This window comes from Saccoglossus kowalevskii, chromosome 21 (assembly GCF_978046115.1).
Source record: "Saccoglossus kowalevskii chromosome 21, keSacKowa6.1, whole genome shotgun sequence".
NCBI lineage: Eukaryota > Metazoa > Hemichordata > Enteropneusta > Harrimaniidae > Saccoglossus > Saccoglossus kowalevskii.
The window spans coordinates 22,897,084-23,185,441 of record NC_140661.1 but is presented as its reverse complement, the minus strand read 5'-3'; the positions used below and the strand labels follow the sequence as shown (position 1 = coordinate 23,185,441).

Below are 288,358 nucleotides of genomic sequence, written 5' to 3'. Positions count from 1 at the left end.
TTATATTTTCCGTAACTTGAAATTCGATTAACAGTTAATTGAAATTAGAGTTACTAAACGACAAAAACAAAAATATATATTACCCGTAATTTGAAGTGCTGTTAACTGTTAATTGAAATCGAGTTACAATATCGGCGTGGTTTCTGGAATATGGCCGTGGTAATTTTTGTCACACAATGTTTTCCTAACTCGATGTTCGTAACTCGATGTCCACAACTCAAATAATTCAGCATCTCCAATTACTTGCATACAATTATCGCACAAACCATGTGACATTATATACATGTGTCATCTTACATGCTACCAAATATTTTATTATGGCTCAGTATTGTATAGATTACAACATGCACAAATTTACAAACACAGCATAAACATGGTCAATTTAAGTTTATTCAGCTTAAACAGTTTAAAAAAAGTATTTGATATAAATGATATTTAAAGCGAGAGGGTCGTCACCTGCATACGCGCAAGAATTGAGTCCCAAGCGATGATAACAACACACACTAAAAACGCAAAGGCTCATGGGTAGAAGCTTGTTTGTAAACAATGACACGCTATGGCCATCTGACGCATGTGCATGTGATGACTCCCCCGCTTTAAGTAACGCATGATCAGATTACAATATTCTCGTCCACAGGGACATAGAATAAACACAAGAACTATATATGATTAACTAAGCTACTAACAAGCCCCATATAAGCAGTACCGGTAATCTAATTTGTCAGTAAAGAAAATATCATCACACATCTACATCTATATGTAAGAGAATAAGAAAGCATTACATTATGTACATTAATTATATTATAAATGTTGTCAAATTGATTGGACAAGCTAATAGAAATGGTTTCTGTTTTGTAAGGTAAATAGATGAATGAAAGATAAACCAAAGTTCACTACAAATTAAAACTTTTGCTCAAAAATTTAATTATATTTAAAATACATTATGTATAAATTTTATTAGAGACACATTTGAAATTGCTGTTTAAACCAGATGGTAGTTGTCGTTTCACAGTTTACTAAAGTACTGAGACAAAGCCGACTTTGTAACTTTCGATTCATTCAGTTTTCATACAGAACTCAGAAGACTCTCCATATCTCAGTCAAAAAAATGTAAATTTGGTTATCGCAACACTTTGATTTACAATAAAACAAAAACATTTTTTAAAGGGCGGTGGTCATCACGCTGCATCATGTTTGATATGGAACTCATATTGACATACACAACACGTGGAAAATACATTTATTTCGAACACACGGTGCATGGCGACTACAGACTGCCCTTTAATGTCAGGAAATGAATACAATTTAAAATTCACCAACCATAGACTCTGGTCAGTCAGACTATTTTGAACTCTAGACATTAAACTGCAATTAAGCCAATGACGGAGAGAAAAATCTAGGTCAGGGGAAGCCCCATGATTGCAAGATTTTCCCATTACGTCACAACCACGTGACCGAAGCAATGAGGTAGCACCATATTGGCTCCCCAATTCAGTCTTGTTTTTCTCTGCATCCGAGTGTGGTGTCCGATAAAAACGGTGCGATCAGCTTTCCTGTCCGAGTTTTTGCGGTCACCTGCGTGGCAGCCGGCGCTGTGGCTGTAAGATAAGTCTTTCTTATTTTTTACCCCTGTGTCGTCTTTTTGTGTGCATTGCCTTACAAGAAAGAAAAAACTCGGTGGACGCATTTAGCCGCGATTTTGGATCCCTTTGTGTCGACTTTTTAACTTTTTAATTCATTCCTCTCATGCATGTCTTGTTCATTTTTTACCAATGTGTTGTTAGAAATGGGTAGCAAGAAGGGTAACAACTGCAGGACTCTCCTGGTCTGGAACCCACAGACGGTGTTGATGGGCGGACCTTGGTCCCCCGCGGGAAAGAGGCCTAAGTCAATCCTTTTCACTGGACCAAGCGCTCCCCGATCAAGCGGTGTTTGAGACCGGAGCCAGCAGAGTCTGGAGTCAAATCTCGCACCCAAATCGAATTGTTCTGTTTCTCCCCCCCCCCATCCCCGGTACCACGAATTTTTTGATTGAGTGGGATGGGCAAAGGGGGTGGCCGCGTTCATGAAATATTTTGTTTAGTCAGAAACAATCCATTCACTGAGAGCAGAGTGGCGACCCTCAACCTTTGAGTTGTGGCCAGCCCACTGGAATACATTGTTTTGCACCGCCAGCACTCTGAAGTCTCAAAGGCGGAACGCACCAGCCTCCTAGACCAGCAGACACAGCCATTGCATGATGGGACAGCACACGGCTACACGGGATATCCTACAGGGTAATCTGGCTCTCGTGGCAGGAGCTTCCTCTGTACAACAGACTGCGGTTTTGGCTGTTTTCACTGGGCGCACCACCACTTCAGTTACGCAGACTGGACCTCCCCCACCCTCCTCGTTTTTGAGGATGGAAGGAGCAGTTTCGGTGCTTTGGGATCCCTCTGACCAGTTGGTACAGTTGAGTGGGAGGGAAGAATTGCAACGCGCCCCCATGAAGAAGGGAACAAGTGGTGGTCCCCCCTCTTCCTCGGAGATGCCTACCCAGCTCACAGGGGAAGCAGGTTTGATGCTTCCGCTTGCGACGAGGGGGATGGGCACATCTCTGTTGCACTGATTGTGCCGGTGTATTCCGGTTCGGAGGCAGCATGTAACCGATCCCTGGTCTCTCCAATAGGCGATACACGGTTACAAGATCACCAGCCTCCATTCGGGGCACTATCAGGGGACCCCCGCAAAGCAAGAGCAATCCGACAGGAGTTTGCTTACAAAGGACGCTATACACAGGATAGGGGACCCTGCATTAAATCCGGGCTTCTACTCGCAAGTATTGGTTGTTCCAAAGACTGCAGGTGGCTGCGCCCTGTTCTGAACTTGAGCAGACTAATTCAGTATGTGTTTCCTGGAAACGCCGAGCACCATATTATTCTCCGTGCTCTGTTTCTACTGGTTAGCCTCGCTAGATTTGAGCGATACTTATCCGCACATACCTATACACCCAATGAGTCAGTTACTCCCTCGATTCGCCCAGTTCGGCCAAGTAGTCATGTGCAGGGTGCTCCCCTTCGAGTTTTGCATGGCTCCATGTGTATTCACCAGAGTGTGGAAACAGGTGCTACTACTGCTGCGCCGGTGCACATCACATCGGAACACATCAACGTGTAAACAGATGGCTGGTTGCTACAGAACCCAACAAGGAGTGGTTAGTCAAACAGTAAGGCTAACGCCAGATTTTCTAGACCAGTTGTGATTCCTAGTAAATCGAGCAAGTTCCACCCTCAGCCAACACAACAGTTGATGTTCCTGGGCAGGGAGTTTGACATAAAGGTGGGCTTGGTCTGGTTGCTGCAGGCCCGTTGCCTAAACGACCTAGCCGAACACCTAGTCCTTAGTTCCCTCTGTGTCCCTCCGAGAACTGATGGGGATCATCGGAATGATGTCCACGGTTTGCAGGGTAGTTCCCCCAGGCCGCATTACGCGACCACCCGTGACAGTGCACTTTTGTTGCAACACCGGGCTCTCTTACTGGAACTGGAGAGGCAAGTAACACTCTCGAACGGGCGAGGAATGCCTTGCTCTGGTGGTCGGCAATTGCCAACCTCAGGCAGGGGGTCCCCTTGGACCCACTCGCCACCACTATGACTCTGGAAACAGATGCCTCCCTCACATGTTGGGGAGTGCACCTATTGATCTAACAAGTCCAATTGAAAATATGGTTCCTGCGTTAAGATTCAGGGCTGCCATATCAACTGGCTTGTACTGGAAGAAGTCTTGCTTCGCATGGTCAACACAGTGGTGGTATCCTATAGCAACGAGGGGGGACCAGATCCCCATCGCTGTCAGTCCTAGCGGAGCAAATTCTCCTTTGATACCTGGAATACAATGTATAAACTCCTGACGTACACAACACTCCTGCCTACTCCAGGAGCCTGGGCCAGTGACACTTTGTCGACCCTGTGGACCCACATGGTCGTGTATGCCTTTTCTCCCTTCCCCCATATTCATCTGGTACTGGAGAACCTTCGACAGGAGCGCATCTGCACTTTGACGCGGGTGACGCCCAACGGACCAAGCAAGGTTTCCACTACTGTTGGAAATGTTAGTCGAAACACCAGGGGTGCTTCCGGACTCCTGATCTACTTCCCAACCCAGCGGTGAACCACTTACACGCATCGAGGCTCTCAGTTGACTCACTCAGATATTTTCTGAGTGGGCTGCCAACGTCCTGGCCATGGCGAATAGGAATCCCACCAACACAGCCTATGCCTTGAAATGACGTGCGCAAACTTGGTGTAGTGGAAGGGAGATCCATGCCATCCCTCTGTTAGCCAGGCAGCTGACTTTTCGTCCATCGGTTTGACGAAATGATCCTTTCAGCGATTGTTGGCTATAGGTCAGCCTTGTCACCCACCATTGGGATTCTCTGGAGACGAGGCTAGCCGGTTGTCCTACCATTAGGAGATTGTTTACTGTTTAATCAGAGGCCTAAACCCCGAACGAGGGAACCAACCAATAGATGATTTTCCGTTCAACTACGAGGTCTCGCGAGTTGCATGAAAGACGCGCGTTGAACGTCTGCCGCAGAAATCAAACGATTTGATTTTTAACTTGAATTTCCTCATTTCGTAGCTCATATCGACCGGCCGATCTTCAACAGAGAAATATTGCTTTTGAATACCCTTACTTCATTGAAATTGCCTATCATCAAATGTGTACAGCACATTATTAGGCATGGAAATATCCCCAAAATACTTTTGCGTTTGTCGAATCCTATGCGATGTTTGACGCCACTACATGCTGTGACCTTTGTTTGTCCTGTTTTTACATTCGATTTCACGCATAACGCGTGATTCTCGCAGTGAACAGAAAATGGTCAATTAGAACGGTTTTGTTGTCTGCTCTAAGCAGACTGCTTTTTGAGCCTCTCCGGTCAGCACCACAAACTTTTGACATGGAAAACAGTCTTACTACTCTCTCTTGCCTCAGGTAGGCGTCGGGCTGAACTAGGAGCCCTGTCCTTCTCGGACGAGTGTGTCGCCTTTATGGACAATCAAGTCACCAGGAATCAAATCCCAGGACACGATCCACAACCGTTCGTCATCCCCCGGCTGGCAACATTGCCAACCAAGGGAATCAGGAAGAGTCAAGGCATGACAACAAGCACAGGTTTATGTGTTATGGCCAGGGTAAGCAGGACAGACCAGCCTTCTCAACTTCCATTGCCAGGTGGATCACTGAGACCAGCTTTGAGGTTTTAACTGTCTGCTGCCTCGACACAGGGTTTACAGATGCACCAAGTACAAGCGCATGAGGTCTGTGCAATTGCTAACTCATTAGCTCTTGCGTCAGGTGCCCCCCTCGAGCATGTGCAGAGGGCAGGCTTCTGGAGAATACAAATGTCTTTACCACTTCAACCAATAAGATACCCAATCCATTGAGGAGAGTCTTTTTAGGGAGGCTCCTGTCGTAGTGGGTCAGGCTTTGGTTACTGACCGAGCCTGGACAACCTCAGGGATCTCTGCACATAGGAGATATAGTACTCTCTGCTACAGATTTGTGCGAGGAAATTTCTCCCGTAAGCGCTCTTTGGAACCTTCCAGGTCTCGCTTTTGACCTATGCCCTCATGCAGGACTGTTTCAGTCTTTTCTTTTGAAAGTTACTTACCCAAGAATTTGGGTCTAGCGTTCTCGGGCATACCCAAACCCCGTCACCGTCCAGCACTTGGCTTTGTTCCGGGGACGGCACTGGCAAGGTAGGACACTGTTTCTTCACTGGTCTCGACTAGGTGGTCATAGGTAGAGGGTATTATCCTGGTCTGGGACACCCTTTTTATAGTTTTTCGATTCGCTCGGAAACCCACCACCTATTTGTAGCCAGACTGAATTGGGGAGCCTCATTGCCTCTGTTTGTGAAGTAAGGGGACAATCTTGAGGTCATGGGGCTTCCCCTGAACTAGATTTCTCTCTCCGTCATTGGCTGAATCGCAGATTAATGCCTACAGTTCAAAATAGTCATTTTGACTGACCGGAGTCTATGGTGGGTATGAACTATGTGAATAGGCGGGTTCTTAGAATCCTCTGCCTAATTTGAAAACAATACACAATTTTAAATTCAACTATCAACAGCTATGAGAACTGATGTTCACTAATGTGAATATTAAACATCACTCGATTTTTAAACATTTTCTGGCAAACACTACATTCATACACCCCACGAGAACCATGCATACCCCGATGCATAATGTAAAGCAGAGTACTACCATATGTAATAGAGCAAGCTGTGCAATGGTAAACTTTTTGTCCAGCTATTCTTTCCAAATCACTATTGTGACCATGAACGATTGGTATATTCAAGTTTTTATCTTCAACTACATTATTGTCTCCATTCACAGTACCCAATGATGTTCCCTCAAAGAAAATTCTATCTGTACAACCTGTAGCTACAAGTATATCCTCACGATTGTGATTCATGAATGTTGCATCTTTCACATCGCCAGCAACAAATTCTGCTCCAGTTTGTGAAGTGTGAGATTCACTTTCCTCTGACTTAGGTTGTACTGTTACTTCACTTTCCTCTGACTTAGGTTGTACTGTTACTTCACTTTCCTCTGACTTAGGTTGTACTGTTACTTCACTTTCCTCTGACTTAGGTTGTACTGTTACTTCACTTTCCTCTGACTTAGGTTGTACTGTTACTTCACTTTCCTCTGACTTAGGTTGTACTGTTACTTCACTTTCCTCTGATGTAAGTTGTACTGTTACTTCACTTTCCTCTGACTTAGGTTGTACTGTTACTTCACTTTCCTCTGACTTAGGTTGTACTGTTACTTCACTTTCCTCTGACTTAGGTTGTACTGTTACTTCACTTTCCTCTGACTTAGGTTGTACTGTTACTTCACTTTCCTCTGATGTAAGTTGTACTGTTACTTCATTTTCTTTTGACTTGGGTTGTACTGTTACTTCACTTTCCTCTGACTTAGGTTGTATTGTTACTTCACTTTCCTCTGACTTAGGTTGTACTGTTACTTCACTTTCCTCTGACTTAGGTTGTACTGTTACTTCACTTTCTTCTGACTTAGGTTGTACTGTTACTTCACTTTCCTCTGATGTAAGTTGTATTGTTACTTCACTTTCCTCTGACTTAGGTTGTACTGTTACTTCACTTTCTTCTGACTTAGGTTGTATTGTTACTTCACTTTCCTCTGATGTAGGTTGTACTGTTACTTCACTTTCCTCTGATGTAGGTTGTACTGTTACTTCACTTTCCTCTGACTTAGGTTGTACTGTTACCTCACTTTCCTCTGACTTAGGATCTACTGCTACTTCATTTTCCTTTGACTTAGGTTGTATTGTTACTTCACTTTCCTCTGATGTAGGTTGTACTGTTACTTCATTTTCCTCTGACTTAGGTTGTATTGTTACTTCACTTTCCTCTGACTTAGGTTGTACTGTTACTTCACTTTCCTCTGACTTAGGTTGTACTGTTACTTCACTTTCCTCTGACTTAGGTTGTACTGTTACTTCACTTTCCTCTGACTTAGGTTGTACTGTTACTTCACTTTCTTCTGACTTAGGTTGTACTGTTACTTCACTTTCCTCTGACTTAGGTTGTACTGTTACTTCACTTTCCTCTGACTTAGGTTGTACTGTTACTTCACTTTCTTCTGACTTAGGTTGTACTGTTACTTCACTTTCCTCTGATGTAAGTTGTACTGTTACTTCATTTTCTTTTGACTTGGGTTGTACTGTTACTTCACTTTCCTCTGACTTAGGTTGTACTGTTACTTCATTTTCCTCTGACTTAGGTTGTACTGTTACTTCACTTTCCTCTGACTTAGGTTGTACTGTTACTTCACTTTCCTCTGACTTAGGTTGTACTGATACTTCACTTTCTTCTGACTTAGGTTGTATTGTTACTTCACTTTCCTCTGACTTAGGTTGTACTGTTACTTCACTTTCCTCTGACTTAGGTTGTACTGTTACTTCACTTTCTTCTGACTTAGGTTGTACTGTTACTTCACTTTCCTCTGATGTAAGTTGTACTGTTACTTCATTTTCTTTTGACTTGGGTTGTACTGTTACTTCACTTTCCTCTGACTTAGGTTGTACTGTTACTTCACTTTCCTCTGACTTAGGTTGTATTGTTACTTCACTTTCTTCTGACTTAGGTTGTATTGTTACTTCACTTTCCTCTGACTTAGGTTGTACTGCTACTTCACTTTCCTCTGACTTAGGATCTACTGCTACTTCATTTTCCTCTGACTTAGATTCTTGTGTGACGTCATTTGTGATTTCATTCCCCCTCGTCTGTGGTTCTTGTGTGATGTTATTTTCTTCTAACTGAGGTCCTTGTGTGACTTTGTTTTTTTCTGACTTTACACGTATCTCACTGATATCACCAGTGATGCCATACCTTGGCACATGACAATCAATCTGCGATAACCCAGTATTGAACTGTCCCTCTTCACATTTGATATCATATTCTGTAAACCATGGTGACCACCTCTTAGTATTCTGCATTTTCCCTTTTGTTTTTGTGTTTGAATAACAAACATCTCGACTTTCAATATTCTGTAACATTATTGATTGTTTTGACAGATTATATTGCGTAGACCTATCTAATGGTGTGTAATCTGTGTAATGACTTTTGCTGAAACAGTTCTCACTTTCCGTCTGCAAAAAAACATTTTCCCATAAATTGCCTTTATCAATATATGAGCCTGAATTTTTTATTGGTCGAGGTGATACCATTGGGCCCACATTGTGTTCAATATGCGTTTTCTTGTGAAGCATCAAGCTGTTTTTGAAAAAAAATCTTTTCTTACATTTAACACAACTATGAAGTTTCCTGCAAACATGCTTCCTGGCATGAACCTTCAGAGTACGTTTAAGGTAGAAACACTTGCCACATTGATGACATTTGTACAACCTAGTTTTGGTATGTATTCGTGAGTGCAGATTCAAGGTACTTTTTCGGAGGTATACCATGCCACAATTCGTACATCGAAAGTTACATTTTCGTTTCAGTAGTTTCACATTTCTCTTTCTTGTACTTTTGTGCATTTTTTGTGGCTTCATTTCCACCACTTCTTGCTTTCTTTTGTGTGCTTTTAAATGATTGTTGAACTGGGATTTACCAGTGCAAACTCTTCCACATATTTCACACGAGTACCGGTACTTCTTTTTTGGTGCATGGGATTTTATGTGTCTTGTTAGATTGGTTTTCGCAGAAAATGTATTTCCACAAATATTACAGGTATAAGGCCTTTCACCAGTATGTGTTCTCATGTGAAGCTTCATACTACATTTATGTGAAAAATTTCTACCACATGTATCACATGTGTAAGGTTTCTCACCAGTGTGTGTACGCATATGTTGCTTCTTGAGCGCATTGACTATGAAGCAACGACCACAAATATCACATTTGTATGGTTTTTCACCAGTATGTGTTCTCTCATGGTTTATGAGATAATTTTTTTCTGAAAAACTCTTTTCACACCATTTGCACTTATGGGGCTTTTTTCCTGAATGCATTCTGAGATGCTGTCTTGCACTATCATAATAGGCAAACCTTTTCCCACATATTTTACATTCATATGGTTTTTCTCCTGTATGTCGGCGAATATGCTCCTTCAAAACTTGTTTATAAATGAATCCTTTGCCGCAGAACTCACACTTGTATTTCTTATATCCATTGTGCTTATCTATATGTTGCACCAACGAAATTTTGTGACTGTACTTTTTACTACATAGATGACAGGAGTACGGTTTCAATCCACTGTGTGATAATTTGTGGCGATTCCTATTTCCTTGTTGAGCAAAGTACTTCCCACATATATCACAGGGGTATGGTTTTTTACCACTATGTCTTACTTCATGTACTTTCATCTGAGATTTATCAGTAAATCTCTTCGGACACACACTACATTGGTAAGGTCGTTCTCCTGTATGTGTTCTAATGTGGCGTGCCATATGACCCCCAGTAGGAAACCTTCGATCACATATTTTACATTTGTACGGCTTTTCACCAGTGTGTGTACGCAAGTGTTTTGATAATGTGCTCTTAATTGAAAATCTGTTCCCACATACATCACAGCTGAATGGCCTTTCGCCTGCATGACTTTTTCTGTGGCGTATTAAATATGGTTTCTGGGCAAACGCAAAACCACATATATCACATTTATAAGGTTTCTCAAATGAATGGCATTTTTCATGGTTTTTTGCCATATATCTAAATAAGAAAGGTTTGCCGCAGATTTTACATGGGTGTGGTTTTTCTCCCGTATGAATTTTCAAATGCGTTTTAAGATTGTATTTGTTTTTAAATCTCCCCTTGCAAATGTGACACTCATATTTTTTTTCACCAGTGTGAGAGATTTCATGTCGAATTAATCCAGATCTTGAGTAGGACTTAAACTCGCAAGTATTACACTTCCACTTCTTTTCTTTGATGTGTGTTTTTTCATGACGTTTCAGAGCGCCTTCTTTGATAAATTTTCTTTCACATGTGCCACATTTGAACTGCTTTTCTCTCGTGTGTCGTTTCTTGTGTGAGTCCCGGTAATTTTTTTTAGAAAATCTATTACCACATATATTGCACTTGTAAGGTTGTATGCCTTTGTGTATCTCCAAGTGACGCTTCATTACTTCACGACCAAATCTTTTGCCACATGTAGGACACTTTAAAAGAGTTTCCTGAGTTTGTTTTTGGGTCTCCATTTTAGAATCCATGATGATAAATATTTTACAAAGATGACGATGTCACATAGTCAACTGAAATAAAAAAAAAATTATGTACCATTACAGTTTGTAAGCATATAAAGTCATCAGGGGTTTATCTAGAAAAAAATTGCAAGAGGGAGCACTGCAATTTAGCCAAGCCACCAAGTGGGGGAGATAGGGTTCTCCCTACCAGGGTGTAGAGTTTTTGATAATTCTAAGTTAAAATGGAGCATACTATGGTTTCCTTGGGGCCAAATAAGCATCTAACCATGGGGCTTTGTGTTTTTCCTGAGTGTGTGCAGGTAGGACCCCTCCCTCCGCTTTAAGAACTGAAACGAATTAGAAATTAGATCCATTTGAACGAAGATTAGCATAATTAATTAGCATATGGTCATTTCCTTACAGGAAGGGAGGGAATATCAGTTTATCTAAACAAAATGTTGCAGGGAGAATCCTGGCTAAAATTCACATACTAACAATTCTGACAATACAGTTTAGTACCAACAACACAAGCGATAGTAATGTTAATGCTGGTATCATTTGAGCATTAATTAAAATTAATTCTTCGATTAATTATAAATGTACTTCATTAATCTCTAAGTCTTTCATAGAATATTATAATCTAAATTAAATAATATACGAAATCAATAAATCAAATATTACAATATATTAATAATATATAATATTTTACTTGACCAACATCCCAGACTTGTTTGAGTTATAATATCCACGCAGGGCAAAAAGGTTTATGCTGAAGCCAACAACAGTGAGGACAGACACCCAACCATGATGATTCGTGCCCCCTTAGTATGGTCGCACATTCGGCGCAAGGTTGGTGAGCAGATCTCGCCCCTCCCATGCAACAATTCGTGCCGCCGACTCTGCATATGCTAATAAACCTCGTAAAGTATAACTTTGTGTATTGAACATGATATTCTTAACAACTGAAAACAAATCACAATATTTCTCACTTCCAATTTTGTAATAGTGACAAGGAAACTATTATAAAAGTAATATTGTTATACTAATCAACTACTATTATAGTGAGTGTACACGTTGTATGTTGTAACGCTCGTTCAAAGTCCGTTTTTACTGCCATATTTATATGAATGACCTGCAATGTCCTTAGGGTTGGACCATTTGATTTTTAAGGGGGGGGGGGGTCAAAAACGAAAAAAAAAAATTTGCAAAGTGAAGGGTTCTTCAAAAAAAAAAATTGCTGCTTCACCAGTGTAAAAAAAAATATTTGTCACTATATGACTTCGGGAAAAAAACGTTTCCATCAGCTGTTGTCGTGTCATCTCTGAACACGGTAGATTCACTTGAATTACTGCAAAAATATGGCAATTCTTCCTGCCAAGATAAGGGGGCACATAGTACAAGAAGAAACTAGGTCATATATAAATGGATGTCAATAATTCTGGTTTGTGGATTAATTAATAGCAGAGGGAAAATTAATATCTGCATTTCAATATTAATTTCAAAAACAATTTCACTCTGGTTGCATTTAGATTTTATACCATACATGCTCTATTAGAAGAGCATCTCAAATAGAAGCACATGTACGGCAACAATTGCATTGATTGTATACTGATTTATTAAAATATGATGTATTTTGACCATAGAAACACCTCTGTTATTTACACAAGAGCATGCGCTACTAATAGAGCAAATGCGGTATTGCATGCAACATCTCTGACAATTTAGCTGTTTTAGTTTAAATACATTTACAGACTAAAACAGAAACATATGCAATATTGCTGACTACTGTAAAATACTTTATTTTCTCAGGAATTTATTTTCGCTGAAAACAGATTTCTGGCATTTTGTGGATCTAATTTTCACTATGTTGTATTAAGACTCAATGCAACGTGTAGAGAAAGCTGCATTTTCACTGGAATTTATTTTGCAGGAAATTGACTACAGGTAAAACAGGGAAAATAAAATGCCAGTGCAAATAAAGCATTCCACAGTATGTTATGTGACCACAATAATAGACAAGATACATTCATGATTGTATGGAACCATGTCGTATTAAACAAGTACAAATAAAATAAATATCAAAGGAAGCTTAGAAAGAACTCTTGAGTGCTGAGAGTATTGGAGACACATTAAAATTAATTCAAAATTTAAGATTTGCTTTTCAAACAAGAAGCTTGGCAACTAATTTTTGTCTGCTATTTGAGATGCATAACATGAAAAAATGTGATTCACATTATCACAATTTATAATGCATACAGAAAATACATTTGATTTTTCATCCATGGTTTTTATTCTAATTAGTTCCAGAGCACCTCTGCGATGAATTCAATTTAAATCTGATTTTTGTTTAATATCAGAAATGGGCTAATCAATAATGATAGATAGATAATCAATATGCATTAAACTAATCATGTCTGTGGATTACCTCAATGAACCAAATGAATTATTATACAAATTGAGAAATTATTATGTATAGATTTAGGTCTGTATATTGTTCCAGGGTGCACATGTACAAAGTTTTATTATAATGTGATGTTTAATCATAACTAAATTAATTGAAAGCTGAAAAGTAAATTATTATAGATTTATATTATTATAGATATTATATAATTATTATAGATGTATATAAACCTAAAACTAACTTGATCATCACATTGTGTTAGAGTATATATGTACCAAGATTCATTAAATTAAGATAAATACCGTCTCAGACCAATTATGTACGAAGTTTCATTGAAATGTGATTATAATCAAAAATTATGATTTATTATGCAAATTAAGTAATTAATATGATCTTAACCCAAAACTAATCAGGTCTGAGTATTGTCCTAGAACATCTATGGACCAAGATTCATTGAAAAGAAATGAATTCATAGCACTTGAAATATCAAAAGCTAAAAATTGAGTAATTACGCACATTAGGTAATTAGTATATCTCATATTTGTCTGTGCATCGTCCTATGTATCTATGCAAGTTTCATTGAAATGTGATGATTAGTACCTGAGATATCAGTGGAAAAGCGAAAATTGACTAATGAAAACCTAATCAAATCTGCGTATTAGCCCAGAGCATCTATTCACCAAGTTTCATTAAAAACCAACATACTGTTCTTGAGATATCAGATCACACATACAGGCAGGGTAACTGCAAAGACTCCCATTGTGTGCTTCGCACACGGGAGTCAAAAATAAATAAAATGTAATAAAATAAATATTAAAATAAATGAGATCATTTTTTGTCAGCAAATGTTTTACATCACTCTCTTACAGAGTAATCTCGTTCTGACTATCACCACCCACCTCACTCACACCTACCATCTCATTCTCACCACCCACCTCACTCATACCTACCATCTCATTCTCACCACCCAACCCACATTCACCAACCATTCCACTTTCACCACCCACCTCACTTGCACCAACCATCTCATTCTCACCACCCACCTCACTTGCACCAACCATTCCACTGTCATCAGCCACTTTAGTACATGTAATAGTCACCTGCCTTTTAACCCTTTTTGTTACAATGTCAGTGATCTTTTGTTGCTTTGTAACAGGATGTGGGAACGATGCACACTTTCTCTTCTTATTTTTCTTTTTGTTTTCGGACTACTGACGAACCTTTTTAGTTCCAGTTCGGACGAAGTCCGAAAACGGTTTCGTCCGTCCTTCTGGATCCATTTATCGGACAGCCTTTGACCGATCTCGTTCAAACTTGGTATACAGACAATCTATAATGACCTACATATGTCAATTTTCGTTACGATTCAATTAAATATGGCTGACTGGCAGCCATTTTGTCCCTCAAATTTGCTAAATTCTGATATTTAAACGTGAACAGGGCGATTTCAATCAAACTTTGTATGGTGATCATGCATATTGGGTTATTGGTGCACGTCACTTTTTTTTCAAGATTCGGTCCAAAATGGCCGACTCACAGCCATTTCATTTTTTTTTAATTTTTGTGCTGATTCCTCTGAAAGATATCGCCTGATTCACTTGAAAGTTTGTACATAGGTACTATACTTCAAGACAATACAACATCATGTTTTGTTTTGAGATTTGATCAAATTTGTCGAAATTGAGGCCACTTTGTCAAAAAAACGTAAAATAGCAGTACAATAGCAAGTCTTTTCTACCACTGTTGAAGATAATGAAAAAAAAATGTTGGATATGATGAACTCCTAAAAAAAAAAATTTGCAAGCAAACCTGATAAAAAAATTTTTTCCAAACACATAAAATAAAAATAAAAAAAAATTTGCCTTTCACTGAGCTGACCTCCCCCCTCAAAAATCAAATGGTCCAACCCTTAGTTCATATTTACCAAGTCTGTTTAAGCGTGTTTGTACGTACACGCACTTGCCAAGACAGGTATCCGTAACTATGTAGCTGACTTGAACACAAATCGGACGCAGAAAGATTGTCGTGCACGGCTGACAAAAATGACACTGCCTACACGGAATTGGTTTAATCCGATTAATGTGGACAGGTGCCCGCTATCGCGATCTTGTTTGTGACTAGCGCCCTTCGATATCGGCCTAACTGTGAATCGCTGCATCTGTACTGCTTAGTTTAAAACTATTTTTTGGGGAGATAAGGTCACTGAGGTTGACATGGATCCAAGTCGTGTCAACATTCTACGCTGTACGCCATGACATAAATACCTGCAAGACTGTGAACTGCACCCCGGGAGCGTCTCAACATCAATAAGTTTTGGGGCGTCTGTCTTATTTGACTAAAATGAAGCACCTCTAACCCAGTAAATATTGATCACTCACCAGTCCGGTTGTCAATGGATTTCTATAACAAATACACTTTATGCCAAAGGTTATCTGGAAGCCGATCATTTCAGTGCTGGATAGAAAATACCGAACCGTTTTTTACCTTGCCCGTACCATCAAAGATGGAAGGGAAAGGTATATTAAGGGAAAAATTTCTGTCCGGCGTCGTCGTCGTCGTCGTTAATAATGTTATTGTGTGCACAATAACTTTACTAATTCTATTCCAAACTTTATCAAACTTGGTCACCTTATTCATGAGTATAAAGTCTTCCCTGGGTATGAAGAACAGATGTCCTGTATGAAAATATCAGGCAAAAATTGAGAAAATCTGATAAAATATTTTCTACTTGACTGATCACTCCTGATACACATTCAAAGGTCACTGATCCCAGTGTGAATGTGCATTGCTGTATGTGTTCAATGAAGCAAATCATTTATCTTGTAATAATATCCTTGGTAATGTATATATATGCTAGACTGGATTTCAATGCAAACTCATGGAGAGAGTTGTTGCACAGTCTGATACACATTTGCAAATCTACCAATAAAATCTTAACAGAAAACAAGATGTCAGAAAATCAATATAAGCACTCCTATGAACTGGGTGCCAAACTTTGATCAAGATCTGAAGCTAATAGAAAATCTGTTTAGTTCAAAGTTATCAAATCAAAAACAATACATAAAAAATACATAAAAAGCAAAACATTTCATCCACATTTTAAAAAGAAAATTGTTCTAAAATATATGTATTCTGTATTTGACAAACAGTTCATTCGACAAATGAAAACTCGCAGGAATATGTTTCAGCTATTAGAACAGAATGATAGAGTTTTTATAATACTGGTTTAAAAACGCACTTCAAAGATTGCAGTGTTTGAAGATGTAGATTCTCAGGAGGCAACAGTACTGTTGACTTCTCCCTCCACTGGACACCAACTAACTATTTGATTTGCATACAAAGCACAGCTTGCAACATGATAGCTATTCATAAAGGGTGTTTTTTTTTTCTTTACTTTTCATATAATACAGTAGTCACACAATGAGGCAGTTCATAATTGTCTCAGTGAATCATTAATTTTTGACAGACACCTGTACAAAATACTTGGACAAAAGCCAGCTAAGATTTTCTGTTATCTTGCATGTTTTATGAATCTATTCACGTCTAAATGCAGCACTTTTTTTTTTTGCAATGAGGCATTTGTTTTTATACTAAAATATCTGAATTACTTTGAATAAAGCTGGAAATTATGTCCCTTAAAATAATTAAACAAATAAGGCACAAATGTTTTTGTAAGATATTTACATTTTTAAAGGACATTCGGTAGACTGATTCCCAACTGTTAGTTCAACCCCAAAACTTGTTTGTATTCAAAATTAATTATGACAATGTATATTTATATTGAAACAAATATGTTAAAGGGAATTGTATTATATAACAAAGGGCAAGGTCACCAGAATTCAACTATGTTTTTTTCGAGTTACAAAATGTGGAGGTTCAACAAATACAAAAATATATGTTGCTCGTAACTCGAAGTTATTTGGGAACCAGAATTGTAATTGCATATTACAGCGTATGACATGGTAGGAGTGTGTACAAATCTTCTGCTGAGCATGCAGTCGCTGGGCTGGCGTGGCTTGTTAGCTTGTGTATATATCTTGTAGCGTCGCTTATGTGTGGGCTTCGAATACAAACACAACGCTCAGCGCCATCAATGAGCCTAGGATACTGAACCATGGCCGGGAATGTCCCTAATTGGCCAAAAGTTAAAGGGTGACAGTCGTCGTGCCGCGTCCTGGTCGATATGGGACTCATAGCGACGTATACAACGCGTGTAAAGTACATTGTTTATTTACAGAGGGCGGGCAAGGGGGGTAGCTGGTACAGTTTTAAGGGAAATAAAAAGGGCTTTTTACAAATTACAAGGAAAAAATAGACGTTTTTACAGTTTACAGTGAAAATTGAATTTTGCAGTGAATTGTGTCATCTAGTCGTTTTACAGTTTTGAAAATGTAATTTCCCTGGATTATTTTTACGGCTTTTTTTATTTGGATGTAAATTCTTGTACGTACCGAAAAAAATTACACATTTTTACAGTGTACGAAAAAAATATTTGATTGATTACGTTGTACGTCTAGCCTGTGATTACAGAATTACGGAATTTATTTGTTCAATTTACGTTGTACGAACAAAAAAATATTGCAGTTTCGTTGAACGAAAATAACCCTTGCCCCCCCCCTCTTTACATGAAATTTGAACACGCGCTGCGCGACTACCACCGCGCTTTAACATGATAGAACTACGTAATAAAGTGATGTTTTCTAGCACGCTTGCACTTATATCAACAACATGTCTATTTATAGACTTGGTTTAAAGCGAAAAAATGTACGTATATCAAATATATAAACAATTTATTTAGAAAACTTCGATAATATTTCGAAAAAAGAAGAAAATGCTTAACACGACATATACAGCGCCACCAGTAACTGTTTCCGGCTCCATGCGGAGAGTTACATCTCGGGCGTGGTTTCGCAAAAGTGGGCGTGGTTTCTAAAATATGGGCGTGCAACCCGATGTTTTCGTAACTCGATGTCCGATGCCAACCCCACCATCATCAGAATTCAAAAGCCAAAACAACTTCGATATATCTTCAAATACCATTATTCTTCTCACTAAGGTATTAGCACATACTTGTGGCAAAGTCTATTCAACATGCCATTCCTACTTAGATGTCCAACAGATTTATGTATAATGTCTGCATAGGAATGGGATACAGGATAGTTCTTTGGTAACCAATAGAATGTATAGTAAGGCAATATTGCCAACTTGAGACGACCCCCAACTTGAATAAGTCCATCTTTCACTACTGCGTCTAATTTGTATAAACGGCTCCTACATTGGATCCTTTGTCGATCTACTGTCAAAGCCTTGAAGTCATCTGAGAAGTGCTCCTGTTGAACATAAGCTAATATACTTGTCATAAACATCTACAGACTTGATGTTTTTTGCCATCTTCTTTAACTTTTGCATTTTGTCATCAACACTTTTCTTTCATCTCGCCCCCCTAATCATTCAATTTTCCATTCACTGCCTTTCTCACTTCTTTGTGCTTTGTATCCTATTTATGAATATTCTTTTTTGCTACCAAAATTCAACAAACTGATGTATTCAACTTCATCCAACTCGAGTAGTATGGCAAAAAAACAAACTGTCATCCACACTTTATGACAAGCAAGGTTTCAGCTAAAAATAAAAGAAGAGCAGCTTGATTTAGAAAAGAGACGGGTGCCACAGATGCTAGACGAAAGGTGCTTATAGAATTGGAAACAAACAAAATTAGAAAAGGTTTCATGAAGGTGACACGTCTCAATGGCAATTAATGGAACCAAATGAATAGCTGCAAAGACAAACCGTGTACATGATACACACGGACATATAAGTGATTCAGACGTCAAGAAGTTCAGTAAGAACTTAGAGTATGTGTACCTTTTCAGATCACATTCACACGATTGGCCATGAACCGCGTATTTTCTATAATTCATAGGCGTAATCCGCACAATGAAAACGAAAATACACGACATAGTCACTGATAAAACATGGAGGGCAACAAACAACAAAATTCTGCCTACTAGTATTTAAAAAAAAACTGGACTGATTCGAGCGCCTGTGGCTGGAGGCAATGCCCAATATTATGTTATTGCACGCGATTTTCTATGTAACTTTAGTTTATTCACATAAATAATACATAACATTTAAGACAGAAAAATAAATACACACGAAGATACAAATCAAGGGAGACAAAGGAAGAGAAAAAAAATTAACAATATGTTATAAATGCATATATATCAAATCTAGACTGCCGACAGTCCTAGAGTCTAATGTAATTGTGTAACCTAGCCATTCAAATGCCGAAGGCGTTTAAATTAATGGGAAACTGAATGCGAAGCATTTCACGCGGAGACTTTACTTCCTGACCCGGCTTTCGTAATTTATTCACACCTATTACGTTTATACACAATATTTATTAACAATAACAGATTAATATTAGGTACGACCGACTGTCGGCAGTCTATATCAAACCATATTCTTAAGATAATAAGAATATAACTCTTTATTATGATTGGGGCCCTCTATAGTTCAGATCAGTTTCTTTATTTCTCTTTCGTTTCTTGGCGCCCAGGACGTTTCTACGAAAGTCATGTTTACTGATTCAAATGAACTCTATTGGTAGCTATCTGATGTATTACGCAGCATCAAAATAGTCCTATGACTTATTTTTAAAAGCTGCTTACTGTGTGGCTCACACTTTGACATGTTTGACGGGACAGCCACTAAATGGTTTTGGGTACTGATCTGGTTTCATTGTTCCTGGGTTTGAATCAATATGAATTGATTGTTGATCTCTGTTCACTGTCGTATAATCAAAAGGGTTGCAAGCCGTGCCTGACAAAATACAAAATAATAACAATATTTCAGATATCTCGATAAGAGCTTTTACATATTTGACTTTATTGTTATGCATTTATTATAGTTAATATCAGTATCCTCGGGGGCGGCAACCCTCGCGGTGAAAACAAAGGCCAAAAACTCGCAGAAAACAGTACTTTGGGATGGTTGTTGAGACTCCCCTGAACAGTGTAACAAGATTAGCCCTGCGTGTGTAACATATATAGATTTTGTTGTTCAAGATTACTTCAAAGTTGAGTTTGTGTTGTTTTCTCAAACTTTCACCGGCTCGACCGGCGTTCCACAGCAGCAGGCACAGAGCCCATAGAGATTCGTGGTACAGTGATGCGCGTCTTAGCAACGTGGGACGTCTGTGACGTAGCTCTGCCCCCGAGTATAGGTCGTCCTCTAAGTTGATTGAGAGTGACCCATTCCTGGATGTTAGGTCCATACCAACAACTACTTTCATATGCCATCTCATTATTGCATTCATGTCATTAATGTTCTTATTTTAATTTGCATTTAATCATATCACATATATTATTCTAAAACATGTACTATTTGAATCAAAGCAAAATAAATCACAGGTTAACTGATAATTGCAATTTGAGTTACTAAATTCGAACGTTAAACAAAACAAAACATCTATGTTGCTCGGTTAAATGTTATTTAAAGCTCGAGTTAATAAATGTTGGCCGTAACTCGAAGTTCAGTTAACTGTTATTGAAAGTTCGAGTTACAATTTGGGCGTGGTTTCGCAAAAGTGAGCGTGGTTTCTGAAATATATGCGTTGTCATTCTTGTAACTCGATGTTTTCGTTACTCGATATTCGTAACTCGATGTCCGAAAGTTCAGCATCTATAAGGTCTTATGTATTAATAGTTAGTTCGGTAGCTTTTAATTCCGGTGACAGTGCACATCGCCTTTAACACCAACGAACCGTGATACACCGGTGGATTTACATCTACCACCATCAGCTGTTATTCAGATTGGATTCATATTTACAGTATGGAGAGGTTTAGAAAATAGTTGTACTAGTAGTCGAGTCCGGCACCTACATAAAATAAATAATATATTTATTGCTCATAACGGTCATGTTGTAGCGGCATAAATGATAGTTTACAGTTTATCGAATATTTCGAAAATCTATAATATAATACAACGAAATAGTTTTGATGAATAAAACTCATAAACAAACGAACAAATAAATAAATAAATAAATAAATAAATAAATAAATAAATAAATAAATAAATAAATAAATAAATAAATAAATAAATAAATAAATAAATAAATAAATAAATAAATAAATAAATAAATAAATAAATAAATAAATAAATAAATAAATAAATAAATAAATAAATATTTCCAGACCAACAATCGAGAATAATAATAAACACCGACCATAATATTGCATTACAACTATGAAAAACTCCACCCATTGAGAGTTCTTACAAAGACTTAACATTAGTAGGGATGTCAAATCATGAAGAAATGCGACCTCTAGTGACCAATAATATCAAAGCATAGATCAAGTTTATGGTCAAATGCACGACTTACCATGGGTAGTACTTTCTCTAACTGGCAGCCATTTTGGTTGATGGCAACCGTCAGCCTTCGCTATTTTTTGTACTATTTTTCAGCTTTCGTGACTTTAGATTATTACCCATCGTCGTCATTGCACCCTCTCTGAACACAGGGTGTGATATGCATGCTGGCCGTTCATGAGCCATATCGTAAGAAGTGTAATTAAAGAGGGCGACGTGTCACTGTAAATGGTGTGTTACTTTCCAACAATTTATGATTCTTGAGTAACAGTCAATATGTCGTCAATGTATGCAATATTTTGCATACTTGAGCCATGTTCGTGTCATTAACTTGTTACTGCTGCTGCCACGTGTCTTTTATTGTATGCAATGTGATCCACGACATCGTCAGATAAATTATTAAATAATAATAATGATAATAATAATGAACTTAAAGGGCGGTAGTCGTCGCGCCACGCATACGCGACTCGGAGATATATGGGTCTCGTATAAACAAAGATGGCGACTTTGACTTTTGCGCAGATCAATGAGTACAAACTGAGACGTTACCAAGGTTTAATCAGGTATTGTTTTAGGTGATCAATTGCAGTTACCGAAGGAGTCACCGTCGGTAATCAATGCAAGTCGCGCCCAGGTCAAACCTTATACTTGAGATTTCCATTGGAAGAGTGCATTGGATTGTGGGAAAATCAATGTTTATCAACACAAATGTCGCACATGCGCAGCGCGATGACCACCGCCTTTTAACAATATATCTCACTTTGCATTACCTCAAACATTTTTTCTTCTAATTTTGATGACTTCTGAAACCCCTAAAGCAGCCAAAAAAGGCAATCTTCTCACAATATGCTGAATAATGCAGGTAATTTTATGATTTTGAATTGAGAAAAAGAAACCAGACACATGAGAGGTCAAATAATATAAAAGAAAAAAAGGAAAAACTGTGTAAAATTACTTTATCGTCATTGCCAATAAAACAGAACAAGGAGTGGACGCCTGTTGTCTGGCACAAAGATCGCGAAAAGGCTCTGTAATTTCATAGTAATTGTCCACCAATACGAATATAAGTAAGTAGAAAAAAAATACAACTACAGACAATAACACGATTTGTATTCAAAATCCCCAAACCGTAACAAGCAGTTTATTCCGGGTGGACGCCTTGTGCATGGATTTTCCTAACACGACAAATATTACACATAATGTTCAACATATGAATACGTAGTCACAATAGCGTACACTTTATAAAAAGTTATATGTACGTTAAACATATCATGATTACGTTTCAAACTGAAAATATATAATATAGATACGTTTCAAAATTAAAAATGTAATCCTGTTTTCGCGTGAACGCAATAGTGCAATCACCTTGAAGGCAGTATTCAATTGTTAAGATTGCGATTTTTATACGAATGGCCTCTACCTACAACAAAAACTAGTTGGATATTGTCCACAGCGTTTTGTTACATATAATTTATATAAAAGCAAATGTTGTATTTGTCTAAAGATAGTAGATTAAATCGCACATCAAGAGACACAAAGAAAGGAGTACGTCTTCGTTATCTCGTGTTCTATTTTGTCCAGGGTTCACCAAAGTTTGTCGAACCGCAAAGTTCGACGGGTAATTTATTCAAGGGGGTGTGGTTTCCGTCCGGTCGCGGTGTGGCGCTGTTGCACATGCTTGGGTGCTCGACTACAGGAACTATACGTACGTACACATTACATGTCAGTTTTGGACGTCACCCAGGTAAGGTTCCATTGAAATATGACAACAAAGTTTAGACTTTGAATGTTCAAATACGTTTATAAATCTTGAAATCTGCGTGCCCGATCAAACAACGAGCTTCTTTGGTACGGTTTTAGGCTCGCTTCCTGTTTGTTGCATCGCATGCCTGAAGTTGAAATCAGACAAATTTTAACTTCCGAGTTATGACAGTCACTAGCGTCGTATTTTCAAAATCGTCGTCGGTTATGTCATTCTGTCACCAATAAGATTACTTGTGTATTTGTTTGTGATTTCAAATCTTGTGTCCCGTCTTATGTGAGCCGTGGAAATTAGAGGCCCGGCGGGGACTTTCGCTGTGTGTATGTTTGTAAAAAAAAAACTACGTGGTGACAGGCACAGTACAGATACCGTATCATGCGTATGACTGTTGACTTCCTTTTCATTTTATGACGATACGATAGCGTGACGAATTGTTTTCGACTTACATCACCATATTTCGAGAAGACCAGCCGCAAATTCGTTGCCAGTATTGTAAACAACCGCTTTGATCGGTAGAAATTAAAGTTAGCGATTTGGCCCAATTAAGGCTAACCTGGCCTCGCGCTTTATTCAATTGATGCCCTGGACTGTACCAGCTTTGCAGCTGCAGTGTTTATGGTGCCTTTGTACCAACATATTTGTGTTGTCAGTTACTAGTATTTAGCAATTCATCTCTACATGTATTTGTGATTAGCATATTATTTCGCGGTGGGGTTGGGGGGTGGGTACCTAGATGCAAATGTTTGCCACTATCTAGTTGAGCGAGAAAGAACCTCACAACTTGTTTGCAACAGTAGAAGCAATGATAGAATAGAATAGAATACTTTCACTTTCTACAGTCTATGGTGATTCTATTTGCTAATATGAACTTTCTTGTGTGCATTCAAAATTATTTGCAAATTTACTCAGTACCTTGCAAGAAATCAAAGTACATTTAACATTCCCTAATTTAAGATCTACCGGTAGTCTGTAATTTGGTAAATCAGATTGTATGATTTTCCACGGTAATTTCCACATCAAAATTTCACAACACTGTACAATGCTTTCTACCACTTGTCACAGGCACATATAATGTATGGTAATGTGGTCATTTGTGGCTAAACCAGGGATATTGTAAGTGCTTGAAAAAACATTAAAAGTTGCTTCTAGCAATACTACATGTTATCCCAGGTATTAGCAACAAATAACATTTTAAATACTCAATCATAAAATATAGCATATATTTAAATATAATTTCACCATTCGAAAAGGAGTTTTCTGAAACTTCGCTATATTTTTTTTCGTGAATGTTAAATCCTGAAGAAAACACTTAGGGATACCCAAATTACTATTTGAATTTTAAACTTCAATTGGAATATATTTTGTCCATTTTCAAATTTTAAATCAAATTCAATGCTATAGGAAATTGGAAAGTTATTTAATATTTCTATGAAAACAATTTTGATACCCTGAGTTGATTTTTATTTGCTGTGTCCATGTTCAGTAAGACATGTGTGTAATTACACCACTGATGGTTGCTACTCAATATGAGATACAATTGGAGACTAAAGATGGATGGATATACTACAGTGTAATCGCTCACAATGAAGGCACATGTACCCTGCAGTGCCTGGCATAAACAATTAACTTTCTTGCTAAATTATCCTAAGACATGATAAGCCAGCATTTCCAAAGTTGACGTTTCATATCTTAATCAAGTCAAGTGCTTATTATTATTAAAATCCATTATTTTCTGTTGTATATTGTTAATATAATCTATAAATCATTTTATTTTCGATGCCAACAATTTTACATTATTATGAAAATAAAAACAATTGATTACAGCTTATATAATAATTTACAAATTTACACAGTAAAAATTATAAAAATTCATAGCTGTTTGAAAAAACTTCTCAGATCATTATTTGCACGTTCATTGCCATCTTCGTCAAACTCAAAACCCTCAAAGTCCAAGTCGGCGTCACTGTAGCCGTCGAACAAAATCCCTACAACTTCTTCCTGAAGTTCGTCGATATCGTCTCACACAATTTGGACTTAGCACTTTTAATCCACAGATTTCGCAGTCTGTCAGCTGGGCACTTTTCATTCATGTCTAATCACAATAAAGAAACAAGAAAAATGGGGTCGCTCTACTGCGATGGCACACAATTTTGTTTACAGTCTAGCAATCATCTTTGACTTTTATGCATCTGCTTTACTGATTGGCTAAGAATGACATCACTACTAATATTTCATCATAAAGGTCAAATCGTGACATTGCTTTCTTATCAAACTCGATGCTTATCAATCACGGTGAAAGTTATCATTTATATATGGATATCGCGGTGGACTTGAAATGGGAAGTTTTTTATCCAACGACAGAATAGTTTTCATGACAGAAATGCAATAGCGGTGATGAAAGATGGTAGAAAACTTGTCAGTCGTCGGCTTGGCATAGCTGGCCCCAGTTATGGATTCGCAAGCTGCTACAAAATATTTTATAAAGCCTAAAAAACGTGATTTCAACCACTCTTCCAGGTACAGATTGCTACAATATTGCAACATTGGTTTCATTGTCGACGACACTAAAGCCGAACGAGTGCGACACTTGCTTAGCGGCTCTCCTTATACGATTTGCTTGAATCGTTTCTAAGGAAGCTCAAACCAAACGGCTGGCCCTTTTTAGGACCACGACATATTTCAAAAAGAGAACTACCGTTTCTGCTTTAATATATATTTTTTATTGACTTGCTGACTGTTATGATTCTGAAAAAAATCAGCGGTGAACGCGCTGCCCTGAAGGCAGAAAGCTGTCACAGCTATTTTGCGTTCACCCCTTGTTTTACGCAATTAACAATTTTTATAAGTATCACGACAGACTTCAAGAAAGTCAACTGTTAATACAACCACAGTCAACAAATAGAAAATAGTTTTTTTGTTTTGTGGAGAAAAAGACACCCTGGGCGTGTGCTCGGATATGACCTCAACTTCTTTATTGTGTCAAAAGTGGGGGGTGGACGTTTGCCCAGGCATGGGCTCTTACACGGATAAGTATGGTACAGTGTAACTGACCATGGTACGATGGTACCTCAAAGGTTTGCAACTTTAAAGATACCAAATAAAATGTTTACTAGTAACATGTACTACAATGTACAAGATTTCACCGTTTCCCGATAAATTTCCCAGTACCGGTAGTTAATTTTAAATTAAAATCATAAATATGCAGTACTCACGGATTATCATTTGATTTCAAATATCTATATTTAGCCCAAACGGTATTTGTACTACCTGTAGTTGTGATACCAGTAATAATTGTTATCATTGTTTATGTTGAGGTCACCTTTCATTGATCCAGGTCATTGTTGATATGAAAATGAACTACACTAGGAACCGGTTAAATACCTGTATGCAGAAACTAAGTTCAACCATTATGCTCCATTTGATAACTTGATCTTGAAGAAATTAAGTGTTTTGTATGATGCTCTTTGCTGTTGTTGTAAGGACCTTTCAACATTTCTGTGTATGCCTTAATGCGAATGTTCATATATGTGCACCCTCGAATGGTCACTATCCAACTTGTGTTATGTATTTACGCCAAGAAAAGTAGATTAAAAGGAGAGTCAAGTATTATTGGTTCATGTGTGTTTAAAATTACACTCTGAATATACACATGTATAATCAAAGAACACTAGGAGTTCATTTCAGTTTCATAAGTTTGTGCACTCTGGTACTCTCATGATACATCTCATGATGTAATTTATTTTAGTTCAGGTGTGAGTGATGTCATCATTGTTTGTATTTCAGTTCAAAGTGATGTCATCATTGTTTGCATTTCTGTTCAAAGTGATGTCATCATTGTTTGTGTTTCTTTGCAAATGATTTCATCATTCTTTGTGTTTCAGTGAAAGTTAGTGATGTCATTGTATTTCTGTGCAAGTGATTTTATTGTTTGTATTTCAGTTCAAAGTGATGTAATCATTGTTTGTGTTTCAGTTCAAAGTGATGTCATCATTGTTTGTGTTTCATTTCAAAGTGATTTCATCATTGTTTGTGTTTCAGTTCAAAGTGATGTCATCATTGTTTGTGTTTTAGTTCAAAGTGAAGTCATCATTGTTTGTATTTCAGTTCAAAGTGATGTCATCATTGTTTGTATTTCAGTTCAAAGTGATGTCATCATTGTTTGTATTTCAGTTCAAAGTGATGTCATCATTGTTTGTATTTCAGTTCAAAGTGATGTCATCATTGTTTGTGTTTCAGTTCAAAGTGATGTCATCATTGTTTGTGTTTTAGTTCAAAGTAATGTCATCATTGTTTGTATTTCAGTTCAAAGTGAAGTCATCATTGTTTGTATTTCAGTTCAAAGTGATGTCATCATTGTTTGTATTTCAGTTCAAAGTGATGTCATCATTGTTTGTATTTCAGTTCAAAGTGATGTCATCATTGTTTGTATTTCAGTTCAAAGTGATGTCATCATTGTTTGTATTTCACTTCAAAGTGATGTCATCATTGTTTGTGGTTCAGTTCAAAATGATGCCATCATTGTTTGTATTTCAGTTCAAAGTGATGTCATTGTTTGTATTTCAGTTCAAAGTGATGTCATCATTGTTTGTATTTCACTTCAAAGTGATGTCATCATTGTTTGTGTTTCAGTTCAAAGTGATGTCATCATTGTTTGTGTTTCAGTTTAAAGTGATGTCATCATTGTTTGTATTTCAGTTCAAAGTGAAGTCATCATTGTTTGTATTTCAGTTCAAAGTGATGTCATCATTGTTTGTATTTCAGTTCAAAGTAAAGTCATTATTGTTTGTATTTCAGTTCAAAGTGAAATCATTATTGTTTGTATTTCAGTTCAAAGTGATGTCATCATTGTGTTTCAGTTCAAAGTGATGTCATCATTGTTTGTATTTCAGTTCAAAGTGATGTCATCATTGTTTGTATTTCAGTTCAAAGTGATGTCATCATTGTTTGTATTTCAGTTCAAAGTGATGTCATTGTTTGTATTTCAGTTCAAAGTGATGTCATCATTGTTTGTGTTTCAGTTCAAAGTGATGTCATCATTGTTTGTGTTTCAGTTCAAAGTGATGTCATCATTGTTTGTATTTCAGTTCAAAGTGATGTCATCATTGTTTGTATTTCAGTTCAAAGTGAAGTCATTATTGTTTGTATTTCAGTTCAAAGTGAAGTCATTATTGTTTGTATTTCTGTTCAAAGTGATGTCATCATTGTTTGTGTTTCAGTTCAAAGTGATGTCATCATTGTTTGTGTTTCAGTACAAGGGATGAAATAATTCTCTGTGTTTCAGTGGAAAGTGATATCCACTTATATAATTAGATGTCTACTGGGGGGTACCAAATTATATGGTGTACTCATTTATTTAGATTAGTGTTGGTTTCCCCCAAAATTTCAAACTTTTAAAACTACATCAGAAGTAACTACACATATACAAGTTTTCAATTTTCAGCAATTTATCAATTTGATTAAAAAAGTCAGCAATAGCACAGTGGAAATAAAACACAGTGGCACAATAAACCCGATAGAGCCTATGGTGGTAGTCAGGATAATGACTGGTGGTATAAGACCAGTGTGACAGTGAAATAAAACACAGTAGAATTATGGAGCCTATGGTGGTAGTCAGGATAATGACTGGTGGTATAAGACCAGTATGGCAGTGAAATAAAACAGTGGCACCATGGAGCCTATGGTGGTAGTCAGGATAATGACTGGTGGTATAAGACCAGTATGGCAGTGAAATAAAACACAGTAGAATTATGGAGCCTATGGTGGCAGTCAGGATAATGACTGGTGGTATAAGACCAGTGTGACAGTGAAATAAAACACAGTAGAATTATGGAGCCTATGGTGGTAGTCAGGATAATGACTGGTGGTATAAGACCAGTGTGGCAGTGAAATAAAACAGTGGCACCATGGAGCCTATGGTGGTAGTCAGGATAATGACTGGTGGTATAAGACCAGTGTGACAGTGAAATAAAACACAGTAGAATTATGGAGCCTATGGTGGTAGTCAGGATAATGACTGGTGGTATAAGACCAGTGTGACAGTGAAATAAAACACAGTAGAATTATGGAGCCTATGGTGGTAGTCAGGATAATGACTGGTTGTACAAGACCAGTGTGACAGTGAAATAAAACACAGTAGAATTATGGAGCCTATGGTGGTAGTCAGGATAATGACTGGTTGTATAAGACCAGTGTGGCAGTGAAATAAAACAGTGGCACCATGGAGCCTATGGTGGTAGTCAGGATAATGACTGGTAGTATAAGACCAGTATGGCAGTGAAATAAAACACAGAATTATGGAGCCTATGGTGGCAGTCAGGATAATGACTGGTGGTATAAGACCAGTGTGGCAGTGAAATAAAACAGTGGCACCATGGAGCCTATGGTGGTAGTCAGGATAATGACTGGTGGTATAAGACCAGTGTGACAGTGAAATAAAACACAGTAGAATTATGGAGCCTATGGTGGTAGTCAGGATAATGACTGGTTGTATAAGACCAGTGTGACAGTGAAATAAAACACAGTAGAATTATGGAGCCTATGGTGGCAGTCAGGATAATGACTGGTAGTATAAGACCAGTGTGACAGTGAAATAAAACACAGTAGAATTATGGAGCCTATGGTGGCAGTCAGGATAATGACTGGTGGTATAAGACCAGTGTGACAGTGAAATAAAACACAGTAGAATTATGGAGCCTATGGTGGCAGTCAGGATAATGACTGGTGGTATAAGACCAGTGTGGCAGTGAAATAAAACAGTGGCACCATGGAGCCTATGGTGGCAGTCAGGATAATGAATGGTTGTATAAGACCAGTGTGACAGTGAAATAAAACACAGTAGAATTATGGAGCCTATGGTGGTAGTCAGGATAATGACTGGTTGTATAAGACCAGTGTGACAGTGAAATAAAACACAGTGGCACCATGGAGCCTATGGTGGTAGTCAGGATAATGACTGGTTGTATAAGACCAGTGTGACAGTGAAATAAAACACAGTGGCACCATGGAGCCTATGGTGGTAGTCAGGATAATGACTGGTTGTATAAGACCAGTGTGACAGTGAAATAAAACACAGTAGAATTATGGAGCCTATGGTGGTCGTCAGGATAATGACTGGTTGTATAAGACCAGTGTGACAGTGAAATAAAACACAGTAGAATTATGGAGCCTATGGTGGTAGTCAGGATAATGACTGGTAGTATAAGACCAGTATGGCAGTGAAATCAAACAGTGGCACCATGGAGCCTATGGTGGCAGTCAGGAAAATGACTGGTGGTAGAAGACCAGTGTGACAGTGAAATAAAACACAGTAGAATTATGGAGCCTATGGTGGTAGTCAGGATAATGACTGGTGGTATAAGACCAGTGTGACAGTGAAATAAAACACAGTAGAATTATGGAGCCTATGGTGGCAGTCAGGATAATGACTGGTGGTATAAGACCAGTGTGGCAGTGAAATAAAACACAGTAGAATTATGGAGCCTATGGTGGTAGTCAGGATAATGACTGGTGGTATAAGACCAGTGTGGCAGTGAAATAAAACAGTGGCATCATGGAGCCTATGGTGGCAGTCAGGATAATGAATGGTTGTATAAGACCAGTGTGACAGTGAAATAAAACACAGTAGAATTATGGAGCCTATGGTGGTAGTCAGGATAATGACTGGTTGTATAAGACCAGTGTGACAGTGAAATAAAACACAGTGGCACCATGGAGCCTATGGTGGTAGTCAGGATAATGACTGGTTGTATAAGACCAGTGTGACAGTGAAATAAAACACAGTAGAATTATGGAGCCTATGGTGGTAGTCAGGATAATGACTGGTAGTATAAGACCAGTATGGCAGTGAAATAAAACACAGTAGAATTATGGAGCCTATGGTGGTAGTCAGGATAATGACTGGTAGTATAAGACCAGTATGGCAGTGAAATAAAACAGTGGCACCATGGAGCCTATGGTGGTAGTCAGGATAATGGCTGGTGGTAGAAGACCAGTGTGACAGTGAAATAAAACACAGTAGAATTATGGAGCCTATGGTGGTAGTCAGGATAATGACTGGTTGTATAAGACCAGTGTGACAGTGAAATAAAACACAGTAGAATTATGGAGCCTATGGTGGTAGTCAGGATAATGACTGGTGGTATAAGACCAGTATGGCAGTGAAATAAAACACAGTAGAATTATGGAGCCTATGGTGGTAGTCAGGATAATGACTGGTAGTATAAGACCAGTATGGCAGTGAAATAAAACAGTGGCACCATGGAGCCTATGGTGGCAGTCAGGATAATGACTGGTGGTATAAGACCAGTGTGACAGTGAAATAAAACACAGTAGAATTATGGAGCCTATGGTGGTAGTCAGGATAATGACTGGTGGTATAAGACCAGTGTGACAGTGAAATAAAACACAGTAGAATTATGGAGCCTATGGTGGCAGTCAGGATAATGACTGGTGGTATAAGACCAGTGTGGCAGTGAAATAAAACAGTGGCACCATGGAGCCTATGGTGGCAGTCAGGATAATGAATGGTTGTATAAGACCAGTGTGACAGTGAAATAAAACACAGTAGAATTATGGAGCCTATGGTGGTAGTCAGGATAATGACTGGTTGTATAAGACCAGTGTGACAGTGAAATAAAACACAGTGGCACCATGGAGCCTATGGTGGTAGTCAGGATAATGACTGGTTGTATAAGACCAGTGTGACAGTGAAATAAAACACAGTGGCACCATGGAGCCTATGGTGGTAGTCAGGATAATGACTGGTTGTATAAGACCAGTGTGACAGTGAAATAAAACACAGTAGAATTATGGAGCCTATGGTGGTCGTCAGGATAATGACTGGTTGTATAAGACCAGTGTGACAGTGAAATAAAACACAGTAGAATTATGGAGCCTATGGTGGTAGTCAGGATAATGACTGGTAGTATAAGACCAGTATGGCAGTGAAATCAAACAGTGGCACCATGGAGCCTATGGTGGCAGTCAGGAAAATGACTGGTGGTAGAAGACCAGTGTGACAGTGAAATAAAACACAGTAGAATTATGGAGCCTATGGTGGTAGTCAGGATAATGACTGGTGGTATAAGACCAGTGTGACAGTGAAATAAAACACAGTAGAATTATGGAGCCTATGGTGGCAGTCAGGATAATGACTGGTGGTATAAGACCAGTGTGGCAGTGAAATAAAACACAGTAGAATTATGGAGCCTATGGTGGTAGTCAGGATAATGACTGGTGGTATAAGACCAGTGTGGCAGTGAAATAAAACAGTGGCATCATGGAGCCTATGGTGGCAGTCAGGATAATGAATGGTTGTATAAGACCAGTGTGACAGTGAAATAAAACACAGTAGAATTATGGAGCCTATGGTGGTAGTCAGGATAATGACTGGTTGTATAAGACCAGTGTGACAGTGAAATAAAACACAGTGGCACCATGGAGCCTATGGTGGTAGTCAGGATAATGACTGGTTGTATAAGACCAGTGTGACAGTGAAATAAAACACAGTAGAATTATGGAGCCTATGGTGGTAGTCAGGATAATGACTGGTAGTATAAGACCAGTATGGCAGTGAAATAAAACACAGTAGAATTATGGAGCCTATGGTGGTAGTCAGGATAATGACTGGTAGTATAAGACCAGTATGGCAGTGAAATAAAACAGTGGCACCATGGAGCCTATGGTGGTAGTCAGGATAATGACTGGTGGTAGAAGACCAGTGTGACAGTGAAATAAAACACAGTAGAATTATGGAGCCTATGGTGGTAGTCAGGATAATGACTGGTTGTATAAGACCAGTGTGACAGTGAAATAAAACACAGTAGAATTATGGAGCCTATGGTGGTAGTCAGGATAATGACTGGTGGTATAAGACCAGTATGGCAGTGAAATAAAACACAGTAGAATTATGGAGCCTATGGTGGTAGTCAGGATAATGACTGGTAGTATAAGACCAGTATGGCAGTGAAATAAAACAGTGGCACCATGGAGCCTATGGTGGCAGTCAGGATAATGACTGGTGGTATAAGACCAGTGTGACAGTGAAATAAAACACAGTAGAATTATGGAGCCTATGGTGGTAGTCAGGATAATGACTGGTGATATAAGACCAGTGTGGCAGTGAAATAAAACACAGTAGAATTATGGAGCCTATGGTGGCAGTCAGGATAATGACTGGTGGTAGAAGACCAGTGTGATAGTGAAATAAAACACAGTAGAATTATGGAGCCTATGGTGGTAGTCAGGATAATGACTGGTGGTATAAGACCAGTGTGGCAGTGAAATAAAACACAGTAGAATTATGGAGCCTATGGTGGTAGTCAGGATAATGACTGGTGGTAGAAGACCAGTGTGACAGTGAAATAAAACACAGTGGCTTTACTTCCATGTTGTTTATATCCTGGGGAGAACACAGTCTGACATTTAGATAGCCCTTTTGATATAATGAGTGTAACTGTACACTTGTGTTCGGAAAATCATAGACTATAGAAAACATAGTCTCTAAGGGTAAAGGAAAAAAATAAACTAATTAAAATTCTAATTTGTCTGTGTTTTTCTACATCAATGGGTTTCATTATATCTCAAAAAAAATTAATTGTCGGATTTCCAAAGCAGAGTTTGTAACTTTAGTCCAACATTGCTTCTGTTTGAAGGTAGAACACTACGGGGTTGTCACAGAAATGAATGTGTAATTTTCAATTATGTGTACATATGTTTTCAATGCGGTGAATAATTCTGTTCACAGAAAATAAATATGAAAATGCATAAATACAGGGGATAACAACATTTCAGGTTGAGCCTTCAGAATTTGCCTACACCCACATTCAGTCTTGCTTTTTTTTTTAGTTCCGCTGTTGACTTAGTCGAACGGAGCTTATCACCAAACGCTTCAGCGTGGTATTAAGATTTTGTTTTCAGGCTTGGGTGGTACCAAGGTGGAAAATGGTTGCACATATGGGGGGTAATTCCTGGAATTGCAATAGAGAGGGTTCAGGCCGAAATACATATATATAGTGTTTCCATGTTTCGTCTGATATTTCTGTGGTATTCTGCTGCTGTAAATAATGCAAGATTTGTTTCGAAATTCAGTGTGTTGTGTGCACTCCAGGGTTATTCGTTTTTTTGCTCAAAACACCCCTATTTTTTAATGGCAGAGTCGAATAGTTTCACTCCCACTGGGAAATCTGCATTGTTACTTGAATGAGAGCTAACTAAACACATTTTCCAGACCGGCGAAAGTGTATGCAACAGCCAATTTTAACAGCCTGTCACGTGATGTTAGTCTGAATGTCAACATCAAAAGAGGCTAATCCATTTACGCAGGTATAACTGGGAATAGAATATGTGAGGGATTGTATCAACAGAGATGTGTATAATGAAAAGTAATATCTATCCTTCTTTTGCATCGCTGAACATTTCTGTTTTAGTATACTGGTTTGAAAATGTTGAATTTGCATGATTTGCAATGTGTTTTTTTACTGAAACTCCCCTATTGATCGAATCCCGGGTTTGAAAGAGAACGACACACCACGTGATTCGTTTGAATACAATGGTGAAGGCACGCAAGCATGACTTACGTTGTCAGCAGTAGTCGCTGAGCTTCACGCTACAACTTCACTTGTGATGTTGCTTGTTAGCCGTGGATTGAATTAATCTTGATTACCGGTTAAAATGTTGCTTATTTGGCGTTGGTGATCTTTATTTGGAACTGGGTAACGTCGCCAGCTGAAACCTCCTGGGATTTTGATGTTGATGGTTGCGCCTCCATGGCAATCGCTAATTTTACTGCGGGTGGATCTTCCAAGAGCCCTTCGGGGTTTATAAAACTCATTCAACATACATAAAGTTCTCTCAATCGTAGTAGTCCATGTGATGTACACCTAATATGCCAAACATGTTGCTGAACGATTTTGCCAATGAAAACAAGCCGGTTGGCGATCTAATCCACTAAAAAAAAACTAGCAATATGTTTTCGGCTGTTGCCATGGTAGGACATGAACGTGAAGCTAACGTCGGTTTATAACTAAAACCAGGCACCGTATACAAAGTTCGCAAAAAAACATTCAGTCCTTAGAAGTCATTTTTACCTTGCCCGTACCATCAAAGATGGAAGGGAAAGGTATATTAAGGGAAAATTTTTGTCCGGCGTTGTCGTTGTCGTCGTCGTCGTTGTCGTCGTCGTTAATAATTGTTATTGTGTGCATGATAACTTTACTAATTCTATTCCAAACTTCATCAAACTTGGTCACCTTGTTCATCAGTATAAAGTCTTCCCTGAGTTTGAACAACAGATGTCCTGTATGAAAATATCATGCAAAAATTGAGAAAAACTGATAAAATATTTTGACTGTTTCTACTTGACTGATCACTGGTGATACACATCAAAGGTCACTGATCTCAGTGGAAATATGCATTGTTGTATGTGTTCAATGAAGCAAATGATTTATCTTGTAATAATATCCTTGGTAATGTATCCCATACTGGGTTTCAAAACCAACTCATGGAGAGATTGCACAGTCTGATACACATTTTTAAACCTACCAATAAAATCTTTACAGAAAACAAGATGTCAGAAAATCAATATAAGCACTCCTATGAACTGGGTGCCAAACTTTGATCAAGATCTGAAGCTAATAGAAAATATGTTTAGTTCAAAGTTATCAAATCAAAAACAATACATAAAAAGCAAAACATTTCATACACATTTTAAAAAGAAAATTGTTCTAAAATATATGTATTCTGTATTTGATAAACAGTTCATTCGACAAATGAAAATTCGCAGGAATATGTTTTAGCTATTAGAACAGAATGATAGTTTTCATAATACTAGTTTAAAAACGCACTTCGAAGATTGCAGTGTTTGAAGATGTAGATTCTCAGGAGGCAACAGTACTGTTGACTTCTCCCTCCACTGGACACCAACTAACTATTTAAGTTGATTTGCAAACAAAGCAGAGCTTGCAACATGATAGCTATTCATAAAGGGTGTTTTTTTTACTTTTCATATAATACAGTAGTCACACAATGAGGCAGTTCGTATTTGTCTCAGTGAATCATTAATTTTTGACAGACACCTGTACAAAATATTTGGACAAAAGCCAGCTAAGATTTTCTGTTATCTTGCATGTTTTATGAATCTATTCATGTCTAAATGCAGGACTTTTTTTTGCGATGAGGCATTTATTTTTATACTAAAATATCTGAATTACTTTGAATAAAACTGGAAATTATGTTCCTTAAAATAATTAAACAAATAAGGCACCAATGTTTTTGTAAGATATTTACATCTTTTAAGGACATTCGGTAGACTGATTCCCCACTGTTGGTTCAACCCCAAAACTTGTTTGTATTCAAAATTAATTATGACAATGCATATTTATATTGAAACAAACTATGATAAAGGGAATTATATTATATAACAAAGGGCAAGGTCACCAGAGTTCAACTATGTTTTTCTCAAGTTGTCTCAATCAGTCCTGTTAGAGACCAGATGTTTTTCAGACACTTATGGAAACTTGACAACATACAATGTAAATCATGATGTACAAAGGTCATATAGCTGGCACAATATCCATTAATGTCTAATGGTTTTCCAGTATTTTAATTGCTATGATATGTAAAACAATTCTATGATGAAAATGTAGTGTGAATTTTACTTTCTGAAAACTACTACTACATCTTTAATCTGTGTTATATTTTCAATCTCTTTCAGTCTTATGTATTGAATTGGTGAAATCAGCGTGACATGTCCATTCCATTCGGAAACTGGGCATCTAAACAGAAACAACCCAACAACAGTAAGTATCAAAATATAACAAAAACAAATAAACTGAAAAACCAAAATTTTTCACTATTAACAAAAAATATTTTTTTTTTAGCTCTGCTGTCATTGTATATGACAGAGCAGAGGTGTTCGTATAGGTGATCGTCTGTCGTCGTCGTCAACAATTGCATTTATAACTTCTTCTTGTAAACTACAAGCTCAATTGCTTCAGTATATAGGTACATGTACCTTAGGTTGACCTTTGTCAGATTTGTTCATTTAATGACAATAACTTCAATTCTTTATTTTTGGCGAATATTTTTGTCATTTTTTGTAAAAAAATTATATTTTTAACTTCAAAACTATCAACCCGATTGTTTTGATAATAAAATTATACTATATTGTTTACTTTATTATTATACTAAAATATAAACCTAAACCAACTAAAAAATATTCTTTTAATTACAACATGGGAACAATTATTAATATACTATTGATTCACGTGCTGTAAAAAATACAAGAAATTGTCTCTGCTTATTGTATTCTCGTACACATTGAATAATTATCAGTCCTGATATATTACAGTGGATCAGCTTTCAAGGCACAATGTATTATTCTTGCTTTTACCGCAGACAGGATTTTAATACTTGTCCTATTTTTTTTATATTTTGTAGGTATGAACAGGAGTTGGGTCCATCCGGCCAACGCCCTTACCCAGGGTCATGTTATATATAACGTTAAGGTAGGTCAGCATTATTTGTACCTCATTAATCAAGGCAAGAGTCAAAATATTCAATATACTGCAAAACGTGTTAAGGTTATTCTCAAATTGACAAAGTTTAATAAAAAAAAAAAAGATTATATATCTACAAAATGATATAATTATTCTGTAAAAGAATTTCTATTGTTATGCAAATGCCTGCTTTGCTGGCCCAAATTTCTGTTAAAAACACTGTATTGTTTACAGATAACTCAATTATTTACGAGTGATACATGTTTGTCTATGTAAGTGATACCACACATCCTGGAGACCTCAAAGCAGTCAGTTTTGTTGTGGAAGTTTAGTCTGTAGCTAAAATTATTGAGACCATTATTTGGCTACAGTGAAAAAAATCAACATACACGTGTCAATAACCTCTTGTTTTTGTTAGTCCCCGTTCGGTTGAAGTCCGAAAACGGGGACTTATAATTCGGTCTCCGTCCGTCCGTGTGTTCGTGCGTCCGTCCCGAGTCATATCTCTGAATCCCTTGGACCGATTCCGTTCATTCTTTGCATGTGCCTCGTACTTTATGTGGGACATATGCACATGCAGTGGTTTAGCGATTCAATTCAAAATGGCCGACTGGCAGCCATCTTGTTTTTTGAAAATGTTGTATTTTGGACATGCTTTGTCAGTTTTCATTCAAACTTGGTACATAGATTATACATGTTAGGATACATGTTCATGACGATTTATTTCGCAATTTGATAAAAGATGGTCGACTGGCAGGCATCTTGTTTTTTTATGCGGTATCTTGGACGTGCTCTGTCAGTTTTCATTCAAATTTGGCACATACATGTATTTTATACATGTTAGGATGCATGTCCATTACAATTTGTTTCAAAATCTGGTCAAGGATGGCCGATTGACAGCCATCTGACTTTTTGGCCTTACTACTATATTTCCACAATTTATGTACCATTTTCATTCGTATTTGGCACATACATCATACATATCAGTGTGTTTCATAATCAGATCAAAGATGGCTGAATAACGGCTGTTTATATTTTGGCCATATTACTATGACACAAAACACGTGTTTTGATGTAAATAAACAATCTGTTGTATATGCCACTTGGAACTCAAGTTTCAAGGACACGCTCGTGACAACCCCTCCGCTTTAATATGACGAGCACCAAATGGACTGGCAACTTTTTCTAATTTTTCTGCTTTTTGACTCCCATGTGCGAAGCACAAAATGGGAGTCTTTGCAGTTAGTGTGTCTGTATGTATGTGTGTATGTGTGTGTGTATGTGTGTATGTGTGTATGTGTGTATGTGTGTATGTGTGTGTGTATGTGTGTCCGACTGTTCCACTGCTATCTCAAGAACCATACATCGGTTTTTGATGAAACTTGGTGCATAGATGCTCTGGGCCAATGCGCAGATTTGATTAGGTTTTGGTAAAAATCCATGCTCGTTAATTACCTAATTTGCATGATAATTAGCTAATTTTTAGCTGTTCTATGACTATTCCACTGATATCTAAAGAACCACTCATTGGATTTTGATGAAACTTGGTACATAGATGCTCTGAACATATGCGCAGATTTGATTAATTTTTGGTAAAAATCCGTGCATATTAATTACCTAATTTACATGATAATTAGCTATTTTTTAGTGGTTCCATGACTGTTCCACTGATATCTAAACAACCACTCATTGGATTTTGATGAAACTTGGTACATAGATGCTCTGAACTAATGCTAGGTTTTGATTAGTTTTTGGTAATAATCCGTGGATACTAATTACCTAATTTGCATAATGATTAGTAAATTTTCGGTTTTTCCACTGATATCTCAAGTACTAATCATCACATTTCAAATGAAACTTGGTACATAGATGTCATACGACACTGCACAGACCTGATAGTTTTTATGGTAATATCAGTACATATTAATTACCTAATTTGCATAATTAATTAATTTTCAGCATTTGATATAAGTAGTTAGCATTACATTTCAATGAAACTTGGTACTTACATACTCAAGGACTATGCAGAGATTGATTGTTTTCGATAAATATTTGTGCATATTAATCACCTAATTTGCATAATTAGTTAATTTTCAGCTTTTCCATGGGTATCTCAAGTACTAATCATCGCATTTCAATGAAACTTGGTACATAGATCCTTTAGGACTATGCAGAGACCTGATTAGTTTTAGGGTAAATAATTGTGCATATTAATTACCTAATTTGCATAATTAATTTTCAGCTTTTCTACTGATATCTAAAGTACTAATCATTTACATTTCAATGAATCTAGAATTATGCAGACCCAATTAGTTTCCGGTAAATATTTGTGCATATTAATCACCTAATTTGCATAATTAACCAACTTTCACACTGATATCTCAGGTACTATACATCACATATCAATGAATGTACATGGATGCTGTAGGACAATAGACAGACCTGAATAATTGTGGGTTACAATCTGTACATATTAATTACCTAATTTGCATAATTAACCAATTTTAAGCTTTCACACTGATATCTAAAGTACCGTAAAAACTCCAAAATTTCGACCGGTTTTAAATAATTGGCGTTAGAAATGTGACATGTTTTTAGAGTCGTGGCCGAGTTGTAACTCAAAATCTAAACAAAGTCATCAATCAGTGAGTATTATGACAAGCAAAACAAAACATCAAGACGCGCAGAAGAGGTCAGCACAAAACTAATAGGTCAAAAGACAAAGCTGTCTCGCACTACCTAGGAAAACTTGCGAATGTTCGAAGTACAGGTACCCATTGGACAAAAGATACATGGAAGTTTAGCAAACTATCTCCCCGACCCAGTGCAATGTATCCGGTTAGAATCAAAGCTCACGTGTCCCTTATTTGAGGGACCAAATTCTGCCGTAAATTCGCCCTTGGATTAAAAAATAAAATGGGATTTAAGAAAATAAAATGGGACTTTTAAGGTGTATTTTGGCGTCATTTTTCGGACATTTCAATCAATCCTGCCGGCTAAAATAGAGTCTAAGTTTTACCGTAGTCATTGACGTCTGTCTATTCAAGAGTACACGTGTATGATTTTTATCGTGACTAGCGTGAGCGGGTAAGCTTCCTTTCGAGAATGAGCTGTTATCACTGTGAACAATGTTAAATTATTCTTCAGATGACCAGTTTATTTTTTAAAAACAACTAATTTTTTTATTTAAAAAAAAATCATGCCGATTTTGGCATCAAAATCCAAGCCAAAATATCGTACTACAACATCAATCTCTTCGAATTGCGTTCAATAACATTAACATATTTAAATAAGCTATGGTAATTTGAACACGTTGGCATCATCCAGCTTTTTGATTGGTTAATTAGCGATTTGACCTATTTGACCTAAGAGAACATGGCGGATATCCTACAGCATCAAACGTTTATACGAGACCGGAATCATTCGCTTACGATGAAACTTAGTTGACTTTTATTTGTATTTCATAACCATTCAACAAATTTATTTTGTGTACATTATTATAATCACTACTGAGTACAGTAATAATCAACAATTCAGAAACGCAGCATGCCGAGATTTTTGTGTTCATTTTTATTTGAAACTTCGTTTATTTAGAATATATTTTCGTTACCAATAAAATAAAAATCTCTCAGTCAATCAGAAACCCGGATTCATGCCTTCGAGGAAGGTCCCGTTTGAATGCTCACATCGGTTTTTTTTTTCGTTTGGGGGAAAACTAAAACTGGTCGCAATTTTCGAATAAGAATGAGTCGGCAATTTTTAGTGGAGTCGAAAATTTGGAGGTAAATAAAACACCGAAACCCGGCAAATAAATAGCCAATCAAATTTTTAGAGGGGTCGAAATTTTGGAGTTTTCACGGTACTAATTATTCCATTTCAATGAAACTTAGTACAAAGATGCTCTAGGACAATGTACAAACCTAATTAGTTTGGGGTAAAAATCTGTTCATATTAATTCCCTAATAAGCATAATAATTCATAATTTTTTGGTTCTAATCACATTTCAATTAAACTTGGAGACATAGATTTTCTGTTACATTGCGCAGACCTCATTAGTTTTACACTCAAATCTGGTCATATTAATTTTCTGATTTGCATAATTAGTTTTCAGCTAAGTAATTTCGAATTATATTTAATGTGTCTCCAATACTCTCAGCACATGGGAGTTCTTTCTAAGCTTTCTTTGATTTTTATTGTTCTTTGATAATTTTACCAAAATATATCCAAAATCATCTACATTTTCATGAAGTTGAATTGCTTTGGACTGGCAGTTGCAAATTCCTGTACAGTGTACAGTGTTCTTCCCTAGTTAATGCTCAAACATGGTGATTCATGGTTTACACTCTATTTGTAGCAAATAAATTGATCACAGTGCTAATTTGAGGGACTGTATTTGCTCTCCTAGAAGAACATCTCCAATAGAGGTGCATATAAACCAACGATTTCATGTATTGTATATTACACAACATTTCAAGTGTAATTGAAAATTTAGATAGCTTTTGGCTGCCTACAAGCTAACTTAGTTTTCTTTCAATACTGCCATATATCTTAATTGTTAGAGTTATCCTTATTGCACACACATTTTTCTGCACTTTCTTCTTATGTTCTTCAATATTTCTGGAAAGGAACCCTGATTTTGAAGCCAACTGTGAAAATTTGAGTAAATTTTCAGTTTTACTCAAAAAATTTGCCTATTTTTGTCCCAATCTTTTGTAGCAAAGTACAGACTATAAACGGGACTATTTGAATTTGTGATGAAAAGAGGGAACTGGTGGTGAAAAGGTTAATTTATGCTTGGACTGTATCATGACTTATGACTTATTTGGACCAGACTCTTCACATGCATGTCAGATAACTCACAGGAGGAAACGAATTGCAAACCAGCACATCAAACAATATTAAATCTGATCTAGACTCTGATCATTAGCGAGAAATTTGAATTGTTGAATTTTGAATCTAATATTGGTCTTGTTGCATTGAAATGATTGAACATTTCTCATTTCATGTTTGAACATTTCTCATTTTATGTTTGAACATTTCTCATTTTATGTTTGAACATTTCTCATTTTATATGTTGCTTATAAATTGAAAATACGAGAAAAGCAAAAACAAAACAATTTTCTGTTTTTTGCAATGCTCAAAAAGGTGATGTGGTGCTACACTTTTCTTATTTAACCCCTGCACTATAAAAACAATATTCGTTCTCTTGGTAATGAAAATGCAAATAACAGATGTATGCATATAGTCAAAAAGTAAGTTTATAATAATCTAACATACAAGCTTGTTTGACTGGCATGTCTTCTTTCTTTCTTTCTTTTTTCTTTCTTCTTCCTGTGGCCACATGTAATCCCTGGTCAATCAGAGTTTTATGATTGCCAGAGGATCTGATTCCCAGGGTAAGGGGCCGCATGGCCATGGCATGAGGGCCCCTGTTCCCTTGTTTAAAAAAATCCCTGTGCTTATTGTTTCAAAAATTTGAATTGCATGTATATTACGATGATTTTCAAGATCACTGCATGTGTATGATTTTCTGTTGGGTCAATGACATGCCAGTGAATTAGCATAAATTGTTGCTCTCAGCTTAGAGGACATACTGATTAACTCATTACTGTGGTATTTACAACACAAATAGAATTGTGATACTATTAAATTATTCTAGCAATGACATTATGTTAAAGGTCAAAAAAATAGGTCATACCAGATTAATGATCCATTAATTCTCACCACATGTGGTGTCTGTGAACAGTATGGTATTAAAATAAGAACACCCTGTATTGAATGAGTTTTTTATGACTGTCCAGTATAATTAAATGCGAAAATTCAATTAATTGGTATTTACCGGTACCTATAGTTTATTTTTGAGAGAAAATTGCTGATGTAACTACAAGTTTTATGCAAATGAAAAACAAACAGGGACTATTCTTTGCAAATGTGAATGTTACTTATTCTTTTTGGTTTTTATTTCATTATTATTACTGATGATTGAAATACTGTAAAACACTAGCTACATACCATTTTAGCGAATTTAACTCAATGCACTGAATCTTAATTTAGCTAAAGTGCCAATAATGTCATTGTGAGAATATACTTTATTCTAATTAGCGACATCTTAATTTAGCAAAATTGCAGATTACCTAAATTAGCTAAAATAACATGCTAGCTAAAGAGACACGTTTTACAGTAAATCCCCAGCATTGCACCAATGCATGATGGGAAATATAATTTGAATGGCCCATCCATGGTTTGCTACACTGTATGCAAATGTTTCTGGATGAGTTAATCCTTCATGTGCCTTTGTTAGGACGTATTGTCACAGTTTGAAATTTTGAAATAACACTTTGATTTTAATAAACCTATGATTGACAGTCATTTTAAAGATTATCACAGCTGTTTGTATCTACCCTATAACCTATCTACTGTAAAATATTCAAGCTGGAATTAATTTTTGCTGAAAAGATAATTTAGGTGTTTTGTATGGACTTCATTTAGTGAAATATAGGAAAAAAATCATCCTTTCAACGAAAACAGAAAATAAATTCCAAGCGAAAATAAACTATTTAGTACTTCTTGGCCAATGTGAATGCTCCCTTGCCAGTACTTTAAGCAGAGATTTTATCGGAAGGTTTCTGTGCCGTTTTAACTGTGTATCTATCGCCATTGAAATATTTTTGGAGTAATTTTAGTGTATTTGGTGTCCAGACACATTGTCTTTGCTGGTGTTGCTGGGAAGTTTTCATGGAGAAAAATATATTTGAGAAAGATTTCATGTTGTACGGCAGTACGGAAATGCGCGGCTCAAGAAATATATTTTTGACTTGAAAGTTCAATCGGCCGAGAGTATCAGGGCGCTGCTGCTCAACTTATTTTCTCATTTCAAGTAAAATCACTTTGTTGCTATAAATTGTACTAGGACTTATATACCATAAATGTCCTCTGACTTTTACATGTCTTTATTCTCATAAACTGTCCTGGGACTTTTTAGCTCCGCTGTCGACTTTGTCGAGCGGAGCTTATCATATGAGTGATTGTCCGTCGTCGTCCGGTGTCGTCCGTCGTCGTCGTCCGTGTCAATGTTTTACTTTTTAGACTTCTTCTTGAAAACTACAAGCCTGAATGCTTTGATACTTGGTGTATATGTACCTTGGGTAGACCTCTCTTAGGTTTGTTCATTTCATGTTGATATCTTCAATTCTCTAATTTTGGTGAATATTTTTGTCATTTTTGGTAAAAAGTGATATTTTCGACTTCTTGTTAAAAACCGCAAGTGCAATTGCTTTGATATTACATATATAGAAACTACATATGGACCTCTCTCAGATTTGTTGATTTTGTAATGATATCTTTAATTCTCTAATTTTGGTGAATATTTTTGTCATTTTTGGTTAAAAGTGATATTTTCGACTTCTTGTTAAAAACCGCAAGTCCAATTGCTTTGATATTACATATATAGGTACTACATGTGGACCTCTCTCAGATTTGTTTATTTTGTATTGATATCTTTAATTCTCTAATTTTGGTGAATATTTTTGTCATTTTTGGTAAAAAGTGATATTTTCAACTTCTTGTTAAAAACCGCAAGTCAAATCGCTTTGATACTACATATATAGGTACTACATGTGGACCTCTCTCAGATTTGTTCATTTCGTGATGATATCTTCAATTCTCTAATTTTGGTGAATATTTTTGTCATTTTTGGTAAAAAGTGATATTTTCGACTTCTTGTTAAAAACCGCAAGTGCAATTGCTTTGATATTACATATAAAGGTACTACAAGTGGACCTCTCTCAGATTTGTTCATTTTGTAATGATATCTTTAATTCTCTAATTTTGGTGAATATTTTTGTCATTTTTGGTAAAAAGTGATATTTTCGACTTCTTGTTGAAAACTGTAAGTCCGATTGCTTTGATATTACATATATAGGTACTACACGTGGACCTCTCAGATTTGTTCATTTTGTGATGATATCTTCAATTCTCTAATTAATTTATTTTGGTGAATATTTTTGTAATTTTCGGTAAAAAGTGATATTTTCGACTTCTTGTTAAAAACCGTAAGTCTGATTGCTTTGATACTATTCATATTGTTCATTTTCTAATGATGTCTTCAGTTCTTTAATTGAAATGTGCATTGCTAACAGCGGAGCTATCTCAGCCGATAGGCTGCTTGTATATAGATCCTGTGACAACAAAGTTGTAACATTGATGAAGTTTTACTGTGCTTAAGAAGCAACCAAAAATGCTGGGTTTGAATTGAAGCTTATACGATGGTTGATCTAACAGACACGTCCATTAAGGCAGGAACACGATGTTGTTCATTGGCTATTGGGCTATATATAATATAATTTTTTGAGTTAGATAATGAATATTCATAAGTTGATAATTATGCAGATAGAGAATCTATCTGCCATTATTACAGTATGTGAAACCACAAATTTTGAAAGTCTTTTATAGCATATTCCATTTGAAAATCAGGGCATTGTCTTTTCCATTAAAAATTCATGAAGATTTGCCAACTTTTGTCTCCCTTCCTCAAAGTAGTTTTATATTATCTGTGCATATTAATTAGGTAATTTGCATATCACTCTTTCACCACCATTATCAAGTATTTTTTCTCTATTGGTTTTTGTTCAAAATAAGTTTTAATAATAAAATAATATTTTAATATATAGTTTTATTAAGACCACCATTTCAATGTACAAGTCAATAAAAGAGAAAACTCATTTGGGTAATATAAGGTCAAAGTTTATGAGAATACCCAAAATAAATTCTCGCTTAGCATATTTTAATTATCCAATAATATATTTGATCTATTAGTTGTGCATGCACTTACATAGAAGACAGGTCTGTTATCAAAATGAATCTAATTTTTTAGTGGTTTAGTGTATTAAATACTATTTTTTGTATCTTCTTCTAGAGATTTGCAAATGTGGTATGAACACAGTAAGAATGTGGATTGTTCTGTGAATGTCATGAATGTGTATATTGACCTTTATAAACATGAATGTGAACTCTGTAATATTTGGTCTAAGTATATCATACATTTTTTTTTGTAATGTGAAATATTGTAGCTGGAATTTTTGTTGTGATTCATTAGTTGAGTTATGTTGCATGCAATTAGGATTTGTCATACTCCTGATAGGCGTACCGGTAATATATTTTTGCTGTAGATTTATTTGCATTGATTGATTTCATCAGCAAAAATAAAAAATGTCACTGCTTTTCCTTCAGGAAAATTATGCGATGACAACAAGCTTTAAGTATTTTTTTTGTATTGAGAGCTTGTCCTACTCTTTAATTAAGGTAGCGAGACTATTATTTGTGTTGAAAATTACGATTTTCACATTTATTTATTAATTGATGAAATGCACTATAAACTTTCATGTGATAAAGTCAACATAACATAGAATGTCATGTAAGTTGGTTAAAATGTAGATTTTCTGAAGGGAAGCAAGGCAGCCTCAGTAGTGTTTTCCAAAATCAACAACACAGGTTTAATCTGTGTGCCTATAAGTTTCAAAGATAAACTCAAGACAAAGCAATGTCAGGATGTGTTATCAGTAGCTATCTGACACACAATTAGTGTTTCCAAACATTTGAGTGGTTTGTCTCCGCCCCTATTTGTTTCACAGATTAGTCATTTGCATATGAATGTGTCAGACACAAGGTCACACAGCCACTGAAAAAAATCATTGATTTTGGTGTTTTCATATGCCGAATTTATCCAATTATAGCTATCCCATTCCTTTATTTCTTTGGTTTCCAATAGCCTTACACATTTGGATGTCCCTACACATGTTAAAACAAACCTTGATGGGAAAACAAATTGATTGTGCCGATAAACAAGCTTGAAAATCTTTGCTGTTACTTCATGGACGTTTTCTCGGAGTTTATGTTTTTCAAAATACAAGGTCTTCAACAAAAAATAACGTATACTTATTATCGTCGGATTAACACCAAATTTTCACAGCTTTAAGGTGACAGTGAGAGGAACTTGAATGTGTCCAGACAAACTATTTCATCGATTATTTACCAACGAGTTGTGGTTTGAGTTGGAGGCAATGCGATTAAAACAGTAATTGAAATTCAGCACACTATTTTTTAAAACGCGTTGCTTGAATAAAACTGACCAGACACATTCAATTTACCAGACTATTGAACAACTAGGAAAAGTGACAAAAATACTTCTTATCGCCAGCATAAATGCGTAATTATTTTTTTTACAGGAAAAGTAATTTTTCACCTTTGGTTGAGTAACGCGTCGTAGAATGCAGATACGGGCATGCAAAATACACTTGTGAAAAGCTTGAAGTCTGGCGATTCTAAAAATATATACTTTCCCGGGTCTATTTGTAGTCATTTAGTCACAATTAGAAGATGAAAACAAGTATGCAAATAATAGTCCCACTACCTTAAAAGTAGTTTGTTTCTGTCTTTTTTAGCTCCGCTGTCGACTTTGTCAAGCGGAGCTTATCATATGAGTGATTGTCCCCCGTCGTCCGTGTGAATGTTTTACTTTTTCAACTTCTTGAAAACTACAAGTCTGAATGCTTTGATACTTGGTGTATACATGTATGTACCTTGGGTAGACCTCTCTCCGATTGCAAGTCCGATTGCTTTGATATTACATATATAGGTACTACATGTGGACCACTCTCAAATTTGTTCATTTCATGATGATATCGTTAATTCTTATTTTGGTGAATATTTTTGTAATTTTGTTCATTTCATGATGATGTCTTCAACTTTCTAATTTTAATGAATATTTTTTGTCATTTTTAGTGAAAAGTGATATTTTCGAATTCTTGTTGAAAACAGCAAGTCTGCTTGCTTTGATACTATACATATTGTTCATTTTCTAATAATATCTTCAGTTCTTTAATTGTAATGTGCATTGCTAACAGCAGAGCTATCTCGGGCGACAGGCTGCTTGTTTAATATTCTTGCATAATAATGTTTTATCTGAATAAATAGGAGTGTGGTGGAGCTGAATGTTTTTTAGGTCACAAATATATTGATTTGTTTGTTCATATTTCACACCAGCGGCCATTTTGAATCCAGGGATAATCAAAATATGAACATTGTAGACTCAAAATTGTTAATTTACAAATATTGGGATCTCTAAGCAATTCTAAATCTAAATTCACTCAGTTGTGAAGGGTATTGTTGCGAAATTCCCTTGAAGTCTTATAACACTGAGAAGGTAAATTTCTTTGTTTTAATTCTGTCTAGTTATTGGGTCATACTGAAGTGGATCATCCTAAAGGAGCCGATGTGGTCAAAGAAGCGATCAGAAAACTGAAGGTATGTGACAATCGCAAGACTTAACAAGATGACTACATCATAGCTTTTATCCCAATGTGACATCAGGGAGGATGTTGGTTAAAGTTTTATGTCATCATTTTCTTGAAAATTTCATATATGATGTAGAATCTTTTTTTATTGTCCGGAGAAGCTCGAGAGTTACTTCTCAAATTTATTTTCAGTTAGAATTTGTTATTTGTCTGTGATTGTTTTGAGTATATAACTTTATTACATTCATTCTCACTTGAGATTAAATAATAAATAAGTAATTATTTTTGATTGCCTTTGGTTTGAAGAACATAATGCCAGCTGAAACTCTCTACGAAAGCCGAAAAATTTATATTCATGATATCGCTTCTATCAATCAGATCTGACGATAATGAACATTGTGTGATAATTTTTTCATCACACAACCACTACTGTAAAATCTGTATTAGAAGCTGCGACTTTTATTAAAATGGTACAATGCAACAGAGGGGATACAGCTTTCTATTAGAGCATCTACACATATGAGAAACGATGAATTTTGGGTTCTCAATTGTTTAAAAAGAATAGGTGCGACTTCTATTAGGGATGTAGCTTCTAATACAGATTATCAAAAAGACACTGTTTACAAATCACATACTGATAACACAGCATACGAATGTCACGTAGTTACAGTTTTAGTTTTCAATGATCGGCAAAATATTATGCTTTTAAATTTTTATGCAGACTCAAGATTTTTGATATGATATTTCACACTTAACCTAACAACTGTGTATGATATTTGCCATTGTCATGTAGTAAATACAATTTATCATTAATCTAGTTACTAGGCATATTGCTACTTTGTATGTATAAGCTGATTGAATGCACACTCTTCAATCATGTAAGCTTGTCAGTTTGTTTGCAATAACCGCTGATTACAGCGGTTGTTTCATTATAAATTCTTTTTTCTCGTCAGTTTTCACGTCATATCAAGAAAGCTGAAGGATCCAAACCACGTAAAACTGAACTGACAATATCCCGCGAAGGGCTCACGCTACAAGACCCAAAATCAAAGGTAAGAACATATTTTTATTACAGCTTGGCAACCATGAAAGGAAAACTCAGAAGTCAAAATGACAGCATCCACTCTTCTCGAAAACTACTAGCTCAAGTGCTTTGATACTTGGTATATTGATACTTTTAGTGGACCTCTGTCAGATTTGTTCATTTCGTGTCGATGTCTTTAATTCTCTATTTTTGCTGAATAATGTTGTCATTTTTCAGATAATTATTTTCATTTATGGTAAAAAAAATTTTTTTTGTTTTCTTCTCGAAAACTACCAGCTCAATTGCTTTGATACTTGGTATGTAGGTACCTTATGTGCACCTGCGTCACATTTGTTCCTTCCATGACAGTATCTTCAATTCTCTATTTTTGCCGAATATTGTTGTCATTTTTTGTAAAAAATGTTATTTTCAACTTCTTGAAAACTACCAGCTCAATAGATTTGATACTTGGTATGTAGGTACCTTGGGTGGACCTGTGTTAAGTTATTTTTTTCATGCTGATATCACCAAATTTTGTAATTTTTGGTGAAAAAGTTTTTCTTGAAAAACTAGCAACTTAATTGCTTTGATACTTGGTATGTAGGTGCATAATGTTGCTTCAATGTCTGGCAGCAAAGATGATAGCATTCTTAGAAGTATTTGGCAAGGTTTAAATAGTTTAACTATGTTTTAATTTCAGGAGAAGCTCCACAGCTATCCATTACATCGTATATCATACTGTGCAGACGACAAGACTGATAAGAAAATATGTGCTTTTATTGCAAAAGAAAGTAATAATCAGCATATATGTTACGTGTTCGACAGTGATAAATGCGTAAGTAATCGTGTAGGCACAGAGTAGATAAATTAATGTACAGTGGAATCTGTCTCAACTGAACACTGATCAGAAGTGACTGTGATGAATGTGTTTCGTTTTTAAGGTCAATTCATCGTACATGTTAAATTTGTGCATAAATTATCCAAGCCAGACAAAATTTAACATCATTCCAGTTTTGACAAAATTGTCATAGAAATGAATATTGTAAATGCTGACAAGTCAACAATGTTTGTGGAATCTTTACAAAAAACAAATGTTCACTTAATTTTTTGAAAATTCTAATCAAAATTTGTAGCTCAAAAAAAAGTTCTCACTTAAATTTGAGTAACTTTTCACTGAATTAAATACAAATTTTGGACCAAACAGACAAACTTTGACACTGCTTCTAGTTTTTGATCAAAAATTTTGAAATTTTCGCAACATTTCACAAAAATGAAAAGTGCAGACATTGAACAGAACTATTTTGTGGCTATGCCTAAGGTTGAAAGGGTTGACAAAATGATGTATGAACATTTTTACCACAAAAAATGTGGCACGAGAGAAGGGGAATTATTTTTTTCTATAAATTTATCTGTGTTTGTCTAACAGGCAGAAGAGATCACTTATACAGTGGGACAGGCATTTGACCTTGCCTATAGACAGTTCTTAGATACATCAGGCAGAGATATGGAAATGAAGAAACAATTTATAATGCTGCAAAAGAAGGTAAAAACCTAGGCTGACACTAGAGGGTGCTGTTCAAGTCAGTTTTCTATCTGAATGTGGTTCCTACAATGATAGCCATATTATATATTATTGATCTCTTCTAAATAATAATATTAATTGATTGTGTCTGTATTAACAGTACTGTAGTGTAGAAAGCTTTATAGAATTGATGGAGTAATGATAGTCAGGTATGAGGGACCCCCCTCCCCCCTTTCTAATCTCACAACAAACTTCCTTATTTTCTCGACAGGTGAAAGGTTACTGCAACTCAAATGTCTATGTATGGCATAGTATATCTATAGAACTGTAATAAAAAAATAAAATAACATTATAGTGAGTAAAATTGGTTAATTGATTAATCCTCTAAGTACCAACTGTTGTGACCTTTCAGAAATTAAAACCATATTTATTTGATAATTTTCAATCATATATTTTCCAAAATTTTGACAAAGCCTCGTAACCCATGTCCATTTGATCCAAAATTTTTTAGAAAATTTATTTAAAATTAATTAAATATTGGCAAAATGTTGTAGTAGGTTTAAGATTTGCACATGACACAACTCGGCTTAACTTCATGTGTAATCTTCAAATCTGGATAAATCTGAGGCCAGACTACAAATCCTGGTTCATCTGGATGGATGGGTTCATTCAGAGTGAACTGATTCACCAGACTCTTTCCTTACATCACTATGTTGCTTTACTTTCCTGTGTAGTTGCAAGAAGTTGAGGCAGAGAATGTTACACTTCGTAAAAGAGTTGCGGAAATGGAATTGCTGACAGGAGAAAAGTCAAACTTACCAATTCCTGAGAAACATGCTGCCAAGGTGCAACCTACAGTCGCTTTACAAGTAAGTTACCATGGCCTTACTGCCTTGATGAGTACTGACAATCAATTAGCTTTAGAGTATGTGTGATTCCATAGTTCTGCAAGACTTTTCTCACAATTATCCAGGGCTCATAGCGTTAGGAAAATTCTTTGAAAGTCTTTGCATTTTTTGAGGTGTGGAAAGTCTCTGAGTGTTCTTTAAATTACAGGAAAAATAAAAAAAATCTTTGAAAAGTCTTTAAATTACTTCATAGTTATTAATTCGTTTTAGAAAGGCTCATTTTCCCCAGGGAATTATCATATCCTCCGAACTTTGAGGAGCTTTGGTGATGATGTTGGCCTGAATTAAGTGTCAAAATGTCTTGGAAAAATGCAAGAATGTTTGGGAAAAGGTCTGGAAAAGTCTTGGAAATAATTTGGCTCTTGGTGCTATGGACCCTGTTATCAGAAATGCAAATTTATTCACTTGATATAAACTGGTATCAGCGGTCAATGCTTAACGGAAGAAGAACATCCTAAAGGAAAAAGCTGTTTATTTTGTTATTGATGTGTAGGCCCCATATTGTCCATTTAATTCTCTTTATTGGGTTTAATATGCATTACTGTAATTTCACTTCACTTCTATACTCTGCATCCCAATGGGACATAAAGTTGCAATAAAACCTTGCCACTGTATTCTGTCCTTGGGACTGCGCTTCACCCTATGGGTGACCCATCTCATCATCATCAGTTGAGTTATGACAGTCCTATGCCAGGTTGTCTTTGGTTTCCATGGTTTCTCTTTCCTGGTGGTGTCCATCTAAGGGCAACCGTTGGTTTTTCTGTCACCTGCCATTCTGAGTACCGTACATGTCCCAACCATCTCAGTCTGCAAGCTTTAATCTCAAGTGACATGCTCTGGGAGTTTGTCTTCCAGTGTAATTCCTCATTAGATATGTATGAGGCCAGTAGATGCAACTGATCATACAAAGACATCTATTGTGGAAGGTGTTGATTTTGTTCATGTCTTTTTTACCACTCCAACATTCACAGTAATACAGGAGTACTGACTTCTCAATGCTTCCATTGAGCCTCAGTTTTGTCCTCAGACTGTACTGCTTGGACTTTACGATGGAGAAAGCCTACTGAGGGCAGACCTTTCCTTGTTCAGTCTGGTTGTGATGTGTCCACAACTGTAAATTAGTACTGGTGGATGAAAAAAAAAATGTTTAGGTCAAAGTTTTGGTCAAATTTATTTTTGGGGGTTAAATTTAGTGAAAACAATTCAGCAGTGATCTGGAGAACTTTTTTCTGGCTAAATTTATGCCTGTACTCTTGTGTACGAAGAGAATTGTAAATAGATTCTATCGGCACACACCAGTATATAAAAAAAACTTATGGCATAAAAAGATTGTCATTTTTCAATCTACCAATAGCTGGCAGTGATTGCGTTCATTGATCATTGTTGCTAGGCATTGTATGAAAGATTTTGCACAGCTATGAAGGCACATGAATTCTAGGCTAACAATGACTGTATTTACTCTATTAGTAGCACATACACAAAAATATGAAAATGACAGGTGTGTGATTTAGTATATTATACATCATGCAATTCTATTGAAAATGCAATTGTAATAGAGCAAATATGATATTGTAAATGTTCAATTCAATATCTATTTTCTATTTCTTTTCACTTCGTTTCTGTGCCACTCGTGTCTTTAATTTTGTTATTTATTTTTTCTACATCCCCTTCCCTTGTTCATTTACGTTGCCTCATGCAGAAATCTAGTGACTCCCCTTCTGATTCTAAGCCGTCTTCTAAGGCTGCACCCATCACACTCAAAGAACAGGTAAGGTAGCATGAACTTTGACCTGCTTATACTAACTCCCCGGAAATGAATTCAGTAACAACAAGCAAAAATACATTTTGTCTGCACATGTGGGAGTGTGTAGAATATTCAAATTGTCTGTCGAATTTACTTATCAGTGAAAAGGCCACAAATATTTGCCATTCTGTTAACAAAAACAATGCGGGAATGTATAAAAAAATTTGCTTTTGAGTGAAAATGCCGCAACAAAAATTTGACATTTCTCTAACAAATAAATCATGAAAACAAACCTTTTATACCTGCATGTCAAAGCATGTATGGATATATATTTTATAATACTGTGGCTACCATTAAGCCACTTTTGCACTTGACTTTCTTAATTACCTCAGCAAGCTCATACATGCATTGTTTTTGAATGAAAATCTACAACACCTTAAAGTGCCTGTGCAATGCCCACCCTCACGTTTCCCATTTTAGATCTGTGTCCCACTGAAAAGGGTAGTTATTGATTTTTTTGCTGAAAATGATTACTCGTATCCAGGTAAATTTGGGATATTTCTCGTGTTGTAGCCACGCCCACTGTTTCCGGATTTCCGACTCTCGCCGAAAGTGCGCCACCAAATGACAAAATGTGAGGGGAAGTCATACCCCTGAGCCGTAATAACACTGGTCGTTCAGTATACTTTTAAACGATATACATTTTTCGGTCGGCGTTTTTTCTTTTTTTTTGTCTATTTTTTTTTTTTTTTGAGAGAGAGTTTTTAGATGTTGTGTTGTGGGCAGTTGCAGTGATTCATTTTTTTGGGAAAAACTGTCCTTGTTCATAAAAAACAAACAAACTAGGTTTAAAGAGAAACGCCGACAACGTAAACCTTGCGCAACACTTTTGAAAGAAATAGATTCCGGACCAGCCCATGATCACCGAGGCGGATTTCAGAAGAGAGAGAGACGTCCGGCAAGTGTTTCAAATCAGTTGACTTTTTTTGCGATCCTGGTTATCGTTTTATAGAGACCATTTAGTTCCTGTTAAGTAAAAGGTAGCAATAATTTTGACAGTGACACGAAAACGAAGCGTCGGACAAACAGGAAATTACACAGCCCTTACACACTGCTAACTGTTTTCATTTTCGAAGGCTAAAAGTTTCTGAATTGTTTGGTGATTGGTGTTGAATGTCGAATTCACACCTCTGTTCTTTTTTACCTCCATGCTTGCAGCTTGATCTGCGTAATAATTTATGAAATAAGAATCCGGGCTTGGTCAATGTATTTCACCAAATAAAGTTTTAATACGATGTTATAATTATGACAATCACGCCATGGATCACGCTAACTCGAATCCACTCTGAATTTATCTGTGTGTGTGTCAATCTTGATTATTTTTGTTATCCAATTAAACGCCGCTTTTAACGCACTTGCCCTCGCCGTGACCCGAGGCGTTCACCTATTTCAACAAAATGTCAATTTATTTCCACGCGGCTGTCATTTATTTAGTAACTGTGATTTGTCGTTTGTTTAATTATTTTATAGTGATCACTATAGTCTAATGTTTAGAATGTCAAAATATGTTCTCTTTTATTTTAATTTTGAAAGTTTTACTCAGACGATCGATGAAATAAAACAGTGTAGTGACGTGCCTAGTAACCTGCTAAATAACGAGATAATTCCGACGTCAAATTCTATTTTGTCCAGCAACAGTGTACAAACGTGCGCCGGTGTCTGTGACGATCACGGTGACCAGCTACACCAGAACGGACATATTTCACATCTAACTCAACCTCATGCAACAACAATTGATACTATGTGTTCATTATGGTCCATTCTTCCTCGACGAACAAGTACATAAGTGACAATATAGTCAAAGACGAGAAAACTGCACAAGAAATTTGCCTTATTTACACGTATCGGCAATGCAAGCTGCCATGCGACTTCCCCTTCTGATGTCACAAGGGGAATTTATGTATACAAATGAGAAGCTAATGAGGAGCCTCGTTTTAAAATACACAAAAATAAAGAGTTTAAAACACATTTTTTCACTTAAAAAAAAATAATTCATGCTTAGAAACATAAAAATTAACAATATTTATGTACCAATTGATAATTTTAGGCGTGAAAATAGCAGGCATTTCACAGGCACTTTAATGCTCAAAAGATATTCTGAGCATTAAGGTGTTGTAGATTTTCATTCAAAAACAATGCATGTAAAATACATTGTTTGTTTGCTCGCTGCTTGTTTGCTCGCTGCACGATGATTGTAGCGCTTTCATACTTTCTCGCCCAAATTTTTCTGCACTTTTTTTCTTACATTTGATGTAATGAACTTTAATTTTGGAGCCAACAGACAAAATTTGAGTAAATTTTCAGTTTTTATTCAAAATGTTTTGTCCCAATCTTTTGAAGGAAAGTGCAGACTATAAACAGAACTACGGTATTTGTGATGAAAAGAGGGGACTGGTGGTGAAAAGGTTAAGCAAACATTGTATACAATACATGATACTAGTACCGAACTTGTGTACTATGAGACGCCTGACAAAATTGATAATTAACGTGTGACGTTCTTGAAGAAAAAGTTATTTAGTGGAAACACTTGCAACTGTCTATCATCACAATTGACACAACAAAACTGGAGTCTAGTTGAAAATCTGTTTATTTTACAGGCTCAGCAAAATGAAGCTCCTAACCCAATAGGGGATCAATTATTCGAAATGGAACCATTTTCTCCGACTGGAGCTGGTACACATAATGGGTTCCCAGCAACACAAAGTAAATCCAATGTTATGCTGCCACTGTCAAGTCCTCCAGGTCCTATTGCTCCAGGTATGCTACTGAAAAATGTGTTTTCTCACGTAAACCACTGTACAGTGATGTCACAGACATGTAGTCATCATTATTCTATGATTTGTTTGGTCATGTGATCATTGACCTCATGAAGGTAAAACATCCAGATACTTTCTTACATCCTGGTACTTTCTCACATCCTGGTACTTGCAGACAGCTTGCATTCTTCAGTTTGTTCCCTTTATCATTTTGCATTAAATTTAGATAAATTGGTGAAATTTTACTTTTTGGCAGTATTTGGATTTCTTCAAAATTCTCAAAGTTTGTTACAAATCAGTTTTCATATTTCCTCTGGTATTCTAAGTTAACTTGTGGTGTTTTCGCTGGAACTATAAATAAAGGTAGTGGACTTTTAAAACAAAACTCATAGCAGGAACTTATAATTTTCACCATATTACATATTACCGTATTATTACTGAATCGGAAAGATGTATAATAATAAGGCTATTACTGGAAATTACTTCAAAGTATGCATTCAGACAAAACATGGTTCCATTAAACTATTAATTAAACACCTGGCATACATGTGATAATCGAATAAATGCAATTAATCTCCTGTTAGATATTCACTATATGGGCAGCCTTTTGAGAAACAGGGAAAAATACCAAAAATTCACAACCAAACTTTGGGATAATATTTAGCCAACCGTGAATACAATTGGATCATATTCTTTGTTTTTGTGTTGAGGACTCTGTATGCAAGAGATTTTCATTACATGAATAACCTAAAACACTTTCCTTTCCAAAATTTCCATTCAACTGTAAGACTGTTTCTGATTGGTTCCTTACATTGAACAACAGTTTCAATTGGCTGATACTCTTGTCCTACTTTGCAGTATCTTCACAATAATTATATCTTACTGAATTTTAAATTCTTCATATCCTGTTTCTCTTTTGTCTCTGGTATCCTCGGGGGCGGACATCCGAGCATTTTCTACCGCCTGGTGAAAACAAAGACCAAAAACTCGCAGAAAATGGTACTTTGCGATGGTTGTTGAGAGTCCCCTGAACAGTGTAACAAGATTAGCCCTACGTGTGTAACATATATGAATTTGGTTGTTCAGGATTACTTCAAAGTTGAGTTTGTGTTGTTTTCTCGAGTTTTCACCGGCTCCACCGGCATTCCACAGCAGCACGCACAAAGCCCATAGAAATACGTGGTACAGTGGTGCGCGTCTTAGCAACGTAGAACGTCCGTGACGTAGCTCCGCCCCCGTGGATAAGTTTCTTTCTTGTTAAATATCTTGTATATTTTCACAGCTGTTCCCCCACCACCTCAAGTGCCTGTCAGAACAAGAAGAAAAACTTCACCTACTTCAGGTCTTGATAACATACTATATTTCCTGTGCTAATTTGTCTAATACTCACTATACCAGTAGCTTGTAGATCAGCACTCCTTGCAAATCTTATCTTTACTGCCCTCTGGTGTTGGGAAATACATATTTTGTTTTTTGGCAATTCATGGATTATAAATGTTACTTTTTTATTTTGATTCAGCGCTTTTTTTTTATCAGTAAATTAATCGAGCTTATATTAAGTTGGTTTGATGAGTTGATGGTAATATCTACAACTTCTAACATGAATAATTCTCTTGTCAGGAATTTTCAATAATCTACGCATAACTGATATTATGTCCAAAATTTGACATACAATTGAAATCTTTTGAACTCTCACATATGTGAGATTATCTTGTGTGTTTTCAATGAGTTCTTGTCAATGTACAAAAAGTTGCATCAGAATTCAATCAACTTTATGTTAGTGTCATTAACTAATAAATTGTTTCTCTATGTAACTAAGTAAAGCTTAGGCAAGGAAATTTACCTACTGTTAAAAACTATTCTTATTTGTGATTAAAATCTATGATTTAAGTTGATTAACAAAATAATAATAATTAAAATAAAATGTCTACTCTGACACAGTAGACTTTTACTGATTGTTTATCTATCTTTTTCGATATTAAAGAACCAACAATATTTTTTACTCTAAATATGAGGGTGTATCTGTACTTTTCAAGCTGAATAGCACCACCAACGGCCACTTTTGGAGAGGTGACTTTTTTTTGTTACCTGGTGAGGGCAGTACTCCAATGTTAACTCGTGTTTCTTGTCACACTTTTCATCATCTGCTTTTTCCTATTGAATGTTTATCATAAAAAATGATTGATTTTTGTTGTTGATTATTACCTTATTTGGAATGGTATTTATGTGTTTTTCTATTAGAGCAAATATAGTATTGTTAATTACAGAAAATAGTAAAAAATGTTTAACCCCTTCACCTCCACTTCCAACTTGTGTCCTCTCACATAAAATACCTCCTCCCCCAGTATAGGCTTATTTCCATAAAGGCTGTTGTTCAAAATACTAATTATTGTTCAAAATCAAGTAATTTACTGTATATTTAGTTTTAAAAAAATTACTTTTACAGAAACCGTATTTAATGCATGAGAATGCTATGGTGTGATTTAAGGATTGTTTACAAATTAAATGAGCTGATTTTGTATTTAATGGTTTGAACCCTCCAAAAACACTATTAAAATGTTTCAAATTTATTGAATTGTTGCTCTATTTGTTTTCAGCCTTAGCCCCTCCACCACCAGTACCAGCAAGACCAAGACAACAAGGAGCTACACAGAAACCTTCTGCTTCTGGTATGTGATGTGACACAATTTAAAAAAAAAAAAAAACACTTTATTTTAGCTGGAATTCATTTCTTGCTGAAAAGTTTTTTTTGGTTGTTTTGTATGGAATTTATTTTCACTGATTTTTGATGAGTTGAATGTAAAATATAAAAAAAAGGGTATTAGCTGGATAATGAATTCCAAGCAAATATTTGACAGTACGATTTGGAGTGAAGTGTTTTAAAACACATGACACTAGTAACCACAACCTGGAAACTTAAGGTGCCCTAATCAATACAACCTGGTCACTTAGGGGGGCCCTAGTCAGCACAACCTGGCAACCACTAATTTCTGACAATGTTAACCTTTGAGTATATTTTTACCAAAAAAAAGTTGTTTCAAAGTTGAAAATATTCTAATTTGCTTATGTTACAGCGGTAGATCCATTTGGTAGTGCTCCATTCAGTGCTTCCAACCCTAACCCCTCAACACCAACTACAGACTATGATAGAGCAATCAGTAACATTGATGAACAGATGAAAGAACTGCAGGTAAATGATAATAGCCAAAGGCAGTAATGACATATTGTAAATCACATTTCACAAGAGACAAATTTTCATGAGTTTCGGAAGTCAGTGAAAACAGAGGTACATTACTTGGGGTTTTTAACTCGCATAGTACTGTATGGTGACATCATGTCAAGATCCCATTCAAGTCTCTTCTCGTAGATAGCAAGACTGAGGCTACGATCTTCTGACATGACGCATATCAATGTTCAAGGTTTGTAATGAAAAAAATAAACTTTTCTTGTCACCATCATAGTGAAAGATGTAATACATCGAAAATGTACAGAAAATATAGTTCTCGTAATCCGTCATATCGTGGGCAGCTATTTTGATCCACCTGGACATCCCAGTATCCTAGTTACCTCGGGCATGCGCATTCGCAATTTTTCTGAGTTGGAACGCTTATGCGAGAGTGAGATTGTGACGGGATCTTGGTATCATGTCACCGTAGTTACAAACCCCAAGTAATGTACCTCTGGTGAAAATAATAAATTTTTTTTAGCAGTGAACGTTTCTTTGGAGTCCGATGACTTAGAGTGACTTAAGTGAAATTTAGTCTTCATAGCTACCATAAAATCTTGAAAACTTCAGGTCTTGATAACATACTTTATTTCCTGTGCTAGTTTGTCCAATATTCACTATATCAGTAGATTGTAGATCAGCACTCTTTGCAAATCTTATCTTTACTGCTCTCTGGTGTTGAGATTTTTTTTAGCAGTGAACGTTTTTTTTTGTCTTCACAACTGCCATAAAATCTTTAAATCTCAAACATTTCTAGCAGTGAAAATTAAACAGTTTACAGTTTTTATGACCAGTGTGTAAAGTGAATATGACTGATTTTGTAGGGATCGCGAGTCAAAATAGAATCACAAAAATCATGTTGGCTCCAACTTGGTATGTGCTGGAGAGAGAGGTATTTTGAAAAAAATAAATATAGCATGTTGATGTAAAGAGATTCTGAAGACAAATTAAACTGTGGTTTCCTGATTCCTAAATGTTTTCACACTTATTTTGTTCATAATATGTAAATTTCTCATTACCAAATTAAATAATTATAGTAAAATGTTTATAAAGTTCATTATATCAATGTATGATTTTACAATACAATTATAAAATTATTCAAAATATACATTACAAAAAATATGTCTTTAGTTTAGCAAATTTCTCTACTTGAGTGTTAATTGTAAATCAGTTTTTGTCATGTTTTTAAGCTTGTTCAATCAATCAATATATATTAACATGTATTTGCAATTTCTACGTGTAATTTATGTTTCTGTGACCTTAGATATAATTGCTTCTTCCTCTTAAGTGTGATAAACTTTAAAGTGTCTTACTTGGCTAGGGAGTTTACTGTATCACAAAACCTGAGCTAGGGAGTTTTTTCGTGATAATTTTTATTTTATTTTATAAATATCTAAATATCTTTTTTTTTTTTACAGGAAGGATTTGGTAGCGGTCTAACAATGGGAAACCATGACTTTTCACTCGAAGACTTGGATCCATTGAACCAGAAATAGCTCATCCATCATTAGCATTTAGCTTCCCTAACTTCCTCATTATTATCATCCCTAAGTCGAGGTGATGTCAAACATTTTCACTTTTATTTTTCACACTCTGGCTGGGGATTTGATGATGATGGGATCTCTTTTGTTGTGACACAAGAATGTATAATTGTGACTGATAATGGGGAGCAAACCATGGTGATTTGGAAACAATGTATCCATTGATGATAGTTAGGTTTTTGTGATGAGTCGGGTACTTTCATTTTTTGATCACAAAGTTAGACATATTAGCTATATCATCGAGAATACGCAGATGTCATGTTTTTTTATTGATATATTGGGATATGTTTTGAAACAAGGTGTGCTCAATCACTTTTAAAAGTACCGGTACTGCAATTTGATAGCTGTAGTAGTCATATGACTGAAAATCAGCGGTTCTGTTGCAAGTGGAATTTTCTTCATTTTCCATTGATTTTTGATGTTGAACTGTTAAACTAATGTACAACGTCCAAACCAGCTTTATCAATAAAATGAGAATTGAATTTTTGGTAATAGTCATGAATATATATATGAACAACAATATATCTTTTACTTTTCTAATTCAATCACCATTGAATGTTACCTGGAACAGTTGTTTTATTCATATTTTTATTTTTTCATTGTAGTCATATTTTAGGATTGGGTCATTTAAGCTCAGGACATATTATCATTGCATAATTTGCATAAGTTGGCAGTCCAATACGAAAAAAATTTAAAATGGATGTCAGAGTAAAAACATGAAACACATTGCTACGACAAAATCCCATTTTTTTTCTCATGTAAGCAAGATTAGGTAGCAGGTAATTTAATAAACATTTTTTCATCAAAATTTTGAAAAAAGAATAGTGCCTTCAAATTTTTTGCATTTTTGGTGGAGAACAAGGATAGTAACATACCACCCTAAACTTGACATTGATCTTGATTGCTGTAGATGTGTGATAGTGTGCAAAATTTTCTAAATTTGACAAAAAAGTTTTTGACAAGTGAAAATTACAAACATCGATATATAGTGAAATGGTGTTACTTGATTCGGTGATAAATTCTTTATTCTTATTGAAAAATGTATAACTGACCCTTATTTAGCACCACTGCACCAACTGATGCTGAAACTCATATTGACTACCTAACATTTCGCAAATTGACGCAATCAACTGTCAATGAAATTCAAGGGAGCTCCTCAAGTGATATTTTGTTAACTCAGCTAGTGGGTTCACTGTGATTAGCTTACCTGACTAAGGAGTCTCAATAACATACTTTCATTTGGCTAAGTAGTTCAATAAATTAACAGTTTTTTCTAAACAACCTAGATATACAAAAAATATAAATTGTTGTGTCACACACATCTTCCTGCTATGGATTCTGTGCTTTCTATCTATCTAGGAAGACTACTATATTTTTTTCTGGTTAGAGGAATCTTTATTTTTTGGAATATATATTCAGAAATTTACATTTAAAAGTCACAATATATGTATTTTGATATTTTTTACTTCTTCAATATATTTTTTAAAATGTTTTTGTTGAAATGTTATCTTGATTCTATCTCCATCTATTCAGCTAGAATTTTGGTTTAGTCTATTGTGTTTTATAATGAATGGATATTTTCATTTAGGAATTTTTTTTGAGAGGATACAAAATGAGGTTGAATGTACGTTTTAAGTAACATATTTTTTAATTATGTCAAGGTATAGTTTTAATTCAATTTGTTTTTTTACTTTCAAAACTTTTTAAAAATAGGTTTCAAACTTTAGAATCATTATACTTCATTGTTTTAATATTAGTAAACTTGGCTGTGTTTTAGGATGGATGTGGCCAATCAGTGAAAAATTTGGAGATTTTAAAAGCACTACACAATTTTGATATTTGGCCGAGTTGAATATGTTTCCATGGAAAAAATGACTTAGAGATTTCCCTATAGTGATAAACCCTAATTTGATGACCATTTTGGATTTGAAAGTAGGCCAAATGCATAATTCCAAAAATATTCAGGTACCCATGGTTTTTTGTTCGGAATTTAAAACTGCCGAATAATTCAGCAAAGTTTTGAGAAATTTCTGTCCCAAGAGTCTGCTATCCACAACCATTCATAGTGGAGGACTGGAACACTGACAATATACCCACAGTCTGTTATTATTGTTACACCATTGAGACAGCAGCCATTAAAACTATTCTACAAGCAGTGTAAAGAGTATATGCCGATAACTCAAATGTCCAATCTTTATCAATTCTACATTCACCTCTGAACAATTGTACTTTATACAAAACCACCAACACTGTGTTTTCACTAAATTTAGAACACCCTGTATATTAAAGATTAAGGTGAATGTCGTGAGAACTGCATGCATGTACCGGTACATACATACATACGTAGGGCTCACACAACAATGAATGTTTACATATTGGTGATGACCAGTTTTTTAAGATCTGCTAAAGGGCAGTTACGCATTTACATCTGAGCTAGTAAATTCAAACATTTGTCAAATCTAATGTGTATGCTTGGTCATAGTTGAGGGTTTTATGGGATGATAAAGTATTAGTGAGTGATATGTATGTTCATAGCTTTTGAATATACTAGTATATTGAATAATGGTCATGATGTAGATAGATTCCAACCAGACAATAATAGTTCATTAGAGTCTGTATATGGTATATGCACTTCTAATGACAGTGTAGATTTAAAAAGAAAATTTATGGGGGATATGTTGTCACTAAAAATTGAATAAATGTTTTTTGTTTTGTTTTTCATCGCTATTACTTACCGGTACTTGTATTAGTTTTGACTGAAATTACATTTATCATAATTTTGAGATTTTTTTTCTTCAAAGCCACACTTTCATCAAAAAACTTGAAGCAGGCTAATAGATGCAGCTTTGCAGTGTTTTTTTGCAAATCAAATACATTGAATCTGTTTTAAATAAAGGTTTTTGGTAAAAATTACTATTTTGAAAATTGAATCTACCAACTTTTTAATAAAAAAAAATGAATACTGATTTTATTCTTGATTCTCAAAAAGAGTAAATATTAAGATTTTGAATTCAGAATAAATTAAACGCTAATTATAGCTGTAAGGATGGTTTTACTTTAAGTATTTTACAAATAAAAAAAAATAAACAAACCGAATAATACTGGTATGTTGAATAAAAGCCCAGTGCAGATGATTTTGAGAATCGAATGAAATCTGGCTTGTTTAACTTAAAAAATTATATACGTCGTTATAGTGTTAATGGATTGAGGTTTGATATCCGTGATATGAGTAAAATATTTCTCTGTTTACTTTGAGGGCGCACGAGTCCCAATTAAAACTGCAGTCCATTTGTTGTTGGAGGCTGGAACTACATTGCATTGTGGGTATATTTTAAAATGACAAAATGGTAGTTGTGTTGATGTTATAACCACCCCCAATATTTGCAGATAAAACATGCACATAACATCATGAAAATTCTTAATTTATAAATTTCAGAATAAAAACAAAGCTGTCTATGTGCGTTTATTTTAAAGAATCATTTGACAAGAAGCATTTTGGGGGGTTTTCACTCACTGTATGTAGACCGTTAAATTATGTACTGTGCTATGGTTTCTGGGCAGCTCACATGTCAGTTTGAAAGGTGTGTCACTGCATTTTTTTCTTTTCTTTTTTTTTATCTAAATATTTAAAAAAAAAATTAAAAAAACAGCCTCAACATTTCCTTTTTGAACATCTTGGGATAGTCTACAGATTTTTGATCAGCATTTTTTTTTTATTTTGATGAGTGTTTTTTTTTTTTTATTTAGAAATAAGTCTGAAATAAAGATAGTGCTGTCGACTTGTTGCTTGGCAGTTTCATGAATAATGTTTGAGATAATTCCACAAATGTATCTACACCTCTCTGTTTAAAGAGCCCTGGGAAATTATCCTGACACAATTTCCCCAGACTTAGCGTAAATCTAAATCTGTTATCCCTAGGAGATTAAAGGGCGAATTGTGTCCATGAACCAATCATAATTCTGGAATTTAAACAACTGTGTTGAGGTATTTTTAAAATGTGACATGGCCTCATAACAGTATGGTGATATGTCACTGTTTCATCATTATATTGCCATATTCAGGTCACCTTCCACAAAAAAAATAGTCCACTTTAATATCATCTGATCTTATTTCCGCAAAAAACCTATGAACAAGTTATATTTCATATTTTTGGTTCAAATTATATGGAAATAAATATTTTGGCTATAGAAAATTCGGCACTAAAAAAGTTTTCTCAAAATGAATCTTGTTTGAACAGATATTTTTATTGGAGATATGTATTCTATAGAAGCTAAATAATTGGTTTATTTTTTTTTTATTTTTTTTTACTTCTGTCAGAATGACTCGTTATGTACATGTATGTTCTGAACATTTTGTGCACTTTTGTAGTTGGATGGGTAGATGTTGTTTTGTTTATAATTCAAGCAAAACACTTATGTACATGTATGTTCAGGGTTTTATCTTTTTATGAATAAAAGTATTTACACTATCGAAATGCGAGTTTGTTTTATTCTGATTTGCTGGTATACCATATTTGCTCTATTAGTAGTACTTGTATAAACTACAGTAGAATTTTCATGGTCAAAATAAGTAATATTTTATTGATTCAGTATGCACTGAATGTATTTCTATATTGGGTATGCACTTCTCATAGAGCAAAGGGTGTAGTAGTACATGGGCACTATTTCACAGTCATTGTCAATTTATTTGACTTGTTTCTATGAAAGTATTTGGTCAAAACCTGTGAAGAACATCAAGTTGTGTATGTTTGATGCAAATTTGTGACAAATCATGTTACTGTAAATAGCTTAATTTTTGCTGCCCTTTGATAATTTTATTGTTGAAGAAAAAATTGTGAATGTCGCGAATGCTGTGTTGTATGACCCCCAGACAAATTTTAACTGCTACAAAAGTTCATGATCTTCATCAACTCACAATATTTGCTAGAATTTATGTAATGTTCCACAAAAAAAGTGTTCGAATAATAAAACATTTACAGTTTTATAACCTGGTTCTTATCAAAATACGCCCCAAAGCTTGTTCACCTCTTTTGTCTGGGCTCCATTCCTAAGGGAGTTGAATTTAGAATCAGTATTTTCTCATAGTGTGTGTTTTAAGATCAAGGTGATGTCACTATAAAGTACAAAACTCCTAATTAACTCAAGATGGTATTAACATAGAGGGCTAACTTTCCTGAAAGAGGTTGTCGATCATGTTTAGATGTTTTTTTTTCGAAAGTACTTGTATATGTGAAAACTATACAAACGCTCAGTGGAGGGTGACGCTTACAATCTAAGTGTATAGTTTGTGGTCTTCCTTTTGATTACTACAGGTATATTATTATGATTCAATATACATCTTTTCAGTCCAGCGACTCAGTCTAGAACTGACAAAAGCATCAAAATTATTGGAACTTTCTCGCTAAGAAATTTTTATAAAAACGTTGCAATCTTGAAATACCATGTAATCATTCCATATCTGGAATTCACATTCCCTAATATTGGCGAATGCAGACATCCCAGGCAATACTGCAAACTTTCAGCACTCTATTATTTATGGTGTGGTACTGACAGACGCATAATACTTGTATATGGATGAACGAGAACCATAAAAAGTAGTTTTCATCCAAAGCTTAGCTCTAAAAACTTTAAACATTGTAATTTTTTCCAGCACATTTTTATATTTCTTTCTCTACAATTTTTTTATTTGACATTTTTGTGCTTTGTTCAATAATTGTTTTTTTTTTAAGTTTTCAGATTTTCTTAATTTTGAGCTGAATTTGAACGAACCCTTTAGAGCAGATTGATACATCAAGTACACAGTTGCCCTTTGAGATTGGTTCAATGTGTATTACAGCAAAACCTGTGCATAGCAACCAGCCAAGGGATTTCATTAAAATGGTCTTTATAGACAGATTGTCTTTGTACGAATGTTGGATTGTTTTTATGGATTGCCAACTCATACATTTGAAATAATATTGGTCTGAAAATAATGAGATGATATGGATGCAATAAAAACACTTGAGCAAATTAAAAATAGTTTTTAAAACAGAATGCTAATTATTATTTTGATGTCTTAAAAAAAGGTGAATCTGCAAAAATATTGCTGCTCTTTATTGATAGGTTGCTCATACATTATATGCCCTGGGACTGCTTGCAGGTGGTCACAGGTTTTGACTATATGGATCAAAGACCAAGTCATTTCCAGGAACCAATCATGCTGCTTGAAGTTACAGTAAGAAGTATGAAGATACTGTTGAACTTTCACATTCCAGTATCGCATGGAAGTGTCACATGACATCACTTAATTGTAGAGCTGGTTGATACATTGGCTAGTATTGAAGGTGAGTGGATAGTGCATCCAATGACACCATGAGTATCAACCATATTTATATATAACCTTTTTGTCACATGACCAACTCTCGAGTGTCAAAACTCAAAAATGAGAAATTAAGATTTTAAAGTATTTCACTTACTAATTGCATACTAAATAGGCATGACTTATATGTGCATCAGTGAACACACATTTGTAGTTACGACAGTGCTATTTCATACTAAACGTCACTACTGTGAATCATATGCACTATGGTTAGTTTATACAGAATGGACCCTTGTGAAGAATCCAGGGGACGGTTGTGGATGCATCTTCACTAATAAGACTTAAGATGTTAATACCTCACCACTGATTGGTAATTTCTGGACAAATCTCGTTTCAGAAACATCCAATCAGGAACTGCATTACAAACTGCATGAGAAGTACTGGTAGACTGTTTAGTAAGACTGACAACTCCTGTTGAGAGATTTTATTGTAATATGGAAATCATCACCTGAAACTCTAGGTTAAATATGCATAAGACCTTGAAGGTTGATACATGACTTTATCACTCTATTAAACTTTCACAGCTGCATATTTTGCTGCCAACATTTTTTCTGAAAATAATTGCAATTTTTCCATGAGTTTAGAAATTTTCGTGTTGATTTTGAAACAGAAAAAGTGTTATGTTTATATTTATTTAATTTTCACTTTGATAAAGATCCTGCGAACGAGCCAATAGTAAATGGTACTATTTTGTGGAAGGTTACACAAGTTGACAATGGTAGTAAAAGGGTTAATTTATGAACAGCACAAAGGTATGCCTCTCAATAAACTTAGATCTACTTGTAAATAGTTCTCAATGTCAACAGAATCAGGGTCAAGCGTCAAGTTTGCGGAGCAGCTATAAAGTCTCATAATTAACTCATGATGGTTGTGGGTTAGAAGGAGAGCTAAATTAAACTTTCTTTAAAGATTTTGTGAAGATTATCAATCAGGTTTAGATAGTTGTTATATGGTATTATTTACTTATTGACTCTTACACAATCCCCGGAGGGAAAGAAAATGGTCACAAAGTACAAGGAGAAATATATATATATAAAAAACAAAACAAAAACACAATATACTAAATAACAAATACAATCACTAAATTACTAAATAATACAAAATCTCTAAAATACAATCTAATATAAAATTACAAAATTGACAGCAGGCATTAAGATGTCAAGTAAGACCCTGCTTCCTGACTTCAAAGCTTTTACTTATGAACTGTGCTACTGGTATAATAATGTTTTCATTCTGTAACAATTCCATGGTATTACTATTGGTAAAAAGTGTAAGACGAAAGCCAGAAACTGACATTTTCTCACAAAGAATTGATATTATTTCCACTATATCTTTGAGAATTTTTATTATCTCACTGGGAATACTGTATTTCTTAATCATTTTGATGTTCATACCTTGCCATTGATTGTGAAATTTTGTTTTACAAACTGCTTGAGAAGGATAACAGTTTGTTTTAGTGAGGCTTTGTTTGACTGGTTGTTAACTCCTGTTGAGAGATTTCGGTGTGATGTGGAAGTGACCGACTTATAAATGAAATTCTAGGTTAAACAAGCAATAAACCTTGAAGTCTGACATGAGACTCTTTCATCATACTTATAAATCATTTCACATCTGGATTTTTTGAGCCAAATATTTCCTGAACATATTTGCAATTCTTCCATAATTTGGGTGAAATTTTCCTATAAATTATGATTCTGACAGACAGATCATTATGTCAGGTTATTTGCAGATTTTGATGAAAAACGTTTCATTTTTATAAACATTTTGTTGTTGAAATGAGCTTATAGTAAATGGGACTATTTTGTAATACACAAGTTGACAATAGTAGTAAAAAGGTTAATCTGTATGCAAAACACTTGATACATCACTCAACAAACTTGGATGTAATTGTACATATGACTACATGTAGTTTTCAATGTCAACTGTATGACAGCCAAATATATATAGCAACTGTTAACATAGTGTTATCTGCATGTAGTTGCCATTTCTGTTTGTTTTGCCGAGGATTTGTTTAAATACACATTGCAGAAGAACATTTAGAAAGGTTTGTTTGTGTGTTTAAGAAATAATGGAGGGCATGGCTCTGTTAAAAAAAGACTGTGTATTATCTATTCATTGTGATTTAATTTTGCTATTTTTACGGATAGTTGAAATCCACTAAAAATTAAATTCATGCGCAAAATTACTATAAATTTCATTGTTTGAATACAGAGAAAATTTTAAAATAGTGAAATTAAAAATACAAGTGAAAATAAATGTGTATTCAGTAATTTCTCCACAAACTACATGCATTGCATTTTTTGATCATAATGCCCTTTGCGTGACTTTGTGATTCATCAAGTTGTCACACTGGTTGCCTACCCATATCTCATAAACCCTTGGTATTCTACTGCCTAAAGTGCACCCCAAAGTGAAAATAGTTCTTTTTGATTGGCTGATTATTAGACGCAATGGTGGCATACCTGAACATAGTTAAACAGCCTTACCTGTTTGATAAGAAAGCTGGAGGATTACTTTTCAGGAAGGTCATTGAACTGTTATTTTCAACGCTTAATCTAATGATGGATCTGTGCGTGTTTTAATTCTATTGAAAGTTTCTCCAGAATCAAAGCAAGTGTCTGAAATTTGTTCTAATCTCTGCCAGTTGCATCGGTTTCTCAATATCACTTTCTCATCAACATTCAGGCATACAGAGGGATGACCTGTTGGACCTTTATAATAGAGTAGGTTATAAAATGACTGATTTCCAGACATTTTTAAGCGGTTGGCTCTTTGCACATCGCAAGAGGAAGTAATAAAGACAACAATAAAGTGTTGCTAACTGAGAAATCACAACAGACTTGGCTAACTTAGCTAAGCTAGTTATTGAAACTTAGAGGAAGTGATCAGCAGGGGGAAATTGAGTGGGTAGTACATACTCCAGGGGTTGATAGCAATATGTAAGATAGAGCAAAGAGAGGGCAAAGATCACCATTCATTATTGTCTGTTATTAAAGGATGGGCCACCTATGTCCAGGTGTTGCATGTCTATCTCAACAAGTCTGAATTTTGAAAACAAAACCACACAATGCAATCTTGTGTTCGCCCTTTATTCAAGTTCTGACTTTTTGCTGTAGACAGATGTGTATGGGTATCTTACAAGGTCAATGTCCAGCTCCAGGAAAGCGTGGGTGTGGACTTCAAAGGTTCTTTGAGTCTGATGGATTTCATGCTGTGACACTATAAACATTGTTCTCCATTCTGTTTTGATCAAGAACTGTAAACAAATATAAAATTCTTACATTCGCAGTTGGTTTACACATTTTTAGAAAATAATTGCCAGAATTTTTCCATGAAAAAGAAGATGAATAAGAGGACAGTCTCTGTGTATGCCATCATTTCCACCAAATTATATTTTCAAGTATTTTTTCTATAACTTCTTTCTCAATTTTGGATTTCTCAAATGGATTTAATTTTTCATTGCATTCAGATCTTAATAAAAATTTGTGAAAATATTATTATTTTGTGAAAGGTGAAATTTGATTTTCGCGTACAAAAGGGAGTGCTTATTATACATCATTCCAAAATGAGACATACAAAGACCCTTCTGTGTAGGTCACCATTTGAATGCCAGAGGTGGGTGGAAGACTTGCTAGACATAAATAAACATCCTGCTTCAAAAACGAAATTTATACCCAAAGATCCAAATTCCAGTGTTTGGCGATAGTGGCGATATAACTGCAAGCATTTTGAATAACTTTGATGGGATCAATCTTTGAAGATTGGCCACTAAAGAAACAATGAATGATGGGAAATGGGCACTTAAGTGCTTATATAGCAATTAATCACTTTCAATGTAGTGTTGACATAAATGTGTTATCAATTACCATTAAAATAAGTTGAAAAATTATTTTACATTAAATGTTTAGACAAATAGAAATTACAAAAGCATCCATGATCATGCATATCCGATTTAGTAGCAATTGCATGACTGTTTCCAGGGTTAACACATTTTGTGTTCTACAGTCATTCCTATACGAGAAATGCTGGGAAGATAATAATTTTCTATAGTAGTGGAGTTGCATCACATTCAGCCAACAATAATAATATAAATGTGACTAATTTATCAATATTTACTATATGGAGGCGACAATCTTGAATCCAGCCAGTTCCCATATGGTAAATATTTATGAATTTATTATCGCATGTATGCCAACTTACTAAGAGTTAAGTGTTCAATTCTTTACCTGTTAAAATAAGAAATTAATTGTTTGTTTTTTAACTCCAATGTACAAAGCACACAATGGGAGTCTTTGCAGTTAGTCTGTCTGTATGTATGTGTGTGTGTGTGTGTGTCTGTCTGTTCCACTGATATCTCAAGAACCGTATGTTGGTTTTTGATGAAACATAATGCATAGATGCTCTGGGCTAATGTGCAATTTGATTAGGTTTGGGTAGAAATCCATGCAAATTAATGACCTAATTTGCATGATATTAGCTAATTTTTAGTTGTTCCATGACTGTTCCACTGATATCTAAAGAGCCACTCATTGGATTTTAAGTACTAAACCACCCACCTTAAGTGAAAATATTATACTACCACCCACCTTAAGTGAAAATCGTGTACAGTCACCCATCTTAAATGAAAATGGTGTACAGTCACCCACCTTAAATGAAAATGGTGTACAGTCACCCACCTTAAGTTAAAATGGTGTACACTCACCCATCTTAAGTGAAAATGGTGTAGTCACCCACCTTAAGGGAAAATGGTGTACAGTCACCCACCTTAAATTAAAATGGTGTACAGTCACCCACCTTAAGTGAAAATGGTGTACAGTCGCCCATCTTAGGTGAATATGGTGTACAGTCACCCACCTTAATTGAAAATGGTGTACACTCACCCACCTTAAGTGAAAATGGTGTACACTCGCCCTTCTTAAGTGAAAATGATGTACAGTCACCCACCTTAAATGAAAATGGGGTACAGTCACCCACCTTAAATGAAAATGGTGTAAAGTCACCCACCTTAAGTGAAAATGGTGTACAGTCACCCACCTTAATTGAAAATGGTGTACACTCGCCCATCTTAAGTGAAAATGGTGTACAGTCACCCACCTTAAGTGAAAATGGTGTACAGTCACCCACCTTAAATGAAAATGGTGTACAGTCACCCACCTCAAGTGAAAATGGTGTACTATCACCCACCTTAATTGAAAATGGTGTACTATCACCCACCTTAATTGAAAATAGTGTACACTCGCCCATCTTACGTGAAAATAGTGTACTATCACCCACCTTAAGTGAAAATGGTGTACAGTCACCCACCTTAAATGAAAATGGTGTACAGTCACCCACCTTAAATGAAAATGGTGTACAGTCACCCACCTTAAATGAAAATGGTGTACAGTCACCCACCTTAATTGAAAATGGTGTACACTCACCAACCTTTAAATGAAAATGGAGTACAGTCAACCACCTTAAATGAAAATGGTGTACAGTCACCCACCTTAAGTGAAAATGGTGTACAGTCACCCACCTTAAGTGACAATGGTGTACAGTCGCCCACCTTAAATGAAAATGGTGTACAGTCACCCACCTTAATTGAAAATGGTGTACACTCACCAACCTTTAAATGAAAATGGAGTACAGTCAACCACCTTAAATGAAAATGATGTACAGTCACCCACCTTAAATGAAAATGGTGTACCACCTTAAGTGAAAATGGTGTACTATCACCCACCTTAATTGAAAATGGTGTACACTCGCCCATCTTACGTGAAAATAGTGTAATATCACCCACCTTAAGTGAAAATGGTGTACAGTCACCCACCTTAAATGAAAATGGTGTACAGTCACCCACCTTAAATGAAAATGGTGTACAGTCACCCACCTTAAATGAAAATGGTGTACAGTCACCCACCTTAATTGAAAATGGTGTACACTCACCAACCTTTAAATGAAAATGGAGTACAGTCAACCACCTTAAATGAAAATGGTGTACAGTCACCCACCTTAAGTGAAAATGGTGTACAGTCACCCACCTTAAGTGAAAATGGTGTACAGTCGCCCACCTTAAATGAAAATGGTGTACAGTCACCCACCTTAATTGAAAATGGTGTACACTCACCAACCTTTAAATGAAAATGGAGTACAGTCAACCACCTTAAATGAAAATGATGTACAGCCACCCACCTTAAGTGAAAATGGTGTAGTCACCCACCTTAAATGAAAACGGTGTACAGTCACCCACCTTAAATGAAAATGGTGTACAGTCACCCACCTTAAGTGAAAATGGTGTACCGTCACCCACCTTAAGTGAAAATGGTGTACAGTCACCCACCTTAAGTGAAAAAGGTGTACAGTCACCCACCTTAAGTGAAAATCATGTACAGTCACCCACCTTAAATGAAAATGGTGCACACCCGCCCATCTTAAGTTGGTACTTGCAGGGGGTGGGATGCTATGGCTGTGTCATCTGAAATGGGATTGGGGTTCTTGTGGGGTTGGGGTGCTGTGGCTGTGTCATCTGAAGTGGGATAGTTATACTTGCAGGGGGTGTTGTGATGTGGCTGTGTCATCTGAATTGGGATATGAGTACTTGCAGAGGGTAGGGTGCTATGACTTTGTCATCTGAAATGGGATATGGGTACTTGCAGGGGGTGGGGTGCTATGGCTGTGTCATCTGAAATGGCATATGGGTACTTGCAGGGGGTGGGGTGCTATGGCTGTGTCATCTGAAATGAGATATGGGTACTTGCAGGGATGGGGTGCTGTGTCATCTGAAATGGAATTGGGGTACTTGCAGGGGGTGGTGTGCTTTGGGTGTTGTTTTGTTATCTGAAGTTGGATTGGGGTACTTGCAGGGGTGGGGTGCTGTGGCTGTGTTATCTGAAATAGGATATGGGTACTTGCCAGGATGGATGCTTTGTCATCTGAAATGAGGTTGGGGTACTTGCAGGGGGTGGTGTGCTATGGCTGTGTCATCTGAAATGGGATGTTGGTACTTGCAGGGGGTGGGTGCTATGGCTGTGTCATCTGAAATGGGATATGGGTACTTTCAGGGGTGGGGTGCTCAGGCTGTGTCTGAAGTGCGATTGGGGTACTTGCAGGTGTGGAGTGCTATGGATGTGTCATCTGAAATGGGATTGGGGTACTTGCATGGGCTGGGTAGTATGGCTGTGTCATCTGAAATGAGATATGGTACTTGCAGGGGGTGGTTGCTATGGCTGTGTCATCTGAAGTGAGATATGGGTACTTGCAGGGGGTGGGGTGCTATGGCTGTGCCATCTGAAATGGCATATGGGTAGTTGCAGGGGTGGGCTGCTATGGCTGTGTCATCTGAAATGAGATATGGGTATTTTCAGGGATGGGGTGCTGTGTCATCTGAAATGGGATTGGGGTACTTTCAGGGCTTTGGGTGTTGTGGTTTTGTTATCTGAAGTTGGATTAGGGTATTTGCAGGGGTGGGATGCTATGGCTGCGTGTCAATTGAAATTAGGATTGGGGTACTTGCAGGGGTGGGATGCTATCGCTGTATCAATTGAATTAGGATCGGGGTACTTGCAGGGCTTTGGGTGTTGTGGCTTTTTACCTGAAGTTGAATTAGGGTACTCGGAGGGGGTGGTGTGCTGTGGCTGTGTCATCTGAAATGGGATAGTTGTACTTGCAGGAGTGGGGTGCTGTGGCTGATGTGTCATCTGAAGTGGGATAGTTGTTCTTGTAGGGGGTGGGGTGCTGTGACTGTTTCATCTAAATTGGGATAGTTATACTTGCAGGAGTGGGGTGTTGTGACAGTGTCATCTAAAGTGGGATAGTTGTTCTTGTATGGGGTGCTGTGACTGTTTCATCTAAATTGCGATAGTTATACTTGTAGGGGGTGGGGTGCTGTGGCTATGTCATCTGAAGTGGGATACTTGCAGGAGTGGGGTGCTGTGGCTATGTAATCTGAAGTGGGATAGTTGTACTTGCAGGGGGTGGGGTGCTGTGACTGTTTCATCTAAATTGGGATAGTTGTACTTGCAGGGGGTGGGGTGCTGTGGCTATGTCATTTGAAGTGGGATAGTTGTACTTGCAGGGGGTGGGGTGCTGTGACTGTTTCATCTAAATTGGGATAGTTGTACTTGCAGGGGGTGGGGTGCTGTGGCTCTGTTATCTGAAGTGGGATAGTTGTACTTGCAGGGGGTGGGGTGCTGTGGCTATGTAATCTGAAGTGGGATAGTTGTACTTGCAGGGGGTGGGGTGCTGTGACTCTTTCATCTAAATTGGGATAGTTGTACTTGCAGGGGGTGGGGTGCTGTGGCTATGTCATTTGAAGTGGGATAGTTGTACTTGCAGGGGGTGGGGTGCTGTGACTGTTTCATCTAAATTGGGATAGTTGTACTTGCAGGGGGTGGGGTGCTGTGGCTCTGTTATCTGAAGTGGGATAGTTGTACTTGCAGGGGGTGGGGTGCTGTGGCTATGTAATCTGAAGTGGGATAGTTGTACTTGCAGGGGGTGGGGTGCTGTGACTGTTTCATCTAAATTGGGATAGTTATACTTGCAGGAGTGGGGTGCTGTGACAGTGTCATCTAAAGTGGGATAGTTGTTCTTGTAGGGGGTGGGGTGCTGTGACTGTTTCATCTAAATTGCGATAGTTATACTTGTAGGGGTGGGGTGCTGTGGCTATGTCATCTGAAGTGGGATACTTGCAGGAGTGGGGGTGCTGTGGCTATGTAATCTGAAGTGGGATAGTTGTACTTGCAGGGGGTGGGGTGCTGTGACTGTTTCATCTAAATTGGGATAGTTGTACTTGCAGGGGGTGGGGTGCTGTGGCTATGTTATTTGAAGTGGGATAGTTGTACTTGCAGGGGGTGGGGTGCTGTGACTGTTTCATCTAAATTGGGATAGTTGTACTTGCAGGGGGTGGGGTGCTGTGGCTCTGTTATCTGAAGTGGGATAGTTGTACTTGCAGGGGGTGGGGTGCTGTGGCTATGTAATCTGAAGTGGGATAGTTGTACTTGCAGGGGGTGGGGTGCTGTGACTCTTTCATCTAAATTGGGATAGTTGTACTTGCAGGGGGTGGGGTGCTGTGGCTATGTCATTTGAAGTGGGATAGTTGCACTTGCAGGGGGTGGGGTGCTGTGACTGTTTCATCTAAATTGGGATAGTTGTACTTGCAGGGGGTGGGGTGCTGTGGCTCTGTTATCTGAAGTGGGATAGTTGTACTTGCAGGGGGTGGGGTGCTGTGGCTATGTAATCTGAAGTGGGATAGTTGTACTTGCAGGGGGTGGGGTGCTGTGACTCTTTCATCTAAATTGGGGTAGTTGTACTTGCAGGAGTGGGGTGTTGTGGCTGTGTCATCTGAAGTGGGATAGTTGTACTTGCAGGGGGTGGGGTGTTGTGGCTGTGTCATCAGAAGTAGGATAGTTGTACTTGCAGGGGGTGGGGTGCTGTGACTGTTTCATCTAAATTGGGATAATTGTACTTGCAGGAGTGGGGTGTTGTAGCTGTGTCATCTGAAGTGGGATAGTTGTACTTGCAGGAGTGTGATGTGACTGTTTTATCTGAAGTAGGACAGTTGTACTTGCAGGGGGTGGGGTTCTGTGACTGTTTCATCTGAAGTGGGATAGTTGTCCTTGCAGGGGGTGGGGTGCTGTGGCTGTGTCATCTGAAGTGGGATAGTTGTACTTGCAGGAGTGGGGTGCTGTGGCTGTTTCATCAGAAGTGGGATAGTTGTACTTGCAGGGGATAGAGTACGTGCTGTGACTGTTTCATCTGAAGTGGGATAGTTGTACTTGCAGGAGTGGGGTGTTGTGGCTGGGTCATCTGAAGTGGGGTATGGGTACTTGCAGGGGCCGGGTGCTGTGGCTGTGACAAATATCTCCGAAAATTTCACAATATTCAATGTGCAAGAATGATATTTTTAAACCAAGTTTCATGCTTTAAACGCAAATGTTTTTTACATGAATTTTGTCATTACACATTTACAGGACAGGTAAATTATATTTACATTGTTTCAAGGACTGGTTCTGCAGTATTACAATTGTGCTTGAAAAAAAGAACTCACTTCTGCAGGATGCAAAAAGTTGACGAGTATGGCTCCCAACTCGTGCTGTGTCCTTTTACCAAACATCTCGTTATGCTGAGTACCTACTTATTTGCAACCCAGAACTCATGAATATGCATTAGAAACTTCCATAATAGATATAAATTATGTAAATTACCTAGTAAATAATATACAGGCCAGAACACATGAATATGCATTAGAAACTTCCATAATAGATATAAATTATGTAAATTACCTAGTAAATAATATGCAGGCCAGAACACATGAATATGCATTAGAAACTTCCATAATAGATATAAATTATGTAAATTACCGAGTAAATAATATGCAACCCAGAACTCATGAATATGCATTAGAAACTTCCATAATAGATACAAATTATGTAAATTACCTAGTAAATAATATGCAGGCCAGAACTCATGAATATGCATTAGAAACTTCCATAATAGATATAAATTATGTAAATTACCTAGTAAATAATATGCAGGCCAGAACTCATGAATATGCATTAGAAACTTCCATAATAGATATAAATTATGTAAATTACCTAGTAAATAATATGCAGGCCAGAACTCATGAATATGCATTAGAAACTTCCATAATAGATATAAATTATGTAAATTACCGAGTAAATAATATGCAACCCAGAACACATGAATATGCATTAGAAACTTCCATAATAGATATAAATTATGTAAATTACCTAGTAAATAATATGCAGGCCAGAACTCATGAATATGCATTAGAAACTTCCATAATAGATATAAATTATGTAAATTACCTAGTAAATAATATGCAGGCCAGAACTCATGAATATGCATTAGAAACTTCCATAATAGATATAAATTATGTAAATTACCGAGTAAATAATATGCAACCCAGAACACATGAATATGCATTAGAAACTTCCATAATAGATATAAATTATGTAAATTACCTAGTAAATAATATGCAGGCCAGAACTCATGAATAAGCATTAGAAACTTCCATAATAGATATAAACTATGTAAATTACCGAGTAAATAATATGCAGGCCAGAACTCATGAATATGCATTAGAAACTTCCATAATAGATATAAATTATGTAAATTACCTAGTAAATAATATGCAACCCAGAACTCATGAATATGCATTAGAAACTTCCATAATAGATATAAATTATGTAAATTACCTAGTAAATAATATGCAGGCCAGAACACATGAATATGCATTAGAAACTTCCATAATAGATATAAATTATGTAAATTACCTAGTAAATAATATGCAGGCCAGAACACATGAATATGCATTAGAAACTTCCATAATAGATATAAATTATGTAAATTACCGAGTAAATAATATGCAACCCAGAACTCATGAATATGCATTAGAAACTTCCATAATAGATACAAATTATGTAAATTACCTAGTAAATAATATGCAGGCCAGAACTCATGAATATGCATTAGAAACTTCCATAATAGATATAAATTATGTAAATTACCTAGTAAATAATATGCAGGCCAGAACTCATGAATATGCATTAGAAACTTCCATAATAGATATAAATTATGTAAATTACCTAGTAAATAATGTGCAGGCCAGAACTCATGAATATGCATTAGAAACTTCCATAATAGATATAAATTATGTAAATTACCGAGTAAATAATATGCAACCCAGAACACATGAATATGCATTAGAAACTTCCATAATAGATATAAATTATGTAAATTACCTAGTAAATAATATGCAGGCCAGAACTCATGAATATGCATTAGAAACTTCCATAATAGATATAAATTATGTAAATTACCTAGTAAATAATATGCAGGCCAGAACTCATGAATATGCATTAGAAACTTCCATAATAGATATAAATTATGTAAATTACCGAGTAAATAATATGCAACCCAGAACACATGAATATGCATTAGAAACTTCCATAATAGATATAAATTATGTAAATTACCTAGTAAATAATATGCAGGCCAGAACTCATGAATAAGCATTAGAAACTTCCATAATAGATATAAATTATGTAAATTACCTAGTAAATAATATGCAGGCCAGAACTCATGAATATGCATTAGAAACTTCCATAATAGATATAAATTATGTAAATTACCTAGTAAATAATATGCAACCCAGAACTCATGAATATGCATTAGAAACTTCCATAATAGATATAAATTATGTAAATTACCTAGTAAATAATATGCAGGCCAGAACTCATGAATATGCATTAGAAACTTCCATAATAGATATAAATTATGTAAATTACCTAGTAAATAATATGCAACCCAGAACTCATGAATATGCATTAGAAACTTCCATAATAGATATAAATTATGTAAATTACCTAGTAAATAATATGCAAGCCAGAACTCATGAATATGCATTAGAAACTTCCATAATAGATATAAATTATGTAAATTACCGAGTAAATAATATGCAGGCCAGAACTCATGAATATGCATTAGAAACTTCCATAATAGATATAAATTATGTAAATTACCTAGTAAATAATATGCAGGCCAGAACTCATGAATATGCATTAGAAACTTCCATAATAGATATAAATTATGTAAATTACCTAGTAAATAATATGCAGGCCAGAACTCATGAATATGCATTAGAAACTTCCATAATAGATATAAATTATGTAAATTACCTAGTAAATAATATGCAAGCCAGAACTCATGAATATGCATTAGAAACTTCCATAATAGATATAAATTATGTAAATTACCTAGTAAATAATATGCAACCCAGAACTCATGAATATGCATTAGAAACTTCCATAATAGATATAAATTATGTAAATTACCAAGTAAATAATATGCAGGCCAGAACACATGAATATGCATTAGAAACTTCCATAATAGATATAAATTATGTAAATTACCTAGTAAATAATATGCAAGCCAGAACTCATGAATATGCATTAGAAACTTCCATAATAGATACAAATTATGTAAATTACCTAGTAAATAATATGCAAGCCAGAACTCATGAATATGCATTAGAAACTTCCATAATAGATATAAATTATGTAAATTACCGAGTAAATAATATGCAAGCCAGAACTCATGAATATGCATTAGAAACTTCCATAATAGATATAAATTATGTAAATTACCGAGTAAATAATATGCAACCCAGAAAACATGAATATGCATTAGAAACTTCCATAATAGATATAATTTATGTAAATTACCTAGTAAATAATATGCAACCCAGAACTCATGAATATGCATTAGAAACTTCCATAATAGATATAAATTATGTAAATTACCTAGTAAATAATATGCAAGCCAGAACTCATGAATATGCATTAGAAACTTCCATAATAGATATAAATTATGTAAATTACCGAGTAAATAATATGCAAGCCAGAACTCATGAATATGCATTAGAAACTTCCATAATAGATATAAACTATGTAAATTACCGAGTAAATAATATGCAACCCAGAACACATGAATATGCATTAGAAACTTCCATAATAGATATAAATTATGTAAATTACCTAGTAAATAATATGCAGGCCAGAACTCATGAATATGCATTAGAAACTTCCATAATAGATATAAATTATGTAAATTACCGAGTAAATAATATGCAACCCAGAACACATGAATATGCATTAGAAACTTCCATAATAGATATAAATTATGTAAATTACCTAGTAAATAATATGCAACCCAGAACACATGAATATGCATTAGAAACTTCCATAATAGATATAAATTATGTAAATTACCGAGTAAATAATATGCAGGCCAGAACTCATGAATATGCATTAGAAACATCCATAATAGATATAAATTATGTAAATTACCTAGTAAATAATATGCAGGCCAGAACACATGAATATGCATTAGAAACTTCCATAATAGATATAAATTATGTAAATTACCTAGTAAATAATATGCAACCCAGAACTCATGAATATGCATTAGAAACTTCCATAATAGATATAAATTATGTAAATTACCGAGTCAATAATATGCAGGCCAGAACTCATGAATATGCATTAGAAACTTCCATAATAGATATAAATTATGTAAATTACCGAGTAAATAATATGCAGGCCAGAACTCATGAATATGCATTAGAAACTTCCATAATAGATATAAATTATGTAAATTACCTAGTAAATAATAAGCAACCCAGAACACATGAATATGCATTAGAAACTTCCATAATAGATATAAATTATGTAAATTACCGAGTAAATAATATGCAGGCCAGAACTCATGAATATGCATTAGAAACTTCCATAATAGATATAAATTATGTAAATTACCTAGTAAATAATATGCAGGCCAGAACACATGAATATGCATTAGAAACTTCCATAATAGATATAAATTATGTAAATTACCTAGTAAATAATATGCAGGCCAGAACTCATGAATATGCATTAGAAACTTCCATAATAGATATAAATTATGTAAATTACCTAGTAAATAATATGCAGGCCAGAACACATGAATATGCATTAGAAACTTCCATAATAGATATAAATTATGTAAATTACCGAGTAAATAATATGCAGGCCAGAACTCATGAATATGCATTAGAAACTTCCATAATAGATATAAATTATGTAAATTACCGAGTAAATAATATGCAACCCAGAACTCATGAATATGCATTAGAAACTTCCATAATAGATATAAATTATGTAAATTACCGAGTAAATAATATGCAACCCAGAACACATGAATATGCATTAGAAACTTCCATAATAGATATAAATTATGTAAATTACCTAGTAAATAATATGCAGGCCAGAACACATGAATATGCATTAGAAACTTCCATAATAGATATAAATTATGTAAATTACCTAGTAAATAATATGCAGGCCAGAACTCATGAATATGCATTAGAAACTTCCATAATAGATATAAATTATGTAAATTACCGAGTAAATAATATGCAAGCCAGAACTCATGAATATGCATTAGAAACTTCCATAATAGATATAAATTATGTAAATTACCGAGTAAATAATATGCAACCCAGAACACATGAATATGCATTAGAAACTTCCATAATAGATATAAATTATGTAAATTACCTAGTAAATAATATGCAGGCCAGAACTCATGAATATGCATTAGAAACTTCCAGAATAGATATAAATTATGTAAATTACCTAGTAAATAATATGCAACCCAGAACACATGAATATGCATTAGAAACTTCCATAATAGATATAAATTATGTAAATTACCGAGTAAATAATATGCAACCCAGAACACATGAATATGCATTAGAAACTTCCATAATAGATATAAATTATGTAAATTACCTAGTAAATAATATGCAACCCAGAACACATGAATATGCATTAGAAACTTCCATAATAGATATAAATTATGTAAATTACCTAGTAAATAATATGCAACCCAGAACACATGAATATGCATTAGAAACTTCCATAATAGATATAAATTATGTAAATTACCGAGTAAATAATATGCAAACCAGAACTCATGAATATGCATTAGAAACGTCCATAATAGATATAAATTATGTAAATTACCGAGTAAATAATATGCAGGCCAGAACTCATGAATATGCATTAGAAACTTCCATAATAGATATAAATTATGTAAATTACCTAGTAAATAATATGCAGGCCAGAACTCATGAATATGCATTAGAAACTTCCATAATAGATATAAATTATGTAAATTACCTAGTAAATAATATGCAATCCAGAACTCATGAATATGCATTAGAAACTTCCATAATAGATATAAATTATGTAAATTACCGAGTAAATAATATGCAGGCCAGAACTCATGAATATGCATTAGAAACTTCCATAATAGATATAAATTATGTAAATTACCTAGTAAATAATATGCAGGCCAGAACTCATGAATATGCATTAGAAACTTCCATAATAGATATAAATTATGTAAATTACCGAGTAAATAATATGCAGGCCAGAACTCATGAATATGCATTAGAAACTTCCATAATAGATATAAATTATGTAAATTACCTAGTAAATAATATGCAACCCAGAACACATGAATATGCATTAGAAACTTCCATAATAGATATAAATTATGTAAATTACCTAGTAAATAATATGCAACCCAGAACTCATGAATATGCATTAGAAACTTCCATAATAGATATAAATTATGTAAATTACCTAGTAAATAATATGCAGGCCAGAACACATGAATATGCATTAGAAACTTCCATAATAGATATAAATTATGTAAATTACCGAGTAAATAATATGCAACCCAGCACTCATGAATATGCATTAGAAACTTCCATAATAGATATAAATTATGTAAATTACCTAGTAAATAATATGCAGGCCAGAACACATGAATATGCATTAGAAACTTCCATAATAGATATAAATTATGTAAATTACCTAGTAAATAATATGCAGGCCAGAACTCATGAATATGCATTAGAAACTTCCATAATAGATATAAATTATGTAAATTACCGAGTAAATATTATGCAGGCCAGAACACATGAATATGCATTAGAAACTTCCATAATAGATATAAATTATGTAAATTACCGAGTAAATAATATGCAACCCAGAACTCATGAATATGCATTAGAAACTTCCATAATAGATATAATTTATGTAAATTACCTAGTAAATAATATGCAGGCCAGAACACATGAATATGCATTAGAAACTTCCATAATAGATATAAATTATGTAAATTACCAAGTAAATAATATGCAGGCCAGAACTCATGAATATGCATTAGAACTTCCATAATAGATATAAATTATGTAAATTACCTAGTAAATAATATGCAGGCCAGAACACATGAATATGCATTAGAACTTCCATAATAGATATAAATTATGTAAATTACCTAGTAAATAATATGCAACCCAGAACACATGAATATGCATTAGAAACTTCCATAATGGATATAAATTATGTAAATTACCTAGTAAATAATATGCAGGCCAGAACACATGAATATGCATTAGAAACTTCCATAATAGATATAAATTATGTAAATTACCAAGTAAATAATATGCAGGCCAGAACTCATGAATATGCATTAGAAACTTCCATAATAGATATAAATTATGTAAATTACCAAGTAAATAATATGCAGGCCAGAACTCATGAATATGCATTAGAACTTCCATAATAGATATAAATTATGTAAATTACCTAGTAAATAATATGCAGGCCAGAACTCGTGAATATGCATTAGAAACTTCCATAATAGATATAAATTATGTAAATTACCTAGTAAATAATATGCAACCCAGAACTCATGAATATGCATTAGAAACTTCCATAATAGATATAAATTATGTAAATTACCTAGTAAATAATATGCAGGCCAGAACACATGAATATGCATTAGAAACTTCCATAATAGATATAAATTATGTAAATTACCTAGTAAATAATATGCAGGCCAGAACTCATGAATATGCATTAGAAACTTCCATAATAGATATAAATTATGTAAATTACCTAGTAAATAATATGCAGGCCAGAACTCATGAATATGCATTAGAAACTTCCAGAATAGATATAAATTATGTAAATTACCTAGTAAATAATATGCAACCCAGAACACATGAATATGCATTAGAAACTTCCATAATAGATATAAATTATGTAAATTACCTAGTAAATAATATGCAACCCAGAACTCATGAATATGCATTAGAAACTTCCATAATAGATATAAATTATGTAAATTACCTAGTAAATAATATGCAGGCCAGAACACATGAATATGCATTAGAAACTTCCATGATAGATATAAATTATGTAAATTACCGAGTAAATAATATGCAGGCCAGAACACATGAATATGCATTAGAAACTTCCATAATAGATATAAATTATGTAAATTACCTAGTAAATAATATGCAGGCCAGAACACATGAATATGCATTAGAAACTTCCATAATAGATATAAATTATGTAAATTACCGAGTAAATAATATGCAGGCCAGAACACATGAATATGCATTAGAAACTTCCATAATAGATATAAATTATGTAAATTACCTAGTAAATAATATGCAGGCCAGAACACATGAATATGCATTAGAAACTTCCATAATAGATATAAATTATGTAAATTACCTAGTAAATAATATGCAGGCCAGAACACATGAATATGCATTAGAAACTTCCATAATAGATATAAATTATGTAAATTACCGAGTAAATAATATGCAGGCCAGAACACATGAATATGCATTAGAAACTTCCATAATAGATATAAATTATGTAAATTACCTAGTAAATAATATGCAGGCCAGAACACATGAATATGCATTAGAAACTTCCATAATAGATATAAATTATGTAAATTACCGAGTAAATAATATGCAGGCCAGAACACATGAATATACACATGACCAACTTCCATCTAGAAATCAATAAAGAAAATTTCATACTCAATATGCAAGCCAGAACTGAATAAACAACATGTAATATTAATGAATGAGGAAACACGGATGTAGATAGGCATCCATGATAAATAATGAATGAGGTGAGAGAACAAATGTGATAGGTAACTTTGCATAATGATTAGCATGTTTCAATCAAATGTTGGAATGAGTTTAGTATGAATATGCTGTTTGGAGAACCATCTGTCAGACAGTGCCCTGGCTGACAGGGTATCTATATCTCTTAAGTGTATGACACATCTAGCAATAATATATAACATCCTTTATAGTACCCATTATACAGTCTGTATATTACGTGAAGATATTTCTATTTTGGCTGTAAAAAAAGTCATTTTAAGTGTAGGCACTGCTTGGTTAACAAAGTTAATTACTGTAAAAGGATTAATTAGTTCCTGTTCGGACGTAGTCCGAAAAGGGGACTTATGTTTTCACCTCTGTGCATCTGTGCGTCCGTGTGTGCATCCGGACCTGTATCATAGATTTCTAAGATACGGGACCAATCACAATCAAACTTCACACATGCATCATAAATGACATTATACATATGCACATCAATTTGTTTCACGATCTGATTTAAGATGGTCGAATGGCAGCCATTTTTGTACTGAAAAATCATCAAAAGTAAGCATTTCTCGACTGTTTACAGATGGATTTGTTCAAACTTGGTATATACATTGGACATTATAGGACCTTGATGCATGTCATTTTGTTTTTCAGATAAGATTCAAAATGGCCGACTGGCGGCCATGTTGTTTTAATGAATGTGGTTCTTGTGCCATATGTCTGACTTGCTTTGACTGATTATGTTCAAATTTTTAATATTCATTATACATCATGTCATAGATATACAGATATATTGTTTTGAAGATCCTATTCAAAGTGGCCGAATGGTGGCCATTTTTGTGCTAAAAAAATTATCAAATATCTAGCATTTATTGATAGATTTCGTTCAAACTTATAACATACATTAGATATTATGAGTTCCTGATGCACGTCATTTTATTTTTCAGATCAGATTCAAAATGGCTGACTGGCGGCCATTTTGTTTTAATGAATGGGCTTCTAGACATGCTTTGACTGATTATGTTCACATTTTATATATTCATTATACATCATGTTATAGATATATATATGTATTCAAAATGGCTGATTTTGTTTTAATTAATGCTATTCCAGAGCAATATCTCTCAATGTGGACAAGTACTTGTTTGACGATCAGATACAAATGTCAATCATTTAAATGTTAAACAATCATCATAATCATATTCCTGACATGTTTATATTCTAGCTATATTACTGTAAACAAAACTATATATCTTAAATTTGATAACTAATGGGGACTGTGCCATGCATGGCTTTTTATTCAATGGGTTTTAATTTTGCTTATTACGCTGACTGGAAAATGCGCTAAATTAAAACCCAGTGAATATGTAAAATTGAGAAAAGAACACATTATCTAAATGATAAAACCGTGAATTTAAAACCCACTGAATATGCCTGCAGTGCTGCATCAGCGAAATTTAAACCCAGTGAAAATTAATCATTTTACATTATTATTAATTAATAGAGAAATCAATATTATTTCTTGCTCATCTATTTAATAGCAGTGTTGTTGTCAGACAAGCATCTAGAATTTTGTTTGTGAAGTTGATGTGTATGAACACAATTAACCAATGCATTGATAATGTATACAGTAGATTTTGCAATATGAACCATATCTGATATTTCTTTCATAGAACGGCCAGCTAAAAAAAGATGAAATTTATGTGTCTCTGTCTTCTTGAGGTGTTTTATTATAATACCCATTTGGACTATAAAACTTATTCTGAAATGTGTTCAGAATATTCCATTGGACTAATTCAGAAATCATTTGTATTAATTTAAAAAAAAAATTCTAATAGCAAAAATACATGTAAAATAGAAAACATGTTTAATACATGCGGAACAACTGATTTTTTTAGTGTATAAGAAAAACACAAATATGCATACTGTATGTTTTCAAAAGGGTTTACACCCCTAAATATTAATGGTATATTCTGTAGCTTGTCTAACTCTGCTGGTGGGAAGAAATCAAGTAGTGGTATTCCCTTTTTAAAATGAGGCGCCAGACACTTGTCTGAAAGCTATCACGCTGCATTGGTGTTCAAAAATTACCTCTGGCAGTAGTAAACACCATGGGATAGTTATTTTGTTTGTTGTGAGAATTCAAATCTTAAGACTAATCATCTGGTGATTTGATTTACATTGGTGGATTTATTTTAAAGGTGATGGATGTGTTCATCTGTTCCTCATGGTTCTCAAAAGGTTGAAGGTCGAACTTGGAGTTTTCATCTGGATACTATTAAAGGTCAACTAAGGTCATTCATAGTTAGATCTGACATATATAATATAATGAAAGATACAGCTGATTGCCCAATTTTGGGTAAGAAACCAATTCTATGCCTTATGTATGCTTATGATATAGTCATCCTATCAAAGAATAAATCTGGACTACATAATTCCCTTTTTAAATTACAAAACTATAATTGTAAAAGCTGGAAATTAAATGTTAGTGTAAAGAAAACAAAAATTCTGATTATGAACAAAAAAATTGATAATTCAGAGAGTTTCTATATTGATAATAAAAAGATACAGATTGACAATCAATTACCATATTTAGGAATCAATTTTAACTCAAATAGTAACTTCAAAACCTGCATTAAATCATTGACTCTGAAAGCACGAAAAAACTACTTTTCAATTAGACAACAATTCAATATTTATGCCAATACCCAAATTAACACACTATGTTATTTATTTGACAGCATGGTAAAACCAGTTTGTATATAGTGCTAATATACGGGAGTGAAATTTGGGGTGCCTATACCATCAACAATTTCGAACACAAAGGGACACTCAAATCAATCACAAATGACAATTTGGAATATGAAAAACTACATTTAAAATTCTGCAAGAATACATTAGGAGTCCACAGGAGAAGCTCAAACATTGCATCACGGGGCGAATTAGGTCGATACCCCATACATTTGGAGGTAATTAACAATGGGTAAGGATAGCACATGGAAAGTCCCCGATTCTGACAAAGATAGCTTTACAAAATGGACAGAAATCATTTGTAACTTTTGTAAAACACATGTTAGAAACACTTAAATGTAACCAACTCTGGGAAGCTAATAATTTAAATTCTAAAAACATAAAAAGAATTATTCAAAATAAACTTAAAGATACATATAATAATGAATGGATGAAGCAACTCAATAAAGACAACAATCAGAATGTTGGCAACAAATTAAAGACTTACTGGTAAAGAAAAATTACAAATTTGAAAATATATCTAAAAGTAATTTTGAATTATAAAATAAGATCAGCAATTGCAAAATTAAGTATTTCAAGCCATAACTTGCCAATTGAGAAAGGGCGATACAATAATATCCCTCAAAAACAAAGAATATGCAAATTGTGCGACTCATCTGAAGTGGGTGATGAAAAACACTATGTTATGAACTGTTCAAACTCAGATATTAAATCAAATAGAGAAATTTTTTTTCTCAATATTAGCTTTCCAGAATTTGAAAAACTAAATCAAGAATGTAAATTCATTTATTTGTTAAGTGCTTTGGATACTCATCTTATGATACCTTTCGCCAAATATGTTAATTCTATTTTAAATGTAGTTAATAGTTGTATTTAGTGGCCATACTGCCATATTGTACTATATCGGTGTTGTGTCAATAAATTATTATTATTATTATATAATATATGGTAAATCTAGTATTCCAAAAGATAATCTAAAAGAAACTGTCCTTGTATGGAAACCAGTGTAATAACTCTTTATTGTAAAATGATTTACCATTTCAGGCATATTCACTGGGTTTTAAATTCACGCTTTTATCATTTAGATAATGTGTTCTAAATTTTACATATTCACTGGGTTTTAATTTAGCGCATTTTCCAGTCAGCGAAATAAGCAAAATTAAAACCCAGTGAATAATTAATCCTTTTACAGTATTTAACTTAATCAGATTTAACATCTATACCAGTGTAGAACAGGGAGGTTGTACAGGCATGTATCTGGGGTGGAGATAAAATATTGGTAGATAATATTATATAGAGATATATTTGTTAATATCAAAAATATTTTGATTTCCCAATAACAGAACAGGTGCACAAGTGTTGCTTGAACAAGACTGCATTTTAATCAGACTTGTTATTTTGTTGCCATAGTAACTGGATGTGTTAAAGGACTGGTTACTGAAATGTTGATATCATTTTGCCCGACTTAACAAGGCTAGTACAGAGTCTTATAATTGTCTATGTAACCATATGTGTTGTGTCTGGGAATGTAACCATCATTAAGATGTTCATCCCAAAGTTGTTAAACACATTCTTAAATACAGTTGTACTCATTAAATTTAAATATATACGCATATGGTAAATTCTGTAGAACTAGGTCATTGTGTTTACTGTACTAAGCATCACTAAAATTATCTGCTAGAGTAAACATAAATCAATTATTGAGAATTTGTTTCCATTCTGCTAATCAAACGAATTTTATATTACTTGTTTGTTCTTTTGGTATTGATATCTATAAATATAATTTAATTATTCATATTTTATTACAGCATTGTAGGCTGTTGGCCTTATATAGAACACAAAGTTCACAAAAACAAAAGAATGATAATTGTAGTAATATTTTGTTTATATGATCCAAAGTTAAAGCAGGGTGGTCGTCGCGCAGTGCGTTTTTGAATTTCCTGTAAACAAACAATGTATTTTACACGCGTTGTGTACGTTGCTATGAGTCCCATATCGAACAGGGCGCAGCACAACGATCACCGCCCTTTAATGAAGAAATTTGAGAAAACACTATCAAATTTGAAAAATTGCTTGCAGAACAAATATTGGCGTTTCAGTTACGACTTCTGCATTAACGATTAACATAAAACTACAACTTGTGATACAGCGTAACTATTTGACATAACAGTTGATAAATACACATTGTCGGCATACAACAGCTATAGTGATTAGGATGAGTAGGGGATCCATAGACCCTGGTGAACCTACAAATGTTCCCAGGCTCCTACCTTTATTTTCTGAAGAGCACACCAGGCTCCCCACATATTTCAGTCTGGGCAGTCAAAAAATATTGAAGGACTTTGTCACAGAGGACACACATCAGCCTTGGCCTGCTAAATTTTTCTTAACATAAAATGTGTCTAGCCACATGAGTTAACTCTAATTCTGGTATTAGTATGCACACATTCCGATATATTCTGAAATGACATATTAATTTTAGTGTGTAAGTTAAACCTGTGGGTCACGAAAAATATTTTTAACATAAGTATTAGAGTTTCCGGAACATGTTCTGTGGTATATTTTCATAGCAGGTGATTGCAATGAGATGAATTTCAATATATGAGGAAGACTGTTGACTTACGAGAGTTTACGATGATTTGTCTGCGTCTGGGGTTTGCATATTCACCTTTGGTTCTAAGGTATTTTAGTAAGAAATAGTATATTTAAGTGTCTGGGGGTCACTTTTAAAATGTTCGCTGGGGTATCTACTGAAGAAAAGCTTGCTTGATTATTGAACATTAAAATTTTAGTTTGACATTTTACAGTATTGTGTAACAAAAACAAGAAATTCTAGTTTGAAATTGTGTAAAAAAAATAAAAAAAACAATAAAAAACGGGTTATTTGTTTCATTGATACTCTTTCAAAGTGTCTATTTATTGCAATGGATTTGTATAGAAATCAAGGAAATGTGTTAATTGAAAGGGGCTGTTGTAATGAAATCGTTTGCCTCATACACACGGTCTGTGTGGTCATTATGTAGTAGCGTACAACAAATGACCCGCAAAGCAGTATAATGATGTAACAGTGGGAGTGGATGATAATGAAATATGAGTGTGAGAATTAAGGGCACTATGTCATGAGAAGTAACATCTGGAACTGTGCTAGTACCAAAGATACACATATAAATTTGCTCACAGACACAATAATCCATAAAAGATGTGGTGTTTAAGAAAACAAACTTTTATTAAAATTACTGAAAGAAAGAAAGAAAGAAAGAAAGAAACCATCCACCACAATGTTACGTACAATGCTTTACACTGTTATCAGTTTTCATATTATTCACCAACGGTAATATTTTTGATGCAGAATTTATCAGCATGCATTTTCTCAGCTGTAGTTACTTATAATAATTATCTCCAACTCATACCTGGCCATCCTACAAGTATAACACAACATCATGGCAACTCACTGTTTGCAGTATTCCTATAAGAAAAAAGTTGCTTGACTACTGCCACATCTGTTCTGTTCCGATAATAATTCTCACTGTCTGTAAAAACAATCACACAGAAACCTCACTGTAGTCAGTGATTTCCTAATGTCTGTGTGCTTTATTCTTTATTAGAATTGTATGTAAATTTCACTGGTGTGTCTTCGCAGAAAATAAGTAAGATTTCAAAGATCCAAAACCGGTCATTGGTAGCCTAGTGGTTGTCGCATCACACTCATAACCGGTAGACCAAAGTTCGTATCCTACCTTAGAATGAACATCAAAAAGGTCGACCCTTACTCTGGGTGAGTGTGCCACAGACTCAGTGAGAAGGCCAATTCCACTGGCTGAGATTGGGGGAACCTTGGTTAAGGTCCACAGGTGCTTGTGTTCGACCGAGCCTGGTTGACGCATAGATAGCACATTAAAATTGCCATTTGATAGAGTGATGGCCACACAACTCTGTAATGTAGTCCCAAACATGAATATGACTTCTGTGGCAAAAATGCACTATGTGTCAGCACTAACACTTGCAATTTGCACATACAAAAAAAGTCAGGAAAGACAACAGTGACATTGAACGTCCAGAACTGTCGTCCTGTCGCCTGGCACAACAAATTATTTTAAAAAAAAAGATCCAGTGTGCAATTAATGCAATCCAGCATTTATCTGTACATACTCTTCTGATAGAGCAAATTCTGGTTGCTCTGAGTTTGCACTTAGAATATGTTGATGAACATTTTAATTAGTTCCAGAATATGGTGTGAAAATGGTTTTGTGTTCATTCATTTGTGTGTGCATGTATGCGTCTCCACCTGTATATTAGACATGCCTTGACTGATCACATTTAAACTTCACACATTACATATTTTCGGGTTCATATATGCACATCAAGTTAATTGTTGCATAATTAGATTCAATATGATCAAATGGTGCATTTCTGCTATTCCAAAATTGAATCTCAAGTGTATTAGAGCAAATTTTATTCAAATTTGGTACATAATAGGAATTTGATGCACATCAGATTCAAAATGGCAGAATGGTGTTTTGACAAAAGCTGTTTTAGAGCTATATCTCTGACATGCTCTGACTGATTGATCATGTTCAAACTTCATAAATTATATCACACATATCCATATTTATTTGTTTTGTACTCTGGTTCAAGGTGACTGAATGGCTTCATCAAAATCATGCATTTGTGCCATTTCAGCACCAGGTCACGATTGTGTATACATGGATTTTGTACAAACTTCAACATTATAGAACCTTGATGTATGTCATTTTGTTTTCTCTGATTGGATTCAAAATGGCTGACAGGTGGCTAAAGCCAGCCTTCTTCACCTTGCACAGAATAAACCTACATAATTATGTTCATATTTAAAAAAGAATTATCAAAAATTAAATATGTTTGGTCTCCAATTAACAAAAAAAATGACATTGAAAGGGTTAAAAAGAATCCGGATCATTCAAAATATATGTTGTAAAATTACAATTCTCCCCAAAGGTCATCTAACACCAGTCCAATAAGCTTTTGAAACTTAGAATGTCTGGCAACAATTAAGAAAGAAAGCGATCTCCCTTTCCAGGCTTTGTATTGGCTCAACTTTTGCCATTCCGGTCTATTTCTCATAGGCTATTATTTTCCTTCTGAAATCTGGGTTTAAGGAACAGTAATCCTTTTGCTTATCAGATCTAAACTGTTATAGTTTGTTTTAAATGCTAGACAAGCACTATTTATTGTGAGAGACATTAATATGCCTGCTTACAGGGTTTGCAGTCTTTAGATTTCACCTTTTAAAGGATAGTGACCATTGGGGAATTGGTATTTGATACAACCACATACTCAGTCAAACAGATCTTTTATTTTGTTTTTAATATATACAGTAGAAGAAAAAAACTATCATAATATTTTTTTACTCACACATTTTCAAAGACATATGAGATTTATTTTTTTTCTTTTAAATAATAATTGTTCTCAGGTTTTGAAAAAAAAACACTTTGATTTTAGTGAACTTTTATTCGAACTTTAACCCTTTGAACAAAGTCAACTTTTGTAGTTATTCACAAAATAAACCTTCATACTTAACATTCACAAAATAAACCTTCAAACTTAACATACACAAAATAAACCTTCAAACTTAACATTCACAAAATAAACCTTCATACTTAACATTCACAAAATAAACCTTCAAACTTAACATTCACAAAATAAACCTTCAAACTTAACGTTCAAAAGTTTTCATCAACACCTGTAGCCATTGGGAAGTATTCTCAATTTTGTCCAAAATCATCAAAGAAATTCTCGGAAAATTAATACAAATTTGCAAAATGCTCAAAGTAATAAGGTCTTTGTCATCTTTCAACGTGCATACATTTTTTCCATCAATGTCAAGATCAAAATGAAGGCAGTTCTCAAAGAAATTCATAGATAGAGTTGTTCATACCCACAAAAGAAAGCCTCAACAATTTTTGAAAACAAATTAAGCAGAGCCATAATAATAGATTTATTGTGACAAATGTCAAGGTTGCTTATACCAGCTAGTTCAAGTTAATTTACCTGTGAAATGGACTCTGCTTTCTTTTGAAATCCATCTGCAAACAGTTTGGTGCTCACTACTCTATACTTCTACAGGAAATGATAAAACACAAATACAGTTGACATAAGTGAATTGATTATTTGGTAGGCAAGACGTGGAAAGGATGTGCATTGTTTAATATGAAAGAGCTGCAACACTATACAAATAAATTGATGTAGGTCCATTAAAATAGAAAAAGTCTGTCAAATATCATCCAGAAATAAGTTTTTTATTTAAAAGTGGAGAGTGTTAATTATTGGCAAATGATTTTATCAATTTTAAAGGTATAGAACAGAATTCTTTGCAGGTTTAGAAAAAAAAAAGCTCTGAAGAGGTTAAGAGTGGTGTAACCCGATATAAGTATAGAGTTGAAAAGAAAGACCAAAGTCTGCCAGCAAAGTAGTCAAGCATATCCACTTGAAGAACTGAGTATGAACGCTATATGTCTGGCGGGTGGCAAGAATTTTTATGAGTTGAAAACGGTTCATGGATGGAATAATTTGAAAAGGCTGCAGTGTTAGCCTGATGCGGAATTGACCCATTATGGGTAACATGACCTGAAAATGGTGAAAATCAAAACCAATAGTTGGCGACCAATAAGTCTTGAGAATCAAGGATTTGAATTACTTGAATAGTTACGTCTTTTAAAGTTTCTCGTACTTGATGTTTTTGTCGCCGATTCAAACGCTTAATGATATGTCATAATGCTTGGATGTTGTTTGATTTCTTTTTGGTAAAATCGATATAATTCCTTGAAAATCGTACTTTAGATCAAACACACAAGGGTTAATTTGTTGACTGAATTTAATTTTAAATTATATTTAGATTGCACATATTTTAACTTGTATTTCTAACAAATTAATAGTGTTTTACTTTGACACTAATTTTAAGCTTGTCGTCTGCGTTGTTGGTTTTTATTTCACTTCACACAAATTTTAAACGCTCTGACAGAAAAAAAATAAGTTCAAATTGAAAAAAAAAATAAAACTTCTAGTGTGAAAGTTTTTGATTTAACTATTTTGTAACCATTGCAAAATGTTGTCATTTTCTGCAACTAAAATTTGTATTCTTATTTGGATAATCATCAACAATTTTGCTCAAAATACACAGACTATTAAAGCGAGAGGGTCATCACCTGCGCATGCTCGGGAATTGAGTGCCAAGCAACGATAACAACACACGCTAAAAATGCAAAGGCTCATGGGTAGACACACTATGGCCATCTGACGCATGCGCAGGTGACGACTCCCGCGCTTTAAACTATGACATTGAAAAAAATTAAATCCCAATTATTTTTTTTTTCGAGATTGTAAATCATCAAAATTAGAATCCCAAAACTGCTCTTTTGCATGTGACAAATCTTAAACAATGTGTGGCCACTCAGTTTGAGGTTTTCATCAGTGAACACTATGTAGGCAATCCATGATTCATTATTTGACACCCTGCCTCAATTATTTTATTGGTATACCCCTTCAAATTTAGAAGGCCAACTTGTACATCTGTCAATTCGCTCAGTGACTTATATCATGTGTATATATCAACACTGTCCAGCAGAGCTCCTGATTTATGGATACACCAAGTATGATCACTATTTGATGGAGACTATTCACACCAAATTGATTTCATCAATGTAAGCATTGTCGTCAATGTATCCATTGAAAGTTGGCATCAATGTATCCATTGAAAGTTGGCATCAATGTAACCACTGAAAGTTGGCATCAATGTAACCACTGAAAGTTGGCATCAATGTAACCACTGAAAGTTGGCATCAATGTAACCACTGAAAGTTGGCATCAATGTAACCATTGAAAGTTGGCATTAATGTAACCACTGAAAGTTGGCATCAATGTAACCATTGAAATTTGGCATCAATGTAACCACTGAAAGTTGGCATCAATGTATCCATTGAATGTTGGCATCAATATAACCACTGAAAGTTGGCATCAATGTATCCATTGAAAGTTGGCATCAATGTGACCACTGAAAGTTGGCATCAATGAAACCACTGAAAGTTGGCATCAATGTATCCACTGAAAGTTGGCATCAATGTAACCATTGAAAGTTGGCATTAATGTAACCACTGAAAGTTGGCATCAATGTAACCATTGAAAGTTGGCATTAATGTAACCATTGAAAGTTGGCATTGATGTAACCATTGAAAGTTGGCATTAATGTAACCATTGAAAGTTGGCATCAATGTAACCATTGAAAGTTGGCATCAATGTAACCATAGAAAGTTGGCATCAATGTAACCACTGAAAGTTGGCATCAATGTAACCACTGAAAGTTGGCATCAATGTAACCACTGAAAGTTGGCATCAATGTAACCACTGAAAGTTGGCATCAATGTAACCACTGAAAGTTGGCATCAATGTAACCATTTAAAGTTGTCATTAATGTAACCATTGAAAGTTGGCATCATTGTAACCATTGAAAGTTGGCATTAATGTAACCACTGAAAGTTGGAATCAATGTAACCACGGAAAGTTGGCATCAATGAAACCACTGAAAGTTGGCATCAATGTATCCACTGAAAGTTGGCATCAATGTAACCATTGAAAGTTGGCATTAATGTAACCACTGAAAGTTGGCATCAATGTAACCATTGAAAGTTGGCATTGATGTAACCATTGAAAGTTGGCATTAATGTAACCATTGAAAGTTGGCATTGATGTAACCATTGAAAGTTGGCATCAATGTATCCACTGAAAGTTGGCATCAATGTAACCATTGAAAGTCGGCATTGATGTAACCATTGAAAGTTGGCATTAATGTAACCATTGAAAGTTGGCATTGATGTAACCATTGAAAGTTGGCATCAATGTAACGACTGAAAGTTTGCATCAATGTAACCATTGAAAGCTGGCATTAATGTAACCATTGAAAGTTGGCATTGATGTAACCATTGAAAGTTGGCATCAATGTAACCACTGAAAGATGGCATCAATGTAACCATTGAAAGTTGGCATCAATGTAACCATTGAAAGTTGGCATCAATGTAACCATTGACAGTTGGCATCAATGTAACCATTGAAAGTTGGCATCAATGTAACCACTGAAAGTTGGCATCAATGTAACCATTTAAAGTTGTCATTAATGTAACCATTTAAAGTTGTCATCATTGTAGCCATTGAAAGTTGGCATTGATGTAATCATTGAAAGTTGTCATCATTGTAACGATTGAAAGTTGGCATTGATGTAACCATTGAAAGTTGGCATTGATGTAACCATTTAAAGTTGTCATTAATGTAACCATTTAAAGTTGGCATCAATGTAACCATTTAAAGTTGGCATTAATGTAACCATTGAAAGTTGGCATCAATGTAACCATTTAAAGTTGGCATCAATGTAACCATTGAAAGTTGGCATTAATGTAACCATTGAAAGTTGGCATTGATGTAACCATTGAAAGTTGGCATTCATGTAACCATTGAAAGTTGGCATTGATGTAACCATTGAAAGTTGGCATCAATGTAACCACTGAAAGTTTGCATCAATGTATCCACTGAAAGTTGGCATCAATGTAACCATTGAAAGTTGGCATTAATGTAACCACTGAAAGTTGGCATCAATGTAACCATTGAAAGTTGGCATTGATGTAACCATTGAAAGTTGGCATTAATGTAACCATTGAAAGTTGGCATTGATGTAACCATTGAAAGTTGGCATCAATGTATCCACTGAAAGTTGGCATCAATGTAACCATTGAAAGTCGGCATTGATGTAACCATTGAAAGTTGGCATTAATGTAACCATTGAAAGTTGGCATTGATGTAACCATTGAAAGTTGGCATCAATGTAACGACTGAAAGTTTGCATCAATGTAACCATTGAAAGCTGGCATTAATGTAACCATTGAAAGTTGGCATTGATGTAACCATTGAAAGTTGGCATCAATGTAACCACTGAAAGATGGCATCAATGTAACCATTGAAAGTTGGCATCAATGTAACCATTGAAAGTTGGCATCAATGTAACCATTGACAGTTGGCATCAATGTAACCATTGAAAGTTGGCATCAATGTAACCACTGAAAGTTGGCATCAATGTAACCATTTAAAGTTGTCATTAATGTAACCATTTAAAGTTGTCATCATTGTAGCCATTGAAAGTTGGCATTGATGTAATCATTGAAAGTTGTCATCATTGTAACGATTGAAAGTTGGCATTGATGTAACCATTGAAAGTTGGCATTGATGTAACCATTTAAAGTTGTCATTAATGTAACCATTTAAAGTTGGCATCAATGTAACCATTTAAAGTTGGCATTAATGTAACCATTGAAAGTTGGCATCAATGTAACCATTTAAAGTTGGCATCAATGTAACCATTGAAAGTTGGCATTAATGTAACCATTGAAAGTTGGCATTGATGTAACCATTGAAAGTTGGCATTCATGTAACCATTGAAAGTTGGCATTGATGTAACCATTGAAAGTTGGCATCAATGTAACCACTGAAAGTTTGCATCAATGTAACCATTGAAAGTTGGCATCAATGTAACCATTGAAAGTTGGCATCAATGTAACCACTGAAAGTTGGCATCAATGTAACCATTTAAAGTTGTCATTAATGTAACCATTTAAAGTTGTCATCATTGTAACCATTGAAAGTTGGCATTAATGTAACCACCGAAAGTTGGCATCAATGTAACCACTGGAAGTTGGCATCAATGTATCCATTGAAAGTTGGCATCAATGTAACCACTGAAAGTTGGCATCAATGTGACCATTGAAAGTTGGCATTAATGTAACCATTGAAAGTTGGCATTGATGTAACCATTGAAAGTTGGCATTAATGTAACCATTGAAAGTTGGCATTGATGTAACCATTGAAAGTTGGCATCAATGTAACCACTGAAAGTTTGCATCAATGTAACCATTGAAAGTTGGCATCAATGTATCCACTGAAAGTTGGCATCAATGAAACCACTGAAAGTTGGCATCAATGTATCCACTGAAAGTTGGCATCAATGTAACCATTGAAAGTTGGCATTAATGTAACCACTGAAAGTTGGCATCAATGTAACCATTGAAAGTTGGCATTAATGTAACCATTGAAAGTTATCATTGTAACCATTGAAAGTTGGCATTGATGTAACCAATGAAAGTTGGCATTGATGTAACCATTTAAAGTTGTCATTAATGTAACCATTTAAAGTTGGCATCAATGTAACCATTTAAAGTTGGCATTAATGTAACCATTTAAAGTTGGCATCAATGTAACCATTTAAAGTTGACATTGATGTAACCATTGAAAGTTGGCATTAATGTAACCATTGAAAGTTGGCATCAATGTAACCATTGAAAGTTGGCATCAATGTAACCATTTAAAGTTGGCATTAATGTAACCATTTAAAGTTGTCATTAATGTAACCATTTAAAGTTGGCATCAATGTAACCACTGAAAGTTGGCATCAATGTAACCATTTAAAGTTGTCATTAATGTAACCATTTAAAGTTGTCATCATTGTAACCATTGAAAGTTGGCATTAATGTAACCACCGAAAGTTGGCATCAATGTAACCACTGGAAGTTGGCATCAATGTATCAATTGAAAGTTGGCATCAATGTAACCACTGAAAGTTGGCATCAATGTGACCATTGAAAGTTGGCATTAATGTAACCATTGAAAGTTGGCATTGATGTAACCATTGAAAGTTGGCATTAATGTAACCATTGAAAGTTGGCATTGATGTAACCATTGAAAGTTGGCATCAATGTAACCACTGAAAGTTTGCATCAATGTAACCATTGAAAGTTGGCATCAATGTATCCACTGAAAGTTGGCATCAATGAAACCACTGAAAGTTGGCATCAATGTATCCACCGAAAGTTGGCATCAATGTAACCATTGAAAGTTGGCATTAATGTAACCACTGAAAGTTGGCATCAATGTAACCATTGAAGGTTGGCATTAATGTAACCACTGCAAGTTGGCATTGATGTAACCATTGAAAGTTGGCATTAATGTAACCATTGAAAGTTGGCATTGATGTAACCATTGAAAGTTGGCATCAATGTAACCACTGAAAGTTTGCATCAATGTAACCATTGAAAGCTGGCATCAATGTATCCACTGAAAGTTGGCATCAATGTAACCATTGAAAGTTGGCATTAATGTAACCACTGAAAGTTGGCATCAATGTAACCATTGAAAGTTGGCATTGATGTAACCATTGAAAGTTGACATTAATGTAACCATTGAAAGTTGGCATTGATGTAACCATTGAAAGTTGGCATCAATGTAACGACTGAAAGTTTGCATCAATGTAACCATTGAAAGCTGGCATTAATGTAACCATTGAAAGTTGGCATTGATGTAACCATTGAAAGTTGGCATCAATGTAACCACTGAAAGTTTGCATCAATGTAACCATTGAAAGTTGGCATCAATGTAACCATTGACAGTTGGCATCAATGTAACCACTGAAAGTTGGCATCAATGTAACCATTTAAAGTTGTCATTAATGTAACCATTTAAAGTTGTCATCATTGTAGCCATTGAAAGTTGGCATTGATGTAACCATTGAAAGTTATCATTGTAACCACCGAAAGTTGGCATCAATGTAACCACTGGAAGTTGGCATCAATGTATCAATTGAAAGTTGGCATCAATGTAACCACTGAAAGTTGGCATCAATGTGACCATTGAAAGTTGGCATTAATGTAACCATTGAAAGTTGGCATTGATGTAACCATTGAAAGTTGGCATTAATGTAACCATTGAAAGTTGGCATTGATGTAACCATTGAAAGTTGGCATCAATGTAACCACTGAAAGTTTGCATCAATGTAACCATTGAAAGTTGGCATCAATGTATCCACTGAAAGTTGGCATCAATGAAACCACTGAAAGTTGGCATCAATGTATCCACCGAAAGTTGGCATCAATGTAACCATTGAAAGTTGGCATTAATGTAACCACTGAAAGTTGGCATCAATGTAACCATTGAAGGTTGGCATTAATGTAACCACTGCAAGTTGGCATTGATGTAACCATTGAAAGTTGGCATTAATGTAACCATTGAAAGTTGGCATTGATGTAACCATTGAAAGTTGGCATCAATGTAACCACTGAAAGTTTGCATCAATGTAACCATTGAAAGCTGGCATCAATGTATCCACTGAAAGTTGGCATCAATGTAACCATTGAAAGTTGGCATTAATGTAACCACTGAAAGTTGGCATCAATGTAACCATTGAAAGTTGGCATTGATGTAACCATTGAAAGTTGACATTAATGTAACCATTGAAAGTTGGCATTGATGTAACCATTGAATGTTGGCATCAATGTAACGACTGAAAGTTTGCATCAATGTAACCATTGAAAGCTGGCATTAATGTAACCATTGAAAGTTGGCATTGATGTAACCATTGAAAGTTGGCATCAATGTAACCACTGAAAGTTTGCATCAATGTAACCATTGAAAGTTGGCATCAATGTAACCATTGACAGTTGGCATCAATGTAACCACTGAAAGTTGGCATCAATGTAACCATTTAAAGTTGTCATTAATGTAACCATTTAAAGTTGTCATCATTGTAGCCATTGAAAGTTGGCATTGATGTAACCATTGAAAGTTATCATTGTAACCATTGAAAGTTGGCATTGATGTAACCATTGAAAGTTGGCATTGATGTAACCATTTAAAGTTGTCATTAATGTAACCATTTAAAGTTGGCATCAATGTAACCATTTAAAGTTGGCATTAATGTAACCATTTAAAGTTGGCATCAATGTAACCATTTAAAGTTGGCATTGATGTAACCATTTAAAATTGTCATTAATGTAACCATTTAAAGTTGGCATCAATGTAACCATTTAAAGTTGGCATTAATGTAACCATTTAAAGTTGTCATCATTGTAACCATTTAAAGTTGTCATTAATGTAACCATCTAAAGTTGGCATCAATGTAACCATTTAAAGTTGGCATTAATGTAACCATTTAAAATTGTCATCATTGTAACCATTGAAAGTTGGCATTGGTGTAACCATTGAAAGTTGGCATTGATGTAACCATTTAAAGTTGTCATTAATGTAACCATTTAAAGTTGGCATCAATGTAACCATTTAAAGTTGGCATTAATGTAACTATTTAAAGTTGGCATCAATGTAACCATTGAAAGTTGGCATTGATGTAACCATTTAACATTGTCATTAATGTAACCATTTAAAGTTGGCATCAATGTAACCATTTAAAGTTGGCATTAATGTAACCATTTAAAGTTGTCATTAATGTAACCATTTAAAGTTGGCATCAATGTAACCATTTAAAGTTGGCATTAATGTAACCATTTAAAGTTGGCATTAATGTAACCATTTAAAGTTGTCATCATTGTAACCATTGAAAGTTGGCATTGATGTAACCATTTAAAGTTGTCATTAATGTAACCATTTAATAATAATAATAATAACTCTATTTAATTAAGCGCAACAATTCCAACATATGAAGATCAAAGGCGCTTAAAGTTTAAAGTTGGCATCAACCATTTAAAGTTGGCATCAATGTAACCATTTAAAGTTGTCATCATTGTAACCATTGAAAGTTGGCATTGATGTAACCATTTAAAGTTGTCATTAATGTAACCATTTAAAGTTGGCATCAATGTAACCATTTAAAGTTGTCATCACTGTAGCCATTGAAAGTTGGCATTAATGTAACTATTTAACATTGTCATTAATATAACCATTTAAAGTTGGCATCAATGTAACCATTTAAAGTTGGCATCAATGTAACCATTGAAAGTTGGCATTGATGTAACCATTTAACATTGTCATTAATGTAACCATTTAAAGTTGGCATCAATGTAACCATTTAAAGTTGGCATTAATGTAACCGTTTAAAGTTGTCATCATTGTAACCATTCAAAGTTGTCATTAATGTGGCCATTTAAAGTTGGCATCAATGTAACCATTTAAAGTTGGCATTAATGTAACCATTGAAAGTTGGCATCAATGTAACCATCGAAAGTTGGCATTGATGTAACCATTTAAAGTTGGCATAAATGTAACCATTGAAAGTTGGCATTGATGTAACCATTTAAAATTGTCATTAATGTAACCATTTAAAGTTGGCATTAATGTAACCATTTAAAGTTGTCATCATTGTAACCATTTAAAGTTGTCATTAATGTAACCATTTAAAGTTGGCATCAATGTAACCATTTAAAGTTGGCATTAATGTAACAATTTAAAATTGTCATCATTGTAACCATTGAAAGTTGGCATTGGTGTAACCATTGGAAGTTGGCATTGATGTAACCATTTAAAGTTGGCATTAATGTAACCATTTAAAGTTGGCATCAATGTAACCATTTAAAGTTGGCATTAATGTAACTATTTAAAGTTGGCATCAATGTAACCATTGAAAGTTGGCATTGATGTAACCATTTAACATTGTCATTAATGTAACCATTTAAAGTTGGCATCAATGTAACCATTCAAAGTTGTCATTAATGTGGCCATTTAAAGTTGGCATCAATGTAACCATTTAAAGTTGGCATTAATGTAACCATTGAAAGTTGGCATCAATGTAACCATCGAAAGTTGGCATTGATGTAACCATTTAAAGTTGGCATCAATGTAACCATTGAAAGTTGGCATTGATGTAACCATTTAAAATTGTCATTAATGTAACCATTTAAAGTTGGCATCAATGTAACCATTTAAAGTTGGCATTAATGTAACCATTTAAAGTTGTCATTAATGTAACCATTTAAAGTTGGCATCAATGTAACCATTTAAAGTTGGCATTAATGTAACCATTTAAAGTTGTCATCATTGTAACCATTGAAAGTTGGCATTGATGTAACCATTTAAAGTTGTCATTAATGTAACCATTTAATAATAATAATAATAACTCTATTTAATTAAGCGCAACAATTCCAACATATGAAGATCAAAGGCGCTTAAAGTTTAAAGTTGGCATCAACCATTTAAAGTTGGCATCAATGTAACCATTTAAAGTTGTCATCATTGTAACCATTGAAAGTTGGCATTGATGTAACCATTTAAAGTTGTCATTAATGTAACCATTTAAAGTTGGCATCAATGTAACCATTTAAAGTTGTCATCACTGTAGCCATTGAAAGTTGGCATTAATGTAACTATTTAACATTGTCATTAATATAACCATTTAAAGTTGGCATCAATGTAACCATTTAAAGTTGGCATCAATGTAACCATTGAAAGTTGGCATTGATGTAACCATTTAACATTGTCATTAATGTAACCATTTAAAGTTGGCATCAATGTAACCATTTAAAGTTGGCATTAATGTAACCGTTTAAAGTTGTCATCATTGTAACCATTCAAAGTTGTCATTAATGTGGCCATTTAAAGTTGGCATCAATGTAACCATTTAAAGTTGGCATTAATGTAACCATTGAAAGTTGGCATCAATGTAACCATCGAAAGTTGGCATTGATGTAACCATTTAAAGTTGGCATCAATGTAACCATTGAAAGTTGGCATTGATGTAACCATTTAAAATTGTCATTAATGTAACCATTTAAAGTTGGCATTAATGTAACCATTTAAAGTTGTCATCATTGTAACCATTTAAAGTTGTCATTAATGTAACCATTTAAAGTTGGCATCAATGTAACCATTTAAAGTTGGCATTAATGTAACAATTTAAAATTGTCATCATTGTAACCATTGAAAGTTGGCATTGGTGTAACCATTGAAAGTTGGCATTGATGTAACCATTTAAAGTTGTCATTAATGTAACCATTTAAAGTTGGCATCAATGTAACCATTTAAAGTTGGCATTAATGTAACTATTTAAAGTTGGCATCAATGTAACCATTGAAAGTTGGCATTAATGTAACCATTTAACATTGTCATTAATGTAACCATTTAAAGTTGGCATAAATGTAACCATTTAAAGTTGGCATTAATGTAACCATTTAAAGTTGTCATCATTGTAACCATTCAAAGTTGTCATTAATGTGGCCATTTAAAGTTGGCATCAATGTAACCATTTAAAGTTGGCATTAATGTAACCATTGAAAGTTGGCATCAATGTAACCATCGAAAGTTGGCATTGATGTAACCATTTAAAGTTGGCATCAATGTAACCATTGAAAGTTGGCATTGATGTAACCATTTAAAATTGTCATTAATGTAACCATTTAAAGTTGGCATTAATGTAACCATTTAAAGTTGTCATCATTGTAACCATTTAAAGTTGTCATTAATGTAACCATTTAAAGTTGGCATCAATGTAACCATTTAAAGTTGGCATTAATGTAACAATTTAAAATTGTCATCATTGTAACCATTGAAAGTTGGCATTGGTGTAACCATTGGAAGTTGGCATTGATGTAACCATTTAAAGTTGTCATTAATGTAACCATTTAAAGTTGGCATCAATGTAACCATTTAAAGTTGGCATTAATGTAACTATTTAAAGTTGGCATCAATGTAACCATTGAAAGTTGGCATTGATGTAACCATTTAACATTGTCATTAATGTAACCATTTAAAGTTGGCATCAATGTAACCATTTAAAGTTGGCATTAATGTAACCATTTAAAGTTGTCATCATTGTAACCATTCAAAGTTGGCATTAATGTAACCATTGAAAGTTGGCATCAATGTAACCACTGAAAGTTTGCATCAATGTAACCATTGAAAGTTGGCATCAATGTATCCACTGAAAGTTGGCATCAATGAAACCACTGAAAGTTGGCATCAATGTATCCACTGAAAGTTGGCATCAATGTAACCATTGAAAGTTGGCATTAATGTAACCACTGAAAGTTGGCATCAATGTAACCATTGAAAGTTGGCATTAATGTAACCATTGAAAGTTATCATTGTAACCATTGAAAGTTGGCATTGATGTAACCAATGAAAGTTGGCATTGATGTAACCATTTAAAGTTGTCATTAATGTAACCATTTAAAGTTGGCATCAATGTAACCATTTAAAGTTGGCATTAATGTAACCATTTAAAGTTGGCATCAATGTAACCATTTAAAGTTGACATTGATGTAACCATTGAAAGTTGGCATTAATGTAACCATTGAAAGTTGGCATCAATGTAACCATTGAAAGTTGGCATCAATGTAACCATTTAAAGTTGGCATTAATGTAACCATTTAAAGTTGTCATTAATGTAACCATTTAAAGTTGGCATCAATGTAACCACTGAAAGTTGGCATCAATGTAACCATTTAAAGTTGTCATTAATGTAACCATTTAAAGTTGTCATCATTGTAACCATTGAAAGTTGGCATTAATGTAACCACCGAAAGTTGGCATCAATGTAACCACTGGAAGTTGGCATCAATGTATCAATTGAAAGTTGGCATCAATGTAACCACTGAAAGTTGGCATCAATGTGACCATTGAAAGTTGGCATTAATGTAACCATTGAAAGTTGGCATTGATGTAACCATTGAAAGTTGGCATTAATGTAACCATTGAAAGTTGGCATTGATGTAACCATTGAAAGTTGGCATCAATGTAACCACTGAAAGTTTGCATCAATGTAACCATTGAAAGTTGGCATCAATGTATCCACTGAAAGTTGGCATCAATGAAACCACTGAAAGTTGGCATCAATGTATCCACCGAAAGTTGGCATCAATGTAACCATTGAAAGTTGGCATTAATGTAACCACTGAAAGTTGGCATCAATGTAACCATTGAAGGTTGGCATTAATGTAACCACTGCAAGTTGGCATTGATGTAACCATTGAAAGTTGGCATTAATGTAACCATTGAAAGTTGGCATTGATGTAACCATTGAAAGTTGGCATCAATGTAACCACTGAAAGTTTGCATCAATGTAACCATTGAAAGCTGGCATCAATGTATCCACTGAAAGTTGGCATCAATGTAACCATTGAAAGTTGGCATTAATGTAACCACTGAAAGTTGGCATCAATGTAACCATTGAAAGTTGGCATTGATGTAACCATTGAAAGTTGACATTAATGTAACCATTGAAAGTTGGCATTGATGTAACCATTGAAAGTTGGCATCAATGTAACGACTGAAAGTTTGCATCAATGTAACCATTGAAAGCTGGCATTAATGTAACCATTGAAAGTTGGCATTGATGTAACCATTGAAAGTTGGCATCAATGTAACCACTGAAAGTTTGCATCAATGTAACCATTGAAAGTTGGCATCAATGTAACCATTGACAGTTGGCATCAATGTAACCACTGAAAGTTGGCATCAATGTAACCATTTAAAGTTGTCATTAATGTAACCATTTAAAGTTGTCATCATTGTAGCCATTGAAAGTTGGCATTGATGTAACCATTGAAAGTTATCATTGTAACCACCGAAAGTTGGCATCAATGTAACCACTGGAAGTTGGCATCAATGTATCAATTGAAAGTTGGCATCAATGTAACCACTGAAAGTTGGCATCAATGTGACCATTGAAAGTTGGCATTAATGTAACCATTGAAAGTTGGCATTGATGTAACCATTGAAAGTTGGCATTAATGTAACCATTGAAAGTTGGCATTGATGTAACCATTGAAAGTTGGCATCAATGTAACCACTGAAAGTTTGCATCAATGTAACCATTGAAAGTTGGCATCAATGTATCCACTGAAAGTTGGCATCAATGAAACCACTGAAAGTTGGCATCAATGTATCCACCGAAAGTTGGCATCAATGTAACCATTGAAAGTTGGCATTAATGTAACCACTGAAAGTTGGCATCAATGTAACCATTGAAGGTTGGCATTAATGTAACCACTGCAAGTTGGCATTGATGTAACCATTGAAAGTTGGCATTAATGTAACCATTGAAAGTTGGCATTGATGTAACCATTGAAAGTTGGCATCAATGTAACCACTGAAAGTTTGCATCAATGTAACCATTGAAAGCTGGCATCAATGTATCCACTGAAAGTTGGCATCAATGTAACCATTGAAAGTTGGCATTAATGTAACCACTGAAAGTTGGCATCAATGTAACCATTGAAAGTTGGCATTGATGTAACCATTGAAAGTTGACATTAATGTAACCATTGAAAGTTGGCATTGATGTAACCATTGAAAGTTGGCATCAATGTAACGACTGAAAGTTTGCATCAATGTAACCATTGAAAGCTGGCATTAATGTAACCATTGAAAGTTGGCATTGATGTAACCATTGAAAGTTGGCATCAATGTAACCACTGAAAGTTTGCATCAATGTAACCATTGAAAGTTGGCATCAATGTAACCATTGACAGTTGACATCAATGTAACCACTGAAAGTTGGCATCAATGTAACCATTTAAAGTTGTCATTAATGTAACCATTTAAAGTTGTCATCATTGTAGCCATTGAAAGTTGGCATTGATGTAACCATTGAAAGTTATCATTGTAACCATTGAAAGTTGGCATTGATGTAACCATTGAAAGTTGGCATTGATGTAACCATTTAAAGTTGTCATTAATGTAACCATTTAAAGTTGGCATCAATGTAACCATTTAAAGTTGGCATTAATGTAACCATTTAAAGTTGGCATCAATGTAACCATTTAAAGTTGGCATTGATGTAACCATTTAAAATTGTCATTAATGTAACCATTTAAAGTTGGCATCAATGTAACCATTTAAAGTTGGCATTAATGTAACCATTTAAAGTTGTCATCATTGTAACCATTTAAAGTTGTCATTAATGTAACCATCTAAAGTTGGCATCAATGTAACCATTTAAAGTTGGCATTAATGTAACCATTTAAAATTGTCATCATTGTAACCATTGAAAGTTGGCATTGGTGTAACCATTGAAAGTTGGCATTGATGTAACCATTTAAAGTTGTCATTAATGTAACCATTTAAAGTTGGCATCAATGTAACCATTTAAAGTTGGCATTAATGTAACTATTTAAAGTTGGCATCAATGTAACCATTGAAAGTTGGCATTGATGTAACCATTTAACATTGTCATTAATGTAACCATTTAAAGTTGGCATCAATGTAACCATTTAAAGTTGGCATTAATGTAACCATTTAAAGTTGTCATTAATGTAACCATTTAAAGTTGGCATCAATGTAACCATTTAAAGTTGGCATTAATGTAACCATTTAAAGTTGGCATCAATGTAACCATTTAAAGTTGGCATCAATGTAACCATTTAAAGTTGGCATTAATGTAACCATTTAAAGTTGTCATCATTGTAACCATTGAAAGTTGGCATTGATGTAACCATTTAAAGTTGTCATTAATGTAACCATTTAATAATAATAATAATAACTCTATTTAATTAAGCGCAACAATTCCAACATATGAAGATCAAAGGCGCTTAAAGTTTAAAGTTGGCATCAACCATTTAAAGTTGGCATCAATGTAACCATTTAAAGTTGTCATCATTGTAACCATTGAAAGTTGGCATTGATGTAACCATTTAAAGTTGTCATTAATGTAACCATTTAAAGTTGGCATCAATGTAACCATTTAAAGTTGTCATCACTGTAGCCATTGAAAGTTGGCATTAATGTAACTATTTAACATTGTCATTAATATAACCATTTAAAGTTGGCATCAATGTAACCATTTAAAGTTGGCATCAATGTAACCATTGAAAGTTGGCATTGATGTAACCATTTAACATTGTCATTAATGTAACCATTTAAAGTTGGCATCAATGTAACCATTTAAAGTTGGCATTAATGTAACCGTTTAAAGTTGTCATCATTGTAACCATTCAAAGTTGTCATTAATGTGGCCATTTAAAGTTGGCATCAATGTAACCATTTAAAGTTGGCATTAATGTAACCATTGAAAGTTGGCATCAATGTAACCATCGAAAGTTGGCATTGATGTAACCATTTAAAGTTGGCATCAATGTAACCATTGAAAGTTGGCATTGATGTAACCATTTAAAATTGTCATTAATGTAACCATTTAAAGTTGGCATTAATGTAACCATTTAAAGTTGTCATCATTGTAACCATTTAAAGTTGTCATTAATGTAACCATTTAAAGTTGGCATCAATGTAACCATTTAAAGTTGGCATTAATGTAACAATTTAAAATTGTCATCATTGTAACCATTGAAAGTTGGCATTGGTGTAACCATTGGAAGTTGGCATTGATGTAACCATTTAAAGTTGGCATTAATGTAACCATTTAAAGTTGGCATCAATGTAACCATTTAAAGTTGGCATTAATGTAACTATTTAAAGTTGGCATCAATGTAACCATTGAAAGTTGGCATTGATGTAACCATTTAACATTGTCATTAATGTAACCATTTAAAGTTGGCATCAATGTAACCATTCAAAGTTGTCATTAATGTGGCCATTTAAAGTTGGCATCAATGTAACCATTTAAAGTTGGCATTAATGTAACCATTGAAAGTTGGCATCAATGTAACCATCGAAAGTTGGCATTGATGTAACCATTTAAAGTTGGCATCAATGTAACCATTGAAAGTTGGCATTGATGTAACCATTTAAAATTGTCATTAATGTAACCATTTAAAGTTGGCATCAATGTAACCATTTAAAGTTGGCATTAATGTAACCATTTAAAGTTGTCATTAATGTAACCATTTAAAGTTGGCATCAATGTAACCATTTAAAGTTGGCATTAATGTAACCATTTAAAGTTGTCATCATTGTAACCATTGAAAGTTGGCATTGATGTAACCATTTAAAGTTGTCATTAATGTAACCATTTAATAATAATAATAATAACTCTATTTAATTAAGCGCAACAATTCCAACATATGAAGATCAAAGGCGCTTAAAGTTTAAAGTTGGCATCAACCATTTAAAGTTGGCATCAATGTAACCATTTAAAGTTGTCATCATTGTAACCATTGAAAGTTGGCATTGATGTAACCATTTAAAGTTGTCATTAATGTAACCATTTAAAGTTGGCATCAATGTAACCATTTAAAGTTGTCATCACTGTAGCCATTGAAAGTTGGCATTAATGTAACTATTTAACATTGTCATTAATATAACCATTTAAAGTTGGCATCAATGTAACCATTTAAAGTTGGCATCAATGTAACCATTGAAAGTTGGCATTGATGTAACCATTTAACATTGTCATTAATGTAACCATTTAAAGTTGGCATCAATGTAACCATTTAAAGTTGGCATTAATGTAACCATTGAAAGTTGGCATCAATGTAACCATCGAAAGTTGGCATTGATGTAACCATTTAAAGTTGGCATCAATGTAACCATTGAAAGTTGGCATTGATGTAACCATTTAAAATTGTCATTAATGTAACCATTTAAAGTTGGCATTAATGTAACCATTTAAAGTTGTCATCATTGTAACCATTTAAAGTTGTCATTAATGTAACCATTTAAAGTTGGCATCAATGTAACCATTTAAAGTTGGCATTAATGTAACAATTTAAAATTGTCATCATTGTAACCATTGAAAGTTGGCATTGGTGTAACCATTGAAAGTTGGCATTGATGTAACCATTTAAAGTTGTCATTAATGTAACCATTTAAAGTTGGCATCAATGTAACCATTTAAAGTTGGCATTAATGTAACTATTTAAAGTTGGCATCAATGTAACCATTGAAAGTTGGCATTAATGTAACCATTTAACATTGTCATTAATGTAACCATTTAAAGTTGGCATAAATGTAACCATTTAAAGTTGGCATTAATGTAACCATTTAAAGTTGTCATCATTGTAACCATTCAAAGTTGTCATTAATGTGGCCATTTAAAGTTGGCATCAATGTAACCATTTAAAGTTGGCATTAATGTAACCATTGAAAGTTGGCATCAATGTAACCATCGAAAGTTGGCATTGATGTAACCATTTAAAGTTGGCATCAATGTAACCATTGAAAGTTGGCATTGATGTAACCATTTAAAATTGTCATTAATGTAACCATTTAAAGTTGGCATTAATGTAACCATTTAAAGTTGTCATCATTGTAACCATTTAAAGTTGTCATTAATGTAACCATTTAAAGTTGGCATCAATGTAACCATTTAAAGTTGGCATTAATGTAACAATTTAAAATTGTCATCATTGTAACCATTGAAAGTTGGCATTGGTGTAACCATTGGAAGTTGGCATTGATGTAACCATTTAAAGTTGTCATTAATGTAACCATTTAAAGTTGGCATCAATGTAACCATTTAAAGTTGGCATTAATGTAACTATTTAAAGTTGGCATCAATGTAACCATTGAAAGTTGGCATTGATGTAACCATTTAACATTGTCATTAATGTAACCATTTAAAGTTGGCATCAATGTAACCATTTAAAGTTGGCATTAATGTAACCATTTAAAGTTGTCATCATTGTAACCATTCAAAGTTGGCATTAATGTAACCATTTAAAGTTGTCATTAATGTAACCATTTAAAGTTGGCATCAATGTAACCATTTAAAGTTGGCATTAATGTAACCATTTAAAGTTGTCATCATTGTAACCATTGAAAGTTGGCATTGATGTAACCATTTAAAGTTGTCATTAATGTAACCATTTAAAGTTGGCATCAATGTAACCATTTAAAGTTGTCATCATTGTAACCATTGAAAGTTGGCATTGATGTAACCATTTAAAGTTGTCATTAATGTAACCATTTAAAGTTGGCATCAATGTAACCATTTAAAGTTGTCATCATTGTTGCCATTGAAAGTTGGCATTGATGTAACCATTGAAAGTTGTCAATAATGTAACCACTAAAAGTAGACAAATTGTTAATTGTTAATTTCAATTTTGGAAAAGTAATAGCAAAAGTGTTACATGGAGTTAAATGAAGTGCTTTAGTTGCTACACCCTGATCCATGATAACACTCAAAGTCAAAGTTCTACCTGGTGCATGAACTCTGGCAAGGTGACCCCAGTCACTGGTTTATCCTCTAATGGATGCAACCTTGGAGTGACCTTAGTAGCTGTACTTGCATTCAACTGGGCCTCAGGTTGCCATATAACCCCTACAAATTGTCATAATGCCACTATGATGGAAACAGTGAATATAGTTTTGATGTATCCCTGGTGCACAAGCCATACCGCTATACAACTAGCACAGGTGTACAAGCCATATTACTAAGGTCTATAAAACTAGCACAGGTGTACATGCCATACTACTAAGGTCTATAGAAGTAGCTCAGGTGTACATGCCATACTGCTAAGGTCTATAAAGGTAGCTCAGGTGTACATGCCATACTGCTAATAAAGTCAATACAACTAGCTCAGGTGTACAGGTCATATAAGTAAGGTCTATAAAAGTAGTTCAGGTGTACAAGCTATACTACTAAGGTCTATAAAACTAGCACAGGTGTACATGCCATACTACTAAGGTCTATAAAACTAGCACAGGTGTACAAGCCATACTACTAAGGTCTATAAAACTAGCACAGGTGTACATGCCATACTACTAAGGTCTATAAAGGTAGCTCAGGTGTACATGCCATACTGCTAATAAAGTCTATAAAAGTAGTTCAGGTGTACAAGCCATACTACTAAGGTCTATAAAACTAGCACAGGTGTACATGCCATACTACTAAGGTATATAAAGGTAGCTCAGGTGTACATGCCATACTGCTAATAAAGTCTATAAAAGTAGTTCAGGTGTACAAGCCATACTACTAAGGTCTATAAAGGTAGCACAGGTGTACATGCCATACTACTAAGGTCTATAAAACTAGCACAGGTGTACATGCCATACTACTAAGGTCTATAAAGGTAGCTCAGGTGTACATGCCATACTGCTAATAAAGTCTATACAACTAGCTCAGGTGTACAGGTCATATAATTAAGGTCTATAAAAGTAGTTCAGGTGTACAAGCCATACTGCTAAGGTCTATAAAACTAGCACAGGTGTACATGCCATACTACTAAGATCTATAAAACTAGCACAGGTGTACATGCCATACTGCTAATAAAGTCTATACAACTAGCTCAGGTGTACAGGTCATATAATTAAGGTCTATAAAAGTAGCTCAAGTGTACATGCCATACTACTAAGGTTTATAAAACAAACAGAGGTGTACATGCCATACTACTAAGGTTTATAAAACAAACACAGGTGTACATGCCATACTACTAAGGTCTATAAAACTAGCACAGGTGTACAAGCCATACTACTAAGGTCTATAAAACTAGCACAGGTGTACATGCCATACTACTAAGGTCTATAAAGGTAGCTCAGGTGTACTTGCCATACTGCTAATAAAGTCTATAAAAGTAGTTCAGGTGTACAAGCCATACTACTAAGGTCTATAAAAGTAGCTCAAGTGTACATGCCATACTACTAAGGTCTATAAAACAAACACAGGTGTACATGCCATACTACTAAGGTCTATAAAGGTAGCTCAGGTGTACATGCCATACTGCTAATAAAGTCTATAAAAGTAGTTCAGGTGTATAAGCCATACTACTAAGGTCTATAAAGGTAGCTCAGATGTACATGCCATACTACTAAGGTCTATAAAACTAGCACAGGTGTACATGCCATACTACTAAGGTCTATAAAGGTAGCTCAGGTGTACATGCCATACTGCTAATAAACTCTATACAACTAGCTCAGGTGTACAGGTCATATAATTAAGGTCAATAAAAGTAGCTAAGGTGTACATGCCATACTACTAAGCTATATAAAGGTAGCTCAGGTGTACAAGCCATACTACTAAGGAATATAAAACTAGCTCAGGTGTGCATGCCATACTACTAAGGTATATAAAGGTAGCTCAGGTGTACAAGCCATACTACCAAGGTTTATAAAACTAGCACAGGTGTACAAGCTATACTACTAAGGACTATAAAACTAGCACAGGTGTACAAGCCATACTACTAAGTTATCTAAAACTAGCTCAGGTGTAGAAGTCATACTACTATAGTATATTGAACTAGCACAGGTGTAGAAGTCATACTACTATGGTATATTGAACTAGCACAGGTGTACAAGCCATACTACTAAGGTCTATAAAACTAGCACAGGTGTACAAGCCATACTACTAAGGTCTATAAAACTAGCACAGGTGTACAAGCTATACTACTAAGGTCTATAAAACTAGCTCAGGTGTACAAGCCATAATACTAAGGTCTATAAAACTAGCACAGGTGTACAGGTCATATAATTAAGGTCTATAAAACTAGCACAGGTGCACATGCAATTCTACTAAGGTCTATAAAACTAGCTCAGGTGTACATGCCATACTACTAAGGTCTATAAAACTAGCACAGGTGTACAAGCCATACTACTAAGGTCTATAAAACTAGCACAGGTGTACAAGCCATAATACTAAGGTCTATAAAACTAGCCCAGGTGCACAAGCCATACTACTAAAGGCTATAAAACTAGCACAGGTGTACAAGCTATACTACTAAGGTTTATAAAACTAGCCCAGGTGTACAAGCCATACTACTAAGGTTTATAAAACTAGCCCAAGTGCACAAGCCATACTACTAAGGTCTATAAAACTAGCACAGGGGTACAAGCCATACCACTAAGGTATATAAAACTAGCACAGGTGTACAAGCCATAATACTGCGGTCTATAAAACTAGCACAGGTGCACAAGCCATACTACTAAGGTCTATAAAAGTAGCTCAAGTGTACATGCCATACTACTAAGGTCTATAAAACAAACACAGGTGTACATGCCATACTACTAAGGTCTATAAAGGTAGCTCAGGTGTACATGCCATACTGCTAATAAAGTCTATAAAAGTAGTTCAGGTGTATAAGCCATACTACTAAGGTCTATAAAGGTGTACAAGCCATACCACTAAGGTCTATAAAATGAGCACAGGTGTACATGCCATAATACTGCGGTCTATAAAACTAGCACAGATGTACAAGCCATAATACTAAGGTCTATAAAACTAGCACAGGTGTACAAGCCATAATACTATGGTCTATAAAACTAGCACAGGTGTACAAGCCATACTACTAAGGTCTATAAAACTAGCACAGGTGTACAAGCCTTACCACTAAGGTCTATAAAACTAGCACAGGTTTACAAGCCATACTACTAAGGTCTATAAAACTAGCACAGGTGTACAAGTGATACCGCTAAGGTATATAAAACTAGCACAGGTTTACAAGCCATACTACTAAGGTCTATAAAACTAGCACAGATGTACAAGCCATACTATTAAGGTCTATAAAACTAGCACAGGTGTACAAGCCATACCACTAAGGTCTATAAAACTAGCACAGGTGTACAAGCCATACTACTAAGGTCTATAAAACTAGCACAGGTGTACAAGCCATAATACTGAGGTCTATAAAAGTAGCACAGATGTACAAGCCATACTACTAAGGTCTATAAAACTAGCACAGGTGTACAAGCCATACTACTAAGGTCTATAAAACTAGCACAGGTGTACAAGCCATAATACTGAGGTCTATAAAAGTAGCACAGATGTACAAGCCATACTACTAAGGTCTATAAAACTAGCACAGGTGTACAAGCCATACTACTAAGGTCTATAAAACTAGCACAGGTGTACAAGCCATAATACTGAGGTCTATAAAAGTAGCACAGATGTACAAGCCATACTACTAAGGTCTATAAAACTAGCACAGGTGTACAAGCCATACTACTAAGGTCTATAAAACTAGCACAGGTGTACAAGCCATAATACTGCAGTCTATAAAACTAGCACAGGTGTACAAGCCATACCACTAAGGTCTATAAAACAAGCACAGCTGAACAAGCCATAATACTATGGTCTATAAAACTAGCACAGGTTTACAAGCCATACTACTAAGGTCTATAAAACTAGCACAGGTGTACAAGCCATAATACTATGGTCTATAAAACTAGCACAGATGTACAAGCCATAATACTGCAGTCTATAAAACTAGCACAGGTGTACAAGCCATAATACTATGGTCTATAAAACTAGCACAGGTGTACAAGCCATAATACTGAGGTCTATAAAACTAGCACAGGTGTACAAGTCATACTACTAAGGTCTATAAAACTAGCACAGGTGTACATGCCATAATACTGCGGTCTTTAAAACTCGCACAGATGTACAAGCCCTACTACTAAGGTCTATAAAACTAGTACAGGTGTACAAGCCATACTACTAAGGTCTATAAAACTAGCACAGGTGTACAAGCCATAATACTGCGGTCTTTAAAACTCACACAGATGTACAAGCCCTACTACTAAGGTCTATAAAACTAGTACAGGTGTACAAGCCATACCACTAAGGTCTATAAAATGAGCACAGGTGTACATGCCATAATACTGCGGTCTATAAAACTAGCACAGATGTACAAGCCATAATACTAAGGTCTATAAAACTAGCACAGGTGTACAAGCCATAATACTATGGTCTATAAAACTAGCACAGGTGTACAAGCCATACTACTAAGGTCTATAAAACTAGCACAGGTGTACAAGCCATAATACTATGGTCTATAAAACTAGCACAGGTGTACAAGCCATACCACTAAGGTCTATAAAACTAGCACAGGTGTACAAGCCTTACCACTAAGGTCTATAAAACTAGCACAGGTTTACAAGCCATACTACTAAGGTCTATAAAACTAGCACAGGTGTACAAGTGATACCGCTAAGGTATATAAAACTAGCACAGGTTTACAAGCCATACTACTAAGGTCTATAAAACTAGCACAGATGTACAAGCCATACTATTAAGGTCTATAAAACTAGCACAGGTGTACAAGCCATACCACTAAGGTCTATAAAACTAGCACAGGTGTACAAGCCATACTACTAAGGTCTATAAAACTAGCACAGGTGTACAAGCCATAATACTGAGGTCTATAAAAGTAGCACAGATGTACAAGCCATACTACTAAGGTCTATAAAACTAGCACAGGTGTACAAGCCATACTACTAAGGTCTATAAAACTAGCACAGGTGTACAAGCCATAATACTGAGGTCTATAAAAGTAGCACAGATGTACAAGCCATACTACTAAGGTCTATAAAACTAGCACAGGTGTACAAGCCATACTACTAAGGTCTATAAAACTAGCACAGGTGTACAAGCCATAATACTGAGGTCTATAAAAGTAGCACAGATGTACAAGCCATACTACTAAGGTCTATAAAACTAGCACAGGTGTACAAGCCATACTACTAAGGTCTATAAAACTAGCACAGGTGTACAAGCCATACTACTAAGGTCTATAAAACTAGCACAGGTGTACAAGCCATAATACTGAGGTCTATAAAAGTAGCACAGGTGTACAAGCCATAATACTGCAGTCTATAAAACTAGCACAGGTGTACAAGCCATACTACTAAGGTCTATAAAACTAGCACAGGTGTACAAGCCATAATACTGAGGTCTATAAAACTAGCACAGGTGTACAAGCCATAATACTAAGGTCTATAAAACTAGCACAGGTGTACAAGCCATACTACTAAGGTCTATAAAACTAGCACAGGTGTACAAGCCATAATACTGAGGTCTATAAAACTAGCACAGGTGTACAAGCCATAATACTGAGGTCTATAAAACTAGCACAGGTGTACAAGCCATACCACTAAGGTCTATAAAACTAGCACAGGTGTACAAGCCATACTACTAAGGTCCATAAAACTAGCACAGGTGTACAAGCCATACTACTAAGGTCCATAAAACTAGCCCAGGTGTACAAGTCATACTACTAAGATTTATAAAACTAGCACAGGTGTACATGCGATACTACTAAACTCAGGTATACACAAACAATATGTTGTATACATTGCAGTGTGGACCCATGCAATACAAAAAGTATATGTTGTGTGAAGCATCTCGGCAGCGGTAAAAGCAGCCAAGTTGTCACTCTGTCCTTTGTCCTATATAATCTATAACATGCTTTGTTTGTTCACATATTTTCTGCATGACGATTGTGGTGTTTTAATTATGTTTAATTATATCAGCAACCAACAGAAACCTTTTATTATAGTATAAACTTTTTCTCTTTTGGTGTAGAAATGAAATAATTTGTATTATCAAATAATTTATGGTCGTATGCTTTTAATTATCTATTCTGCATAGAGTCTTTATATTTATTACCAGTCTGAGCTATCAAAACTCAGCTGGCAATTATATGGTATGATTTGATCCCAAAGTATAATCACTCAAGTCTGGAATTTCCTTGACTTTTCACTCTAGTCGTATTTTGATTGCATGATGTGGGAATTGGAATCGTTCAAGAAAATATTTTTGAATTCCTGTGAATCAGCGTGCAACATGATTCTCTGCTATGACTTTACTGGTCTTGTTGTGTGTGTGTGTCTGCTGTGACCTCCTGAATTCAACTGGCCTGTGTGTTTAGTAACTATGGTGTAATTATTGCTATTTTGTACATTTTAAAATATAGAAGGGATTATTTTTAACAGCAGCTTTTTAGAAATTCCATGGATATTGGAAAATATATTTGAATCTTTCATTATAATAGGCCTATGGTACCATTGGTGTGGGTAAAAAACATTAAATTGTTTTAAACCGAAATTAATGTGTACATGTATACTTATAACTGGAGTTGATGAATTCAAAACCTTGATACTATTAAAATTATTCTTATCAGTGATCAGATCCAAATGCAGGAGTTGCAAAGACTTAAATAGAATGAAAACAAGGCCATGGTTATTTCCCCACAATTATGTTATTATAACTATATGCATGCACTTATTATGCATCATCGACAAAGTCAACAACGGAGCTAAAAAAGTTTGTGTACAAGTTTGAATTTGCACAATAAGTTTGTATACAAGTTTGAATTTGCACAATAAGTTTGTGTACAAGTTTGAATTTGCACAATAAGTTTGTGTACAAGTTTGAATTTGCACAATAAGTTTTGTGTACAAGTTTGAATTTGCACAATAAGTTTGTGTACAAGTTTGAATTTGCACAATAAGTTTGTGTACAAGTTTGAATTAGCACAATAAGTTTGTGTACAAGTTTGAATTTGCACAATAAATTTGTGTACAAGTTTGAATTTGCACAATAAAAATTTCACCTTGCATAACAGAAATTGAAATATGCATAAAAATTTCACCTTGCATAACAGAAGTTAAAATATGCATAAAAGTTTTACCTTGCATAACAGAATATGCATAATACGACAGAACCTTATGGCTTTGCCCAGATGTTTGTCTGGTAAGAAAGTCATTATCAGTCATTAATAAAATAACATACTTATTTGATAACTTACTTATAGCGGTCGGTCAACTCTACAACTATCACAAACTTACCAATTAATTGTAGTTTCTGATGTTTAATAATATTTATTATGTAGTATTTTCAACACACATATAAAGGTATGGAACACAAACACAAAATAAACAAAAATGTTTTTTTTTTTACTAATTTGCATAATTGACAGCAGAAATAGCAAGTATATATTTAAGGGTGCAACAAAGCAAATTTCAGTACATTATGTAATAATGAAAGTTAGATTTTGCAAAATAAAAATTTTAATGTACAACAAATGTATTCAGTAAAAGTTTGAACGTGGAAACAAATAAAAATTTGAGTGTCTTCAAAAAAAGTCGGGAACATCAGGAGGGCAAAAACAGAAATTGTTTGAAAAGCAGTTATTTGTTGATTGTCCAGACAAAACCTTTGTGTAAAGTGATGAATTAGTCTAGACAAACTAATAGAGCTAGGTAAAATAGGCAGGAAACCATGTATCTTGTGGTTTTATATATAAAGTACATTAATTGTTATATCAGCTCAATATACTTGTCTTGATTTACCAGAAAATGTGATGATTTGACTTCAAAGTATTTTAGTTATGCTTTTTTGTAGCTCCATGGAAGACAAATCTTAAGCCTTGATCATCCAGGCACTTAACTTTAATTTATAGATACGTTTAACTTTTTTATTTGACCATTTCTGTTTGAACCTTGTCAGAGATATCAAACTTCAAAAAAACATGTTTTGTGTTTACTCGATTCGTTGCGCATACACATATTGTAAATGAAATGTCTGTGGTGTAGCATTAATATGAATGTAATTTTTGTTTGATGAATGCATCAAATACGGTATTGAGATATAATAACTCACGGAATAAGCTTACCTACACGTTCAGTTGATTATAGTAATTATTTTTTTTGATTAATTTTAGATATATTTAATGCCTATCATGTTTTTTAATTTTTTTTTTCTCAAAATCATGTCATGACAATTTAATGCGCTACCTCAGCATCAACAAGGACCAGCTGAACACCAAGCACCTACCCTTTCAGCACAATTGTCAATTTTCGGCGCCACCTACAATATAATTTTGTAGTCTGTTTCTCGCCAAATTAAAAGTTGTTTAAAATTGACAAACCTTTTGATCCCAAAATAAAAGCAGTATCTGTAACTATTCATATCCCAAAATAAGAGCCCTATCTGAAACTGCTCATATGGTCCAAAGAGAAGATGAAATAGTGAAAATTTACAAAATGTGAAAATGTTCACACTGAATTATGGGTAGAAAAACTATTTGAATGGGTTAACCAAAGTTCTGCCAAAGTTGCAGACATTCGTGAATGAATTTCAACAAGGCAGTATTATTTTGTCTGATGTTCAACTCAGGATAGAATTTTAATGTTGAACATCCTGATCCCGTGCAGGTGCAACTATGATCAGTTAACATTTTTTTGATATATATCACCGTAAACATGGACTTGAATAAAACTCATTTATACACTATTAATGTGATTACTACTATTAATGTGATTACTACTATTAATGTGATTACTACTATTAATGTGATTACTACTATTAATGTGATTACTACTATTAATGTGATTACTACTATTAATGTGATTACTACTATTAATGTGATTACTACTATTAATGTGATTACTACTATTAATGTGATTACTACTATTAATGTGATTACTACTGTTAATGTGATTACTACTGTTAATGTGATTACTACTATTAATGTGATTACTACTATTAATGTGATTACTACTATTAATGTGATTACTACTATTAATGTGATTACTACTATTAATGTGATTACTACTGTTAATGTGATTACTACTATTAATGTGATTACTACTGTTAATGTGATTACTACTATTAATGTGATTACTACTATTAATGTGATTACTACTGTTAATGTGATTACTACTATTAATGTGATTACTACTATTAATGTGATTACTACTATTAATGTGATTACTACTATTAATGTGATTACTACTATTAATGTGATTACTACTGTTAATGTGATTACTACTGTTAATGTGATTACTACTGTTAATGTGATTACTACTGTTAATGTGATTACTACTATTAATGTGATTACTACTATTAATGTGATTACTACTATTAATGTGATTACTACTGTTAATGTGATTACTACTGTTAATGTGATTACTACTGTTAATGTGATTACTACTATTAAATGACAGTGAATGTAAAGGACTGATATAATAATTATCTGCCCCCCCTCTAGTGCAGCAATGTTTCTGTTCATATAAACAGGTGTTACCGGTAGTATTGTGTACTGTCACAAGACTGATTTTGGTGAGAGATACTCAGTATAGCAGTAAAGAAAATATTTATTTATTGTTAACAGATTTATGACTTTTGTCTTAATAATGAGTGAGTATTATGTGCTCCAGGGTAGCTATGATAGTTATTGTAAAAATGTTCCACATTGACCTTTTCGCGGCATTATACACAATTCTTATTTATAGAAATTCTTGCAGTATCATCCACCAATCTGTTTTTCTCATTTCTGTTTACTGCTGATATATAAGTGAATCATTTAGAAAAAATAGCTCATGAGAAAATAATGCTGGTGAACACTATTTACTAGTATTGTCTCCTCCCCTGGAATTGCTAAACCCAGACTTTTTTAGTCCTTGTTTTTCGAGTTTTTATAAGGCAATTTTTTTTTCCATTAGATGTGTGTGATTCTCAATAAATTGTAAGTGAGATCATTGATTGGAGAGAAGAAATGAAATAAAATTTTATTCCATGTTTCTCATCTGCGCGAGACTTCAGTACTTTGATTATAATACTCTCACGAGAATGCAACTTGGGTTTGTTATGCGGCGGGCGGAAAAAAAATGAAGATAAAAATAAGTTTTTTTTAGCAATTTTTAGCACTTACAAGTAGGCGGGCGCGAGAAATTACACTGAAATAAAATTTTATTTCTATTTCATTTTCGGCTCCTGTTCATTTGGCGGGTTCGCGAAACAAGGGATAATAAAAGTCTGGCCTAATGATCGCAAACGGTAGAGAAACCTTCCAATATGGTGTTTCCAGGTCTATCGCCTGTGTGTGCTCCCTCTTGTTCATTTTTTCTAGAAAAACCCCAGGTGCGAGCCTCATTGAACCATATTTACTGTGTTGCCCCTCCACCAGAATTTCTAGTCAAACCAACCAAATCAGGGTGCAAACATTTTCATTTTAACATTTTGCTTCAATTCAATTGTTTTCTCCTAATCCAACCCTAATCTTGAACGAGATTTTCAGAATATGACATAGGCAGATTTTGAAGAGGACTAGTTTTTGTAAGGTAAAAAAAATTGTCTGGTGGTGGTAGGGTCAAGGAATTAGCTGCATCCCATCATTTAACCTGCACAATACTCTTGGTGCAACAAAGGCATTCCCTTCATAAATATACAAATATTAAATTATTAAATATATAAATGTTTTTCAATTTCACAATTCAAACTGAAACAAAAGGTTTCTATTGTTCATTTGAATAATATTGGAGCATTTTCAACTGACGTCATAGCGCATTCTGCTTGATGATTGGCTAGTTTGATTCAACTGCCATTGAAATTTATAAATATTTATAAAAATGGAAAAAATGCCTTTGTTGTGCCAAGAAACATATCAATAAATATATCGATGTGATATACAATACAAAAATGCCTAGGTACGATGCTAGCAATATCTGAATACCCATTCAGATTTATGCAAACATCACACATTGAGAGATAGCTGAATGTACTGTATCTAAGAATTAGTAGAATGGCATACAACAAGTGGAACCTTGCATAGATCAGTGTTGGGGGGAGGGAGTAATCTGGTCAGAGTTCTGTAGAAAGTCACAGCGACCTTGAACAACTAAAAGCAATTTATGAGTGAGCACCCCTTCTCCCTCACAGATGCACATTACTTTACGCCATGTAAATTTGTGCATTTAAAACTAAAGGTACAGCAACCCAGCTTGTTTTAAGAACTCATTCTATACAGTCAGTTCCAAGCATTAAAAATAAAAATTGCATATATAAAATTTGATTATTTTTTCAATAAAAAACAATGAAATGCATATATTCAATAAGAATTTAAAAATTAGCATACAAACTTTGTGGTGACAAAAAAAATTTTGTTTTCAGTTTCTTGAAAATAAAGAGTCATTAATCAATCAAGTATAAATAAGTAAAATATTTCACATAATTCCTAAATAAAGTTGTGTCACTTTTTGTTGTGCTCTCATAAATACCTGTGTCTGTTGTTTTGTTCCAGGTGAAGGTGGACAAATAATGAACTTTTTCCTTCCTCTTCTTCACACTCCCATGGCCAATTTGAAAAACTATGGCTAGACACTGCAGCATTGTATTTGCAAAATGATACACACCCTTTTCCTCCAGACATGGTTACCATGGTTACCTGTTCTTAGTGGAGATGTGTGTTGGGACAGCATTGACTGAATTCAGGGTCTTAATTGTTGGCTTGTTCATTTATTTCCTTTGCAAACAATTAGACTATTAAGCTGTTGCTTTTTAAAAAAAACTACAGCAGTGGAATTGAAACCTTATCCCACTTCATTCCAGTCTGCCTTATTAGGGTATGGATTACGGCAAGTCCCGCCTGCCTGCCTAACTGACTTTGATTTGCTTAAAGTAGAAGCAGTCAGTTCCTCAGCTACTGGCCAATCATATCTAGCCATCTTGTCGTCTTTTGATGCAGCCTGACTACTGTAGAGTGTCTTGTCTTACTGGGTTGTTGCTGGGTGTCTAGTTCAGACTTTGGAGACTTTTTCTCTTTTCAAAGAATTTACAGGCTGTCTTGTGAATTCTAGCAGCCATGTATAGCTTTGTGGATGTATTGCTTCGTAGCAAATGGAAGCTTTTAGTAGCTGTAGTTTTTATTTCAATCACATATGAAGTCACAGCGCAAGGTGAGTGCATTTTTGTTGTCAACTTCAAAAATTTCACACATAGTTTCTGTAGGGTGCAACCAATATGAAGCTGCATGGCTGTATTTTTTTTAATCTCTCGCCTTGCATGCAACTCGTTTCTGGCACCCAAAGCTTTGCTTTATTTTATCTTTCTGTAAAGTTTAGTGCCAAACTTGTCTAAAGTATTGTATAAACTTATTATCCATTAAGTATCCTGTTCACTTTTGGCAGAGATTCAGGAATAACTTATTCAAGTCTATAATTAGAGAGTCCCGTAAAACTTTCAATGTGAAGATGAGATCCAGAGCACTGTGAACTGCAAAAAATTTACGACTCAATACCCTTGCAGAAAAATGCATTGGCCTTTCCTATCCATTTCACTGATATCAATTTCTTACATGACCTTCTTTAAAGCAGCCAAGTGAAAGTTTGAAAACTTGAATTTTCTGCTTGGCTCCCTAAAACTTTGCAATTTTTAAGAGGTTGGCATGTAGTTAAAATTATTTTTAGCATTATTGTGTAGTGAGCAAGTTTTCTCGTACCCTGTGTGGATCTGCCTAGTATACATGTATTTCTCTGCTCAGAGTAGTTTGTCATCTCTATATCAGTGTCTGTCATTTACTGGTAGCTACCCTGGAGTGGTAATTTAGCAAAGATCAGTCTATTGCAGTAGCACATTTCTTTGAGATGTGAAAAACATGTGTGCTTTGCTACTGGAGTTCGCTTTGATTTTTGCTGCACTTGTTTTTTATAGATCCTAAAGCTAAATTAACATTGTTACCAGCTTAGTTTATGTAGGAGCTTTTCACTTTTTGAAGTCTCAGTCTTTTCTCTTGCAAGAAAAATGCAAAACAATTTGTCTGCAATGAATTAGTATATGACATAAACATTCTGGAATTGACAGAAAAGTTTATAGACTTAACTTTATGTTCATGTTCATGTCAACAGACTGTAAAGTTTACAGATTCAGCTTAAATTGACGGCCATTAGTGAATTAATACCACCCTCTTGTTGGCAGCATTGTCCAATGTCAAATGATATAAATCTTTTAAATATACTCCCACCTGATTTCCTTTTTGTAATCTTTGTTTCCAATTTGACATAGCCCATTACATTCATTGAATCTGTTGTGTCCATTTTGTAAGTTTTTTTTTATTCCAAAAGTATGCTGTGTATACAATTCTCATTTTAGTATCACAGTATCCTAGCAAACTATGATGTTAACCGATTCTTGGGGCAGCCAGTGTGGTAGGGTGTGAGTGTCCATTCAAGGATTGTAGTTGTGGGAAAGAAGATAGAAGCCATATGTGAATATTTCAACAGGGCCAGACCATTTAACTTTTTGTGGCAGTTGCGAACTTAAATTCAGGGCTGTTCCACCAAGTATTTAGGTTGTCATGTGTTTCTACAACAGCTCTGGCAGTTCCACTGTATCATTTGAAACCATTCCTATGTAATTATATCCCCACCTTCCACCATCCAACCTTCCCAAGCAAGTCAAATGGTCTGACCCTTCAGTGAAAGAGTTTGAGTGTGATCAGACAAACATTCCTTCTTTTGTATGTGTATATGTGCAAAGTCAAGCTGTATGACCCTCTTAGTTATTATAATTAGGTCTACAGAATCAATGCCTCTTTGTGGCAATAAGTATACCAATTGCTACTGGTTTAATGATAATTATAGCAATATTACAAGGTAGAGGAAATGTACAATCTATTTAAACCTCTCTTAATTAAATTAAGCCTATTCATGAGTCATATTTTGCAATAGTGCTAGATTGCACACGACTTCAAACTAAACCTTTGGTTCAAACCCTTAATCTTACCACGGCATCTTCATCAATTACATCTGCTTTTCAACCCAATTTTATAAAACTTTTATTTTTCAAGCTGATATTACCAATGTTGGTCAAAAGCCACAAGCAAACAGACTGTCAAGTATCAGTGTTAATAATTGGCAATAATATTGGTTGAAGAGGGGAAAATGCCTCTTCAACATGTCACTAGTTGTCAGTACTATTACACCCAGCTGCCTCTTTTTGGATAGTGTTTAGACTGGCAAAAAAACTATGTCTTGATTTCGTTCACTGTGTGCTGGTTGAGATGAATAATACCACTTGGCTGGAGCTTGTACAGGAATAAGGTGAACTGGTTCACTTCATTCCCCATTTATCTCATCATGACACCACTGTGTATGATGGTAAGATGAATAACAACTGGCTATGATAAGGATTATGTACAAGTAAAGTCTGCTCAAATTATTTTTTTTACATAGTACTAGTAAGTGAAATCTGATAGTTTCTTAGTGGCTTGTCAGCTACCCCCAAGTCCCATATCTACTTTATATGCTTTACCTACCTCCCATATCTACAATGGTTTATGCCTTCCCTATGTCACCTCTGAAATCTACAATGGTTTGATCCAAAGTGTGTAAATTTTGTCTGAGCCTCAAGTTATTCCCCTTGTGGATATAGGAATCAAATAACCTAAAGAAGTTGTTGAGTGACTTGCTGAAGCCTGTTTGCTTTACATCTTTGCAAACAGTCTGTGCAATTAGTTGACCACATTTTAGCATACCCTTGTGGTTTAACTTTTTAAACAGCCAAGTCAACTTTTGTTACCTTTCACCAAATAAACCTATGTAATGTCTTTTCATATTTTAAAAAATATTTTTTTTTAAATTAACAAAATTATAGAAAAAATATATAAAAATACATAAAAATGTGCATTATTTGGGCGGGAAAAAATATCGCATTGAAAGGGTTGATCTAATCAGTGAACAGTGATTCCAATTCTTTCATTTTTTCACTAAAAATTTCTTTTGAAATTTTGCTGCATAATAATTTATTAACTCGTTAACCAAAAAAGAAATGTCACATTATCTTTACGGTATTAATAAAGAATTCTATTCTATTCTATTCTATTTAAGTTTCTATTGTATTTTCACATTGACATTGCAAATATCTATTACTTCTTTGTAATCTTACTTTTCAAGATTGAATGACCCTTGATTTTAAAATTTGCCTTGTCCACCATGCTTTATTGTGTGCACTTAGGCATCAAAGCTTTTTATATATAACATTTTAAACCTTTTATAAATTTCAAATGATGGTTGAAAATCACTTCACCAATCACAATGCCTTAAGAGAAAGAATAACAGACTTATGAGCAATGAGCGTTACCGAAAGGTTCTTCAGCCAGTAAAAATTTCTGCACAATTGAATTTAACGTGGGGGTCTACTTAAGGTAAATGTTCTATACATTCTTATAAAACATTTATTCAGTGTAAAATTCAGAGTAAAATTAAAGGAAAATTGAGATTTCTAATTACAAATGTCATAGATTTTAGAAGCAATTGTAACTCCACTTAGCTGTTATTGTGGGCATCAATACTGTAGGGGTATATTTTACAGTTTCCATGGAAACCTATTATTATTTTACTCAGTTTTGAATCTAATGACATTTATTGAGGAAAGTTACAATTTTATGAAATTTTCAATATTTTCTTTAATGGTCCACCTCATTCACAGACACTCAAAGATTAGGTGGTCCACCACTCTCTCAATTTGTATATGCACTTCCATGATGTTATTCCAAATAGTGCACTTGAGTTTCATGCAACCTTGTGAGTGCCACTGAAGGTCATCAACTTCAAAATAATAAATCATAAACTGTCATGTAATGCAGTGTTCATTTCTTTGTTTTGATTGTGACCTTTTGTCATCTTTTGCAAAATATAAAAATTGTTTTCCGTAATTTCACAGAACTTTTACTTGAGGTTTGTGGTCGATAGAAAATTATATGCATGTGGTCCAAAAGAATAGACATAAAAATAAGCAAGATATTACACTGTAATTTTGGGCTGAAAAGGATAGGGTTCAAAGGGTTAATGACATTGTGAATAGTAGTCAGTCTTGATGTATTTGCACAGGGTGTGGAGTCAGCCCAGTTCAGACTGAGGTTGACATATGCTATACATTTCCTTGCAGTAAGCTGTTTGTTTATTCTTTACATTTCCAACTGAGATTACTGCAGGTGAAATTTAACTTGTAGTCTGGCTCATGCCAGGTTTGTTTGTTCAATTGGGCTATGTTTGTTTATTTATTTGTGCTTAAAATGGATTAATTTCACTCCATATTGCCATAAACAAGAGTATAGGTTGTTGAATAATTGAACCTATATGTTTGTATGTGGGAAAATTATTGTCAGGCATTCCTATTCAGAACACGTTGCCATGGATTCTGTTGCTGTGATACAAGGAGGGATGAGAACATAATTGTTGGAATGTTGAAAGGAGAGAGAGAGAGAGAGAGACCCACTATGGAAATTAACCAGTGCATTGAATTCTAATGGAAAAAATATATAGCCCTAGGGGTGTAAGAATTAACCGAGCATTCCAGAAAACCAGCAGTGGAAGTAAATGGCAAAGTATTGATAAAAGAAATCTAATTTGAATAATGAGTCTAGCACCACATTGTTGTTGTATTGGGGAAGCATCATTTTATTCTCTCATTTCCAAATTTATTATTTTTCAAACTTTTCCCATACCTAGCAAAAAGTAAAATTTTGTAGTTTTTTCAGTGGCTTAAGTGGCCTTTTAGAGGTAGAGAGACTATTATTTGTTTGTTTGTTCCTGATCAATACTTCATGCATAACTTCTTTCCTCAAACAGTCCCATGGGGTCATACTTAAGAAAGATGTTTTTCAAAAGTGACATATTTACAACACACAGAGCGGAAATAAACTATCATGATACTGACATTTACAGTGACTCCATTTGACATCCCTCTTTTAAAAGTGGGTAAGGTTTACTTTTTGAAGATCCCAAATGTTTCTAAAGTGAGGATATATCTATAGTACAACTCTACTGTTTCACTGAAATATTGAGATGTCACATGTAGTTGTTGACACTCTCACATCTACTTCATGTAACAAAGGGGGAGAGAATTGCACTACTCCTGGGGTTAGGTACTCTGGTCTGTCTGACTTCAAGTATTCAACGCATTCCAGAACATTGGGCAGACATACATGTAATTTTTAACACACTGTACAAATATTATAGCATTTAATATACTATTACTAGTACTCAGTATACTGCTTTTGTGAGAAACGACTATTCATGCATTCTGGACGGCTTATTTGAGTCATAGTACTTGTTATTCTATTTTAGTATAATCGTCTTTTAATCTTATTCTATTCTATTCTATTCTATTCTATTCTATTCTATTCTATTCTATTCTATATATTTACTTATTAACTCTTACACAATCCCCGGAGGTAAAGCAAATGACTATTCTATTCTATTCTAAAATTATTCTATTCTATGTTAATCCAATGCTATTCTAATCTTACTCTATTCGACCACAAAGAACTATACCCTCATTGCTACAAATACGACAGACTAAATTGGTTGCACAAGCAAACAATCTTCAGCAATACTGTACCTTGCAGTCAAACCAAAGAATGTCTCATAGATTATATAATCCATCCTCAGTATGCCCCCTAACTGTGTTGTGAACAACAGTTTATATAGACTGTTTACGTGTGCAGTGAACCAACAGACTCACTTCTGGTTGTGTATTCATTCTTCAGCAATATTGCACTATACAGGCAAAGAATACTGCATAATAGTTCAACAACAGTCTACCCCCTGACTATAAAGCCAACCAAGAGATTGTCTTCTCAGACTACCAAATGAATGCCCCTTAGCTTATCACAGAATTCCACTAACTGAAGTGAACCCCAAAAGGAATATATGGCATACGCCAAAAATGTTGCCTAGTTTATTGAAGAATTCCCCAAACTCTCCATTTTACCCAGAGAGTGACCTATAGCTTATATGTTGTCAACTCACAGAGTACTGAAAATGCATTAACCATTCACATGGTTTTAAATTAAATATTTTCACTCATAAGTAAAATTCACTAAATTAAATCCATGTGAACATGTCAGATGGAACATGCAAATAACAATAGAACACATTGATTCCCTGACGAATTGAACTCAAAAACCAATAAATATGCATTGCTCAAATCTTCAAAATAGTGAAAATAAATAGCCTTGCAGCCTTAAGTTATGTAGTCTACCCTCAGAACACCCTTCAGCTATGTACTCAACACACATAATACTCCTTAGCTCCTAATAATTTTTTATTGCCTCTTAACTCTGCAATAAAACTACCCAAGTTAGCCATAAGAAACATTTACAGAAGACACCTCCCACCCCCCTGGAAATGCATACAGACCACCCCCTAATCCATGCAGCCTTCTGTGTACCTGAGTTGTTTTGTGGTATTCACAGGGGACACACTCAATGCTTTGTACAGTAGATCTTGTTACAAGGGCTGCTTGTTTAGTAAGCCCTTGAGTCCACAAAAGATAATCAGACACCTTGATATGTTCATGCATGCACCTGGGGATAAGTTGGATGTTGGTAAAGTTTTGTAACCATGGAAACTGCAAATCTTCCAAACCTTGTGTATTCTATTATCATGTTGGTATATATGATTTAAAGGAATATGCAAATAAACTTTAATTGACAGTAGAGGTAGTACAAATTGAAGGTGGGAATATTGTATTAAAGTTTAGGGATGAGGATTCTGCTGTGAGCTCTTTGTATTTGTGTAGAATAAAACTAAACCCTCTCTATCTGAGTGAATTGAATCAACATAAGAAACTAATATGGTTTTAGTACTTAGTAATGTTAATATATATGTCAATATGAATGAATTCCCAAGATTCTAGTATCAGATGGTTATGATCAATAGGTGCTAAAATACAAAATGTGACATTCCACATTCTTTCTCTCATAGTAGTCATAGTTGGAATACTCTCATTATAATTCCAGTAAATTATTAATTTTTATTCAAATATCCCTTTAAACTTTGGGTCAGAATTTTATCTTTCAGAAACTTGTAAGTACAGCAAAGTCAGAAATACAATCAGGCAGAGTATAATGAATTATTGAAACCTTGTGTGACTTTGAATTGGCAAGTAACTTCCATGGCTAGACAGAGATTGATCCGGTGACCCAGTGTTTCTCAGGTTTCCTAAATTGCTTTTGCGCTCTTGGTGCCCTTTTCAAAAGCTTGAATGATGGAGAGTTATGTACTGCTTGTTTGGTTATTTACCACCCAATTGGAATCATGGCACTTACTTATAATGACTAACATACTCATGGCGCAACAAAGGTATTACCTTCATCTTTATAAATATTTCAATGGCAGTTAAAGCAAACCAGCCAATCAATAAACACAGTGTGCAATGACGTCATTGGAAAACGTTCCAGTGTTATTCAATCGGCCAATAGAAACTTCCATTTCAATTTTAATTGTGAAATTTATAAATACTTATAAAGATGAGTGGGAATGTCTTTGTTGCACTGAGAGTATAGCAAGTTGCAGTATTTGATTGGGGGCACTAAACAAGTTAAAAAGTCAATGTAGATAACTTTCAGCCATATAAACATACTTAAATAATTTTGTTAAACATATCTTGATAAACACAATATGGTACAATTCATTGAAACAATGTGCAGTAAACCTAGCAATATTCGTTTTGATTAAATAATGTAAATGCTATTGTGTGTGCACTTCAGATGAATGTAAACTGTTTAAATTTTGCTGATAGGATTTTATGGTATCTGGTGAAAACAAAATTACAGAAAAGTCACTTGTTGTTGAAGAATTTTGACTGCCACAAAATTTGCATTTTCACTGACGAAATTCACAAAAAATTGTTCTTGCAAAATTAAAGAGGTTTAAATTATCTGGACTTAGGTAACTCCAACATACAAGCACATTTCAAATTATTTCAATGAATAAAAGCCGTATATGTTTGCTTCCAAAACTGCTTTATTTTACAATAGATTCCCCATCATGGTTTCATTTTGAGCTGTTCACAAATCACAAATAAAAATGTTTCGTCACAAAAATACTTCAAACATGAACATGAAATTCACCATGAAAATCACATGTAATTATAAGATGGCTACTTATCAGTGTCATGAATTAAGAAGAAATCAACAACCTGAAAATTGTTGTAAGGAATAGAGCATATTTCAATCAACAAATAGCAACATGTTGATAGCAGTCTGTCAACATGCAATATGGAATGATAAATGATCAACTTGTGTTGACAACAAATGTAGTCAACAAAGTTGACCTGTGTCATTATGGCCTTTATTCTGAACCTAATCATAGATTATTTGTACTTTGGCAACTCTTTTGCTAATTTCTGACCTGAATGTGTGCATATTAAGTAGCTCATTTGCATATTGCATGAGTTGTGCACATGCGAGATTACAAAATGTAGCTAGTAAAAGAAAAACGTGCATTCTATTTTAAATAGAAATCTTAAAAATATGAGAAAATAAGATTTTAATCATTCATGGTATATTTAGAAAGGGTTGTATGACATTGCGGTAAGTCAGTCAATATGATTGTCAATTCTGAAACATTATGCTATGTCATGTTTGATATACAGTCATTATGCTGTGTCAAGTTCAATATGGTTCCTATGCAATGCATGTAAAATAATTTGTTTAGGCATAACTCAAAGACATACTGCATGAGGAACATATTCCACTCTTGAAAACCACTGGAGATAAATTGCACTACTCCCCCCCCCCCAGGGATCAACAAAGAAATATTATAGTTTTTGTGAATCAAAGTGTGATTATTAACCTGCAATTGCATTATTTTTAATGGCCTGTTTAACTAGTAGCATTTCAAACAATGTGGTGTCCATTAAAACATGATACTCAAGAAACACCACAACTTCACTGTCTAGTGTTACACATGACTTAGCAAAGGCTTATAAATTCTATTACCATCTAATGGTTATCAATCAAAAGTAATATATCAGTGTGGTCTTTTCAGCAAAAATTAATCCCAGCTAAAATAAAATACTTTACGGTAACTTGTGCTGTTGAAGTTTAATGAGCTTATGACTAGGCAGTCTGGATTATAAACACAGGTGACTTATAGATGCTATTGCTTTTGATCATATATGGACAAGGTAGTTTCCTCCTCACATCAAGTGATTGCACTTGATACATTACGATTGTATTAATTTTGATGCTAAAAAACAAAATAGATAGACAATTAAAACACAAGAGGTTTTGTTTTGTTTGCTTAGTTTAAAGAGACACATTTATATTGACTGTGCGCTTCAATCTGATACAAGAATCTCAAGACCATGCAGTGTCCATTCACTGTAAGTTGTCTAGACAGGAGTCTCATTACCAGTGACTGTTCACTGTAAGCTGTCTAGGCAGAAGTCTCACGACCAGTTACTGTTCACTGTAAGCTGTCTGAATAAAAGTTCCAAGACCCGTGTCTGTTCCCTGAAATCTGTCTGGACAGGAGTCCAAAGACCAGTGACTGTTCACTGCAAGCTGTCCGGACAGGAGTCCCAGGACCAGTGACTGTTCACTGCAAGCTGTCGAGGCAGAAGTCTCACGACCAGTTACTGTTTACTGCAAGCTGTCTGAACAGGAGTCCAAAAAACCAGTGACTGTTCACTGTAAGCTGTCTGTACAGGAGTCCCAAGACCAGTGACTGTTCACTGTAAGCTGTCTGGACAACAGTCTCAATACCAGTGACTGTTTTTGATTCTCGCAAGACTTTGGACAGGCATCCCAAGACCAGAGACTGTTCACTGCAAGCTGTATGGACAGGAGTCTCAAGACCAGTGACTATTCGCTGTAAGGTGTTTGGACAGAAGTCCCAGAATCAGTGACTGTTCACTGTAAGCTGTCTGGACAACAGTCTCAATACCAGTGACTGTTTTTGATTCTCGCAAGACTTTGGACAGGCATCCCAAGACCAGAGACTGTTCACTGCAAGCTGTATGGACAGGAGTCTCAAGACCAGTGACTGTTCACTGTAAGGTGTTTGGACAGAAGTCCCAGAATCAGTGACTGTTCACTGTAAGCTGTCTGTCTGGACAGGAGTCTCAAGACCAATGACTGTTCACTGTAAGCTGTCTAGACAGAAGTCCCAGAACCAGTGACTGTTCACTGTAAGCTGTATGGACAGGAGTCTCAAGACCAGTGACTATTCACTGTAAGCTGTCTAGACAGAAGTCCCAGAACCAGTGACTGTTCACTGTAAGCTGTCTGTCTGGACAGGAGTCTCAAGACCAATGACTGTTCACTGTAAGCTGTCTAGACAGAAGTCCCAGAACCAGTGACTGTTCACTGTAAGCTGTCTGTCTGGACAGGAGTCTCAAGACCAATGACTGTTCACTGTAAGCTGTCTAGACAGAAGTCCCAGAACCAGTGACTGTTCATTTTAAGCTGTCTGTCTGGACAGGAGTCTCAAGACCAATGACTGTTCACTGTAAGCTGTCTAGACAGAAGTCCCAGAACCAGTGACTGTTCACTGTAAGCTGTCTGTCTGGACAGCAGTCCCAAGACCAGTGACTGTTCACTGCAAGTTGTCTGAATAAATGTTCCAAGACAAGTGACAGTTCACTGTAAGCTATCTGAACAGATGTCCCAAGATCAGTAACTGTTCACTGCAAGCTGTCTGGACAGCAGTCCCAGGACCAGTGACTGTTCACTGCAAGCTGTCTGGACAGCAGTCCCAGGACGAATGACTGTTCACTGTAAGCTGTCTGGATAGGAGTCTCAAATCCAGTGGCTATTCACAGAGCTGTCTGAATAAAAGTTCCAAGACCAGTGACTGTTTACTGCAAGCTGTCTGGACAGGAGACTCAAGACCAGTGACTGCATGGTCACTACAAGCTATCTGGATAAGAGGCCCCAGAACAGTGACTGTTCTTTATTCTCACAAGACTCTCATAAAAAAAAACATAGCTCCTGTATTACATAATACTCTCTAGATCAAGATACCAACTGTATGTCTATTTATGGGGAAGTTACAAGGGACCAATATTGCTCATCCAATTGAGTTGCAAAAGCAACATACAGTTTTTGTACCATAGTATACTAAAACTTAAATTCAAGCTGGTTTTGCTACTCGACAAGATACATGTACCAGTGACGCACTGTGATAATTCTTCATTCAGTCATTCAAACAACACACTTTAAGATGACATGGACAAATTTAATTTTGAGGTGTTTACTGAACAAGCAAGGCAGATTGCTTGAATCTATTACTATTTTACTTTATCAAGGATCTACAAATATACAAATGATGAATAGTTCAACATTTTATGAACTTTCTATAACCATCTGGTCCCCTCCTGCAGAAATAACTGTAATATAACTGCATAATCATTAATCATTGTATCTGGTGTCTATATTTAAACAACTGGTCAATTCAACAATTAAAACATGTCCAACAAATTTTGTTGCAGCTGGCATCTAAAATTGGTAGGATACATATATACTCAAAATCAGAAAAATGTTGATTGAATTCCAACTAGACCCAATGTAGGCATGGAAGTCAAGTACTGTAGGTTTATAATTTCAACAGATGTTAATAATTCCACTAGTCAGACATGAGCCATTTTGATATTAATTACCACAAGTGTTAGTAGCAAATGATTAATAATTTATGACATTGTTGCTCTAGTATGATGTGGATTAAATTATGTTGCTTGGCATTAATCATTGGAATTCCCAAGCAAGTCAAATCATGTCACAAAATTTTGTGGTTAAAAATTTCACTCACTGTATTCATATGTCACATACACGTCACTGTGGGCGGTTAGGTTTTATCGCAGTTAGAGAAGTAAATAATCTTTGTTCATTGGTCAGTTCCAATGCATATAATCTCCAGATAATTGACCCAAACAGATTATGTTGACTGCTTTTTAAATCAATTTAGAACCAATAACCATGATAGTTTGATCATGTCTATATGCGTTATATGTATATGTCTTGGAAAGCATGTACTGAGCATTATGCAGTTCATTTGAATATAATGTGGCAGCAGGTAGTGACAACTGGATATTTTTTCCAAATTTGGACCAAAACCTGTTGGTTATTGAAAATTATGACCATTTGACTAATCAAAGAAAGCTTAGAAAGAACTCCCATGTGCTGAGAGTATTGGAGACACATTAAATATAATTTGAAATTACTTAGCTGAAAACTAATTATGCAAATCAGAAAATTAACATGAACAGATTTGATTGTAAAACTAATGAGGTCTGTGCAATGTAACAAAAACTCTATGTACAAAGTTTAATTGAAATGTGATTAGAACCAAAAAATTATGAATTATTATGCTAATTAGGGAAATAATATGAACAGAGTTTTACCCCAAACTAATTAGGTTTGTACATTGTCCTAGAGCATCTTTGTACTAAGTTTCATTAAAATGGAAATTAGTACTTTAGATATCAGTGTGAAAGCTTAAAATTGGTTAATTATGCAAATTTGGTAATTAATATGTACAGATTTTAACCCACAATTATCCAGGTCTGTCTATTGTCCTACAGCATCCATGTATAAACATTCATTGATATGTGATGATTAGTACCTGAGATATCAGTGTGAAAGTTGGAAATTGGTTAATTATGCAAATTATGTGATTAATATGCACAAATATTTACCAAAAACTAATTGGGTCTCTGCATAATTCTAGATTCATTGAAATGTGATGATTAGTACTTTAGATATCTGTAGAAAAGCTGAAAATTAATTATGCAAATTAGGTAATTAATATGCAAAATTATTTACCCTGAAACTAATCAGGTCTCTGCATAGTCCTAAAGGATCTATGTACCAAGTTTCATTGAAATGCGATGATTAGTACTTGAGATACCCGTGGAAAAGCTGAAAATTAACTAATTATGCAAATTAGGTGATTAATATGTACAGATATTTATCCGAAACAATCAATCTCTGCATAGTCCTTGAGTATGTAAGTACCAAGTTTCATTGAAATGTAATGCTCACTACTTATATCAAAAGCTGAAAATTAATTGATTATGCAAATTAGGTAATTATATATACTGATATTACCATAAAAACTATCAGGTCTGTGCAGTGTCATATGACATCTATGTACCAAGTTTCATTGAAATGTGATGATTAGTACTTGAGATATCAGTGGAAAAACCGAAAATTTACTAATCATTATGCAAATTAGGTAATTAGTATCCACGGATTATTACCAAAAACTAATCAAAACCTAGCATTAGTTCAGAGCATCTATGTACCAAGTTTCATCAAAATCCAATGAGTGGTTGTTTAGATATCAGTGGAACAGTCATGGAACCACTAAAAAATAGCTAATTATCATGCAAATTAGGTAATTAATATGCACGGATTTTTACCAAAAACTAATCAAATCTGCGCATATGTTCAGAGCATCTACATACCAAGTTTCATCAAAATCCAATGAGTGGTTCTTTAGATATCAGTGGAACAGTCATAGAACAGCTAAAAATTAGCTAATTATCATGCAAATTAGGTAATTAACGAGCATGGATTTTTACCAAAACCTAATCAAATCTGCGCATTGGCCCAGAGCATCTATGCACCAAGTTTCATCAAAAAAACGATGTATGGTTCTTGAGATAGCAGTGGAACAGTCGGACACACATACACACATACACATACACACACACACCCATACAGACACACTAACTGCAAAGACTCCCATTTTGTGCTTCGCACATGGGAGTCAAAAACTGCAAAAAATAAAAAAAATTCAAAATGTGCTCAAAAGGTTAATGCAGATACATGTAGTTTTCTAAATCAATGAGTGATGTCACATCAGACATACTTACTGTACTTCTGTGTCATCTGGGCATACCAGTAATTATATTCATGTGTACACTGTATCAAATTGAAAATAAGCCAAATGTAAGGTCATCAGTACTTCAGTGATGTCCTGCTGATTAAATATGTACGTCATATCCAATGATAGTAACAGCGTGGAATGTGCTGTGATGAATGTGAAATGAAAACACATTTTGCTATATACTGTGGAATACTTTATTTTCGCTGAAAAGCCTTTTTGGACGTTTTGTATGGAATTTATTTTCACTGATTTTTGATGAGTTTAATGTGAAATATAGGAAAAGAAGTATATTCGCTGGATTTTATTTTTACGGAATCATCCCTTCAGCGAAAATAGCGAAAATAAATTCCAAGCGAAAATAAAGTATTCTACAGTATTGTACATCTGTAATCTATAGTTACAGGTACAACATTCAACAAGTCTTTAACTACCAAACATTTCTTGCCTTTTACAAAATAATTTACTCATAAAAGTGCTTCATAGATTTTAAAAAATATTGCACCAACATTCTGACACAAAAATATTCAAAGAGTTCAACAGAAGATGAATGAATGCGTTGAGTAAAAGATGAATGTACAAAAATATTTTACCTGAACTTCTTTTAATATTTTGACTTAATTTTTTAAGTAATAAAAAATTGCAATTTCTGTATTGTATTTTATAGTTTTTTAACTACACAAAGATGAAGAAATTGTATCAAAATATTGTTTTAGACACAATTACATGGAAGAAATCTCCCTATAAAAGCTGAACTAAAGTAACCTTGAACCTGCTTATTGCAGTAGCTACTTTTAATTGGTCTCCATGTTAGTGCCTATAATGGAATGCACAAAGAGATTATTTGCAAGATTCCTCTAAAGCCCTCTATAATAATCAAATTCTCACAGTTGGAGTTCAATGTTTTGTCAATTTTTCAACCTGCATTATTTTTTATTTTTATTTTGATTTTGATGTCTATGTCTGCAGTTTCAGAGATTCATGTTTTGTGTCTCTGTCACTATAGAACACAGTGGAAAACCGCATGTAGGGTTTGGATATTATGTTGTTTAGAAAACTTAAGTACATGTGTTTGATCATGGGACTTTGCCTCAAAAATATCTGAAATTCTTTATGATAGAACAAGTTGGCAAAAGCAATGATAGCCTTAATACAGGATTATTCAAGTCATTGAAGTTCTAATGAAAATGTGTGATTGGTACTTGGTGTGGCAATTTTATAAGACATCTAGTAACCAATGAATCATGGACAACCCAAGATCTTTCATTTTTGATCATTTTTTAAGTAATTTTTTTCATTGTTTTTCAAGGGCCTCAAATTTTAATTCAACAAAAACTATCATTCCTTTATTTACAAGCCTCTTTCTCAACACAATAACAGTTGTTTCGCCTTCAATGTGAGTATTATCCGGTGAAAGCACTCAACTCATTTAGTTGGCACCACATTCCTTCTATCAAAAAATTGTATAATACATTTCCTATCGATCTAACACTTTTTTAAAAACAAAAACAAATCAAATTCCCTCATTGCAGGGAATGATCCACGCTTTTAGGACTTCACTGACTAATATGGTTGATGTATATGATACATAACACCATGACTAGTTGAATTGAAATTATTAACTCAACAGTTCCTGACAGAATGTTCTCAATATTGGGACTTCTCTAAAACCAATTGTGAATTATGACACTACCAGACTTTTCTTATGAACTTTATTACATTATGAAATGTCAATTACGCTGCCCAAAATGATGTCTCGAATTTCCTTAGCAGTTCCCTGTAGTCTACTTATTCTATGAAGTCAGCCAGCTGAATTTAATGTAATTTATCATTTGTATAAAACAGTCAGTGAACTGTTCGCATGAATGAATAGAATTTTAATAAAATAAGGGTTGACCATTAAGATCTCGGAGTAGATATGGTAGATTTCGATATTAATTACAATAACAGCATAATCATGGGAAAATTAAAGCGGGAGGATCGTCACCTGCGCAAGTGCGGGAATTGAGTCCCAAGCGACGATAACAACACACGCTAAAAACGCAAAGACTCATGGGTAGATGCTTGTTTGTAAACAATGACACGCTATGGCCATCTGACGCATGCGCAGGTGACGACTCCCCCGCTTTAAGAGAAGAATTAAATTAATTTTTCCAATTTAGTAGTTTCTCTACCCAGAATTTTTACAGACCAGCCTCTCTATGTAAAAAACATTCATGTGTGGTCACACAATGAACTCATTGCTGTTAACAGACTTCCCTCTTGGCACTTTGTCCTGTGTGGAAATCACATTAGCTATGTGGTAAACAATAACATATTCCACAAGGCTGTGATCACAAGAGCTCTGTCAAACCCAAACATTCAAGCACCCAAGGACAAATACCAAAACAGTATGTTGTTCTTGTTTTTGTGGTCTAGTCATGAACATTATTCAGGTTATAGGGTCAAGACCATATTATTAGTTTATTTTTTATACAATGTTGGTTGACTGCTAGTTTGTTTTGGTTGCTAGACTACATTGTGAATGATTGGTAGATTGTGTTGGTTGGTAGACTGAATTGGTCATTATGAGTGATAGGTAGATTGTGTTGGTTTATAGACTGAATTTGTCAGTATGGGTGATTGGTAGATTGTGTTGGTTGGTAGACTGAATTGGTCATTATGAGTGATTGGTAGATTGTCTTAGTAGACTGAATTGGTCATTATGAGTGATTGGTAGATTGTGTTGGTTTATAGACTGAATTTGTCAGTATGGGTGATTGGTAGATTGTGTTGGTTTATAGACTGAATTTGTCAGTATGGGTGATTGGTAGATTGTGTTGATTGGTAGACTGAATTGGTCATTATGGTTGGTTCGTAGATTATCTTGGTTGTTGGCTGAGTTGCCCAAGATGCTGGTTATCTGTAGATTAGTTGTAAGGGTTAGTACATTGTAATAGTTGTTAAATAATAAAATTGCCAACAAGTGCCTACCACTGTTTTAGATTTCCAATATGATAGTAAAGACAAGTGTTAATAATAAGTGTCAATAAATGTTAAGTGGTACATTTTATTTGGATTATATGAGATACTTACTACGTTCACGTTACGGGATCTCGGCATGTGCCGAAATTTTTAATCAGTTGTGTTTGCAGAGGGATTACAGCAGTTGTGTTCACGTTATTCAGGACCCACTTAGGACCGACTAGGCTCGTGCCGAAATTACGCTCTCATTCGTCGATCTGTTGGCCCAAACGATACGCATATGATGATAATAATAATTGTTATAGTGAAATTATATCCATTTGTTGCAATGGTGTTTATTACGAGCCATCGTGCACATGAACGGCAAAGAAGATTCGAAACACAATTATTTTTTTCACGTCAATGTAAAATGTGCAAGAAAATAGAGGTTGTAGCAGCACATAAATATGTGTCGCTGATGATGGTTTGCATTCATTACTACAGCATCCGACCATCTACTAGTATATCCGAATTTCCTGTCATCGTCATTTCATGCTAGAATCAATCAACTTATGTTTTTCTTAAATTTACCACCGAGGGCGTGATTTCGGCTCGTGCCGAGCGTTCAGGCAGCAAATCTCGGCATGTGCCCAGTTTCGGTCCCAAGCATCCATCGGGACTGAGATCGAGTTCTTTTCGACATGTGCCGACTCGGTCCCGACCGTTCACACACACTTTTCGGCACGTGCCGACTTGGTCGCGAGTTTCGGCACGTGCCGACTCGGTCCAGAGTCTCAGCACGTGCTGAGATCTCTAACGTGAACGTCACTAATATCTGTTGTATGAATTGCACAAGTACCATACTGCAAATTTTTGCTGGAAGGAATTTACCAGAATTTGTAACTGTTAATAGACCTATTGACATTTTCACTGCCACAAAATTTTATGATTTCCACTGACCCCAAAATGAGCAAAAAATATATTTTTCATGAAATTAGTGGTTTACACTATTACAGTGATTAAATAAATTATTTGAAAGACAATCTAACATTTTCACTTCTACAAAATTTTCCAAAATTCTCTGACTCATGCGATTTACCTATTATGTGCCTCTCAATATCTCCTCACCTCTCTTGGGCTTACGCCATTAGTCAAGTAACTGTTTATTATTATCAGTTGTCAGTTGCCTGGATCTCATTTCCTGTAAAGATATTCAAAGACCAAAGAAAAAAAACACACCGTGAGACACTAATATGTATATGTAACATGTGTTAAGAGTGGAATTAACTGGATGCCATAGTACATTACCCTGAAATAATAGGGACATAATTATCATGGTAACACTGCACTGTGTGGTATCACGGTTACTTTTTTAGTAACTGTTGTGGTATGTAATTACCAGTGGGTATTACGCAATGACCCAAACTTTGACCCAACCTTTGACCTTCACAGCAGTTGACCATGTGTGAAATATTTAATATAGTTAACAGTAGGCTCTAGGAAAGGAATGCATGTCCTGCATAGATGAACAAACTTTATGTATTCAATCGTTTTATTTCTCACAACTGATCTCTGATTGATTGCTCATGCACAAGTTCAGTAGCCTGCAGATAAGGAGTGTTTTCGCTTGATATATATCATATGCTTGATAATTATCTGTAGTTTGTAATTTAATAGTTAACCATAGAAACTCACTGATAGTGTTTTTGCCTCATCACTTTCATTTCTACACTGCAAAGTCTGATTTTTCCCTGCCAAATTAAGCAAAATTTTTCAAGATTTTTTTAATTTTTTGAAAATTTTGTTCCTAATTTTGTGATAAGCATTGTCCTTTTGGCATCTATTATCCCCCCAAAAAACACAAAACTAGTAAAAAAGTTAAAAATTTCAATAAAAATAGAATTTGCAGTGGTGATTAATAATAGTGTTTGCTAGAATTGCGTAGACTAATAGAATTTCTAGTCACAGTTATGCCAGAAATTATTCACACACATGTTTGTTTGCTTTAACTCAAAATCAAGAACAGAATATGTTTTCAATTTTTTTAACCCCACAAAATTTGGCACTGAAGGTGTTATTCTTTTAAATAATTTTTTTGTGGTGATTTCTCAAGGTTGTATTTTTTTTTCATGACTGTATACTTTTCTGCATGTAACTGACCAGCATGCCTGCCCTCTAGAGTTTTCTTTCTGAAATTGTACGGCTGATCTGCACTGGCTCGGAAGATGAATTCTGATTTGCTAAAAAAACAAAAAAACTTGTGGCGCTGAATGCACGTTCATGCAAATTCAAACTAGCTAATCATTTACAACCTTCCGAGCCAGTGCAGATTAGCCCAAATTGTACATGGAAGGGGAAGGGGTAAGGTCAGAATATGGAATACCTGGCCATTGCATGTTATAAGCATCCTCCCTTACATACCAGATATGTTTACCCAATTACCATATTTGCTTTATTAGAAGTGTACTCTATTGAATGAGAAATTTGTTGCATTTTGAATGTTGTGAGTTTGATACACATAAAACACATGTAAGATGCACTTCTAATAGATGGCAGCATTTGGAACAGCATGATACTGCATGATTAATTTTGATCCCAACACTATTTGCCTCATATCCACATTATTGTAAACACTGCATGATTGGTCCAATGTGTTTACTGTTATCACATTGTTTATTTGACAAGATGACAATACACACTGCTGCCGCTGCTTATGTAATATTGATATTCTAATCAAGGCATGTCTAGTTACAGGATTGAGCTGGTCTGTTTTCAGGGGGCGCACCGCTGCAATTCCTTCTCACCGCCTCTCACCATACTAGATGTTTGCACAGGCCGGTCTATCACCTGACCTCAGCAAGGCTTTACGTTGGCTGAGAAACTTTTAATTACACCATTTCAACACTCTGGTTTGTTTCCTAATTTTTTTTGAATCAAAATTTTTTTTTATAACTTGTCTTTGCTGCTCTGTTTGTGATTCACCACACTGTCTTGGTCATCTTCATGTCATTTTTTTCTTGTTTTTTTTCCCTTCCTTAACCAAGTCTGGTCTGTTTGCTTGTGCAGTGGTTCTTCAATGTCCTGCTTGACTACATTGAAGAAATACTGTTGCTATAGTAACTAGAGCTTAACATACGCACTGTCACCTGTTGCTTCAATTTGCATATATGCAAATTAACATGCCGTTGCTACTTTGTTGCAAGCCCCCAGCAGACCAGTGTAGATTCTTCCTTGCTCTGATTCAAAATGTTGATCGTGTTCTGTGTTCGTTTCTTTCAACAGGTTGAACATGCAGTGGATATTTTGTGTTTTAAATGTTGTGATTGTACTGTGTTGTTTTTTTTGTTCTAGATTTTTCATAACCATTCTGGAGATTAAACAAACACAAAAAAATATAAATTTAATTGAAAATCATTTGAATTCACACACATTTTGGCCTAAGACACTTGTAGTGACATAAATACCATGGTAAAAATGATAATTGCAAATAAAATACATTTCATCGTTATATACCATTATTACATTATACCATGTTCCATTATACCACACTCATTTATACTATAGCAGTAAGGGTGGTCACAAAAAAATTCTACGCCATAGCTAACATTGTTAAGTGTTTCTCAGCCAACAAAAGTGAGATGGGAGCAGGTGGCATGTTTTGTTTGCCTTTATATCCCATCCCTATATACCTTTCCTTTCCTATAGTGTATCATTTTATACAGTCCACAGCCAAGCAATGTATTTTCTATATACACCTGTATTAAAATGTTTAGATTTTACTGTAATGTATTCTGTTCTTGATTTTCACAGTGCTGTATGCTTTTCGAAAGGTAATGTAATTGCTGTATTTGCATAGTATTTGCACATATTAAATAAAATGATTTGATTGGCTGTTGTCATTTGTCAGTTATTTATACTGCAACTAATTTACATTAAATTTGCATATTGCACCAAGTTTTAATGCACATCAATTATTTGCTTACACAAACACTTCATCTGCGAGTTTCTTTTGAAAACGCATTTCTAGTATAATAATGCTCATACCTTCAGGGGAGGGGTTCTAAATGTTCAATATTCGTGACTGAAGCAATATAAATTGCAAACTGATTAAAGTTATACTGTGATCTTTTTGAAAACCAGAATTTTTCTCTTCAAAACCTGTAGACCATAAATAATAAATTGATATTTTTTAAAGGATAATTTTGCCATATTTGGTCCAACTTTTAAAAGTTCAGAAGAATATATAAATTTGTGTTAGAAGGAAAAAAAACTTGTCTGTTATAGGGTAAAATAACCAATGCTTATAAGTCAGTGGGAAAAAAAATCCTGGTAGTAATATTGACCTGTGAGTTTGCTTTTCTTAGTGATGGCTACTGCTTTTACTTTGATCTGTACGTGACTAGCACTTACAGCTAATAATTTACATATTACTGTATTGCTGGAATTTCAAGCAAATAAAGCAATAGGTTACGTTTAGTGATCAGGACACCTTGTCATATAAACCAGCTGTGATACTGGTGTATGAGGTAGGTTTACTTCCTTGTACAATAACCCTACTGCCTTTATCATGCTGTGTAAATAGCATTGCATAGAATTGTGTTAGAAATGATATAACTAGAGTGAAAAGTGTGTGTCACACATACATGCCATAAATTGTGCACAAACTTGAATGATTTTCAAATATCAGTTGCATAATTTGTGTTCTTGTGACTTCAAAACCACAACAAAACAGAGAAAAAATTTGCAGACATTTCTCGTTACTGTTTCCGCCACCAGAGTTTCCTTTTCGGTATGAATGAAAATGTTCCAATTTCACACAAATTGTTGCAGTTTATAGACTATATTAGGTTTTAAGGTTATATAAATACTGATAGGCTTAATCTGTTTCAGTCACGAATGCTAGGCATTTTCTCGTTTGATTAAAGGTTGGTGGTTGTCACAGTGTTGTGTGCTGAATATGGAGACTCATAGCGTCGAACACAACGCGTGTGAAATATATAGTTTTTACATGAAATTCAAACACGCACTGTACAACGACCACTGCCGTTTAAAACAAATTACACACATTTAATGATACCAGTAGAACTTAATCAGTATCTTTCTGTATTGAGTATCTACCCAAGATCTAGGTAAATTTATCCCATACTGCATTGCTTTTCTCTATTCCAACATTTAATTTAAATTAAATGAGTATTTCCCTTATAATGCATTGCATAAGTGTGAGTTTTGACCAATAATAAGTGATTAACTTTTATGTTGATAGAGGGCGCTGTCTATTTTCTAGTGGCATGTGTGCGCGCAGAATATTTTAGCAATCGTAGTTGTATTTTCTTCACACGACTTAGGTCAAAGTTACTTAAAGATGAGTTTTTTTTTTCCCCCGAACATTGTTCGCTCGTAATCTAGATGAAGCTAGACCTTGCCTATATTTGGGCAGGATTTATGCTAGTGGTGAGACCTGGGAAGCTAATGTGTGTTCCACTTGTAACTGCACCAATAGTACAACAGTTTGTACGACAGTAAGTTGTGAGCTTCCGAAATGTAATGACCCTATATATCGGGAAAATGAATGTTGTCCAATTTGCCCACCTGGTGAGTACCCATTTTTTCAACCACCTATTTTTTCATTTTTCTTTTTCTTTATTTTCATTTTTAATCCATTTTTCTTGCTTTATTTTTAATATTTTACCATTTTGAGACCCGTCCATAGGCACTGATTTTGAAAACAGTGCTTCTTACAGAATTTATTGATTGGTCGCATAGTTTTCATCTCTGTATTTTATCAATCAACACCAATATGGAGGTGTTAGTATGAAGCAAATTACCAACTTTCAAAATGTAACAAAGTTTTTGGCAATTCTGAAACTCTTTCTAAAATGTTAGTAATGGAAGATTACATTCATTTGGTCTAAAATTAATAAAAATTGTTGTTTCTTTTCAAAATGTTGAACTAAGGATTTGGCGGGAAGATAATGTTTAAATGCTGAATAACAATGCCATTAATTGCAGATAGGTCACACAAGATCTTGTCAGTCACATAACGAAAATTTGTTATGCAAAAATATATATCAAGACACAAAAAACACATTTAAATAAGCAGTGCCTATGAACCACTCTTATATTTTCAATTTTATTTTCAATATTTTAACTTCTTTATTTTTAACTTTTAAACTTCTTAGTCTTTTTATTTTATAACTTTTCATAATTTTATTCTTGTATTTTTCACTTTTCTACCTTTTTTATTTTTCCATGTTTTTAACATGTTTTAATTCCTTAGGAAACACTTTTTTAAATTGTATTTTTTCACCAACAGGTCAGCTACAAAAGGTGGTATTTTTTTTCTTGTCTTCACCCTTTTTGACTCCCATTTTGTTCCTCCTGAACAAAAAAACGGACACATTCAATATGGATGATTCATAACTTAATATTTTTTTTTAATTTTGTGATATTCTGGGCATTAGTGTTTTCAGTAGAGTGGTTAAATGGGCTGCTGACTTGCTGAGAGAGACAAAGATAGTTGAACTTAAACAAACTTAATTGGTGAGGGATCCAAACACAGGTTAAATTGGTTGAATCTGTATATGGGATGCAAACATGGTTGGGTGGAAATGGATTTTATCTGAACAGGCATTTATGCGGATGGGTAAAATGTATGCAATGGAATGGTAGCAGGTAGAAAATGGGTTAGGGTGGTAAAATGTATGCAATGGAATGGTAGCAGGTAGAAAATGGGTTAGGGTGGTAAAATGTATGCAATGGAATGGTAGCAGGTAGAAAATGGGTTAGGGTGGTAAAATGTATGCAATGGAATGGTAGCAGGTAGAAAATGGGTTAGGGTGGTAAAATGTATGCAATGGAATGGTAGCAGGTAGAAAATGGGTTAGGGTGGTAAAATGTATGCAATGGAATGGTAGCAGGTAGAAAATGGGTTAGGGTGGTAAAATGTATGCAATGGAATGGTAGCAGGTAGAAAATGGGTTAGGGTGGTAAAATGTATGCAATGGAATGGTAGCAGGTAGAAAATGGGTTAGGGTGGTAAAATGTATGCAATGGAATGGTAGCAGGTAGAAAATGGGTTAGGGTGGTAAAATGTATGCAATGGAATGGTAGCAGGTAGAAAATGGGTTAGGGTGGTAAAATGTATGCAACGGAATGGTAGCAGGTAGAAAATGGGTTAGGGTGGTAAAATGTATGCAACGGAATGGTAGCAGGTAGAAAATGGGTTAGGGTGGTAAAATGTATGCAATGGAATGGTAGCAGGTAGAAAATGGGTTAGGGTGGTAAAATGTATGCAATGGAATGGTAGCAGGTAGAAAATGGGTTAGGGTGGTAAAATGTATGCAATGGAATGGTAGCAGGTAGAAAATGGGTTAGGGTGGTAAAATGTATGCAATGGAATGGTAGCAGGTAGAAAATGGGTTAGGGTGGTAAAATGTATGCAATGGAATGGTAGCAGGTAGAAAATGGGTTAGGGTGATAAAATGTATGCAATGGAATGGTAGCAGGTAGAAAATGGGTTAGGGTGGTAAAATGTATGCAATGGAATGGTAGCAGGTAGAAAATGGGTTAGGGTGGTAAAATGTATGCAATGGAATGGTAGCAGGTAGAAAATGGGTTAGGGTGGTAAAATGTATGCAATGGAATGGTAGCATGTAGAAAATGGGTTAAGGTGGTATAATGTATGCAATGAGATAGTAGCAGGTAGAAAATGGGTTAGGGTGGTAAAATGTATGCAATGGAATGGTAGCAGGTAGAAAATGGATTAGGGTGGTAAAATGTATGCAGTGAGATAGTAGCATGTAGAAAATGGGTTAGAATGGTAAAATGTATGCAATGGAATGGTAGCAGGTAGAAAATGGATTAGGGTGGTAAAGTGTATGTAATGAGATAGTAGCAGGTAGAAAATGGGTTAGGGTGGTAAATGTATGCAATGAGATAGTAGCAGGTAGAAAATGGGTTAGGGTAGTAAAATGTGTGCAATGGAATGGTTGCAGGTAGAAAATGGGTTAGGGTGGTAAAATGTATGGAATGGAATGGTAGAAGGTAGAAAATGGGTTAGGGTGGCAACATGTATGCAATGAAATGGTAGCAAGTAGAAAAAGGGTTAGGGTGGTAAAATGTAGGCAATGGAATGGTAGCGGGTAAAAAATGGGTTAGGGTGGCAACATGTATGCAATGGAATGGTAGCAGGTAGAAAATGGGTGAGGGTGGCAACACGTATGCAATGGAATGGTAGCAGGTAGAAAATGGGTTAGGGTGGCAACATATATGAAATAAATTGGTAGCAGGCAGAAAATGGGTTAGGGTGGTAAAATGTAGGCAATGGAATGGTAGCAGGTTCAAAATGGGTTAGGGTGGCAACATGTTTGCAATGGAATGGTAGCAGGTAGAAAATGGGTTAGGGTGGTAACATGTAGGCAATGGAATGGTAGCAGGTAGAAAATGGGTTAGGGTGGTAACATGTATGCAATGGAATGGTAGGTAGATAATGGGTGAGGGTGGTAAAATGTAGGCGATGGAATGATAGCAGGTTCAAAATGGGTTAGGATGGCAACATGTAGGCAATGGAATGAGATGTCTAAACAAAAGTATGCACAGATATTTATTTTGACCACCTAGATTAGTAATTATACTGTAGAACAAATATTATTTATATTATATTAAAATATCAATCAAATTAAATTATTAATGCTGCATATTTTGTTGATTGAAAAGAATGATATGCAACACTTCTTTGCCACTACATGTTTTTCATGGGCTCTATTTCAATTGTTGAAATATAGGTTGTATTTAATCAGTAGGCTTTGATGATTTCATGTGTATTTGGGAAGGGATAATAGTTATACTATACATGTAAGTATTCTTACCAAATTAACGTTTCCTAATGGCAACAGGTCTTGCTTGGTCAAAATACTAGAAAAATGTGGGTTTTATATGAAAGATGTGCAAAAAGGTTAAGGTTACAGTTAATACAGTAATGGTTCATTTAGGGTAATTCTACTTGTGTGTGGCTCTTACAGAGGTGGTAATAACATCACTGAAGCTTCAAGTTGCTGCCGATGCACAGTTGATTGAAGGATTGGTGCAAACCCAAAATAAATTTAAGTTTGATGTAATAGCGACGTATGACGATACAACTACGGCAATATCTGGGAAGGATCTTTGGCGGTTGAATGCTTTTGGAAGTAAAAGCGCAGCTGCTAAAGGGAAAAAACAGTCTCTTGTGAGACAGGCCTTCAACGATGCACAAGGTAGCACATCATTAACACTGGGATCACCATTGATGTTTGATGATGTTGAGATGTCCATCGATATGACATCCCTCTTGTGTCATCAGGTGACGCATGTCTGTGCTGAGTTGTTTAAAAACCCAAAGTCTGATCCAGAATTTGAATTCTCTGCTGCTACAAACAAAGCCACAAAGGCTTGTGCAGAAGTACCCTGTGCTGGTAAGTTGAATTTAGATCCAATTCAACAAAAGAGGCTCAAAAAAATTTAATTTTTCGAAATAGACTTGTTTATTTAATTCAATTTTAAAGTTGCCAATGTGTTTCATTTTTATTTTTCATGGAAATTGAACAGACTAAAACCTCCAAATTCGTGATGCAAATATCAGTACAAAGTGCGATAAGAAACTTTTTTTCTGTGCTTAAAAAGCTGCATGTTCATACAAATTTGTTTTTGTTTTCAATAATTGGCCACAAACATCAAAGAATATCAAGTTTTGTATAAATCATAACAAAAAGATAATACTTGTTGTGCACATTAGGCAATCTTTGTCTGAAAAATGGAGATGTTCTCCTGTGTAAGTTTCATTCTTATTTATAGGGAATTTTTAAAAATGTTTTTCAATATTTACTGTGATGATGCCTAGGTTGCTTCCATCTTGAATTACCTAGAATTGAGTTGGTGATGAACAATATTTTAAATTGGCTACCAGTTCAAAAGTTTTGAAATTAATATAAAAAAAATAGTGAAGTTTGATTTGACTTCATTGAACTCATTCTTTTGCAAAATTGAAACCAAATGTTAGAATATTAAATAGAATCATTTTAACTTGCTTGTAACAATAATGGATAACTAGACATCCTGATGTTTTTTGTCGCTGGTGTTTATTGTAATAATAATTCTCAAACTTTTATTTAAACAGGTGTGATTGTTACTGATAATAATATTGCCGTAGAAGATGGCACAGTTCTGAAAGAGAATAATCCGAATAATCCAATCAGCCTAGACATATCGTATGATTCATTGGTGTCTGGCTCTACGATATTTGGCAACAAGTTGTGGGATCTTAGTCTATCTGGTAACACTAGACCTGACGGGACTGGAGACGCCATTCTGATTGATGATCAGGCATTGACAAGTTCTCAAAGAGATATTCCATTTGCCGCTGGTACAACCATGACATTCTCAGATGTGCAAGTTAACGTAGACCTCACTGGGAAGAAATGTGCAGAGATACCATACATTTGTGCAACTCTTTCCAAAGGAAGAAGCCCAAGTCGAGATTTTACTTTATCTGGCTTACCAGATGAAAGCGTGTTCACTGCTTGTACTGATTACATAGCTTGTGAAAGTGAGTACTTACTTTTTTATTATCATACTTATTTTTAGACCACCTGATGTAGAGTGCTGATTGATCAATCATTATTACAGATTTTCTCATTGCCATACTCATTCTGAAACCACCTGGTATACAATTCTGATTAACCAATAATTATAGCAGATTCTCCATGACCATATTCATACTGAGATTATTTGTTATACAATGCTGATTTAACCAATCATTATTACAGATTTTCTCATTCCCATACTGATCCTGAGACCACCTGGTATACAATGTTGATTGAGCAATTGATATAGCAGATTTCCATTACCACACTCATTCTCAGATTACATATACCAGTTCAACTATGCTGATTGATCCATCAATAATATGCATTATTTCACAGCTACATTACCATATTCACTTATACAATGCTGATTTAACCAATCATTATTACAGATTTTCTCATTCCCATACTGATCCTGAGACCACCTGGTATACAATGCTGATTGACCAATCATTACAGATTTTCTCATCACCTTACTCATTCTGGAACCACCTGGTATACAATGCTGAATACAATGAAATTATTATTACATATTCATTATCATACCCTAATGAGACCACCTGATGTCCAATTTATGCCAATTGACCAGTAATTATTACATTTTTCTTATTGCCATACTCATTTTTAGACCACCTGATGTAGAGAGGTGATTAACCAATCAATATGACAGATTTTCTTATTGCCATACTCATCCTAAGACCACCTCATGTACAGTGCTGATTGTCCAATCATTATTACAGATTTTCTCATTGTCATATTCATTCTGAGACCACCTGATGTAGAGTGCTGATTGATCAATCATTATTACAGATTTTCTCATTGTCATACTCATTCTGAAACCACCTGGTATACAATACTGATTAACCAATAATTATAGTAGATTCTCCATGACCATATTTATACTGAGATTACAATGCTGATTTAACCAATCATTATTACAGATTTTCTCATTACCATACTGACCCTGAGACCACCTGGTATACAATGTTGATTGAGCAATCGATACAACAGACTTTCTCATTCCCATACTCATTCTGAGACACCCTGGTGTACAATGTTGATTGAGCAATCGATACAACAGATTTTCTCATTACCATACTGACCCTGAGACAACCTGGTGTACAATGTTGATTGAGCAATCAATACAACAGACAATCATATATATAAAGCTGATTGATCAATTATTATTACAGATTTCCATTACCACACTCATTCTCAGATTACATATACCAGTTCAACTATGCTGATTGATCCATCAATAATATACATTATTTCACAGCTATCATTTTGAATGTTGATATCCTTGTATTGAAATTTGTCCTTTCATCTACACAACTCACTGTTGGCGCAATGTGTGATTTACCTAGTTCAGTGAATTAATCTACCTTCACTGACTATCACTGATTTTAATCCATCTTCACCAATATCCTTTGGTTGTCAATACCTTCATGTATACTCATTTCAAAACAAGTGATGTTCTCTCTGAAACTTGTGTACTGATTTTGTATTTACTGACATCATTACTCATTGCCACTTGATACCTTCACTCATTTCAAACAAGTGATGTTCTCTCTGAAACTTGTGTACTGATTTTGTATTTACTGACATCATTACTCATTGCTACTTGATACCTTCACTCATTTCAAACAAGTGATTATCTCTCTGAAGCCAGTGTACAGATTTCCCCATCACCATTACCCATTGGTATTAAATTAGTAATTATTGTACCCAATATGACTTTTCACTAAAACTTTGTCATGTTTTCATCACATTTTCAACCCTCAATAATCATGTCACTTCAATACTTTCAGTAGAAGCTTAGGTGGTTGACTGTAGACCATTATATTCTTCTGAGATTGTGTCATTGAAAATATTGAACTATCAAGTTATAATTAATAAGCACATATTAACTCAAATAAGAATCCCTTTTAATGATAGTAATATTAAACCATAACAATAATTAACATATCTTTATACATTCAACTGATTGTGTTGCTTATAAACAAATATACAGAATGTTTAAAGAAGTACAAAACTCAGCTAATATTAGAATTCAGTAGTGTATACAAACCCCAATAATAAAATAAAGTCCCTAACATTTTTATAATCAAATTTTTACTTATAATGAAGCTGGTGTATAGTCTTTGATTTTTGTTCAATATTTTTTAATCTTGGTCAGTGTATAACCTCAACCAATTTTTTTTTTTTTACAATTTTGTTTCCTATTTATAGCTGGATGCCCCGATCCAAGGGCAGCCATTGCTGGCCATGTAAAAGTTCCTGAAAAGTCTTTTTACTCAAATGATGATGTATTCATTGTTTGTGAAGAGGGCTATATGCTCAATGGCGTTTTGAACCTCATTTGTAATAGTGATGGTACATGGTCAGATCCCTTGCCAACCTGTGATAAGCGTACGTACTATTTTATAATGCCGATTATTTATTTTAATTTTTTTAAATAAAATTCTGCCGTTTTGTGAATGTTAATTGTCCATGCTGACTTTGATGAGGTTAAAAAATAAAATCCATTAAAAATACGGTAAATAGTGAAACAATCTTACAACATTTCTTCACCATTATAGTTGAATGTCCCGACCCACGACAAGGAATACCTGGACATATTGTTGTTCCTAAAGAAACATTTCATGCTGGTGACAGGATAGACTTTACATGTGATTCTGGCTACCAACTTGTTGGTAGTCCAATATTAACTTGTAATGATGATGGTACATTGTCTGGAGAACCACCAGTCTGTGACAAGAGTAGGTGAACTGTTGTTACTGATTTCTGTCTTGAATAACATCTTTTTTGTAATTATTAATAAAAAAATCAGTAAATTAACAGTGTTAATAATGCTTTCAATAATAAATGAATACTAAATAATAATTAATAAACTTCTGTAGTTAAAAATGGAATTCCAATAATGTTGTGATTTAACACACCAGCTAGATAATGAATTGCACTTTCTTGTACATTACTTACTTTATACATGTGACCTGTTATAGTGCTATATATACCTATCTGAACAGGATTATTATTATTACACATTTGAGTGTTACATGTTACTGTTTTAGTACTAATTACCTTCCTGAACAGGACTACTAGCACTTTACACATGTCAGTGTAATATCACTAATGATTTGTTTGAAAGGGCTTCAAATACTTTACATATGTGACCACAGAGAGCACAGCCACTATAATCGACTGTAGCAGTCCCTATGAGCGAGGTGAGGGGGGGGGGGGGTTGTATCGGCTGGTATCTAGTTTAACAAATAGACAAGGGATGAAGGCTCCAATCAGCTCACATTTTTCAAACTGGAAAAAAGAGAAAAAAAAATAAAGAATAAAATCTATGAATAATACCCTCTTGAAGAATATTAGTTGCTCTTTCAACTTTCGCCAAGGCCTGACCTATATGCTATCTGCAGACTAAATCAAGAAAACTACACAAATTGGCTATATTTATGAACAATTAACGGTTACACAGAAAGCAAAACACAGTTGGAGGCGTGGCCTGTTCAGAATGTGTGAAGAACCAATCACAAGACTGGTTACAACCCACTGCGAGTTCACGACACGGTTAGCCTCGCTCAAGAACAACAGTTTGAAATTACATTTGCCCCCAAAATATTTCATTCTTGTCTGGCTATACTTACATTACTACAATTATAAAAGAGTATAAGATAAAAATAAAGCACATAGTACAAATTACCTGCCTGGACAGGACTACAAGCACTTCACACATGTGACTGTTATAGTACAAATTACCTGCCTGGACAGGACTACTAGCACTTCACACATGTGACTGTTATAGTACAAATTACCTGCCTGGACAGGACTACAAGCACTTCACACATGTGACTGTTATAGTACAAATTACCTGCCTGGACAGGACTACTAGCACTTCACACATGTGACTGTTATAGTACAAATTACCTGCCTGGACAGGACTACTAGCACTTCACACATGTGACTGTTATAGTACAAATTACCTGCCTGGACAGGACTACAAGCACTTCACACATGTGACTGTTATAGTACAAATTACCTGCCTGGACAGGACTACTAGCACTTCACACATGTGACTGTTATAGTACAAATTACCTGCCTGGACAGAACTACTAGCACTTCACACATGTGACTGTTATAGTACAAATTACCTGCCTGGACAGAACTACTAGCACTTCACACATGTGACTGTTATAGTACAAATTACCTGCCTGGACAGGACTACAAGCACTTCACACATGTGACTGTTATAGTACAAATTACCTGCCTGGACAGAACTACTAGCACTTCACAAATGTGACTGTTATAGTATAAATTACCTGCCTGGACAGGACTACAAGCACTTCACACATGTGACTGTTATAGTACAAATTACCTGCCTGGACAGGACTACAAGCACTTCACACATGTGACTGTTATAGTACAAATTACCTGCCTGGACAGGACTACTGGCACTTTACACATGTCATTGTTATAGTACTAATTACTTGCCTAGACAGGACTACTAGCACTTCACACATGTGACTGTTATAGTACAAATTACCTGCCTGGACAGGACTACTAGCACTTCACACATGTGACTGTTATAGTACAAATTACCTGCCTGGACAGGACTACAAGCACTTCACACATGTGACTGTTATAGTACAAATTACCTGCCTGGACAGGACTACTAGCACTTCACAAATGTGACTGTTATAGTACAAATTACCTGCCTGGACAGAACTACTAGCACTTCACAAATGTGACTGTTATAGTACAAATTACCTGCCTGGACAGGACTACAAGCACTTCTCACATGTGACTGTTATAGTACAAATTACCTGCCTGGACAGGACTACAAGCACTTCACACATGTGACTGTTATAGTACAAATTACCTGCCTTGACAGGACTACTAGCACTTTACACATGTGACTGTTATAGTACAAATTACCTGCCTGGACAGGACTACTAGCACTTCACAAATGTGACTGTTATAGTACAAATAACCTGCCTGTACAGGACTACTAGCACTTCACACATGTGACTGTTATAGTACAAATTACCTGCCTGGACAGGACTACTGGCACTTTACACATTTCATTGTTATAGTACTAATTACCTGCCTTGACAGGACTACTAGCACTTCACACATGTGACTGTTATAGTACAAATTACCTGCCTTGACAGGATTACTAGCACTTCACACATGTGACTGTTATAGTACCAATTACCTACCTGAAAAGGACTACTAGCACTTCACACATGTGATTGTTATAGTACAAATTACCTGCCTGGAAGGACTACTAGCACTTCACACATGTGACTGTTATAGTACTAATTACCTGCCTGGACAGGACTACTAGCACTTCACACATGTGACTGTTATAGTACAAATTACCTGCCTGGACAGGACTACAAGCACTTCACACATGTGACTGTTATAGTGCAAATTACCTGCCTAGACAGGACTACTAGCACTTCACACATGTGACTGTTATAGTGCAAATTACCTGCCTTGACAGGACTACTAGCACTTTACACATGTGACTGTTATAGTACTAATTACCTGTCTGAACAGGATTACTGAAGAACTGTTAAGATATAGTACAATATATTGTATTAACAGTGTTTGTGTTCCCTTGATTATTAAACTACATTAATATAAACAGAGTTCATAGTTAGTGAAACGTAACAGACTAACTAATTATTAACATATTATTTATATATTTATTAAAAAAACCATATTTATTAAAAATAGAATGATACAATTTAGAAGGTACCGTTGTTTTTCTAGTTGAATGTGCTGATCCCAGGCAGGGTATACCAGGACATATTGATGTTGATGAAGAAACTTTCGTCCAAGGGGATTTAATAAAATTTGAGTGTACAGAAGGGTATGATCTTGTTGGTGCTGATACTTTAGCATGTAATGATGATGGTTCATGGTCAGGACCTTTGCCAGATTGTATCAAGAGTAGGTAGTTCTTATCCTACTTGTGATGAGGGTTATATACATCATATCTGTCAACTATTTGAATAGAATGATGTGGATCATTTCTTTTAATTACCTTTATTTTACTCACTCATTTACTAAATACCATTGAAGTTTCACATACGCTGATTGACTGTATATCAATTCCTATCAATACACTCTGTGTTCAGTGATGTACTTCTTTACACTTCATATCATTGATACACCACTTGTGGCTGATTATCTCTATGTAAATATGCCATGTATTATTGCAATGGAGCTTTACATATTTGACATGAAATCATTCTATTTTAATCATTGTGTTTGTAAACATGTTGATTTTCATTTGATGCTGGGAAACCATGAGACATTGTGTGCCATTATCATATTTTCCATTGTTCCCACCTGTTCTTTATTCATTGATTTATTTCAATACACACTATACATGCAGCTGTTAATTTTTATTTTTATTTGATATTGACAGATGATGATTTGTCATGCATCTTAGCAATTATTTTTCATTCACAATCCCAGAAACTCTCAGCCATCGTGAGAAGAACTAGTTTCATTAAGTTAACTTTTTTTCATTAATCATTTCCAATGTCTGCAGGAAAGAAAGTAAGAGTCACTGGTTCTGATATAGCACCACGTCCAGGAACAAAAATATTTGAGGATTCTCCAGATAATCCTGTTGAAATTGATGCTAGCTTTCCAACTGATCCGAAAGGTGATGATGCCTCAACAGGTGACAATCTCTGGAACCTTGACACGTGGTTAAGTAATGATCCTGAGGGATATGGGCCACGTCTTTCTGAGAACAATCGAGTACTGACACCAAATCAACGTGATACCTATGTTGATGCTGGTGATGATCTTGACTTTCCTAGAGTTACATCCAACTTTGATACGCAAGGGCTGAAGTGTGATGATATTAAATATATTTGTGCTGAGTTGAGTGAAGACCCACGTACTACAGGAGACTTTGACTTAGAAGGAGTACCTAACAGTAATATATTAAGAACCTGTGTGGAATTGGATTGTGAAATACGTAAGTAAAAATATATATATTTGACTATATCTGGTCTGATCACTACATCTGATTGAATCTGTCTGTCCTTTCTGACTGGTTAAATTCGTTTCTTCTGATTGGTTATCTATCAATTTTTACCTACAGCTTCTATTACTACTAGTTGTGGTTAGTTAAATCTGTCAGTACTGGTTGGCTTAATCTTCCGATTCTTGTTGGTTGAATTTAACACTTCAGTTATTGAATCTACTACCTGACTAGTTTAATCTGCTTCTGAATCACCAAATTTACTACTTTTGATTGGTCAATTTGGTTGTTTGAATATACCACTTGTGATTGTTTGAATCAACCATATTTGGTTTGTTTAATCTGTCACTTATGGCTAGCTGAACCCAAACCACTTTTGACTTATAGTTATTTGAATATACCACTTCTGAATACCATGGGTGAATGTGCCACTATACCCTTAAGTGTGCCACTGACTTAACAGAGTCTCTGAAGCTATTATGGATGAAATTGCCATAGGCTCATTTGGGAAGCCAAAGCCACTGTACAGTAGGTGAGTATGCCACACTCATTGGGAAGGCCAAAGCCACTGTACAGTAGATGAGTGAGTATGCCACACTCATTGGGAAGGCCAAAGCCACTGTACAGTAGGTGAGTATGCCACACTCATTGGGAAGGCCAAAGCCACTGTACAGTAGGTGAGTATGCCACACTCATTGGGAAGGCCAAGGCCACTGTACAGTATGTGAGTGTACCATAGGCTCATTGGGAAGGCCAATTAAAGCCACTGTACCCAATGTGAGTGTGCCATAGGCATTTGGGAGGCCAAAGCGACTGTACAGTAGGTGAGTATGCCACACTCATTGGGAAGGCCAAAGCCACTGTACTCAATGTGAGTGTACCATAGGCTCATTGGGAAGGCCAAAGCAACTGTACAGTAGGTCAGTATGCCACACTTATTGGGAAGGCCAAAGCCACTGTACCCAATGTGAGTGTACCATGGGCTCATTTGGGAGGCCAAAGCCACTACCCTAGGTGAGTATGCCACACTCATTGGGAAGGCCAAATCCACTGTACCCAATGTGAGTGTACCATAGACTCATTGGGAAGGCCAAAGCCATTATACCCTAGGTGAGTATGCCACACTCATTGGGAAGGCCAAAGCCACTGTACCCAATGTGAGTGTACCATGGGCTCATTGGGAAGGCCAAAGCCACTATCCTAGGTGAGTATGCCACACTCATTGGGAAGGCCAAAGCCACTGTACCCAATGTGAGTGTACCATGGGCTCATTTGGGAGGCCAAAGCCACTACCCTAGGTGAGTATGTCACACTCATTGGGAAGGCCAAAGCCACTGTACCCAATGTGAGTGTACCATAGGCTCATTATGAAGGCCAAAGCCACTATACCCTAGGTGAGTATGCCACACTCATTGGGAAGGCCAAAGCCACTGTACCCAATGTGAGTGTACCATGGGCTCATTTGGGAGGCCAAAGCCACTCCCCTAGGTGAGTATGCCACACTCATTGGGAAGGCCAAAGTCACTGTACTCAATGTGAGTGTGCCATAGGCTCATTGGGAAGGCCAAAGCCACTGTACCCAATGTGAGTGTACCATAGGCTCATTGGGAAGGCCAAAGCCACTGTACAGTATGTGAGTGTACCATAGGCTCATTTGGGAGGCCAAAGCCACTACCCTAGGTGAGTATGCCACACTCATTGGGAAGGCCAAAGTCACTGTACCCAATGTGAGTGTACCATAGGCTAATTGGGAAGGCCAAAGCCACTGTACCTAATGTGAGTGTACCATAGGCTCATTTGGGAGGCCAAAGCCACTACCCTAGGTGAGTATGCCACACTCATTGGGAAGGCCAAAGCCACTGTACCCAATGTGAGTGTACCATAGGCTCATTTGGGAGGTCAAATGCACTATACCCTAGGTGAGTATGCCATAGGCTCATTTGGGAGGCCAAAGCCACTATACACTAGGTGAGTATGCCACACTCATTGGAAAAGCCAAAGCCATGTACCCTGGGTGAGTGCGCCATAGGCTCATTTGGGAGGCCAAAGCCATGTACCCTGAGTGAGTGCGCCATAGGCTCATTTGGGAGGCCAAAGCCACTGTACACTAGGTGAGTATGCCACACTCATTGGAAAGGCCAAAGCCACTGTACCCTAGGTAAGTGTGATATAAGCTCATTTGGGAGGCCAAAGCCATGTACCCTGGGTAAGTGCACCATAGGCTCATTTGGGAGGCCAAAGCCACTGTACCCTGGGTGAGTGTGCCATAGGCTCATTTGGGCGGCCAAATCCACTGTACACACGAATTGAGTGTGCCACTGAATCAACGGGGAAGCCAAAGCCACTATACCCTTGATGAGTGTGCCACAGACTCATGGTTGTGATGCAAGGTTTGCACCATACATAATAAGATGACAGCCCTGTCATAAACGTAGTCTTATAAATATATTAAATTTGACAATGTTCTATTCTTTACAAAAGCCACAAAGTCCCTGATTGTTGTTGATGTTGGTATTGATCTAACTGGAGATGACGAAGTGACAGAAGAGGAGCCTGTTAACCCAATCAATTTTGACGTTGGTGTGACCTCATCTCCACTCAGTGATGACATAACTGGAGATGATTTGTGGCAAATGACAGCGTTCACAGCCTCTGATCCTCAAGGCAAACAAAACAAAGATATTGTAAGACAGGAAGTGTTATCAAAGCCTCAGAGAGACCAGGATCTTCCATCAGGCTCCACTGAGGATTTCCCTGGCTTGACCGCTAATGTCGACATGACAGGAAAGTACTGCAATGAGGTGAAATATTTCTGTGTTGAGTTAAATAAAGGAGTATACGCTGATCCTTCATTCATTATTCTTGGAGATCCTTCTGATCGGCTTGACTGTGTGCCACTAAGATGTGCTGAAGGTAAGGATGATTTAGTTAACTCAAAATGAAACTGATGATAAGGAAAAACTGCACTGTGGATTTTTGGTGATTTGTTGTGAATCCAAAGTTTATTGTCTGAACAAAGACCTTCAAAAACTATTTCAATGCTATAACTTTAATTACATTTGTATATCATTTTTGGTCAAAAATAAAAAGGCAAAATGACACTTTTTGGCCTAAAACATTACTTGACATGCCTTGATCCAACAAAAAATTATCTATGTAACTTATTTACTGATTATCAGACAAAGTAATTTATAGTTACAACTTGGCACACATTATTAGTATTCTTTATACCAAAAAGAGTTTTTCCAACCATACTGCAACTTGTCCACATTATTTTTATTATTTTTCAGATCATACTGAATCATATATACGGTATCACACTAATTTGATTCGAAAAATAACCTTCATTATCTTTCGTTTGGTCCTTCGTAAATTCCGCCAGACCACCCATGCACTCGTCTCGTTTTAGAGTTTTTATCATAATGCCTCAAAATACCTCTTATAAAAACAAATTCTCATGCAATACTTAAAGTTATAATTTATGTCTGAGATATGGCTAAGAACGCACTCGCAAATACAGATACAGAACAAATGTTATAAGCCTAAGCAAGCAATGTACATACTTATGGAGCAATGAGTAATATGATGATTTTGAAATTAGTCTAGACACTGTTGTATGTACAAGGTAATATTAGTTTCGCTATTTTCAACTATTTTGTTTGTTTATTTTTTCCTTCTGTGGTTTTACACATTCAGCTCCAGTACCCCCAGTAGTGATCACTGATACAGATGTTGACTTGTCCGGTGACAACATGATCACAGCAGGCGATCCTTACAATCCCATGGAATTTGATGTAATCATCAAAACAGATCCTAACGGAGGGGATGCAGTAGGCGACGATTTATGGAAAGCCACGGTTTTTACAAGTACTACACCTGATGGCAGCCGAAATAAGCGAGTCCTTGATGAGCAAGTACTAACACCATCCCAAGAAGATCGTGATATCCCTGCTGGTGATACCGCGACATTCCGTTATCTTGATGCCAATGTAGATATGCAAGGCTCCACGTGTGCCGATGTCGGGTACCTGTGTGTGGAGTTCTCAAAAGGAGAATATGCCTATCCTGATTTTGAGTTTAGTGGTTCACAATCTGTCCGAACAGATTGTATTAAGCTTAAGTGCGATGAAGGTAACCCATTCCTTGCTGTCCGACTGCCCTTATCCTCAAACTGCCCTCTTGTCATGGTTAAGGTATCTTATACATTTGTATCTGATCAATGGTGTAACCCTTTGTAGTGTAATCTATGATCAGACAGCAACCTGCTGCCACTCTGTGTATATTAATTTGTTTCTGAAGTGTACCAGTATCCTAATGTGTTGTCAGAAACCAATTCTGACAAATTTTCTTTTTACATTTTTATGGAGTCTACTGTAAAGCATGTTGGAACAGGTCGTTTTAGCAAATTTCACTCAAAGCATTCTGTTAGAATCTCAATTTAACTGTGCAGACAATCTCAATGTGAAATATTCTTTATTTTAAATTCATCTTGAATTTGCGAATTTATAGATAAGCTAAATTAGCTAAAATGACATGCTAGCTAAAAAGACATGTTGACAACTTTTTACAGTTTTCTCACTCCTGTCAATAATTTGAATGAAAAGTCAATTTTTATTATTACCTTTCATGAAAAAAAAAATATAAAAACAGAAAACTAAAGAGAAGCACATAAAATTGTGCAAAATATTAGCAGAAAAATTAAAACTATTTTTTCTTGGCTTTGTCAGATAAAAAATTTAATTCCAGCAAAGATTTATTAATGTACAGCATATAAAGCCCCTGTATCTCAATATAATCTATCTCCTTATCCCATTTACTCTGTGACCTTACTCCACTTATCCCATCCACTATGTGACCTTACCCACTTATCCCATTTACTATGTGACCTTACTCCACTTATCCCATTTACTATGTGACCTTACCCACTTATCCCATTTAATGTGAACTTATTGGTGCCTTAGTCCATTCATTTTGACCTTTTCTGCTTATCCCATTCATACTGTGATTTTACTCCACTTATGTGTGTTACTTTACTTCACTCATCCCATCCAGTGTGATCTTATACTCCACTTATTCCATTTACTCTGTGACCTTACTCCACTTATCCCATTTACTATGTGACCTTACCCACTTATCCCATTTAATGTGAACTTATTGGTGCCTTAGTCCATTCATTTTGACCCTTTCTGCTTATCCCATTCATACTGTGATTTTACTCCACTTATGTGTGTTACTTTACTTCACTCATCCCATCCAGTGTGACCTTATACTCCACTTATCCCATTTACTCTGTGACCTTACTCCACTTATCCCATCCACTATGTGACCTTATACTCCACTTATTCCATTTACTCTGTGACCTTACTCCACTTATCCCATCCACTATGTGACCTTACCCACTTATCCCATTTAATGTGAACTTATTGGTGCCTTAGTCCATTCATTTTGACCTTTTCTGCTTATCCCATTCATACTGTGATTTTACTCCACTTATGTGTGTTACTTTACTTCACTCATCCCATCCAGTGTGACCTTATACTCCACTTATCCCATTTACTCTGTGACCTTACCCCACTTATCCCATTTACTCTGTGACCTTACTCCACTTATCCCATCCACTATGTGACCTTACCCCACTTATTCCCATCTACTCTGTAACCTTACTCCACTTATCCCATCCACTATGTGACCTTACCCCACTTATCCCATTTACTCTGTGACCTTACTCCACTTATCCCATTCACTATGTGACCTTACCCCACTTATTCCCATCTACTCTGTAACCTTACTCCACTTATCCCACCCACTATGTGACCTTACCCACTTATCCCATCTACTCTGTGACCTTACTCCACTTATCCCATCCAGTGTGACCTTACCCCATTTACCCCATCCAGTGTGACCTTACTCCCCTATATCCTATCCTATGTGTGACCCCAGTATGACCTTACTCCACTCATCCCATCTACTCTGTGACCTTACTCTACTTATCCCATCCACTATGTGACCTTACATCATTTACCCCATTCACATTGTGACCTTACTCCACTTATCCCATCTACTCTGTGACCTTATACCCCATCCAGTGTGACCTTACTCCCCTATATCCTATCCGATGTGTGACCCCAGTATGACCTTACTCCACTCATCCCATGTACTCTGTGACCTTACTCTACTTATCCCATCCACTATGTGACCTTACATCATTTACCCCATTCACATTGTGACCTTACTCCACTTATCCCATCTACTCTGTGACCTTACTCCACTTATCCCATCCACATTGTGGCCTTACTCCCCTATATCCCATCCAGTGTGTGACCTTACCCCATTTACCCCATCCAGTGTGACCTTACTTCCCTATATCCTATCCGATGTGTGATCCCAGTATGACCTTACTCCACTCATCCCATCTACTCTGTGACCTTATTCTACTTATCCCATCCACTATGTGACCTTACATCATTTACCCCATTCACATTGTGACCTTACTCCACTTATCCCATCTACTCTGTGACCTTACTCCAATTATCCCATCCACTGTGTGACCTTGCATCATTTACCCCATCCAGTGTGACCTTACTCCCCTATATCCTATCCTATGTGTGACCCCAGTATGACCTTACTCCACTCATCCCATCTACTCTGTGACCTTACTCTACTTATCCCATCCACTATGTGACCTTACATCATTTACCCCATTCACATTGTGACCTTACTCCACTTATCCCATCTACTCTGTGACCTTACTCCAATTATCCCATCCACTGTGTGACCTTGCATCATTTACCCCATTCAGTGTGACCTTACTCCCCTATATCCCATCCACTGTGTGACCCCAGTGTGACCTTACTCCACTCATCCCATCTACTCGGTGACCTTACTCCGCTTATCTCATTCACAGTGCGACTTACTCCACTTATCCCATCCACAGTGTGACCTTATATTTCACTTATTTCATCTACTCTGTGACTTTATTCTACTTATCCCAGCGGCTGTGAGACCTTACTCCTCTCATCCAATCCATATGTGACAGTATCCAGATTTAGTCCTGTATAACAAGTGAAATTATGTAAATCCTGAATAATATTGTGACCACCCTTGAAAATTTGCACGCATACACACACTGACTTGTGAACACCACATATCTGGTAATCATTGCAATGTTTTCCCCCAATTGACTACTAATAATTACAAATAATAATTAATGGTATAAAATGAATTTAAATTTATTGTATTTCTTCTCATAGTTCTAAAACCCAAGTGTTACCTGTCAAATGTTTATAAAATATAGGTGTGCAACTCAGATATCCATATATGGTGAAATGCCATAAAGGCCCTGTTTATTGTGCATGCAAATAAAATGTATTGCTAAATAAGCGCGTCACAGAATAGATCCGTGGGAAGGTTTGATTGTGCAAACAGAAATAAGTGAGATTAGACACTTGGGAAGGTTTGATTGTGTAAACAGAAATAAGTGAGATTATTCCCATATTCAGAAAGAGTCGCAAGATGAGATGTAGGATGCTCAATACATGCTTTCTGAATTATACCAAAAAACAATTCAAGAGAAACACTGATCAGTTCTTTCACATACCCACACATTTGCATACTTATTTCTAGAAATTTTGCAATTTTTTGACCATCTTTCATCACATATAACACAAATTACATAGTCTCATTTGTTCCCTAAAATACATTTTTTGAGTTTAATACTTTAAAATGATCCCAATGTTGTTTTTAAGAGCCTAAACATAAATGTTGAATTGCTTCATTGATGTTTGGCCAACCTATTGGTGAGTTTCTGAAAAAGCGAAAGACATTATAGATTTTAATGCTGTAATATTTTTGTTGCATATTTGTAAGAGTATAACGAGTACAGTGAAGGATATTAATGTTTCACTCTTTCCTGTAGGATTATTTGTTTTCCTCCACAGGTGATGATGATGAGATTACATCTGCAGCAGTAGTTGCCATGACAACATTTACTGTCACTATAAAAATATTTTCACTTTGTTCAACTTCTGATTGATGTATTTCTCACCATGTGATAAGTACATATTAATTTTTCTTCAAGTCTATTATTGAAAATAAAAAAGTATATTTTGAATATACTTTAAAGTTTACTCTAAATAAACTTTGAAGTGTACTTAACGTATACTAAAAATATATTCAAATTAATAAGAACAGAATATTTACTGTTCAACAATCGCTGCTTGACTGTAAAGCCAAACTCTAGTTTTGCATTTTGCTCATTCTATCTTTCTGTTTATTTTTGTTCCTGTTTATGGAATTTACAAATGGTGTTGATATTTAGGAGGACCGGTAAGTTGAATGTTTATTTTATACTTATTTAAGTTTTCAAAAAAATGCTGTAAAATCCTTAATTATTCACTGGGCAGTTAAAATTATGTGAAAACTTAAAATTACAGTTGTAAAATTTGTGAATTTAAAAAATAAGAGTATATAATGCAAGATTGGGAAGGGGCTACATGCGATATGAAGGAGACAGTTTGGTCTAGAAATTGGAAGGAGAAACATCTCATAGATTTTAGCTGCAACTGATCTCAGGAAAAAAGATTACAGTGAACTGGTTGTTGTGAAATTGTCATTAACATGTTTTTATGTTTTTATAAATTAATAGAAAGGTGAGAAAGGAGAATCAGGAGAAGAATCAAGTGGCTTCGTAAGTAAAAATAATAAAAATTAATTTAAAACAAAACATCGGTCAATTAAAATTATTTAAGATTTTATTAAAATTTATGAACTTAAATTAAATATAACTGATGAAAAAAGAAATATACATTCTTGCAGAAACAAATATTATCAAAATTATCAAAAAATATTATCGATGTTGTTATTAACAATATCGTCATGTGTATTTTTTTTAGCCAACTTTCCCTCCAGGTTCATATGGCCCTCCAGGAGTTCCAGGAGCACCGGTAAGTTATTTCCATACCTCTCCAAACAACTTGAAGCCTAATTAGTAGATCTATAGCACATATTTGACCTTGTCCGTACGTATCATCATAGATGAAAAGCAAAGCATATGAAGGGAAAATGTCTGTCCTAATAAAAAAAATAAATAGTAATCTTCAGAAGGTCCTTATAATTGAAAATCATGAGAACTTATCTTATAACTATAAATGATTTCTTCACTGTAACCACCAAAGATTTTGAAATATGACAAAACCTTTTTACCAATGAAACTACAGATGAATGACTCAAAATCACTATTTACGAATGTTTGACCTGTGTTCTGTACAAAAGGTGGTTTAGCATTGATTTTTTTTATCTGGGTTTTGTAACAACAGCGAATCTGATTATATTTTTATTTATTTATTTATTTATTTATTTATTTATTTATTTATTAACACACAACATCCCCCGGAGGGGATGAAAAGGGTTACAAATCAGATATTAGTAAAAGAAAAATAACCACATAAATAATAATAAAAATAATAAAAATAAATAATAATAAATAAAAGAAAAGTAGCCAAATACCTTAAATTATCTTTCTACAAAATTCAGATTGGTAATTAAATCATGGATGCAACAACTGTAATTATGAGATGATGTTTTTCATAAGTGTTATATGAAATCTGGCAATTTAACAAATTAGTTCATGTCTGTTAATAAATGTTGCAACAGATGTTGTGATGTGCTTGGTTTTAAGCTTTGATGTTCCCAGACACGGAACTGTATATGACAGTTTGTAATTTTTGGTCAAAACTGGTATTTTTCATGAAAACTACCATCCATTTTGTTTTAATGAGCCATATTACTTGACACTCCTTGACTGATTGCAATCAAAATCACACAAGTGTTCTGACTGGAAATGGCTGAATTGCTACAGTTTTTTATTTTACTTGTGTACAACAAAAATTGTAAAATATTATCATCATTATTATTGTCTTGTAGGGAGGCCATGGCCCACCAGGGTCATCAGGTCAAACTGGACCCCCTGGACCAAGGGTAAGTTATTGTCTCAGTTTTACTCAGGGTGGTAGGGGGGGTGTTTTTTTATTAATAGGGAGGTGCTGTATTTATGGGGAATATTTAGGTTCTGAGGTACAATGTAGCTTGATATTCTTGATTTTCATCTAGGTCATCTAAAACTATCTGATTTTGTTGCAACTGGTAGCAGAATAATTTATTTTTCTAACGAGTTTGCCATGTATAGAAAAAAACATGCAAAAATCGAGCATCAACAGATCAATATGAATACTTGAAAATTCTTGTATTAATTTAATAAGCATATACGCATTTCCAGTCCTGTACCACAAACAGATCATTAGGACCTTAGTTATTACCAAAAAATGCTGTTTCATGCATTTCTAACGCTGAAAGTCTCACAGAAGTTTCCCATACAGCTCCTTCACACCACTGTACTTAAGAGCAGACCTACTTTTTTGTGTTTTCCAAAGTTTCCTTAGCTATCATATTTTGTCTTTATATAATTCCTTGAGCTGTCATGCAATCATATGTGTATACAAAAAAGTGCGTAATCTCACGGATTTGCCTGTAAAATGTTACCTTGTGGCAGAGACCGATTTAGGATGCTGCACATAAGCCATCAGTGTTAATCAGTCAATAATAGGTGATTTTCCGTACAATTGCGAGATCTCGTGAGATGCATGAAAGACGCGCGTCGAACGTCTGCCGCAAAAATCGAACGATTTGATTTTGAACTAAAATTTCTTTATTTCGTAGCTTACATTGACCGGCCGATCTTCGACAGAGGAATATTGCTTCCGAATACCCTTACTTAATCAAAATTGCTTATCATCAAATGTGGACAGCACATTATTAAGCATGGAAATGTCCTCGAAATACTTTCGCGTTTGTCGAATTCCACGCGATGTTTGACGCGACTACGATGCTATGACCTTTGTTTGTCCTGTTTTTACGTTCGATTTCACGCATAACGCATGATTCTCGCAGTGAACGGAAAATGGTCTATTGGAGAATGATGAGACTGCCCTTTGCAATCATATTATGCTACTTAAACCAGTTTGTTTGCAGATGTCATTTATGCAATTATGATACCGTGTTCTGACAAGTTGCAAGATGCTAGTCACCAGACGTTGCTGTATATGCAGGAGTACTTGTTCGATTCAATGGCATCTTTTTTGATTAGCTTTTTTATGAACATAATACTCAAGACATACGCTGGCTAAATACAATAGCAAGACCTATATTTGGAGATTATGATTTGAATATTGACGACTCGAGTTAGCACAATCAACAGTAATAAGGTCTTATTTCGAAAGTATGATTAGACTATTCACGCAATCTAGAAAAAGGTTTTATTTGGCGATTGTGATAATGTCATCATCAGTAACAAGGTCTGTATTTGGAGATTACGATTAGAGTATTCACGCTTTTACATAATAATTAACAGTAACATAGTCTTATTTAGAAAGTATGATTAGACAATTTACGCATTCACACAATCAACATTAAGGTTTTTATTTGGGGATTGTGATAATGTCATCATTAGTATAACAAGGTCTGTATTTGGAGATAACAATTAGAGTATTCACGCTGTAACACAAACAGTGATAGTAAGCTTTATATTTGGGGAATTAGAATTGACATTAACAACGTATGATGTTATTAGTCACAGATTATTACATAATCAACAATAAGAATGTCTTTTTTTGGAGAGTGTGATTGGAAAATTTACTATTCATGCTTCTGTGGAAAAATATTGTGTTAAGTGGTGAAGATTGTATTTCCGCAGGGAGATATAGGTGTTGATGGACGTGATGGTATTCCTGGCCCACCAGGTCCTCCTGGACCAGTTGGAGGAATGAATGACGTAAGTCAATGCAATCTGAGGGCTATAGGTCCCAAAGGTAATAATCAGAAGGGGAATTGTTTCACAAATCATATGCTGGATTCTTAAGTCACTAAGAAATGATTTTTAGAAAACTGTTTTAATGGCATTTAGATTTATCAATTGGCTGTGAGTCTGCGACTATCCATATTTGGTCAGTAAAAACACATTTCATATATGACCATTAGCTATCCATATAAGGTAGTAGTTGTCCATATATGGTCATCATAAGTTGCTCATATATGTCACATAGTGCAATGAATCCATCATGTGTCTGTGTGTTAAACAGTTCTAAGACTGATTAATGAGCAACAAATTAACATTTAACTGTTTTTCCTTAGGGTGATTCAGGTTTAGACGGACGTGATGGAGTTCCTGGCCCACCCGGCCCCCCCGGCCCCCCTGGCCCCTATGAATATCCTGTAAGTACTTGAGCATCGAGCATCTAAAGAAAAAAAGAGACTGCTGCTACTGGCTTGTTATGAATTAGGCTTTTTTTATTATAAGCTTGCCTTTAGCTTTTCTTGCTGTCATTTTATTTTTATTGTAGATAGGCGCAGTTTGAAGCCAAACCACCACCCCAATCTATATTTAACTTAATTATTAATTCTTTGTATTAACATACCAATATATATATAATACATTTAGATAAAAATTAATGTGTTAACATTGAAATTCAACATGAAAGTATGTAACTTCACATTTAGTATAAATACCAATCTGATTAAAATAAAGTTCTAGTTTGGGCTTTATTTTTTTTTCTCTAATTTTTGTATTTTTCAATATGTTTTTAAATTATTTATTTTTAACATTCTTTTACTTCACTTTATTTTAATTTGTTATTTATTTGCTGGTATTTTTTTTAAAGTTTTGGTAAACGCAAAAGCACAGGAAATAGATAAAGTAATACAAAATACGATGTACGTAATAATAAAAACAATTACAAAATAATAAAATTATAGAAAAATAAAATAAAATATATTAAATAAAATTAAATTCACACCATACAATACATCAGATTTTAATCAGATTGTGTATTTACTGGAAGCATGTGATGTTGCATTTAGTACAACCTCTGAAGTACATAACTTCATAATTATTTAGTGTAAACTAAACAAGTTGAAGTTTCATATGTTATTCATTATTATACATCTGTCACCGTAACGCCATAAGTTACAGTGTGCCGTAATTTTGCAGTATTTTACGGGGTATTTTCATTCTACCATATTAGGAAATGCGAATTCCGGAAATGCGAATTCCGATTATGGAATGATTACGCACTTAAGCGTCTTCTAATAATAAAAACAAACATGGCTGCCACCAAGGTTTGCCCGAACTCCATACAAAAAAGTTCGCTGATTCTGCTCCAAACTTTTTGGATTTCGGCATTCCTATGATGTATCCTTGAAAGGAAAAGATGTATAATAATAAGGTTATTACGAAGATACCTCAAAGTATGCACTCAGACAGTACGCTGTCATACTGCCGCTGTACTGTCTTCGTGCATACTTTGAGTTACATGTATCTTCGTAATACCCTTATAGTATTCACACTAAATGCATTACTACAAACTTTCCCACTGTTCTGTGTTTTAGTAAAAGTGAGGTTACATACTTGAATGTAATTCAGTGATTACACTAAAATGTGAAGTTACACATTATGTGCTGTTTAGTCGTTTTTTAATGTAAACACACAAAAATATGTAACTTTCCATTGTATACACAACAAGACAAATTATTGTAGACAATAATAATACTGTGAAATACTTTATTTTTGCTGGAATTAATTTTCGCTGAAAAGGCTTTTTGGGCATTTTGTATGGAATTTATTTTCACTGATTTTTGATGAGTTTAATGTGAAATATAGGAAAAAAAGTATATTCGCTGGATTTTATTTTCACGGAATCAACCCTTCAGCGAAAATAGCGAAAATAAAGTATTCTACAGTATGTAATTTTGCATTCACGTCATGTCACTCTTAACCTTCATTATTTGCGGTAGCGCAATTACTATGCTCTAGATTGATTGCATAATTGTTGCCATAGCAATAAGGAATGTTAATGTAATATTTAATATTTTAGACGTGTGTTTAAATGTATAATTGTTTGAAACTAAAATTTGGGTCTTTAAAATTACTGTAATGATACAGTATTAAAGCTGCTTTCATTTTGTTCAAGACATGTTTTTTTTATTTCTTAAATCAGGAAAATTGTTTTAGTAGGGAACATTTCTCGGGTTAGGAAAAATTATTGGTAACCAGTAGATCAGGATTCATTGATTTGTGATCCACATTTCCTCATAGATTAAACTGTTGATTTGCATTTCATTGTGATTTACATTTTTTCTTGGATTATTTAAATCTTGATTCCATTCATTGATTTGGTATCCTCAATTAATCTTGAAATATATAATAAATTTTGATTCATTGATTTCAGATCCACAATTAATTTTGGATTATTTAAATCTTGATTCCATTCATTGATTTAGGATCCACAATTAATCTTGGAATATAGAATAAATCTTGATTCATTGATTTGTGATCCACAATTAATTTTGGATTATTTAAATCTTGATGTGTGATTCACATTTCATCTTGGGTTATTTAAATCTCGGTTCGAGATTCATTCGTTTGCGATCTACGTTTCATCTTGGGTTATTTAAATCTCGGTTCGAGATTCATTCGTTTGTGATCTACGTTTCATCTTGGGTTATTTAAATCTCGGTTCGAGATTCATTCGTTTGTGATCTACGTTTCATCTTGGGTTATTTAAATCTCGGTTCGAGATTCATTCGTTTGTGATCTACGTTTCATCTTGGGTTATTAAAATCATTGTGTGTAATTTTATCAATTTGTGATTCAAGAATTTCCTAACCCATGTTCCTTTGGAGTCTTTCCCTGATTGTCTTCAAAATAAACTCAAGAAAATGTCAGTGGCGAAAATTTAAGGAATTACAATATTTATTGCCTTTTCTGCTAATTCTCGGGGGCAGAGCTACGTCACTACACCATTGTACCTTTTCTGCTAATTCTCGGGGGCAGAGCTACGTCACTACACCATTGTACCTTTTCTGCTAATTCTCGGGGGCAGAGCTACGTCACTACACCATTGTACCTTTTCTGCTAATTCTCGGGGGCAGAGCTATGTCACTACACCATTGTACCAAGTATTAATATAGACTCTGCGCGAGAAAACAGCACAAACTCAAGTTTTCAAGCATTTTTTACTGTGTGGATGTCTGCCCCCGAGAATAAATAACGATAATGGTAATTTTTATTTTTTGTTGAATAATGTTTGTTAAATGCTGGTATATTTACAGCAAGATATTGGATCCCCAGACAAAGGACCTGCAGGCTTTGCTCAATATCCCCAATATGCTATGCAAATGGCACCGGTAAGTAACCATGGTAACTTAATGGCCCTGTCACAGAAGCGGGGTTAGCCATGATGGGGGAAATAATCAAAGATATTATAATCAGGGAAAATAAACTATATCAACTATAAGTTTGCGCCATTAATCGAAAGTAGAACTTGAACATCAGGGGACTTTAATTATACACAATATCCAGCTGTAGTTGACGTTAGACTGCACCTTTATACAGAGTTCATAAAGTACAATACAATTCAGATCGCAGCTACATTCTAACAGACCCTACCTTACATGTGTATATACTACTACAGGCACAAGGACACACAAATTTACAACACTAAACACAGAATTTGAAATCCTGGCAAATTCCTTGTCACTGTCAACATGTTTCTTATTACGGTACAATTACTGCTTCTTGAAATCGGCTCGCCCTATAACGCTGATATTTTATACATGTATGTACATGTAGACACCTTGAGTGGATTTTAGTCAGATTTGGTTATTTTGTGAAGATACCTTTAATTTTCTAATTTAAGTAAATATTTTTATCATTATTGACAGCAAGCCCCATTGCTTTGATATTTAAAAAAAAATGCTATTTTCAACTGTCTAACTACAATACATATAGTGGAGCTATATCAGCCGACAGGCTGTTTGATAAAGATATTAAAACAAAAAAAAGTATTTAGAAAAAAGATGATTTCAACTGAAAATAACACAGCGTTTTATTTTTATATCAGGGTACTCCAGGTCCTAGAGGTTCACCCGGTTCACCTGGTCCACGTGTAAGTCAACTTATTTTATCTTCAAAATCCTTTTAAATGGATATTACAATGAAAGCAAAGAATTTTTCCCAAGGAGTTACATTTTTTGATGATTTGTTTCTATTTGTATTGTGGGTAATTTTTTTTAGTTACTTGGGCCAAAAAAACAAAGTGTCCATATTTCATTATTTCTAAGATACTTATTAATTTCCAATAAAATGTATGACTTCTAACACTATATGCTCGCCTTCTCTTTATACAGGGTTTACAAGGATTTGCAGGACCCCCCGGTGAGCCAGGAGAAAGTGGACCCCCTGTAAGTATTACAGCCAGCTAAAATATGCAATTTGTTTTCAGTCATTATGGGACGTAATTTTAAATTCAGGGTTTTGGATACTGTGTGTGTGTGTGTGTGTGGTTCCAAGAACTTTTCTTGGGTATGCCTTGACTGATTTTGTTTTGTTTGAACATGCTTTGACTGAAGTTGTTAAAAAAACAGCAAGACATGATGTTTTGTTTATTCTCTTTAATTTTAATAAAAATTAACTACCATTTTTTGCAAAAAACCTCTGCAGACACTTGAACATACTAGTAACTGTGAATGTTTGTGTGGTGAGGCTCACCCAAACATGATTGTTTGTGACAGTGTATCATCATAGTACATAATGGTAGTGAGGACTGACAAAGATCCACTCCCAAAAAAAAAATTTCATTACATCATAGGGAAACTCTGTTTAGTTCATATTAATTTGAAAAGTCATATCTTACATTGTAGGGTCCATCCGGTCCACGTGGTTCACCAGGTATGGCAGGACCTCCCGGTGATGACGTAAGTATATTATGCCTGAAGATAGTCACAGCTAACACAATTTTGAGACAGGAATTTACTCAAACTTTCCTAAATTATTTTTTGTGATTGAATGTTTCAAATTCTGTCGAAAAAACTTGGGGTACCAAAATTAGTTTTAAACCTCAATGTAAAGTATTGCCCAGACCTCTCTTTGATTTTTTCATTTCGTGATGATATTTTTAGTTTTCTAATTTTGATGAATATTTTTATCATTGTTGGTAAAAAGTGATAGTTTTGACTACTTGTTGAAACTGCGAGTCTGATTGCTTTGATATTATACATATAGGTACTACATGTGGGCCGTTCTCAGATTTGTTAAATTCTTGATGATATCTTTGATTTTCTAATTTTGATGAAGATTTTTGTCATTTTTGGTAAAAAGTGATATTTTCGACTTCTTGTTTGAAAAAAGCAAGTCTGATTGCTTTCATTTTATATATGTAGGTACCTCAGATAGACTTCTCTCAGATTTGTTCATTGTTCACTTCTTTAAATGAAATGTGCATTGGTAACAGCAAAGCCATCTCAGCCGAGAGGCTTCTTGTTGATTGCTACCTATAAAATACTATATAGATACTCATCCTTTAATGAGCAAATCACATGCACTTGTGTGAATGAACAGTGGTTGTCTCGTCACATGGGACTCATATGAACAAAGATGATGACTTTATGTTCCAGATGATTGGAAAACAGCAAAGATTACTCTAAGCAGCAAAGTCAGCATTTAGTGCAAATTGTGCCCAGATCAAAAGAGATATTTCTGTTTGCCACTGTAAGAGTGCATTGAAATGTGGGAAAATCACATGCACAACATTGTGACAATTCTTGTCATGTGTGAATAAAATATGGAATTCTCCATCATCCAAGTCAATGAACCAACATACAATGTATATGTAATACTCCAAAAATTGCACAAAATAGATCATACTACTAAAAAAAATAGAATAAATAAAGAATGAATGTTTTATAATTTAATTCTACCATTTCTAACTCTCTGTTGTCTTCAGGGTGATCGCGGTAGTGATGGTCAGCCAGGTACACCTGGTCCAGTAGGACCAAGTGGTCCCAGAGGTTTACCAGGTATCCCTGGAATGTCAGGACCAAAAGGCCATGCTGTAAGTACACAATATATCTATATCAAACAAGTTTTTGTCATTATTGTATTATTGATCTAGTTTGAATAAAAGCAATTACAAAATGATGTCAATGCCACAAAAGTTATAAATATGCCACTATTTGACTGACCGTTTTTTGAATCAAACAATTTTGTGCATATTTAATCTCTATTCAAACAAAGTCCATGTGTCTGTCCGTCCATGCAAGCCCATCTCTATCTCAGGCATGCCTGGACTGATCACATTCAAACTTCATCATTTGGGACATATATGCTCATTTGTTCATTTTAGGATGGCCAAATGCTGGCCATGCTTAAAATTCATCAAAATAAAAAATTCTGTGATTCCAGGGCCGGTTCTCGCGGTCATGTATGGATTGATTTTAGTCAAACTTGGAAAATACATGTACATAGGAAATAATGAGACATTGATGCACATGATTTTTTTTCAGATCAGATTCTAAATGCTGTTCCACAGCCATATCATTGACATGCCTTGACCAATCATGTTCAAACTTTGTATACACATTTACTTCACGTACATCGCACATATTTATTTGAAGATCAGACTCAAGAAGGCTGAATGGCAGCCATTTAATGTGCCATTTGGAGGTGGATCATGGTCATGTGTAGATAATTTGGTACACAATAAGACTTTGGTGCATGTCATTTTATTTTTCAAAGTTGATTCAAAATTCGGGTGTTGGCCATTTTTTTAAACAATTACTGACAATTCAAGTTTCATAGATACATCATGCATCATGTTGCCCATATTTGTTTTCTGATCAGATTCAAAATGGCCGAATGGTGGTCGTTTCATTATTTAAATAAAACTTTACAACTACAAGGCATGAAGAGGAAGGAGAAATAGAAACTTGTATTTTCCCTTCCTTGGAAGGAAAAAATAATACTTCCTTACTCTCATGTCATTTGCTTCATATTCTGTTTCAAATGGCTGACTCATTTCCGTTTTGTTTTAAATTACTGTAAAATGACTAATTTTCACTGGGTTTAAATTTCAGGCATATTCAATGTGTTTTAAATTCATGGTTTTATCATTTAGATAATATGTTTTATGCTAAATTTTACATATTCACTGGGTTTTAATTTAGCGCATTTTCCAGTCAGCGAAATAAGCCAAATTAAAACCCAGTGAATAATTAACCATTTTACAGTATTATTTAACTAATGAGGACTTGGTCATGTCATGATTTGTCATAAGGTGATATAAAAAAACCTATGCATATTCATGAGGTAATAATAACATGCATATTCATGAGGTGATAATAACCTCATGCATATTCATGAGGTGATAATGTGAACATGATCTGTTTTTGGCTTTATTGTGAAAAATATATTAACAGAAGCATTTTTCATTTTACAATACTTAGGGATGGCCAGGAAAAGATGGAAAACCAGGAGAACAAGGAAGGCAAGGAGAACGAGTAAGAAACTATATTCATTGATTGAATTGAATAAAATAATAAATATAACCTAATTAGTATGCATTCAAAAACATATGAAGAATATTCATAACCAATATATTAGGTATTCGTAAATACTGTTTGTCTGATGATGTGATATGTAATGTAGACCACACACAAAAAATTGACACATGGATCATTTACGGAAATAGATCAAATGAAACAACAGGAAAAGCAATGGTCATAGCATTGTAATGACGTTAAAATTTTGCATGGGATTCAACAAACAGAAGTTTTTGTTCACATTTATGAATATGCTCTCCACATTTAATGGTCTATTTTGATATAGTAAGGGTATCCCAATGTCATGCTCCCTTCTGAAAGATTGGTAATCTCAAAATCAATTCATTTATTGTGGCAGATGTGAGTTATAATGTACTTTACAAAATTCATATTTTTTTTCTATCAACAGGGAGAGAGTGGGTCACCTGGTGGACCTGGTGCACAAGGTCCAATGGTGAGTAAATGTTATGATTTTCAGTGCACACCAACAATACGAAAAATCTAGAATTTTGAAAAAACATTAGTGAAATAAAGACAATTTATCATGCCATTCTGTTTCTGCATTCCTATATTGCATCTAGATCATATTGGTAGAAAGTAAAGACTACAAAGAATTACTTCAGTTTCTGAAATTTATTATTTTCCTTTTATTTGAAATATGATACGAGATATTTCTTTTTATAGGGTGCGCGTGGATTGCCTGGTGAAAGAGGAAGACCTGGACAAAGTGGAGAAGCTGTAAGTACAAATCTTATTCAATGCTTTTGTAATTTTTTGTTGACATAATTTTTATGTCTTATTATCATCATTATTCCCATCATCACTATCATTACCACCAATTTTACCATCACCATCATTACCACCAATTTTACCATCACCATCATTACCACCAATTTTACCATAATTTTATTACAAGTATTATCACTACCATTATCACCACCAGTATTACTATCATCATTACCAATTTTACCATCCTTATCACCACCACCAATTTTACCATCATTATCATCACCATCAGTTTTACCATCCTTATCACCACCACCACTTTTACCATCATTACTATCATCACCACCACTTTTACCATCATTACTATCATCACCACCACTTTTACCATTACTATCATCACCACCACTTTTACCACTACTATCATCACCACCACTTTTACCATTACTATCATCACCACCACTTTTACCATCATTATTATCATTACCACTTTTACCATTACTATCATCACCACCACTTTTACCATCATTACTATCATCACCACCACTTTTACCATTACTATCATCACCATCACTTTTACCATCATTATCATCACCACCAGTTTTACCATCATTATCATCACCATCAGTTTTACCATTACTATCATCACCACCACTTTTACCATTACTATCATCACCACCACTTTTACCATTACTATCATCACCACCACTTTTACCATCATTATTATCATTACCACTTTTACCATTACTATCATCACCACCACTTTTACCATCATTACTATCATCACCACCACTTTTACCATCATTACTATCATCACCACCACTTTTACCATTACTATCATCACCACCACTTTTACCATTACTATCATCACCACCACTTTTACCATTACTATCATCACCACCACTTTTACCATCATTATTATCATTACCACTTTTACCATTACTATCATCACCACCACTTTTACCATCATTACTATCATCACCACCACTTTTACCATTACTATCATCACCATCACTTTTACCATCATTATCATCACCACCAGTTTTACCATCATTATTATCATCACCACGTTTACCATTACTATCATCACCACCACTTTTACCATCATTACTATCATAACAATCACCACTTTTACCATCATTATCATCACCACTTTTACCATTACTATCATCACCACCACTTTTACCATCATTACTATCATCACCACCAGTTTTACCATCACTATCATCACTACCACTTTTACCATTACTATCATCACCACCACTTTTACCATTACTATCATCACCACCACTTTTACCATTACTATCACCACCAGTTTTACCATTATCATCACCACCACTTTTACCATTACTATCTTCACCATCACTTTTACCATCATTATCATCACCACCAGTTTTACCATTACTATCATCACCACCACTTTTACCATCATCATTATTATCATCACCACTTTTACCATTACTATCATCACCATCACTTTTACCATCATTATCATCACCACCAATTTTACCATTACTATCATCACCATCACTTTTACCATCATTATCATCACCACCAATTTTACCATTACTATCATCACCACCACTTTTACCATCATTATTATCACCACCACTTTTACCATTACTATCATCACCGCCACTTTTACCATTACTATCATCACCATCACTTTTACCATCATTATCATCACCATCACTTTTACCATCATCATCACCAGCATTTCCCTATCATCACTATCATCATCGCCAGTAGTAGTATAATTATCATCATCTGCATCATTATTATCTCTTCACAACTTGACTTCAATGTATTCATCATTATTAAAAATTCATTTATACCTAAATATTATTTTTCAGGGTGCAAGAGGAGCTGATGGACCACCCGGACAATCTGGACCACCTGTAAGTCATGCTATGTTTGTATTATACATCAAACCATTGTTGTACAATGCAAATAATTTATTTGATTTATTTCTGAGGCCCTGATAATATTTGATCACATGTTGTCTAGCTTTGTATTTGTAAGAGAACTTATTTCAAAATGATGACTGAGTTGAAGGCGGACTATTAATTCTTATTTCCAGTTTCCGTCTGTGACGTCTCGAACATTTTCTCAGAAATTCTGCAGCAGATATTTATGAAACTTGACAGGTTGATGAACAAGTCTCTATCGAATATGCACGTGATTGTTTTTTCCAGATCGGAAAATCCTAAATTTTTCATTTAAAACTACTACTCCCAACACCACTGAGAGAACAACTGACCATGCTCAGATAAATAATTAGCTGAGATTGTAATGCTAGGGTTTTTAGTGATGTCATAACCTGGGTATGACCTTGATCTGAATCAGTGACAGATGGGTTGTACCATTATCAATCTCAGTAGAAACTAAAGAGGGGTGTCAGGGCTACATTTGATGGGAATTATAGTGGTGATACTGAAACAAACCCAGGTCCTGGTAATATACAAAGACCTGAATTAACAACGAAGTCAAGTTGTTATTAAAGGTACATCAAGATTTACTCAGATTTATGAATGCAGTTTATTGAGCAGGTATGAGACATACAGTTTGGTTGCACTTGTGTACTCTGAGATTTTGGACCTGGGTCAATGAAAGTTTTCAGTTATCAGATTGAGGGAAATCAATTTACATGTATGATGAGTTGTACCTACATAGAGTACATATTAATTCAATTGTGTACAGATGTTCCATGTTTTATTTTAACATTTTTATATTTAAATAATGGAGACAGTGACATTCATGTCTTGTTTACATTTCTGTTTCTGTTTTTGTTTCTGATGAAATGCTTTTCAACTATTTTAGCTCAATCATTCATGTTTTGAAATTACTCTTACCCATTGGTGGATAAAAGAAATCTCAAAAGTTATTTACCACTGGCGACTGGTCAGCCGAAGCCCAGTGTTATAGTGAAGGCACATTTGCAATGATAACATATGTCACTGACCTGTCTGTCTGTCTGTCTGTCTGTCTGTCTGTCTGTGGAATCATGGGATGTTTTAAATCTCCTGTCTTAGGGCTCACCTGGTCAAGCTGGACAACCTGGATTTCCTGGAATGGCTGGTGCTAAAGGAGAAAGTGGTAAACCTGGTCCCCGTGGTCCTACTGGCCAACAAGGTGCAAGAGGTGAAGCAGGAAGCCCTGGTGCAACAGGAAAGTCTGGTCAAAGAGTAAGTATTCATAGCTGCCCTTTAAAATAAAAAAATATTTTTTTTTTAAACTGTAAATGTTATTTTTTTTTATAAAGGGTTATTCTAACTAGAGAATAAAAATATAAATACATATAAGTTACATTTATTGGAATGAGAATGCAGTACAATGAATTGGTGTTTATGTTGGTATTTAGATTGGTACAACTGTATTTACAATTAGTGTTTTATAATAATGTTGTTTATTTCATTCAATTTATTAGGGTCCCCCTGGACTTAGCGGTAGCCCTGGATCAAAAGGCTCAAGTGTAAGTATATTCATTTTTGAAATAATCCTAATTTTAATATTAATCTTCAGAATACATGTAGGTATCTCAACAGTTTGTGTGCAATTGCTAGCATCTGAGTGTACATATCAAGCAATCATAAGTCATTGGATAGCTTATCCACAAGCATTGTTGGTACTGCCTGAGATAAGCTATCCTAAGCCATCACACATGTTGGATGGCTTGTGACATCAACAGTTTGTATGCAATTGCTAGCGTCTGAGTGGACATATCAAGCAATCGCAAGTCATTGGATAGCTTATCCACAAGCATTGTTGGTACTGCCTGAGATAAGCTATCCTAAGCCATCACACATGTTGGATGGCTTATGACATCAACAGTTTGTATGCAATCGCTAGCGTCTGAGTGGACATATCAAGCAATCGCAAGTCATTGGATAGCTTATCCACAAGCATTGTTGGTACTGCCTGAGATAAGCTATCCTAAGCCATCACACATGTTGGATGGCTTATGACATCAACAGTTTGTATGCAATCGCTAGCATCTGAGTGGACATATCAAGCAATCGCAAGTCATTGGATAGCTTATCCACAAGCAATTCATAGTCATCGCCAATAATAGCTTACCTGATAATATTATATATATTTGTTTGTTGGCACCTCAATTACCGGTAAAACACAGAAACCATCCAAACCACTACACATATCACATACTGATAACATGTATGACCATATCAGATTTGCACATTACATGTATACATATTGGCACATCTTATTGTACTCTCCCATTGACAAGTGCAAGTTTTGATCAGATCACAATGTGCACAAAATATCTACTCCTCAGAGTCCTTTGATGCGTTCTAATCTTCCTTTGAAATACCTGGTTGAAACTTAGTAGGGCCTCTTTTTTTTTGTAAACATTGATTTGCACAACAATCAAAGTCAAGAAAAGAAATTTATAAAACATTTTCAGGTATAAATATTTTATATAAAAAACATTCATGCCTTTACGAAATTCACCCTAACACATTTTTTAATGTATATATTTATTGGATAATATGTTAAAAGTCTGAATTGTGGTAATTCATTTATTTTACTCTTTGTTTTCAGGGTGCCGCTGGTTTACCAGGTCCACAAGGATTCCCAGGCCCAAGAGGAGCTCCAGTAAGTTTACACATACCAACTATTTTTTCAAGTATCGTGATTGACATTCAAAATAAAATTAATCTGTTTTATGACATGTGATAGGCACCAAAAGGTAGATCTCCTCGAAACCTTGAACACATTCATTTTCACTCAAAAATTTGTTTATATTTTTATGTAATTTTCCCTAGCACACACAATTTCCCACTGGTAAGACAATTTTATCAATTATTTTGAAGCAATAATAGGCAGGTCTATTTTGTGGTGTTTATTGACTTTTGTGGCTGGTCGTAATTTTGTGGCTGGTCGTAATTGTGAGTGATGTGGTAAAATCTTATTGTATTTTGTTTTCAGGGTCCACAAGGAAGTAATGGTGCTACTGGTCCTAAAGGAAGTCAGGTAAAATACAATTACACTGGGAATCTTTTACTTGATGGGCAAAATTGTCCACTATATTTATATTGAGAAGGGTCAATGAAACCATTTTGTGATTATGATTCATCCAAAATTTATATCTTGGAGAAATTTTTTCATTATTTATTTTCCATAAAATAGAATAAATGAACATAGGATTAAACAACTATCAGTACTGCTGTTGTCATCGTTATCTTGTTAGATAATGCAGAAGGAAATTATTCCTTGTTGAAGTAACAGCTTATATTATGTTGGCTATATGTAAATAAAAACGATTGTTAAGTTAGTATTAGGGATTAATCTATACAATTTAATAGAAAACAAAATATAAATTAGATGTTAACATCAAATTGCCGGCAGTGTCCTACAATTCAGAAATATTCAATGGTCAAACTTAACACTGAGGGAAACTTTTGAACTACACTGGTGTTTCGTGCGCATATTGCAATGATTAATAGTTTGCATTATTTCATTTCCTGAAAAAAAAGTAATTGGAAATTCTCTTTTATACAGGGTAACCCAGGTGTAGCTGGAATGAAAGGAGCACAAGGTCCAACTGGTCTAACAGTAAGTATGAACATATTGAAATGCACTGAGCTTAAGACAAGTTATTAACATATGGAGCTTTTTCAAATGGACATATAAGGAAAACGTTACTATATTGAGGTTTTTTCATATGGGCATATAAGGAAATCATTAGCATATTGAGTTTTTTCATATAGACATATATGGAAATCATTAGCATATTGAGCTTTTTCATATAGACATATATGGAAATCATTAGCATATTGAGCTTTTTCATATAGACATATATGGAAATCATTAGCATATTGAGCTTTTTCATATAGACATATATGGAAATCATTAGCATATTGAGTTTTTTCAGATGGACATATAAAGAAAACATTAGCATATTCTTTTTTTTCACATGAACATATAAGGAAATCAGTATCATATTGAGCTATTTCACAGGGATATATAGGAAATCATTAGCAACCTTTTGAATAAAAGCGAAAAATCTTATCACTTTTTTTCGAAAGTGTTGATTTAGACACAATTCACTGACTTTTGGGCTTTTTTTACCCGGTATGTAATATTTTGTTAAAGAAAAACTGTCTGACAAAATGCAGAAATGTGTCTTTTCAAGTGAATCATAAACATTATTGCATTGTAATACCAGAAAAAAATTTTTAGATATTAAACCAGGAACCAATATAAGGATTATAGAAACCAATGACTCAAAAATCTATTTTCATGTGTGTCAGACATTCTTTGTGCAAAAAGTAGTTTCCTGACCTTGCTTATTTACCTGGATTTTGTGAGCAACAGCATAAAATAAAGCCATATGATACAAACATCTTGTTGATTCACATAATATATTTGTTATATTCTTTTTTTAGGGTGATTCTGGTCCAAGGGGTTTGCCTGGACCTGCTGGTGAAGATGGACGACGAGTAAGTACTGTTTACTCTTCTTTATTTTATTAGCTAACTGGTTGCCATAGTTTCTAAAACTAATCTTGCTTCAAACACATTTTTGACATTTATTGAGAATTTTTCCACAGTATATCATGCAGAATAGCATAGTAGTTCTCTGAAGAATTACCGAATTATTTGTTGAGCCTTATTGCATTTATCTATCTCCAGGGTGAACGTGGAGAGCCCGGTTCACAAGGAACTCCAGGACCCCAGGGAGAAATGGTAAATACATATTTTAACTTAATTGACAATTTTAGCATTTTATTATTATCAATAGCAATGACATTACTACATATGTGATGAATTATTCATGAATACATTGGATTCAAACAAGTTAATAAAAATAAAATAAAATAAAATAGCTAGACATTGTATTTTACACATGTTGTATAATAACATGGGGCAAATACATGTATTGAAAAAGAAGTGCAAAGACAGTGACACTTTAAATTGTGAATGAGTACTGTTGATTTTGAACAACATCTTTATAACATGTATTACCCATTAATTATTTGTAAGGACATTACAGTTTTATAGAAAGTAAATGGGGAAAACAAGTATCAATGATATTGTTAAATCATTGAATAATAATTTAATAACATTCAAATCTGCTCTAGTTATGATGACAAAGCACTGAATGTACCTTGAATTACCCAATCAGGAGGCAGATGGAAATTTAAATTAACCAATCACTGAATGTTTTACATATAAAAAGCAAAGCTGTGGCACTAATAATGAATCTTTCAGAAATTAGATTGTTATATGCTCTCTATTGCAAGTACAACTAAAAAACGTTGTGTACTTTATTGGAAGTACATAGGAGCATTTATTGTATGCTGGATCTTCAAAATATGACTTTAATAGTTTGACCACACAAAGTGCTACTAAATTTTGAAAGTTTGTGTTATAGGGCAAAGTGATATGTACATTAGTCTCAACTATGTTCTTTCTTCTTTGTAGGGAGCAGCTGGTGTTCGTGGATTTCCTGGTCCATCTGGTCCGGCTGGTGCTAAGGTAAACTCTACTACATACAGAAATGAAGCTATTCAGAAAATGACATTTACTTGTAGATATTTTACGTGTAGCATAATAGTGATAATTGAATAATTGAATAATGGTACACTAGTGTAATAAGGATCTGTTATGACATGGTTTTCAATACCCATAGTTTGATCACTCGATTTAATACTAGCACAGGTTTGTTGCCCTAACCTGCAGGATAATCCAAGGGGTGAACTTGCTTGTTGAACATGTACATACATGATGCTGGCTCGCTCAGCATGTAAACATGAATTGCATACTTGTGAGTATTTGCAGGATTATATGCATTGTTCTTGCTCCGTCCTCTGAATGGAATTACTCCTTTTATAGGTAGACAACTCAGAAGTTGGTTTGTGCATTTTCCCGACTATTGGCGTTAATGCTATCAATCTTGGTGTGAAGTTTCAACATTTTGTCTTGTTTGCCCGTTTGCTTTCTGGTTTGCCTATTGTGATTTCAGTGTACTCTGATTACTGTAGTAAAAATAAAACTACAAAAGCTGAAATCTGTTTCTTACAAATGCTTTCCTGACAAACTTGTGTCAAAAGTTCTTGATGTTGTCCAATAAGATCGCTCTCCAGATGCCACACGACATTTGCCAAAAATAAGTTTCCTTCTATGTCACTACAGTGGGTCATTTAGTATCATCATGTACTTTGTCTTCATTATTACAATATCCCTGAAGCATTTAAACTTTGATTCTGTGTTAGTAATTGAGAAGTAAAATTCAGCTATTATTTCTGCAAGCAATCAGAGATGCTTTTCACTTATCGGATTAGTGGCAATTCAGTATCAAATCTGGGATATGGTACATTGAATCAGGCTTATTCATTGGTAGAAAATTAGGCAATGAGTGAAGAACTCTGCTTTATGAACTGCCACATGGAAATTACTGAAGCCATGTTCAGCATAAATGAGTGACCAAAGTGGGTCACTTATATAGTGATGATGCATGGAGGAGAATTGTTCGCCGGGGTTGGCAATCCTTGATGCACCATCCTGTAGTTCATCTTGTTAACTCAAAGCTGTGGTCACTCACTTATGTATTCTACCAATGCATTTCCAAGACACTCAAGAATGTTGCTTCCTGAAACTTCTTTATCACAGATTCATTGAGACGCAAATTTATTCCTGTATCTCCAGCTTTGTTGTTTTGAGAGCAATTACATCTCTCTCGAGAAAAAACAACGGCATTTTTCAGTTGAACTATATCCACTGATGATCATTCACCGTCATTGTGTACATGAATTAATTTATGACAATGACATTAGATGGAGATGCTACTAATGTCACATAACAGACATCAACAAATTACATCGCTAAATGAGTAGCAGTTACACATTTGGAGCAATGTGAAGCTACAAGATTGGCAAGCAGATCAGATTGTTTTGTTGATATGTAGTAGATAATATTTGGTGATCTTTGTAACTATTCAAAATAGCTAGATGTTTTGAACCATGGCTCTTTATTGATAGCATTGTATAGAAGGAAACAGGTGGCTGACATTTTTTTTTTTACTTTATCAAATTGTGCCTTGTGTTTATGACTGAACAGCACATTTGTGATCTTTCTCTTATAATGAATCTTCATGCTGTCTCATGTAATTCTTTAATGACATTATTACTATGGAAACAAATTCTTTTTTTTTGTAGAATCTATTTCCTAATGTTTTTAAAAATGATCTTTTTGATATTCAAATATCTCCTTTTCAAGTAGATTGTTCTTCATTTTAATTTTTTATTTATTTTCTGTTTCTGTGCTGATTTTTTTGATCACTTCATTGCATATGAATTTACGTTACTTTGAAATTATAATTCATTTTCTTGCACTTTCTTCTTTCTCCTTAATGCATCCAATCTCTTGCATCGCCTTCTTTCTGCTCCTCATTACTCCATTCTGCAGGGAGAATCGGGTGAACCAGGTCGTCCAGGTCCAATTGGTTCCAAAGGATCCTCAGTAAGTGTCTATTTACTGTTTTCATATTTGTATTTTATTTACTCTACTCACCTGTGTTGTAGGGGAATACTGGAGATTCTGGCGAGATTGGACCACAAGGTGGCAAGGGTACTACTGTAAGTGATAACAGTAAAACAAACTTAACTTCATATGCATGTTGTTGTTTTGCATGTTTTCTCTCATTTATCTTGCCCACAACGTAGGGCAAAATGAATCATGCTATCTGTCCTGATTTGGCAATAATTGCAATAAAGTGAAATATGATGCTTGTTTCTATTGATTGACTCGTTTTACTTTTATTTATTTTTATCACCCGCCGCAGAATGTTTTATGATTTAATTTCTAGGAATCATAGACATATTTATAATGAAACCATTATTATTTTCAAATAGACATATAAGGAAAACATTAGCATAATGAGGTTTTTCAAATAGACATATAAGAAAGTTATTAGCATATTGAGGTTTTTCAAATAGACATACAAGAAAGCTATTAGCATATTGAGCTTTTTCAAATAGACAAATAAAAAAGCTATTAGCATATGGAGCTCTTTCAAATAGAAATATAAGAAAGTTATTAGCTTACTGAGCTTTTTAGCTCCGCTGTCGACTTTGTCGAGCGGAGCTTATCATATGAGTGATTGTCCATCGCCTGTCGTCGTCCGTCGTCGTCCGTATCAATGTTTTACTTTTTTGACTTCTTCTTGAAAACTACAAGCCTGAATGCTTTGATACTTGGTGTATATGTACATTGGGTAGACCTCTCTTAGGTTTGTTCATTTCATGTTGATATCTTCAATTCTCTAATTTTGGTGAATATTTTTGTCATTTTTGGTAAAAAGTGATATTTTCGACTTCTTGTTAAAAACCGCAAGTGCAATTGCTTTGATATTACATATATAGGTACTACATGTGGCCCTCTCTCAGATTTGTTCATTTTGTAATGATATCTTTAATTCTCTAATTTTGGTGAATATTTTTGTAATTTTTGGTTAAAAGTGATATTTTCGACTTCTTGTTAAAAACCAATAGTTCAATTGCTTTGATATTACATATATGGATACTACATGTAGACCATACTCAGATTTGTTCATTTCATGATGATATCTTCAATTCTCTAATTTTAGTGAATATTTTTGTCATTTTTGGTAAAAAGTGATATTTTCGACCTCTTGTTAAAAACAGCAAGTCCGATTGCTTTGATATTACATATATAGGTACTACATGTGGACTTCTCTCAGATTTGTTCATTTTGTGATGTTATCTTCAAATCTCTAATTTTGGTGAATATTTTTGTCATTTTTGGTAAAAAGTGATATTTTCGACTTCTTGTTAAAAACCGCAAGTCCGATTACTTTGATATTACATATATAGGTACTACATGTGGACTTCTCTCAGATTTGTTCATTTTGTGATGATATCTTCAATTCTCTAATTTTGGTGAATATTTTTGTCATTTTTGGTAAAAAGTGATATTTTCGACTTCTTGTTAAAAACCAATAGTTCAATTGCTTTGATATTATATATATGGATACTACATGTAGACCATACTCAGATTTGTTCATTTCATGATGATATCTTCAATTCTCTAATTTTGGTGAATATTTTTGTCATTTTTGGTAAAAAGTGATATTTTCGACTTCTTGTTAAAAACCAAAAGTTCAATTGCTTTGATATTACATATATGGATACTACATGTAGACCATACTCAGATTTGTTCATTTCGTGATGATATCTTCAATTCTCTAATTTTGGTGAATATTTTTGTCATTTTTGGTAAAAAGTGATATTTTTGACTTCTTGTTAAAAACCAAAAGTTCAATTGCTTTGATATTACATATATAGATACTACATGTAGACCTTTCTCAGATTTGTTCATTTCGTGATGATATCTTCAATTCTCTAATTTTAGTGAATATTTTTGTCATTTTTGGTAGAAAGTGATATTTTCGACTTCTTGTTAAAAACTCCGTTATTAGCATATTGAGCTCTTTCAAATAGACATATAAGAAATTTATTAGCATATGGAGCTTTTTCAAATAGGCATATAAGAAAGTTATTAGCTTACTGAGCTCTTTCAAATAGGCATATAAGAAAGTTATTAGCTTACTGAGCTCTTTCAAATAGACATAAGAAAGTTATTAGCATATTGAGCTCTTTCAAATAGACATATAAGAAATTTATTAGCATATGGAGCTTTTTCAAATAGGCATATAAGAAAGTTATTAGCATATTGAGGTTTTTCAAATAGACATACACAAAAGTTATTAGCATATTGAGCTTTATCAAATAGACATGTAAGGAATCAGCGTTTTTAGTTTTTGTTCAAATAGTCATGTAAAGTATTGCTAAAATAATTAGATTTTGAGTTGTATTTCTTGTGAATGTGCAAAATGTCTGGTGTTGGGTTTAATTTATTCATGCTCACTCTGGCTGTGTGTTTGGATGCTGTATTGTAATTATTTCTTAAATAAGTGAGGAGATCTTGCTTTAATTTCAGAATGGCTGAATATTTTATCTTTTAAACTTGTTATGCAAATTATTGGCTTTAAAAGATTTAATTCATATATATCACAAAAGTGAATGGTTTTCTGATCCAAATTGTGTGCAAATGTTTTTCCAGTTATTCTGAATCTCACTTTTATAGATCTCTGCTAGATCAAAATGGATCAATGTATGGATTTTTCAGTGATTATGTGCATACAATTTGACCAGAAATACATTTCAACTTTTGAGTTAGGGCATGTTATCGACAGCATGGGATGATTATACTTGATTTTTTATTCTGTTAAATGTAACTTGCAGCATCTTTTTATTAATTAAAAGAGATCAAGTTATAAAATTAGTTTCTCGACTAAACTTATATTTTTATTTGTCATTCTAGGGTGACCCAGGTAGAGCAGGACAGCAAGGTATGCCAGGAGCAAGGGTAAGGAATCATTATAGTCTGTGTTGATTTTAAAATTCTTCAACAAAATGAAATTGCAATGAATCATTTTCATCAAACTCCAACCACCATACTGTAAAACCATTTATTTTAACTGGCATTTAATTTTACTATTTTGGTGCTTTAAGCAATTTCAGTGGGTTTTGAGTTCATGAACTTGACAGAGAAACAATGAGTTCTATTGTTATTTTACATGTTTACATGGATTTAATTTTACTTATCGGCAAAAACATTGAAATTAAAAACAAGCAATACTTAATGCGTTTACAGTATATAAATACCGTATTGTGAATAAAATCATGACAGATTTCAATATTTATCAAACTTTCCAATATTTTTACAGGGTTTAACAGGCTCACCAGGAAAAGAAGGTCCATCAGGAAGACCCGGTACTCCAGTAAGTTTGAATCAATTCCTATTACTATATAAAATTTGTTATATGCCTGATCTCTCAACGTTTTTGAGTGCCAAAGTCAACATTTGTCACCTTTCACAAAATAATACCAAGTGAACATGAATTTGTTTTTTCACAAATGTTGTCTAAGACCTATAGTAAATAGGATATTATGTCTGTTTCGTACAAAATTTGAAAAAAATGTATAGAAGAACAAGTAAAATATTACACAACATCTTTGCAGGAAACATTATGGCACTTTAATTGTTGGAACAATTTTTATAAATTGGAGTCAGTAGTGATGACTATTATTTTAATTACTTGTTTACTACTTGCAGGGACCACCAGGTGATGATGGCAGGCCAGGTGCTTCAGGACCTCAGGTGAGACATTTCATTCATGTATAAATATTATCATGGTGGTTGTCAGTCATGTGATCTTTTCCAAAAAAAATGATTGGTCAACATTTGCAATATAACCATATAATCAATCTGATTGACCAAAACTTACAATATGGCAAACTATCAACCTGGTTGGTCAACAATTACAAAATAATCATATACAAATCTGATTTGATATACTTTAGTTGGTGAAATTGAAACCTATCTTAGGGCCATCATTACTAATCTTTTCTGTTTTTTTAATTTTTAGGGAATACGTGGTTCTCCAGGTGTAATGGGAATGCCAGGTCCTAAAGGTTCAATCGTACGTAACTATTTGATATGCAAGTAATAATATACATAGTATAGTGGTTAGCGCAATGCATCAGTATGGTACAGTGGTTAGTGTGGTGCATTGGTTAGTGTGGTGCATTGGTTAGTGTGGTACAGTGATTAGTGTGGTGCAGTGATTAGTGTGGTGCAGTGGTTAGTGTGGTGCAGTGGTTAGTGTGGTACAGTGGTTAGTGTGGTACAGTGGTTAGTATGGTACAGTTGTTAGTGTGGTACAGTGGTTAGTGTGGTACAGTGGTCAGTGTGGTACAGTGGTCAGTGTGGTACAGTTGTTAATGTGGTGCAGTGGTTAGTGTGGTACAGTGGTCAGTATGGTGCAGTGATTAGTGTGGTGCAGTGGTTAGTGTGGTGCATTGGTTAGTGTGGTACAGTGATTAGTGTGGTGCAGTGATTAGTGTGGTGCAGTGGTTAGTGTGGTACAGTGGTTAGTGTGCTACAGTGGTTAGTATGGTACAGAGGTTAGTATGGTACAGTTGTTAGTGTGGTGCAGTGGATAGTGTGGTACAGTGATTAGTGTGGTACAGTGGTTAGTGTGGTGCAGTGGATAGTGTGGTACAGTGGATAGTGTGGTACAGTGGTTAGTGTGGTGCAGTGGCTAGTGTGGTACAGTGGTTAGTATGGTACAGTGGTTAGTGTGGTACAGTGGTTAGTGTGGTACAGTGGTCAGTGTGGTGCAGTGGTTAGTGTGGTACAGTGGTTAGTATGGTACAGTGGTTAGTGTGGTACAGTGGATAGTGTGGTACAGTGGATAGTGTGGTACAGTGGATAGTGCGGTACAGTGGTTAGTGTGGTGCAGTGGTTAGTGTGGTACAGTGGTTAGTATGGTACAGTGGTTAGTATGGTACAGTGGTTAGTGTGGTACAGTGGTTAGTGTGGTACAGTGGTCAGTGTGGTGCAGTGGTCAGTGTGGTACAGTGGTTAGTATGGTACAGTGGTTAGTGTGGTACAGTGGTTAGTGTGGTACAGTGGTCAGTGTGGTGCAGTGGTCAGTGTGGTACAGTGGTTAGTATGGTACAGTGGTTAGTGTGGTACAGTGGTAAGTGTGGTACAGTGTAAGTGTGGTACAGTGGTTAGTGTGGTACAGTGATTAGTGTGGTACAGTGGTAAGTGTGGTACAGTGGTTAGTGTGGTACAGTGGTCAGTGTGGTACAGTGGTCAATGTGGTACAGTGGTCAGTGTGGTACAGTGGTCAGTGTGGTACAGTGGTTAGTATGGTACAGTGGTTAGTGTGGTACAGTGGTTAGTGTGGTACAGTGGTCAGTGTGGTGCAGTGGTCAGTGTGGTACAGTGGTAGTATGGTACAGTGGTTAGTGTGGTACAGTGGATAGTGTGGTACAGTGGTAAGTGTGGTGCAGTGGTTAGTGTGATGCAGTGGTTAGTGTGGTGCAGTGGTTAGTGTGGTACAGTGGTTAGTGTGGTACAGTGGTTAGTGTGGTACAGTGGTTATTGTGGTACAGTGCTTAGTGTGGTACAGTGGTCAGTGTGGTACAGTGGTCAGTGTGGTACAGTGGTCAGTGTGGTACAGTGGTTAGTGTGGTACAGTGGTTAGTGTGGTACAGTGGTCAGTGTGGTACAGTGGTCAGTGTGGTACAGTGGTTAGTGTGGTATAGTTGTTAGTGTGGTACAGTGGTTAGTGTGGTACATTGGTTAGTGTGATGCAGTGATCAGTGTGGTACAGTGGTTAGTGTGGTACAGTGGTCAGTGTGGTACAGTGGTTAGTGTGGTACAGTGGTTAGTGTGGTACAGTGATCAGTGTGGTACAGTGGTCAGTGTGGTTCAGTGGTCAGTGTGGTACAGTGGTTAGTGTGATGCAGTGATCAGTGTGGTACAGTTGTTAGTGTGTTACAGTGGTCAGTGTGGTACAGTGGTTAGTGTGGTACAGTGGTCAGTGTGGTACAGTGGTCAATGTGGTACAGTGGTTAGTGTGGTACAGTGGTCAGTGTGGTACAGTGGTCAGTGTGGTACAGTGGTCAGTGTGGTACAGTGGATAGTGTGGTACAGTGGTTAGTGTGGTACAGTGGTTATTGTGGTACAGTGCTTAGTGTGGTACAGTGGTCAGTGTGGTACAGTGGTCAGTGTGGTACAGTGGTCAGTGTGGTACAGTGGTTAGTGTGGTACAGTGGTTAGTGTGGTACAGTGGTTAGTGTGGTACAGTGGTCAGTGTGGTACAGTGGTTAGTGTGGTATAGTTGTTAGTGTGGTACAGTGGTTAGTGTGGTACATTGGTTAGTGTGATGCAGTGATCAGTGTGGTACAGTGGTTAGTGTGGTACAGTGGTCAGTGTGGTACAGTGGTTAGTGTGGTACAGTGGTTAGTGTGGTACAGTGGTTAGTGTGATGCAGTGATCAGTGTGGTACAGTGGTTAGTGTGGTACAGTGGTCAGTGTGGTACAGTGGTTAGTGTGGTACAGTGGTTAGTGTGGTACAGTGATCAGTGTGGTACAGTGGTCAGTGTGGTTCAGTGGTCAGTGTGGTACAGTGGTTAGTGTGATGCAGTGATCAGTGTGGTACAGTTGTTAGTGTGTTACAGTGGTCAGTGTGGTACAGTGGTTAGTGTGGTACAGTGGTCAGTGTGGTACAGTGGTCAATGTGGTACAGTGGTTAGTGTGGTACAGTGGTCAGTGTGGTACAGTGGTCAGTGTGGTACAGTGGTCAGTGTGGTACAGTGGATAGTGTGGTACAGTGGTTAGTGTGGTACAGTGGTTAGTATGGTACAGTTGTTAGTGTGGTACAGTGGTTAGTGTGGTACAGCGGTCAGTGTGGTACAGTGGTCAGTGTGGTACAGTTGTTAGTGTGGTGCAGTGGTTAGTGTGGTACAGTGGTCAGTATGGTGCAGTGATTAGTGTGGTGCAGTGGTTAGTGTGGTGCATTGGTTAGTGTGGTGCAGTGATTAGTGTGGTGCAGTGATTAGTGTGGTGCAGTGGTTAGTGTGGTACAGTGGTTAGTGTGGTACAGTGGTTAGTGTGCTACAGTGGTTAGTATGGTACAGAGGTTAGTATGGTACAGTTGTTAGTGTGGTGCAGTGGATAGTGTGGTACAGTGATTAGTGTGGTACAGTGGTTAGTGTGGTGCAGTGGATAGTGTGGTACAGTGGATAGTGTGGTACAGTGGTTAGTGTGGTGCAGTGGCTAGTGTGGTACAGTGGTTAGTGTGGTACAGTGGTTAGTGTGGTACAGTGGTTAGTGTGGTACAGTGGTCAGTGTGGTGCAGTGGTTAGTGTGGTACAGTGGTTAGTATGGTACAGTGGTTAGTGTGGTACAGTGGATAGTGTGGTACAGTGGATAGTGCGGTACAGTGGTTAGTGTGGTGCAGTGGTTAGTGTGGTACAGTGGTTAGTATGGTACAGTGGTTAGTATGGTACAGTGGTTAGTGTGGTACAGTGGTAAGTGTGGTACAGTGTAAGTGTGGTACAGTGGTTAGTGTGGTACAGTGATTAGTGTGGTACAGTGGTTAGTGTGGTACAGTGGTTAGTGTGGTACAGTGGTTAGTGTGGTACAGTGGTCAGTGTGGTACAGTGGTCAGTGTGGTACAGTGGTCAGTGTGGTACAGTGGTCAGTATGGTACAGTGGTTAGTGTGGTACAGTGGTTAGTGTGGTACAGTGGTCAGTGTGGTACAGTGGTTAGTGTGGTACAGTGGTTATTGTGGTACAGTGCTTAGTGTGGTACAGTGGTCAGTGTGGTACAGTGGTCAGTGTGGTACAGTGGTCAGTGTGGTACAGTGGTTAGTGTGGTACAGTGGTTAGTGTGGTACAGTGGTCAGTGTGGTACAGTGGTCAGTGTGGTACAGTGGTTAGTGTGGTATAGTTGTTAGTGTGGTACAGTGGTTAGTGTGGTACATTGGTTAGTGTGATGCAGTGATCAGTGTGGTACAGTGGTTAGTGTGGTACAGTGGTCAGTGTGGTACAGTGGTTAGTGTGGTACAGTGGTTAGTGTGGTACAGTGGTTAGTGTGATGCAGTGATCAGTGTGGTACAGTGGTTAGTGTGGTACAGTGGTCAGTGTGGTACAGTGGTTAGTGTGGTACAGTGGTTAGTGTGGTACAGTGATCAGTGTGGTACAGTGGTCAGTGTGGTTCAGTGGTCAGTGTGGTACAGTGGTTAGTGTGATGCAGTGATCAGTGTGGTACAGTTGTTAGTGTGTTACAGTGGTCAGTGTGGTACAGTGGTTAGTGTGGTACAGTGGTCAGTGTGGTACAGTGGTCAATGTGGTACAGTGGTTAGTGTGGTACAGTGGTCAGTGTGGTGCAGTGGTTAGTGTGGTACAGTGGTCAGTGTGGTACAGTGGATAGTGTGGTACAGTGGTCAGTGTGGTACAGTGGTTAGTGTGGTTCAGTGGTTAGTGTGGTACAGTGGTTAGTGTGGTGCAGTGGTTAGTGTGATGCAGTGATCAGTGTGGTACAGTGGTTAGTGTGGTACAGTGGTTAGTGTGGTACAGTGGTTAGTGTGGTACAGTGGTTAGTGTGGTACAGTGGTTAGTGTGGTACAGTGGTCAGTGTGGTACAGTGGTCAGTGTGGTACAGTGGTTAGTGTGGTACAGTGGTCAGTGTGATGCAATGTGTGATAAACCATTGTTATTTTAAAAAAAACAAGTTTTATATATATAAGTTCTTTTTTTTTTAAAAGCTGAACTGAGAGGTCAGCTTTTTCCTCATTCTAAACATATTTCAATCGTTAATGGAATTTTATATGGTGTTTACATGCCATGCTTTATTACAGTGTATTTGAAAGTAGATGCAGTTTTCTAACTTATCACTAATTCTGTTTTATAATTGAATTGTGTTTCTAATTCTATGCATAAATTTTTGTATCCAGGGTGAACCAGGTAAAGACGGTGATCCAGGTCCAGCCGGTGCAAGAGGTGCTCGGGTGAGTTTATTTTTTGTGATATTACTCATGATGTCAGATTTGAAGTGTTTGGTAAATTAATTATCAAATTTAATCAGTTTTGCATATACTGTATCTGCTTTATTAGTACATTAGGCATGTGCTTACGTAAATTACAGACTACAATGGTAAAAAATTGTCATATTTTAATGAATCAGTATACAACAAGTGTTATTTAGGTTTTTTATGCACTTCTATTAGAGATGTGCATCTAACAGAGCAATTACGATATATGTAAATTTAATTCCTTTCTTCACCCCCGAACATACATCTCATAGGGTTGCAAAAGGGAGGTATTTACCAGAAATAGAATTTCCATTGACAAGTATATTTAATGTTTGATCCAGAACTTCTTTTGAGCCAAATGATTTTTGGTTATCTGTAGCAAATGCACAAGCCCCAGAAAAACAATATAAGATTTCTGGTCATCTCGTGCATTATTTATTCAAAAAATACTTTGCCAAATACTTCTGTGAGCTGACGATATGCAAGGCATATAAAGAAGAAATAATATATTTAAAATTAATTAAAGGAAGTTGTCGTGCCTTGTTTGCGCGAGATATATGGATCTCATAAAAATCAAGATGGCGACTTTGACTGTTGCGAATCTGCATCCACAAGTACAAACTGAGATGTTACCAAGCTTTAATTAGGTATTTTTTTAAGTGATTGGAAGGTTTGGAAGGAGTCACCAGTGGAAATTAGTGCAAGTTGCGCCCAGGTCAAACCTCATATTTGTGATTTTCATTAGAAGAGTGCATTGGATTGTGGGAAATTCAATGTTTATCAACACAAAATTTTACACATGCGCAGTGCGACAACCATCGCACTTTAAAAATTAAAATATTCTTGATTTCATCAGCAATTGTCTGCAGTTTCTATTGTGCTACTGCCCTCTATAGGAAAGAATAGGATTTCAAATGATGGACTTTTGTTTTTGTTTTTTTTCTGTTTAGGGTGAAAGTGGTAAAGATGGTGATGCCGGTCCTGTTGGACCTACTGGTCCGCGTGGTCCCGCTGGTGAGAGAGGTGCTACAGGAGCTACAGGCTCTCCAGGTTTTGTAGGACAAACAGGTCAGCCTGGTCTGCCAGGAGAACCTGGACAACCCGGTGAACAGGGTGTACAAGGCGAGGCAGGTCCTGCTGGACAAATTGGACCAAGGGTAAATTTTATTGAGATTAAATAATTTTTGTGTCGTAACTCTACAATATTCTAATAATAATGTTGTCCAGTGGAGTAATATGAATCCTGTTGATAATCAATAGACTACAACCAGCTTTATTTTTAAATAATGTCCCTGTTTTGAATTTGTAAAGAATGTTTTATCTACAATCATGCAATTCTTCACTATGGAACGGTCACATTAGATACATGTTATTGCACAAAAATGATCACCCAAATGTGCTGTAAAGGCATGGCTAATACAAACATATGTACAGCAAACTAAATATTTAGGGAAGGGGGTTGACGTTTTGTTTTTAATGTTTGTTCTATTTGTTTTCGCACTTAAGGCTGGGAAGGGGGCAAATCTTAAAATAAAAATGTTCACTATGATTTAATTAACCAAGGCTCCTATATAAAACATTTATTGATTGTTGAGCTATTACAGGAAAAATTATGCATATAATGTTGCTAAGAGAACACCATGACATGCATTCAAATGTTGATTGTACCGATCTTTTTTGCCATATTTCATAAATGTTGTCAGATTACCCATAAGTGTATAATGCTAACGAAAGTATAGAGCCAATTACTGACATACCATATGAAATTTATACTAGAGACATTTGTTCATGTTATTCGCTGACTTGTATCTAGGGAGAACGAGGACAGCCAGGAGAACGAGGCACAGCTGGTCCTCGAGGTGAGAGGGGCACCCGTGGTGAACAGGGTCCAGCTGGTTTGGATGGTTCTAAAGTAAGTTTTCATTCCCTATTCTAAATTAACTGTTGATCATAACTCATGTTTGTGTGTTGTTCCTATATAGGGAGAGAGAGGTCATCCTGGCGAGCGTGGTACGCCGGGTCCCAACGGAAAGAAAGGAGATCGTGGCTTCCAAGGCGCTGCCGGTTCAGATGGTGCAAAGGTTGGCTAACAAAACAGCATGCAACTAACATACTTTGCATGTCATAATGCACATCCATATTGCATGATTGTGCACTCACAATGCATTGGGAAATCCAGCATGCAATAGTGATTCTACCCACAATGCATTAGTCTGATTAGCCAATTTTGATTTTGATCTAAAAAACAGACTTTGAAATAAAAATTATAATTTGTTTCACAAATGAAATTTGAAACCAACATTAGACACACGATTTCTGCAAGATTTATCCCAGTGAACTGCACTGAACTCACCTTTCAAATCCCCTATTGCACCCACATGGCTTTAGAGTGAATCAAAAATATGATAATTTTGCTTTGGCAACTAGATTTTGGAAAAATAATGCTAACTTTCACATTAACAAATTTTAGAAATGAAATCTTGATTTGATTTGAAATTTGCACCAAAAATCCCTCATAATAACATTTCCAACAGCACCAGCCTTTTTCCAGCCATGACCATGAATAGTTTTTTATGTAAACTTTCAAAAAAACTGTCACGAAATTGAACATTACTATTTTCTGTTCCTTTTCTCAGTTTTGATAAATTTTTTCAAGTCGGAGGAACTTTGCTATGCTTCAGTATCAATTATAGAAAAGTTTCTCCATGCTGATAAAGTTCTAGTTAGGTGAAAAAAAAATCAAAATCTTCAATGAAAACTATTCTTACCTTTTGATCATCTGATACAAAATCACCTTTGTCCAACAGTTGATAAATACAATTCAAACTTGGCATTGAATAATTGGTAATAGTAATTACAACTAGACAAGACTTTGAAATTGAAGCAAAATATACTTAAAATGGATATCCTAAAAAATAAATTAGAATTCATCCAGAACGATTCAGCTTCAAACATATTTTATTATGATTTACTAAACTATAGAGGATGCACTCTACTCTGAACTATAGAGGGCGCTCAGTACAATAACAAATCTGCTTATAATTTAAATGGATCACCTCTAAAATGGTTTGAGTAATGGTACCTTCTACAAAACATTATTTGTGTTTCATATTTTATAAATGTCAATCCAAACATAGTGAACTTGAAACCAAACAGCTTTTCCAATGTAGCCTGATATAAAAATAACTACTACTGATATACCAAAAATCTGAACAATTTCAGTTTTCTCCTTTGGTTTTGAGTTTCAACACATGTTTTCATGTAGGAATGCAGCACTCCTATAAAAACACCCTCTATTCTGGTGTTTTTCACTTGCTAAATACACCAAGCACTCTAATTATTAACGGCATCATCTGAAATATTCTTCATTCGTAGCCTCTATAATGGACCACCATTCAGGGAGAATTTGACAATCCTACTCTCTTCTTGTTAATGTTTGAATGTCTTATGGAATCTATTTATTTATTTTTTTTTATGTTTTTTTTTTTTTTTAAAGTAATGATGATATTGATTGATATATCTGTAAATGCTACTTTATGTAATATATTTGTTTTTATCAATTTTTTTTTTTTATGTTTTTTTTTTTTAATTGATTGCATCGTTTGCATTATTTAATTTATGTATAATGCCATTTGTGCAAGTGGTTGATAAGCAGAACAAATACTACATTTCAGAAAAATTTCATATTTTCAGTTGCAAAAGGAGGAGATTCCTTGGAAATTGCTTCTACAGCATTTGACAAACTAAAAACATAATTTAAATATATATCTAGAAGTTTTTCAGCAATACCATTAGTATGTTGCATAGCTCTGCTTATCAACCTGTTGAATTTTACCCATAATTCATAATGATTGTTAGGATCATGTGATGCTATTATATACCATATAAGGTATTTAATGGTCTGTATGGGGTATGAACAAAATTGTGAATATTAGAGCACAAATCAAATACTTATTACCACAAGTGATATGAAATGATTATGGCCAATATAAGATTTTGTTCCCACATTTTACCTGGAAGCACAATAATAAATTGCTGCAACAACTGAAATTTATGCAATTGGCTCACTTCTGTGGATAGTAATAATTTTTTTTTACCTGTGATATAGAAAATGGACACAAAAAATGATCTGTCCAGTGGTCAAAGAAACAATTGACCCTCCCAGGCTATTAGCCAGGAATTTGCAACTGCCAGTCCAAAACAATTCAACTTCATGAAAATGTAGATGGTTTTGGATATGTTTTGGTAAAATTATTAAAGAACAGTAGGAAAAAACAGAAAAATGGGAAAAAGTTGCCAAAATCCAAAATCAAAGTTGCTAGGCCATTTGGTGGGTGGACTGGTGACTGGCTAACACCCCTCCCTAAAAAACACCCACCAACACCCCACCAATATTTGACCAGATCACAAATGAAAATTTACAAATGATAATTCAGACTAGACCAGACCAGATTTTCGCATGCAAAGCAGCTTTAATTTTTAAGTTTGTTAATATTTTGGAGCAATAATTCACAGGTCACATATCCTTGCACTTCTGAGTGTATTGTCCTATACAGTAATCAGTACTTTGACATGGTAGACTGACAACTGCTTGAATTCTTTCTTAGAAATATCATTTCCACTAGCAGTTCTGAATCAGAATCATACACTAATGTGATTTAAGCGTTGGGTACTATAATTTGTGATTGTGTTGCAATGAATTATGGGTATTTATATAAAACTGTAATTTGACATGTTGTTTATTATTGATGTTAATTGGATTGTAGGGTTCTAGCGGTCCAAAAGGTGTGAGAGGAGAAGGCGGTCCACAAGGCTTACAGGTCAGTCTATAATCATGTTCATTGCAAATCGACTACGTTTGGTGTACCAGTACATAGTCACAAGCTCTATTCAAAATCATTTTGATCAATTGTGTTAAAGCAGCAAAATTGACCATCATCAAAATGTGTATAGTACAATATTAATAATGGAAAAACCTGAAAATACTTTCGCATTTTTTTGATGCTTCGCGATGTTTTGACATTGACGCTATGACCTTTGTTTATCTTGTGTTTGATTTAATGCAAAATACCAGATCTTGCAGTGTGTTTGAATGAAATTTTATATTTTTATTTCATTAGGGTTTACCAGGTCCAGCAGGTTTAACTGGTGCGACTGGTGCTAAAGGTGATCGTGTAAGTAATGCATTTTTATTTCTTGAACATTTTTTGTGTTTCCTTCCCAGAACCAATTGATCACTCAGCAGTATAAATTCAAGTACAGACTGCCCTGCCTTCAAAACATGCAGTTTTAGGTAATGGGAGACTAGTTTGCAACACATACAATTGGTACCGGGTACAAAAGATCAAAAAAGTCAGGAGAGACAGTAGTGAAAAATTGTGTACATCCTCTAATCACCACTAGCTTTTCTTTGTTTAATACCTACACTGATTTATTAAACCAACAGGGTGAAACTGGTGAGAGGGGAGTAACAGGTGCTCCTGGTAAACCTGGAGATAGGGTGAGTAAGATTCTATACTGTTGTATTTGGTTCACTACAGCTTACATTGTGATTTGCTTTCAATTGCATGCAGTGTTTTGCTTTCTGGGATTTATTAGTCCCCGTTAGGATGCAGTCCGAAAACTGGGACTTATAGATTGACCTCTGCGTGCCCATGTGTCTGTGCGTGCGTGCATCCGACCCTGTATCTTAGATATGCCTGGATCGATTACATTCAAACTTCACACATACATCATACATGATAATATACATATGCACATCAATTTGTTTCGCGATCTAGTTCAAGATGGCTGAATGGCAGCCAATTTAGTAATGAATAATCATCAAAATCATCATTTCACGGTTGTTTACAGATGGATTTTGTTCAAACTTGGTACATACATTGGACATTGTGAGACCTTGATGCACATCTTTTCATTTTTCAGACAGGATTTAAAATGTCTGACTGGTGGCCATTTTGTTTTAATGAGTCCAGTTCGAGTTCCATATCTCAGACATGCTCCGACTGATTACATTCAAATTTTAAGTATTTATTATACATCATCTCATAGATATATGGATGCATTGGTTTCAAAATCTAATTTAAAATGGCCAGATGGTGGCCATTTTTGTGCTAAAAAATCAAAGAAAAATCAAGCATTTCTGATTGAAAGATTGAACTGGATCTTGGTCTTTTATGGATGAATTTCGTTCAAACTTGGTACATACATTAGACATTATGCGTACCTGATGCACGCCATTTTTTTTTTCAGTTTGGATTCAAAATGTCTGACTGGTGGCCATTTTGTTTTAATGAGTGTGGTTCTAGTACCATATCTCGAACATGCTTTGACTGATTATGTTCAAATTTTAAATATTCATTTTACTTTATATCATAGATATACAGATACATGTACATTGGTTTTGCGATCTGATTCAAAAGGGTCGAAAGGTGGCCATTTTGTTTTTATTAATGCTGTTCCAGAGCAATATCTAGCAATATGGACAAGTACATGTACTATACATATATTATTACTATAAACAAAACATTATAACTTAGATTTGATAACTAACAGAAACTGTGCCATGCATGGCTTGTGATTTTATTTTCTAATTCATTTTTTCAGGGAAGCCCGGGACCAATGGGTATTTCTGGTCCACAAGGTTCACAAGGAGAAAAAGGACAAACTGGTGCCCCTGGCCCATTGGGTCAAAGTGGACCCAGAGGAGATACTGTAAGTTTATTTATAGTGTGTGTATGATACAAGGGCCTGATATGATATGATATGATATGATATGGCCTGATATGATATGATATGATTTATGATACAATATGTTGATGCGATATATAAGCTCAGTGTATAACATACTAATATGAATTAACATCAGAATTAGAACCATCTGTTTTTGGAGCCATATTACTATTATTATTATTACTACATGTATACTGATTATGTTCAAACTTTATACATACATAATGAAAATCATTTGCACATGCATCTGATTTCAGAATCTGTTTCAAGAGGACTGATTGTCATTTTCGTGTCAGAAAAACATGAATGTCATGGACAGAATAAAAGAAGAAATCACACAAATAAACTGGCTCCACTTTGTATCATGTCTGTCACATGAGTGTAAATAAGTATTTGGCAATAATGTGGATAGTCACTAAAAACTAGATGGGGACTTGTCATTGACAATGACATTTTTGTTTGGCTTCTTCTGTAAATGTGTATATTAATAATAATAATAATAATATACTGATACATGTATATTGATATATGATATGATGATGTGTAATGTTGATAACATACAATGATTATGATATTATGTTTAATATTATTGAAATTGTAGAATAATGACAAATAGCATAAAGACATAAATATGAATGATACATGTATATGTGATGTGTTGTATCACATTAAATAAATAACATGATTAATTGATATAAACATGATATTACATTTTCATTCCAGGGTGAAACTGGTCCTGCAGGCCGACCAGGTCCTCAAGGTCTAGCTGGTCCACAGGTAAAGTACAATTTTTCAATCCATTAATTCAAGAATTATTTTTATAATTTTATTCATTCATATGACAAGGCACTTCAGTTGTATCAATGGTTTTTAAAAACTATATTCCACTAAATAGTTAAATGGATGATTCACTAATTAATGTACACTATTAAATTAAATATTATAATTTTTGTCTTGGAATTTTGCCAGAAAAATTTTGCTAATTTGTTTTTATTTTTCGTTATACTCTTTAGTTATTTTGAACCAAAGTTTTAGAAAAATTATTATGTGGATTTATTTTGAGGTTTAGAAGACTAGAGTTGGCTCAAAGGGCAAATGGGAGAACTATAGATAGATGTAAGCATTCCTTCTGTCTAAAAGCTTACATTTTGTTGTTTTTATTTCAGGGTCGTCCAGGTTCTACAGGTCGTGCAGGTAGAGATGGTAAACCAGGAGCTAAGGTATGTTACATTTGCCGATTGCTACGACAAATTAAGATCTCAATAATATTTTACGTGCAGTTTTTGGCTGTTTGAAATAATGTTCTCTGTTACATGTTCTCTTTCTCAAATAAAGTGTAACACAAATACGAACACGAATGTAAATGAATACTGAATTTGATACAAATGTGGATGTAATATGGAGATGAACAACATAATATTACTAGCACAATTTAAACTAATCTGGATTATTCACAGGGTGTGAGTGGTAAAAGTTCATCTAGAATAGAATAGAATAGAATAGAATGGAATAGAATACTTTTCATCACCAGAGAGAATGTTGACATTCTTTTTTTGGCATAAACATGATATTTATGATTATTAATACCTTGTGGACATTCTTTTTTTGGCACAAACATGATATTTATGATTATTAATACCTTGTGAACATGATAGTTTCATAATGATATAACATAATTACTCTGAAAGTAACTGTTTTTCAGCATGAATGTAGGTAATTTATCTTTTTTTGCCATTGCTGCTTATTGTGAATATAAATTTTTCTTCATTAGATGAGGAATCAAATGCATGTACATGTAAATAAAAACCAAATCTTTCAAACACATGTACACCCAAAAAAATGTGCTGTTTGTATATATTCAACATAATTACTGTTAATGTGAGTGATGTTTTACAGGTAGACATCAACATCATTAACAATATCTTATATCCATGATAACTCAAACATTGGTTTATTATTTTTACAGGGTGATTCTGGAGATCCTGGTGAACAAGGTGATCGTGGTGATCCCGGTCCTCTTGTAAGTAATGTTTCATTATTTCATGAAACAAAAATGGGATATTAATTGTGTGTTTATAAATACAGTATTTATGCCAAACTACTCAAGAATATATTACAGTAGTTTATAAACTATAATTTTACTTGGACCATCAGATGATATAATTAGACTAAGTGTATTATAATAACTTTATTACACAACTTAACCATCTGTGGGTTTAGTAAGGTAAAATGAATACAAAAGACAAATAAAATAAGACACACTAAAATTAAAATACACTGAAATTCAACATAGAAAGAAATACAAATTAGAAATTATAATATTATAAGGTTATTATTAAAGTATGCACGAAGACAGTACAGTGTATGCACGAAGACAGTACAGTGTACTGTCTGAGTGCATACTTTAAGGTATCCTCGTAATAACCTTATTATTGTACATCTTTTCCTACCAAGGATACATCATGGGAATGCGGAATCTAAAAAGTTTAGAACAAAATCAGCGAACTTCTTTGTATGGAGTCCGGTCAAACCCTGGTGGCAGCCATGTTTGATTTTATTATTAGAGAACGCTTACGCACGTAATCATTCCATATTTGGAAATTGCATTTCCTAATATGGTAGGATGAAAATACCCCGTAAAATACAGCAAAATTACGGCATGCTGCAACTTATGGTGTTACGGTGACAGATGTATAATAATAATTGATATTTAGACATGTATTGAAATACTGAAACCACTTTTTTTCACAAAAGACATATTCAAACCTTCATGTGAAGATATGGATTGTTGTTACAAACAATTGATCATCGATATGCACTCAATGTATTTTTTCTTAAATACGTAGCTTGAAAACTTGCAGTCCACTTGTGAATTTTCATGTTAAACAGATAGTAATTTAAGTTCATACTGTGAACATGATATTGATGTTGAACACATGTGGTGTGTTGTATTATAGTTTTATTTTTTGGAACTTCACTGGTCATTTCTCTATAACCTGCATGTATGTACATCAAGGTCATGATATATTTTGGAGATTTGTCATATAATATCCAAGTAAAATGTATACTGCTATTATAAAAAGAATACTTAATATTCATTTCATTCTTTATAGGGTCCCAGAGGTATTCCTGGTGCAAAAGGAGACAGAGGTCCCGCTGGGCGACCTGTAAGTTCACTATTGTTACATATTATTCACATCTTTCATTAAATTCCATTAATTTCCGGGTCTTTTTTTTTTTTTTACAAATTTTTCTCAGATTTGGTTATAATGAGTTTAACAGCCTTCTAAAGCACTTTGTTTAACCACTGTGATTACTGTATGTAGTAATATTCATTTGTGCACAGGGTCCACAAGGTTTGGCTGGTGCAGGCGGAAGACCTGGTGCAACTGGAACGACTGTAAGTTTATACTTATCATCATTACACATGGTATAGGAGGGGTGTAGACAATACCAGAAAAAGGGTCTAAAACTCAGAATTGTTAGTATTATTAAGTTTTCTAAATTGTTGATCAGAGTAATTGTCTGAAATATTAATGAAAGTGAGAAAAGGAAAGGTGTATGCCTGAAAAATGACTTTCTCGTTGGAAAACTGTGAGTAATGATATCATTATGCAAAGCTTTTGTACAGGAAAGTTCCTGTGTTTTTCCACTTTTATATTGGTTGTAGGAAATAATCTGTAATCTGCAGGTAATAATCTGTAATCTATCATTTATTATAGGGTCCTGCTGGTGCTAAGGGTGCTGCTGGTGCTCCAGGTACTGCTGGTGCAAAGGTGAGTTGTAAAATAAATTATACGACGTACATATTGCATTTAATTTCAAATGATAAGCTTTAGGTAATGTAATTATTTATTCATGAAGATGTTTCAATTCAAACAAACAAAAACTACAATAGGAACATACATAATTTTATAACTTTTGTTTTGATCTACCGTGTAACTTTGGTCGAGGAGAAAACAGCTAAAGTCGAGTAAACAGCCCAAACTCAGATAATCCTGAACAATTAAATTGCACATGTAGGGTAGTCTTGCTACAATGTTCAGGAGAGTCTCAACAACTAGCCCAATGTACCATTTTTGGCTTTTGTTTTAACCTGCGATGGTTGCCAGGTAGTGAAAATACCTGAAAGCTCACCCAGAGATTTAAAACATGACATCCTATTTTAATGCATAAATAATTTTGCCATACTTTTGGTGCAATGTTTTATAAATAATAATTAATTTGACATCAGCTATTGATATTGACAAAAAATATTTTTCAAAATATTAAAGGTGATGGGTATAGTTTTATCATATTTGTATGGTAACTATAAAAATTAAACAACTTGTTTTGTTATTACTGTTTAGTAAAGATTTATTTCCAACCATATATGGACATTTGTCCAAGTGCAGGAGAACATTTCTCTGGTATCAGGAGGGAAAATGTCCTCCTTGTTTGAGAACAGTGCAAATATTCATATTTGACTGTAAAATTCAATCATAAAATAGTGTTGCAGCTAAGACCCGCTCATATGACAATCATTATTGTATCTAACACAGGGTGAACCTGGTGAAAGTGGTGAACAAGGAAGACCTGGTGATCAGGGTCTCGAAGGTCCAGAAGGTCCATATGGTCCAAAAGGTGATGCAGGAAAAGATGGAAAAGATGTAAGTCAGTTTTGTTAAATGATTGATATGATTGTTTTTCATTTACAATCATAAATGTCTGTTAAAATAACTTGACCAATCACAACATTGTTATGAATCCAAGTCAGTAAATTATCTAATGATTGAAAGATGTACACCTGCAATGATGATAATGGCTCTTACTAAATGACTTAATATAGCCATTGAAGACCTATTATTTAGATTTGAATGAAGCATAAGGGTACTTCAGACTAAATCTTGTGTTATAAAAAAAAAGGTTTCAAAGCGTGTATTGTTGATTCAATTATACCTTTAATGCATGCATTCAGAATTATTATTTAATAAATGTTTAATAAACAAACTTGTAGTGGGAATATTAAATATTCCTAATATTCGTAAAAGTTGTTTTTTCATGATAGTAGTACACATGAACAAGGTGCTGAAAATTCAAAACAGAATATGCATTCCCTGGACATTCTCAGTAGATTTGTATTCGGTTTGAATTTCCTTCACTCATAAGACAAGCAAACAATTATTATAATGAAATTACCGCATCACTGCGCCATTTTTTGGAACATCTCAGAATCACAAATCTTTTTTTTATTTAGTAAAGTCTCATATAAATACATTTACTGATAATTTAAGTGAAATGAAAAGCCTAAACTAGTTTTATAGACTATAATATACGTACAGGCAGATTATGAAATTATAAATACACACATACACGCAGGATTCAAACTCAGGCGCACGACAAAATGCAACTGGTAGTAGAAATTAGTGATGATCCTTACCATTATTTTGTCTCACTGCAGGGTGAACCAGGTCTACCAGGTCCACAAGGCGCACAGGGTTCCAGAGGTTCAATGGTGAGTAAATATCATTTTTACCTGAAGGTATACAAGAGTAGTGAGAAAAACATTGGTGTGAATGTCATTGTTAACACTTCAGGGATCAAAATACCCTGGTGCACACTGCACTATGCACATAGATTATTAGCTAGTGCAAGTGAACTCAAAATATAATGTGCACGCTGTGCATGTAGAAACAACATTTTCTCATTATATTCACTAAGCCTAAATTAAGTTCAACCAACATTGTGAACAATTTTTTCGTGATAGCATCAATCGAGAACCCGTAAATTTTATTTAAACTTTAAAAGTAGTGCATTTCACATGTTAGTGCAGGTAAATTTCAAATTCAACATGCACACTATGCATGCATGGAAAAAATTGTATTTCAATCGCTGCACTTTTTTTCTATATTTTTCACATCTAATCTTCCTGTAGCTGGTTATGTTGGATCTGAATTACAGGCTAAGAATTGTGTCTGTCTCACTAATAGGTATCCAAGGAATTCAGGAAATAATTCGTAACATTATAAGGATGTTATTGATTAATAAAATTTTATTTATTGTTTCAGGGTATGCCAGGACAAAAAGGTGAATCAGGTCCAAGAGGTGCACCAGGTCCACAGGTAGATATTTGTTGTAGATATTTGTTATGTTCATATTGATAATTATACTAGAAACGATTCATGCATTTATTATATATCAAATGCTATACACTTTTTTAACATGTAAATTATCTTCAACAGGGTGAAGATGGAAAAACTGGCCTGCCTGGAATTTCTGGAGAGAGAGGTCCAGTTGGTCCATCTGGTCCTTTGGGTCCACAAGGTCCAAGGGGAGATCAAGGTCCAGAGGTGATGAGCTATATATTTCTAAGAGACAGTTGATATGAATTTCTAAATGTAAAATGAACACTGAATTTGATACAAATGTGGATGTAATATGGGGATGAACAACATAATATTACTAGCACAAATTAAACTAATCTTGATTATTCACAGGGTGTGAGTGGTAAAGATGGTATTCCAGGTGTCCAAGGACGTCCAGGTATTAAAGGTGATCGTGGTAATACGGGTAGTCCTGGTCCTGCTGGTATGTCTGGTCCAATGGTAAGTCAACACAGTCCTGTCTTACTATCATCAGAATGGTGCTATCTAGATCTGTTCTATTAAGAATTTTTTCTGTTGATTCTCTGGTATAATACATGATATATGTCCTTCATTAAAATGTAATATGACTGTAAACAGTATGTCATTACCACAACAAATTTTTAAATACGACCAACATATGTATAATTTTCTTTTGTAAATTTTTCACTTAATAATTTAATTCATTATCAGGGAGCTCCTGGTCCATCTGGAGAAGCTGGTCCTCAAGGCCCTACTGGTGATCCTGGTCCATCCGGACCAGTTGGTCCAGAAGGTGCAAGAGGTTCAAGAGGTCCAAGCGTAAGTAAAAACAATCTATTATATATAAATTGATGATGAAGAGAAATAAACTTGTTTCCATAAAAATGCTCAAAAAATTGTGTATACACATTGATCATAGTTTTGTGTTGTTATTTTGACAGGGAGAACCAGGTATTGCTGGCGCTCCTGGAGATGCTGGTATCCAGGGAGCAAGGGTAAGTGTTTTTTTTTTACTTAACTTCAATATCACAAATAGAAAAAGAATACATGGGAATTCTGTAAGTAAGTTCTGTGGAGACATATTGACATATTATTTATTTTACATTATTTCATTCCTATTAGGGTGCAAAAGGACATCGTGGATTCCCTGGTCTACAAGGTATTCCCGGTAGTATGGTAAGTATAACATGTTTCTATCTTATGTGATGAGGTCACAGATTTTGTGTGTTAAGAAAGAACAATTTTAAATATTGACCAAGTTGTTGTCATACATATATTGAGAATATGAGGTTATTACAAGGATATTGCAAAGTATACACGAAGACAGTACAGCAGAAGTATCGACTGCGCACAGCGAAGGTCGATGCGACCATCTACTAGTACTGTCTGTACTTTGCAGTATCCTCATGATAACCTTATTAGTCCTCATCTGGACGCAGTCCAAAAACTGAGACTTATGGTTTGACGTTCGTGTCTGTGCGTGCATGCGCTCGGACCTATATCGTAGACATGCCTGGACTGATTACATTTAAACTTCACACATACATCATACAAAATATTATACATATGCACATCAATTTGTTTCACGACCTGATCCAAGATAGCTGAATGGCGACCATTTTTGTGCTGAAAAATCATTAAAGCATTTATGGATAGATTTTGGTGCATACGTTGGACATTATGGGACCTTGATGCATGTCATTTTGTTTTTCAGATCGGATTTAAAATGGCCAACTGGCAGCCATTTTGTTTTAATGAATGAAGTTCTAGTGCCATATCTCTGCCATGCTTTGACCGATTATGTTCAAATTTTATATATTCATTATACAAATATATTTGTTTGACTATCTGATTCAAAATAAAACATTTCTGGCATTGTGGAACCGGATCTTGGTCATTTATGGATGGATTTTGTTCAAACTTGATACATACATAAGGTTCCTGATGCATGTCATTTAATTTTCAAATGGCTGACTGGCAGCCATTTTGTTTTAATGAATGCAGTTCTAGAGTCGTATTGAATTGACTGATTATGTTAAAATTTTATATATTCATTCTACATCATGTTAAATAGATATACAGATGTATTTAAAATGGATGACTGGTGGCTATTTTAATTAATGCTGTTCCAGAGCAATATCTCTCAATATAGACAAGTGCTCGTTTGACGATCAGATACAAGATAATTGAATGTCAATCATTTCAGTGTTAAAAAATCACCATAATCAAGCATCAGCTTCTGGGTCCATATCTCTGACATGTTTATGTTTGAACTATGTCACTATAAACAAAATTATAGTTTGATAACTACAATGTAACTGGGACTGTGCCATGCATGGCTTGTTATTATACATCTTTTCGTCCCAGGAATACATCATGGGAATGCCAAAATCCAAAACTTTTTAAACAGATTTAACAAAATTCTTTGTGTGGGGTTTGGTCAAACCCTCTGGGCAGCCATGTTTGTTTTTCATTATTAGAGGACGCTTACATGCGTAATCGTTCCATATTTGGAATTTCCGTTTCCATATATGATAGGATGAAATACCGACACGCTGTAACGTATGGTAACAGATGTATAATAAATTATTGCCGACAAATACAGCAAATATTAGGAAGGCATGAATGTATAAAATATTTTATAAATGGTTTTTACATTTCAAATGCATTCATTGGATTTGAATGAAGCATGATGGTCTTCCAGGGTAAACGTTTTATAAATTTTCATAAAAAAACATCCATGCCTTCATGAAATTTATTCTGTTGCTTATAGTGTGATAATAAAAAATATACATAACACACTGAAAATTTGAAAATTTTCATTATTTGGAAGAAGGCATTTATTATATTTAATATAATAGAAAAAAAAATCTTATAAATGGTTTTTACATTTCAAATGCATTCATTGGATTTGAATGAAGCATGATGGTCTTCCAGGGTAAACGTTTTATAAATTTTCATAAAAAAACATCCATGCCTTCATGAAATTTATTCTGTTGCTTATAGTGTGATAATAAAAAATATACATAACACACTGAAAATTTGAAAATTTTCATTATTTGGAAGAAGGCATTTATTATATTTAATATAATAGAAAAAAAAATCTTATAAATGGTTTTTACATTTCAAATGCATTCATTGGATTTGAATGAAGCATGATGGTCTTCCAGGGTAAACGTTTTATAAATTTTCATAAAAAAACATCCATGCCTTCATGAAATTTATTCTGTTGCTTATAGTGTGATAATAAAAAATATACATAACACACTGAAAATTTGAAAATTTTCATTATTTGGAAGAAGGCATTTATTATATTTAATATAATAGAAAAAAAAATCTTTATCTCATTGCTGAAAACAAAAACAGTTGCCAACTTGTGCTAATGATATTAGCTACAATTGTGAGTAATATTTCTTATATTTTTTTAAAGAACTATTATTGACTACATTTGTATAATTTCTTTACTTGGTGAATTTGTTATAGGGTGTTCCAGGTGAAGATGGTATGACAGGACCTCCTGGTCCAAATGGTCCAAGAGTAAGTATCTCTCATGTTCTACTTATCTGATCCCACAGCTTCAGTTCCTTTATTCATATGGATTTATACATGTGAAGTAGTCCTGGACTAGCATTCCTATAAATATTCCGTACCAAGTTACATTAACAATAAGGGGGTATGTTTTTTTCCCTATGCATCAAAATGGAAAATTGTTCAAAAAAGAAAAACAATTTGGACATGCTCTAGTTTAATCTTTTCACCACCAGTTCCAGCTCTAGTTTATGATCAGGGCTGGTTATACCGGTACTCCTTACTTCTCCTTTTTTGAGAAGTCTACATTTCAATAATTTTAAATCAAGTCTTCCTCAACCTCCTTTCTTTAATGCAATCCCGGATCTGATAAAATATCACATTGCAACACTATATTTATTTATAGTGTGATAATTTATTTATTTAATATTTATTAGATTTCAAAATGTTTATATGTTGTTCAATTGTAGGGTGCAACTGGTCCTAGAGGCTCGCCAGGTTTGAATGGAAAAGATGGTCCAATGGGTCAACCCGGTCCAGAGGTAAGAAACTATAAATAAATTGAACAATGATTGCCTACAAATAATAAAATATTAAAATGGATGTTCTGTGCAAACAAAATGTAAAATAAGCCATGAACTGGAATCAATATTTGAAAGTTTTGAACATAAGCTGATACCTTTTGAAATGAGTACTGATACAGATTTTTTAAGGAACGACAAATTTAATCATTTTCGGTGCTAGATGTATGATAATACGCAAAAGCTACCAACAAAATAAATTCAATAATACAATTTGAATTGTCTTAAATGAGCTGCTCCCATTGCTGAAGATAACCTGAATTTAATTCTTCTTTTTCACAGGGTCCAAGAGGTTCTCGGGGTGACAGGGGAGATAGCGTAAGTCAACTTATGTTATTCTGATATCATATATAATAATTATTCTCCAGTTATGATGTTGCATTATTGAAATTGTTATCTCTTTGAGACATTTTCATTAGCAGTAGCCATGGATACGATGACATTTCTGATTTTAATAGCTACATGTAGCATGAAGCAACAATATCAATTACATGGAGCTGTATCATCTATTTGGATGTGTATTATTTCTTAACATTGCGTATCTATTAATTCATTAAGTGCCAAAGAACAATTTTGTCACCTTCAATTATGTCCTATTTGTTCCAAAATTATCAAAAAAAAGTATTTAATATTATACTGAAAAATGTCACCACAACATTTTTTCTACTCAAAAATTTTGTCCCATAACTTTATTAGGAATTATGGCACTCAAAGTGTTCAAGGAGACGCATTCCAATACTCATTTTGCTGCATTTCACTAAAAAACACATATTGTATAGCAAAAATTGAATGACCAGTTGCAATCATCGGCTTTATATTATTTATTGTTAGATTGCAAATGATAATGAAGTTGCATGGAAATATTATTAATCTGTTTTTTTTTTCATAATTTAAAATCACTAATTTTCACTTTTTATCTTTACAGGGTACCTCCGGTCCTCCCGGTCCACCTGGTCCACCTGTAAGTAATTTGACTCTCTTCAAATTGAATGTTATTTTAACTATAAGTTCTCCTTCAATATAAATCAGAGAATATAGAATAAATGTGATAAAAACATTTTACACAAAGTTCAAACTTCAGTTTGAATCAACTTGTCAACCTGTACATGCAAGATTTGTGTATTATTGAAAAATACTCTCATATAACAGTATTGGCCAAGTAGCGATACAAATTAATAAATTGAGAATAATTATTTAATTTTCATACCAATGCTAAATTTGTTTTCAATATTACCAGAAACATACTATTAATTTAATTTGGCCAGTTGTTTTGCAGTGCCAAAACTGATATAATAGTTGTCCTGATTATTTTCATCATACCCTAGTCAGAGATTGTATGTCTATTGTATTTTATAAACCTGTATCCTCCTGAAAAATGTTGTTTCTAATATTTATAATCTAGTTTTGAAAATTATTATTATTAAATTTATTAATATTCATATTTTTCTCTCCACAGGGTCCCCCAGGTGATGCTGTAAGTATTATTTAATTTTTTTTTTCACACATTAGCATTTCTGTTACCGTTTACAAGAATTATTCCAAGAATAATGCAAAATATACTGTACATTAATTTGACACAGTAGTAGTATACATGCATACATTTATATTATAAGCCCACTCTTCAGATCAAAAAACAATTATTACACTCAAGAATTTGATTGATTAATTTTTAACTGAAAATTTACTGTTTCCAGATGTGTGTTTTTAAACAGATTTAATTTATTTTAATTTACAGCAAGGATTTGATGCTGCAGCTTTTTCATCTATGTTTGCTTCATTCTCACAACCAGGCATGAAAGGACCAGTAAGTACAAAATCATATTCTATGTTATATAACATCTTTTCAGACTTATTGGATTTGTTGAGAATTAAAGATAAAAATCCCAAATATTTAATGGTTATTAAAGCCGATTCATCTCAATAAGAAAATACTTAAAATAACAAATTTAAAAAAAAACATCCAAAAAAATATAAAATAACAAAATACTGACAATGTTTGTGTACTGATGAACTTCCAGCAAGGAGATGAACCCGAACCATACCAAGGAGATGCTATCGCCCAGAAAGTCAGAGATGTTGAAGTTATGGCATCGCTGCAATCACTCAATGAACAAATACAGAATATACAAACACCTACTGGTTCAAAGAAAAATCCAGCAAGAACTTGTCGTGACCTGGCTCTTTGCCATCCAGATTGGCCCAGTGGTATGAATCTTAGCTATGATACTATTAGAATAATTTTCTGATATTATAAATTAGAAAAATATATTCTATGATATAATCCTAGAAAATTAAATAATTATTTGTTATCTAGTAATCATGAAACGTAATTTTTGAATTTCTTTTAATTAATGTTCATTTACTGTTACAATATGCCAAAAAAAAAACCTGAAACATTCATAATTACTGGAAATACTGTAGAATACTTTATTTTCGCTTGGAATTTATTTTTGCTGAAGGATGATTCTGTGAAAATAAAATCCAGCAAATATACTTTTTTCCTTATATTTCACATTAAACTCATCAAAAATCAATGAAAATTAATTCCATACAAAACGCTCAAAATGTCTTTTCAGCGAAAATTAATTCCAGCGAAAATCCACAGTAAAGTATTCAACAGTAAATCAATATGTTGATTTCTTTTGTTTCCCTTTAGGTGAATACTGGGTGGATCCTAATCAAGGCTGTGCTTTAGATGCCATTAAAGTCTACTGCGATTTCAAAACATATGAATCATGTATATTCCCAGAAAAGACTGAGGTATGCTCAATATTATAATTGCTTTTTTTTTTAAATCATTCACAAACAAACAAAGTGAGAAACTTTGCTGTCAAAGCAGTTCTGCATGGAGGTTTGTAAGTTTTATTTTTCAAATGAGAATTTCCTTCCCATAATACATTGCAAATACTGTACCCTGCTTTTTATTTCATAATTTTCTTATATTGTTTTATTAATTAAGATTTCATGTCTAATTGGAAATAATGAAATTTAACAGTTCATCTTGGTTTTAACTTTATATCCTGATCGATATGGGTCCCATGCAACATGTGTAAAATACATTGTTTGTTTACACATCGTGTATGAGGATCGAATAGCATTCAAATCATAATTTAAAAATTAAATGTTCATGTAACATGCGCATTATATTCACAATTTAAATACGACTGACATTTCCTGAACCTACTAGTATTTTGATCCCTACTCACACACTGACAAAAAATGGTATGGCCAGTGTACAATATAAACATTTGCAAAAGAAACATAACCATTACTGACTATGTACAGTTAAGGTGAAGAAATAAAACAACACAAATTGTTGACAAAATACAATGCTGTTACCATTTACTTGCATCAAACTGTGATGTCAAATCAATGTATCCACTCTGATAATGACTGTACCTTCACTCCTTGCAGGCTCCAAAGATGAACTACTACCAAGGTCCAAACAAACATGTCTGGTTTGGTGATAGCATGAAGAATGGGTTTAAGGTAAAATACGCTGGAACTTAATCTAAACTGAATATTTTGAGTAGTTGATTTCTAGGTGTTTTATATTGTGTATTATGTATATAATTATATGTACCAAACACAAGGGTTCTCCCTACCAGGGTGTGGAGCATTCTATGGCTTCCTTGGGGCCAAAATTACTATCAGACAGGTCACAGTTGAAGACTGTGGCCACATGTGATCCCTGGTCAATCAGAATTTTATGATTGCCAGAGGATCTGCTTCCCAGGGTAAGGGGGCGCATGGCCATGGCATGAGGGCGCTGCGTCCTTGTTCCCTTGTTTAAAAAAGATGTTAACATGTCAGATGAGAAGCTCCATGGATAGCCAAAATGAATATGGAAATTATCAACAGGTGATGTGTTAATTGTAGCAATTACAATATCATAGAAGGTAAATTTTCTCAAAATTAGCTTGGAACATTTTGTTCAAATTGACAACTAGCTTCATTGACATTTATAATTATTTGTCATATTTTAAGTATAAAAAAATAAATTTAACACTTAGGCCCTTGTCTGAAATGATTGGACAAAATTAGGACATTTTGAAAAAAATAGCTGCAGTAAATTGCTGAAGTCTGGCAAGCATCTCAATCACTAGCATAGAAGAGTATATATGCCAAAGTGCAGATGAGCACATGTCAATCAACATTGGTAGGCACAATACCTGCCTAAATATCTGACCCTGATCACAGTCTCTAAAGTCCATGAAAGGGACAGTTAGTTGACCATGAAAAAAAACTGCTTAAAAGACTGCTAAAATAGGTAATCACTTTATTTTTGTAACAGATGTAGTTTCGTGAAGCACAGAAGATCACAAAAATTCTTAAGAGTGAAATTTCACTGAATTTTATTTTAATAGCAAAATGATGAAATAATTTACACTCCTCATTCTCAACATCATCTCATGTCTTTGCAGTTCAATTATGATGTGGAACTTGTACAATTGACATTCCTCCGACTTCTAAGTGTTCATGGTCGTCAGAACGTCACCTATCACTGCAAGAACTCAGTTGCTTACTTTGATGCAGAAACGGGTAATTTCAAGAAGGCTGCCAAGTTATTGGCCGACACCGAAGTAGAATTGGTGGCTCAGGGCAAAACGCGATTCCAGTATTCAGTATTTGAAGATGGTTGTACTGTAAGTTTATTTTTTTCTCCCATGTTCAGAATAAGCATAAATACTTGATAGCTACAGTGAATTTCATAAGGCATGAATGTTTTCTATATAAAACATTGGTAAATTTGAAAACAACCAATCACACTGTCTTTAGATGCATACCACCCATATAAATTAGAGTTTGCATGCATACATTGTAAGTATTAAGTTGGCCACTGATTGAAGAAAACACACAAAGAATTGTCAGCTTCTAAGGCCAATAAAAGAGTCTTCTTTGAATTTGAATGAAGCGTGATGGTCTTTCGAGGTTAATGTTTTATAAACATTTATAGATACCGGTATCAATAAAAAAATGAAATTTATTCTGTTGCTATGATGTGATAATAACACAAGATTTGAAAATCTTTTAAGATTTCAAAAAATGCATTTATTTTAATACCTATTGGTTCATGGAAATATGCGGGCAAGAAAAAAAAATATTCTCCATCTCAAACAAAAATTATTATGAACTTGCAGCAAAATTGATTTTTTCTGCTAAAAATTTGGCAAAAAGCCCCACTGCAAAGTAAAAAGTAATTTTATTTGTTCTATATTTTTCAGAAAATATTTAATGTTCATCATTTTTGGTTTTTATTCCAGTTACGAAATGATAAATGGGGACAGACCGTGTTCGAATACGATACCAAGAAAACCTCTCGTCTACCCATTCAAGACTTTGCTCCATTTGATATCGGTGGTGATGACCAAGAGTTCGGTTTGACTATAGGACCAGTCTGTTTTTCATAAGAAGTCACTTTTCTTTTTTTTAATTTCAAAAAAATTGTTAAATGTCACAATTGTCTTGGCTGCTGGTAAAATGTATATCAGTGAGAATTGAAAAGTTTTCAGCCATCACCAGTTAACATCCTGACATTTTCACAGAATATTTCAAATGGTGCTCTTTTTTGTTGAAACATATTTTAATCTATTCATTTATAGTATTAGAGACAAAGATCAACTTCACATTTTCTTTCATGAATTTTATGATTGTTATTTGCTTTCAGTAATGGTGCTAGTGTTGTATTTTTTTTTTAAGTCACAGATTTCATTTGGTGCTGTTTCATTAGAAATGAATAAAATACATGTACGTGTAGACTACCTCTTAGAGACGAGAAATTAGGTAAAAAAACTAATCATCTGCACGAATTTTGACAAATTCAAGATGGCCGCTTTAAGTTTTTTTCAGTGGATGTTGAAGGAATTAAAAAAAAAAGGTTGTTCTTTATTGTATAAACTCAGATCTGAATCAAAAATTCATAGCCACCTGAAAAACCAAAATTTCAGGTGAAATGAATTGTGGGAACAGTTTGGAAGGTCAAAGTTCGTGCACATGCTCAGGTTTGAACCTTGTATTCCATATACCACAGAGATTTTTATATTTTGATGATTTAATATGTTTGTAATCAATACTGTTCTAATTAATATCTGTGCTTTTAATCGCTTGCAGTCCCTTGTAAGCTGTGACTTTTTGGGATTACAGGGTTATTATTTTGTAAAACTGATTTTTAGTAGGATGCACTACTGTAAAGTAAGGCAGGTATTATAAACTATTTATAAACATTATGCATGAGCACTTGACATGGAGCGAGGCACCCGGTTTCAGATGAAAATAGTTAGGTTTAAATGTTCTTATAAGTATGTTTATAAAAATGCCTTACCTGATAGTAGTGTAGTGCTGGGCTTTTTTTTTTAAACATGTTGTTTTGTCTCAAATTTTGTCTGAAATATCATGCAACACAATTGTCTCATTTTAGAGATAGGCTAAAAATAATCTGCTAATTAAATAGATACTACAAATAACATTGATGGTTTTTTTAAAACCAAAACAAATTTGGTTTTTAGCTGTATTTTTTATCTTGTATGTGTATTTTCATATCCCTTCAAAAGAACTGTAAGGCCAATATTTTGTGCCATTCTGGTTTTTGTGACTTTGACAATAAAGGCTGCCTATAATATGTCTCTAAAGCTGCTTTTTTTCTGAATAATATGCTTTTAATAAGTGTTATGCATGTTTTACCATGTCCACATAATCAACAGTAGTTTTTTTTGTCCATGATAGATGTGCCATTCAAGCTAGTTTGAAAACTTATCAAAAAAATTGTTATATTTCCTAATAATATCTGTTGCCAACATTTAAACATTACAATATACTTACCGGTACATTGCAAGAAATGTTTGTTGTGATGTTGCCTTCAATCAAATGGAAAGAAAAACACTCCTTATTGAAAGTCGCACTATATATGACGAGAGTGCGCAATTAATTCACTTTGCTCAAACAATATTTTTCACTTTCATATACCGTACTGGACCCCGTTAGCGCTCAGGGTCCTCAACTCAGAAAATCATGATTTTTTTAGGGGTGGGTGCTTACCTGAGCACCCCCCTTGAAAATGGGTGCAAATGACAATTTTAATTCATCATGTGACACATTGAGGGGGATATTACATATTTGAGGGGAAATGAAATTAGTTAGGTTGTCATGGACTTTTACAATGAAGAAACAGAAATGATCACTAAAAATATGCACATTTTATTACACTATATTAATTACGTACCCCCAAATTTACAAGATTAAAAATATTGAGTCTGTTAGAACACAGTCATAGTCAAAATCTTCATTATCTCCACTGACGAATGTGTTGGATCGTACGCAGACTCTTGATGAAAAACACTTTCCACCATAATGTATTTGCATGATTTGACCTGACCTGCAGTAACGTCCTTTGACCTAATGGGTCAATTCTGTTAGTAACTAATCAGAATGCTGCGTTTTCTTCAAAAATTCCCAAAGACTTTCCGGTAATGCAATGTGGAAGTGAATTGTTGCTGTGGAAGTACTATCTTTGGGAATTGATTTCGGCAAATAATTGACATGGTTTTTTAGCTCCGCTGTCGACTTTGTCGAGCGGAGCTTATCATATGAGTGATTGTCCGTCGTCGTCGTCGTCTGTCGTCCGTGTCAATGTTTTACTTTTTCGACTTCTTCTTGAAAACTACAAGCTTGAATGCTTTGATACTTGGTGTATATGTACCTTGGGTAGACCTCTCTTAGGTTTGTTCATTTCATGTTGATATCTTCAATTCTCTAATTTTGGTGAATATTTTTGTCATTTTTGGTAAAAAGCGATATTTTCGACTTCTTGTTAAAAACCGCAAGTGCAATTGCTTTGATATTACATATATAGGTACTACATGTGGACCTCTCTCAGATTTGTTCATTTTGTAATGATATCTTTAATTCTCTAATTTTGGTGAATATTTTTGTCATTTTTGGTAAAAAGTGATATTTTCGACTTCTTGTTAAAAACCGCAAGTGCAATTGCTTTGATATTACATATATAGGTACTACATGTGGACCTCTCTCAGATTTGTTCATTTTGTAATGATATCTTTAATTCTCTAATTTTGGTGAATATTTTTGTCATTTTTGGTAAAAAGTGATATTTTCGACTTCTTGTTAAAAACCGCAAGTGCAATTGCTTTGATATTACATATATAGGTACTACATGTGGACCTCTCTCAGAATTGTTCATTTTGTAATGATATCTTTAATTTTCTAATTTTGGTGAATATTTTTATCATTTTTGGTAAAAAGTGATATTTTCGACTTCTTGTTAAAAACCGCAAGTCCAATTGCTTTGATACTACATATATAGGTACTACATGTGGACCTCTCTCAGATTTGTTCATTTTGTGATGATATCTTCAATTCTCTAATTTTGGTGAATATTTTTGTAATTTTTGGTAAAAAGTTATATTTTCGACTTCTTGTTAAAAACCACAAGTCCGATTGCTTTGATATTACATATATAGGTACTACATGTGGACCTCTCTCAGATTTATTCATTTTGTGATGATGTCTTCAATTCTCTAATTTTCGTGAATATTTTTGTAATTTTTGGTAAAAAGTGATATTTTCGACTTCTTGTTAAAAACCGCAAGTTCAATTGCTTTGATATTACATATTTAGATACTACATGTAGACCTTTCTCAGATTTGTTCATTTCGTGATGATATCTTGGATTCTATAATTTTGGTGAATATTTTTGTCATATTTGGTAAAAAGTGATATTTTCGACTTCTTGTTAAAAACCAAAAGTTCAATTGCTTTGATATTACATATATAGATACTACATGTAGAACTTTCTCAGATTTGTTCATTTCGTGATGATATCTTCAATTCTCTAATTTTGGTGAATATTTTAGTCATTTTTGGTAGAAAGTGATATTTTCGACTTCTTGTTAAAAACTGTAAGTCCGATTGCTTTGATACTATACATATTGTTCATTTTCTGATGATGTCTTCAATTCTTTAATTGAAATGTGCATTTCTAACAGCGGAGCTATCTCAGCCGATAGGCTGCTTGTTCAAAAATCTGGTAATCAGCAATTTTTTATAGGTAACTGAATATGGCATGAAACCCAAGTCATTGTCGTAGCATAATTTATGCACGGTTATCAAGGTCTACACATTCACAACATATTCCCGGCAGTCGATATCTACACTGTATCATATAAAAAAATGATTACCAATATTCGTAATGATCAAAGACCAAGTTTTAAAATAGTGGCATTTTGCCGAATGTGATCGGGCATGGGCACTAACTCGGTCCAGTATGGTATGTACTTCATGCAATTCTACTGCTTGGAGTCTGACTTCATTTTGAATTTAAATCATTTAACCAGCATAAAGATGACGCCTTCCCTTTCATTGCATCATGACAGCACTTCTTTGTTAAAAATTACACACTGTCATTCTGCTTGCCACAACTTTGGCCATAAACTGCTCTTTATTTTGACTACATACAAAACAAGCATATCCAACTTGATACATTCTGGAAGTATTTGACATAAACCCAGCCTGCTTAAGGTAGAAGCCTACTTATAATAATCCCATGACAATGTTCATTAGTCTGTTAGGAAAAATCATGAAGCTATCGTCCCATGGCACCATAAAATAGCATTCTTTTGTGTGTTGCAGTGAGGTATTTTGAGAAAATTGGGTTAATATTTTTCATAAATTGCTATTTTTAGAACAATTCCATAGAGCATAATGTTAATAAAAATTGCTTTTTTCAACACTTTTTAAAACCCAGATTTTTAAAATAATTCAGGAAAACAAAAAGTACCCTGTCATTAACAACATATTTTTTCAGCCTATGTCACCAGGCTACAATTTGAGACAAGGCATAATATCTCTACCATAGGAATCTATGGTAAAAACATTATAGTCTGACAAAATGGCAAATATCCACTAAAATAAAACCATCATTTTCTCAAAAATTGAGCTGGTGACCCCAAGTTTTTTAAGTCAATATTCTTATAATGTCCAGAAGTACAATTCATTGAAAAATGAATGAATTCTGGGTATTTGCATATTGACATCATACCAAAATAGTCACGATTAGAGCCGCAAGCAAAGCCCAAGCTATAAGACATCTATTCCATAATCAATGAGATAACTGAATTGCCATTAGGATAGTTTGAATGATCTGTACCATGCAGTCGAAATGCAGTTGGTTCCATGCATTTACTTGGTTTGGCTATTAAGATAAGGTTTTCAGAATATATATGAGCCATATGGTTATGCATATTAATGAGGTTACATGATCATATACGACCATCTCTTATGTTAGTTACATCTTTTATTTGATGTCTTCATTATGGCACTGGGTACATGTCCTGTTCTGCAACAGTGCTTAAGATATAACAGTTATGCATTTTGATGAGGTTATAAGTCCACACCCCATTGGTGCACAGTCACATGACCTAGCCATGTGTCATTCAGTTGAAAGAATGCATCTCAGGAGTATAATGCACATACAAATTTTGACCCCAATCGCACCAATACAGTACATGTAATTTCACAATACCCGTTTTTACAAAATCCAAGATGCCAACCAAACCTTGTGACTGATCAAAATTATTTTATTTTGCTCATATGAAGCTACAGCCAGCCATGTTATATACAAAACATCCAGTTGATCAGTTGAAGCACCTTTGAGAAACAAATGCTCAAACATTTGGTAAATTTTGCATAAAATCCAAGATGGTGGCCAAACCATGTGACTGATCTGAATTCTTTGATATAGAGATGCAATGGAGCCAATTAGAAAATTATCATGTAATTGTGGCATAAGTAAAAAAACTACCCGGTACTTCCTATTTAGAAGAAATCCAAAACGGCGGCCGAACTATGTGACAATCATAACAAATTTTTGAAAATAAAATGTGCATCATATACATGTATAGATCATAAAATACAATATTTGAGAGCATTTTGCCTAGTGGTTTTGAAGAAAATTTTCAAGTGTTTTTTGCCGTTTTTTTGTTAAAAAAACATGGTTGGAAAAAAATCATGTGACCTCTAAAGTTTTTATTGCTGATATTGATTACACATGAATTGAACTATATGCCAAAACAAATCTGATTGCCTAGACCCTCAGAAAGTGTTCAAATAGGTTTAATTTTGACGAATCAAAGTTCCAAAAGTCTTATGCACCAGTTCACATTAGGACTATCAGTATGGAGAATTTCCGACCATTCCTTTCAGCAGTTTTCTCAAATGACTTGTTGGAAAAAGTTTTGGAAGCAAGAAGAAAGAAAAAAATGGATGATAATACAGGCTACAGGCTTGGGCCCCTAGTTAGGCTAGAAAAATTCAATCCTGGTATCTATCTATATTTTAGACAAAATCAATAATTTTATTCAATGTTAATGATGCTAAAATGATTTTTTTTCTTGTAAATTAGCTTTGGTCATTTTACCAGCACTTTTGGATATTATTTACTTTCTTTTATGTAGTGAATGACTGAACTGGATACTAACATTTATTTTTCTCACATTTTTCATACCATTTTTCATATTAAACTATGGTTACGTGCTATCAATAACGTAGCAGTAAAGTTCATTGTAAAAAACCTCTTTGAAGTTATTAACTAATATCACTCACTCATAGAGCTGACAGTAGTGACACCATTGGTTGAATTATCTTCTAACCGAAGGTGAATGATTAATAATACCCATGACGTACCAGCTCAATGAATATATGATATCAGGTAATGATATCAACCTTTTTGTCACATGATCAACTTCGAGTCTCAAAACAATAGAGAGATAATAATTTTACAGAACTACGCTTAGAAATCATATGGTAAATTTTGCACGTGATATTGATGGTCTGGTATTTGCAGTTACGGCCAACAATGGTTTTCGAAGTCGTCAGAATAAACTTTCAGTCATTATTACAAATCATTGTCATTGTACTATCCAAAAAGTCTGCAATTCTCATATCGCAGTGATAAAAACGTCAGTCTTGCACAATTGAGTTTCTATTCGAGCACATCGTCAAGTTTGGTGTTAAGGTAGAAGCCTAGTCATAACTTTTGACAAAATTGGTCATAAATTGCATGACAATGTCCATTAGTTTAATCATGTACAATGAAGCTATCATGAAGCTAATGTCCCATGGTACAATGAAATAGCATTATTTTATGTATTACAGTTATGATTTTTGAGAAACGTGTCCTAATATTTCTTGAAAATTGCTATTTTTAGAAAAATTCCATAAAAACACAATGTTAAAGAAAAATTGCATTTTTTGACACTTTTTAAACCCCAGATTTGTTTAATAATTCAGAACAACAAAAAGTACTCCATCATTAACAATATATGATTTTTTCAGCCGATGTCACCAGGCTAGATTTTGAGATATTGCATAATATCTCTGCCATAGTAACCTGTGGTAAAAGTGTTATAATAGTGTCAAAATGGCGACTTTCCACTAAAATACAACCATTAATTTCTCGAAAAAAAGGCTGGTGACCCCAACTTTTTTTAGGTCAATATCCTCATATTGCCTTGGAGTACAGTTTATTGCAAAATAAATAAATTCTCGTTTTTTAATTTATGAGTAGGCTTCTCCTTAAATCCAGTTTATATTTTTTACATTTACTTTAAAAATAAAAATATTTATTATCATACCTGAATATGATAAATGACCTGGAGTAGGTGTACTTGTACTTGTAAATGCAACTTTTAAAACACCACGACTCGCAATCTGTGATTCAAATCGTAACCATGCAAAAGAAAGGGGCGTCGTCTGCCAGTGCTATCCGCCATTTTGAATGTTAAAACGGTCACCCTAACTTAATCCTAAAGAGTTATGTTCTGCCACCCTAGTCATGTCAGAATTTATCCTGCACTATTATTGGACATTCCCATTTTAACGCGCGATGTAGACACGCCTTACATCGCGCGTTAAAATTTGCATATAACATTAGCGCGTAACAAAGTTGTGATAAAGGAAAGAGTGGTGTAAACAAGGATAAGTGATTACTTGAAATCGATACCAGAAAGGGGGGAAGGTAAAAGAAAAGTTATACAACAATTTATTATTTAATAATTTATTAAAATACATAAGTTTGTCTAACTCCCTGTGATAAAACGAAAGGAATAAGCGATTAACAAATATTGCATGTTTCAATAGAGGTCTTTCACGTGACGTCATTAACCCGGAAGTCGTCCATTTTGGAGGTCCTACAATTGCGTCGTCTGTGTCGTCAGCGATCATAACAATAGTACGCGTAAATGGGTTGATTGTTTGCTAGTGTATCTGTTCATTTCCTTCAGTCATTTCCATTTACTTCTTTCATTTCAAACATGTCTGGCTCTAAATGCTCCACAGATAAATGATTCAGAAATTACTTCGACAAATCTACTTAACCAGTTGTGACTTGTAGATTCAATGAATATTTAAATGACTCCTTCTATAGTATGATATATTGAAGATAATATTTGGTAATCGTAGTCCTAAATAATATTTAGGAGTATTTTATGTGATTATTTCAGAAAACGGGGTTATCCTCGTAATGTCACTGGGAAAGCATTGGCCAAGGTTGTGTCAATGTCAAGAACTGATTGTATTGGTTCTACGGTTTCCCGTGACAATCAGGATCGTGTAATTTTGGCACTTACGTACCATCCTTTAAATGTCAGGATTAAAAACATTATGTACAAACATTTTCACATTTTACAGACCAGTGAGGAGACAAGTTCTACGTTTCCACTAATGCCTACTACTGCCTGGCGCCGTGACACTAATTTAAGGAGGTTATTGGTGCATACGGGTGAAAGGGGAGACCCTGAGAAATATGGTTCTGTCCCGTGTAATCGTCCTAGGTGTAATACTTGTCCTTTTATTACAGACACTAATCGTATATTTGGTCCCAAGGGAGATGTTGAGGTCAAATATCCGTTCAGTTGTATCACTATGAATGTTGTATATTGCATTTCATGTATTAGATGCGGGAAACTTTATATTGGTTCTACAGTTCGTCGACTGGGTGATCGGTTTGCTGAGCATCTACGGCAAACTAGACAGAAAAATCGTTATTATCCGGTTTCACTTCATTTTAATTCTAGTGGACATAATATTACAGATATGTCTATTTCTGGTGTATGTGTTGTCAATGGCAACGAAAATCAGCTCAGGCGTGTCGAGGAGGAAACTATATTCCGCCTTGGAACTAAAGAACCCCATGGTATTAACAAACAGTTCAACTCATTTGTTGAGCTCACTACCTAGGGCGCGTTATTTGTTCTATTGTGGAATTTTTTGTGATTCTAACTTATAGTTCATGCGCGTTCTTACGTTCCTATGTTCTACCTGTACGTTATCACACTTGCTTCTATGCTATCGATAAAGAGCCATTGCTCGAAACGTCTAGCTATTTTTAATAGTTATTTAGGACTACGATTACCAAATATTATCTTCAATATATCATACTTATCAGTCCGAGCAGCGTTTATTTATTTATCCTTCTATAGTATATGTATTTTTCTATTTTTGAGTTATTGTACTATAGGCCTGAGGGCATTGTACTTAATAAATTCATATCATATCATATATGCACAACATGAATATTGTGACGTTTACAAGACCATATCTGCGAGTGGTATTTTACACTAAACGTCACAACTGTGGATATTATGTACAATAGTCAAGTGATGAATAATAAGATTCGATTGAAAACAAGAATAAACAATTACAGACAACAGTGTATTTCTTATTTCATAATCACCAATATCAGATATATATTTGGTTTTTCTTTGAACAAGACTGTTGTACAAGATTTCTGAAAATAAAAAAAACAGGCCCTGGACCCCCATGTACAAGATATATCATCCTTCCTGCTAGATAGTATCAGTCATCTTCCATATCTGTAATGGATTCACAGTCACTTATTAATAGTGTAATAACAAATGTATGTACATATTTATAAATAAATAAATAAATAAATAAATAAATGGATAAATAAATGGATAAATAAATGAATAAATAAATAAATAAATAAATAAATAAATAAATAAATAAATAAATAAATAAATAAATAAATAAATATCAAAAATGTTGTCCTCTGTTGTCCAGACGTGCCCCGGTATGAATGTAAATACTGTGGAATACTTTATTTTCGTTGGAATTAATTTTCGCTGAAAAGGCTTTTTGTGCGTTTTGTATGGAATTTATTTTCACTGATTTTCGATGAGTTTAATGTGAAATATAGGAAAAAAAGTATATTCGCTGGATTTTATTTTTACGGAATTATCCCTTCAGCGAAAATAGCAAAAATAAATTCCAAGCGAAAATAAAGTATTCTACAGTAAATAGTGATTCAACATATACGAAAACGCAGATGAGGAGGAGATTGTTGTGTACACTAATAATAGGAAAGAGCAATACGACATGAAACGATAATAACAATATCTTTATTTTATGCTTAGAACTAACATATTGGTTAGTAATTATAGCAATATAAATATAAAATGAATGAGAGAAAGTATTACAAATAAATCGCCTAAAAGTTTAATTATGGAGTCACGTGATCGTATACGTACCGGTGTCGTCATAGATCACTTTCCCGGGAGTTTGCATACGCCCCCATACCGTTCTGGGGTGTAACGTACACTTGGACGCGTGATATTGTGCTTCTGGGTGTACCATTTGACGTCACAAAAATAAAATTACCTTCTATCGACTATCAGCAAACTGACATCTTTGTATATCATGCCATGACAAAGCAAGAGTATTTTTGTACCCCAGTCTTCAGTTGCTACTTCCGGGAAAGTGGTTTAAAGGCGGCGCTCTTAGAAGTTGCTAAGTTGGCGAGAAACTTGCTTACATATCGCGGAGGTTGCTAAGTCGGCGCGGAACTTGCTTAACATATCGCGGAAGCTGCTGAGTCGGTGGGAAAATTGCTAAGTTGGCAAGAAACTTGCTTACATATCGCGGAAGTTGCTGAGTCGGCGCGGAACTTGGTTACATATCGATGATTGTCGCCATGGGCCACCGTAGTTTTGGTACTTTACCATGGTAGTTTACCAGTGCTTCTGTGTATCGCCTGGGCCGGTTAAAGTTGAAACCAAGTTTGCCACTCGACAAAAAATCGTTTCTATTTCTTCTTTATATTTTTCGACAGATCGTCACGCAGTTTTTGGTTGATGTCCCCACAAATTTTCTCTGAACAACAGAGACTGAACTAAATTTAACAGCCCATTTACTAGAAAAATGGACTCGACCGCAACGCCTGGATCGCGTTCACCCTGAAAAACATACTACATGACCAAGTGCAAACATTGTCGCACAACTGTAAACATCACGCAGTGCTTATCAGAAAACAATCATAATATTTACAATACTTTACGCTCTCAATATGCATCTTTGATGACTACGCCGAGTGGTCGTTTCGCTCCGCTCAGGTGTTACCTGTTGTAAAGCAAGTACGGTAAACCAATATCATGTGTTTACATATCGGTTAGACCCATTTGCGTCCACGCACGGGAGAAAACAGTGGTTAGCACTAAGAAACACCCAAACATGTTAGGAATATACAAATGTTCGTCGTTTTAAAGCGGGGGGATAATCACCTGCGCACGCGCGGGGATTAAGTCCCAAGCGACGATAACAACACACGCTAAGAATGCAAAAACTCATGGGTAGACGCTTATTTGTAAACGATGACACGCTATGGTCATCTGACGCATGTGCAGATGACGACTCTTCCCGCCTTAAACTATAGTTACTCAGTCTTCACTATACTCTTATACCATTGAATAAATTCCATTACACTTCATTCATTCAATAATGATGGATGAGCCAGAGATGTGGCAGCTTTATTTACAGACGTGGATAGAAAAAGAAATTATTACATGACACGTTATACCAGGGTGGGCTGTTACTTGTTGTGATCTCCCTGTTATACTATGTCCGCCACCCAGGAAAAACCAGAGATAAAAACCCTATACTTTATATTGCGGGGAATTCTCTGGAAACCTGTGTCCGAAATCAATAGAGGGCGATCATTCATGATCGTGCATTGAATCTGTATTAGGGTGTATAAATAAATAAATATCCATATATAAATTAGGGTATGAATAATAGGTTCGTTGTGATGTGTTGTGTTAAAACGATATACCATAATTATTGAATTATTGATATTGAAGAACAGCAAAAGTTTATATACCGTTTATAATTCAATAGCGCTTATCAATTATAAATGACTTATGAAATATATGTTTGAAAATAAGTGACCTCAAACATGGGTCTCAAACTAGTTTACTAAATATAGCCCTCTGTGATCCCTGTGGTGAAACGCAAAAACTTATCCAATTCCCACCCACTTGGCGAAAATACCGCAACTAAACATTTAGTCTGTGTCGATATGTTTCACTGTGACGTTGGTACGATCGACCGGGTATATTACAGTGTGTACTTCAGAGGGTTTAAGTCAATGGGGCATGTCTTACGCCTTGAGGCGTTTTTAAATGAAATTCATGAAACATTTAGACCGTTAAGCTACATTCAAATGGTTTGACAATGCCCATCCCTCATTTAGTCTACATTTAATGTGCCTTTCCCCATTTTGAAATTCTCTACTTAAAGTATTCATCCGCTAAGACGGTCGACAAGGAATATTTTCAAAAGCTGTAATCAATTGTTTTATTTTTCGTAATAATGTAATTTATAAATAAAAAAGACGCAAATTCGTAGACATTGGCAAGGTGTAAAATGTACAGCTATTTTATTTGCCGTGATTTGTACAAAGACATTATTGTTTGTAAGCGTATAAAGCATTCTCCAAATTAAATTTCGTAATTTGTACACAAGTTCCAATTTTGATTCTTAAACACAAATTATCAAAAATATTATAAAAATGTAAAATGTAATTAGGAATTTCGAAAATGTAAAAACCTATTTTTTTTACTGTAAATGGAACTTTCATTTTATTTCCTGTAAAAAAAAACCCTTGCCACCCCCACCCCCCGCTAAGATATTGTTACTTTAAAGTTACTTGTCTGTGTTCTAAGTCGACCTTTGAAGGGTCAGCCTGGGTTTATATTGCAGACACAGACGCGAACGCAGGGTTAGTTACAAAAATGTGTAAGATGTCACATTTCAGTATAAAAAAGCGCGTGTCTGTTGCGGTGCGTTCAATCCACTTTGTATCAATTGCAATGAATGCCACGTATATTCCTCCTTCTTTCGCACACGTTGTATGATGGGTTACTCCCCAGAGGTTTCATCGGGACAATTGATGACCGATCAATCAAAAGTGTTTTTTTCTTATCAAACCAAAGGCTTTGTAACAGGGCTTTGTAACCAGTGGAAAATGTACTGTGTATTGTGTGAATGCGAAACAGGTTTGTTGCTGCCCTCGCAAAAATGAGTTCATCACATCAAATCAGTAAAAACATTCGAGGAGATGAACGTGTGTTTTTAAAACGTATGTTTCATGGAGATCATGTGGATCTTACTGGAAATCTTAGCGTCGCTCGTGGTACATGTAATGGTAGCAAGTTCAGGTGAGACCATATTTAGCATACTATTTAGAGTTCAAGTTGGTTTCAGGCAGATAGTCGGAACGTACGTACAGTTCATGAGTTCAAATTATACCTACATCAGTGTGTCCAAAAACAGCAGTTGATTTAAATTCACAGAGTACAGCATCACAGAAATGTACTATTCTAACACATAGCAAGCTCAAAAGACGAACGCGTATAAGAAATGAGGATTATGCTTTGACGACAAAAATGTTCAAGTTTTTTTTGTTATATATAAATTTGGCTATATTCATTTAGTCTGGTGGATGGATCATTGATGAAAAGAAGAAAAAAACAAAGTAAATATTTTACATATTTTGCTATCCTACGTAGTTTTTGCTAATGGTAAATAATGAAAACGACAAATAAGTTCTACCTTGTTCTTAGCGTCGTAGCTGAAGGCCAAGGTACATGAATAGAACATGTCTGTCTTTGTATATAGTTGTTGTTGTTGTTGTTGTAATTGTTGTTGCTAACTCCGTCGTAAAATGTACAATAACTCAACCAGTGTTTATCCAATTCCTTTCAAATTTGGATATTATGTATACTAACCAGTTCGCAATCTAAACCAAGTTCGATTTTGATACGTATACGTAAGATAATCGTTAAATTCTACCTAAGTATGTTGTCTTCTTGTTGTTACGATATTTTCAAGAAATGGGGTAAATTTAATTGAAATAAAACATTTTGAGACGTAAAACAATTGGACATAATAAGACAATTGATGTTAGAACCAGTTGTCAGTGATATGACAAGTTCAAAGTTTTGTCACCTTTTTCTAAACTGGCAAGCATATTATTAAACTTATATATATCACTGCACTATTGTTCGAGAACTTCATGCTATATTCATGATTGTATACGGGACATAGTCTTTTTCTATATAGGAACCACCCAGAGTTATGCAATCCTCCCATCGTTTGATGCAGCTCTGGACACCGTTTTTGTAGAACACCCCAGATTGGTCCTCCAACCACGTTGTAACTTCAGAAATCAAGGCTGCATCATCTAGGAAACGCTTTCCTTTCAAAAAAAAACTTCATGGCTGGGAAGAGATCAAAGTCAGAAGGTGCAAGGTCGGGAGAGTAAGGGGAATGGGGTAGGATTTCATAGCCACACGCCCGTGCTTCTGATCTGGGGACATGCGAGTTGTGGACTGGAGCGTTGTTCTGCAGGAGGGGACACCTTTGCTGATCTTGCCCCGCCTCTTGATTTTGATAGCTTCTCTTAATTTCATCAAAAGTGAAGCGTAATAGGCTCCTGTAATTGTGGTACCCGTTGCCAGGAAATCTGTCATCACTACCTGATCCCAGAAGACTGTGAGCATGACCTTGCCAGCGGAGGGCTGCACCCTTGCCTTCTTTGGAGGTAGTGAGTCCAAGTGCTTCCACTATATTGACTGGGTTTTGGACTCTGGATCATAGTGATAGACCCAAGATTCATCCTGCGTAATCAGTCTTTTCAAAAACTTTGACTCATCTTCTTGGCATATCTACAAATTCATCCTCGAGCCCTCGACGCGTTCTTGCTTCTGGAAAGGTGTGAGCAACCTGGGAATCCATCTGGCAGACACCTTATGCATATGCAAATGGTCATGAATTATAGTTTCCACAGACCCTGTACTAATCTTGACCTCTTGGGATATTTGTTGAACAGTAATGCGTCGATCTTCCAAAATGGCTGCCTCAACGTGACAGACAGGTGCCTCATCAATGGCAGAAGAGGGACGACCAGGTCTGAGATCTGTTTCCACAGACTTCCGGCCATGTTTGAATTCACGATGCCAGCGTTTTACAAGGTCATATGATGGGCATCATCACCATACGTTTCTTTCATTTCATCAAAAGACCCTTTTGGTGTGCGTCCTTTCAAATACAAAAACCGGACCACTGCGCGACACTCAACTGGCTCTATTTCACAGCTGACTCAGTTCAAACACCTGTAAATCAGAAACCACAATTAGTTCAGAGCTATTTTTTGCAACATAACGAGGAACCCATAGAGATGTAAATCATTACACATGCAAAATTTCATCTAGATCAGACAACTGGAAGTGAGAAACACGTAGCTAGTATTTTTCTTGCCAAATTTTGCTTAGAAATGTTGCTGTACTATTATTTTTAGGAAATTCATGTTATAGTATTCTATGACTGACATCGATATTAAAACAGTATATGTAGTATTATTTGAAAAATATGAATATTAATTAATTGTTTTATTTAATTATGATGACTTCATTGTTCTTGTCAATTCTTGCCAGGATTATTCATCCTTAAATTTTAGCCACTGTTTTCCGGTCCCCATACAGTAAATATCGCATTTATTTTATTAGCACTTATTATCGCTAACTGCTTGTACCTATCCGTCCATTTGTTATTAAACTTACATTCTCGATGGACAAAGTGGTAATAATTTATGGTGTTTATTTCCTGTCTGCTCATTTGTATTTTAAAATCGCCAATATTTATATATAACTTCCAGTAAATAAACAAAATGCCTGGGATCCCCTGAACCATCGGGCACAGAACTCGGAATGAATTCTTTATGTACCCTCGCCCCAAATCTTAACCTCACCCCAAACTCCCAATTCAATTGTATATGCCCCTCAGATAACTGTCCTTAGGATCGGCTTATACAATAAAATTCGGGGCGCTGGAGGATGAGGTAGGTAGAGTTAGTGGTTGGGGTACTACAAACGGGTCTATTTTCCAGAACCCTTTACACAAAAGCCTTGCCTTCGCGAGATCATTTGATTACATGTTTGCCAACAAGTGATTGCACAGCGTGATCATATTGTCATTTGTTGACTCGAAAAGACAATGACGTCATGGAACCTGCAGTTCCGTCCCATGCCCTAGGCTATCAATTAAGGTTGTAAACACAACACAGACATGCTTCAGAAACTAACCTGGGTAATAATAATAGCGATGGCAAAAATGTGTACTAACTACCAAATACATTGAACCGTATTTTTTTTATTGTTTACCTACTTTTATTTAGAGGCTTAGAATACGAAAGACGTAATATAAGAAATAGGAATCTTTCTTGGCCATATGAATATTTCATTCCTTTTATGTTCATGTTGATGAATACGGCGCTGCTTTGGTTACTATGGACATGGACTGAATGTTGCCACGGAAATAACACATTTCCATTTGTTTTGTTTTTCACAGAATCGCCAGTTTTAAGTTTTATTCCGACCGATTATCAAGTTTCTGAGTGGGACGAGACAGTGGAAATTATTTTGGAGCGGTCTGGCAGCTTAAACGAAACAATTGATGTATACCTATCCACATTGTCGTTATCTGCTACGGACACTGACTACGAAGAAATCGACCAAATTGTAACGTTCTTTCAAGCCGATACCCATATATCTATTGTTATTAATTTATTAGACGATAATAATGTTGAGCCGACTGAAATTTTCCAAGTAAAAATTATGTCAGTAACTATTGGTGTGATATTGATTAATGACAGCGCCACTATTATCATTCTAGACGACGATGGTAAGTAAACCGGAAGGCAGTTTCAGGGAATGATTTACCATAGTCCATAGTGGGGGTGGGGTGACAGTGACAGCTACAGTGGGAAGTATTTCTGACACTAACATGGATCGAACTATATTTTGAGGATTACAAAATATTTAGCATTTTCGTCTCGAAATAATTGATGAATATACTGAAAAAGGTAATTGTGCGCCCCACATTCTTGCGATTTTTGTTAGAGTTGTTTCACATAGAACTCAATGTATAGGATAGCGCTGTTCCGACTAAAACCCCGGATGTAACAATATTTCATCGAGAACGTTAGTTACAAGGAAGGGCAAAAAGCTGGGGCTTTGCTTATTAATTCAATTATTTAAAGCGAGGGAGTCGTTACCTGCGCATGCTTCAGATGGCCATGGCTTATCATTGTTTACAAACAAGCGTCTACCCATGAGCTTTTGCGTTTTTAACGTGCGTTGTTATCATCGTTAAGGACCCGCACATGCGCAGGTGACGACCCTCCCGATTTAAAAGTGATTTGCTTAAAAGTTGAACTTGTTTAATTTACGCCCACAATGCCCGCGCATGCCTTCACGGGACATCGCAACTACGGCAGCCCCTTATTCAAATTAACTATACATTAATATTAATTAGAACGATACCATTTCTAGCTTGGTCAATTTGCTTTAACACAAATATTTGTGCTATTCCGTGGCACGTCATTGACATAATAGCAACTCGCACACAAGGAAACGGATCACAAAAAACATCTAACTATACTTACGGAATTTGTAATTTGGTTAAATAATTGTAAATACGAAGGGAATCAGGATCCACAACATTAGTATTTGTGCGTCAAGTCACCTACTAGTACACTGTCACACACAATTTTGTTTTATTTTTTGAAGGCCGACCTCTCAAGCAAAATTTTGTGATTACCATTTTGACTCAATTCATTACAGGTATTTCTATCATTGGTTTCGCGCCGTCCGAATATGACGTCATTGAAGGCGATGGATCTGTGGAAATCTATCTACAACGCACCTGTAACTGGGCCAGTATCGTGAATGTAACCGTGTCAACGGCATCTTTAACCGCTATCGGGGCGAGTGATTACGTAGAAAGTCAACAGAGCGTTACGTTCCACCAAGGAGAAAGTACGGCATCTGTTTTGATCAGTATAACCGACGACAACATCAATGAAGCCACTGAACTGTTTCAGGCCGTTTTGTCATTTATAAGTATTCGTGCTACCCTCGGCTGCCAGGTCGCTACAATTACAGTTATAGACGACGATGGTAACTATCATTTTGTTATTATTGTAACACATTGTTTTCACGTTTATCAATGAAACAGTTCAAAAGAACATCGATCAAACTTTATCGCGTATACCGACATAACCATACCCAGACAACAATGCATTGTGGGCAACGAATGCGCACTGTCGCCAAAAGGACAATTATAATTTAGTGGGGTGGCATCTAACACAAATTTGCTCAGAGAAAATTTCGCAGTGAAATTAACAGATTTTGTTTTATAAAATAAACAACAACCCACTTGATAGAAAAAACAAAACAAACAAAAATACAGCGGCATCATCGTAAAAAAGAAGCAATTGTCAGGAACATTAAGCGAGGGCAATACAGGTAATAAATAACCCTAATTTATGAAATACAGTCATCGTGGAGCGCCGGCACTGCAATGTCTGTGGCGCTTTACTTGCACTGCGATGTTGTTTCATACACCAAAACAGCAACACCTACTAGGATTCTAACCGAGACATATCAGAGACTGCGTCCGTACAAATAAGGCTGTGCCAGTTCATACATTTTGTTTAATTTGTTTGAATTGCATTGTCAATTGTCATACAATAATTTGTACGATTGGAGAAAATAAGTTATAGAATAAAATATAGTAGTAGCTTGGTTTCCAACGTGTCCAGTAGAAAACATATCATCAACTTAGCTGACAATGTTGCTGTTTTTGGTGTCCGAAACAAAACAACAGTGACAGTAACTGTTATAAAAGGAGAACAAGTTTTCATCTCCTTATATCGTTGTAGAATTGTATTTAAATTTTTAACATATATATATATATATATATATATATATATATATATATATATATATATATATATATATATATATATATATATATATATATATATATATATATATATATATATATATATATATATATATATATATATATATATATATATATAATTCCTTTTGTTTGGGGCTGGGGTGCTACCCAATTCAAAGAATCAAGTTTATCTTATCCTACATTGTCTCTAGAATTGATACTTGGATATATAATGATCGGCTATACAAATGCGCATGTGCATTAAATTACTAGTACGTATAACCAATCCAACGTACATGCACAGTTACAATAGTATTGTAGGCAATATTGACACTTATCATTCGAATACGTTATTTATAGGACCGACTGTCGTATCGTTCAACCCGACTAAATACGAAGTACGTGAAGGCGATTCCACGGTTAGACTTATCTTAGAGCGTTCTGGAAATTTAGCTGATGATGTCGAATTAACAGTCGATACGAATCCCATGACAGCTTCAGAAAACAGTGATTATGTTATCACTAAGACAGCAGTGCTCCTCCTAGCACAGGGAGTTACATCGACGTCGATTCCGATAGACATTGTCGAAGATAGGGAAGTCGAGGACTCGGAAACATTCCAGGTCAAAATTGCGTCTGCTACCACTGGTGTAATATTGATCGATGATGTTGCTATAGTAACGATTATTGACAACGATGGTAAATTTAATTTTTACTGTTATAATTAACTAATATTTGACAATGCTATTCATTCACCAAAGTTTATTTCGCATCACCAGAATACAAAAATTAGCATACACAACACCAGTAAACTTCTTCACACATATTACATATTTGACCTATTTATATTATAATATATAATATTGCAGAGTATCCAGCTGTCGGATTCAATCCAACTGATTATACAGTGACTGAAGACGCCGGCACAGTCGAAGTAACTTTACAACGATCAGTGAACTTACTAGACATTGTCGATGTAACCATAGACACGATAGCTTTAACCGCGTCTGGCTCGGACGACTACGAAGATACGCGACACCATTTGACGTTCTTTGAAGGAGACACGTCGGTGTCTATAACAATCAATATAATCGATGACGTCATCCAAGAATCCACTGACATATTTTTGGTGAAGATAACGTTTGTCACCCTCGGTGCCACGTTAACCAATGATGTTGCAACGATTACAATTCTTGACGACGATGGTAAGTATTGGTTTGAATAATAAGTAAATATTTGGGGATTCTCTTTGTACAAGATTGTCTCTAATTTTGAGCTATCCCCTGCCAACCGAAGAAGAAAATAACATTGTTACACATACATTCCCCCGGTGTTCTTAAATTGGCTACCAGCAATACACGGCCATATGGGAAAATGAGTATCATCAGTATATACATTTAAAGCAAGAGGGTCGTCACCTGCGCACGCGCGGGAATTGAGTCCCAACAGACGATAACAACACACGCTAAAAACACAAAGGCTTATGGGTAGACGCTTGTTTGTAAACAATGACACGCTATGGCGGTCTGGCGCATGCGTAGGTGACGACTCCCCCGCTTTAATTGCTGTCGTAATACTGTTTTCAGGTGACACCAATACCCATACTACAACACTGAATTCAAACCAGAGTATCACACCGTCATCAATACCCGGTAAGTCAACATTCTATTCCATTACTGAGAAGGAAAAAGAGATAAATTCTTTAGTGTGTGTGTGGTTATCCGGTCTCAAACTACAATCCGGAATTGTAAGGTTTCTGGTCACCTCATCCAAATGATACGAAAATTAGTGTCGTTTTTATTTTTAATTGATAACTGTAAATTATAATACATTTAGCAATTGTTTTTAATTAGAGTATATTATCTTTTACAATAAAGGGAATAGATTTATTAAGTTTGCCGTAGATAGCACATTTTTTTGAGTTGCCATAGAGGGCATACTTTCATGGAGTTGCCATAGAGGGCATACTTTTATTGGGTTGCCATAGAGGGCATACTTTTATTGAGTTATCCACAAAGGGAATACTTACTAGTATATTGAGTTGCCATAGACCACTTTCTCGGAAGTATTGAGACCGGGGTTCAAGCAAGACGCCTGCATTTGCCATGGCGTCAAATACAAATATGATAGTCTGCTGATAGTAAAAGAGTCCTGACGAATAATACAGTCACGACTACAATATTACTCGTGCAAGTTTTACGCAGAAGCCCATATCTGGCGTGTGCGCACATGCGAAACGCCGCTGACTTCCGGAGTTCCATTGAGTTGTCATAGAGGCAATGCTTTTATTTAGTTCGCCATAGAGGGCATACTTTATTTAATTCAAAATGTACATAAATAGGACTGATGTGCCAAGATTTGGCCGCCGCGTGCGTAACCAGATTTTTTTTGTTTTGTTACCTATCACCCCAAAACGCTTCAAGAGTGAAATGTCATTAATAGAATCCCCACCTGTATCGACGTTCAACAAACATTTCTGGTAACAATTCAATAGTGCTGCTATCAGATCAATTATATTATCTAGCACATATATGTAATTATAATGTCTGTGGGATATTAATTCACAGAACAAGCGACTATAAGTTTCAATCCTGTCGAATATGAAGTCACGGAAGCCGACAAGTCAGTGAACATTATTTTAGAACGTGCTGGCACTTTTGAAACCATAGATGTCAGTTTGTCCACGATTTCCGTAACAGCTACAGAGCCAAGTGATTTTTCACATATGCAGAAAACTTTAACATTCTTCCCGGAAGACGCATCAGTTTATGTCAAGATTGATATTGCAGACGATGCAGTGTTCGAAGAAACGGAATTATTCCGGATTGCGATAACGTACGCCACTTCCGGTGTCTTGATATTGAACGACGTCGCTACTGTAACAATCAAAGATGACGACGGTAAGAAGCTGACAAATACCATGTCGGGGGAGAAGAGTAGCGCTGGTAGTACAAAAAATAATAATCTGCTCAGAAAGGTTACAGAAAACAATATACTTATAAAAAACAATTCCAGATATTCTCCAGATAAAGAGAAAGGCAAAAAAAAACAAAACAATGTGCTGCAACATCAGCGTGAAAAATGCTAAATACTAGGTAAAGGTTACAATAAAAATGTAGCTGGGTGGTAACAATATTTTCACAGTAGTTCTACCCCTCAGAATTCTAACAAGTTTTCATTAGTATATACAACGAGGACCGTGACAGAATAGTGTGACTTTGCGGCGTGGGTGTGTATTTCATGTGTTGGTCTGTTTGTACAAATATACACCCATGTCTAGTTACTTTCAACGGAAGACGTTTTGTTTATTATGTATACGAAAAGATCCGAGTTGTACAACAGATGACCGGGTCCTCTACGGGTTGGTTTTATTTCGGTGATTGTGTTTTACAGACCGCGGTGTGAGATGGGGATATAAAATCAATTTTTCGGAAACGATAAATGCCTAAGAAAATTCTGTTATGGAATGATAACGTGTCACATATTTCAGGACTCAATTGTGTAAAAGAAGACACGGTGGTAAACAAAATATAAATATTTATCTGCAAACTGAATGACGATCAAACTGTTCTAACACGCACATTACGATTTGTTGGTAGGACCAGCCATCATAAGCTTCAACCGTACTGCTCACCTTGTTAATGAAGGAGACGGGAAATTGGTTGTTACTCTCGAACGTTCTGGGAACTTAAAAAATACTATTGAGGTGACATTGAGTACACACTCAATAACCGCTGGCTCGCCAGATGACTATACAGACTACCAGGGTTTAGTATTATTTCTTCCGTGGGAAACCTTAGTCTATGTTGTGATTAATATAGCCGATGATGTTTACAACGAGGCTACAGAAGTTTTCCAGCTTACATTGGCAGTGGACTGTTGTAATGCTACGATTTTCAATAATGTCACAACGATAACTATTACAGATGACGATGGTATGTTTCTTGATTGTGGACTGTCCTTTCTGGCCTAATGTTTTTTTTTCAACTAAAATGATTTAATCAAATGCCGCAATGTGTTTGCGAAATGCCGAATGCATTTCAAGCGAGGGTGTTCGGCATTTCGGAAACGCATTACATTAAATCATTTTAGTTGGAAGAAAAACAAACATTATGCCAGAGGGACTGTCTACAGTCTAGTAAATAAGTTCCCACTACACTACACTACACTACACTACACTACACTGCACTACACTACACTACACTACACTACACTACACTACACTACACTACACTACACTACACTACACTGCACTGCACTGCATTGCACTGCACTGCACTGCACTGCACTCCACTCCACTCCACTGCAATGCACTGCACTGCATTCCCCTGCACTCCACTGCAATGCACTGCATTCCACTCCCCTGCACTCCCCTGCAATGCACTGCACCGCACCGCCACACTACACAAGTGACTACACCATCCAACTGTTTCAACTACTCTTCACAAAACCACCCTATCATATAATATACAATTTTACTTTTACTTCAGGACTGGCCCTGGTATCATTCAATCCTAGAATATACACAGTTAACGAGAACGCTGGAGTAGTCTCAATCATAATAGAACGTACAGGGAACCAAATGCTGGCATTGATTGTTGAATTAACCACCAACGATATTACCGCAATAGGTGGCAACGACTACCAATCACTTGCTACCAATGTGACTTTTGCAGCAGGCCAGACAACTCACGTTATTAGCATACAAATAACAAATGACGAATTAAATGAAAACGACGAGACGTTCGATATTAATGCAAACATTTTTGAGAACACCGAGTCTACCGTAGTGTATTCTACCGCCACAGTGACTATCATTAATAATGGTAAGGTCCTCTTCTTAATTATACGTGTTAAGCCCATGGACACACCATGGACTTGGACTGAATATAAACAGTGACATTTATATAAAGCATGTTCTGATTCTAGAAACGAATCAGTGTGAGATTTATTCGGCAACAGTCAATATGAAAACCAATTCGTACAGTTTAAACACTGCAATGAAAAAGAAAAGTACAAAATCCGATTTTCAAGGCTACGAAATTACAAACAAGCAAATAGCAAGTACTGGGCAAAAAACAACGAGCCACAAATTAAATAGAGACAGGATAATTGAAAGAAACTAAGACCCAAACTTGGCATTGACATTGACATACTTACACAACTGCTGAGGCTGAATCATTAAGAGAGGCGTCAACAATTTACACTAATGGCGTCTCGCCTTCTCAGCACGCATCTTCAATGATTTCTACTGCAACAACGAATGACAATGAACAGTGTATCATCAACTGTTCTGCAAATTTCAATATACGTTTCAACATCTCAAGCTAATTCATCATCAATTAAGCTTACTACAAAATATTTTGCGATATTTGGTTCTGGAGGTGAGAATGCCTGACTCAAAAGTGAAATCAATACATCAAAATCCGTTTAACAACTATTCTATTCTATAACTATCAGATAATATAACGTCATTAACAAGAGCATAAACATATCACCCGAGAACATTATATGGTTCTCAACCTTTCAATAATAAATGATTAATATCAAACATTTTTCTATTATTTTCCACAGCAAACAGTACTTTAAATATCAGCAGACCTCAAACTTCACAATTACCAATTTTTGAAGATTTAGAAACAGATGGGACAGCAGCATCTACTATGAAACCATCAATATATATGCCTCCAACTGCAATTGTGCCATACACATCTACACAAGCTAGTACTGACATCATTCTACCAATATCTGACTCAATAACTACTAAGGTATCATCAACATCAACACAAATATTGAACTCACCAACCTCTGAAATAGCAGCAATACATGGAGACGACACACCCATGTCTAAACTAACAAATGAACCAGTAATTATGGATACGTCAACATCACCTTACTCAACAACGTACAGTGTAGACACCACTACACCTATATCAAACTCAGTAACCACTGAAGTGACATCTATAGACGAAGAAAATACACCCATATCTAAACTAACAATTGAACCAGTCAGCATGGAGACGTCAGCATCACCCAACTCAAAAGCAGAAAGTGTAGAGACGATTACATTAATACTGAACTCACTAACCACCGAAGAAACATCAATAGATGAAGAAAACACACCCACATCTAGGCTAACAATTGAGCCAGTCACCACGAAGACGTCAACATCACCTAACACAACAACAGAACGTTTAGACACCACTACATCTAAATCAAACTCACCAACCACTGAAATAACATATATAGACAATGAAGACACACTCATATCTAAACGAACAACTGAGCCAGTCACCATGAGGGCGTCATCGTCTGCTGACTCAACAATAGACAATGTAGACACCACTACATCAATATGGAACCCACCAACCACTAAAGTGACATCTATAGATGAAGAAGACAAACCAATGTCTAAATTAACAATTAGGCCAGTCACCATGAAGTCGTCAACGTCACCTAACTCAACAAAAGAAAGTGTAGTCACCACTACATTAACATTGAACTCACTAACCACTGATGTGGCATCGGTAGATAAAGAAGAAAAGCCCACATCCAAAGCAATAATTGATCCAGTCATCATGGAGACGTCTATATTACCTCACTCAAAAACAGACAATGTAGACACCAATATGTCAATATTGAACTCACCAAGCACTGAGGTGACATCTATGAATGAAGAAGACAAACCAATATCTAAACTAACAATTGCGCCAGTCACCATGGAGACGTCAACATCATCTAACAAAACCACAGAACGTTTAGACACCATTACATCTAAATCAAACTCACTCGTCACTGATTTGGCATCTTTAAATGAAAAAGACACACCCATATCTAAACCAACAATTGAGCCAGTCACAACGAAGACGTCCACATTATTTAACACAACAGAAGACAGTGCAGACACCACTACATTTAAATCAAACTTACTAGTCACTGATTTGGCATTTATAGATGAAGAACACACACACATATCTAAACTAACAATTGAGCCAGTCACCATGGAGACGACAATGTCACCTAACTCAACAGACAATGTAGGCCCCAATATATCAATATCCGGCCTACAAACCACTGAATCGGCATCAATAGATAAAGAAACATCTAAATCTAAATTAACAATTGAACCAGTCACAATGGAGACGTCAACATCACTTAACACAACAACAGTAAGTGTGGATACCATTATATCTCAATCACACTCACTAACCACTGAAGTGACATCTATCGATGAAGAAGTCATACCCATATCTAAACTAACAATTGAGCCAGTCACCATGAAGGTGTCAACATCACCTAACTCAACAAAAGACAGTTTAGACACCACTACAACAATATTGAACTCACCAACCACTGAAGTGACATCTATAGATGAAGAATACACAGTCATATCTAAACGAACATTTGCGCCAGTCACCATTAAGGTGTCAACGTCATCTAACTCGACAACAGACAGTGTAGACACGACTACATTAATATTCAACTCAATAACTACCGAAGTGACATCAGTAGATGAAAAAGACACACCCACATCTAAGCTAACAGCTGGGCCAGTCACCATGAAGTCGTCGACATCACCTAACTCAATAAAAGAAAGTGTAGTCACCACTACATTAATATTGAACTCACTAACCAATGATGTGGTATCGGTAGATAGAGATGAAACACCCACATCCAAACCAATAATTGATCCAGTCATCATGGAGACGGCAATATCACCTCACTCAACAACAGATAGTGTAGACACCACTACATCAATATTGAACACACCAACCACTGAAGTGACATCTATAAATGAAGAAGACAAACCAATATCTAAACTAACAATTGCACCAGTCACCATGGAGACGTCAACATCATCTAACACAACCACAGAACGTTTAGACACCATTACATCTAAATCAAAATCACTCGTCACTGATTTGGCATCTTTAAATGAAAAAGACACACCCATATCTAAACCAACAATTGAGCCAGTCACAACGAAGACGTCCACATTACCTAACACAACAGAAGACAGTGCAGACACCACTACATTTAAATCAAACTTACTAGTCACTGATTTGGCATTTATAGATGAAGAACACACACACATATCTAAACCAACAATTGAGCCAGTCAGCATGGAGACGTCAGCATCACCTAACTCAACCACAGACAGTGTGGACACCACTACATCAATATTGAACTCACTAACTACTGATGTGGCATTAGTAGATGAAGAAGAAACATCCACATCCAAACTAATAATTGATCCAGCCACCATGGAGACGTCAATGTCACCTAACTCAACAGACAATGTAGGCCCCAATATATCAATATCCGGCCTACAAACCACTGAATCGGCATCAATAGATAAAGAAACATCTAAATCTAAATTAACAATTGAACCAGTCACCATGGAGACGTCAACATCACTTAACACAACAACAGTAAGTGTGGATACCATTATATCTCAATCACACTCACTAACCACTGAAGTGACATCTATAGATGAAGAAGTCATACCCATATCTAAACTAACAATTGAGCCAGTCACCATGAAGGTGTCAACATCACCTAACTCAACAAAAGACAGTTTAGACACCACTACAACAATATTGAACTCACCAACCACTGAAGTGACATCTATAGATGAAGAATACACAGTCATATCTAAACAAACATTTGCGCCAGTCACCATTAAGGTGTCAACGTCATCTAACTCGACAACAGACAGTGTAGACACGACTACATTAATATTCAACTCAATAACTACCGAAGTGACATCAGTAGATGAAAAAGACACACCCACATCTAAGCTAACAGCTGGGCCAGTCACCATGAAGTCGTCGACATCACCTAACTCAATAAAAGAAAGTGTAGTCACCACTACATTAATATTGAACTCACTAACCAATGATGTGGTATCGGTAGATAGAGATGAAACACCCACATCCAAACCAATAATTGATCCAGTCATCATGGAGACGGCAATATCACCTCACTCAACAACAGATAGTGTAGACACCACTACATCAATATTGAACACACCAACCACTGAAGTGACATCTATAGATGAAGAAGACACACCCATATCTAAACTATCAATTGAGCTAGTCACCATGAAGGTGTCAACATCACCTAACTCAACAACATACAGTGTAGACACTACTACAGCTAAATTAAATTCACCAACCATTGATTTGGCATTTATAGATGATGAAGACACACCCATAACTAAACTAACAATCGAGCCAGTGACCATCGAGACATCAACATCACCTAACTCGATAATAGACGATGTAGGTACCACTACATTAATATTGAACTCACCAACCACTGAAGTGAAATCTATAGATGTAGAAGACACACCAGTATTTAAACTAACAAGCGAGCCAGTCACCATGAAGTCGTCAACACCACCCAACTCAAAAACAGACAGTGTAGACACCACTACATCAATATTGAACTCACTAACTACCGATGTGGCATTAGTAGATGAAGAAGAAACATCCACATTCAAACTAATAATTGATCAAGCCACCATGGAGACGTCAATGTCACCTAACTCAACAACAGACAATGTAGGCCCCAATATATCAATATCCGGCCTACAAACCACTGAATCGGCATCAATAGATAAAGAAACATCTATATCTAAATTAACAATTGAACCAGTCACCATGGAGATGTCAACATCACTTAACACAGAAACAGTAAGTGTGGATACCATTATATCTAAATCAAACTCACTAACCACTGATTTGGCATCTGTACATAAAGAAGTCACACCCATATCTAAACTAACAATTGATGGAATCACCATGGAGTCATCAACATCACCTAACATAACCACAGAACGTTTAGACACCACTACATCTAAATCAAACTCACTCGTCACTGATTTGGCATCTATAGATGAAGGACACACTCACATCTCTAAACTAACAATTGAGTCAGTCACCATGGAGACGTCAGCATCACCTAACTCACCAACATACAATGTAGACACTGCTACATCTAAATTAAATTCACCAACCATTGATTTGGCATTTATAGATGATGAAGACACACCCATAACTAAACTAACAATCGAGCCAGTGACCATCGAGACATCAACATCACCTAACTCGATAATAGACGATGTAGGTACCACTACATTAATATTGAACTCACCAATCACTGAAGTGACATCTATAGATGAAGAAGAGACACTCATATCTAAACTAACAATTGAGCCAGTCACCATGAAGTCGTCAACACCACATGACACAACAACAGACAGTGTAGACACCACTACATCAACATTGAACACACCAACCACTGGAGTGACATCTATAGATGAAGAGGACATACCCATTTCTAATCTACCAATTGAGCCAGTCATCATGGAGACGTCAACATCATCTAACACAACCACAGAACGTTTAGACACCACTACATCTAAATCAAACACACTCGTCACTGATTTGGCATCTTTAGATGAAGAAAATGCACCCATATTTAACCTAACAATTGAGCCAGTCGCCATGGAGACGTCAACATCACCTAACTCAACAACAGACAATGTAGACACTACTACATCTAAATTAAATTCACCAACCATTGATTTGGCATTTATAGATGATGAAGACACACCCATAACTAAACTAACAATCGAGCCAGTGACCATCGAGACATCAACATCACCTAACTCGATAATAGACGATGTAGATACCACTACATTAATATTGAACTCACCAACCACTGAAGTGACATCTATAGATGAAGAAGAGACACTCATATCTAAACTATCAATTGAGCCAGTCACCATGAAGTCGTCAACACCACCTAACTCAACAATAGACAATGTAGACACCACCACATCAATATTGAACTCAGCAACCACTGAAGTGACATCTATGGATGAAAAAGACAAACCAATATCTAAACTAACAATTGAGCCAGTCATCATGGAGACGTCAACATCATCTAACACAACCACAGAACGTTTAGGCACCACTACATCTAAATCAAACTCACTCGTCACTGATTTGGCATCTTTAGATGAAGAAAACACATCTAAATCTAACCTAACAATTGAGCCAGTCACCATAGAGACGTCAACATCACCTAACTCATCAGCAGACAGTGCAGACACAACTGCATCTAAATCAAACTTACTATTCACTGATTTGGCATCTATAGATGAAGAACACACACACATATATAAACTAACAATTGAGCCAGTCACCATGGAGACGTCAGCATCACCTAACTCAAGAACATACAGTGTAGACACTACTACAGCTAAATTAAATTCACCAACCATTGATTTGGCATTTAGAGACGATGAAGACACACCCATATCTAAACTAACAATCGAGCCAGTCACCATCGAGAAATCAACATCACCTAACTCGATAATAGACAATGTAGATACCACTACATCAATAATGAACTCACCACTCACTGAAGTGAAATCTATAGATGTAGTAGACACACCAGTATTTAAACTAACAAGCGAGCCAGTCACCATGAAGTCGTCAACACCACCCAACTCAAAAACAGACAGTGTGGACACCACTACATCAATATTGAACTCACTAACTACTGATGTGGCATTAGTAGATGAAGAAGAAACATCCACATCCAAACTAATAATTGATCAAGCCACCATGGAGACGTCAATGTCACCTAACTCAACAACAGACAATGTAGGCCCCAATATATCAATATCCGGCCTACAAACCACTGAATCGGCATCAATAGATAAAGAAACATCTATATCTAAATTAACAATTGAACCAGTCACCATGGAGACGTCAACATCACTTAACACAGAAACAGTAAGTGTGGATACCATTATATCTAAATCAAACTCACTAACCACTGATTTGGCATCTGTACATAAAGAAGTCACACCCATATCTAAACTAACAATTGATGGAATCACCATGGAGTCATTAACATCACCTAACATAACCACAGAATGTTTAGACACCACTACATCTAAATCAAACTCACTCGTCACTGATTTGGCATCTATAGATGAAGGACACACTCACATCTCTAAACTAATGTCACACGCAACGTAATATTACCGTAATTGGTATAGTACAGGTGTGATGGTTCAAATACCAAAATGGCAACAGTAACAGAAAGACTTCCCTGGCGGCGATGATAAAATACGAACACGGAGCCAACAAATGAGGTTTCAACTGGTACTGGTATTATTATACTCCGCAAACATCAAGTACAATAACGCGGTAAAACTCCACTACTCCAATAACTAGATACTTAAACTCCAATACAATTCAATGAGATCTCCGATCTGATCTCAGTGCTGAACAACTCCCCTATATATACCCACACTGTCTATAAATAGACCATTACATCAGCATACATAATGAGTCTGGAAATTACTACAAATTTCTAGAATGTTCCATTACCTTCTATTGCCTCCTACAGTGTTCTATTACCTATTCAACCAGTTTCTAAAAATTCCACCCAGACACAGTACGGTTCTAGAACATTCTCAGTCACACGGAAGTCGTAAACAAGTCGTATGCGACAACTAACAATTGAGCCAGTCACCATGGAGACGTCAGCATCATCAAACACAACAACAGACAGTGCAGACACAACTACATCATTATTGAACTCACCAACCAATTGAATTGTAATTACCATTACATAAAAGTTATACTCACAAACCACTGAAGTGACATCAATAGATGAAGAAGACACACCCATATCTGAACTAACAATTGAACCAGTCACCATGAAGACGCCAACATCATCTAACTCAACAGCGGTCAATGTAGACATCGCCACTACATCATTATCGAACTCACTAACACCTGAAGTGACATCAATAAATTTAGACGAAACACCAATATCTAAACCAAAAACTCCTATCATGATGAAAACTTCAAAAGCGTCCAATTCAATACCAGGCAGTGTCGACACCACTACATCAGTATCTAATACACCATTCTCGAACATTACATATACAAAGGAGGTAAAAACACCAATGTTCACACCTACAATTCATCCATTCCAAACCATTCATGGTGATGTTATGCCATCTGTCGGCCAGATGGATTCAACGTTATCATTGTTCAATGAGGACACTACAAACACTAATAGATCAATTAGTTTGCAATCATCAGTTTATTCACAGAGTACAATCAATAGCGAAACATTTACACAAATATTTCAATCAAAATATTCCTTGAACATGATACAAACTTATACATCTTCATTATCCAAGGTTCAAGAACAGACAAGCAACAGTTTGAATTCTTCGTCAATAGTACCATTGTCGCTTGCAGTACATTCAACTGAAAAGTCAACAACTACAAAGACAACTGGAACATTACATTCAACTAAAAATCCAATTAATCCTTCTCAACATGACAATGTGAGTGTGACTGGTGATTCCTTATTAAAAGTACAGCAAACAACAACCCTGGAACACAGCGCCACACTGGGGAAAACAGGTTTGGTAACTACAGGTAATGTCAATATCACTATAGCTAATACAGTTTATTTGAAAACAACAATTTGACTGACTTGTTGATACCTATACATGTAGCTTTCATAGTACTTGCTCAGTTCTTCTTCCAGTGAGACAGCATTGTGTTTAAAACTTATATTTTAGCAGAAAAGCCATTTCCCAGATACACCATCATCATCTATGTTTGAATTTGTGGCGACAGATATCATTGCAGTTATCTTGTAATTGTGACCACAGATCGTGTTATGTAGTTGATGTTGTAGTCTCCCTAGGTGCATATGTCATTGTGTATTCGTCTCCCTAGGTACATTGTGTATAGTCTTCCTAGGTGCATATGTCATTGTGTATAGTCTCCCCAGGTACATTGTGTATAGTCTCCCTAGGTACATATGTAATTGTGTATAGTCTCCCTAAGTGCATATGTCATTGTGTATTAGTCTCCCTAGGGGCATATGTCATTGTGTATAGTCTCCCTAGGGGCATATGCCATTGTGTATAGCCTCCCTAGGTGCATATGTCATTGTGTATAGTCTCCCTAGGTGCACATGACATTGTGTATAGTCTCCCTAGGTGCATATGTCATTGTGTATAGTCTCGCTAGGTGCATATGCCATTGTGTATAGTTCCCCTAAGTGCATATGCCATTGTGTATAGCCTCCCTAGGTGCATATGTCATTGTGTATAGTCTCCCTAGGTGCATATGCAATTGTGTATAGTCTCCCTAGGTGCATATGCCATTGTGTATAGCCTCCCTAGGTGCATATGTCATTGTGTATAGCCTCCCTAGGTGCATATATCATTATGTATAATCTCCCTAGGTGCATATGCCATTGTGTATAGCCTCCCTAGGTGCATATATCATTATGTATAGTCTCCCTAGGTGCATATGCCATTGTGTATAGTTTCCCTAAGTGCATATGCCATTGTATAGTCTCCCTCGGTGCATATATCATTGTGTATAGTCTCCCTAGGTGCATATGCCACTATGTATAGCCTCCCTAGGTGCATATGTCATTGTGTATAGCCTCCCTAGGTGCATATATCATTATGTATAATCTCCCTAGGTGCATATGCCATTGTGTATGGCCTCCCTAGGTGCATATATCATTATGTATAGTCTCCCGAGGTGCATATGCCATTGTGTATAGTTTCCATAGGTGCATATGCCATAGTATAGTCTCCCTCGGTGCATATATCATTGTGTATAGTCTCCCTAGGTGCATATGCCATTGTGTATAGCCTCCCTAGGTGCATATGTCATTGTGTATAGCCTCCCTAGGTGCATATATCATTATGTATAGTCCCCCTAGGTGCATATGTCATTGTGTATAGCCTCCCTAGGTGCATATATCATTATGTATAGTCTCCCTAGGTGCATATGCAATTGTGTATAGCCTCCCTAGGTGCACATATCATTATGTATAGTCTCCCTAGGTGCATATGTCATTGTGTATAGCCTCCCTAGGTGCATATGTCATTGTGTATAGCCTCCCTAGGTGCATAGATCATTATGTATAGTCTCCCTAGGTGCATATGCCATTGTGTATAGTCTCCCTAGGTGCATATGCATTGTATAGTCTCCCTCGGTGCATATATCATTGTCTATAGTCTCCCTAGGTGCATATGCCATTGTATATAGTCTCGCTAGGTGCATATGTCATTGTGTATAGCCTCCCTAGGTGCATATGTCATTGTGTATAGTCTCCCTAGGTGCATATGCAATTGTGTATAGTCTCCCTAGGTGCATATGCCATTGTGTATAGCCTCCCTAGGTGCATATGTCATTGTGTATAGCCTCCCTAGGTGCATATATCATTATGTATAATCTCCCTAGGTGCATATGCCATTGTGTATAGCCTCCCTAGGTGCATATATCATTATGTATAGTCTCCCTAGGTGCATATGCCATTGTGTATAGTTTCCCTAAGTGCATATGCCATTGTATAGTCTCCCTCGGTGCATATATCATTGTGTATAGTCTCCCTAGGTGCATATGCCACTGTGTATAGCCTCCCTAGGTGCATATGTCATTGTGTATAGCCTCCCTAGGTGCATATATCATTATGTATAATCTCCCTAGGTGCATATGCCATTGTGTATGGCCTCCCTAGGTGCATATATCATTATGTATAGTCTCCCGAGGTGCATATGCCATTGTGTATAGTTTCCATAGGTGCATATGCCATTGTATAGTCTCCCTCGGTGCATATATCATTGTGTATAGCCTCCCTAGGTGCATATGTCATTGTGTATAGCCTCCCTAGGTGCATAGATCATTATGTATAGTCTCCCTAGGTGCATATGCCATTGTGTATAGCCTCCCTAGGTGCATATGTCATTGTGTATAGCCTCCCTAGGTGCATATATCATTATGTATAGTCCCCCTAGGTGCATATGTCATTGTGTATAGCCTCCCTAGGTGCATATATCATTATGTATAGTCTCCCTAGGTGCATATGCAATTGTGTATAGCCTCCCTAGGTGCACATATCATTATGTATAGTCTCCCTAGGTGCATATGTCATTGTGTATAGCCTCCCTAGGTGCATATGTCATTGTGTATAGCCTCCCTAGGTGCATAGATCATTATGTATAGTCTCCCTAGGTGCATATGCCATTGTGTATAGTCTCCCTAGGTGCATATGCATTGTATAGTCTCCCTCGGTGCATATATCATTGTCTATAGTCTCCCTTGGTGCATATGCCATTGTATATAGTCTCGCTAGGTGCATATGTCATTGTGTATAGTCTCCCTAGGTGCATATGCATTGTATAGTCTCCCTCGGTGCATATATCATTGTCTATAGTCTCCCTAGGTGCATATGCCATTGTATATAGTCTCGCTAGGTGCATATGTCATTGTGTATAGCCTCCCTAGGTGCATATGTCATTGTGTATAGTCTCCCTAGGTGCATATGCAATTGTGTATAGTCTCCCTAGGTGCATATGCCATTGTGTATAGCCTCCCTAGGTGCATATGTCATTGTGTATAGCCTCCCTAGGTGCATATATCATTATGTATAATCTCCCTAGGTGCATATGCCATTGTGTATAGCCTCCCTAGGTACATATATCATTATGTATAGTCTCCCTAGGTGCATATGCCATTGTGTATAGTTTCCCTAAGTGCATATGCCATTGTATAGTCTCCCTCGGTGCATATATCATTGTGTATAGTCTCCCTAGGTGCATATGCCACTGTGTATAGCCTCCCTAGGTACATATGTCATTGTGTATAGCCTCCCTAGGTGCATATATCATTATGTATAATCTCCCTAGGTGCATATGCCATTGTGTATGGCCTCCCTAGGTGCATATATCATTATGTATAGTCTCCCGAGGTGCATATGCCATTGTGTATAGTTTCCATAGGTGCATATGCCATTGTATAGTCTCCCTCGGTGCATATATCATTGTGTATAGTCTCCCTAGGTGCATATGCCATTGTGTATAGCCTCCCTAGGTGCATATGTCATTGTGTATAGCCTCCCTAGGTGCATATATCATTATGTATAGTCCCCCTAGGTGCATATGTCATTGTGTATAGCCTCCCTAGGTGCATATATCATTATGTATAGTCTCCCTAGGTGCATATGCAATTGTGTATAGCCTCCCTAGGTGCACATATCATTATGTATAGTCTCCCTAGGTGCATATGTCATTGTGTATAGCCTCCCTAGGTGCATATATCATTGTGTATAGTCTCCCTATGTGCATATATCATTGTGTATAGTCTCCCTAGGTGCATATGTCATTGTGTATAGCCTCCCTAGGTGCATATATCATTATGTATAGTCTCCCTAGGTGCATATGCAATTGTGTATAGCCTCCCTAGGTGCATATATCATTATGTATAGTCTCCCTAGGTGCATATGTCATTGTGTATAGCCTCCCTAGGTGCATATGTCATTGTGTATAGCCTCCCTAGGTGCATATATCATTATGTATAGTCCCCCTAGGTGCATATGTCATTGTGTATAGCCTCCCTAGGTGCATATATCATTATGTATAGTCTCCCTAGGTGCATATGCAATTGTGTATAGCCTCCCTAGGTGCACATATCATTATGTATAGTCTCCCTAGGTGCATATGTCATTGTGTATAGCCTCCCTAGGTGCATATGTCATTGTGTATAGCCTCCCTAGGTGCATAGATCATTATGTATAGTCTCCCTAGGTGCATATGCCATTGTGTATAGTCTCCCTAGGTGCATATGCATTGTATAGTCTCCCTCGGTGCATATATCATTGTCTATAGTCTCCCTTGGTGCATATGCCATTGTATATAGTCTCGCTAGGTGCATATGTCATTGTGTATAGTCTCCCTAGGTGCATATGCATTGTATAGTCTCCCTCGGTGCATATATCATTGTCTATAGTCTCCCTAGGTGCATATGCCATTGTATATAGTCTCGCTAGGTGCATATGTCATTGTGTATAGCCTCCCTAGGTGCATATGTCATTGTGTATAGTCTCCCTAGGTGCATATGCAATTGTGTATAGTCTCCCTAGGTGCATATGCCATTGTGTATAGCCTCCCTAGGTGCATATGTCATTGTGTATAGCCTCCCTAGGTGCATATATCATTATGTATAATCTCCCTAGGTGCATATGCCATTGTGTATAGCCTCCCTAGGTGCATATATCATTATGTATAGTCTCCCTAGGTGCATATGCCATTGTGTATAGTTTCCCTAAGTGCATATGCCATTGTATAGTCTCCCTCGGTGCATATATCATTGTGTATAGTCTCCCTAGGTGCATATGCCACTGTGTATAGCCTCCCTAGGTGCATATGTCATTGTGTATAGCCTCCCTAGGTGCATATATCATTATGTATAATCTCCCTAGGTGCATATGCCATTGTGTATGGCCTCCCTAGGTGCATATATCATTATGTATAGTCTCCCGAGGTGCATATGCCATTGTGTATAGTTTCCATAGGTGCATATGCCATTGTATAGTCTCCCTCGGTGCATATATCATTGTGTATAGTCTCCCTAGGTGCATATGCCATTGTGTATAGCCTCCCTAGGTGCATATGTCATTGTGTATAGCCTCCCTAGGTGCATATATCATTATGTATAGTCCCCCTAGGTGCATATGTCATTGTGTATAGCCTCCCTAGGTGCATATATCATTATGTATAGTCTCCCTAGGTGCATATGCAATTGTGTATAGCCTCCCTAGGTGCACATATCATTATGTATAGTCTCCCTAGGTGCATATGTCATTGTGTATAGCCTCCCTAGGTGCATATGTCATTGTGTATAGCCTCCCTAGGTGCATAGATCATTATGTATAGTCTCCCTAGGTGCATATGCCATTGTGTATAGTCTCCCTAGGTGCATATGCATTGTATAGTCTCCCTCGGTGCATATATCATTGTCTATAGTCTCCCTTGGTGCATATGCCATTGTATATAGTCTCGCTAGGTGCATATGTCATTGTGTATAGTCTCGCTAGGTGCATATGCCATTGTGTATAGCCTCCCTATGTGCATATGTCATTGTGTATAGTCTCCCTAAGTGCATATGCCATTGTGTATAGTCTCCATAGGTGCATATATCATTGTGTATAGTCTCCCTATGTGCATATATCATTGTGTATAGTCTCCCTAGGTGCATATGTCATTGTGTATAGCCTCCCTAGGTGCATATATCATTATGTATAGTCTCCCTAGGTGCATATGCAATTGTGTATAGCCTCCCTAGGTGCATATATCATTATGTATAGTCTCCCTAGGTGCATATGTCATTGTGTATAGCCTCCCTAGGTGCATATGTCATTGTGTATAGCCTCCCTAGGTGCATAGATCATTATGTATAGTCTCCCTAGGTGCATATGCCATTGTGTATAGTCTCCCTAGGTGCATATGCATTGTATAGTCTCCCTCGGTGCATATATCATTGTCTATAGTCTCCCTAGGTGCATATGCCATTGTATATAGTCTCGCTAGGTGCATATGTCATTGTGTATAGTCTCGCTAGGTGCATATGCCATTGTGTATAGCCTCCCTATGTGCATATGTCATTGTGTATAGTCTCCCTAAGTGCATATGCCATTGTGTATAGTCTCCATAGGTGCATATATCATTGTGTATAGTCTCCCTATGTGCATATATCACTGTGTATAGTCTCCATAGGTGCATATATCATTGTGTATAGTCTCCCTAGGTGCATATGCCATTGTGTATAGTCTCCCTAGGTGCATATGCCATTGTGTATAGTCTCCCTAGGTGCATATGTCATTGTGTGTAGTCTCCCTAGGTGCATATGTCATTATGTATAGTCTCCCTATGTGCATATGCCATTGTGTATAGTTTCCCTAAGTGCATATGCCATTGTGTATAGTCTCCCTATGTGCATATGCCATTGTGTATAGTCTCCCTATGTGCATATGCCATTGTGTATAGTCTCCCTAGGTGCATATGTCATTGTGTATAGTTTCCCTAAGTGCATATGCCATTGTGTATAGTCTCCCTAGGTGCATATGCCATTGTGTATAGTCTCCCTATGTGCATATGCCATTGTGTATAGTCTCCCTATGTGCATATGCCATTGTGTATAGTCTCCCTAGGTGCATATATCATTGTGTATAGTTTCCCTAAGTGCACTGTATGCCATTGTGTATAGTCTCCCTAGGTGCATATGCCATTGTGTATAGTCTCCCTAGGTGCATATGCCATTGTGTATAGTCTCCCTAGGTGCATATGCCATTGTGTATAGTCTCCCTATGTGCATATGCCATTGTGTATAGTCTCCCTATTTGCATATGCCATTGTGTACAGTCTCCCTAGGTGCATATGCCATTGTGCACGGTCTTCCTCGTTATGTATGCCTCAGAGCATTATGTGCGAGTGTAAATAACCATAACCATTTAAAATATATTGTTGGTCAATAATTTGCTTTATGTTGGAACAAAACCACTAATTATATTCTCTTTATCCTCAGTAGTTTCCATAGTCATTTGTATTACGGTTAATGAGTTAAGATTATTTTGTTTAGATGTGTTTGAGCCAATAGAATGTTGAATGATTTGATAGTCGCTGGTGTTTATGATGTTCATGCAACCCGCCTTGGCAGTGTAACAAGCTGTAATAAATGTTTCCGAAAACAGTCCTTATTTTGTGCTGGTGTGTGAATTTTACTGTTAACAACCTCACTAAAATGTAACGACGAGTTTGACTTTTTGAGGTTTTTGACCGTTAAAACAATCGCCTATTGCATTAATGCCTTTTGTCTGCTAATGATATTTGTGTTATTATTGATGAGGCTATTAAAACACTGTTAAAATACTATATTTTAAATATGGTGAAAAACAATTTACATTAATAAATTGAAACATTCATTATCCACCGCATTATATGATGTGTACTCAATCTCTACATTTCAGTGAATATATGTGACCGTCACGGGGGGAATGACTGTTCCACGAATGCTGATTGCACTGCCATAGCTCATAGCTTCATTTGTGTATGCAAATCAGGATACGAAGACACTTCTGTGGATCCTATAACACATCCTGGAAGAGACTGTATAGAAATTGGTAAATGTGAAATGAGTAATTTATTATATTATGATGTTTGAGAACTCAAATTTATAGAGGGCATATGTATTCATATGTGCATAATCATGTCTATATAATCATAGCACACATAAACTTGCATATAATAAGTAAAAGAAATGACGTTATATATATATGATGTCACAAGCCTTCAATATGCAAATTCATATTAAATAGAAGGGAAAACGACAGAATACAAAACAATGACAACTAGACGACTCACGGGCGCTCAATTCGAGGTTTTCATTGAGCCTCAAGAGCGCCTCGAGGCGGTGGAGTTCTTCCGCTGTGTTTGGAGTCGACCATTAGAAACTAGGGTTTGGTTTGTTTTGATAAAAAAACAATACATATATGTTCAAAAATCCATACACATTTATAGATATACATTACCGTCATTGTGAAAGAATCTAGCCAAAAAGTGGAAATTGTACAGTAGTTTAACCACTCCCTGAGTTTGTAGTTTTAGTTACGTTTACAAAACCACGTCGATGGAACCGGTAATTATTAATACTTTTTGCCTACATTTTAATAAATGTTCACAGAAATGGAGGTTAAACACAACAATGGTTAAGCCCCGGCATTATACTATTTAGCTCTCTTTATTGCCATTAACTTACATAGACATTCGATGATAAACTAGACATGTCAAGTCATATATATCTATGGGATTGTGTATTTGCACTTCACGTTTCTGGTGTAAATATGTTTTTATTTAATATTCCAGACACGACAACCCGAGTAGTGTTGACTATCGTTCTTAGTATGGTGGGAGGTTTATTGTTGATAATCTCAGTCATTCTCATGATGATTTGCATACGAAAATTTCACAACCGAAAGCGGGATATTTACAGACGTAAAGATTATCACTACAATGAAGTACGATCACACAAAGTGTTTGAGTGGATTTTATCGCTGAATAACACACCGAATATGGTCATATATAACGAACAGTATGCTGGGAAGAACAAGAAGAAGAAAGTTTCTCGCACAAATGAAAGGTTGTTGTATGCTGAGAAAACTTCAACGGCAAGTGATCTGCTTTTTATTTATTTATTTATTTATTTATTTATTTATTTATTTATTTATTTATTTATTTATTTATTTATTTATTTATTTATTTATTTATTTATTTATTTATTTATTTATTTATTTATTTATTTATTTATTTATTTATTTAGGGAAATATCAATTTAGCTTGCAACTTGTCAGGGCATCATAGCTTTAAGAGTGGCGCAAATGTTCGATAAGTTTTCTCTGTAAGATCTGCGTAATACATATGTCACCTGTCAAGTACAAGGCCGAATATGAGAATAACACACTAGATACCATAGTTCCATAAAATATGTATAAAATCAGTTATTGTTTACATCTTTACTTAACTCATTTTTCTTATAACATTTATATAAACGAAACATGTTCTACATATATAGAGGGCATATGTATTCATATGTGCATACTCATGTCCATATAATCATAGCTCTCATAAAACTGCATATATTAAGCAGAAGAAATGACGTTATATATATGATGTCATATATGTGAGTACGGCTGCTAGGTTTATGGGCATGAGGCCTGATTCAGAAGATGGCGCACTTAAGCAGATATACCGGTTGCTATTACACACATACTCACAGTTTACTATTACATGAATGCAGATTGTTATTACGTACACTGACGTATGTTAATGTAAAATGTTATTCCATAGGAGCAGCTACTGCGACAAACAAAGAAACTTGAAATCAAAAGACAATATCGAAATTTACACAAGCCCTTATTAAGTAACCCGAAAAAACACGATGATCATAAAGTACAACATACACAGTTGCAAGGTTTTCCAAAGGCAGATGTAGATGTAAGTAAACAAATGAAAATTAAAACATTATTTGAAACATAGTAATATACTTACAAATACTTTACCTTAATACTAATGTAATTGTCGTGAAATATGAATAAAAACATGCACCTATTCGTTTACTCTATTGATTTTAAATCCTATTATGCTAACATGTTTTATATTTATTGTGTATAGTCGCGTGCTCCACACGGAGGGATGCAAATAACGAATCCATTTTGGAATGAAGAAAACAGAGAAGACACCGATTTGGAATTTATAACTCCCTATGTTACATGTGGTGATCATGTTTATCCAGTTCTGTATTCAAAAGTGATGAGGGTAAGGGGCATTATTGATATACGTTATCGGGCAGTTAGGGTTTTATATGTTGATATAGTTACCGAGATATGATATACATATATATAAATGAAATTGCAGCGCACTGCAATTTGTTCGATAAAAAGTTTTTGTTTTGTTTTTTGTTTTTTTGTTTTTTTTATCGCAAAACTGGTCAGAGTCTCTAATATCACACTGATGAGCACAAGTTGAGGGTGCTGCATTTATATTTACGAAATTTCAAATATAACGTAGTGACCGCCTTGTTAATGCATCTTAAAAACCATCGTGATACGGCATGGGTAGATAAAGCATTTTGTGCAATGCATGATTCCACTGCTGTACTACTACCATATCAATGTAATGTAATGTCAATTTATTTAACGAATTTCGTTTAAATGTGTTGTATCGACGCATGGGTTCGATAGCAAAGAGTGTCACTTTGTCCATCCGCCCGTTTACCCGGCCTGTTCAATATTCTTAGGCTCAGTACTGTAATATGATTTGCATTGACTTTTGGTCCATTATTATTTGTCTTTTCACAGGTACCGCGTGTTTTAACAGACGATAGTTCTCAGATAGACGATCTGGTTTCTATTACTTCAATCAGTTCCAGATAGACACAATTTAAGAATTAAAACAATTAAAACTCCGTTTTCTTCACTTTTGATACATGTCATTATAGTAATCGCACGATTTCATGTTTTTAGCAGTCAACTTTTATACAAATGTTGTGTTGTACTAAGCGCAATAATATTTGAACTTGATTTACAAACCATTTTAGCCACAATAATCTGAAATTTATGTTGGAACTCAACTTTCAACGTATATGTGCGTCAATCAACTTAGAAATCCAAGATCGTGATTGGGTCTCGATCGAGTTTACCTTCTTCGTCCACTTCTTTAATATTTTTACCAGGCCGGGGTCTGTCCGGGGGGGGGGGGGGGCTACTTCCACATTAAGTGGGTAAGGGTGTGCAGCCCAACTCTCGTAAACCATACTCACTTCTAAACCATTTTTTTCTATTTATATACCCATTTCTAAACACAAGTGTTTCAGCGAAAAAACAAACACCCAGCTCACAACTTCCGCAACCAGTGAGCGCATCCGGGCGACGCATTTTATTCAGCTATTTCCGGTATCTGGCTTTGAATATAAGGTAATGTCAGTAAATGAATACTACACACTTCTAAACCAAAACATTGATAAATGACCACCCACTTCTAAACAAAATAACGTGAAATGACACCCCAGTCGGGCGGCACATACCCGTATTGCACTTCTATGGAAGTACCCCCCCCCCTGGGGGGGGTCTATCCCTTTTTCCGGGCATCGATTGATTAGATTAGAGTAGTAGACTCAGAGGTATCTTTAGCAGTGTAATAACGTGTAAATGTAAACTGTAGTTATGTTCTTTCTCAGATAATATTAACTTTCTACTTGACTGGTCCCACTGACCAATCAGCGTCCAGAAAACAACACTAGCATCCAATCAGAACACCACCACAACACTGTAATCGCACGTACATAACACGTGACATACACGAATACGACATGTGCCGACCATGTACCATACCATGTACGATAGTAGCAGAAGTAACATAACATGAGGAAAGGGAATAAACTGTTCTTTTAAGTAAAAACAATTAATAATAATAAGTTATGTTGAGTGCTGCGATTTGGTTAAAAAATATACTTGTATAACGCAGACGTTGCGCCCTGAACGATGGATTCTCACTGACATTGTATATGTGTAAGGCCTGTCATTCTCTTGCCAACATACAGAGCAGCCGGACAAATTACCCTCTCACAGTCAGAGATTTTTAAAAGTAATGAAACGCTTGTCAGAAATAAATTTTATAGTAAGACAAACAGTGTTTCTGTCGTTTTTGTGCCATTTTCCTCTGATTTATAACACATCGACCGAAAATCACGGTTTCGGAAGGTTACAGTGTAAAACAAATTATATTAGAATAATCGTACAAAGTGTTCAGTCATGTTCTATATTGGAAAATTGGAACAGAAGAAAATTATTTTAGAAATGAAATATATACCACAAATAAATCTTTAAATATAGGTTATAAAACAAACGGAAACAGAGTAAGAAAATTACGTCTGTACTGTGAGTTGTACAACTATTGATAGAATAACCAGAACTGTATGTATTTGCCAGAGTGAGGATTTGGTTACCAATCTCAATTAATCTCTTAAATACTAGTAGTTCAAGTAACAACAGAGAGTTGCAACAAATGTACAATTGGTGAACACACACATTGCTTCTATTTCTATTGCTAGTATTTCAAAATGAATGACCATTTTGTTTTGTTGCAATTTCGTTTTTTTAAATATCACGTTAAACACTGACACTTTAAAAATGTGTTTTACTTCTCGATCGCGATTGCAGACAAGAAACGGTGAGTTGGTGTCTGATTTGAGCTGGGTTTGTTTTGTTACTTCAACTCTGAAGCGCTCTTAAACATTTTCAAACAATTCAGAAGTTCGGGTGTTTCCCATATCAGTATTTGTGGTCATAAAGTCTGGCACTAAAACCCAGTAAACGGTGATATACATTTGTTTATGTTTCCCGTAAACAAATAAAAAAAGATACGCATCATCGGCAGAACCACACCCTTGACACCACGTTCTTTCTCGTTAGCTGTGCCATAAGTGAACAAAGCAGCCCTGAGTGCACCCCACCCATCCTACATGTCGCACACTAACGAGTTATAGACTGTAAAGTCCATCAATATCAGGCAAGGAATCAACTACTTCATTAAAAATACTTACAATAGCAATATGTGAACATGTGAATTATTATTATACATCTGGCAGCGTTCCAATGTGCTGACGTCACATTTGAATCATGTAGCGCCTGGCGGAATAGACAGTACCCAGTATTTATATGTACGTACAATGACATTGGCTGACCAAGATGGGTACATATATTACTCCACCATTTCAAAACCACTTGTTGTTTCCCTAAGAACATCTCTCACAAACCCAGGACTCGGTTCTTTTCGTATCTTCACAATCGTATACTTGTACCATCATAGCATTCCACGCCCTCAAACGACGAAGTGCTTTTATACACGTAGATGGGCGACACGAAGGCCGTTCCAAGCGGCGATATCGTATTCGTCCATCAATGACGATTAAGATTTATAAGTGACGCTTGATTACAGAACACATTGGTCGATTTGTGAAACTTCGCTTTCACTTATGTACATTTTTTGACGTCACAAAAGGAATATGTCACTAGAGGGCGCGATTTATAAGAAGATGTACTGCTAACGAAGACGTATAGTGCGCCGCGAACTACTTACGTATGGGAATAAATATTACTAAAAACGAGACAGTAAATGAACACGACGAAATAGCTGACATGTGGTTTGAATGACAACATGCGACATGAAAATCTGGTAATTATTATTGTTTAGATGTATGATACCTGTCATGCTACCACGTGACCGTTAAAGCGTCAAAATTATCGTGCAGTTCAAATTTTGTGTAAACTTTTTTTCACAGTGCTATATACGTAATGTATGTAAAGCCCATGCCGAACACAGGGCTGTGAGACGTCTGTGACGATTTGTTATACGAATTCTGCAAATACTCGTTACATGTCTTTATAAAGTATATATGTTGATCATGAAGTATGTTTGAAATTGAGCGAGTTTTGCAAATGCGTCGAAAACTAACATGTTGCGTGTCCTAGAATCAAAAACAGGATGTTATTTTCCAGATTGAGCATGCTACCGCAAATTCGAGTAAGTAATTTTTGTTTTTACGAAGATGAAATAATATAAGACCCGATACTGAACCAAATATTTATTAAAACCCCAACCCCATTATGCAGTAACAGTACACATTTTCATTAGTAGTCTTTTTGTACCGCGTTTCGTCGCGCACAATTAACCACCGTGAACACCTGTGTGCAGGTGAATACGGTATAAACAGATACAAGGCCAGTAAATAACAAGTAACGTCGATTGTCTTTTTATGAATAGAGTACGATTATATGCCGAACATTCCAATAGGGAGTGGTTCTCTTGCTAGGTACCTCACTTTACTAGATGCTCTGAAGGAACACACTTTTATTAATCCACAGTACAGAGGATACGATGTTAAGAAGAGTTGCGGCATATTTGACGATTTTGGTGTTTGTCGCGGGATGCACCACTTCCACAAATGCGGGTGAGTTGTAATTGAGTATATTCTCTAATGATTCCCCGTCACCACACAACTACGACCCGCATCAAGCTTTTGATAATACGTTCTAACCGAAATGTTGATTAACTGAGCTACTGCATGACTAACGGAATGCGCCAGTGTCTGCGAACGCTGCACTCCGTTTTCATAAGAAATGACCCGAGCTCAAAGATTACTATATCCCTGTCCCGGTTACATTAATAATTGTTTGCTCACACTGTATGCTGTGAAAATACGGTGAAAGAAAATCATAGAGTGACTGACTTCCATTGTTAGAGACAATAATCACTTATATATTACGGTAACTCGGTACGATGCAATGTAACTGACGATAGCATACGATATGGCCTACGTTTGTGGTTCGTGGATCGTGGTTGAGCCCACGTTTTGCCACCGGGTTATTGTGCCCCTTATAAAATAACGACCTTCAGCATTGCATTAAAGTTGGGCAAATCTTGGTAAATAAAAATAAAAAACACCTGTAGATCGGCAATGTAAGACGAAAAGAAGCGAGAAGCAAGAACTACATGTATGTTAGGAAAATGGCATCCGTATTTCAGGTGTATTTTGGGTATTTATCCAAATGTCATTCTCGTCATGGTGACATGCTACAGTTAATAAATTTACAGTTTCATTTAATGTACATTGAATGATCTGTTTACACACTCAGCCGATTTACTCTTACTATATTTACAGTTACTATTTTTTCTTCTTTTCCTAAAATTATCTTTGTCCCATATCTTCTCTTCACCTTCACATCGTCCGAGGCCCAATTAATTGGATGTTTACATTTCGGCCACACCCTTTATTCACCATTTTGAATAGCTTTCCAACGTGTTACATTGTTAACATTTGATGATCTGGGACGTTCGATGGCCAAGTTCGTACTAGTTAAATAAAGGTCACACGATGGTTAGGACGTATAAACCATCAAGTTACTATGATTTAACTATTTTGTTTACCACGACTGTCGCGAATTTGGAAGCTTCGGTCAACTAAATTGTCGCGGTGGGTATGCACAGCCGCGCAATCGTCGTACATGTCAGGTTCACAAGTTGTTGAACAACATATCAATGAGAAAGGGACTGTGACATTGCCGGCGTGCTTACGTACATATTCGTGGGAGTTAGATTGCCAACCGTATTGCCAGACCCATTCGAATACAGACAAAAACGGCAGGACTCCAGAAGACGTACCTACACTTTATGCAATTTTTTTTAATTATGCTAGTTCCCAGCGCACTGTCTTGTCCACTGTACCACGAGTGTCTTCACACAATATATAGGATTTAAGTCCCATTCATAGGAGCACTGTCTTCACTAGCATTCAAAAATCTAACTAAACATACTGGATTCGAACCAGCGATCGCTCACATTGCTGACATAGTACAAATCAACTGAGCTATGTGGGTAGTCATGCAAATTGAATAATTTGTTGTCATATTTAGCTTTAGTGACAAATAGTGTTTGCGAGAAAAAGATGGGCAGGCAAGGGAATTGAACCCGGCTCCTCCTGATCACTATGTAGAGAACTGACCCACAAGGCCACGATGGATTGACTTGTTGTGTTTGCATTTGATAAGAGTATATAGTGTGTATATATATAGAAATACAACATATTTCTATTATTGAGTTACAATTGTCCAAAAAATTGGCAATTTTGTGTTTTTACTTGTGTAAACTATATACATGGCATAACCCGTTAGTGTACATTTTGCCAATTGGGTGTTTGCCATTTGCGCATGCGTTGCCCATACCAGACCCGACCCTAACCCTAATGCCAAGACACGTTCCTGTTAATAATTCCGTTGCCCATACCTGACCCGACCCTAACCCTAATGCCAAGACACGTTCCTGTTAATAATTCCGTTGCCCATACCTGACCCGACCCTACCTTAATGCCAAGACACGTTCCTGTTAATAATTCCGTTGCCCATACCTGACCCGACCCTAAACCTAATGCCAAGACACGTTCCTGTTTATACTTGCTCAATAATGATACTCTGTTGTGCACTGTCTGCGGGTAAGTTGCATTGATGTCAACTGATTAAACAAGTCGCGTTTAAGTAATTTCCACTATTAACAAGTGGTTAAATTGTGACAATAAATGTGTGGACAAATATTTGAGATTAATTTTGGTGTAGACAACTCGTTTAATTATTTACACCATTACAAGTTGTTAAATTGAGAGAATAAATTTATCAACAAATATTTAATACTTAGTTTGGTGTAAACAACTCATGTTTGATTAATTCCCACAATTACAGGCTGTTAAATTAAAAGAATAAATGTGTGGACAAATATTTTATACTTATTTTGGTGTAAACAGCTCTTGTTTGATTAATTCCCACAATTACAAGTTGTTAAATTGAGAGAATAAGTGTGCGGACAAATATTTTAGACTTATTTTGGTGTAGACAGCTCTCGTTTGATTAATTCCCACAATTACAAGTTGTTAAATTGAGAGAATGAATGTGCAGACAAATATTTAATACTTATTTTGGTGTAGACAGCTCTCGTTTAATTATTTTACACCATTACAAGTTGTTAAATTGAGAGAATAAGTGTGCGGACAAATATTTTAGACTTATTTTGGTGTAGACAGCTCTCGTTTAATTATTTTACACCATTACAAGTTGTTAAATTGAGAGAATAAATGTGCGGACAAATATTTTAGACTTATTTTAGTGTAGACAGCTCTCGTTTAATTATTTTACACCATTACAAGTTGTTAAATTGAGAGAATAAATGTGAGGACAAATATCTTAGACTTATTTTGGTGTAGACAGCTCTCGTTTAATTATTTTACACCATTACAAGTTGTTAAATTGAGAGAATAAATGTGCGGACAAATATTTTAGACTTATTTTGGTGTAGACAGCTCTCGTTTAATTATTTTACACCATTACAAGTTGTTAAATTGAGAGAATAAATGTATGGACTAATATTTGAGTCTTATTTTGGTGTAAACAACTCGCGTTTGATTAATTCCCACAAATACAAGTTGTTAAATTGAGAGAATAAATGTGTGGACAAATATTTTAGACTTATTTTGGTGTAGAAAAGTCGCATTTAATTTACTTCCACAAATTACAAATTGTTAAATTGAGAGAATAAATGTGTGGACAAATATTTGAGACTTATTTTGGTGTAGACAACTCTCATTTGATAATTTTACACCATTACAAGTTGTTAAATTGAGAGAATAAATGTAGGGACAAGCATTTGAAACTTATTTTGGTGTAGACAACTCTCATTTGATTAATTCCAACAATTACAAGTTCTTAAATTGACAGAATGAATGTATGGACAAATATTGACCATTATATTTGTGAGTAAATACCTGTTGTTTAATTAATTTCCACCTCTACAAGGTTGTTAAATTGAGAGAATAAATGTGTGGATAAATATTTAATACTTATTTAGGTGTAAGAACTCGTGTTTGACCAACTTCCACCATTGCAAGTTGTTAAAATAATGAAATAAATATACTGGTATCATTGGATATTTGATTTAATTGTGAAACTTTCTAACAAAATGTTAACAGCTGGCTTCGAACCCTCAATCAACAATTCCGCAGACACAGTATAAATTCCACAACACCACAGAAGATATTCGTCTGTTGCCTGAATTGTTTTCGTAATATAGGGAACGTCATCGACACTTTAACAAAACTTACCTTGACTTGGGTCTTGTTTATCTCTTGTGACTGGAAACTGTTGAACAAATTGCTCGTCGTCCAGTTTAAGACGTAAGTTATTTTATTCATTCAGTTTTGTATGGTGGAGTTTTGTGAGGTTTATTATTTTTTCGCGAAGTTCTTTGCTTACTTGTTTACGGTTTGAGAGATTTCAGTTTATTTGATTTACGTTTTTACGGTAGCTCTGAGCGGGACTCGAACCCACTGTCTTTTCAAGCTAATTTTGTTTTTATTTGATGACACGCTTGTGTACCACGCCACGACGTTGGTCGTTAAGTGGTGTTCATTTTTCTAACTACTCCAGTGTTCCGATGAGTTGAACGGAAAAGCCAAAACGATTGCTCGTTTCTGATTGCTTCGGTTCTGGTGAGTGTCTATCTCGTGTGATTCGAACCCATGTCGTTTGTATTGAGCATTTTTTTTATTTCCCATGTTGGCTACGCCGTAATATGCAACCACTTCCCCGTTTTATTGTGATTTTGAGAGTGTTTAATGATGTCTTCCTCGCCCGTCACGCCATGACCCAGTTTCAACCACACGGCCATTTTGCAACAAGTGCGTGACCCTCGGCGTGACCCGACTGACTATGATCGTTCTGTTCAACTGTTAAGCTAGGATTTATTACCGTTATTATCATTATATTGTCACATGATTTGTTTTACCTTATGTGTAATGTCTTAAGTATCTTTATTGTAATTTGTATATACCAATTCGTATATACCGAGGAAACGACCCCGATTGAAGGTCGTGTATTTTGTGACGTCACCAATTCGTGTGTAGGTACGGCTTCTAGATCCGTGCCACAAAAACGATATCTTTTCACCAAATGTTATAACCCTCTTCAGACTGGATTTCTGGATTTTTCGTCATTTGTTTAATAGCAAACTGAACAAGCTGTTGTCAGTTAAAGAGTCCATTTGTTATTCACCTACTAGAAATAACAATTAAATTTGTCAATGCTTGAAGAACGCCTGTACCAGGTGCTAAATATAGACACCCTGCAGACCAAAGACTGGAAAATACACCGCTTTTGAGACTCAAAAACTCACCCCGGTAGAATACTCTTGTTATGTTTCAATAGCCGCGGTTTCAACCGCTCACGACGCAACAGACATATACCTTTTACGTTCGTTTCATTTATCTGACCTGTTATTGATTTTATGGTATGTCGGCCTTAACTGAATGGAAAATAAAACCGGAAATCATGGGGGTTATGATCAACACCTGTACGATAAAATCCAACATCCACGGTGAGAACATTCCAGTTTGAACTAAGGGATCATTATCAACTGTTGATGGAGGTATCATAGGGGGAAATCTTCTTTTCTCTGGGTTCTCCACACGTGTCAGGGGGAAACTCGTCTCGTCTCTATATCTCGTCCCCTTGAGGTACGGGATCGGGAAAGTCACTTTAACTTTACAGTCAAATAAGGCACACATAACGAAATACGTTTCAACTCTCGTCTTAGTCGATCTTTTGGAGCACTCTTTAAGACACAGCGCCCTGGGGAAAAGTCCCCAAGACTCTCACAAGGCTGAACCAAGACTCGCCCAAGACTGGACTGCCTCAAGGCTCGCCCCTGGACTGGACTCTCGACTGCGTCTGTCGTGGAGTATTCGCCAAGACCAACTCAAACTCTCTTTATTCATTTTCAAAACTCTAACCAATTACAAAACAGTAAAAGACTCTAGGGCGTAACCTTCAATCATAAAGCCAATCACACTAAGTACTGAATACGTCATATCTTTTGATTAATCGTTCACTACATTAATAACTATGATTATAAACTGTCAGAATGAGTAATCTAAAAAGCGGCGGTTATCTGGTAATTAGTTCCAAATCACTGAGCCAAGTTCCGTCCAAAACTTCAAATAGGCCTACACGATGACAGACATAACACAGCAATTCGCTAATAATCAGTTAATTAAGTCGGTCAACAGATACGCAAAAACAAATTCATGACAGAGGAACGATAAATAACTTTGCAAATTATTTTTTCCTTTCACTCAGATTTTAGGTATCTTTTCTTTCAGGGGGTTATGGCTATCACTTTTGACAGTAGTATGATTTTCGTTAATAGTGTAGATTATTTTTTTGTATTTACCACTCGCATAGTTTCTTTTGTTCAACCCCTATGATCGGGTTTCTTATTTCGAAGTACCAGTATACCAGCTTACTCGTGCTGCGCATTGAGGTGGCCCTCTAGTTCTCTATACATTGTCACGGATTACTGTTATCCTAATCAATGCATTCATAACACAGCGATTTTACAAGACGACTGTTACATTAATTGTTCATATCGCGGTTCGCGATTCGTGACTGTGATTTGACAATGAATTGGTGATCACTACATTGTAGTAGGAGTATATATATACCTACATAAACAAAGCATTCGATCCATATGCGTTTGCGTTGTTATGCGTGGTGTGGAACCCATATCGGACGTAGGAGGTCGCTTTGAGGCACTCTATTGTAAACCAGTGAATAGTAACACGTTCTTCATTATCCGTAATTCAATTATAAATAATTGTTGTTTATTGTCTAAAGATAAAAACACAATATAGACAAAATCATAGACTTCAGACTGAGGTCAACAGCGACATCTCAGAGTAAATGTATATGAATCTTAGAAGGCAGTTTGAATGAATGAATGAGCAACTTTGCAAATTATTTCCGAGTCCCCTTATACTGTCAATAAAACTATATAGTTGCTCTCTCTCTCTCACTCTCTCAGCAGGACTAAACGGAAATTTGAAAATTTAAAACGATCAAACTATCTACACCCATATTTTTTTCACTAGATATGCTATATACGAACATGACGAACACATACTTCCCGACAGCCAAGCATTTTGAGTAGTATTGCAAGTTTTCATTAAAGTCACGACGGACTCTGTCATCAGTAAACCAGTCAGGTCTACCCTCGCTCAAAACACTATTCATCAAAGCGACTAGTTGAGCTAAACTTAACACGTAAAAATAGAACGCGTATTTTGACCTCCACGTGGCCAATCAATGGCTGGACACGGATACGTTTGCGGTCATTGCCAAAGAGCCCCGCGTCCATTGCCTGGCGATGCTCTTGCGTTTCACCCCCTCCGGAATGTTCTACTTTCGCAGCCTAATCGTAGGTTTTTCGAAAAACGTCGAAAAAACACAGGAATTAGTAGAAATGGGCGGATTATTGATAGAGAATAATGTCTTTATTGCAAAAATGCTGAAAAACCGGCAAATTTGGTAGCACAACTTCCCTCTATCATATACACCCAGCGACACCGATGCCAGCTGACTGTGTTTTTGTAATAGCAGTGTTCAAAACGGATGGAAATAATAAATGATGTAACAGATGAATACGTCCTAGTAATAAACTAAGTGACTTCTAAAGACTGAATGTTTTTGCAAACTTCGTGTATAGTTATAAACCGACGTTAGCTTCACGTTTATGTCACACTATTGAAACAACCAAAAACATGTTGCTTGTTTTTGAGCGGAGCGGATCGACAACCAGCCTAGCGGCTTGTTTACGTGTATTTCCTATTCCCTGGGAAATACCATTAAAGTGCCTGTGAAATGGCTGCTATTTTCACGCCTAAAAATATCCATTAATACATAAATATTATTAATTTTTATGTTTCAAAGCATGAATTATTTTTTTAAGTGAAAAAATGTGTTTTAAACTCAATCTACGGCAACTTTATTTTTGTGTATTTTAAAACAAGGCTCTTCATTAGCTTCTTATTTGCATACAGAAATTCCCCTTGTGACGTCATAAGGGGAAGTCGCACGGCAGCATTGCATTGCCGATACGTGTAAATAAGGCAAATTTCATGTGCAGTTTTCTCGTCTTTGACTAAATTTTCACTTATGTACTTGTTTGTCGAGGAGGAATGGACCATAATGAACACATAGTATCATTGTTTGTTGCACGGGGGTGAGTTAGATGCGAAATATGTCCGTTCTGGTGTAGCTGGTCACCGTGATCGTCACCGGCGCACGTTTGTGCACTGTCGCTGGACAAAATAGAATGTGACGTCGGAATTATCTCGTTATTTAGCAGGTTACTAAGCACGTCACTACACTGTTGTATTTCATCGATCGTCTGAGTAAAACTTTCAAAAATAAAATAAAAGAGAACATACTTGACATTCTAAACATTAGACTATAGTGATCACTATAAAATAATTCAAAAAACGACAAATCACAGTTACTAAATAAATGACAGCCGCGTAGAAATAAATTGAAATTTTGTTGAAATAGGTTAACGCGTCGGGTCACGACGAGGGCAAGTGCGTTAAAAGTGGCGTTTAATTGGATAACAAAAATAATCGAGATCGACACACATACAGATAAATTCAGAGTGGATTCGAGTAATAGCGTGATCCATTGCGTGATTGTCATTTATAACATCATATTAAAACTTTATTTGGTGGAAACACATTGACCAAGCCCGGATTCTTATTTCATAAATTATTACGCAGATCAAGCTGCAAGCATGGAGGTAAAAAAGAACAGAGGTGTGAATTCGACATTCAACACCAATCACCAAACAATCAGAAACTTTTAGCCTTCGAAAATGAAAACAAATATCAGTGTGTAAGGGCTGTGTAATTTCCTGTTTGTCCGACGCTTCGTTTTCGTGTCACTGTCAAAATTATTGCTACCTTTTACTAAATGGTCTCTATAAAACGATAATCAGGATCGCAAAAAAAGTCAACTCATTTGAAACACTTGCCGGACGTCTCTCTCTCTTCTGAAATCCGTCTCGGTGATCTGTGATAGGTATTTTTGATGGTTAAAAACCTTTCACTTAGGTAACCGGGATTCGGTCGTTTCCACGCTAGGCTGACAAAAAAACACACACAAGCTTCATTCATGTTCCAAACGATTCTCTGCCAAGTCCCTGGTTTTCACCCGAGACAGCATTAAATCACTCTAAGTCTTTATTTCTTGTCACTCCTTAACCAATTACAATCAGTATAAGGGACTCCAAGGCCTTGCCTTCAAACAAACAACCAATCACATGAAAGTTTTACACATCATAATCAATTAATTACTCGTCAAGCTATCTAGAAAAAACACTACTATATATTGTCAACACTAACTAATATTTATGGGGTAATAGTCTTGCACTAACATTCCACAAAGATACCACCTTAGTTAGAATCGCAAACAAAATTGGTTTAGGATTATAGCTACTGTATTGTATCTTAAAAACAGTCATAAGATGTTTTTGGTTGATTTCGACCAGCTCGCCATCTGGTCTTGTCATTAACCTTTATCAGTATATGTCATGGCAACCACTGTCAAACTGACTGAAATATAAATCATGACAGATCATGGTCCGGAATCTATTTCTTTCAAAAGTGTTGCGCCAGGTTTATGTTGTCGGCGTTTCTCTTTAAACCTAGTTGTTTTTTCATGTACGAGGACAGTTTCTCCAAAAAAAAAAATAAAAGAATCCGAGGTTAAGTGGCTTTCGTCCACTGATGTCGTACCTTCGGATCGATTAGAAACGTGTGAATACTCACACTATGACTATACGTTTCACTGCAACTGCCCGCAACACAACATCTAAAAACTCTCTCTCAACAAAATAAAATAGACAAAAAAAAAGAAAAAAAAAACGCCGACCGAAAAATTTATATCGTTTAAAAGTATACTGAATGACCAGTGTTATTACGGCTCAGGGGTATGACTTCCTCTAACATTTTGGCATTTGGTGGCGTACTTTCGGCGAGAGTCGGAAATCCGGAAACAGTCGACCGTTTCAGGATAGGTGGGCGTGGCTACAACACGAGAAATATCCCAAATTTACTTGGATACGAGTAATCATTTTCGGCAAAAAAATCAATAACTGCCGATTTTAGTGGGACACAGATCTAAAATGAAAAACGTGGGGATGGGCATTGCACAGGCACTTTAAAGCGGGAGGGTCATAACCTGCGCACGCGCGGGATTTGTGTCTCAAGCGACGAACACAAAACACGCTCAAAATGCAAAGCCTGAAGGTTGATGGCACAGTCAGCTGGCGCACACCTGATATAATAAAATAAATGCGATATTTACTATATGGGGGCCACCATCTTGAATGACGCATAAAACTAAATAAGAGACAAGTTGTGAAACGCGTTTTTCAGATTCCGACAAATCAGGACAAAAATACCAATCTTTCACAATAAATACGGTTCATTGGGGTTATATTAAGCCAACTGATAACAAAATTCGACCAAATTCGTCGTTTTTGTGTGGAAAAATCCTATGCATACGAACACCTGGTTAATGGGTAGACGTTTGTTTGTAACCAATGACACGATATGGCCATCTGACGCATGTGCAGGTGATGACTCCCCCGCTTTAAATACTAGTACGCTAATATAACTGACTCGGTAACTTAATAACCACAGATGTGTTTACGACGTAGTATGATTTATATCTGTCTCTTTATATGAACACCTAACAAAGACTCTGTTCTGTTTCATACTCTGTGTTTGTCTTTGTCTGTGTGCGTATACCTGTGATTGCCCGTCGAATGCACTGCAATTGTATTGCATAATTTATTTCCAAACGTAACGATCAAATCTCGCAACCATCAAAGGTACATATTGATAGATTTACCCCGGGGAAAGCGGAAGAGAAAGGTACTCCCTCAACTGTCAAATCGGTTAGGGTGTGGCGCAATAGGAACTGGAACCTCACCCATTTGTTGTTTTTTCATGCTAATAGTTTTGAAATGATCAACTTGAGCAATTGTTTTTTCATTCGGGATCTGAAATAGACATATAGCGTACATTTTGTTTTTGCTTCCATACTTTTATCTCGCATATATGGCCAATTTCTTCGCGCTTTTTATAATAAATCTTCAATTTTATAAATATTTGGATATTTTTGAAAAACTGAGATGAAGGTCCGTGAGCCTTAAATCAAATTATTACGTCATCGGTGATGTTTTTTGAGAAAAAAATATGTTACCCATTTCCTTCAACAGAAACAGTTCCAGTCTGGTTATCTATTCTTATTCTAGATTCTGTAATGAAATTAAAAAAATATATCTGAGGTTCTTAATCAAGAAATAACTTCATGGTGGCCCCTTACCTACTAGCAAGATGGGATGCGATATTTTCTACCTTTTAAAAATTGTGTTATAAATTCTTTGTTAATTGTGGATTAAATGGTCAATATAGAAAAAAATATGGTAAAAAAATATACTGTTTATTTTGTGAAAGGTAAAAAAAGTTGACCTTGCCGAGACTTTGAAGAAACACCCGTGTCTTATCTGATATACGCTTTATAGTACTCGGTTAAAAGTGAAATGTATCGACTACTGAGAATACACGATGTCATCAAAGAGCGCGTAAAATAGGTGTGGCTGTATTTACAGAGGATTGATGTCAACTTATTGTGTATGCAAGACCTTTCCTTACAAAACGTCTTTGTATTGCCACCGTGACAGTAACCTATTCAAATAAACGGTACGTAGAGAGGGCACGTATTAGCAATAAAACCCAGCCTAGTACAGGTCTACTAAGACAAGCACACAGCCACGTTGTATACTAGATCGTTGTCCCAAAGAGTGGAGGGCTGGGCGGTGATTGCGTTAGAATCCTAACTGCACAAAAAAGGGACAAGTGGTAATGTATTCAATAGTATTAAAAAAATACATGATGTGAAAAAAAAATCAATTTTAGTGTGCACGAAATGTATATTCGATCCAATCTAAAATGGTATCGCTGTGTCAGTCTTCATTCGTCAATGGATAGACCATTACAAACTCTGTAGGGTAAATGACAGAAAAACTGTGGAATATATTTTCCTTCACTTAATTTTGTGTTTTATTTTTTTCTGTTATTGATCCCTGCAGCCTGAGTTTTTTCAAGGATTAATTCCTGTGCATTTTTTCCATTTTTGCCCCCTTTTTTTACCCCTCCAAAATTTATAATGGTCATCCCATAAGTGGATTCCAATGTAAACATATACCATGATAAAGTTTGTCGCAATGTGCACCATCTTGAAATTAAATACAAGAACTCTTCATACTGGCTGCTACATTTCTAATACCCAACACTCAGGCCAATCAAAGACACCTTGCCGTCAACCAGATTCTAATAAGTTCAGACATCAAACCGAACTTCCCACAGTGTCAGTAATTGGCTTTGACCTGCATGACTCCCGTAATAAACTATAATGCAGGCAACAGATGTACTCTATAGTTAATAAAAGAAAAATTAATGATCGCACGATATGACAAATTGTAACGATTTACAGAGCATTATGACAAACCAGCTGATGTTGACGACGACACAGGCGCTTTCTCTACTTGTTTTTTTGTATCGCCTTATTGCACTAGAAACACCCCGCCAATCCGAAAGCACCATTACAAGAGCACTTACACGCTATATTGCCCAGTTTCCACAACGAGGAACAAGCCAAGTTTGTTTTCTCATAAATTACTAGTATACTATGAACAAACTACGAAACTCTGAATTCGTGCGACTGGCATTCTTTGTAATAAACAGTGGCTTACAATACAGCCTATGAAAGCAGAAGGCCGTGCTTTCGTTCTAAAACAAGTGTTAATTGGTCTTTTGCTTTTATGACCTCATGAATATGCAAATCTCATTTATTCTAATACGAAATGGGTAGTTTTGTATTGTGACCTGCAACTGGTCTAGCACAACGGGTTTATAAGTCATCATAAAAAGTAATACAAAGACATGTATGTGAATGGTCAATTCAATATAAAGAATTTTTCTTCTATTGTGGAAACTGAAAAGTTTCCCAATAAAAAAGGATGATGGTTTAATGTTGTTCATCAGTTTCGCATAACTCAGTTTTAAGTTGTAATACGCATTCTCAGTCAGTGGGATTCGCTGAGGTCAGCAAAACTATGATGCGAGGTGCACAATGGTAGGACCAGATATGGTGAATTTTGAACGATTCCTCATATATACACAAGTAATATTGTACCAGTGGAGATGGGGGGGGGGGCGCAGAAGGGCAGACAGTGCACTCGAAAAAAATGTAGGGGGCGTCGCCCCTCCAAAATCAAGCTGAAACCCTTTGTGTCAGCAAAATTTGCCCCTCAAAATGCAGGGAATAGCATTTCAGAATGTCTGGATTTCGAAATTGTTAAGGGGGGCATGCCCCCGGACTACCTAGTAAGGTCACGCCTTCGACGCAAGGTTAGTGAGCAGATCTCTCCCCCCATGCGCACAATTTCGTGCCACTGACTCTGCTGAACTAATTGACTTGCCTCTTGCAAAACAAAGACTGTGCTTTTATCACTTTTGGTAGTTTAGTCTGGTGATGTGGATAACTTTTTAAGCATTTTAAAATAGTTTTGTTGGATACTGCCCTTAAATTTTATTTATAAAAAATAACTGTACATAGAGGCAAATCAAAGATATACGTGCATTACAGAAATTCTCGAACAAAAACTGCTGTTTGTTGTCAAAAATAGGTTTTATATTCTGAAATATCACACTGTTTTGAAATTACTTACTCGATGTCCGTTCGTCTGTCAACAATTTACATTTATATCTCAGTATCTACCTTGGCTGGTTCTCTCATATATTTGTTAATTTAATGTCAAAATTTTCAATGTTGTAATATTTGGTAAAAACTGGTCTCCGAAACCGCCACTCAGACTGATGGTTTCAGATATCTTGATTGTTTCCTCTCAGATTTTTTCAGTTTGTGATAATATATTCTATTCTCAAATTTCAGCGAATGTTTTTGTCAGTTTTGGTCATTTTGCGATGACATCTATTTTCTATTTTTAGCGATTGTTTGGCAATTTTTGAAACATAATATGTTCAACTTCCTCTTAAAAACTACTCAACTACATTGATACTTAGTATGTTGATAACAATTACAATTGCCATGACAACGTACAATCGTATAATCTGCATTAGTTGTGATATGTCAAAAATAATAACCATGTCAAATAGCCAATATTTCATCGTACCGAACATTATCAACTTCAACTTTATTTTCAGGGAAAACAATCTACAAAGACAACGGAATAATGTCGATCGGGTTGATTGCTTTTTACAACTTATTCTCCACTTGCTTGAAATGAGAAGTGGTGATAGCCCTAACCCTGAATATTTTTTATTGTTCCCAATACTAACGAACTTCAACATCACGCGCCATGCTAGTTTTAAAAACTATGATATACTAGTATAAATAATCTCACGAAATTGAAACTCGTACATTTATAATTGCGGAATACAGAGTGAAATTTAGTTTAGAATTTTTATTCTAATTTTGTAGCTCCCAAATTTATCATTGGTTATTTCAGACGAACAAATACAAAAACGACAAGTAATTTAAATTTAAAGTAATATAGGGCTTGACGTCAACTTTTAAACCTACTTTTCGAAATGTATGTAGAGTTTCTTACAGTCTATACATATTAAACAGATAATTTGATTACTGATTACAGGCTATGTATCATTTATCATAACGACGGTTTGCTAAGATGACGTGCCTCTATTTAAAGCGGGGGAGTCGTCACCTGCGCATGCACCAGATGGCCATAGCGTGTCATCGTTTACAAACAAGCGTCTACCCATGAGCCTTTGCGTTTTAGCGTGTGTTGTTAAGGTCGCTTGGGACTCAATTCCCGCGCGTGCGCAGGTGACGACCCTGCCGCTTTTAAAAAAGTCCAAGACGGGGAGTTAAGAAGAGCCGTACTGGTGAAACAACGATTACGTCATACCCCATAAATACATTAAATATATGCAAGGGTATATAAATCAGAACATAAACTAATATATGTACCGTGACTGTCTGTTATTATTCCTGCTTAGGGCACGAGATAAAAAAAATCGAGCTCATGCAATCGGGTCATTCAATATGATTGAGAGGGTCACTCTAAATATACGGGTCAACTGAAGTTGACAACACAATTTGGAAGATGTTCGATGCAGTGTTGTGGAAAGATGGCATGAAGTTGGTTACATGCCCAAGACAGTAAGTGTGTAATTGTAAGTGGTAGATTGAGAATTGTTTTCAACGTGTTAAGTTAAACCTCAAACCTCGTTAGTGCGAATATCAAGGCCCCAGATGAATATATTCGTTATAACCGGTGTTCGTAATAACCGATCACCACTAGAGGGCGCTTTACAGAAACAAACTAATTACCATAAGTCAGGGTAAACAAAACTATGGCGCCATTTTAAACACTAGACCAAGCATTAAAAACACACAAATAGTATTGAAATAAACGTTGTCATTTTATTAAAATAATATTAAAATGGAAAATACAAATGTTGAATTCGGAATGCTTCATTCTCTGTCCTAAATCTTCGGCCTTTGCCTGGAGGATAGGACCGCTGATTGGGACATTCATAGAACGGGCACTGGTAAACCATTTCAGCAATGCCTGCTCAACGTCGTCGACTGCTGAAAACCGCATTCGCTTCCGGCACGGCTCAATTTTGTTGTGTTCGAACATCTTCAAAACATCAGTTTTTTTCTTTAAAATCGTTGACAGTGTACTGGGTTTAACATCAAATTTTCGACAGACATCGCCGTGACGAATGCCCGACTCAATCGCTTTGATCATTTGGACTTTACAGTCCAACGACAAGGCACGCCGTTTGACACGAGTTGACATTTTGAAGTCAGGACGGAAACTGGCATCTCACTCGTAGTCGCCGTAATTTATCTAAAATTTACAGCGTCCATGCTTCACACTTTTTTATTGTGAATCTTAAAATTAAAAACTCGAGCAGCAAGGGCGTCGAAAGTGACTAGACACTGGAAGTCACGTACACAAAAGATTTTCACGCCCAAGGAATGGCTACATTGTTTTTATTTTACGCTGCACAGCTCAAGCCCACTGCCAACAGCGGAAGCGTAACACCGTGTATTTGGCGGTTCGTTTTAGGATTTCGCAGCTGTTTGAGCGAATGAAATGTTCGCTATAGGTGTTACAGACCATTGTTTTTCAGAGAAAATCCTTTCGTACTAAGCGGGTTTTCGTAATAAACGAGTTCGTTCTAAGCGTTGTCAATTACCATAGGGATAATGGATTTTCAAACGGGACTTCGGTGTTCGTTCGTTGTAACCGGTATTTCGTTGTAACCGAGTTCGTATTAACGAGTTTTGACTGTATAGTGTTCCTTACACTTTTCTTCATAAGTTGCGTCTTTGATTGTGTGTAGTTGTTTGTCATTTTCGGATATAGTAAATCTTATTATTTGTTTTTGTCAACTAAAATGAGCTCACAAATTGTTGTGATCAAGCAACTGAAGTTGGTTGTCTCCAGAGAACGAGACTCATGTGGGAATAGGTAGTTTCTTGAAGTAACAAATGATTTGCATTAATGTAGTTTCTAAATACTCACGATTATTTAATTAAGTAAAACAATACAAACAAATAGAAAACAACGATATACTATAATTCCTAATAAATAAATAAATAAATAAATAAATAAATTTAGAATGCCTGGAGACAAGGTCGCAAGAATTAAACATATATCTGTCGCCAGAGGGCGCAAGACTACCACTCAACTTGAAGTGTGCCAAAATAGAAGGTTGAAATATGTCTTCCAAAAGCGTTCACCTTTGAAGAGCTAAAGTGCAACTATAATTAATAATTAACTATAATTAATTTCGCTCTGAATTAATTCAACTTTGCTTCTTTTTTTTTTAGATTGCAACATTCCCAGCGCACCAAATTTCGGAGTGAAACCTGTCAGATATCCCGTAAATGATACTGTCGCAGAGAACGTGGTGGTAACATTCAGTTGTCTAGACAGTAACCACACATTGGAAGCCGGTCCTTCTAATATAACATGTCAAAGTGATGGTAACTGGGCAGGAGTGCCGAATCAGCCAGCTTGTTTAGGTATGACTGTTTTTAATGATTTATGTCTACAGTGTCACGTGACAGTTTGGCCAAGTGCGAAATCAAATCCGTCATCTTCATTATATAATTCGTTGTTGATCACGTGATTACTAAAATATCTCCCCCAATATCCCTCACGATTAACACAACATCCTGACGTATTTGTGACTTGCTTTTTTCACGAGTCGGTGCCCATGGCGAAAAATCCCGGTTCATACTCGCAGCTGTCACGGTACTAAACATTTTCGCTTTAGGTAATGACAATGATAAAAATATAAATTCTATCACGCGCAATCACTGCTACTTATTTTGCTTATTGTGACAGAAAAATGCGACAACCCCGGTCAACCAGGGAATGGCAGGCAGGACACGTCCCCGGCTCCGAACTACCACGCATTCACGTCAGTAACGTTCAGTTGTGATGATGGCTATAGTCCCGTTGGATCGGCGTCAATATCGTGCGTTCTTAAAAACTATGATCCCGGTGAAAGTGCAGTTCAGTGGAGTGGCGACATCCCACAATGCAAAGGTATGTTGAATAGTGCACTTCCCAGCGACGAAGCGATTTCTGTGGCGCAAACATGAAGGAATGTTTTTCTAGACAACAATCGCGTTGGGTTGTGATTTCTTTCAAATTTAGCCGATCTCTCAAAATATTATTTTAAGTTGACGGACAACTACAGATCAAAACAATATAAATTTCGTGAACCTACTTCCTTTCGCTCATTGATATCACAGAGGTGCTTCGTCACTAGAGGGCGCATTATATTATCCGTCTGCATCCAGCACATAATAATTTAGCACACCGTCACTGACCGTACTCGATACTAAACACCTTGTCTGATTTAGTTAATTTCATTAAGTGTGATCACCCATGTTTCTTTGAGATTTGAATGATATGCAGACGTCCAAGACAATACCCAGGCTCAACTTAATTCCAACTATAGCATACCTATACTGATATATAAAGCATATATATAAGGATGGGGTTGATGAACTGTATCATGAATTATTTAGTAATATTAGTAATTTAGAAGGATCAAATGATCAGTATCTATTGCTAGGGGATTTTAACGGTAGAATTGGGAATATTTCAGGTGATAAAACTGTAAATAATAATGGTAAAAAATTAATTTCATTAATAAATAATTTTGACCTTTCATTGCTTAACAATAGTGATATTAGCATTGGTAAATAGACGTGGTTTCGCCATACACAACAATCGGTCATAGATTATATGTTAACAAATAACAGCTTTAAGTATAATGTAACAGAGCTGTTTGTAGATGAGGATAGAATATTTGATATCGGTAGTGACCACAATATTATGTATGCCACTCTAAACATTCCAACTTTAAAACGAGACCACAAAATAAATAAAACACAAAAATGGGATATAAACAAAAACACTGATTGGAATGAATTTCAAAATGTTTTAACCACCAAGTTATCATCCTTTGATGATACCGTGCGTTTGGCAACTAATACAACAAATAAACAATCAGCATGTGATGAAGTTTGGAACCAGTGGTTAAATAATACAATTGAAACATGTCGTGAGGTTATAGGCAAAACAATTACATCAAGTACCGGTAGTGCTAAACCATGGTTTGATCAAGAAATTAAAAGTGCAATAAATGAAAGGAAAAAATCAAATAAAAAACACAGAGAGTGGGTTAAAGAAAACAGCAGTTACCATGACAATGAAGGTAAAATATTATGGAATAAATATCTAGAAGATAAAAATAATGTCCAAAATCTTATAAAACAGAAAAAAATTGAAAACAAAGTTAAACAGTGTATTGAGGTTGGTAAATGTGGAGGTAAATCAACTCGAAAGTACTGGTCAATTCTAAAGGGTCCTAAACAAAGAACATATTCTTCAGTTGTTCTTGACCAGGAACATAAATTAATCATCGAAAAAGATAAAGTTAAAAATGTTTTGATAAATTATTGGGAACACTTGGGTGAAAGAAGTCATCAAAATTTGTATGAGAAAGATAGTTTTTCCAAGAATCAAAGATGTTTGAAAAAAAAGTTCTAGATTCAATAGCCAAGTATGAAGAAGATTTCTCACAAAATGTAAATAATATCTCCGTAAAGGATGAACAAATAAATAAAATAATATCAGATCTCAAGAATAATAAAGCTGCAGGACCAGATGAAATCACCCATGAAATCATCAAAGGTGGTGGCAAAGTAGTGACAGACTCATTAAAATTGATGTTTAATATGTGTCTCCACCTTAAGGTTGTCCCTGTAGATTGGGGAAAAAGCATAATAATACCATTACACAAGAAAGGCAATATAAAAAATCTGAATAACTATCGAGGCATTTCACTCAGCTCAGTTATTGGAAAAATTTATAGTAAAATAGTTGAAAAAGAATTAACCGATTTGGTGGAATCTAATAATATTTTAGGGGAAATTCAAGGGGGTTTCAGGAAAAACAGACGGACAATTGACCAAGTGTTCATTCTAAAAGGGATAGCTTCAATTCGTAAACACCAGAAAAAGCATACATATTTTGCCTTCTTAGATTTTAAAAAGGCTTATGACAGCATTTGGAGAGAAGGTTTATGGTATGCTTTATGGCAGAATGGTGTAAAGGGCAAATTATGGCGTATAATAAAAAATACATATAACCATATTGAAAGTAAAGTATCATTTGGCGATATTGAAACAGATTATTTTACACAGAATGAGGGTTTAAAACAAGGATGTGTTTTAGCCCCAACGTTATTCTCAATTTATAAGAATGAATTCAAAAAACTGTTAGATGATTCACTACTTGGTGTTAAATTGGATGAAATTTGTATAAATGGATTGTTTTTTGCTGATGATGTGGTGCTTATTGCACCAAATGAGGTCCAACTCAAATCCATGTTAAATGTCACAAACCATTTCTGCAAGCTATGGAAGATGACAATTAATGAGGAAAAGTCAAACGTGTTGATCATTAACAAGAAAGTTAACAAAAACAAAGATCGGCAGATTGGGAACTCAAAGATAAAAGAAGCTTCTGAGTATAAATATTTGGGTTATTGGATTACACGTAACTTGTCAGATCATACACAATGTACAAAAATGTCTGAAAAGTTTAACAAGTTATTCCCCATTATGAAATCAATTCTTGGTAACCATGGCAATGTAAATAGAGTAGATTATGGTATATCCCTGTGGAACCACATTATTAGACCTGCCTTAGAGTATGCCTGTGAGTTACTAATATTTAGTTCAACAGATATGGAAAAATTAGAAAGAATGCAACGTACAGTGGGAAAGTTTATTCTAGGAGCATGTCGATACACAGCAAATGAAGCCGTTCTTGGGGACCTGGGGTGGATAACTATGAAAAGTAGAGTCAGTTATTAAAACTGAATTATTACAAGAGGTTGTGTTTAATGGAATCAACCAGATGGTCAAAAATTATTATTAATAAACTAACAGCAGTTAAAGAAAATAATCTGATTAAGACCTGGCCATGGCTAAATAGCATTGAAGATATAGAAAGAAATATAAAGATAAACAAAAGTCAATTCACTAATTTGTCTGAAAGAAATATTAAAAATTTGATTGTAAAAAGTGACGAGATTCAATGGAAACAAAAAATGGCAGAGAAATCAAGTCTCGTTCATTATAGAAAATTTAAAACAAATTTAAAATATTGTGAGAAATATTTAAATTCTTTATCCAACTTCAAGGGCACCCAATTAAAATTCAAGGCAAGATCCTGCACTCTTGGTTTGGCATATGAGAAAAGGAAATGGGCAAACTTGGATAATAATGATTGTATCTGTCCATGTTGCAAAAAGGAACCTGAAACACTCGAGCATTTCATATTACATTGTGAATGTTTCTCAGCACAGAGAAAAACTCTAATGGAAGGGATTGAAATGCTCCTATGTAACAAAAATGAAATAAATTTACATAAA

At 35.4% G+C, this 288,358-nt stretch overlaps 6 protein-coding genes and 2 long non-coding RNA genes across 12 annotated transcripts; 5 read left to right on the top strand and 3 right to left on the bottom strand.

Moving 5' to 3' along the window:
- Positions 1–6,117: 6,117 nt before the first annotated feature.
- Positions 6,118–10,218, bottom strand: LOC100378879 (uncharacterized). Its single transcript, XM_002738289.2, has one exon. The coding sequence runs from the start codon at positions 10,216–10,218 to the stop codon at positions 6,118–6,120; it is 4,101 nt and encodes a 1,366-aa protein (XP_002738335.2).
- Positions 10,219–10,473: 255 nt separating this feature from the next.
- LOC146729807 (uncharacterized) lies at positions 10,474–15,429 on the bottom strand. Its single transcript, XR_014928063.1, has 2 exons — positions 15,361–15,429; positions 10,474–10,764 (listed from the first exon to the last, which is right to left on the bottom strand). It is a non-coding gene; the product is annotated as an uncharacterized LOC146729807 (long non-coding RNA).
- Positions 15,430–23,096: 7,667 nt separating this feature from the next.
- On the top strand, positions 23,097–66,270 carry LOC102802052 (PTB domain-containing engulfment adapter protein 1-like). Of its 3 annotated transcripts, XM_085495275.1 has the most exons (14): positions 23,097–23,210; positions 36,940–37,024; positions 37,665–37,732; positions 48,953–49,024; positions 49,968–50,066; positions 50,739–50,873; positions 51,465–51,581; positions 52,295–52,429; positions 54,168–54,236; positions 56,870–57,029; positions 58,311–58,370; positions 59,626–59,697; positions 60,103–60,218; positions 61,673–66,270. In XM_085495275.1, exons 2-14 carry the CDS (start codon positions 36,973–36,975, stop codon positions 61,748–61,750), a joined length of 1,233 nt encoding a protein of 410 aa, XP_085351401.1. In that variant the 5' UTR covers positions 23,097–23,210; positions 36,940–36,972; the 3' UTR covers positions 61,751–66,270. The 3 variants fall into 3 exon arrangements, with proteins under 3 accessions (XP_085351401.1, XP_085351403.1, XP_085351402.1); XM_085495277.1 differs by lacking the exon at positions 54,168–54,236; XM_085495276.1 differs by lacking the exon at positions 58,311–58,370.
- Positions 66,271–126,243: 59,973 nt separating this feature from the next.
- Positions 126,244–165,428, top strand: LOC102801936 (uncharacterized). 2 transcript variants are annotated; one of them, XM_078008161.2, is made up of 10 exons: positions 126,244–126,501; positions 148,570–148,755; positions 152,184–152,612; positions 153,314–153,742; positions 156,012–156,191; positions 156,362–156,541; positions 159,567–159,746; positions 160,354–160,791; positions 163,279–163,710; positions 164,494–165,428. In XM_078008161.2, exons 1-10 carry the CDS (start codon positions 126,408–126,410, stop codon positions 165,033–165,035), a joined length of 3,090 nt encoding a protein of 1,029 aa, XP_077864287.2. In that variant the 5' UTR covers positions 126,244–126,407; the 3' UTR covers positions 165,036–165,428. The 2 variants fall into 2 exon arrangements, with proteins under 2 accessions (XP_077864287.2, XP_085351024.1); XM_085494898.1 differs by lacking the exons at positions 156,012–156,191; positions 156,362–156,541; positions 159,567–159,746.
- Positions 165,429–169,103: 3,675 nt separating this feature from the next.
- LOC100303513 (fibrillar collagen) lies at positions 169,104–222,958 on the top strand. Of its 2 annotated transcripts, none has more exons than XM_085494896.1 (59): positions 169,104–169,122; positions 169,442–169,483; positions 169,689–169,739; positions 170,719–170,772; positions 172,544–172,621; positions 175,957–176,031; positions 176,748–176,792; positions 177,034–177,087; positions 177,547–177,600; positions 178,629–178,736; positions 180,127–180,180; positions 180,632–180,676; positions 180,907–180,960; positions 182,799–182,843; positions 183,978–184,130; positions 184,373–184,417; positions 185,506–185,559; positions 185,893–185,937; positions 186,466–186,519; positions 187,353–187,406; positions 187,599–187,652; positions 188,391–188,444; positions 190,374–190,427; positions 193,311–193,355; positions 193,717–193,770; positions 194,106–194,150; positions 194,419–194,472; positions 199,307–199,360; positions 200,335–200,541; positions 201,198–201,296; positions 204,151–204,204; positions 204,505–204,558; positions 204,831–204,884; positions 205,991–206,098; positions 206,840–206,893; positions 207,283–207,336; positions 208,083–208,136; positions 209,230–209,283; positions 209,463–209,516; positions 209,839–209,892; positions 210,658–210,765; positions 211,557–211,610; positions 212,164–212,217; positions 212,338–212,445; positions 212,593–212,700; positions 212,932–213,039; positions 213,162–213,215; positions 213,343–213,396; positions 215,704–215,757; positions 216,219–216,290; positions 216,612–216,647; positions 217,255–217,290; positions 217,786–217,803; positions 218,065–218,133; positions 218,348–218,534; positions 218,986–219,089; positions 219,744–219,818; positions 220,754–220,975; positions 221,594–222,958. In XM_085494896.1, exons 5-59 carry the CDS (start codon positions 172,613–172,615, stop codon positions 221,738–221,740), a joined length of 3,930 nt encoding a protein of 1,309 aa, XP_085351022.1. In that variant the 5' UTR covers positions 169,104–169,122; positions 169,442–169,483; positions 169,689–169,739; positions 170,719–170,772; positions 172,544–172,612; the 3' UTR covers positions 221,741–222,958. The 2 variants fall into 2 exon arrangements, with proteins under 2 accessions (XP_085351022.1, XP_085351023.1); XM_085494897.1 differs by lacking the exon at positions 201,198–201,296 and adding an exon at positions 201,367–201,465 and having other exon boundaries at positions 221,594–222,190.
- Positions 211,538–229,083, bottom strand: LOC144349656 (uncharacterized). Its single transcript, XR_014928023.1, has 2 exons — positions 228,977–229,083; positions 211,538–211,631 (listed from the first exon to the last, which is right to left on the bottom strand). It is a non-coding gene; the product is annotated as an uncharacterized LOC144349656 (long non-coding RNA).
- A 5,665-nt stretch (positions 229,084–234,748) lies between these two features.
- Positions 234,749–265,531, top strand: LOC146729806 (uncharacterized). Its single transcript, XM_085495088.1, has 16 exons — positions 234,749–234,853; positions 238,044–238,376; positions 239,318–239,653; positions 240,801–241,139; positions 241,310–241,645; positions 242,027–242,092; positions 243,008–243,340; positions 244,040–244,375; positions 244,931–245,266; positions 246,015–252,250; positions 253,678–253,921; positions 261,318–261,470; positions 262,213–262,514; positions 263,194–263,340; positions 263,518–263,661; positions 264,204–265,531. The coding sequence occupies exons 1-16, from the start codon at positions 234,784–234,786 to the stop codon at positions 264,276–264,278; spliced, it is 9,786 nt and encodes a 3,261-aa protein (XP_085351214.1). The 5' UTR covers positions 234,749–234,783; the 3' UTR covers positions 264,279–265,531.
- Positions 265,532–283,792: 18,261 nt separating this feature from the next.
- Positions 283,793–285,008, top strand: LOC146729805 (C4b-binding protein-like). The gene is made up of 3 exons (XM_085495087.1): positions 283,793–283,856; positions 284,229–284,423; positions 284,749–285,008. Exons 1-3 carry the CDS (start codon positions 283,793–283,795, stop codon positions 285,006–285,008), a joined length of 519 nt encoding a protein of 172 aa, XP_085351213.1.
- Positions 285,009–288,358: the final 3,350 nt, after the last annotated feature.

Coding starts and splice junctions, on each gene's coding strand:
- LOC100378879 (XM_002738289.2), bottom strand. CDS start 10,218: ATGGCAAAAAACCATGAAAAATGCCATTCATTTGAGAAACCTTATAAA.
- LOC102802052 (XM_085495275.1), top strand. CDS start 36,973: ATGTCCATTCCATTCGGAAACTGGGCATCTAAACAGAAACAACCCAAC. Junction 50,067..50,738: donor TACAAGACCCAAAATCAAAG/GTAAGAACATAT, acceptor TTTTAATTTCAG/GAGAAGCTCCACAGCTATCC. Junction 52,430..54,167: donor AACCTACAGTCGCTTTACAA/GTAAGTTACCAT, acceptor TGCCTCATGCAG/AAATCTAGTGACTCCCCTTC.
- LOC102801936 (XM_078008161.2), top strand. CDS start 126,408: ATGTATAGCTTTGTGGATGTATTGCTTCGTAGCAAATGGAAGCTTTTA. Junction 126,502..148,569: donor ATATGAAGTCACAGCGCAAG/GTGAGTGCATTT, acceptor CTCGTAATCTAG/ATGAAGCTAGACCTTGCCTA. Junction 148,756..152,183: donor TTGTCCAATTTGCCCACCTG/GTGAGTACCCAT, acceptor TGGCTCTTACAG/AGGTGGTAATAACATCACTG.
- LOC100303513 (XM_085494896.1), top strand. Junction 178,737..180,126: donor CAGGACCAAAAGGCCATGCT/GTAAGTACACAA, acceptor TACAATACTTAG/GGATGGCCAGGAAAAGATGG. Junction 219,090..219,743: donor TATTCCCAGAAAAGACTGAG/GTATGCTCAATA, acceptor CACTCCTTGCAG/GCTCCAAAGATGAACTACTA.
- LOC146729806 (XM_085495088.1), top strand. CDS start 234,784: ATGGAGATCATGTGGATCTTACTGGAAATCTTAGCGTCGCTCGTGGTA. Junction 234,854..238,043: donor TGTAATGGTAGCAAGTTCAG/GTGAGACCATAT, acceptor TGTTTTTCACAG/AATCGCCAGTTTTAAGTTTT. Junction 238,377..239,317: donor TATCATTCTAGACGACGATG/GTAAGTAAACCG, acceptor AATTCATTACAG/GTATTTCTATCATTGGTTTC.
- LOC146729805 (XM_085495087.1), top strand. CDS start 283,793: ATGAGCTCACAAATTGTTGTGATCAAGCAACTGAAGTTGGTTGTCTCC. Junction 283,857..284,228: donor CTCCAGAGAACGAGACTCAT/GTGGGAATAGGT, acceptor TTTTTTTTTTAG/ATTGCAACATTCCCAGCGCA. Junction 284,424..284,748: donor GAATCAGCCAGCTTGTTTAG/GTATGACTGTTT, acceptor TTATTGTGACAG/AAAAATGCGACAACCCCGGT.